Source organism: Onychostoma macrolepis, chromosome 20, assembly GCF_012432095.1.
Source record: "Onychostoma macrolepis isolate SWU-2019 chromosome 20, ASM1243209v1, whole genome shotgun sequence".
Lineage (NCBI taxonomy): Eukaryota > Metazoa > Chordata > Actinopteri > Cypriniformes > Cyprinidae > Onychostoma > Onychostoma macrolepis.
In genome coordinates this window covers 14,284,105-14,572,462 of record NC_081174.1, presented here as the reverse complement: position 1 = coordinate 14,572,462, position 288,358 = coordinate 14,284,105, and the positions used below count along the sequence as shown (strand labels likewise).

Genomic DNA, 288,358 nt, shown 5'->3' with positions numbered 1-288,358 from the left:
CAAAATTTTGGGATCAGCAAGATTTTTAATGAAGTTTAATAATAAAATATTATATTATTTATATCATTACAATTTAAAATAACAGTTTTAATATACTGTAAAATATAATTTATTTATGTGATGCAAAGCTGAAATTTTCATCATCATTACACTTTCAAAAAAAAAAAACTTTACCGACCCCAAACATGGTAGTGTATGTTATTACAAAAGATTTCTTTTTTAAATAAATGCTTTATTTATTTTATTAAAAATAAAAAGACATGAATGAACATGCATAGGCTAAAACAATAGATTTTTTAAATCACCAGTACATTTTTAGTTTTCAAGATTTTATTTTATTTTTTTACCAAACTTTGTATAAAGATGATTCTCAACTATGTTATAACAGAATAATTCGATATACCATTTTTCTTTCTGCAAAATGTGTGTAAAATGGTCATAAACAGGTTTTCTCATTATATACAATGTATCCATAATAAACTATATCTAATTTGCATATTAATGTGTTTTTGGGGCAACATGTAATGAAAAAAGAAGTGTAATAATGGGAGTAATAATTGACAAGATTTTCATAATAATATGTAATATTTCATAGAATATTGAAATATAATTTCTTTCCCGTTTGTTATGTCTCCCAAAATGCGTAATAAACATGCTTTTAGTCCCGGTGTCCTCATAACATAACAGAAAGTCATATTTTGATTTGAAACCCCATAACATTTTCCTGAGATGTTGATTTATGACACACAATTTGTCCTTCCTGTCAGAAACAGCGTGAGCACTTGGAGTACTACTGTATGTCAAAAATATACCCCGGCATCAGTTTACTGTCCACATCCACTGGACATATTATCACGGGTTATAATGGGTTCTATATTGTCTTTTGTCGAGTCAAGTCGAGTTGCGCCGCGCCATTCGCGTCCGAGGAAGACACAGATCCAGCGGGGCAGCGCCGCGGTTTTTGGAGAACATCTGCACTGTGTGTCGATGCACCTTATGAGAGAATAAGATCAGCAAGCAAGGTAAAAATATGTATACGTTTGTCTGTTTTGTCAGATTTTTGCACACCAGTTTAACCTAGAAACATTTACATGTCAACATGGTGGTAACAACTTTACTATGGTAAACTGCACTGTCGTTTCAAACTACTTTTGTAAGCTTATTGAATTACCTTATTAAAATTATTTTTAATGAGCAACGCATACCTTATATTAACATTAACTTAAATAATGTGAAATTTTGTTCAGGTGTTAGTTCATGTTGGCCAGTAGCCTATTGAGAAAATAAAATCATATGTTAGCTAGGTTAGACTAGTTGTATGGCTAGCTGCCTTTCCAGTTTTGGAATTAGTTTGTTATAGTTTTTAATGGAATTTAAGATTTACTGCAATTTTTTGTATTTGTGTTTAAAGGCAACTGCAATGAAGCATCAAGAAAGACATGAGCAGCGCCAGCCACCCTGAGACTGATAATTCATGGTAAGAGAACAACTATGGTTTTGAGAGGTTTGTGTATTTCATATGCGGTTTGCCTTTTAAAAGTGTGTCATTTCTACTTCTTGTTTTTCAGGGAACACATTTCTGTCACTAACAAAGTGGAGGGTGAACAAAGATGGTGGCCACATTTGGAGCAGCACCTGGGTTTTGCAGATGGCTATGTATTTTTTCCCCCATTATGTTTCTGTTGCTTAAAGATTCTTTGTGATGATAAATCTAGATGATACAACATAATGCAGAACAAAAAAAAACAAAAAAACCCAAGACAGGGAAATGGTGAAGATGCACTGTTCCAACATTGGAAGACTGTATTTTTAAGTGTTATACAGGCAATGTTTTAAATAGAGAATTTGATATTTTGGAATTATTGTGTCTGTTTTAATTGAATGCCAGTAGTGTAGGATAAAAATAAAATTAATTCTATATGAAAAAAAAAAAATTTTAATCAAATGAAATCTATATTAAAATGAATGAATTACAGTAGTATACTGATGAAATGGTTTTTTTACAGTAAGTTACTGTAAAACAGTACAGTTTGCTACTGTAAATCAAATACAGTTTGCTGTTAAAAACCCTTTGAAATGTCTAACTGTGAAGACTGAAGTAATGATGCTGAAAATTCAGCTTTGCATCACAGGAATAAATTATGATTGAAAGTATATTAAAATAGTAAACCATTATTTTAAATTACAATAATATTTCAGAATATATATATATATTTTTTTTTCTGTATTTTTGATCAAATAAACGCAAACTTTGATTAGCATAAAAGGCTTCTTTAAAAAAGATTTAAAATCTTTCTGATCACAAACGGTACATTACTTATGACTTAAAATCTCACAATTATGACTTTCTTTCTTGTAATTGTGACTTTACAGCTCAAATTTTAAAATCTCACAATGTGACTTTATCTCTGTTGTGATTTTAAATGTGACAAATCTCGCAATCACAAATTTATATCTTCCATTTGTGGAAATTAGGAATCTCAAAATTGTGACTGTTTCCTAAACATACTTTACATATTTTTTATTCTTCTGTAACTTTTGAATGGCTGTCAATAGAGAAAGTTGCCCCATAATTTTGTAGTAATGGCATCTACCAGCAGGGTCTAACTAGACCATGTTAAGCAGCCGAACTCTGACCCCTTGGTTCCTGCATGCTGCATGCTTGAAAACAGACCCTCCTGATAAGGGATGACCTGGCTTAGAAGATATTTTTTTTTACCCATGAAAAAATGCCATGCATTCCCCAAATAACTGTTTACAACAATTTACTTTGATATCCCTTGCATCCACACACACATACGCTCTCCAGCCCAACACAAACACATCCAGACACACAGTAAATTTCCCGGTGTTAAATCAACACCGCTTGGTGTACATATGTTGATTTAACACTGGGAAATTTACTGCACATATTCATAATATTCTGATTTGTCTGAATTAAGCAGTGTCATCTATGCTTCTGGAAAACTTGCATAATCTAATTTGCATGACAGTGATAGTCAGTGTGTGTATGTGTGTGAGAGAGTGAGAGAAAGCGGGTTCCTTATCTCAGTATGGACAGAGATTTATTCAAGGCTTTGAAATGAGACACAGACTAACACAGACTTTCGCTGTAATCCTCTCTAATGAGAGGACGAATCTTCTCCCTCATCCAAATGCTTCAATGACAGCTGAAGGAAGAGCTGTAAATGGAGAAAAACTGAATGGATTTTTTATTTCAGCTAAAGTCTCTTTGACTCATCCCAAGGAATCATAGACAGTGAAAAAGAATCAAACATCATAATCATAAAAAAAAAAAAATCACATTATACATCAGTCAGTTCCTGCCCTCCTTTTTGATTGGTCAAGATCCAATTGTGATCAATATGTATACATGCACATCAAGCCTATTTATGTATGTATGTATGTATGTATTTATTTTTATTATTTATTTATTTATTTATGGTGCTGTTGAGCCTTAACTTGTTTTTACATCATGGATTTTACGGAAAACCAGACTGGTATGAATAATAGTTTAACTGAAATCAAACTTTTAAAATTGCCATTAACACAGGCGTGTTTTGTTAAAAATTAGAGACATGTATTTTAAAAGTTTAACCTTATTTTAACTTTTAATTAATGCTGTGCACTGCAAAAAATGCTGAAAAACATGCAGGGCATGAATGCAGTCACCAAACATACATACATAGAAAAATGATGGAAAAGTCACAGTGGACTGCAATAAACACATTCTGTGTGAACGGACCCTTAGTACGTATCACTTTCATTTCATTTGAACAATATTATTTTTTGGCTGAACTATTCCTTAAACTCCTTGTTTTTTATAAAAGCAATAGCACACCACTGGGTTGTTATTCTGAATATCAACATTCAAATGAAAGATACTGTTTAACAGTGTGTTGACGTTGATTTGGTTACATTTATCGCCATGTGTAACTGTGTGTTTTGTCAACAGTGAGTCTCACTGGGCCCCTGATATGGGTTATGACTCAGCCGCTGGTCAGTTCTGTCGCTGGAGAGCCATCATTCACAACACTGAACTGCTTAGACCTCGCCATCTGGAGCCTGTTAAAACACACTCCACCTTTCTCTTCCCATCGGTCGACCACTTCACCTCTCTCCAACCCCTTTCATTTCTCTCTTTTACGCCGTCCCATGCTGTCTTTCCATGTCAGTCTGCTGTTTGCCTTTCAGCCTGTCTGTCTCTCATTCTGTGTGTTTCAGCAGGACCACATGTATAAACATTCTCCAGCGTAACATTATGCAAACGAAATGGCCTAAAAATGCCTGCAAGAAAAGAACAGTGGAAATGTGTGCAGAGCTGATGGAGAAAAGACATACAACATTGACTAAAAAAGCGCTGTGCATGTGCAAGTTTAATAAAGTAATAACTCGATTGTCTAATCAGCTAACTGCATAAATGAAATTTTACTATGAAAAACTGACATTTAGCCATAACCTGCATTTACAGGGACATTGCACACATGATTTATCAAATAAGCATTCACTGCCTAACTGAACTTATCTGCATATTTTCCTTGAGAGAAAACACAAACCAGCCATGAAATATCCATTAAAGCAACCCCACAGAGCCAGACTGGTTGTAACTGGTTAGTTTACCCTAAATTAGCACTATTGTGACACCATAAATCTGATATTACAGGATAAATGGCTAACATTACATTGCGAATGTTAAAGTTTAATATTGGAAACTGGAGTATGAAGTAACAAATTGCTTCTGAGAGCTTCAGTGTAACTGTGTTCTGTGGACTCTTATAGTGAGATACTTAATAAAGTGCTGAGCACAATCCCTGGGGAGGAATTTAAAAACAATATCATGACAATGGTTTCCCCTCTTTCCTCTGGCTAAAACACTTCTAGTTGCTTCTCAACATTGGCAGCAGTTCCAGACCACATGGTCCACAGCATGGTCCAGATGTGGGGTAAAGGCTCATGGCTCAGATCTCTGGAACAGACAGTGACAAACATATGTGATGCCTAAAAACTGGTTTATGAGCAGCCATCATGTTTAGATTATTATACAGTACTTCACAGGTTATTTCAAAACTGCATGTGTTGAATACCTATGTGCAGATGCTGGCTTTAGTTTAGTTCAGACGAACGTGACTTTATTCTAGCACTGCTGAACTCAGTTACAGTAGGTCACAGTGACTAATAGTAAGAGTGAGGGATTGGGCGTCACATAAAGTCGTCACTCAAGGTGAGTGGTCAACGTTGTTACAGACAGAGAAAGGAGACGTAACAGCACGTTACTACTTCCCTACCACCTATACAAACGGATCACATCTACAGTAAACAAGCATCACATAAGCAAATAAACAGTGGACACGCAAGAACTGAAGACATTTTGGTAACACTTTAGAATAGGGAACACTTATTCACTATTAACTACGACTTTTCCCTCAATAAATTCCTAATTAATAGTTAGTAAGGTTGTTGTTAAGTTTAGGTATTGATTAGGGATATAGAATAAGGTCATGTAGAATAAGGCATTAATATGTGCTTAATTAGTACTAATAAATGGCTAATATTCTAGTAATATGCATGCTAATAAGCAACTAGTTAAGAGACCCTAAAATAAAGTGTTACCGACATTTTTTTCCCCCATGTGTTTAATTACAGTTTGTAAAAGTTGAAAGTCTTTTTTTGGTAACACTTTAGTGACCAATTCTCACTCTTAATTGGTTGCTTATTGCCATGCATATTAATAGCATATTGGCTGTTTATTAGTACTCATAAAGCCACGAAACCACAAAACCAGTCTTAAGTGTAAATTTTTAGAAACTGAGACTTATACATCATCTGAAAGCTGAATAAATAAGCTTTCCATTGATATATGGTTTGTTAGGACAATATTTGGCCGAGATACAACTATTTGAAAATCTGGAATCTGAGGGTGCAAAAAAAATCGCCTTTAAAGTTGTCCAAAATGAAGTTCTTAGCAATGCATATTACTAATCAAAAATGAAGTTTTTATATATTTACGGTAAGAAATTTACAAAATATTTTCATGGAACATGATCTTTACTTAATATTCTAATGATTTTTGGCATAAAAGAAAAATTTATCATTTTGACCCATACAATGTATTTTTGGCTAATGCTACAAATATACCCCAGCGACTTAAGACTGATTTTGTGGTCCAGGGTCACATATGTATTCTGCATGACCATATTCTACGTCCCTAAACTTACTACCTTACTAAGCAGTAATTAGGAGTTTGAGGCAACCATCATAGTTAACAGTTAATTAAAAGCGAGAATTGAACCTTAAAATAAAGTGTGACCCTTTTTTCCAGTAAAAATATCAGAACATCCTTAATCCAAAATAAATGCTTAAAATATCAATTTGTCTTACTTTAAAACTTTTTAATTTTACTTAAAATTTTTATTTTGATTTACATTTTAATTTCTGTTTTATTTTAAATTATTTTCATTACTTAAGATAATTTAAATAAAATAAAATTTATGATGCATTACATCACATTATAAAGGTTTAGATTTTAAATGTTCATCAATTAGATAAAAATGGGAACACTTATTCACCATTAACTACGACTTTTCCCTCAATAAATTCCTAATTTGCTGCTTATTAATAGTTAGTAAGGTAGTTGCTATGTTAAGTAGGGATGTAGAATAAAGTCATGTAGAATAAGGCATTAATATGTGCTTAATTAGTATTAATAAATGGCTAATATTCTACTAATATGCATGCTAATAAGCAACTAGTTAAGAGACCCTAAAATAAAGTGTTACCATAAAAATTAATTCAATATTATTTCAGATATTATCTGAAAATATGCCTTTATTTTATGCAGTTTCTGAAGTAAATGTATCTACTGTAGCTTTAGGGATGTTTAGATATTTTGGTGACCCTTTATAATGCACTATAAAAGTAGTTTTAATGCATTGATTATGCCTTAATGCACCTTATAATGTATTGGATTTAATAAATAATTGTTAGTTCTAAAACTTATCTATTCAGTAAAACTGTTAAACCTAGTTAATTGTTAATTGTTACACTGGAAAGCACAACCAAAATATGGTCACACTTTAGTGGGGACCAATTCTCACTAATAAATAATTACTGAGTTTGACTTTTCCCTCAAAAAACTCCCAATTTTCTGCTTATTAATAGTAAGCAAGGTAGTTGTTAAGTTTGAGGTAGGATTAATGGATCTACAATATGGTCTAAAATATGGTCATGTGGAATAAAGCATTAATATGTGCTTTATAAGTACTAATACACAGCCAATATGCTAGTAATATGCATGCTAATAAGCAACTAGTTAATAGTTTAAACTGGTCCCTAAACTAAAGTACTTAAAATATACTGTTGCGTGAGTGTGAATCGTGCGTGTATCCTTGTGTTAGTTCATATGTCATCATTGTTTGCTCAGAGATTTCCCGTATCTGCTTGTTCCAGAGGAATACTGTCGAGCTGACACCTCTGTTAAAGTGTTCAGTATCAGTGTGAGTGAGATACGGAGAGAGTGAGTGTTGTGTATGTACGATTCTGTGCTGACAGATCTGCACACTGGTCATTCACCAACTGAGGTAAACACCCCATTAATCTTGGGTTGTCAGGGTAATGACCTCCATGACCTCTCTGGGCTGTTGCCGAGTTGTCCCACATGGGTGTAATTGAACATAAGCCTGCTGCTACAGGATGAGAGGTGAACCCTGGGTAAAATACCCATTAGCCAATTAGAGCCTGAGAACATCTAGAGCAAGGCGATAAGAGTTCACTTATCAATACTATGAGCTTAATTTGAAGTAAATTGCAGAGACAAGCAGGCAATTTATGGGTGAAACGGCCAGCATTTGTACTTGATTATAAGACACTTAAAACGTTTGTCACTGGGCTTTATGACTGTTATGTTTGAGCTGTGTGTTTGTGCACACACTCACACATAGCCACAGCTTTGGCTGATCTTATGTGTTAATACATTTATGGACCTTCATGAATTTTTTCAGTCTCCAACTTTGACAGGTAACTTGTGTATACAAGGAATATATTTTATCATCTCCTTGTTTTCTTTTCGAGAAATTTGCTGAAAAATATCCCCAGAAGTTAGTTAAATCAAAACCTCCTGACAAAAAAAAAAAAAAAAAACCTCCATACAGGCTTTGTCAAGCCAAAATTCAAATCGTGTCTTTGCAAATGTTGCTTGCTTACAGTTCACATTTCTATTAAATTCTGCTTCCTTACATTCAAATTTGAATTGCAATTATGCTTTCTGTTTGCTGCCAAATTTCTAATTCAAGAATTGGAATTTTTTAATTTAAAAGGCATTTTCAACTCAAACCTGACTGTACAGGATTGTTTTTTTGTTTGTTTTGTTTTTCTTAAAAGGGGCCAATTATTTGAAATTATCATCACTACTATAGTAAAGTGTGTTGAAAACTGACTGTTCTCTTGAGAAAATGTACACTTTAGCATACTTTTAAAAAGAGATGTAAAAAATATGCATTAAAAGCATGTTGTTTGACACTTAAATGCATGTTAATCATTAAAAATATATTATAGCTTAAATGCAATTAGCTGAAATTGCTGCTTTTTTGACCCACCCAACTAGAACTTAATTAAATCTTTATATGAATGTATCATTTTATTGTCTTTGAAATATGGCTAATGGTAAACTAAAACATACTTCAATGTAATTTCTATTAAAACTTGTTATGTCATGTATTTAAATGTATTTGTAATTACACATTTGTAAATAAGTTTCAGTTTTATATATTTAAAATATGTTAACTTTATATTGATTGTAATGTTGAATAATATTTTGCTTACTGATATCAACAGGTTTGCATGAGAGGTTTACGGTTTAGCAAATACCACCACCTTTGTATAAAAACAATTGCATCTGCGAATTATTCTCACTAATGTAAAGAAACCAAAATGTGTTTGTCTGTATCCTCTGTGTATCCTGCCTTCTGTCTGGTGTAGGGAGGTCATAGTATTGGGGTTTAGCTTTGCTTTCTCCTCATGTCTCTCTTGTGTAATGATAAAACATCTCAGTGCTTGTCAGTTATAAACAATGACTTTAGCAGACTCTCCAGCCCCCTCTGTCTCTGAGCCAGGACAGTGGACTGCCAGCACATTCATAAAAACGCTGTGTTCGGAATGCTGAACACGGAACAGGCTGCTTCCAAATGAATCACAGAGCTTACGCATCTCTCTGAGGGATACGAGTATGGCCGTTAACTCAGCCTTTTCCAATCATGCTGGGTGGTTCCACCATTTCTAGATTTTTTAGAGGCTGTGGGGAATCGAGATGTGTGTCATATGCAGTTCTGACCAGCAGGATGTGGAGTGATGGGTGTTCCAGCTCAGCTGTCATGGGATGCCGTATGACTGATGGGCCAGTCGGCCTGTCTCTATGTTTATGCTGTCTTGACCTCTGACCCTGAAGGGTCGAGGTAAGGTTAGTTTATGGAGTATCACGATAGATGCTGACCATGAGACTCAACATTGTCAGAGACAACTGACAGACCAACTAGAAAAGAGAGCGATAAAGGGAGAATGCAAAAATGAGGATGACTTAGATAAGCGAATGAAGGTGTATGTAATCCGAAATGAATAATATTGTGGGAACATAATGCAAAAAAGCAAATGATCTTTTTCCAGAATATAGTATTTTGGAATATGAAACAAGAGTTTTAGCTTTTTTTATATACTTTTTTTTGTACATAGGACATGTCAGGACATAATAGGACAAATTCTAGAATTGAAACACTATAAATACAGAATGATAACTACAACAAAAATGTTTTACATGTGATTATGTGAAGTTTAGGTGTGAGCTTGTGTTGTGTGTGTGTGTGTGTGTGTGTGTGCATCTCTATTCAAAATGTATCTAAATATACATGTGAAGAAGGAGAAGAGAAAATATATATATAATAATAAAATAAAAATATATTTTAAACATCATAGTTTTTGTAATATTTTGAAATATTTTATTTTATTGATTTTATTTTTACGTTTTGTTATGAGTTTGATTAGTTTTTGTTTATTTATGTTTTAGTTTTATTAATATTAGTACTTCAAATGAATCTTTATTTAATTTAAGGTAACTTTTTAAAAATAAGTTTAAGTTTTTCCATCTAGCTTGCGTCCATTTTGCAGCTTTAATTTAATTCACAAAAAAATGTCTGTTTTTTTTTTTTTTAGTTAACAACAACACTGCTATTAAAGTTATTTTGTAATAAATCTTACACATTAGACAGCATTTATATAAAATCTTAATTTCTTTAAAAACAAAAAAATCTTACTGGCCCCAAACTTTATTATATTAAATATTAATTTTGGAAATATTAACTAATAATGTAAGTTCAGTGTAATATTATAGCCATATGTTACAATAAAAAATGAGCAACTGCTGATAACTGCTCTGCTAGCTGATAATTTGTTTAGCAAGAAATCTGTAACATTTTGCAAAGCGAATGACCAAATTCAAATTGGTTGAAGTTTTGTTATTGAGGGAACTCAATCCTTTGTGTATATGCAGAAGGTGTTCTGGCAACATTTTTGCTTGTTTGGTCATAATGTTGCAGGTTAAGCTCAGGGCACGAAGTACTGATCATAAATCAGTGGGATATCACAGACTGGAGTCAGTTACTCTAGTCCAGGCCAGCCAGTGACACAGACCCCCCAGCAAGGGGATCAGACGCAGCGCACATTTCATCTCAACAACACTGAGAAAGAGAGAGAAAAACAAGAGAAACTCATATGGCCGAAACGATTCAATCAGATCAGAGATATGAGTCTGCAGTAGAAGGATTTCCAAAGAATTGTGAGGTAACCAAATAAAATAGGAGGAAAACTGGAGCTTAGGACTGTAAGAAAGGAGAAAGGAAAATAAACTGAGAAGTATGAATGTAAAATATAAAGACTATATGCTAAAGAAATGCATGTGGCGAAGTAGGACAAAAACAGTCAAAAAAGAAGTCTAATGGAAATTTAGATCTTTTTTTTCATGCACTTTCATTAGGAACTTTGAAAATGTTGTTTACATTTCTGTGCATGCTTAAATGAATAATTTGCATAATAATGCTAATGAGCAACGAGCATGTTTGGACATTATCGCCATGCCTTGAATGTACCAATGTGTTTATTTGTGTGTGTGAGCGAGAGCATGTTAATGAGCGGTCGTCTCTTATCTTCTCTCTTGGGTGTGTTGTTTGTAGCTGTTGTACGTCACCCATCCCTGGCACTTCAGACCAGACCATCTCTCACTGTCTCCTCGTCTCCACAGCGACCAGACGTCTGTGAAGCCACTGGATGGAGGGAGTGCAATGAGCTGTCTATTTGCTAATGAATAGTACTGCTATCCTGTGAGTGACCTGTCAGATGTGACAGGCGAGACGTGAGGGATTGTTCAAAGGTAAAGTTTTAAACGGCATGCAGAAATGTATCTAAAGGAGACAGACACCAGAGAGGCATGGCTATCATGGGATAGCAGGACAGTATAAACTTATCTCTGTAATGAGAAAAGAGAAAGAAAGAGGGGGTGGAATCCCAAAGGGTTTCTCTGGTCAAGAAGATAAGGGACATCAGTGTTGTTGTGCATGCATTTTACAGCATGGAAGGCTTATTGTTAAAATTGTTTCCCTTTTGTAGCTCATGAGACTTTGTCTCAGATGTTTCTACTAAACTTCTTGAGAAAAATTAGATCATTGATGTACTTTTAGAGAGTTGTGAACTGGATGTAGATATAGCATAGCCCATTTAATTTGAAAATAAATAAATAAATAAAAAATTATGAGAAATGCTGATATTTATTGGGAATGCTTTCTAGAGGGGAAAGGATAGAAAACTGCTCTCAAAAACAAAATAATCAATAAAACCGAGTTATAAGTAAATATAAAGTTTATAAAGTCAAGGGCAGCAATACTTCAACAAAGTTGTTTCTGCCTCAAAGTAAAAAATAAAAGGGTAATTGTGAGATTAAAAATTATAAGGAAAAAGTAGTCACATTGTGAGATATTAAGTTTGACAAATCGATTGTGAGTTGTATTCAAAATTGCATGCTGTCTTTTTGAATAAGTAGGCCTAATTGCATCCATATGAATGTGAATATAATCTGGAATTCACGAGACCTACCAGCTTCAGTTGCATCACTTCGTTGCCACTCACAACTCCTCTCCCATGGCCTCATGGGATAGTAAAGTGTCCATCAGATGCGCACTCTGGAATTTCGGCAGACGTAGTAGGTCGGTGAATGCTGTAAAAACTGACTTACTCTTTTCACACAGTGACTACGTTTACATGGACAACAATACTCCGATTTTACTACTACCATGTACCATTAAGAGTCTACCATGTAAACAGGCATTTTTGATTACCTTCATCCGGCTAAAGTCATAATCGAAGTAAACACAAATCGAATTAAGACATGTGGAGTATTGCAATTTTAGTCGCATTATCGAGGTGCAGTACAGACATGTACACACCTTAATCAAACTATTACCGTTGTGTAGGACTTTCCGCTGCATTTTGCGACAGGATACACACACGGCAGCGGTCAACCGTTTGACGGCAAATAGAAGAGCTTCAACACTTTCACCTGCTATGTAGGAAAGTGCGTATTCACATGCAGGTAGTCACGTTGTAAGATATAAAGTTGTAATCAGCCTTATTCTGGGCTTCCATAAATAGGCCTACCTGAAAGCACAATAAACAGAGTAGCTACATTCACCAGCTCCGACAGAAATCTTGTAAATAGGCTACCCAAACATAAGTATTTCTTGTCTGTTCTCAATTATGCCATCATTTTATCCCTATGACTAAAGACTTATCCATGTATGTCAGGGCTAGCTTTAAAAACCAGCCATTAAAAAAAACAAAAACAATTAAACATTAATTTGCGCTTGGTTGGAGGTACTACAAAGAAGTACTTTCGCATTTTTAGGCATTTATATGCATTCCAGAACACGGAAGTTCCACTCAGCGGAAGCGTCTTTCTCACTCATCGCATTTTATAATATGCTATGTAGTTTTACCCCAAAATATGCTGTTCTGAAACTGCCTAATTCAAGAGTATCCTATTTTTGGAGACAGTTCATTCGAGAAGCTAAGCGAAAACAAAGGTATATTATATAGCCTACAATGCGCACTCATTCGTGGTTAAACTGAAAGAGGATTGTTGAGGCGACAAAAGCTGCATTGTGACCGCGGCAGGTCCTCTCTGTAGGTTACATCCTCCACGGCTCATCTTTCTGACACTATGAAACAGAAACCTCACAGTATCTGGCTTAACATAGGCTACAACTTTGTGTGATGTGTTAATGACACAGATGTTAAAGATTGTTTAGCCGATTAAATTGACCACTTTCATTACTGTCATTAGCCTGCTTAATTTGCAGTATTCTAAATTATATTATTTGTTCCTATTAATTGAAAAAAAAAATGTTGTTGAGTATGAAAGTAGAGTTTTGAGAATCTGTCATCTGTTTTGCAAAGCTGGACAAATGCTACCAGATCAACTGTGTCTATAAGTTGGATAGGGAAAGCGAAAAGAAAAATATTTCAAGCTTGGGAGAGAAACTGACGCTTCTCCAGTTACCACATTCATTATCAATGTTTATTCCTCATATGTACCGACAGGGGGCAGTATGTGCCACACAATGAACTTGCTCCAGTGGGAAGTACATGAAACTGCTCACTAAACTGAGTCCCTTCACTGTCATTTGTCTTTTGAGATCATCCTTTAGTGAATAGTTCACAAAACAGTAAATAAAAATATAACGTTTACTAGGGGTAGAGAACTAGGCCTACATTTAAGCACTCATTCATTGCATGTAATTGTTTTGTGGAGGCAAAAAAAAAAAAAAAACCTTCTTGAGGCAATAATTAATGGACTTGTATACTTTACTTATAGGCCTGTCTCTCTTTTTCTTTTCTTCCTTTTTAATTACCCTCCTAACACCCCCACATCAGGGTCAAGAGTCTCTCCCTTTCTCTTTCTCTCTTCACCTTCTAATCTGTTCATCGTCATAGTCTTTTTTAACAGCCACCACCTACTTTAAAGCAATCTAATGTTGTGAACTGTCTCAGACTATGTCTTTGACACAACTGTCTACATTTTGTCTGGGAAGACCACATGTGTTTGCAGTGTTATTCTATTTTCCAGAATGATCCCTCCTTTCTTTTTATATTCTTGTGAGTCTTATGCATATTATTGTTTCTCTGAGTGTGAGAACGGAGAGATAAATGGGACATGAACCTATTTACAGTACTGTTGTAATTAGATAAACAGGCCTCTAATTTTAATATAATAGAAGCCCTGACTGTAGAAAACCCACAAAGCATTCATTGCTGGTATCAGTCAGTCATGAAACATATGAAAGCGCCTGGTGTCTGTGATATAAGAATGAGTCCTTTGCTTCACTGTTGCCATTGAATTCATATTTGTGACCCTAGACCACAAAATCAGTATTAAGTCGCTGGGGTATATTTGTAGCAATAGGCAAAAATTAATTTTATGGGTCAAAATTATACATTTTTCTTTTATGCCAAAAAATCATTAGGATATTAATTAAAGATCATGTTCTATAAAGATATTTAGTGAATTTCCTTCCGTAAATATATCAAAACTTAATTTTTGATTGGTAATATGCGTAGCTAAGAACTTCATTTAGACAACTTTAAAGGCGATTTTCTCAGTATTTTTTTGCACCCTCAGATTCCAGATTTTCAAATAGTTGTATCTCGGCCAAATATTGTCCTGTCCTAACAAACCATACATCGATGGAAAGCTTATTTATTCAGCTTTCAGATGATGTCGAAATCTCAATTTTGAAAAATTGACACTTATGACTGGTTTTGTGGTCCAGGGTCACATTTGGATTTTGAGATTTATCTCACAGCACACAGAAAAAAGGGAACTGAGCCCTTGGATAAAACAGTTCAGACAATGAGCTTCACATGTTGCTTTTGTATGTGATCTACTGGCAGGCTTTTTTTGGTGTAGGGCAAATGGAGATTTGACATTTGTCTGGGTGAGCGAACAGAGGCCATAGGACTCACCTCTCTGCCACACACCACAGAGACAGTAACACACACACACACACACACACACACATGCTTCAGCAGATTATGACCGCTAATCTCACTTTATGGCACGCTGCCTTAGGCCAAACACTCTCACATTCACTTTCTCTCTGATCTCTCATTCTTCTACAGTTGCTGCTATACACACATACAGCTGGAAGCTGGCCAGGCATCAGATCACTGTCAGTTCAGCTGAACAGAGTGAATGAATTCAAGATGAGAATTCTGTGGGCATAATAACAGTGGCCGCGCTCATATTGATAAAATTGACAGTTGACACTTTTGTGGTATTCAGTGGCTCCAAAAGTATTTGGACATTAAAATATATGAATGCCATAGCATTAGCTAATAGAATATTTTTGTGGGCAAGATAGCACAAGCACACTTTTCTAACAAAACATTTGAATGAATGTGTTTTTAGAATATTTTGTTTAAAAAAACAATATAGAGTATTTTTTTTCTAATGCACTGAAATTCATACATTTTCAAGTCTGTATTTTATTTCATTTACATTTTCAAGTGTAAATAATATTAAATCAAATAAATTAGTTAAACAAGTAATTAAGACAATATTAACTTTTTTGCCCAGATTACACTGATACCAATAAAAAAGTAAATATTGAAATTTTATATATACAAACAAAGATTTTATGATTTACTTTTTTGTGCATTTTCATTTACAATTTTAACTGTAAATAACTTTTTTTGGCCACTCAGTTTGGTTTTCTAATGCAGTTAAATTCATGCATTTCCAATTTTCATTTACATTTTCAAGTTTAAATAATATTTAAAAGGCACATATTACTATGTTTTATTGGTGTTAGTACCTAAAGTGCACCCGCTTTTGAAGCTTTACTGCCCTGTGACAGTTTTGTACCTTTTTGAGTGTGTGTGTGTGTGTGTGTGTGTGTGTGTGTGTGTGTATGTATGTATGTATATGGTTTTGCTTCTGATACCACAAAGTGCTGATTGTCACTGTTTCTTCTCACAGTGATGAGAGGCATAAATCAGAGAATCTGTGAACAGAGTCTTTTTTTCTTTTTACTGTGGTTCTTGTTTTTTGAACCTCTGAAGTGGCTTTGAAAGAGAGTTTGCCTTTTGTGTCAGCCAAGTGATTCCAACATTTTTTTCTTCTAACCATCAGACACTAAAAAAAGCAACAACACAAAAGCCTGAGCTTCAAGAGCATCTCCAGACCACAACAAAACAGCAGTAAGTGCACACACATATATTTAAAACTTAAATGCTGACATATACATTGAGACTCACACAGTCACTGCTTACTAGTGACAAGCTCCCTAACACACATGTGCCAGAACTGTTAATGATTCAGGACACATCACACAAGCCCACACATTACTTTCAAGCACACTGATCAGAAACAGGCCTTTCTTACACCGACATATAGAGGCATGAACACAAAACAAAGATCTGGCCTCCTTCTGCATACTCTTAATGTGAATCAGCATTGAAGAATTTAACCACAAGACTGTTAAAGTGAAAAGAGAGAACAAATATTCAAAACATTAATCATGAAAACAGTATGATAACTGTTTCAGAAATCTGACAATTTCATTTCATTTTTATGTAATTTTTAAGCAATCTTCAGAGTTGCACAATATATGTGTAGCAATTCAGTCAATGTTGTTGTTGGTTTTTTATTTTGCATTCTCATTTCCCCTGTTTTTTACATTTAGATTACATTTGACACTCTCTTAAAGTAAATCTTTACACTAAGGATACATACATTAGTACCATAAAGGTTATTACCTGATATTTAATTCCACATTTTGCTGATTACTTTTGCTGTCATCTAACACTCACTGAAAGTTAACCTTTAAAAACACTAAAAAATCTAATAACGTTAGTAAATCTCAAAATGAATATCCATTTTTCATACTCTACATTATAATTTTAAAATGCCTAAACTCACTTAGCATTTAACCTTTGTGCTGTCCTGAAAGCCCTTTACCTAATGTGGTGTTCCCTGTCAAAAATGGCTGGCCTTTTAAAGTTTGTTTGTAAATCTCTCATTTTGCTATATTATCACAAAATCTTGGATTCAGTCTTTCTGTCTTGTTTTCTTTCAGTTAGGTTTCGTGTTTCTTTTTGGAACTCACTGAAGAAATTCATAAGCAGTTTTTTGTAGGCCAGCCCTTTTTGTCTAGTAACACCACCTTTTAAGTGTAACAAGATTGGGGAAAATGTCCCAGAAAAGCACACAAATTATCCCATTTTTGGGGGGAAGTTTTAATCCAATGTGATAACATTAACTAGCACTTTGAGGAAAAGAAAAAACACAACATGAGTGACTTGGCTGGTTTTAGTTGTTTTTAAAGCTCTATTTTAAATGAAATATTAATATATTATTAATTTATTTAGTCAGGAATATTTAATTTTCATATTGCCCATGATAAATCATCAGCCTCAGATCATTTTTAGACTCTTGAATCTCAAAATATTTTTCCTCACAAGTGCACCAGTTCATTTTATACAGAAAAAATGAACATAAGGCATGTCTAAAGGAGTTTTTATACACTTCCCATTACTGCTTCTCAGCATCTTTAGTAGCGCATCTCTCTTCTAAAGCGAAGCTCACTGTAAAGGCAGCCTGGGGGAGCGTTTACACAGCACTAATGTGCATGAAATAGAGGATTAGGTTTCGAGGTGGGAGGGGAACGGACATCTCAGGGCCCAGTGGCTGCTGTGCCGTGTTCATGTTCCTCATGGGAAGGCTTAGCCTAATCGCCCCGGCCCCCCAGGGCCTCTACACAACACCCAGGGGCCCCAAGTCTTTAATAAAACAGGGTTATGAATGTATTTGTCTTAATGCTCCACTACTGCTGGTGTGTGTGGGTGGCAGAGAGGAGGGAGAGGGAAGACGAGAGGAAAGAGAAGGGGAATGGTGCCGCCTTTGAATGGCAGAACGGTGTCCAGTTTAACGGAGCCACTTTAAGCCGATTTTTTCGGGTCACATCGGCACCAATGAGGGATTAACTTTGTTCACATCAACGCCCGATTGAGATCCCGGCCTCGCCGCATCCTACATCTCCCTCTGAGGAGAAAAGGTCCACAGTTGCCCAATTTGTACCAGCCAGGGAGAAGAAAGAATAGGCCATCCTATGAAGGACAAAAAGAAAAATTAGCTCAGTTTTGCTGCTTTTTTTTGTTGTTGTTCAGTCTCTGTCCCAGAGAATTAAGGTTTTCCCACAAGGGATCAAATGGATGATGAATACTAGTGTCTCTGATTCTCCTTTTCTGTCCTTCAAAGGAAGGAGCTTGTTCTCACAGGCATCAACGTTTGAGTGCTGTGCAACAAACAGGTGGTGTTAGTATGTTTGTATGTGATTGTCAGCATATATTCACAGTAAACAGGTGTGAGTCTGACAGTCTTTATGTGTGTCAATAACATTAATGGCTTTTCCGTCAATTTCCCACAGTGACGTGGCTTCTGCCCTGAGGCGGTTTGCACAGATTCAACAGCATTTTCATTTGTAAAACACCAATTTATCATAAACGCCATTGCAAGTGTGTTTGTGTAGAATCTCTGAGGCAATTCCAATTGTCTCGGGTTGAGTTGTGTATTTCGTGTTTACCATTTTCTCCTGGCTCATTCTCACTATGTTATTATCCATAATCATATGAGTAAACAAACTCCCTGAAAGCTGCATAATTAATGCTGGCCTTGTCAGCTCCTCTGGGCCTCTCTCTAATCTATTTTTCGAACACACTCTCATTATGAACATAAAAGACTGAATCAGAAATGTGTCAGAGTAGAGTACATGAAAAGACTCGTACATGCAGTCATGGTGTTAAAAGAGAGGAGGAGAAAGAGTCAGACTGAAATATGTTTACTCTATCTCAGCAATGTAAACAGCAAAGCTTAATGATATTTACATGCACTAAATATTAGTATTCAGACACTATTTGCACAGACAAAGTGAGAAATGGGTGGAAAACTAAATTCCAGAGTTCACGTTTTTTGAATACCTTTTGCAATGAAGTGAGATTATATGGATCAGTGATCTCATTTTTTGTCCTATCTATTAATTTATTCACAAAAACATTAAAAATTCATTCATATGTACTAAAGAGGACCCCTGCAGTTCTTCAAGACTGTGTCAAGATCCAATAAGTACTGTATCAGATCATTTGACCTTTTTACAGCAAAGTAAACTCTCTAAGACTCTATAAAATATGATGAATTACTCATTTATAATTGGTGTAAAATGAGTATTTGAAAATATATATTTAAAAACATCCTTGAATATAATAATTGTACATTAAATGTGTAAGGAAAATGTTATTACTTTTTACTTGATAGTTAAACTATATGACATTTTACAGTCATTTAATTAAAACCTTTCCTGAAAATGTTTTGTAAAGTTTTTCAAAACACATATATAAAACCAAAATAAATATATAGAGTACATTTTTATTTTATTTTATGCATTTTTAAATTATTTTTCTTTTTCTTGCTGACAGGTTAATCAATTGTAAGTGAAACAAATTATCACAGTTAGTCAAATTTATTCAGCTTTTAATCTTTTGCAATCTGAATTGCTGGTGACTTCTAGAGACGGACATGCATAAATCAGGGCCCTCTAGACAAAGTCATTGCAATGAATGTCAGCTGTAAAAATTGTCCCACAGTAATTGTTCTCTAGTTTTTGGGTTAACGACACAAGGTCATGTGTGGCCCCACTGCTCTGGTAACATTTATACAGAAACAAGATGATCAGAATTTTCCCTCTTACATTTTAAATGTGCAGATTTTTTTTTGTTTGTTTGTTTTTTGTTTTTTGTGTTATGCATTCAGACATTATGGATGAGTAGAAGCTGAACAACTGAAAGAGACTGAGGGAGTGAAAAGAGGAAGATGAAGCATGAATGGAAAGAGGCATTCTGCAGGTGCAGTGGAGGAACGCATGGGGGCAACAGAAGAAACTCATCATACATATAAAATCAGATTCATGCCATGACCTCTGACTTTTGGGTGGCTGCAGCTGGAGTGGGCGTCGACAGTTCTAGTTCCTGCCAGTTCCTGATTTAGCTGCTCTCTGATTGGCTAATTAAGTTGGAGAATCCACAGAGTGGTAGCTAGATTAGAATCCTCTGCATCTGGGCAGAGAAGAACATTGCAGTATTTGTGGGAGACAGGAAGGAATAGAAACAGAAATGTACATGAAAAAAGACAGAAGGCATTCATAAATCATACGTGACATTAAGAAAAACTAGAAAACCACTGAGGTCTCCATTCACACCATAACTGCAACCAACAATTACAGAGTGACTGACAATGGAGGGAAAAACAAGGACAGCAAGAGATATGTGTGGAAAAGATGCCTGGAACAATTCATGAAGTTATCATGCAACCTTTTTAAGTGTCAATCGCAGAATTCTAAGAAAGATGCGAATGACCAATCAGAAACAAGCAGAAATGTCACGCCCAATTAAACTTAGCACATGGCTCCTCAAATTTTTTAACAAAGTCAGTTCTCAGCTTTCAAAAAAAGAAAAGAAAAAAAAATACCTTCTAGAAGTTCCAGATTTATTGTAGATAGAACAACTGGTGCTGCAAATTTGGCATGAAATTTACTGCTTGAATCCAGATTGTGTCATTTGTATCATTCATGCAGTTTCTGTGCACATTTTACAAAATATTTGTCAATACAAGACTACCAAAAAGTGTTAGCATTTAATAAGGTATTTATTATTTTATTATTCATTTAAACATCAGCATTAAGCTCTGGTCCCCTTGCATAATATATAACAGTAACACCACCAGACTATCACACCTTACAATCACAGTGAAAATCGCCTGTCACCAGTGCTCACTCAAAGAAAATAGCACCCCTGGAATCAAATGTTAATGATCTTTGTTATTATTTGAATATGTTATTTTCTTTCCTTCCATTTTCAGGCCTGCAAGAGGAGCTGACAGGTCTCCTGAAGACGGCTATTTCCACATAGTGTTACTGGCACGAGCGAGGAGAATGGCAGCCCTCGCAAGTCCACCTGTGAGTGTTTTCTGAAGAGAGGATAGAAAATACAAGAGGAGTGGGTGGTCACCGTGCTACTGGGTTTGTGTGGGTGAGCGTGTGTGTGCGTCTCAGTGAGCCAGCTCCCATGCTTGGTAAAAATCACCTAATTTTTCACTTGAGTGGCTCTCTTTGGGCAGCCCCCCCCACCTCCATCGACCCCTTCAGAGTAAAATTCCTCTAGTGAGTGTGAAGACTGCACTCGCAGTGCCCCCCCACTCCCCCAGCACACACCGAGGGGCATTGAAAATGCATTAACACCAAATCAATGGAAAACAGTGGAAAAAAAAGCAAAAAGAGAGAGGACGAAAAAAAATCTCCTTAGCAACATAATCTAGATGGCCTCACGAAAGGAGAGGGGAGAGTGAAAAGAAAGGCGAAAAGGGGAAAAGAGAAAGGGGAGGGGGTTGCTGAGCGTTTAGTGCCGAATAAGAGACTGAACACTGAGAGGTCTTGCACACAGACAGCGACAAAATGGAGAATTAACACAAGAGAAACTGTTCCTATTTAACACCAGGGGAAAAGCGACTATATTAACACCCTCCCATTAGGGGGCAGGGGGGAAGAGTGGAGGCTGGGAGGACAGGATAGACCCCTAAAAACACTCTCCCAAGGGAACAGAGAAAGTCAGCAATAATTGACTGTGGCTGTGTGTGTTTTTTAATTCTTTTTATTTGTTTTCTTCCTCATAATGTATATTTTCTTGTTTACTGCAATATGTCTTATATGTAAGAAATTATTTATATTATTCAAATTGGCTTATTACTTTAAAAGTGTTATGAATTATATTATATTATATTATATTATGTGACCCTTGACCACAAAACCAATCTTAAATCGCACAAGTATATTTGTAGCTATAGCCAACAATACATTGTATGGGTCAAAATGATAAATTTTTCGTTTATGCCAAAAATCATTAGGATATTAAGTAATGATCATGTTCCATGAAGATATTTTGTCAATTTCCTACCATAAATATATCAAAACTTAATTTTTTGATTAGTAATATGCATTGCTAAGGACTTAATTTGGACAACTCTAAAGGTTATTTTCTCAATATTTTGATTTTTTTTGCACCCTCAGATTCCAGATATTGAAAAAGTTGTATCTGGCCCAAATATTGTCCAAACCATACATCAACGGAAAGCTTATTTATTCAGGCTTCAGATGATGTATAATTCTCAATTTCCAAAAATTTACCCTTATGACTGGTTTTGTGGTCCAGGGTCACATATTATATGATATACATAAGAAATATTTTCATATATATTTTTGCTTACTTTGGATCACTTTAAATGTCATAAAATAATATAAAGTCTTAAATAATAAGTATATAGTCTTAAATAATATATTTATATATTAATGATTTTCAGAGCATATTAATGATGTCAGTGCATGGTGTGTGTGTATATATGGTTAATCATCTAATTTGTAGTATATGTAATATATATTCTGTTTTCCTGTTTTGTTATTGTTATTTCTTCTCAATTCAGTGTCTACCTTGAGTTATGAAAGCTTGGTATTAAACGAGTCATTCTGGGTACTAGTTAAATCAGTTAAGTCAGGAAGGACATTTGAACTCCATTTCAAAGTTCAGTTCAGCAAATGTCCAAATAAATTTTATTTAAAAATCTCTCGAGCCATGAGACCAGCCACCATGTCGCTCACTAATGGACAAGGCAGAGAGCGAAAGACAGAAGGTAGATCCATTATTTTGATTGGGGACTGATAAAAATGCTACACTCTGTGGAAAGAAAAGGAAGGATGTATTCCACAAATGTAGGTATTCCCAATTCAATTAGTTTGGTGGTGGACACTGGTTACCAGTCTCTATGTAAATGACCTTTAACCTCTACTACATGATCTGGTCAATGGTGGGAGGGTTAGACTTAATTAGGAGGTCATTAAAACCTGCCCCCTGCAAGCCATTAGCTTTATAACTGCCCACACACATACCCACAGCTGACCCACGGCTGTAATGAGCCAGTTCAGGCAACTTCATCAAGAAACGTGTTGGATTCTTTCCGTTTCACGGCATCTGCACAGATCAGAATCAAGGTCTAATACCAATAAGTGAAGATTAATTTGGTGGTATTATTTCACTTCAGTCGCTTGAATCCTGTTATTAAATGGTGAAGTAACATGCCATTGATTGATGAAGTGGAATCATGCGAACTGAAATGTCGAACTAGAATCATATTTTTAAAAGGGAAAAACACATATTTTCCAGCTGAGTGTTTCTGGAGCGTTCGGGCCATTATTTTCTAGGCTGCATTAAATTACTGTAGCAAAATGTGTTCCCATGCTCTCTGCCAAGCTGAGGTAGGATAAAATGAAGAATAAATTTGCACGTTTAGCATAAGAAGCTTTATAAACCTTTATGTGCATGTTTATAGAGAAAAAAAGCTAAAAGTTGGGCAACCAAATTTGGGGTTAATGGGAAAAGCAATGGCGTTCAGGTGAAGATTTCCTGGCCGAATGGGAATCTGGCGCTCGGAGGGCCCATCTAAAGACTGAAAGATTAATATAAAACAAGGGAGACTGAATGAGAAGGAGAGAATAAGTGAGAGCCGACAACTTCATCTACAGAGGCATTAACAAAGACAGTACAAAGGCGAAAGGAGAGAAAAAGGGAGAGAGAAAAGGGCCAGAGGTTAGCGAAGACAGAGAGAGATGGAAAAACAGCGAGAGAGAGACAAGGCGTAAAAGAGGGAGAAAAGAGAGCGACTGATGTAGATAAACAGTGAAGAAAAGGAGCGAAAGAGAGATTAATAAAGAGGCAGAAGTGGAGAAAAATAGAAACTGAGGGAGAAAGAAGGGACTCCAGCGACTCTCTTTGTCCCGATCGCCGATTTCACACCGACACAAAGGGCTCGGTGGACGTTTCATCCTTTCATTAACGTTTCTCTGCCGTTTATTCAGCGTTAGTCTGTGACGTTATGAAGTCAGCCCCATTCAGGCCACATTATAAATCACCTCCGCCGCTGCAGAGCGTGGCCAATCGGCCAATTACGCAGTGTGGCCGCCCCTGAACACGCAGGACAATGGCATCACAAGGCCAATAAACAAGCCTCTAATAGGGCGGCGGGGAAAACGCGCCCAAAACAGGCCCCAACCGCCCGCCGCACGCACGTATTCCATCATCCCCATGCCCTCGCATTTCCTCCCGCTAAAGCTAGCGCACACACACAGCTGTGGAGGGAGCGAGGCAGGGGCAGAAGGGTAGCACTGGCACACCGAGAGAAAAATGACCCAGCGCCAGTGCGCCATGCAAACCCCCCCATGGCCCTTTTCAGGCTGGGAGCCAGAACAAAAGCATACTGTTGCCATACTGTGACGTTCATGCTAGCCAGTTAGCACAGCTGCAAGAGCTCACCTTGCGCTAGCGACTATTGTTGGCCTGTTTTAGAGCCTCTTCCATCCATCTTCTGGACTGGAGGAGACAAATACAGACAGAGAGAGAGAGAGAGCTCGGCTGAGAGAAAGTGGTCGGGTGATGCAGCTGCAGCGGGAATGAATACGAGCGTAAGGTGAAAAGGGGAAGACTGGAGAGACGGAGAGAGAGGTGTCAATGTAACAGACCACAGGGTGGTCCCACCCACTCACTTACAGAGCAGCTGCAGTTAAACAGTAACTAGAGAGATCAACTGGTTGGCGATATTTTGAACTTTTTGAACTTTAGAACAATTTTTTTTTTTTTTAAACTGTTGGATTAAAAGGAATGTTCCAGGTTCAAAACAAAGTTTTTTTTTTTTGCATTTTGTTACCACACACAAAAATCACTTGTCACTAGTTTTCTTTAGAGGAAAACAAAAATAGAGGTTACGGTGAGGTGCTTACAATATATATATATGGTCACACTTTATTTTAAGGTTCAATTCCCTTTATTAACAAACCATTAACTACCATTAACTAATAACTAATAAACTCCTAATTTGCTGATTATTAATAGTTTGTGAGATAGTTGTTAAGTTTAGGTATTGGGTAGGGTTAGGGATGTAGAATATGGTCATGCAGAATATGCACTTTATAAGTATTAATAAACAGCCAGTATGTTCATAATAGGCATGATAATACACTATTAGTCAATAGTGAGAATTGGTCCCTGTGCTATATATCACAGTGTCACTATATATTGTTTTAAAAATCTTATTTTGAAAGTGATTCCAACAATATCGTTCCTCTGTGTCATTACATTTATAATTGTGGCATGAACTCCACTATTCTCACTAAATTAGATTATTCAAATTTCATAGTTATACTTATTGTTATAGTCATTGTTCTTGGTGTGAACAGGTCTGAAATGTTTGTATTATTTGAGCTGTATAGTTGTCATTTATACAGTTATTTTAAGGTTTAAGGTGTTCTGTTGTCATTGTCAAAAAAACATTACACAGAAAAGGTTAGCAAGTGATTTTTTCACACCGCATTATTTACATCTTGTGGCTTTACTATTGAACAGTAAGTATGGTCACACTTTATTATAAAGTCCAATTCTCGCCATTAACAACCCATTAACAACGACTTTTGTTTCAATAAACTCCCAATTTGTTGCTTATAAATAGTTTGTAAGGTAGTTGTTACGTTTAGGTATTAGGGATGTAGAATATGGTCTTGCAGAATATGTGCTTTATAAGTACTAATAAACAGCCAATATGTTAATAATAGGCATGCTAATAAGCAACTAGTTATTAGTGAGAATTGGTCCCTACACTAAAATGTTACCGTAAGTATTTTAAAGTTTCACTGAAAATGCCTCACTATAACCCAGTTTTTAAAGAAAAGGAGGGACACACAGATAATACTTGCATCATTTTTTGTGGTAATCAACAGTACGGCACAAATGCTGTCACTAAAGCTTAGCTTCTACTGAACCTTGAAATGAAAGCGCAGGGGTGCCCGCCGTCGGCCCAGCTGCAAGTGTCGAAATCAGAGACAAAGGTCATCTGCACTACACGCTATCCTCATGAACCCTCCCCGTGTACCAACAACGCTTGCAGAAAAAAACCCACCGTCACGAATCAGCAGTGCCCCGTCCTCTTACACCCATACAGACTTCATCAACGGCCCACGTACCTCCGTGAATGCTCCCTCTCTAGATGCTCTCGCTGAAGTGTCTGCAGCTGCTAAGAGAATGTTAGTGTCATCCATTGGTTGAGTGAGTCTAATAGCACTTGGTACTATGACACTAAATACCCCTCGCACAATTCTACCTTACTCATTAAAAAGACCCAAGGCACGTTACTGACCCACTAAATATCTCTGCCACAATGCCACTTGCACACGAAATTTCCACGATACAAAAACACTCGTGCACGAAATCTTTCCAATGCATTTCTAAAATGCCCACTCGAATAAATCACCCTGTAGGCAATACCAGCTAAACAATACAACTTCACGTTCTTAGATCTCTAGGTTCCAGCCATCCATTGTGTCTGTACAAAAATTTAACTTGTTTATTTTTTTTATTTGTATTTTTTTTAAATAAAGCCATTTTTAAAGTATAGTTTGCATGTGTTTGGATATATCCAACAAATTTATAAATGGCTTTAAGAAAAGTCATTAAGATAAAAACAGAGGTGCACCAATATTATAATATTTTGCTAAAACCAACTAATGAGCCAGATAATTATTTTCTTGCCATAACCGATAACCAGTAAATCACCAATATTGCCAAAATTAAAAATACAGCTTTTCTGTATTTTTTATCTTTCTTTTGCATATTTTTATATGCAATTCATTTTTTTTCTTTAAAAAATCTTTGCTATACTCTATTTATTATTATTATTATTACTGTTGTTATTATTATTATTATTATTATTTAATTTTCAGGCAATGTATAATTCTTTGATGTCTAAACGTATGCTGTTGTTGTACATATAACTTAAGAATAAACAATAAAAATGAAAAAAATAAAAATAAATAAATGAATTGAAAAACTTCAAATCAATCCTTTTAAATGCTACCAGTGAACATGTGCATTAACATTATATTGTACGGTATCAAAATGGATTTTCATTGTGAGATTTTCTAAAAATTACATTTAACAGTGTTATTAAATAATTGGAGGGAGTTTTTAAAGATTAACTTTGAGTGATTATTATGACAGCATGTAAAAATAATCTACTTGTAAAAACAGTGCAAATGAACAGCACAATTAAATATCCTGTATTAAATATACACATAAAAAAAGAACATACATAATATATCGTGCATCCCTAAACAAAACTGTAACAATCATTGTCAGATCATTTGCTGATTGTAAATGTGGCATTTTGGACACAATCACGTAGCGACATTTCCCAACTCTTCCGTTTTGCTCTCTCTCTGTCTTTGTCTTTTTGTATCTGTCTCTCTAACCCATGTCCCATTTACAAACACATTTCAGCGGGGCAACTTGATTACCATTCAGGTGGACGTCTGGCTGCAGCGTGTACTTGTTGGAAGAGCTCTTTGGAGTTGCTTAGAGAAGTGTGTGTGTGTGGTTGGAGGGGGTGGTGGTGCTGAGGGATCGATTTGATTCTAATCGGACCATGAAAAGAACATGATCTAACTGCTTTCAGCTGGGAGTACATTTGGGCCCTCTCCACTATTTGCTCTCCCTCTCTACTCCCCTTTTCCTTTCTTTGACGAGCTCTCTCGCTCTGTCTCTCGCTCTTTGACACACAATGTCTCTGGCCGATTCAAAAAGCCTTGAATGTCTCATTAATGACTTTGTGAATACTGGGGTAGAGAGATTTGAGGATGGACGTGGGGTGGGAGGGAGAAAAAACAGGGGTGGAAAGAAAAGGGTGGAGAAAGCGTAAAAAATTCCAGGGTTGTTTAAAAGACTGGCTAAGATCTTTGCCATGGATTATCATGACAGCGTTTTAGAGGCTCAGTGGGGTTGACCCCTTTGAATGCCTGTGTATTTGGCCGGATAGACACTCGCTCACTGACACTGACTGAAAGTTTGTCTTCTTTCTGCATTCTCCTCCAGCGTCCCGTCTCAGCTTTTGCAGTCTTTTCTGTGTCTGTCTCTCAAATTTTATATCCCCATTCCCATCTTCCATTGTCACTCTCTCTTTCTCTCTCTGCCTCCCATAGTTCACTCCCGTCCTTCCATCCACTTGTCATTGGGTGAAAAATATCTCCTCACTCTGTGATTCTCTCTCAGGATAAATCTGTTAATGTTCCCTCTGCTTTTCAGCCGCTCCTGTCATCAGGATAGTTAACACAACACTGAGGGCCAGAAGTCAGATGCCAAAGGTCAAAGGTCAAGGTGGTCCTGAGGCTCTCTTTTTCTGAATTTCTATTTTATTTGACTTTTTTCTGTGAATACTTCACACATGGTAATAGTAGAGACAAACGGTAAGAAGTAAATTATTTTTCGTGCCCCAACTCAAAGCAGATATGCTATTCAATAGACATGCTTATAATACATTACAGAAATAAATAGCAAGTGTTAAGGATAGATAAATAGAAACATTTTATTATTATTATTATTATTATTATTTAGTGCTGTCAAATCAGTTAATCGCATCCAAAATAAAAGTTTGTGTTTGCATAATATATGTGTGTACTGTGTATATAAATAATATACAGACATACATGTATATGTATTCAAGAAATATGTCATATATTTATTTATATATAATAATATACATTATATATAAATATTAAAACAATTAGATATTTGTTTTTTATATAATTATGTGTGTGTGTGTGTGTGTGTGTGTGTGTATTTATTTATATATACATATAAGTATACACAGTACACACATATGTAACCCTGGACCACAAAATCAGTATTAAGTCGCTGGGGTATATTTGTAGCAATAGCCAAAAATACATTGTATGGGTCAAAATTATCGATTTTTCTTTTATGCCAAAAATCATTAGGATATTAAGTAAAGATCATGTTCCATGAAGATATTTTGTAAATTTCTTACCCTAAATATATCAAAACTTCATTTTTGATTAGTAATATGCATAGCTAAGAACTTCATTTGGACAACTTTAAAGGCGATTTTCTTAATATTTAGATTTTTTTTGCGCCCTCAGATTCCAGATTTTCAAATAGTTGTATCTCGGCCAAATATTGCTCCGATCCTAACAAACCATACATCAATGGAAAGCTTATTTATTCATCTTTCAGATGATGTATAAATCTCAATTTCTAAAAATTTACACTTAAGACTGGTTTTGTGGTCCAGGGTCACATATGATTGTAAACACAAACTTTTATTTTGGATGCGATTAATCACGATTAATCGATTTGATGATATACCTATTATTATTATTATTATTACCTGATTTCTTCTTTCTGATATTTTGTTTGCGTTTTTGTAAGATAAATATCCATATTTTAAACGTAATAAACACTTTTTTCTCACTTCCGCTGACTGTCGTACACAGAAGCTGTTCCGGCGGATGACGTAAGACGTCGGCGTTGCATGATTAGCGACATTTTATTACGGATGTGCGCACTTTATTTCACGTCTTCTGAACTGTTGACAAAAAACACCCGCTTACCCCATTGAAAGGCTTGGAGGGGCCAGGACAATTTTTAATATAACTGCGACTGAATTCGTCTGAAAGAAGAAAGTCATATACACCTAGGATGCTTTAAGGGTGAGTAAAACACAGGCTAATTTTCATTTTGGGTGAACCAACCCTTTAATGGGAATAGCATAACATTTTATCTTATTGTTTTATTATTATCATTATTATTATTAATGGTATCATTATCAATACTCCTAATTTTGCTGTTTTTGTTCATCTTTTCAAATTTAAAGTTTGTGTGTTGTACATTTCTTGTACTTAAAATTTCTTTCCTTCTTTCTTTCCTTCTATCTTTCATTTAACACAATAATAATAAATATTGTTGTTATTATAGGACATATCTTAATTACATGATACGTTAAAATACATTACACACACACAGGTGAAATGTATTTACTAACTGTTGAAGCAACTGATTCTATACAATAAAAATGATTTGTGTCACGCATAACCTAATACACACTCCACTCTCACATAGGATGAAACTGTACGCGTTTCAGTAGAAAACAGAGCCAGAGGAATCAGGTAGATATAGAGAGGAAGGGACAAAGATGGAGGAGACTCAGACAGGTGCTGCGAAGGCCTCGCACGTGCATCCACATTAGTCTGTTTGACTTGAACTAGAGTCGCTGCAGTGAGCAGGTGAGGGGATACAAATTCTAGTGGGAAAGAGGGGACTCCAACTCGCTTGCTTGCATACAAATTTCAGACCCCTACCCCCAAAACACTCACACACGCACACAGACAGACACAAATGGACTAAGGCAACACAAAGACGCAGCCACACTTGAAAGTCTCTTCAGCTCTAGTTAAACAGGACAGGGTGTGAGAGAGAGGGGCACAGCACAGCCCTTTCAGATCTACCCACTCCTCTCTGTACATGCACAACATTAAGGTCCTCTGGGCTATTTATGATACAAGGAAGCACAGAACTGCCACAATTAATGAGACACAGGGAAAACACCTTATCCTGAGGTGGCTGAAACACTGCTGGAAGCTTTCCATACAGAATTAAAAGGCTTCCTTATCCTCAAGCTCGTATTTGAGACCTAAAAGAGTTGTGATAATTCAATTAGTCCTTTTTTCATCCAGCTACATGAAGTGCACCCCAGACTGTAGAGTGCTTTTCCCCACACAAATTAATTGGGCTGCCACAACAATCACAACTTTTATAGGAGTATTCAGATTGTTTTAGTGCATTTTAGCATGGCTTGAATGGATACTTATAGCATAGCATGGTTGCGTGTTGTTGAGGTGTAGTGTGGGTAAATGTTGCACTGGAAAAGCACAGAGTGGGAGATGACAGTGTTTTCTAAATATTAGTCTTTTGGCAATATGTGCTTGCTAGTTAACAGTTTATACACTGATCAAAAGATTGATGGTGGTTTTAGCCTTATAGGGAAGTTTAAAAGTAAACAATTTAACACTGGAATGAAGAACATCCAATCAAGTCGTGGTCAGTTGTAAATCATGTACATTAAATCTTTAAGGTTTTGATGCAATGGCAACATTTTTTTTCCTTCCATATAGTGATATGCATTAGAGTAAAATGGATTATCTAAAAAGAAAGAAAAAAATGTAGGGTTGGGACTTGGTTTTATTAATCAGTTGTTGATTGGATGAAGGCAGATAAACATGAGTTTGTGGAGAAAGGGGCGGGGCTTAAACAGTCCAGCATACATAGCCAGAGGGAAGTCTGTCATTTTACTGGAAGATTAAGTTATGATATTTTGACAAAAAAAAAAAAAGTTAACTGTCAAAAAATTAAACGTAATGGATGAATTGTTCACAATAAACTCAATAACATTAATTTCGAAAATAAATTAGATAAAAATAAATATTATGGATAATTCAAGATCAGCTCAATCAACTATTTTTTCTAAATGTAAAAAACCCCAAAAAACTATTATTTGAGCTGTAAAGCTATTCTCAACATTTTCATGGTCGATAGGGTTTATGTCATTATATTGTCATGGCCATAAAGTTGTGAAATTCTACATAACATCACACAAAAAAAATGTCAGTAAGCTGTTTTTCACACTAAAATTATGTACATATTGTTTACATCTTATGACTATACTACAAAAACTTGAAAGAAAATATTTTATTTATTTATTTATTTATTTATTGCAAATGCTGTTGACTGAGCTCAACTGCAATATTTCTTTAATATTAAGTCTATTTTAGAAAATTCCAACCCAAACTTTGTTTTTCTTTTGACAGTATCAGGGTAAGTCAGGTGTTTCATCCAGTTATGCCTCTGTTGTTTAATAAGCTCCATTAGAGTTATAACTGTTGCTTTGCTATCTAACAATCTGCTACATTTGCATCTATTCCTATTTGTGAACCTTATGCAACCATGTGTTTTGGAAAATCGGGAACAAGAATGCTTCAAATGAATAAACCAATAGCTTTGAGGATAAAATCTGTAATCTAGGTAGCATTAAGATATCTGTATGCAGCTTTAGAGTAATTATTACTGTATTGCACACACCATGCTAAAAACACAAGCACTTCAGTAACTTACCCTAGATTTGGCTTATTATCCTGCACAGCTCAATTCATTCCAGAACTGCTTATCCTGGCTTCAAAGCGATGCCTATAGAACACACAGGTTACTAGTGTAGGCTGATGTTTATGTAAACACAGAGAACCTCAAATGACTCAATAAGCAGTTCGACCCACTGACGCACGATAGGCCAGGCTAACCTTAGGAGCTGGATTACATGTACAAACAGAGCAGAACTCTGTTTGTGAAGCGCCGCACTGCTGCAAAAGATGTTTTGATTATCTGAACTTGAGGATATATGAGAAAGTTTATTAGAAAAGATATCTGAGACATAACATTATAGGTATGCAAAGTACAGAGATTTTAGGTTAATTAGGTTGATTTTCATTTCAATTTAACATGTTTAACATGTAAAACATTAAAATTCAGGATATTGCAATTGGCTGACACTGATAAGTCAATAATTATTTTATATTTTGTTATGGCTTAAAACTGATAAATGGCCTACATTCAAAATCTGTAGCTACTATTTTGTCTTAATAAAAAAATAATAATTGAAATCAATCATTTTTAAAGATACAAGTGAATTTAGGCATTATAATGTACATTAGGAAAATGGATATTTATTTTGGGTTTTGCTCAAGATTACATTTAGCAGTGTTATTAAATATGAAAAACTCTTAAGTATTAGTTTTGCATACATTCCAAGAATGTCAGTGGCTGTAATAGAGGTATGTTTTCCTAAGCATTTGTTAAGAGGATTGTGGTGCTAGCAATACATAGAGGGCACAATATTACAACAGTACCAAAAATAAACACAAACAAGCAAGAAAGTAATGGCAGTCAGAGATTGACAAAACAAAATGATGCTCCTAACATTGACCAAATGGGCTCTGGATGGCCTGATCCCAATTTATAGCAATATCTTGACACTGATGACCTCTTCTCTCAAACTAATCTCTAAAATTCATCCACATAACTAACACAGTAAGAGAAGACAGCAGATAATATCTGAAAATGGCAGCATACACTCATTTATAACATGTGTGCCCTGTTCATCCAGAAAGGAAGTGATGGGGGAAAGAGAGTGCGAGAGAGGGAAGAGTTGATGGCAGTCATTAAAGTCAACTAGTGTTCCCTAGTAAGAGGGCAATCTGGGGAGTGTGTGTGTGTGTGTGTGTGTGTGTGTGTGTGTGTGTGTGTGTGTGTGTGTGTGTGTGTGAAAGTGCATAACAATGACGTGCGGTAATGAGCCATGATAAACATTACTGTAATTGACAGAAAAACACCACACTCACACTCCAGTCATGATTGAGTCAATCAATAAAGTGTGCATCTGCTCACAAGAGAGTGAACAGAGAAACCCTTCATCAGAATAATGAAACACAAATGAGCATCAGTGTCTGTCGAATCTGTGCTCTAATAACTTTCTAGTAGTTAATTCCTGACAGAAGGAAGTATAATTCATTTCTGACAAAAGGAACAGGACTATTCTTCCTATACCTTTTGATTATGTGATATTTTTTGGGGCTTACACTTTTCTGTTTTATGTTATTTTTGCAGTTTTTGTATTCATAAAATTAAATATAAACTAACAATACTTTGCATTTTACAGATACTTCTGCAAAATAAATAAATAATTTGCTAATGGAGTTAAACTGCCTTTTTAAGATCCGTGGTAAACTGAATTGGTAATTGAATTATTAGGTGCATGCATCTGTTATAACCTTTAAACAGTAAACACATCTACAAACTGGATGTTTAGTAATATTCTAATAATATGATAATATATTAATTTTTCATATACATTTTTTCAGTTACATTTTACTGACAAAAAGCTACCAAATTAATTTAATGTCTGAAAATAAATATATGTTTACTGATATTTTGATTCACATAGACTACATTAGGTCACTGGAGATCATTTAAAAAAGGGATTTCAACAACTGCTTGTTACAATATGCTTGTACAAAACTGCTTCTATAAGAGATTAAATTTTAAGTTAAAATCATTATATTAAATGCAGATGCTAAATATATTTAGATTTATATAAATAGATTTATAATTATTTAAAACAAAATAGGAATTGAATTGGAAAAACATGGAATACATTTGATTATTATAATATGGTCATATTTATCTCGGACCAGTAAACGTCTATTGTGGCTAATTTACAGCACCGGACCTCCCAAGTACATATAGGCTATATTTTAAAAGAGTGATTTGGATATAACTCTGCAGCTCTCTATGACCCTTTGATTAAGACCTTTACATATTTACTACATTTTATTTCAGCATGTCAAGCGAAACGCAATCGGCATAAGGGCTATTCGGTCCCGCGTCTCGCCTGTTGTGGTTTAGTCATGAATGTTTGCCTATTCGTTTGGAAAGAACTGTTGGCTATTAGGAAGAGTTGTGCGCTCTAATAAGGTGATGAGAGAGAGGATTCTTTTAATGAGGTTAGAGGAGTTTCTGTGGGTAACGTTGAGTTCAGCATCACCGAATCTGTCGGCATTTATCTTGTTTCTGGCCACTCCTAAATGTTTACGTGGCTTCTCCTTCGGTCTCACTCATTCTTTGTGTGGTTATTGAGAAATAAACTCTCTTAATAAATAGGCTATCTTGTCGTTTATCCGTAAAGAAACACGTTGGGAATAAGCAACAGTTGCAGTTTGCTGTAGAAATTCCTATGTGTGTGGCTCTGGCTCCTTTTCATAAAAATCGTATCCGTCATTAAGACATAAATTAGATTTTGACACACACAGGCAATTGAATTTAAGCCCCCCACTCAGCCCCCAAAACGATGAAATGAAGAGCAGGCCCTGCAGCTGCTATTCAGATGAAGGAGATAATTGGCAATGAAAAGTCACTGCGCCGCATTATGTTGTCTGCGGGATCATTGTTCATTTTCCCCTTGCTATTGAAGACTATATTGAAAACCCGAGTGTTTCTTTTCAGTTTTCAGTATTCACCGTGTGTTGCTTAGTTACTGGGAATGGGGGGAATCACCCACTGTATCAGTCGGGATGGGCCGCAGGCTGGCCCCTTGCGCCACAATGCAACTTTTGTGAGGAGGCGTTGACACAAATTAATGACACTTATGCAATACGGCAGTTATGGACCGCTTATAGTGCAATATTGCACGGCACTAAAGGTGAGAGCTTTTGCCACCATACGCTGACAACTGTGTTCATTTTCAATTCACCACATTAGAGATCCTCGTATTTGATGTAAATATAATATAAATGCTAATAATAACGATCCTTTTTTATTACTTATAAGTAGTTTCTCTCAGTAGTTGCACATTAACTCACATAAACTAATTATTTTCCTATGGAACTGCACCCACCTCTGATCCTTGAATTGAAATCCATTAAAAATGCATGGATTTTTAATTAGATTACAACAGGTCTAAACCTTCAAGGCTCGTTCTGGCATATAGGAAAACAATATTTTATTCAATAATGCTCCAGTAACGAAATGTTACAGAATTTTTGAAAAGTTCAGCAGACTCTGTCAGTTTCCCTTGGTTTATTTGATTTTTGCCATTCATAATAGCTCACATAGGCTATTTTATAACAACTTCTGTATAGAGAACTCGTGAGTATGTCAAAAAAATAAACTCCATTGTGACTAGAGCAGCCAGTTTGGACTCACTTTGCACAACTGTCACAACAAATCCATTCACCTCCACTTATGCAAAAGAGTTTGTGGAAGTATTACAGGTGTTTATGAAAGTTGTGTAGTTTTAGTGCTTTGGCAGAAAATTACATCCAGTGGGCTTTTTTTCCCCAGGTGGCCTTTGCGGTAGCACAGAGAATAAGGGGCAAAATGTGAAATAGGCCTTATAAGAATAATAATGAATGGTTAAAAAAAAAAAAAAAAAAAATTTTTTAAATCATTCTTTTTCTTAAGATGTTCTTGACAATATCACTTGCCTTGGTTCCAATACCAAACACGATGTGGCAACCTATTTAAAGCGTAACGAAGACCTGAGGAAAGTAGAAGGGGGTAAGGATTTATTTTATTCAATACTTGTCTAAACTGTAATGAACTGCTATGTACACTTACAGTTAATTTAACCCAGAACCCAGGCTTCGTATAGGCCCTAACTGGCCAACACTATAAAGTACGACTGAAAGAGGTTTAAATGCTGATTAGAGTATTTGCAACATTTTATCTTCAATATCTGCGTTATTCAACCACGATCATTTGTCTTTGAAATAGGCCCTACGCGTTTGTTAGACTCTCCGTCTTAACCCAAGCAGACAAAGATGTATTCCTATCACCCGGAGCAGAATGAAAGGAATCAAAGGATTTTTTCCTTAAATGGGCTAATTTTCCCCTTGAATTATGAAAGTAATGGCTAGGTAACACTCTGTGCACAGTACCCGACGGCTTAAGTCTTAAATCCTTCCACGTGTCCCGGCTAGTCGTGGCAATTAGAGCTCATTACAGACTCATAAAGGCTCTCATTTGTGGGATTACTTAATAGACAATGAAATTTTATCGTGAAGAATTATGGAGGGGGAAAAAAAAAATATTGAAGACTTGGACGGTATGAAGGGCGCGCGCCGCGAATCATTCCGCATGGGTTGTCATTCATTTCTGTCTCTCTCTCTCTCCCTCTTCTCTCATGTCTCATACGCCGTGTTTCCTCCATTACAACAATTACAGCCAGAATGACAGATGTGTTTGTTTTTTCGCCTCCCCAATTCAGCCCATTTTAAAGTCATATTCTACCTCGTTTAAGAATGAGACTTGCCGCTGATTTCAGCAATTAAATGCCTATGAAAGCAAAGCACCCGGCAGCGTCTTCTCTTGGTGATACTAGCTCTAAACGCTGATATGAAATCGTCATTACGGCGCTTGAACTTTGGCCTCAATCATCATTAGTAGACTTTCAATTCGATCTTAACATAAAAGCCTTTCCAAATGAGAGCTGATTTTGCTATGTTTTGCATGTTATTGAAAAGCTCAGGTGTCAGACCTGTAATTGAGTGTAAGCTGAGATAATTGCAGCCTACATGCCCAGGCTCCTATAGATTGACAGCATTACTTTAACTGTAACCTTCAGACAAGATTTGACGGGGTTAAGTCTCTCCCGACAGAGTAGGAGGTAGAATAATGCCAGACCTACCGTTTTGGGGAGACTTAACCTCGTCAAAGCTCGCTCGCTCGCGCCACTGGCCTCCTCGCGCAGTGTCTGGAGGTAAGAGGCGTTCGCGCGCAGATGAAAGTGGAAGCTCAACCTGCTGCTGACCCGCCGAGAGATCAAACCCGCTAATTATTGTCACAAGATGAGAGATTAACGCATTTCTGAAATAGCTGGCTGTTTATCCACTCCAAAACCTCCACAATAAACACTTTCTAATTGAATCCTAATCGCTATCAAATTGCAAGTGCCCAGACTCCATTGAGAATCATAAATCTTTAATTGCCGGCTATAGCGATCTTTCCAAACCGACGCGAACCAAGATTATAGCTGCATTTGATTTGCATAGACACAGTTGTTGTTTTTTTTTTTTTTAGATTCAGTTACCTTTGGTTTTTGAATAAAACGAGGTTTTATCACAAGAAATACTTGGCAAGAAGTTTGTTTATTAAAGTCATATCCTAAGCCTAGACGACGTTCATTTGGCTGTAATTCACCACTGTTATACAGTGTTTCTTTTTGCTAAAAGGTCTATAATTTCTCAAATAAATACAGTTGAATAGACGGGGGAAGATGTTCATGTAGCATATTGTTGGTTGTAAACATCAACCTAGGTAAAGGAAGCCCTAATACAGTATGTAAACATACGAAAACCGTGGATGAGGGGCGATTGTTAACTTTTTTATAGACATGGCTTTTGTCCAATAATCTCTTGAGTTATTTTTATACTGAGGTGTAATTTGCCTTTTGAAATGGAGAAAGTTACTTTAATGTCGACACAGACAAGCTCAGTTTATGTGAGAAATATATAGGCCTGCCTTTCTTCAACATCATTTGGAAATCTAAATAATAATGCAGTTTATTAGACCAGGATTATAAAGGGATAATTGTTGATATCTCAGTAGGCGCACTTGCCAGAGCTGTTGTGCCACTTTGCCTGTCGAGGAGCGCATACCCGCGAGCTAACAAGACTGTATGGGCAAAGATTTGATTGGAGGCTCTCATGGGCATCACGTGTCTCGGGACACCAGAGGTACTAAAGCCCCTAGGCCGTGAGCGCACGTGGGTGACGTTAGGGCCGGCCCTCTCCGGGGTCCCTTTTGTTGAACTATCAAACATAAGCCAGCTCCCGAGGGCTTTAGAACAGTGTTAAGACCACTGTGTACTGCGCAAGTCCTTGGAGGAACGCCATCAGTGTGGTATCACTGACACCATCAGCATCACACGCAGACTGAAGCGATCATGTCGAGGTCTTTCTACGTAGACTCTTTGATTATCAAGGATCCCGCTCGCCCGGTTCTCAGCGAGCACACGGGACAGGACTTTCTCATCCCCATTGGCATGCACTCTCCCGGAGTGATGAGCGTCACTGCGCCCGTTTGCCCGTCCCGGAAGACCGGCACCTTCTGTGTCTGTCCGCTGTGCGTAACCTCGCATATCCACTCTCCCCGCGGCGCAATCCCACTGCTGAAGGGACAGGGCTTCTCCGCCGGTGACGCGGCTTTCTGTCAGAGGGTAGCACACCAACAGAGCCCCGCGTTAGCGCACCCGGGACACGGACACCCGCCCACAAGCTACAGCGTCACTGACCCTCGGAGGTATCACTGTCTGTCTCTAGGTGAGTGCGCGCGCGCGCAAGCTATACACCTGTTACTCCTTATGACGAGACGCTTGACTATTTGACAGTTTATAGAATTCAAAAGTCAGTCTTCACGCATTTTACCTTGTTTTGTTTTACTTTTTATCGACTTTCTATTTTAATAATCATGTTGGTGTTTGGCACGTTTACTTCTCAAATACACAAAATGATATATTAATGGCATTCGTTGAATTATTTCGCAAAGTCGGTTGGCACTGACGTGATTTTAAGAGTTTCTTGCTTTTTCTCCTACAGGTGCGTCTGACAACAGCCACATACAGAACGGCAAACGGATGCGCACTGCCTTCACCAGCACTCAGCTGCTTGAGTTGGAGCGCGAATTCTCATCTAACATGTATCTCTCCCGCTTACGCAGGATCGAAATAGCCACATATTTAAACCTGTCAGAGAAACAGGTGAAAATATGGTTCCAAAACCGCCGCGTTAAACACAAGAAAGAAGGCAAAGGTACGCAACGAAGCGCGCACGCAGGATGCAAATGCTCGGGCAGCCACTCACACTATCCGCGCTCGGAAGACGAAGAATCTCTGTCACCTGTGTCAGCAACAGAGGAGAAGGAGACTTCGCCTATCTAGGGGCGTCGCAAACATCATAGACTTAAGTTTGGTACCCTGCATGGCACGTTTAAACGTACGGATCCGTTGAAACGACTGAATTTATGGGACACTGTCTTCCAAATTTCCATAACCCGAAGGGTATGGAAGTTTAGCTACTACCAATTCCTCCCTCTTTACTCTTAAAGTATTGTTTTACCCTGACACTCAAGTCAGTTATTTGTCTTATCCGTACCACAAACTGTGAAATAATAGTTCAGTGATGCAAGTAAAATACGTTTTTACAGTTTAAGTGAAAACGTTTTTGAACCGACCACGGATACTCCATGCTGTCTTCCCTGTTCTTTGAAGAATAAATGTTGGATATATAGAGAAGATAAAACACTCCCTGTGTGATGTTGTAAATACGCAGACTGTTAATCCAACCTGTCCTAGACTACTGAGAAACTGTGATTTTTTTTCACCTGAATTTTATGTGCATATTAAATAAAATGTGTATATTTGTATTTATTTAAATAAAATTACTTCTGTAACTACACTTTTGAGTTCTGAAATTCATACGAGTTCTGTATTCATTTTCCTATACTGGAACAAGGCACCTGTTTAAATATTTCACAAATGAAAACAAAACATACATAAACATTCATGTGGCCACATAATGAAATGATAGACAAACAGATAGATAGATAGATAGATAGATAGACAGACAGACAGATAGATAGATAGATAGATAGATAGATAGAGAGAGAGAGAGAGAGAGAGAGAGAGATAGAGTGTTTAAAACATTAATGTTTAATTGACAAGTTTTACTTATGATAAGGATGGAGAAAGTTGGGTTGGGATAAAAACTGCCAGGTTTGAGGCAATGGCATTTTCCAGCCTACTCAAATGTAAAATACACTCCAGTTCAACCCCAAGTTTTTTTTTTTTTTTTTTAATAGGACTTTGAATTGGAGACAAACTTAAATTCAGCATTGTATCATAGTATAAACAGGTGACAAATAGTTTTAAATGGTATTAGCAAGGCGTGAACCGCATTTGTTTTATTAAGAAAACACTTCACAGCCTTCTGACCCCTTGAGAATTTTTCAAAGAGAACTGGAGAAACTCCTTCCTTAAAAGCCTCCTGAAGTGTAACGCTATATGTGAAACGTATTTGTTAGTCTACATACAGTTTATTTTTGTTTTTGAATTTGTATTATTTAATTGTTACCTTAAGGGTGTTTGTTCAGAGCTTTAATTCCAACTGCACAGTCTCACTTGGTGTTTAAGTATCTATTTAAACATTATATGAGATATATTTTCACTTACTTTCCAGTGTTCTTCTCATATATTCCCTACTAGTGCACAGGCCACAAAAGGCCTATAGGAGAGAATTTGTGTCTCACGAGCCAGGTGATAGTCAATTATACGTCGACCCTATTCTGTGTGTGCTTTTCAAGAGACGGTTGTCCCCCTGTTAAGTTAATCCGAAAGGAGTTTAATTGCAGTTTTTGTCCCACGTTGGTTGCTTATGTAGCAATTCCTTCAATACGAGCGAGGGAAAAAAGCTACGCAGAGCTGGCCAAAGGCTTTGACAGGTTAGATTGTCCTGCCAGGAACTCGCATTTAGCCGGCGGACCCCCGACGGCGGCGAGCTCAAGGCCTTTCACGAGACGTCTACAGGGTTCCTCCGCGCGCGAGAAAACGATTTAGTCACTGTTTCATTAGGCACTATTTGAACCTTTCAACTTGGGCCAAATTGAGGGGGCATGCTGAAAATTGAGGGATTACGTAGGAGGGGTGATAGGAAATTAGCGAACGCTTAATTTAACTCGTGTTCCGTCAGAGTTTGGGATACATTCCTAATTGAGAGGGGAAGCAGGTGAAATTTTGGTCCCACGCAGGTCCTTTCAGAGGGGGAATAAATGGCCTCCTTTCACGTCTCGCTTCACGATCATATATTATCGAGGGAAGGCACCTAATGAATATATATTGAATTTCTTATTAATCGAATTAGACTTCACCCCTCGCAGGTGTGAGAGAGAAAGACCTCCCGACAAAAGAGTTTTCAGCCGTTTCAGAACTGACTCCCGTTTTTCAGACGTGGCACGGTTGACCCCGAACGATTGTCGCTTTATTAATATTAGATTTAAGTCTCGAGTTTGGAACTTGAAAACTTTAAAACGGCACGTTAATTTTAACAGGGTTACTAAAAAAGAAACAAACCTAAAAACAAATCTAGGTCTTCTTGGTTATACATGCATTTTGCTTAGCTATTTATTTATTTAGGTAGGCACCCTGCTAAAAAAAAAAACAATAGAAACCATCACAGAAATTCTAATGGTTTCCATTGAAATACCATTATAAACCATTAGCTTTTTCCAGTAAAACCATTAAAAATTCCTTTTTGTAGTGTGTTTTGGGCATTTTTCCAATGGGATTTAACATCCCACCAATAAAATCCATCACATACCAGTAGACACCATTATAGTTTCCATTAAAACCAATACAATTTCCATTATAACCATTAAAACCATTACATTTTCTATTGTGTTTTGGGCAGGGTTCTATTGTTTTTTTGTTTTTTTTTCAGCAGGGCAGCTAGCCTGTTCTGTACTTTTTAGAAAGTACTTTTGTACTCTTTGTATTAAGCTTCACATTCCGGATGTGAAGCAAGGTAATGCAAGCTTTCTTTTAGGTGTTACGGCATGTAATATCACTTGGACGGGTGGTGCAGTTGAATACCAGATATATTAGAGAATCCGATGCTTAAAACCAAATATTAAATGGAAACAAAGTACGGCTCAGCTTTTAAAAGATTAAGCACTGTCGCAAAATGGGCAATTACGCATGACAAAGAGTAATTAATAGAAGCCCCTTTTAAGCGCTTGCAGCTGCTTTCGCCTTGAGAGAAGTGGGGCACTCGGGCAATGAATGCCTCCAAAACCTGTTTTGTCTTCAGTCGCGGAAACCGCTTTTTTAATAGTTTAAACTGCGAAGTGAAATGCTGAAAAACGCCGTTAACGTGAACTCTTGAGCTCGAGGACATCGTTTGGGCTTTCCGTCCAAAACCGATTGTTTCAAAGATGATGGAACTGGGAATTCTAGACACGTGTCCCATCAGTGCTGTCCATGGTGACTTAATTTAGTGGGAACTCGGTCATCACACAATATGTCCCGAGCGCTTTTGTCGGGCTCTCTAGAATGGGCCCTTTCTGAGACGTGTCAGCTCCTCTTTAAGGCGTTCCATTGTCACGCTCCTGAGCGTGCCCACTATATTATCAAGTGTGCTTAGTGGCTTTGCTGGATTAGAATGTATAGCCGTTGTAAAAAGAGGTCAGCTTTGAATGAGATAATATATTATTATATTATATCCGTCACACAATGTTAGAGGACAGAATATTATTCATTACTTTGGCCAGCTCATTCAGGTGGAAGTAAGAGGAACCAGGGTCTGGTATAAGTGGCCTTGCTAAAGGAGTGAAAACATTTTAAAGTCAGATAGATAGATAGATAGATAGATAGATAGATAGATAGATAGATAGACAGATAGACAGATAGACAGACAGATACACTGTAAAAAGTGATAAGTTGAGTTAACTTAAAAAAGTTGAGGAGACCTGTTGCCTTAAAAATTTTTAAGTAAATGATAATTTAAAAAAATAAGTTAAGTGAATTGTCAAGTTCACTTAACTTTTTAAATTATTATTATTTACTTAAAATTTTAAGGCAACAGGTTTCCTCAATTTTTTTAAAATTAAGTTAACATCACTTTTTACAGATAGATAGATAGATAGATAGATAGATAGATAGATAGATAGATAGATAGACAGACAGACAGACAGACAGACAGACAGATACACTGTAAAAAGTGATGAGTTAAGTTAACTTAAAAAAATTGAGGAAACCTGTTGCCTTAAAATTTTTAAGTAAATGATAATTTAAAAAAATAAGTTAAGTGAATTGTCAAGTTCACTTAACTTTTTTTTTAAATTATTATTATTTACTTAAAAATTTAACTTATCACTTTTTACAGATGAAGAACAGTTCCTGTTAAGGAGCCCGAGGAACAGGTGGCATTTCTATTTCAAGGTCTCAGTCCTGGTCACAGTCTATTCCAGATATGTGTGAGTTCATAATGACATATGTACTTATTTGGAGAATAAACAAATAAAATGTCTTTGCTTTCTCTCTGTCTAGTGTTCTTTGTTGATTATATGGAGGGTTGGAACACATACTTGAGGGCTATAAATAATCAGAATGAATGCATAAATGTATCAATGCCTGTCGTTGTAATAAGTTGTAAATGTTGTATTTTTCTCTCTAAAGAAGTATTGAGTACTTTGAACATCTATTTTAAGGAATTATTTCTGCAAGGACAAACACAAGAGGAGCCAAAGCGCATAAACTGCAGGCCTCAGCTTTTGGAACTGGAAAAAGATCCACTTTTTTGAGGTACAAAACACTAATTTGATCCCCTTTGATGCCATAACACTAATCCTGAATGAACAATATTTCAAAAAATTGCGTAATGATTCAACATACTGATATCACGTGAGAAAAAATCAACACAGAAATTCCTTTATGAACACTGTGCCCTATTTTTACTGACTTGGAGTGTAAAGAGTTGATAAATCAAGAGCAAGACTTTAAAATTTCAACTAAAGGTTGCTGTAATCAGCATGCATTTTCGGTTATAACGCCACCTATAGGCGAAACTTTACGAAATTTGATGCGTGTCCTCAGAATATCCTGCTGCAAACCAAGTTGCATGCAAATTGTCCTAAACACTAACAGCTATCACTCTTCGGCTCATGGTTTTCCTTTGAATCTAAACAGTGTTGAGGATCTGGTACTCTAGCCCACACTTTTGGGGAACAAAAAATTTTTTTTTTTTAAATTACCATGAAAGTCTGAGCAAAAACAAGAGGGTTACTTTTATTGACCCATAATGACAGAAAATGACAGGGCTATTTTCAGCACCCAATAATTTAGCCATACAGATTTGAACAAAATGTAACATTATTGTTTCACTTTTGCCTTGACATTTCAGATTTCTAGGCAACCAAAGCCCACCGAAAAAGCATGTCCTAAATGTTTACTTTAACATTTTACACGCTCCTGTGCTAAACGCCTTTGCTGACTCAGTGTTTGCGTTCAAGGGTAACCAGCAGCAGTCATTATAAAGTTTTCTTTCGCGCAGAGCAGTAGCACTTCTGCCCGGCCCCCACGCCCACAAATATATAGCCGATAAAGAAAAACGGCGAGCTTCAGCACGCTGGACAGCGCGTGTGTGAAAACAGCGCGTCAGAGCCAGTGACAACTGACCATTCAAAAAGGTTGACTCCATATCTGCATAGATAACAGAGAAAGCCTTTTCTTTTGGCGTTGGGATGCTTAACGTATCTTTTTTCCATTATGATCTAATGAATCCTTCTAAAGGCATTTTCTGTTCTTTTTCACGGTTAATGAGTTTTATGTTTCTGAGACTGAAAATGAACACCAAATTTGCCTTTAAGGAAGCTGGAACTGAACCTTCGTTACTGCTGGTTACTTTGTAAAATCAGTTGACAACGTTGTAACATAGTAAAAGCAGAATGTGCTAAGAATTACTAGCAGTCTGCGTTTTTCTTTTTTTCTGTGAAACAACGTATGAATGTCAAAATGTCAAACCTCAAATCTTTGCTGTTATTGCACCCTTTCTTTATAAGTCGTTATAGTGCTAATAAAGTTAAATCCATTTGTTTTGATGTGGTTTGTACTTCGATTCCATTTTTATTACTCCCAGGGGGCTTTAATTCGCTCTCTTCGATTCTCTCTCTCTTACTTAATAGGTTTGAACTGTAATGACAGGAGAGAGATGGATGCAGGCTGTCCCACCGATGGACATATACGCCACCATGTGGTTATATCTCTCTGAAGAGAGACTAGACTTAAAACTCACACCGCATTCCTTCACTCAGACATTAAAGATAAAACTCTCGCTGGATGTGCATGTTCCTGTGAAAACGATTTCTTCATCTTGGCGTCAGACATACTGAGAGGAGATAGACTATAGTCCTGGTGTCCCGTAGCTAAGACAGATTCTCCCTCCCGCACGCGCATTCGTCCCGGACATTCTTTTGAACTGAAATGATTTCGCTGAATTATCACTGAATGCGAAATATTTAACGTTATGTTGGATTTTCTTAAATAAAAATTACAGTATGTATTAAATATGTTTTATTAAATAACAATTACAGCAAAATCAGAGAACTGGAAAAATTAACTGCAGATATGTTTTACTGTTTTTACGGTTGGTTGAAAAGTGCATATATCCGGACTTCAGCTGTGTTGATCATATGTGATTCAGAATATTCTCATTATCAAATACCTCCATTTGGTAAAGTCCACATGTCTGCATAAGTCTGAAATTAAAATACTTTTAATGCATACATCTTAAGCAAACAATAACGAAGTACAGCCAGCCGAATTAGACCCGCATAATTGCGCGTATTGGTTGCCAATCTTTTGCTCACTTCAGTACATTTAAACGATTCCAAACTAAAGCACCGATCAAGGTATCCCGCACTGTTTCTGAAGGCTTCAGTTTTAGTCTCAGAGATTAGAGTCTTTTGTTTCCAGAACAAGGGACTCTGTTTTTTTGAGCGGCCGGGCGGCACGAACATGTGGAAATAATTGTGCTGAGCAACTGGAGATGTGTGTTTCTCTGCGAGGGTGAGCTGCAAGGCGGGCTCCTCTGGACCGGCTGCAGGAAGAACGGAGAGGGCTAGAGGGGGGCCAAGCCTGCCCCGGGGCTTCACTCACCACATACGGGGCCAGTCATCTGCAAAGAGAGCGGCGAATCACCGTGTGCAGGGACACGTAGAGTACTCATTCATAATGAGCCATTATCTCAGTCTGGTATGTCTTAAAGAAAAGCTGAAGGGCAAAAACAGGAGAAGAGGTAGCGGCAACTTTGTCTTTGTGGGAGTTTTCCACAACTTTCAGATATCGAATACAAATGAACCCTATATAAAGTTTCACGAGTGGTAATGTCTTAAGGTTTTGTTGTTGTTGTTGTTGTTGTTGTTGTTTTTTTGTTTTTGTTTTTTTGTTAAACGTTTGTTTAAAAGTAGGCTGTAATAAATTATACACAGGGAGAGAGACCGAGAACGTTTGAATTTGTTTCTTATGTTAGAGCGCCCCCTTGCATGCGTCAGCACGTGCTTTTGATGGACCCCCAATTTTGCAATTTCTCTACTGAATGAACCATTTCACAATCACACTGTACTCTTCACAAAAAATAAAATGTATTATCTGAAAATCCCATATATTAGTGACATTTTGTTTATATATATATTGGCGTAAGATCAGAAACTAAGTCTGAATAAACTGAAAAGTTGAACGTCCTTGCAGAAATGACAGGAGAACCACAAATGAAAGTCATTTTAAATGAATATGCATAAAACAAAGTGCACACAGCTACTGCAGCAACAACAACCACAACTGAAAAGCGCAATCAACTAAAGCTGAACATGAAGAATGGAGCGTGATGACAAGGTTAATCGAGTAACTGAATGTAATTGTGCATTCCCAATTCTTTGATTTCTTTCCTACCTAAGCCTCTATAAAAACACTTTTAATGGGTCACTTGACTTCATTGTCCCCACAAAGAGATCCCTTTATTCCAAAAGGGCCCCTCTTGGACTTACAAAAAACATATGGTCCTTTTCTTCCCTGCTCAACCTCTTTTCATGCACCTCCTTCAGAACTGCAGAGCACGGAGAAATCTGACTCCTCTTCGGAGCTGCAGTGTGAAAACACGGACTCTTATTTTGAAAGGGGGCAGAGGGAGAGAGGAGGGGCCGTTTCCTGAGAGTTATTTACTTTGAGCCAGATGATTAGTTCTCTGGGAAGGATGGACTGTAACATTGAATCAATTACAGGTTGCTGTTGCAGAGGCGCATTTGTGTGAGTGGCCGTGGAGCAGGACGGAGGAGCGCAGCACAAGGGAGAGGATTACTACTGCTTTACAACTGAGGACCCTTGGGCTGATTAGAGTATTTTACAAGAGCTTTGCCATTCATTTTGGCTGTTCTTTTATCAAAGGGAACAACCAAAAGGGATTAAAAAGGTATTGTATGTTTAAATTAGTTTAATTAGCTTCTTTTGTGTTTTCTTTCATGCAAAGTTTCCCTCAGACGTTCAAAAACATTTGAACCTCTGAGCATAATTGCACTTATTCAGGATTAGACTAATTAAAGATGTTCTTTTATTTCTTTTTTAACAATTGCATTTTTTTAATTAATTCGTTTTCTCTATTTCTGAGATGACCAGTAAAAAGAAAAAAAAAAAATCCAATTTGGCCTTATATCAACTCACTAAATTGTTTTACTTTTAAATGATACGGGGATTTTAATATTTTTCCATCAACGCTCACAATGGACACGTCAATCATTCGTTTTCATCTCGGAGAAAAAGAAATGGATTTTTTTTTTCAACTTTGATTCTTGACACTTTTGCATCGAGCAGGATTATAGATATTTTCCCCCAAAGGAATCGCATTATCACCAGTAAAGTCAAAGCCTGGTTGTGCTGGATCTCAGTTGGAGCCGCAGGCGCGCAGCTGGGGGTGTCTCAGCCCGTGGAGAGGCGCAGTACTGGCATCTAATGGCAAACACATTTCGGACTAGATTTGGAGACTTGTTTACCCATCAAAATTGAAATGGGATGCCCATAACCATAATGGAATACCATTCGTTGGATTAGTCTGCGGAATGGAGATTTGTTTATTGCGGAGCGATGGAGTCAAACCACGATTGAGGAGTTTAGAAAACTTCTTCGCCGCCTTCTGCGCTGAAGTCCGAGCCGATGATGAATCTGCATGATTGGGGAACTTCTCTCACATCTGGATTAATTTAATGCAATTTATGTACCAAGGATCAAGGAGACCGTGTTCCTATGCTTTGACTAAAATAAGGCTGAAACTGGATGAAATGAAAGAAAAATATATATTTTTCTTTTCTTTTTCTCTGCAGCGACTACAACTTTACTCAGCAACTTTACCTCGACAGACTATCTTTAGACCGCTTTCTTTTATTCCCATGGAAATCGCTTTTACGCGTGAAGTAACTGGGTGTTGGAGGGCACCCCTTGCTCAGCTGTTGCCTGAAAGTGTCAAGCGCAGCGGATCGGTTGTGTTTGGCAGTCAATTGCGCATCTGTGTGTGGGCGCCTGGCGATGGGGGTGCGCGGAGAAAAGTGCGGGCCGAAATTTGCGCTCCAGTCACCGCTGGACAGATGAGCGGTACCAAAAGCCATTCCACAATTGATTCCCACGGCAATCCAATGGATTCCCAAATTGCAGCACAGAAAGGGGTCGACTAATTACAGTCTTACTCAACACCCCCGGATTCACCAAGGATAATTAGCTTGAGAGGGCTGACATGAGCAGACGGCAGAGCTTTAGTCTTCTCTGGGCTGTAAAAAGAGTTTTTTCCTTCACTTTGAAGTAGACCTTGCGGAACTACTTATCTTACAAAACAACTGGACATGATTTCATCGGTTATTTACCTTGATTTTATTTATTTAATTACATTTTTATTTATATATATATTTTTTTTATTTGTATTTGTATTTTTTTTTTTTTTTTTAAGAGGACTAAATTAAATAATTGGTGCATTTCTTCAGGAGTTTTAACAGAGATGACCACTTCAAATTAAGTGGCATTGACTGTCTGCTGAAGCGCTGATGGAACCCAGGGGTCTGAGGATCAGACAGAGAGAGATAAAACACGCGCGCGCGGAATGTCTGATTAGAAATTTACCAAAACAAGCGCTTAAACCAGTGATGGGACTTTTGAAATAAAAAGAAACTAAGACAGAATGCAACAAAGTGTGCTGCAGGACTGTAATCTGATTTACGCACTGTAGTCTCAACGTTCAGAAAAAGTTTGAATACCAATTTAAATTCAGCTGACCAAATTTAACTTAACAAATTAATTTATACCGCGAAAAAAATGTAGATTTAAAATAAAGGAAACAGTTAATCCCACACATTGCCCTCACATAGGCCTAGATATATTAATATTATTGAGTAGTCAACAGATAGGCGCAGTAATCTTAACAGGCCTACAGATTTGTGTCCATGTGAGCTGTTGTTATATCTTATATTTTACTGTATACGTATGTTTCAGGATTTAAAAAGTCACAGCTGTACGCAAGTAGTAAGAAACCACCATGTTTTCTTCGTGTGGAACATTGAAACTCGTATCCGTTGATTGTACTCGCTGCGGTCGTTTCTTCGGGAAAATGTGGACTGTGTCTCCACCTGGTGGTCAAACAAAGCCGAAGCGAACTATCCAAGGGCTCCGCCGACAAAGAGTCTGGCGTCAGTTTACTGAGTGAACCGCGTCCAGACTCTTTAAAGACCTTTTTTTGTCTTGGCACTGAACCTTTCCAAAACTTTCTGCTGCCGATTATTCAATGGTCTCCATAGGCTACCTGAGCTATTACTGAACAGAGGTTCATCTTTTACACCGGATTAACCACAAGAGATCAATGCAGTACAACTCAGAACTGACACAGAAATTGGCTGTTTTACATGTTTGGCTTTTTTTTTTTTCTTTGTCATTTTCATTTTCTGTCTGTTTGTAAAATCGATTTTCATATTTTCTTCCCTTTCAGCTGAGCACGATCTAAGTGACCATGGGGTTCCTGGAGACACATCTCGTTTTGGGGATTGTCTTACTAGGGGTATTTTCAGGTATGTGGAAATTAAAAATCGAGGAAAATGTGTATATATATATATATATTTTTTTTTTTTTTTTTTTTTTTTTTTTTGTATTTTGTATTTTTTTGTATTTTGTTTTTGTACATTTTTAGTAGTATTTTTTTTTTTTTTTAAATTTCATGTAAATGTATATGTACCACTGTAATTTAAAGGTATAAGCTATAATTAATCAAATACATTAAATATTTCCCTGCAGATGTTTCAAAACCTTGGCCGGTTATTAATTCAGATAAAAAGGAATTTATTCTCAGACCTCATTCTGAGTTCACCATCACTTGCTCTGGAGAGAGGAGAGTAACATGGGTTGAGCCTTTGCCGCCTAACAGTGAAGTGCAGTCCGGAATTAATCACAGTACTTTGGTGATCACTGATGCTGAGGCTGCTAACACAGGATACTACACCTGTTTTTATGAGGATCAACCTGAAAAAGACACTGATATCTACATTTTTGTTCTAGGTACATTATTGTTCAGGACTACTAAATATATATTTAAAATAATGAATACATTTTGCATTTGTAAAACGGACTCCCGCCTCTTGTTCCACAGATTCTGAGGTTCCATTCGTGTCTGAACCTGCCGTTGAGACAGATGAGATGGGCACAACTGTCCCCTGCCGCTCTACAAACCCACATTCTCAAGTGATTCTCAGAAACCTGCAGAGTGGGGGTGAAGTTTCTCTGCTTTACGACCACAAAATCGGCTTTTTCGGGTTCTTGTCACCAGGTCACTATGTTTGCGAGACGATCGTGAATGGGAAAGCAGTGCAGAGCATTGTTTATAATGTGGCAAATCACACGGGTAAGTAACGCAACACAAATAATTAAACATTTAGAGGGTTTTATTACAATTTCAAACAATATAGTGGATTGTTTTTGATTTTGACAAAGAAAAGTGAAACATTAGGTCATAGCTCTGGCATTATATGTGTACCAAGGGAGATGACAAATTCTTGTAGCGAAGAGTGATGACATTTTGAGTTGGGGTGGGCTGCAGGTGTGAGATCTGACGCACACTTGCTTCATATTGGATCATCATACTCTGCAAGTTACTCATGAGAAGAACATTTATAGCCTTTTGAAGGCACAGCTTAAACATCAAGCAAGGGAAAAAGAGTGATTGGGTGTATCTGCATTGGTTTTGGACTAAGTCCTTGCATCAAGCAACTGGCCCTGATTCCACTCACACATGTTTTTATTTTAATTAGAAGTCTAGTAAACAAAATGAGTTTAATTGCAGCATGGCTCATGTTTTATAAATGATTTGTGTTGTATTGAAGATGCCAAAGATGATGCTGATGAAGATAAGAGCTTCAACATAAAGCTGAGTGCCAGTATGGAGGATGTGAAAGAGGGGGATGCTGTCAATCTTACCTGCGAGACGCCTCCTGGGAAGGCTTTCCACCAGCAGTGGCTGCATCCCCAAAAACAGGCAAGACCCTCATCTGTTTTCTGTTTCGCTCTTTCACTCTCTGTTTTGTACTTAACTAATATAAACAAAATAAATTCTGGTGTGATGCAGAGGCATATTCTCGTTCTTTATATAGTTGGTTGGAGGGAAATGCAAAAATGTACGGAAGTTAAGGTAGAAACCTCAAAGGAAAGCAGTGAGACTAATTTACTATGTACTTTGACCCATGACCCAAACGTCCTGTGAGTGTTGAAGACAGATGTGCGTTTCTCACCTCTGAGCCCTCTGTGGTCTTGTGAATCCACATGTGTTTGGGAACCACAAGACCACAGAGGTCTGTGTGTACTAACATGAAGGGTTTTTCCAAAATAAAAGATGCCTGATAGATGGTTAATATCTTTTTTGTGTGTTTGAAGATTAATGTAAAAGTCCAAATCAAAAGATGTGTGTTAGTTAGTTGAAATGTTTATTTGATGATGATTGTAAGTTCCAAATCAAAAGATATTAGTATGTCAATTTGTTTATTCATTAGGTAGTTAGTTTTAGTTGATGTAATGGTTGTATGTAGATAGTTAGCTGATGTAGTTTTTGTAAGATTGATAAACAATGAGTTTCAAATCAAAATATATTAGTAAGTCAGTTTGTTGGTTATTGGGCAGTTAGTTTAAGTTGATGTAATTTTGGTGTTAGGTAGATAGTTGGCTGGTATAATATGAATAATGGGTTTCAAATCAAAAGTAAGTGTTAATAATGTTAGTAAGTTAGTTTTTTTGTTTTGTTTTGTCTTGTTTTTGTTTTTTTGGAGGTTTTTTAGTGCACTTTTAAATATGAATTCCAAATTCAAAAGATGCTAGTTAGTTTGTTAGTTGGTTGGTTGGTTGGTTAGTTCGTTATAGTTAGTTTTAGTTGTCTTTTTGCGTGTATTTGACAATGTGTTTATTTGGTTGTGGAAAAAACCATGCCAGTTAGTTTTTATGTGTGTTTGGTGGAAAGATGTGCTTATATTTCAGTGAGTCTGAATGCATCATGTAGCTCACCATCCATGTTTGTTTTAAATGAGTCTGTTAGAAGTATTGGTACCAAAGTCCTTGGTTTTTGAAAGCAGCGTGTAATTGTGTAGAGACACTCCAAGTCCTTGTCTGGACCGGAGCCGTTCTGGGTTCTGCTGGGGTTGTTTCATGACTACGGCCCTTTAAAAGACTCGTGTGGAGCTGATTTATCTCCAGCAGGCTGAAATATAGACATAGACAGAGACCTGTGTTATAGACACTAAAGTACATCTTTGCATAGAAAAGTGGAGTTAATGAAATAGTATTTATAAAAAGACAGAAAAATTGCAATTGATCGCTGTCATGCTGTCATCAGTCCACATGTGTATCCATACAATGTGTGTAATACTGCTCTTTATTTTTCTCTCCTCATTATCACACTATTCAGGCCACAGATGCTGTTCCAATGAAGTTAACTTTCCCAGACAAGATTCAGTACATCCTCAACATCCCGAAAGCCTCTGTGGCAGACACTGGACGCTATGAGTGTGCTGTTACCAACCAGTTCACTGGACAAACCAAGTCTCTCATCCTGGGAATCACAGTCCACGGTGTGCACTTCTCTTTCTCACTTAACTCTACACACCTCTGCTTTCACCATTAAAACCAGTAAACGGAGATGGGCTGAACAGATGTGGAGGAGACAATCAATCAATGTTCTTTCTTTCTTTCTTTCTTTCTTCTGACCTTTAGAGAGCTCTTTTGTGGAAGTAATATCTAATGGCATTGGGCCAGTGGAGGTTGTGTCGCTTTTGGAGGAAAAAGAGTTCACTATTTACATTGATGCTGACCCTGAGCCAAAGGTCAGGTGGTTTAAAGATGACCTTCAGCTGGATGACAGCTACATCTCCACCAAGACCACTCATCTGGAAGGCCTCAGGTAGAATTTCACAAATCTGTTCATAAAATAGACATATAAATTTCATATTTCATAAAACGATATTAGTCTTTCTGTTAAAAATAGTAATGTTTTATCTTATAATCTGTATTATTGATAATATTTCTATGAAATACCCAAATAAAGTATATTAAATAAATGAATAACAAAATAATACTTAACATAAATAGATAAATACTGTAAAAAGTATTTTTTTGTTTTAAAAATTAGCAACAAAATAAATGATATAACAAAAAATATTTTTAGTATTTAAAAATGAACATCAACCTAAATAAATAAATACTGTAAAAATGTATTTAAAAATATTTGTTTAGGTTAATTTTCATTTTTAAATAGTCATTCAACTTTCAAAAAATATTATGTGGAAATTAACTTAGACTGATCTAGATTCATAAATGCTGTAAAAATATTGTTGCATTGTGGTCATAAAGTACAGCTATCATGAACTAAGTATTGCTAGTTCATGCTAGTTAATGAATTAATCACTGTTAACAATCTAAACCTTATTATAAGTGTCACCAGGTTCATAATACCACTGAAATAATTGTAATGATCATGTCTTTTTCTTACAAAGGTATGAGAATATTCTGGTTCTCCGTCACCCCATAGAGGAGGACAGTGGCGTCTATGAGATTGTTGCATCCACTGGTTCCAGGACTTCGAGATTTTCATTCAAACTTCTAGTTGAAGGTATAATTATATAAAACAGCAAAATGTATGAAGTGCCCGCAATGATTCAGAAACCCAAACCTAAAGCTGCAATATATATGCAATAACTAATATATAGTTTTTATGAGAAATTCAATTACATTTTCATGTTGTGATCAGCCATGTACCCAGAGCTGCCACAGTCAGTGCTGGCTCCAGTCATGTGGCCCCAGAGGGACAGCATGGAGGTGTCGCTCCACTCCACTTTCCGACTCACATGTCGAGGTCAGGCCGAGCTCTCCTGGTACAGCCCTGTTTATCTCCATGATCAGTTCGACACTGAAAAAAAAGCACTCTTCATCTCCACTGTGACTGTTGGCAATGCGACGGCCGCCCATACAGGAAAATACATCTGCTACTATGACTCCAGCAACAACACTGAGACCTCCATCTATATTTATGTTCCAGGTACTGATTTGTTTTTTTTTACACAAGCCAGATTGACAAAGTAACGTTTAAAAAAAAAATGGTATACTATAAAGTTAGTATGAAGTCCTTTGTACATGGCAAACTGATATTGAATTTCTTTCTAAAAACATACGCAGATCCAGAAACGCCGTTTGTGCCATCCATGACCCTTTTTGAAAACCATGTGCTGACGAGTCATGATGAAATGGAGATTCCCTGCCGTGTGACGGACCCCAGAGCCAGCGTCACTCTGATTCACATTGAGACCAATCAGGTTCTGGCCAGTGTCTATGACAGCAAGAGAGGATTCATTGGCCTCTTCAGCGCTGGGACGTATGTCTGCAGGGCCCTCACTAACGGACAGACGCATGACAGCATAGAGTACATCGTTCACGGCTGGACAGGTGAGAATGAATTTGATTGTGTGAATGGCAGGTGACAATGCAGAAATTATTGTGTTTGTCAGTACTTTACTTTATTTTACAGTTAAAAAATAAACACATCCTTAAACTAAATATCCTTAAAACAAGATTGATTTACTTGAGAAGCAAAATTGAATAAAAATAAATACATTTTATTTTTCTATATTTTAAGTTTAGGGTTAGGGTTAAAAAAAAGCATTTGTCATTGCGACAGAAAAATAAACTTAATTCAAGAAATATATTCAATAAGTAAAATTATTTAATTATCATGTTTAATATATAAGAAAAATGATATATGTATACAGTCATGGTCAGAATTATTGGCACCCTTGGTAAATATGATCAAAGAAGGCTCTGAAAATAAACCTCATTATTAATCCTTTTGATCTTTTATTTAAAAAAATCACAAAAATCTAACCTTTCATTGAACTAAAACAATTGAAAATCTCATTATGAAATAAATGTTTTTCTCAAATACACGTTGGACACAATTATTGGTACCCCTAGAAATTCTTATGGGTAAAATATCTCTATAATTAAGAATTTCCAATCAACAGAAAATGTTACAAAACTGCCTGGAAGAGGATGTGTGTCTATATCGTCCTAATGCACGGTTAGGAGGAGAATTTGAGTGGCCAAAGACTCTTCAAGGACCACAGCTGGAGAATTGTAGAGAAAGTTTGAGTTTTGAGGTCAGAAAACCTTAAAAAAAATTGTCAAACAGCACCTACATCACCACATGCTGTTCGGGAGGATTTCAAGAAAAATTATCCTCTCTCATCCAAAAACAATCTCCAGCATATTCAGTTATCAGACATGACTGGAACTTCAAATTGGGACTGGCTTCTATGGTCAGATGAAACTAAAAATAAGCTTTTTAGCAGCAAACACTCAAGATGGGTTTGGTGAACACAGGGATAAAAAGTACCCCATGTGTACAATGAAATATATTGCTGTATTTTTGATGTTGTGGGCCTATATTTCTGCTGGAGGTCCTGGACATCTTGTTTAGACACATGGCATCATGGATTCTATTAAATACCAACAGATAAAAAATCAATGAGTGTCCGACTCTGTTAGAAATCTTATAATGGGCCATGTTTGGATCTTCCAACCGTACAATAATCCAAACACAAACCTCAAAAATGGGTCACTGAGCACAAAACCAAGCTTCTGCTGGCCATTCCAGTCCTCTGACCTGAACCCTATAGAAAATGAGTGGTGAACTGAAGAGAAGAAGCACCAACATGGAGCTGTGAATCTAAAGGGTCTGGAGTGATTCTGGATGAAGGAATGATCTGTGTTCTCTAACCTCATCAGGCATTATAGGAGAACATTTAGAGCTGTTAAACTGGCAAATGGAGGTTTCAAAAAGTATTGAATAAAAGGGTGCCGTTAATTGTGGCCAATGTGTATTAGAGAAAAACATTTATTTCATAATGATATTTCTCCCCATTTTAAATTCTTATTATCCAATGAAAGGTTAGATTTTTGTGAATTCTTTTAATAAAAGATCAAAAGGATTAACAATGCAGATTAATTTTCACAGCCTTCTTTGATCATATTTACCAAGGGTGCCGATATTTTTGGCCATGACTGTATATATATATATATATATATATATATGTCTGTAATTATTATATATTATGTATTTTATTGTTGTGGCATTTCATATGCCTACTGGTAATGTGTGTGATGTGTTAAGACATGTTGCAGATGTATTGTTTTTCACTGTGTTATGTGATGGAATGAATTTGAATAATTCCCCTGCCATGCATTAAACCACCTTAACATGCATTCATTATATTGTCTCTCAGGAGGGTCTGATGTGCAAGTCGAGCTGCGAGCAGAGAAGAAAGCTCTGCTGGTGGGTGATACCATCACTGTTGACTGTGTAGCCAGAAACAGTGAGATACTGGAGGACCACTGGAAATACCCTGGGAAGCTGGTGAGACAGAAACAGACAAACAAACGACAACAACAAACGAATTAAAATGAATATATTTTAAATATATTTGTATTCTCTCTCTGTCGTTCTCTCTTAGGCGGGTCGAGGAGTAAAGACCGTAAAGGAGAATAAGCGAGATCTTGAGATCCATTATACTCTGACAGTGACTAATGCCTCACCAAAAGACAGTGGCGTCTACGCTTGCTCCATCACTGATGTTAAGAGCAATGAGAGCCAAACCAAACAGCTCACTATAACAGTCTATGGTACAGTGATCACATACACTCATACAGATACACATGATTTTCAATATGTATGGCAAATTCACACATGATTACATTCTCACAGTGATTCAGTTGCAGTCCTAATCTGCCCTTTTGGTTTTTGTGTGCAGATCATGAGTTTGTGCACATAAATCCAGTGATTGGTCCAGTGGAGACTACTAGGCTGGACGAGGTGCGAGAATTCAGGATGGACATACAGTCTTTCCCCGCCCCCAAAGTAACATGGTTAAAGGACGGATCGGTCCTGGGAGATGTTGCTGCAGAGATCACCACCAACCTCCTAAAAATCGATGAGACCAGGTGACTAAAAAAAACTCTGCCTTCACTTATTCACTATTTTTCACATATCACATATTATATTTGTGCTTAAATTGAAAAAAAAATTAATCACATCAATTAAAAGTGTTGCTTTAAAGCTGTTGTTTTGTTTGTTCAGTTACCAAGGTGTGTTGACCCTGATCAGGGCTAAAGCAGAGGACAGTGGGAACTATACCATAAGGGCAGAAACAGGCAGCCAGACTGCCAGCAACAGTTTCTACCTTCAGGTTAAAGGTGGGACCTTTTCGTTTTTCTGTACCTGCAGGTTGTTTTTGTCACACCTTTGTTTACCTACATTTGCATGTGTTGCTTTTGCCTCTGCTTCATGTTTGTTTATCTCGGTGCACCTCTATATCTTTCTTTAACCACTCTTTACATACATTTGTTTAGGTTTTTCTTGTTGTCAACTGGAGGATCTTTGTCAAGCAATGTGTAGCTACATGTGCTTACAGTATAAGTGTTGGTTTTCTTATGTACTGTATTTGTCCTAACCAGGAGTGTGGAAAATACTGAAATAATTACACCAAGTTAAAGCGTACTGTTTCAAAATGGTACTTAAGATTTCACATTTAATAGCACTTAACTATGTAAAAAAAAAAATACTGATAAATTCTAGAAATGTTTGCATGAAACATAGGCTCAAAAATAAAGGCTCTTGGATACAAAAGATATTAAATTATAACTTCTGTCATAAAACCTGTTTTATGAAGCATCAAACAAATCAATAATGTTTTGCATCATTTTGCAACAAAAGTGTGCGTATGAAGTCATAGCCTCAATTTTACATTATATTTGTATGTGTTGCACTATATTGTTTCAAATGAAACCTTTTTGTATTTTTTGTAAAGAAAACATTCATGAAAAATATAAAAATATTTATTTCAAATATTTAGAAAGTATCTTTCTGATGCATATAAAATAAACTACTTTTCAAAAAGTTTTGGGTCAGTAAATTTATTTTAAAGATGAAAGGAACTATTTTAGAATTAAATTTATTTTAAAATGTAATTTATTACTGTGATGGCAAAAGCTGAATTTTCAGCATCCATTACTCCAGTCTTCAGTGTCACATGATCCTTCAGAAATCATTCTAATATGCTGATATGGTGCTCAAGAAATGTTTCTTATTATTATCTGTGTTTTTGATGAATAGAAAGTTCAAAAGATCAGAGCATTTATTTAAAAAAAAAAAAAAATATATATATATATATATATATATATATTGTAACATTATCAATATCTTTACTGTCACTTTAGATGCAATGCATCCTTGCTGAATACAAAAAAAAATAAAATAAAATAAGAAATAAGAAATTTGTGGGGCCAGTGAAAAAGCTTGGCAAGAAAGTGAAATTGTTTCTCTTCTTACAGTTCCCCCTGTGATTGTGGACCTGATGGACATCCACCACGGCTCTGCTGCAGGTCAGGAAGTGGTGTGTACTGTTGGCGGCTCCCCCGCCCCTGACGTGGACTGGTATATCTGCAAAAACATTAAACAGTAAGCATTCTTCTTTTTTGTTTCATTCTGCTACCCTAAAGGTATTGTCTCTATTTCTGTCTTCCTTTATTTAGTTCTCATTTTTCACCCTTTCCTTCTATAAAAGCAGTCCAAAGTAGATGACACAGTCTCATCCCTAGACATTAAAGTCAAGTCACCATAATGACATCACGTTGAGCTCACTTTTCCTTCTTCCACCAGCTGTGCCAACGATTCCTCCCAGTGGATGCCACTTCCGATCAACTCTACAGACATCAATGTGGAACTGCAAATGGACGTAGACAACAACATTGAGAGTCACATCATCTTCCACCATCTTGAAAGCACAATTGCTGTGCGCTGTCTGGCCAGGAATGACATGGGTGCTGTTTCACGGGAGGTTAAACTTGTGTCAAATGGTAAGAGGCCTGTGTTTGTCTCTTTAGAGATTTCTATTTTTAATTTTAGTGCTGTGAATCTCTTTAGTGTCACTGTTTTTCGTGGGTAGACAAAGTAAACAAAGTTTCAAGCTGATTTGAAACTAATTTGAATCACAGGTGTACAGTTTATTTAGGGATGAAATGCTGGCAGTAGATCTGCCCTGAGGCTAGGTTTTGTTTGTTGAGGTTTCAGTCATTGTAAGGAAACATCTCTGTATTTATGTGTTTGTGTGTGATTATCTGTTCATCATGGTTCTTTAAATGCAAGCAAATGCTTCTTTAGTAGTCTTTACATCTGTTAGCCTCATTTTATAAACTGTGCCTGTCTTGTCAGGCTCCCCACGTCTTTTTCCTGTGATAGATTCCTCAGGTGGACCGTCCATGGTCTTTAGAAACAAATCCATATGTGTTTACACTAGTTTCTGTTGGCAGGGGTTTTGCTTCACTAAGTTACCATTTAAATAAATTGCTCACACTGGGCACCTTGATTAATACAGCATACGAGAGTGATGCAGTTCAAAATATTTATACTATTATGATGACATTATTAGGTATGTAAATTAAGCTGTAGCTCATTAAGGAAGTTTTGTTTTGGCAGTTGTCAGAGTTTAGTTTTGTATCATATCTTTCCATATCTCCACCCTCCTCTTCCTCATTGCTGCTGCTGCTGGTGTGTTCAGGTCCGCACTCGGAGCTCACTGTGGCTGCTGCTGTTCTGGTGCTGCTGGTCATTGTCATCATCTCACTCATTGTGCTGGTCATTATCTGGAAACAGGTACTCACTCACTCATTCATCCACTCACTCACTCACTCACTCACTCACTCACTCACTCAGTTACTCTCATTCACTCACTTATTTGCATTGACTCATTTATTTAGCAATTTACTCATTCTCTTGCCCATTTACTCATTTATTCACACTAACTCATTGAATCAATCACTCAGTCACTCACTGGCAGTTACTCATTAACTCACCCATTCAACCATTTTCTCACCCATTTACTCACTAACTTGCTCACCCATTTAAACGCTTGTTTAAAACTACCAGTAAGATTTTTTTTAAGAACTGAATATTTTTATTCAATAAGGACTCACTGAATTGATCAAAAGTGACAGTTAAGACATTTATAATGTGACAAAATGTCTATACCGAATAAATGCTGTTCTTTCAAATGTTCTTTTTACAAAAACATTTTTTCCTAAAAAAAAAAAAAAAAAAAAAATGAAGCAGCACAACTGTTTTCAACACTGATAATAATAAGAAATGTTTCTTGAGCACCAAATGATTTCTGAAGTGATTTCTGATGTGACACTGAAAATTCAGCTTTGTTATCACAGAAATAAATTACATCTTGAAATATATTAAACAAGAAAAGTTATTTTAGATACTGTTTTTACAGTATTTTTGATCAAATAAATATAGCATTGGTGAGCACAAGACTTATTTTAAAAACATTACAAATCTTTTTAAACACCCTTTAACTCAAGTCACTTCATTCATTCATTCACTCACTTATTCACTCAGTTACTCACCAATTTAGTCATTTACTCATTCACTCAACCACTAACTCACTTACTCAACCACTCTCTTAAATACTCAGTCATTCACTTACTCGCACACATTCACAAATCACCAAATTCACTCTTTCACATTCAGTCTTGTAGTCACTCATACACATTTGAGGCATGAATAGACATGATGCATCAGCGCAGTCATGTTAGCATCTGTGAGGGCTGAAATGAGACTGTCAATTGAACATCTGTCATATTGCTTGTGTGTGAATGGCACTTCTCCCCTCTCAGCCTGAGTGTGGAACAGCCTGACCGTCCTCCAGTGTCCAAAAGCTCTGTTACTAACCACATGAGAATCACGTTCTCCTTGTACACCTCTTTACAGAAACCACGTTATGAGATCAGATGGCGTGTGATTGAATCGGTCAGTCCGGACGGTCACGAGTACATCTATGTCGACCCCATGCAGCTTCCATATGACTCCCGCTGGGAGTTCCCTCGGGATTCACTTGTACTGGGTGAGTCACATTTGTAGTGAACCAGTCGACCATGATCCTGTCCTGTGGATTTGGTGTGGTTGAACCATCTTTAAGTGACACTTTGTTGTGGTTATGTTCTTGATGGGATTGTGGTCGTCTTGTTAGCCTGTCCTAATATGACATCATCACAATCTATTGCACAGATCTTATTTAGGAGCTTTGTGTGGTGACTGTACTGACTGATTGAGGTTTTTGACTTAAACATGCAAAATGATCTTTTACTAACAGGAAACCACTGTGGTAATACTGAAAGTTACAGGAAGCGATTTGAGTTTACATGCTTTTTTAGACTAGGTAATATTTCAGTGGCATGCTCTGGCTATGCAAATGAGTTCAAGTTTGTCTTTATGTGTGTGTGTGTGTGTTGCAGGTCGTGTCCTGGGCTCAGGAGCATTTGGGAAAGTGGTGGAAGGCACTGCTTATGGACTCAGTCGTTCTCAACCTGTGATGAAAGTGGCAGTGAAAATGCTTAAACGTGAGTCAACTGAAGTTAAACTAGTAGTCGCATGTATAAAATGCAGGGTAGCTGAGGTTCTTTTGATTGTTCAAATGTTTTTCACACTAAGCATATAATGTTTTTTTAAGAACTGTTCACTGAAAGGTTCTATGAGGAACCCATAATGGTTCTTCTTTGGCATCTATTTGAAAACCCCTTTTGGAAGCTTTATTTTTAAGAGTGTGTTTAAATGGTTAATATGATTGCTTTCTCAGCGACAGCACGCTCCAGTGAGAAACAGGCTTTGATGTCAGAGCTGAAAATTATGACCCACCTGGGCCCTCACCTAAACATCGTCAACCTTCTGGGAGCATGCACCAAATCAGGTGAAAATGCACAAACACACAGATAACAAACAGAAACACTTGGTCTCTAGGGTGGTGTCTTCTTGGTTCCTGGGTGTTTATAGTGTGGTGTTTTAACAGGCAGAGTTAAGTGCAATGTAGAACTTTAACCTCCTGCTTTTAGACATTTTACAAGTCTCTGATAAGATTAGACCAGTTTTATTAACACTGCTCTCACTCTTTCTCTTTTTGTCCCTCAGGACCAATCTACATTATCACAGAGTATTGTTTCTATGGAGACCTGGTGAATTACCTACATAAGAACAGAGATGGGTTTCTCAGCCGCCACACAGAAAAGGCCAAAAAAGAGCTAGACATCTTTGGCATCAACCCAGCTGATGAGAGTAGCAGGAGGTCAGCCAACACGCACACCCACACAAAAGATCTGAATTCATTCAAATGAGTGAATCATTAAAATCAATTGTAAAAATGCCATTTTAGGTCAAAACATCATGTTAGGAATTTTTTATCTTGCTCTTCAATCTGACTGAAGATTAATATTGTCAGGATTTCAGTCTAATTGGGTAAATTAGACAGCAGACAAGTAAACAGGTAGAGAGTGAGCTTCCTATAAAGGTTGTCTTTCCATCTTTAAAGACATCCTTTATTTCAATTAACTGTAACACTTTTAATATTTTTAATATTAGTTACCAAAAACAACAATGCTATAAGAAGGATAATAATAATAATATATTTGTTGTATAGCACTTTTCATACATAGAATGCAACTCAAAGTACTTCACAAGCATAAAACAAATATTAAAAAACAATAATATAAGATAAAATCAATATAAGATAATCAAAACTTTAAATAATACTTCAACAAATATAGGGGGAGAAAAGAAAGGAAAAAAACAGGTATAAGCAAATATAAACACATACATTAAAAAGAAGTCAAATAAAACCATGCAAAATTACACACACTTCACACTCTATTATGCTCATAAGCAACTTTAAAGAGGTATGTCTTAACATGCTTTTTAAATATATGAATACTAGTGGACTCTCTCACTTCATTTGGTAGACAGTTCCAAATTTTTGGAGCATAGTGACTAAAAGAAGTACCGCCAGATCGCTTAAGATTTACTGTGTAATATGTTAAAAGTCCAGCACTAGAGGATGGTAACATTCGATTAGGAATATATCTTGATAAAAATGTAAGAAGGTGTCAGGTTATGCAATGCTTTATAAACTAATATAAGAATCTTAAAATCAATCCTTGGTTGACGATGTTTCCTTGCACTGGCAACCAATGTAATTCCATTAAAACCGGTGTAATATGTTCTTGTTTCTTCAATTTCATTAATACTCTAGCTGCTGCATTTCGTATCAATTGCAGCTTAACTATAGAACCCTTAGGTAAACCAGTATACACAGCATTACAGTAGTCAAGTCGAGAGAAGATAAATGCATGAATTAGTTTGAAAATGAAATAGAAAAGGGTCATGTCCAAGCTGTTGCTATAAAATTAGAAGCACACAATTCCCTAGAATATCATTATATGCTTAAAAATTAAGATTTGTACTAATGGAAATTACCGAAGTAGTCAAACCTGTTCATTAGAAGGGGTGTGCCAATACTTTTGGCATTATAGTGTATCTTATGAATCCGTATAATTAAACGGCTGGCTAGGTTATAAAACAAAACAAACTTTTGCCACTTTTCAGAGAATACACAGGTGTTTATTATGTAGTAAGCCACATTAAGATGACAGGTGATCTAATCTCTTTACTTTCACTTACACATCAGATCTTTTTGATGACCTACTTTAAAATGATTTAATAATTCATTAGCATGACTGATAGTACAGATAGTGTGAGTGTTTTCATTTGGCTAGAGTGACCTTACACAGCATTACTTTCTCCCCTGACTTACTATTTCTGTATGTGTGTGCAGCTACGTCATCCTGTCTTTTGAGGGGAAAGGTGACTATATGGACATGAAGCAGGCAGACACCATGCAGTACGTCCCCATGCTGGAAATGAGTGAAGCCTCAAAATACTCCCCCATCCAGAGATCAGACTACGACCATCCTCCCTCTAACAGACAGTTCAATGGTGAGAGAACTCTCTTAAATAGATGATTACCCAAAAATGACAATTCAGTCATCATTTACTCATCCTCATGTCATTACAAACCGGCATGACTTTCATTCTTCTGTAGAACACAAAAGCAGATATTTCGAAGAATGTGCTGGTTGCTCTTTTCCTTCCAGTTACAATGAAGCACAGAAGCTTTCAAGCCTTAAAAATGAATGCAAAAGCACCATAAAAGTATAATTAAGACTGGTATATGTGCTATATTGCAAGCCATACAGCTTTGTATCAGGAACAGATTGTACAGGATTAGTCTGATCATGTGATTCACTGAAAAGGTCCGACTCTAAAGAATGATTCATTCCCAAATCATGAACTCTTGTCAGGCAGAGGAAAGAATATGTCAAGATTTGAAATTCAAAAGCTCTGGTTCATTATAATTATACTGAAAAGAGCATGAAAAACTATTTTCTCCTCATGGTTAATGGAAAAAGAAAGGTCAAATGGGTTTGGAATGAAATGAAGGTAAGGAAATGATGACAGAATTTTTTATTTTGGGGTGAACTATCCTTAAATCACATCTCCACCTCCTTTTCCTGTTTTCTCATTCTTTATCCTCCTGATTTTTTCCCTTCGGCACTTTATTTTTCGGTCTGTCCCTCGCTTGCTGCACATACTCAGGTCGGTTTGGCATGCTGTGGTCTGGTTTGGCTTGGCTGGTGGCTATAGGACACACATACACACACAACACACACACACACACTGATATTTAGCTAGTGATAGCAGAGGTCCACCCATGTCACTGCAGTCTGTGCACCCTACAATTACAGAGGGTAATTGTAGCACAAACTTCTTAATGCATACATCTGTCTGCCATTCCTCAGACTTAACACACACACACATACAAGATCATTTTCAGCATTCAGTGCTAATTCCGAATGTTTTTGTGTGAACAACAGAGAGTGAAGTTGAGAACCTTCTCTCAGATGACACCAATGAAGGCCTGACGACAGTGGACCTTCTCAGTTTCACCTATCAGGTGGCTCGAGGGATGGAGTTCTTGGCCTCTAAGAATGTAAGTTAAATCCTGTTTGTGCAGGAAAACTGCCTCTGTTGGTTTTGTCTATAAACATTTGCACTTGTGATCTCACTTATACATACAGTTCTGCAGTTTAGACATAACATTGAGACATAACATTAAAGTGATTCTGAAAGTCTTTGCAGAGGAGGTGATCTGATGGCAGGTTACTATATTTGAGAAAATGGTTGCCTGTATGCGCTGTGGCTTCTTGGTTAAAATTCATAGGATTGAGGGTTTGCAGAACCTCCTTGGTAAAATAAAGCCTCTCAGGACAGAGGCCAAGCATTGGAAATTATGTTATCATTTCATGTTATGTTATAGTAAGTATTAATTAGACTTCTCGTGTTGAAATTTTTTTACTAAATCTCATTTTACAAAAGTCGACTTCTAGACCACCCTTGAAGAAAATCAAGGGTGGAACTGAGCTGAGGAAAGGGAATACAGCATGAAGTTACATTAAAAGCTACTTAAGAAGATCCTAGAAGGTAAATAAAATAAAACATTTAGATTTATTAAACTAATTGTAATTAAAAAAAGAAGTGAAAGAAAAATATGTCATGTGTGCCATTTTTAAATATTTGTGTAGATATTTGGTTTACTAAGTGGTTTAAAAATGTCTTTAATTAATGATAATACAAAGTGGTGTAGATGATGTACAGTATAAAGATTTAAAATGAACATTTGTTTTGATTTTGCATTGATTATGGAGTATTTGAGCTTTTTGTTGGGGTTATAAGGTTAAATGACAAAAAAAGCTTGAAAAGACTGGGTTAGACTACATAGGGAGACATAGAAAAGATAAATAAATATGTTTACCACTTCAATCCAAAATTACCACTTAATCTTTCTATACAATACAGCCCACTAAAACCGAACTGAATGTCTCTGTAACACATGCTCACTCGTTTAGTTCTCTCTGTGTCTTCGTTTCTCACAGTGTGTACACAGAGACTTGGCTGCACGTAATGTCCTGCTGTCTCAAGGCAAGATAGTGAAGATCTGTGACTTTGGACTGGCCAGAGACATCATGCATGATAACAACTACGTCTCCAAAGGAAGTGTGAGTGCTTGTCTTAGTCCTAATGTGGTGTTCTTCGTCTTAGATTATGGATATTTTCAGTGTCTTAACGTGACCTTCTTTGGAAAGAAGAGCTGGAACTATCGTCCTCTAATACTTCTAGTTGTTTTTTTTGTTTTTTCTCTCTCATACACAGACTTTCCTTCCAGTAAAATGGATGGCCCCTGAGAGTATCTTTGATAACTTGTACACTACACTCAGTGATGTCTGGTCTTATGGCATCTTATTATGGGAGATCTTCTCTCTTGGTAAGTTTCTTGTCACCAGTTATTTCCCAACTTTACAACATTTCCAACACATTTGATTTATTCCATATTTTAGTTTTCAAAAATACCATATGTTTCTGTAGGAGGGACTCCTTATCCAGGTATGGTTGTGGATTCCAGCTTCTACAACAAGATCAAGAGTGGATACCGAATGGCGAAACCCGAGCACGCTTCTAGTGATGTGTACGTTCCATCTCAAAGTCTGCATGACTGTGTTGCTGTGCTTGGCTTTAATTGGTGCAGATGTCTAAACAGTGTGTTGTTGTTTGTCTATGTGCAGCTATGAGCTTATGATGAAGTGTTGGAACAGTGAACCAGAGAAGAGACCATCTTTCCACAGCCTGAGTGATACGGTGGCCTCTCTGCTGCCCTCAGGATATAAGAGGGTAAGCCTGCAACATGAACACACGATTTCAAGTTTCTCTGTTCTTTCATTCTATGTTTATCACTCTCAAATGCTTTCATTTTTCTTTGGGATGAAATCATTTTTCAGGAGAATATATATATATAAATACAATTATTTACTAAAGCTATTTAAATTTCTCTGTGCTATATAAAAAATGTTTGTGCTATAATTATAGCAAAATAAATGTGTTTTTAATGTATTTGTATTTTATGTAAAATCTTTTTATAAACAATGATTTGGAAAAAAGATAATAAATTGGCAAATGTGCACTACAATATTTACAAAAACTAAGTTTAGAAAATCTGATGTAGTAATTCATTTGTTCCACAAAAACATCTAATTCATGTATTTTGGCAAAAAGGACCACCACAGGAAGGGGGTATCAACCATAGCTTTCTGTATGAGATGTTTAGATAATGTTTAGATAATGAATAAAATTACAATCATTTACTTAAACTATTTAAATTTCTCATGCTAAAATATTTGCTATAATTATAATATAAATAAAAAGTATTTTAATATATTTTCTTATAAAAAAATAAAATTAAATTAAAAAAACAATGTAGGGACAAATACATCTTAAATAAAAAAACTATACTGAAATTAAATTTACATTTAGAATAGTCATTTAAAAAAAAATTAAATAAAATGAACAAAATGAAATAAGAGCTACTTATACACAACTAAATTGAAATCGAAAACTATAATAGAAAATGAAAACATTTTCTAAACTATAATAAAATATCCAGCCATGCCCTAATAAATGGCCCAGATAAAAGTATGGTGGAAATGGCTTCCACTTCCTGTAGCTTAAATACAGTGTGTCAATCTGTGCTTTGAGGCCTCGGCTACGTGTATGTCACCATTGCCAACACTGCCAGACCGCTAACAGAGATTAGCACAGCAGCGCTCCAGCTGGCTAACGCCCCAGCAAGGCACAACCCCGCAGTGCTAATGACCAGGAGCATACGGTTAGCGTCTGCCGGCTAGCCATAATTGCTCTATTAAACAGACACCACACGTGGTACTTCAAAACTCTGCTTCTCAGAGTCACATGGCCCAGGGAGTAACTAGCTCCTGTTATAGCACCTTGGGCAGGGGTGTGGTGGGAAATGCGGTTCGCAAATGGGCCAGTAAGCCCTCAAGCAACCACAGAACGCTCGCAGAAATGGGGCAGAACTTCGGATTGAGCAGTGTTTATGGTGGTGTTGAAGTGCTATTTACAACTGATTTACAGAAATGAATTTCTCCCTCATTTCCTTCAGTACAATGTGTTAACTTAGAACAGTGAATTGCAAGCTTAATTTGAGATTAACATTTCATTTACAGCTACAGTCTTTGTCACATAAAGCCTATTTTTGATTTGTATTGTTAGTGCACATGCTGTAATACTCAGCTAACTGAATGTTATTGAATATTATTTTTTTATAACTTTTTATTTAGTATTTATATTTCTCTTGGCGTGCAGTGCTACGAACGCGTGAATCATGACTTCCTGAAGAGCGATCACCCCGCTGTGACTCGGGTGCAGTGCGTTGACAATGATGATGCATACATGGGTGTGCTCTACAAGAACCAGGGCAAACTGAAGGACCGCGAGAGCGGCTTTGATGAACAGAGACTCAGCTCTGACAGCGGCTACATCATTCCTCTGCCGGACCTCGACCCGCTGTCAAATGAAGACTACAGCAAGAGGAACCGCCACAGGTAGCCAACCAATTACATCACATTCTCACTCTGATGTGTTAGGATGATGATTCAAGAGGACTTTGGACATATACAATATTATTTAAATGTCTGGGGTTAGTATGTTTTTATTTTTTTTAAGAAATTCATATTTTTATTTAGCAAGGATGCTTTAAATTGATAACATTCCTCTGACTCATTCCATCCATCAAAAGTGACAGTAAAGACATTTATAATGTTACAACAATCCAGAAATAAATGTATCACAGTTTCCCCAAAAATATTAAGCAGCACAACTTTTCAACATTGATAATAAGAAATATTACTTCAGCACCAAATATTAGGATCAAGTGACACTGAAAACTGGAGTAATGGCTGCTGAAAATTCAACTTTACCATCACAGGAATAAACTGGATTTTGAAATATATCAAAATAAGCAAGCAGTTATTTTAAATTGTAATAATATTTCACAATATTTCTGTATTTACTGTATTTTTTCAAACACATTACAAAATCTTTCAGATATATATAGATAGATAGATAGATAGATATAGATGGATAGATGGATAGATAGATAGTAATGTGTTTGAAAGTCTCTCAAAAATACAGTAATATTGTGAAATGTTATTACAATTAAAAATAACTTTCCTATTTTATATCTATTTCATATATTTACCTATTTTATATATATTATTTTACTCATTTTTTTTTTTTTTAGTATTTGTTTTTTTTAATAAGTTAATACTTAAAAGTTATGATCAGGGAATCTTTTAATTACTGAATTGTCTTCACTTTTTCTCTGTAGCTCTCAGACGTCGGATGAAAGCGCAATAGAGACCGGCTCTAGCAGCTCCATGACAAAGCGTGAGGGAGAGACCCTGGAGGACATCACCTTGCTGGACGAGATGTGCTTGGACTCAGGAAACCTGGTGGAGGACAGTTTCCTGTGAGCAAAGAAAAGCGAGAGAGAGAGAGAGAGAGACAAACATTCCTCTGATTCATTCCAAGTTCACAGATCTCTCTCTGCATCCTTCTGCCATATTTTCCTCACCTCAATTTCTTGGAACCTTCAGAAAAAAAAAACTTTGATGCGTGAATGTCATTGATGTTTTTGGATTAGACATCGCCCTCTACAGGTCTGGAGGAATGAGCAGTGCACCACAGGACTACATGAGCGCTCTCGATGGGCCTCAGTGAGTGTTTAAGTGACTCTAATGGAGCTAAGACCAATGAGGAGGGGAATTGGAGGACATATTTGTTTTGTATATCATTTCTGTATGTTTGTATTGTGTTTGTTTATGTGTTTGAGTGTGTTGTATGAACTTTATTTTGACGGGCATTCCGATCAGCAATATAAGCATGTCATTTATAATCATATCAATGACCTGAGTGGTTTCACAACTGCTACCTTTTAAATGAATCCATCTGAGCTACAAAAAACCACTATAGACATTTAAAAACCAGTACAACTGAGTCAACATGGTCTCTGTTTTGGATCAGGCCAAGTGTTTTTTCACCTCACTCCCACAATTTTACAGGATCTAGTCTAGCAACTAAACAGCACATATAGGTTTAATGTAACTGATCATATATTGTCAATATCTCAATAAGTGTGGCAGTTTGAAATTTATTTTTGTACTGGATAGTTTTTGTTTGGATAGTATGGATATATTATTTGTGAATACTGGGTTAGGTAGGGAGAAATTATGTAGTCCTAAATGAAGAAAATGGCAACTGTGTTTTGACCTGTGAGTCGCATGTTTTTTTTGTGACTTCAACCTTTATAAGATGCTGATATGACTCTATTTAAAACATCTTTATGTCTGGCCAAAGTTTTTACCGAACTATAATGTCAGTCTGAGGTATTACTGCTATTCAAAGCTATGCTTTTGTAAAAGCCGATTCAAATGTAATGACTTGTTTCATGAAGTTTCACACTGTCATAGTTTTCAAAGTTTGTACGCCAATCTAGTAATGAGGAAAGACTTTGGGGTTCAGTTAAATTACTTGCTCATGTTTGAAAGTCGGTACCTTTTTCTGTTTCCTCATATTCTGCTCCAAGTTTTACCTTCCTGTGCATCAGATTTTACATGTGAGCATTAAACCAAATAAGATAATGGAGATAATCATGCCCTGACAGATGTGGTAGTTTGCTGCTTGTGAAGATTTATATGACCTCCCTAAAGCAAAGCAATTGAAAATCACAGTGTAGATTTACACATAGCCAAATCCTGTAGTCTTGAAGCATCTTAGAGACACGTCATTTAGATCTTTACTTTGATGTTATACATCACTGTTCATTGTAAATGTGTATCATTGTATATCAGGACTTCAGCATATCACTGCCTGCCCCCCGTCTTCACCCTCTACTGTGGTCTTTCACAGGCACGTCGAGAGGAGATATATATTAAAACTGTTGCACTTTTAAAAACTCTTCTTTTTAAAAATGTCATTCTAGCATTTCTTTGTTCTGCTTTGTGTGTGTGTAGACGTTCAAAATTTGTCTGTGTGGAAAAAAGGAAGGTAAATGATTTCTAAAGAGACAGTAGAGTGAATGTTCTTGTGCAGGAAGAGGGGAAACAGAGGAGAGGTATGAAGTATATTCTATGGTACAATATGTGTAATTCTAGGTAGTTATTCCCTTTAACAGATGTTATTCTTTTGCTATAATATGCATTATGACCATGTACATTGAAAAGATTTATATTTCAATAAATGAGATTTAATGAACTCTGTAGTTTACTATTATTTTTTTCATTTATTTATATTAATACTGCTCCGGGTGTGTGTTCACGGTGTGTGTGTGTTCACTGCTGTGTGTGTGTGTGCACTTAGGATGGGTTAAATGCAGAGCACAAATTCCGAGTATGGGTAACCATACTTGGCCACATGTCACGTCACTTTTATTATCATTATTTATTATTTATTTGTTATCATTTATTTATTTTTATTTATTTATTTATTGAGATCTTGTAAACTCAGGAGATTACAGTCCATTCCTGACACAGGAATATTTGGTGAATATTTCGTGAATAATATCACATAAACAAAATTCCAATATCTGGAATATTGCTATAGCACAATAAAACCACACCAGCATATGCATTCAGACAAGACTTACTTTTTTAAAGAACGCCTCTCAGCTAAATATGTTATTTTATACTACAGTATTTATTAAATGTTGTCTTTGTTGATCAAAACAACCAACAGGTAGGCAGGTATTTTTGTATAACCTTTTTTTTTTTCTTTTTTTTTTTCATTTTTGCTGTTCATTAATGTTGTGTTTCATAATTATATAACTTTTAATTTTTCTTTACAATCATGATATTAAAAAAAATAAGATTAAAGAATTTTTTTTTTTTTTAAAGATATTTAAAACATATAGAGTTTAGAAGATTTACTACACAGAAATTGACCGTAAATCCACCCTGAGTAAAAAGTGTGACTTGTCCCGGTCTCGCCTACATATTATGAAAATTATGGAAGCGGTATAAGTCAAATTAAAATGTCAAGTGTTCTACTGAAGAATGATGTTGTAGCGAAACCATGTGACCACAAGAGTGCGCAATGACATCACCTGTAAGTGTGTGCGCGTGAGTGTGTAAGCGCGCACTTTTCTCTGTCCTTTGCCTGGTTTGTGTAAATGTTGTTACAGCTGGAATTCTAGTGGCGCCGCCTTGGCCTTACCTTGTGATACCAAAGTTAAACATTGAGTGAGTTTCTGGTTTTACAACAACAGGATATGCAAATGTGCGGATTAGGATAGAGAACGTGAGAGGGTGTATGATAGATGCGATATGGGTACTGTGAAACGATGTTTATGTAAATTCAGTGGTTTAAAAGTAGTCATCCCTAGGCCTACTTTGGGAAAAACCCTTTGAAGGATATCTCTGGAGGGGCCCAGCAAATAGCGAGATGCAGAGGACAGGAGACAATTTACAATGTTTTTATTATTATTATGTAAACATGTTTTATTGCTTCATTATTTTGTGCAAACAAATTTTATTTAAAGTGCATAGCCTGTGAGGAGAATTATGGATGTTTTTCATGGTCTGGTGGAAAGTGTCCATTGGCTGCACTTCAGTAAAGGTCATTGTAAAGGGCCCTTTGCAGCAAGCTCTTGCACACATTTTAGATAGGAAATGTGCTATATGTGATGCCTGATGATGTTGGTTTTTAAAGGGCCATGTGTGGGTGTTCAAAAACCGCATTTTGATTTCAGCTTTAATCACTTTTTTTGCATTATGAGTTAGTTCAACACTGAATAGGATACTACAACCATGAGGTCATAATATTTGCCTTACCCTTACTATACATATACTGTACGATCAGTATTGCATTATCATGATACATTACTTTTTCTTTTCTTTTTTCCATTCTAGTGTTATTTTACCATTGATCCATTGTTACAAAACACATTTTGGACTGAGAGTGGAAGCTTAGAGGAATGGTTCACCCAAAAGATGAAAACCTACTGAAACTCACCTTCAGACCATCCAGGATATAGATAAGTTTGTTTTCTCATCAGAAGAGATTTGGGGAAATTCAATTTCTTCACTTGCTCACCAATGGATCCTCTGCAGTGAATGGGTGCCGTCAGTAGAGAGACCAAGCAGCTGATAAAAACAGCACAATAATTGTAGCTGCCCTTTGGCATCCATAAACGGGACACAGAGTTTCTGACGGGTGCTTCTTTATTTCGCCCATGAAGAGCGGCATTAAACTTAAGCTGCGTAGCACCGTGAAACTACACAAAGAAACAACAAAACCAATAAATACAACTCATACAGAAAATTACGATAAATAAAGTACACATTTAAGGAGAAACGGATGAAAAAATAACGATGAAATGAATAGACAGTTTGAAACAACTAATTAACAAGCAGAGCTCATAAAACCTTGAAATAAATGACAAAAGGTAATGTATATCAATTTCACATACCTCGCTCTGCTTTACCAAAGGGTACTAGGTTGAAATTAAGCAGAATCAAGGCACCATTCACAGTAAAACTCAATTTTATCTTCATGTACTGTGGAGGAACATGAATCTTCGCTCCTCTCTCTGCTGATCTGACTACTTTTCATTACCCCACCCCCTACTGTGTAAAGCACATAACATGCTCAGAACAAATTTAAAGTGACATGACCATTTTGCAGTCACTTACACTCCCACCAATCATGGTATGATAAATCAACAGAACAACTGAAAATGAATCAGAACATGATTTTGAACCTTAATATGACCGTCTTTCAGTTTCATGAATTTATGACTAGAAAGCATTTCAGAAATAATTACTTGGTCTGATGTGAGGGTATCACCTAAAGCTATTAACAGTCACTCTTCTTCAAGAAGAATTCCACCTCCAAATTTTCCTGGAGGTGGAAGTGATCAGACTTCATCAGTATTAAATGGTTTGGGGTCAGAGGTTCGAGTGAATTTGGATCATTAATGCCATCTACCGTTAGTGGACGGCTATTAACTATAGCCATTGCTTCATGAAGCATCGTCCAGCCTGCCTGGGCACTGAGCAAGTGTGGCATTGAGTACATTTCGCACAGTTCGTATTTGACGCTCCCAGATGCCTCCAGCGTGACTTGCAGAAGGAGCATTAAAGACACATTCGCATCGTTTCTCGGAGAGAAATACTTCCAGAGCTTTGGTATCAACTTGTTTCAGTGATTCTTTAAATTAATTCCTGGCTCCCACAAAGTTGGTACCGTGGTCACACTGAAGTTTGCGAACTGCTCCTCTAAGGCTGATAAAACACCTCAATGCATTGATGAAGGCATCCGTAGACAAATCTTTAATCATCTCAATATAAACTGCGCGAGATGATCGACAAGTGAATATTAAGCCATATCTCTTGTACTCCTTGCGAGCTCTCTTTATGACAAATAGCCCAAAACAGTCCATGCCGCAGAATGCCAAGGGAGCGGATACTTCAACATGCTCTTTATGAAGTTCTGCCATTCGTTGTTCTTCTATCGGTCGTCTAAGTTTTCGACATTGCACACACTTGTGTATCAGCTTGGCGACTGACTTGCTGCCTCCAATGATCCAATCATTCTAAGCTCCATTTGAGTTTGATTTCGACCCTGATGGCAAACCTTGGTGTAGTAATGTGAGAGAATTAGCTTTGCGATGTAACTATCCTTTGAGAGAATCACAGGATGTTTTAGTTCTTGACTGAGTGATTTTCAGTCTTCCGCCTACACGAAGAAGACCTTTGTCCAAAACAGGATCTAGGTAGTACAACGCACTAGAACTTGGAAGAGTATTCCCCTTCTCTATCATTCTTATTTCTTTGGAGAACGCTTCCTGCTGGACAAGCTTGATCACCGCTTCAGCAGCCCTCTGATACTCCTCAACAGTCACATGATCACTGGGGTATTTCTGTTTTGATCCTAATCTTTTTATCCTTGCAACAACCTTTAGAAGCATTGACCAAGAAGAAAATCGACTGAAACAACTGAGAATGTCTGTACTGTCACTGATTGTGGTCGTGAATGTTTGGACTGATTTAACAAGCAGGTTGGCAGAGGTGTTCGGTGTTGGACTTACTTCTTGTTCCCACAGAAATTTGGGTCCCGATAACCAAATCGATGAAGGGATGTCGGAGGCCTGAAGCCCTCTCTAGAGGCGTGATCAGCGGGGTATTCTGTTGTATTAACGTAATACCACTGACTCTGGTCCATAATGTCCCTTATCAGCTGCACACGGTTAGCAACAAATACATGAAACCTTCGTGCTTCGTTGTTAATATACGCCAGAACGACCTGTGAATCTGTCCAGAAGAATTCTTGGTCAATCTTCATTTCAAGCTCTGTTTTCAGCATGACACTCATTTTCACAGATAAGACAGCCGCCGCAAGTTCCAATCTTGGTATGCTTGTGATTTTTGTAGGTGCAACTCTGGCCTTTGCCATCACCAAACTGCAATGCACTTTACTCTTGTCACTTTTGAAACTGAGAGATAAGAGCAAGCTCCATATCCAGCATTGCTTGCATCAGAGAAGTGGTGTAGTGAATCTGATGATTTCATTGAAAGCATTTGGATGATAACATCTTGGTATGGCGACTTCCTTAAGCTTCTGAAGACCATTTTTCCAATCCTCCCACCGTGAACATAATTCATCTGGAAGCTGATCATCCCATCCAACACCTCTTCGGCACAGTTCTTGCAGGATACACTTTCCCTGTAGAATGAATGGTGCAACAGATCCGAGTGGGTCGTAAAGGGAAGCGATGACAGACAAGATACCACGGCGAGTTGATGGTTGATCCTTAAAGTTGATGTTGAAGCTGAAAGTGTCATCTTGTGTTGACCACTGAATGCCAAGTACACGTCCTGTCGGCGTTGCTTCAAGGTTTAAGTCAAGGGGCTTAGACGTGATATCCCTTTCTGATGGGTCTATGTAACAGAGAACATCTTCCTCATTTGAGTTGAATTTATAAAGCATTAAGCCTCCGCGTTTACACAGCGCTTGAGCATCAACAATCAGTTCTTTGGCTTCATCGACTGAGCGAACACTGGTTAACCCATCGTCTACATAGAAGTTCTTTTCAACAAACTCTGAGGCTGATGGGTGATTAACCTTTTGCTGCTGCACCAGGTACTAAAGGCCGAAATTAGCACACCCAGGAGACGATGTAGCGCCGAAGAGATGGACTGCCATACGATAGTCTTGAGGCTATTTCTCCCAGTCTCCACTCTCCCACCATAGAAACCTTAGATAATTGCGTTCGTCAGGAGGGACAAGGAACTGGTGAAACACCTTTTCTATGTCACAGATGACTGCGACAAGTTCTTTTCTGAAGTGGCAGAGTACTCCTACTAATGAGTTAATTAGGTCAGGCCCAGTCAGAAGAGTGTCGTTTAGAGATATACCACAAAACTTAGCTGAACAATCAAATACAACCCTCAGCTTATCTGGTTTCTGAGGGTGGTACACCCCATGGTGTGGAATGTACCATACAGTCTCTCCTGCGGGTATCACTGGGACTGGTTCAGCATCACCTTTGTTAATGATCTCCTCCATGAAGGCCTTGTAGTGATCAGAATATTGCTTGTTAGACTTGAGCCTTTTCTTCAAATGCTGCAAGCGGGCAGCTGCTAGCCTTTTGTTATTTGGCAGTGAGGGTCGGCCGCCACACTTGAAAGGGAGAGGAAGTTCATAATGTCCATTATCCTTCTGTTTGATATTGGCACTGAGATGCTGTATGAAACGAACATCCTCTTGAGACACACTTTTATCCTCATAGCCTCTCTCATTGAAATCTGACTCTAGAATCTTCAAGACATCGTTGGGTGATGGGACAGGTATTTCTTTAACTGCAACTCTATGGACGAAGCTCTGATTTCCCTGTCTGTCTAGGTGTGGATTGGAGAGGCCTATAATACTCCAGCCAAGCTCAGTTCTTTGCGCAAATGGTCCATTTTCACCACCTATTATGACTTTGAGGGGAGCTAGAGCTGATGGGCAGTCATATCCGATTAACAGTCCGGCCTCACAGTTCTGAAGAGGTGGCAATTGATTGGCCAGATGTTTGAGGTGAGGCCACTGCAGTGCTGTCCTCTTGCTTGGGATATAGGACTTATCAACAGGAATGAAGTCTCTGGTATATGCTTGCTGTAGTCGAATAGAGTTTGCTGTTTGAAGTCCTCGAACTTGCAGACCACAAACCCTTTTATTTGCAGTGATGGTGTCAACAGCTGTCGTGGTGCTGAGTCTAAGTTGCACTGGTTGAGTGATCGCATTTAAGTCATCAAGAAGATCTTCCAAAATGAACGTTGAATCGCTCTGCGTGTCCAGTTGAGCATAAGTGAGTACTTCTCTTTTTGGTTATTCCACTGTAGAAATGATGACTGGCACGATACTGGAAGTAGCAGAAGAACTTTGTTTGAGTACATGGGCCATGACTTTGTGAATTTCCTGACTTGCTTGAACGTCTATGGAAGTTTTCTTTAATGCTTTCGGAGGCACTTTATCTCTTTCTTCATGCAAGCAGGTAGGGTGATTGCGGCCACATGTTCCACATTTATGCCGTCTTTTACAATCTTTAACGATATGTCCTTTCTTGAGACACCCGAAGTATAGGTGATTTTCTTGAATGAAGGTCTTCTTGTCTTCAATGTTTTTTTCTGCAAATGTAGGACATTGGGAAATGCTATGTTTTTCATCTTTACAGACGAAACATGATACATTTGACTTAGAGCTGTATGTTTCAAGCCTTTTACAGCTGAAATCTTTCACGTCAGCCTTTGTACTGAGAGCCTTATAGCTCACTTGGGAAACCTTTCATCTGAATTTTTCAGATTCATGAAAAGTGGGGAAGTGATGGGGTTGCATGCTATTCTGGTTTCCTTCTGCATGAATTCTGTAAAGCGTTTGAAACTTGGATAGTCACCTGATGCGTCTAGCTCTTCCACCACAATTCGATTCCACTTGCGGACAATCCATTTGGGAAGTTTCTTTAGTAGCTTGTGGTTTTCTTCACAGTCATTTAGAATGGCTAGTCCTTTAACATGAGGAATCGCCTCTCGACACATCCTTGCAGGAAGTCTGTGAAGTCTTGTAGGGCAAGAGGGTCATTTACCCCAATTTTCGGCCATCTCATCAGCTTGTCTCGAAAAGCCTTCTGCAGTATGAATGAATTCCCGTACCTATCAATTCGATCAATAAGGGCCATGAAGGACATCTTCCAGTCTATAAATTTCAAGGGATCACCAGCGAAGATTGTGGGTTCAGGAACAGGCAGTCGATGTGTGCTTAGCGAGTCTGCTATGGCTTGAGCTAGAGCAACATTATCCTGAGATGGCTGAGCTTTATGCTCTACACAGAATATTTGCTGAGGCAAGAACGATTCAGCTTCTGGGTTTAGTCGAAATGTAGGCTCTGTCCTTTGACAGCCAATGTGAGTGCTAGAGTCTATTTCTTCATCACCACATTGAATGGCACCTTCAAGATAGTTATACACTTTGAGACGAGCAGCTGCTACTTTTACTTCCTTTTCTACTTGCAGCTGATGTAACCGTTTTCTTTCCTCTTCTAGCCTTTTCTGCATTTCGATCTCCTTTTGCTTTATTTCTGCAAGCTTCCAGTCACTCTCCATTTTATTAAGCTTTGCTTATTGATCATGGATTCCTTGCATAGCTTTAGCTTGCTCTTGCTTGGCTGCAAGTTCAGCCTCTGCATCAGATCGTTTACTTGAGATCTTGGAAGAGGTCTTTGACTGATTACCTGATCCCTGTGATGACTGAAATGACTGTATTTGTTATTGTGCATCCAAAGATGGATCCATACTCATCCTTATTCAGCACTTGTCTCACTCTTTCCTTCACAAGCTCTTTGTTGTGATCTTCATCTATTGTTTCCAGCCATTTACTCACAAGATCACTGATCTCAGCAATCAGTGTAGCACAAGCGTCCATATGATTGACAATGTCTGGAGAAGTAGCGTGGTTACGTAATATTGGATCATAGTGCTGATAAACTGAATTATGCTGGCTTTGGATGTCTTGCTGTATTTTTTCAAGATTCTCACGTGAACAGAGCATTTTCAGTCTTGATCTAATCTCTTTTGCGGTCTCCTTCCAGCTGTTATAAGCTTTATAGATAGCTTTCTCTTGTTTCTTGGCTTCCTGTTCACGCATTTCTAGATCCTTTTCTGTAAAGCTTCTTTCACGTGAGCTTGACCTGATCTGCTGCACAGGTGGGTTGCTTATTTCTACTGCTGGGAGTGACATCTCATTTACTTGTTTGACTATGTGCTCAACAGTATCTTCTTCCATAAACTCCTCTGCATTCACAACTTCCATAATCAGGGAGGAACTTCAGCAGTAAATGATACCACTCTCACCAGACCTCTAGTATGTAAGAGGTCTAGCAAGCAAGAGATATTAGCAAGCAAGATCAATGCAAATACATACAGAAGTATATGTATGACATTCAAAGATTAGCTTGTAACGGAAATGACCAGAAAATTCCAGTTTTCACAAAGGTATATAAAAACAATGTATTTTCAATTTTATGAAATAGATGTGTTGGATAGCGTGAATTATTTCCTTGAACTTAAAGTTCTTTGTAATTTTAACCTTTCAATTCAAATGTCCATGAAATATTCTCTTTTCCTTTTGCGCATTTCAAATTACAAAGTTCAGGGTGAGCTGGATGGAGCTTATGTAGAAATATTATGATCTCAAACTCTCTTGTCACTCAAAGTCTCACTCTGCATCTGCAACGTAGAACGACAGTACAACACCGCCAACTTCCGACCTTGCTCTCTAAGCCTCTACGATGACGTCACGACCCCCAGCTGCTTGCCAACGAAGAAATGGCCGTGCTGTAGCTTTGCGATCCTCGAAGATGACAGCGATGTAATAGATGCACGTGTATCCTTTAAGCGTCGAGTTTCACTGTAGCTGCCCTTTGGCATTCATAAACGGGACACAGAGAGTTTCTGACGGGTGCTTCTTTATTTTCGCCCATGAAGAGCGCCATTAAACCAAAGACTATAGAATACCCAAGATGTGTCACTCGTATAGTTTTGAATGAGGAAAAATGCAACGCTCAATATGGCCGCTCAATCGTAGGAAGCCCTGCCTTCTGAATGAAAGAGCCAATCACTAATCGGTAAAGTCAGTGCATCACTGCAGCTGCCGTTAGAAGTCCCGGTTGCTATAGAAACAGTCAGCGTTCTGAGACGTGCGCTTAGGACTGTGCATGCGCACTGGCTGATCTAGTCTGAAAAATAAGCTTTTTATAATGCTATTTGAGCAAAAGAAACAACATTTATGATATAGTTGTTGTCAGATTTCTTTGGTGATTTCAAATATGAAATTTAATCGTAAGCTTAGTGAACAGTTTTGGAGAATTTGATGTTTCCCCATTCAAAGAGATAGGAGCTGCACTTGGATGCCCGACAGGCGTTTCAAAGATGGCCGCCGAGTGACATGACTTGTCTTAAAGAGACTTTGATTAAACTTAAGCTGTGTGCGTAGCACCGTGAAACTACACGAAGAAACAACAAAACCAATAAATACAACTCATATACAGAAAATTACGATGAATAAAGTACACATTTAAGGAGAAACAGATGAAAAAATAACGATGAAATGAACAGACAGTTTGAAACAATTAACAAGCAGAGCTCATAAAACTTTGAAATAAATGACAAAACGTAATGTAGCCTATATCAACTTCACATACCTCGCTCCGCTTTACCAAAGGGTACTAGGTTGAAATTAAGCAGAATCAAGGCACCATTCACAGTAAAACTCAATTTTATCTTCATGTACTGTGGAGCAACAAGAATCTTCGCTCCTGTTTCTGCTGATCTGACTACTTTTCGTTACCCCACCCCCTACTGCGTAAAGCACATAACATGCTCGGAACAAATTTAAAGTGACATGACCATTTTGCAATCACTTACAATAATCCACAAGTAATCAACACAACTCCAGTCCAATTGAGTTAATTTCTTGTGAAGTGAAAAGCTGCGTATTAAGAAACAAATTCATCATTAAGGCATTTTAACTTTAAACCAAATAACTTTTTGCCAAAATAAAGTCCATCTGTCGTTGTCCTCTCACATCAAAATCCAGCCAGTTTATTTGTTTTATACTGTTTTGGACTGTTTTCGCTTGCAAACTGTGCTCAATCTGTGCATATTTCTCTCCTGATTCAGACAAGATGAGTTTTTCATTGGAGAAAGCAATATTATGGATGGAGAACTTACAGAGGTTTACAGTTAAAAACATTTTAATAATGCATTTGTTTCTTACAAACATGCATCTTGTCACGTCACAAAACATTAATTGATGGACTTGAGTGGTATGGATTATTTATGGTTTATAGTGATGTTTTTATCAACTGTTTGGACTCAGCTGTTGATGGCACCCATTCACTGCAGAGGATCCATAAGTGAGCAAGTGATGTGATGTTAAATTTCTCCAAATCTGTTCCAACGAAGAAACAAACTCATCTGCATCTTGGATGGCCTGAGGGTGGGTACATTTTCAGTAGACTTTTGTTTTTGGGTGAACTATTTTTTTAGGACAACTGCTCTGTGGGAGTTTTTGGTAAGTACTTATCAAGTAACTTTAGAATCAAATTGTATGTGAACACAAATCCAGATCTTACAGATGAGTTATCTTTAGTGAGTTTAGAGCTTTAGTGAACTACTATGAGCTCTGTTACTGCAACATCCAGAATATTATGAAATGTGAGAAAAAAAATGCAGAGCAAATCATTTGTATGATTCATTTAATAATTCCAAATGTCTCATTTTTTTATTTTATTTATTGTAAACCATTCAGTCTTAAATGTAAAATTATTTGCCATACCAGTGTTATGCATGTGCAAAAAAAAAAAAAATCTTCTGAAACATCAAGAGTGCTCTCATTATCAATGATTTTTCTGAGGCTCAGTGCAGTACTGTCTTTATCTGCTTTTGCCTTCAAGGGAATGGGAGGTGCTTCCAGTAAACCTGTGTGTGTATGTACATATGCAAACTACAAAGCTGCATAGTATCACTTGACAGTTCTATGCAAAAGAGGAGCCAGTGAAAGATCTTGTAAACAGGGCTGTAGGAGTATGTGAGAAGGAGAGTATGGGAATTAAACAAAGAGTTTTGTTTTGGAACCCCATCTACCACATAAGAAAAAAATATCATGCTTTGGTAAATCGTAATTATGATGTAAAAAGAGGAAATTTTGACACAAAAAGTTCATGATCAAAACATTTATGACATAAATTGAGATAAAATGATGAATAATTGTGAGATAAAAAGTCAACATTGTGAGGTACTAAGTCATAGTTATGATATATAAAGTAGAATATAGAAACATGACATGATTACGACAAAAGGAGATACATTTTTATTTCATAATTTCTACTTTTAATCTTATAATTATCTTAGTGTCATAATTTTTATTATTTTGACTTGTCATAATGTCTGTCTCATAGTTTCAACTTTTTATCTCATAATTATGGCGTAGTATCTCATAGTTTCATCTTTTTGTATCTCATTATGTCTTAGTATCTCGAAATGTCTACTATTTATCTCATAACTATGACTTAGTACCTCATAGTTTTATCATTTTATCTCACAATTACGAATTGCATGTCATAATTATGACATTTCCAAAATGTGGCAGAAAAGAACTTCATACATAAATTTTCAGATATTCCATATATAATAATTATTTTCTTGTAGATTTAGGAATTTAAGACCGATATGCTCGAACTGCAAAGCTTCCCCAAAATACATAAACAAATATCATGGCTTCACCCAAAAATAGTCATATTAGCCGCATCTCTCATTAAAGTGGTGGTGGAAATCAACTGTGTATAACCATTTTCTTACAATATCTTCTTGATGACAGTTATACTCCCACCTAATTGTTCCATCGTTCAACAACCATCCTGCCTTCCCAACCCAGACCTGCCTAAGGATGACATCATCACTCAAAATAAAGCTTGAGCTAGTTCACTTAGCGTAGCTAAACTGATGGCATGAACGGGTGAACAAGTGAGTTCAACAGGTCTTATAAACATGACCTCGCCATATGTGTTTACCTGCCAGCGGTACTTTTGGGGACTGAGCTCAGCTGTCATTTATTCATGAGGCATTTGCATGTTCAGTCGTGTGAAGATGAAAAACTACAGAAGAAAACAATCTCAGCAAGAACATTTGGATCTATTGATTAAAATACTGTAGGCCAATGCCTGGCGCCTTCTCGCAAGTGTAACACATATCAAAGAGCATGCAATTGAACTCAATCCGTAGAGAGCAATGAAGTGAAATAAGATATTGGTTTGTTGTGCTTTATGTGAAAGCAGCGGGGTAGAATTGAATTTATGATGTATTTGGCTGCAGATGCATGTGAAGGATAATCATATTAGTAATCTCTCAGTCTTTCAGGTGTAACTGAATCCTCGCTTTAATAGCGCTGCTCTCTCATCACCTCTCATCGCTTGGCTCGGTCGAGAGAATATCGCTCAAAGAGGGTTCGGATGGGCTTTTGTGCTGTGTTATTCGTCTTTGGACCCCGCAACCTCCCCGGAGCCCGTCTCTCGTTACCAGCCCGTCTCCATGGCCCGGTGCTCAGACCGCTGTTGTTGTTTGAACAGGGTATCGCATCTAGATTAAAACGCCATTTCTGTAAGTGATACCTTGATTGATTTATCACTCAGACAATAACAGCCGCAACAAAATACAAATTGACCAAAGGCGCACGGGAAAACAGCTCTTTCCTCAGCGATGTCTTATCTGAAGCTTGAGAAAATAAGCTTTAGTTTTAGGAATTTACCTATGGTAACTTTAAATACCGTAGTTGCATACAATTCCCTAAGGGGAAAAAAAAGTATTAAGATGATAAAATGGTTGTATGGAATGATGACAACATTCATGTAGCCTATTTTGGTATTTAAATGGTTCACCAAATACCAAGGTAGATGTCTAAAAAACAATAGTATTACCTTGTAACATCCTAAAACAGGAACCATGTCAAAAATCTATGGTAATACCGCAGGATATTTTGGTACTTTTTTGTTAATGTTGTTCTGTAAAAATCATTGATTAACAATACCTGGTATTTTTACAGAACCTGTGGTACGTTTTTACATTTGCACTCACAAATTACATAGTGTCATTAGTAATTCACACACTGTAAAAAAAAAAAAAAAATTATAAAAAGCAATGCAATTTAGCTATGCATAGATCTACAATCCTCCACCTTTTATCTTTAGGTTTCATTTCAAAGCCCACTACATGATAGGCATTATCTGCCTCTTAAAACTAAAGGCAAACATTTATGCTAATAAACAGATGTTCAGAAATTGCAATGAAATCCACATATACCTCACACTTTCCAGATGGTGATGATGAACAAATGGCAATTCAGTAAAAACTCTGATCCATATGACTGCAACCTGACAGTGAAAGCAGCAGCAGCATAAATTAAGCCAGTAAAAATTAAAACAATGATCATTTCTTAATAATAATTGCCACAAAGTTTTATCAAGCTGCAATGCTGGGAACTTGCACAGTATTGTTCAGTGTAAAATTGTTTGTTCAGATGACTCAATATGGAAAGTTGGGAGGACATTTGGATACATTGTGAACAAATACTCGGGTATCCAAGTAAGGTAAACAAAACAACTTTTGTTAGCAACATGTTTAGAGTATTGTTCATTTCACACAAAATAATAAACTGGCTCCTCTTATTAAAAATTCTTTGTTTAAACTACATTTTTACATTTGTGAGGAGAACTATTCAAAAGTTAGATTTTTTGCAGTGCATACATTTTATCATATTTTCCAGTAGGCATACATACTTTATATTCATATTCTATTATTCGAGGGATTTGCCAGAAAATTACCAAAATAAGGCATTGTGTGTCAGACAAAATGTTATTTTAACTATAATGATGGCTTGTTTTCACAGCAAATCTTATGGATGCTTGATACTATTAATCCATAATTGCTCAGTAAACATTATATTAACTTTTTTTTTCTACACTAATCCAGTCACAATACAACATGTTGGCAGGTAAGAAATGTTTGGCCAGTTTTCAGCAGGCTGTCACCTGGTGCATAGCTTTAGACATCCTGGTTAAGGGAACAAAACAACTGCCTTAATAACAAGTAAAACAACCGGGAGGCAGGAATTATGTACACATGCAATGAGTACAAAACATTTATCTACACTCAAATACCATGGGATTTTCTCTTTTTGTGCTGTAATTTAGCTAAAAAGTAGGTAGATAGACTAATAAAGGGACTATTAGGTCTTATGATCTAAGATCAAGCTTTTCTCTATCATGTGAATATGTGCTACAGGCAAAAGCGTAAGCTGAGAAACAAACACTCCTTCTCTTTCACACACAGATATACATGCAGGGAGACAGTAAAATAATTCCCTTTTGAATCTCAAGCTTACAAAGGTGTTTTTGATTAAAATTTTGTGATACAAGACAAAAAAAAATGACAACATTTGGCCATGGTTACAGCTGTAAACAACAGTCAAGTTCACTCAGGTTGTTCTTTCCTTTAGTTTTGATCACTAAAGGATGATTTTTCTGCCTTTCTTAATATAATAACAGAAAAGTAAAAGAGAAAAAGTGAATGTTATTCATATTTTTGATAAAAACAACTTTTATTAGACTTCTGATATGACTACAGTCTTTTTTTCTTAAGCAAGTGTAATTGATTTAAAAATATAGTTTTAAGTATTTTGGATTTCTTTATGGGTGAAATGTTTTTAAAGAAAAACTCATTAAAAATAGTGTTCGAAAAGCGCTGTATATATGGCAATGCATCAAATCGGCTAATCATTTTGAGCAAAAAGTGATTTTAACCTTTCTCAAAGCGTCCTGACAAGTTAAGAACATTTTTCCACATTGGAAAAACTAGTGGACCTCCACAGTGGGACAGCTATGTATATTGTATACCAAGCTGTCCTTGTTTGACATCTGATCAACAGTGACGTCCCGTGGTACAAACTCTTGTCTTTTTGCAAAGAGCAGTTAACTACAAGAATTCCTCATGTCAAGCCAGGCCAAAGGTTATTAAGTCAAACTCGAGTTTAGTTCCTATATAATTACATTTTGTCATGTTTCCTCATGTCTCTCTTTTTATTTATTTATGTCCTTCTCTGTCCCTCTCAGTTTTTCTCAAACATCCTCACATATTGTCCCTGTGTAATCTTGCCACTTTTTTAAAGGGATAGTTCACCCAAAAATTTAAATTCTGTCATTAATTACTCACCCTCACATTGTTCCAAACCAACATAAGACCAGCATTATTCATACTGTTTTAACACTGACAGTAATGAAACGAGGGGGATTATTTCTCTCTATTTTTTGTAGATGCCTTTTTACAATTATTGTAATTACAGATGAGCATATAGCAGTTAGCCTGAATTGCATGGAACAGACTACTCAGCGCTTTTCCGCTTCTGTTTCTGCCTTCTTCCCATCCCTTCTGCTGAACTTTACATAGTGAGGTCAAGGATCAGAAGTACTGTAAGTTACCAGATGGTCATTCAGACTCTTTTACCAATATATCAAACTGAAGGGCTGCTGAAAATTAATCGCAGGAATAAATCACATTTTTAAATACAATGAAAAAAAAAAAAAAAAGTATTTTACCTTGTAATAATCTCCACCTTCTTACGGTTTTACAGTATTTCTGATCAAATAAATGCAGCCTTGGTGAGCATTAGAGACTTCTTTTAAAAATGTGCTTATGCGAACCCTAGTGTTCTAATGAGATTCTGTCAGAATGTCAGATCTGTATTACTGAAGTGTTTACAATCAGAGAATCGTATCATCTGAAAATGAATGTTTTGTCAAGTAATCAAAAAGGACCACTGAAGTGTGTTATCAAAATTAAGTTCCAAACGTAGGTTCAGGAGGCATTACATGCCTATACATAAGCAGCTCTCATTGCACTGTCCCAGTGTCAATTCTTCCGGCATCCCTCCACCTCCCCATCTCCTCCTCTATTTCTGTTTTTCTCCCTCTAGGTAGTACCGCCAATGGGGGTTGAACTCGGCGCTCAAGCTGAACCTCGGCTTCTAGCCTCCATTAAGGACAGCAAGCTGAGTTTGTTTACCATCAGTACTGGATGGGCAGGCGTTGGCCATTGGGTATTGCCATTTTGTTCATAATCAGTTATCATAAGTTATCAGTTATCACTCTGAAAAGTCACAAAGTATCAGTGACAATGGCCTTGGGGGTTTCTCAAACCCCAAGCAGAACATGGAAGCATGGCGTGCAAATCCACTGTAAACGAAGTAATCATAGAAAACAATAACAAATAATCCTTTCACATCCAACTCTCATCTGTGTGGTTTCAGGGAAAAGAGGAAGGCGTTTAATTCAGAGTGCTTGCAGGTATTCTCAGTACACTACTGAAGTCAGGCCTTTGGCTTCACAAGCCATCTATCTAGAGACAGTGCTTGAACTGCTCAAACACTGCGGCTTATTGTTGCATTCTGGGACATTGACCTGAGGCTCCTCCCATTCTGGTTTATATGTGTGCATGAATATCATGTGAGTTCTCACAGACTGAAGCTGAAGGCAATAGAGCACTATACTGTGTGCGTGCATGTGTATACACACATCAGCCGCTTTAACATCTTTTGTGGTCTGCTTTTTTTTCAATATATTATAGCCATTTTACAATGTCAGTGACTCGTAAGTTCTCATTTGATATAGTGAATCATGTGGTATAGTAATGGTAAGGGTGACCTGAGTAATAATATATTAGAATAATTTTAATTCCTTTATGCCTTATAGTCCCATTTAGCAGATTAGTGCTGGACAAGATATAGTTTACATTTTGCAAGTACAGTATATAAACAATCAAGTTAAAATTTGTTATATATCGCTTTACATGTGTGTACTGTATGCATGTGGATAAAATATATACAGTATATGCAACTTAACATTGGGAGCTATACTACACTGAAAAAAAAAATTGGAGAAAAATGTGTCATGTATATTTGAGTTTAAATATATCACTGTTAAAAAAATAGATTATATTTCACAATGGTATAAAAAAATTAAAGAGTTGAGGTTTGCTATATGTTTTTTATTTTGCTACTGTATAGTCTTGGATTCCTAGCTTCACAGTCTTCAACATCAAACGCATTTCAGTAAAACTGTCCCTATAATTATTATCCCTAAGATTTCTCTGGTGTGTTGCTCACATTCACTACAGACAGAAACAAATGATTTTCTCTCATCTATCTCAGACAGCAAACCAGGTTCTTACCGTGAGATCTTCATCTCCCCAGTTTTTCCATGAAATGAAATTGGGATCTAAGCAGGTGAACTTCAGTGTTTAATCTTTTCTCACTTTTTTTAAACTGTTGACCTCTGTGTCCCCTTTTAACATTTACTTCTTTTTGAGGCCTTTCAACTGCTTTGCAAAATATTTTGAGATGTTTCAACTTTCTTAGAGGTATTTTTCTCTTGGCAAAACTGCTTCTCTTCATATTCCAGTTTCCAATCTGGCTTTAACAAATACGTTTTGTCCATCTGAAACTGCCTCACTAGCCAGATATGCTCAAAATTGGTCACTTCTGCAGTTGCATAAATAATCTCCACCCTTCCAGGCAATATTTCACATGTTTTATGAAGGAAAGTGCTTTTTTTGTAGTCTTTTCATATCCATAATTAAATAAGGAGGAAATCTGATTTGCTAATTCATTTTAGCATTGGCCAATTCAACGTCAAAACATTTGGCAAAGACGTATTGTATTGAGGAAAGCATGTGAGATTTACACGTCTCGTGCATATGTAGCTTGTAGACATGTTTTGAAATGACATCCCTGTCTGACTGAAGCCAGATAAAGAAACTCAGCATGGTGTTGAAAGAACTCCATTTCTCATAAAGATCACCATGACAGTTTTACAACAGAGAAATTGTTTTCTGCACCCCCACATATGGGAACTGATGGGAATGGCAATTGTGAAAATAGGAGAGTTTAGTCGCATTGGAAAGGAAACACAATCAAAGGAAGCAAGAACTGTGCTATCAGATAGTTCTATGTTTAAATCTGTGCTTGGACCATGTTGATCTAGTTTTGCTAAATGCATGAGTCATTGAGCGTGTTGAAAATGATTAGGCTCATCAGCCAGAATGTGTGTGAATGAGTGATTGATTCACAGCTCACATAGTGGCTTTGGTTTTTATGAATGATTATCTGATTAACAGTTTTTCCATTGTTTTCAATGTGTTTTTCCCCTAATCCTCACTGCGAAGCATAGAATCCGTAGAATTGCTGTGACAGCAAGGCTGAAGCTCTGGATTTGAAGGAAAATCCATTTTCTTCTCTTTAATTTATTGAATAAACATGAGCCCTGTCCATCTGTTCCATGGTAATCTGAAAGAGGAGTACAAGTCTCAAATATTTGTTATGCATATATTAAAGCTTTAAGTTCAATTAAATTAAACTTTGCCGGGGTTTTTTTAAATGATAAATTACTTTCTCCTATCGTAGCTTAATATTCAAAGACAACCATAAGTAAGCCATTAGTAGGTTGATTTGCCTGAAAAGGCTTGCACTGTGGCTCTGAGGCTCTTTTAGTACATTATTCGGTAAGTTTAAGCATCACAACTTGCCCAAAAAATGTAATAGAGATTTTTTTTATTTTAATTCTGAGAGGAAAAAAATAGCCTAAAAGATACAAATTCAGAATTGCAAGTTATAAACTTTCTCATAATTCTGGGATTACGATTCTCAGAATTCTGAGCTCATATAGCTTGCTTGATTTGTTTTGTTTCCGCCATGGAATTAGAAAATGGAAAAAATTCATATTATTATTATTATTATTGCAACTTTTTTCTCACAATTTGCAAGTTTATTTCTCACATTTCAGAGTTTATACCTCACAATTCCACATTATAATTTTTTTTTTTCTCAAAATCGCAAAAAAGTCTGAACTGTGAAATAGAAACTCAAAATTGCGAGAAAATGTCTGAATTGTGAAATAGAAACTCAAAATTGTAAGAAAAAAGTCTGAATTGTGGGATAAAAAGTTTTTGATCCCTTGGTGGAAACAAGCTTCCATAGTTTGTTGACTAATGGCAGAAGGATTAGAGTTCAGAATCTCTTTAAAATAATAATCATTTATGTATTCCATTTGGTGAGATTTTGACTTTCAAAAGGTCCTTGTAAAAATATCTTAGCCATGAGTGTGGGGTTTGAGTAAATGTTTAACCCTCATAAAGTGATAATATTAAATAGAGTAGTTCCTCTTTTGCATTTCGTCTACTGCATGTGTGTGTGAGAGAGAAAGAGGAAGAAAAAGGAAGAGTATAAGATGAGGTGAACACGAAGAAAAAGAGTGAATAAATAAGCAACTATCAACCTGATTAATTGTTCCTATGTATCATCTTTCTTTTGCATTTCTTTATGTAGGCAGTAAAACAAAGCTCTTTCAACAGTTCTTGAAAAACGCAAAGTTAATGGGGGGGGGATTTGAAGATATAGTTCTCGCTGTTCTGTCATCGTGATATTATGCACGAGCAATCATGAAAGACTGTCATCAACACCCCTGCTGATATTCATTTAAATACAACTGCGAGTGAGGATGGTAAATCGATGCACTGATGAGCTGGAAGCTCTTAACCGATTGACCCCCAGCAGCTCTTTTCACATTTAGCCTCCCTTATTGTTTGAGACAATGTATAATGGCATCATTCATCAAAGTTGGGCTTGTGATAAAACCACCACACCACTGCAGCAAATTCAGATCTGGTTGTTATTGCAGCCTTCAAAACAGTGAAGTTAGATTGTGTTTCAATAAAGACTACAAAATAGGAAATGTTCTTTTCGTTTAGGCTGCTGCAGGAAGTGTGGCATTCAGACAAGACTAACTTACCCCTAACCTCTCTAACACTTTACAGTAAGGTTCAGTTCGGTAACATTGATTAGTTGATGCATTGGGCATTATTAATTAACCATAAATGAATGGTAGTTTATCTTTAACAAGTTGTACAAAATTTAACAAATATGCACTAACAATGAACAATTTTATATGTATGAATTAACCTAGATTAACGATGTATTAATTGTTGTTCATGACACCTAATGCATTAAGAATTTAATCCAGAATATAAATTTGCTAAAAGAAAACGGTAACACTTTACAATAAGGTGTCATTTGTTAACTTTAGTTAATGTATTAACTAACATGAGCAAACAATGATCAATACATTTATTACACTACTTATATCTTTGTTTAACGTTAGTTAATAAAAATAGAGTTGTTCATTGTTAGTTCATGTTAGTTCACAGTGCATTAACTAATGTTAACAAACACAACTTGTGATTTTAATAATGCATTAGTAAATGCTGAAATTAACATTAAATAAGATTAATAAATGCTGTAGAAGTATTATTCATTCTTAGTTCATGTTAACTAATGTTGTTAACTAATGAACCGTATTGTAAAGTGTTACCAAGAAAACTTATATAAAAAGTAGCAATCTGGCTCATTACTCACTAGCTCAATAGCATTTCTGTAGATCTAATGTTAGTGCATGTTGCTAGGGCTGTGGGTTTGGGTCCCAGGGAATGCCTAAACTGATATAATGTGTATATTTAATGCAATGTAAGTTTTGCCAAATGTTGTAATGTACTAACTGAGGTCTGTGGAAAAGCTATGAAAAACTATTTTATGTGTACTTTATTTAAAGGCAGGTTCCCTTTCAAACTCTATTCATGAAAGGTGTTAAAATTGTACATTTAATATCTGCAGAGGCTTGTCACACCTCTGGAAAAGAACTTCTTGTTCTTTACTGATATTTGACCAAACAGCATTCTGTGTTCATTCTGTGTTAAGTTTGTGCAATTTGACCTCAACATAAGTGATCTAATTATGGGACTTTATTGAATACTATTTATTGGACACCTCTTCCAATACAGAGGTATGTGCATGTGAAACTAAACTTCCTCTCACAGCAGGCCTGACGTGTTAACTGCCCTCATCAGGGACATGGTGACAGCTTTATAACCACCAAAATAAACACAAAACTGTATCGTACAGGCTAGCAATAGATATAAAATTGGAGGAAGTGCTGCAAACAAATTATGCTTCACTTTACCAGTGAGATTCATGGAATCAAATGAGAAATTATGGCAGTGTCTCTGTTATTTTTGGGTTCCTGATCTAATATAAACATTTCAATAAACCACTTGCATACAGGTACAGTAATCAATTGTTCGTTTCTGATCAGATTAGAAAACAGTAAGTGAAAACTCTGTAAAGTTTCTATCGTGCTGTAGAGGTGTTGACCTAAACTTAAGAAAAATAAACTTAAGGGAAACATAAGTTTATTATTCCTACCCCAAAACTCAACCTATTTTATGATATTTTGCTTCTCAGGTAAATGTTTCTTGATTTAAAAATGCTTAAATGTTTGTATTGGAAAACAAGACAAAAATTGAGTAAGAAAATTTCTGTTTCTAATGACTAATTTTGTAAATACTGTCGGTCAGGACATTTATGGGTTGTCGTGCAAAATGATACTAAATTATATAATGTTTAGTAAGTTACATTACTGTAACATGGCGTGAAATTTTTTAAATAGGCAGAAATAAATGCGTGACAGTGAAATGCATTTTATGGTTAGAAAGAGAAGTAAAGAGTCACAAAGTGTGTTTGGCTCATTTCATATATTGGTAGCACTTTATTTTAAAGTACGTGTACTTCCCTGGTACATACATGGTAAATATCTTGTACCTACAGGCAAATGAGTGGTAACACAAGGTACTTACCTGAAGTGTACATGGTAACAAATTAGAAATACGGCTGTACTTAACAGTCGTACATACAGTACATGGTAATTAGTTTGCACATACAGACAAATGTGGGTAAGAACGGTCACTTACAGGTAGTGTCCATACATGGTAACTAATTAGATACTTCACTGTACTTACTAATGTATATACATGGTAAATATGAAGTACTTACGGACAAGTGGGTACAAACAGGCACGTCCTTACAGTATCCGTATATGGTAACTAATAAGACACATTACTGTACAAACTAATGATATGTACAGGTGGTGGTCATATAATTAGAATATCATCAAAAAGTTGATTTATTTCACTAATTCCATTCAAAAGGTGAAACTTGTATATTATATTCATTCATTACACACAGACTGATATATTTCAAATGTTTATTTCTTTTAATTTTGATGATTAGAGTTTACAGCTCATGAAGGTCAAAAATCAGTATCTCAAAATATTATAATATTTACATTTGAGTTTGAATAAATGACCATCCCTACAGTATAAATTCCGGGTATCTCTTGTTCTTTGAAACCACAATACTGGAAAAGACTGCTGACTTGGCAATGATCCAGAAGACGAACATTGGCACCCTCCACAAAGAGGGTAAGTCACAGAAGGTCATTACTGAAAGGTGTGGCTGTTTACAGAGTGCTGTATCAAAGCATATTAAATGCAAAGTTGACTGGAAGGAAGAATTTGGGTAGGAAAAGGTGCACAAGCAACAGGGATGACCGCAAGCTTGAGAATACAGTCAAGCAAAGCCGATTCAAACACTTGGGAGAGCTTCACAAGGAGAGAACTGAAGCTGGAGTCAGTGCATCAAGAGTCACCACGCTCAGACATCTTCAGGAAAAGGGCTACCAAGCCACTTCTGAACCAGAGACAACATCAGAAGCATCTTAACTGGGCTGTGGAGAAAAAGAACTGGACTGTTGCTCAGTGGTCCAAAGTCCTCTTTTCAGATGAAAGTAAATTTTACATTTCATTTGGAAATCAAGGTCCCAGAGTCTGGAGGAAGAGTGGAGAGGCACAGAATCCATGTTGCTTGAAGTCCAGTGTGAAGTTTCCACAGTCTGTGATGATTTGGGCTGCCATGTCATCTGCTGGTGTTGGTCCACTGTGTTTTCTGATGTCCACAGTCAACGCAGCCATCTACCAGGAAATTTTAGAGCACTTCATGCTTCCTTCTGTTGACAAGCTTTATGGAGATGCTGATTTCATTTTCCAGCAGGACTTGGCACCTGCCCACACTGCCAAAGGTACCAAAAGCTGGTTCAATGACCATAGTGTTACTGTGCTTGATTGGCCAGCAAACTCGCTTGACCTGAACCCCATAGAGAATCTATGGGGTATTGTCAAGAGGAAGATGAGAGACACCAGACCCAACAATGCAGATGAGCTGAAGGCCACTATCAGAGCAACCTGGGCTCTCATAACACCTGAGCAGTGCCACAGACTGAACGACTCCATGCCACGCCGCATTGCTGCAGTAATTCAGGCAAAAGGAGCCCCAACTAAGTATTGAGTGCTGTACATGCTCATACTTTTCATTTTCATACTTTTCAGTTGGCCAAGATTTCTAAAAATCCTTTCTTTGTATTGGTCTTAAGTAATATTCTAATATTTTGAGATACTGATCTTTGACTTTCATGAGCTGTAAGCTCTAATCATCAAAATTAAAAGAAATAAAAATTTGAAATATATCAGTCTGTGTGTAATGAATGAATATAATATACAAGTTTCACTTTTTGAATGGAATTAGTGAAATAAATCAACTTTTTGATAATATTCTAATTATATGACCAGCACCTGTACATGGTAAATATGCAGCACCTACGGAAAAATGTGCTATTATGTGGTAACAAACAAGACACATTATGTATTTGGTATATACGGTAGGCTTGGTAAGTCCTAACCTTACCTAATAAAAAGAGGTGAAACTTACAAACTTGTAGTACTACTAACAAACAAATGTGTGTTAATGTTAATTGCTCTCCACAACGGTGCTTACAAAGTTTGAAGAACTGGGATTCCTGTGTACTGTTTATGTAAAATGTTATGTAACTTTAATACAGTCCTATTTCCATTTAAGTGAAAGTGACGTGACGTGACATGTGGCCAAGTATGGTAACCCATACTCGGAATTAGTGCTCTGCATTTATCCCATCCAAAGTGCACACACAGCAGTGAACACACACACCGTGAATTCACAGCCGGAGCAGTGGGCAGCCACTTATGCTGCGGCGCCCAGGGAGCAGTTGGGGGTTCAGTGCCTTGCTCAGTGCCTCAGTGCCTTGCTCAGTCATGGTATTGAAGGTGGAAGAGAGCACTGAGAGCATTCACTTCCCCCACCTACAATCCCTGCCAGACCTGAGACTCGAACTCGCCAACCATTAGGCCACAACTTCCCCACTTACTATGTAAGTACTGGTGTATGTACCTATTATTGTACAGAATAATTTACGTGGCACTCAAGTTGGGGGTATAAACATGGATCAAGGTACTTATTGAGTAATTGATGGTAGGTGGTACATAGTAAGTATATGGAAATAGGACTGTAAATAAAGTGCACCATTTTACATAAACATTATACAGGAATTACCAATTCTTCAAACATTGTAAGCACTGTTGTGGAGAGAAATTTAACATTAACACACACTTATTTGTAAGTACTACATATTTACCACGTGTATACCAAGTACAGCACATTTATCCGTAGATGCTACACATTTACCATGTACATACCATTAGTATGTACAGTAATGTGTCTTGTTAGTTTCCATATATGGATACTGTAAGGACGTGCCTGTTCGTACCCACTTGTCCGTAAGTACTTCATATTTACCATGTATATACATTAGTAAGTACAGTAAAGTATCTAATTAGTTACCATGTACGGGCACTACCTGTAAGTGACCGTTCTTACCCACATTTGTCTGTATGTGCAAACTAATTCTCATGTATGTACGACTGTTAAGCACAGCTGTGTTTCTTATTTGTTACCATGTACACACACTTCAGGTAAGTACCTTGTGTTACCACTCATTTGCCTGTAGGTACAAGATATTTACCATGTATGTACCAGGGAAGTACACGTACTTTAAAATAAAGTGCTACCAATATATTATTATTTCATTATTATAGTTTTAGAACTGAGTTATAGCTGAATAATCTTACATTTCTTAAAGAAAATGTGAAAATACAATGTATATAGAAATTCATATTTTGTTTGTATTGTTTTGTTGGTTGTAATCATTAAAATCTTGTTTTTCTGTACAGCAGTACATTTTGAGCTTTTTTAAATAGATGTGTAAACCACAGCCAGCATTTTTTCTCACAGAAACATTTAAAAATGTCACACAAAATTCTTCTACGTAAGTAACCTCAACTAAAAATACATGTCAGCACCACCCCTGCCGTACCATGTTTGTTCTTCTCTTCTTATTAGCCCATTTATTTTGTATGATGAGAAGAAAGAGGGGAGCACAAATATCTTAACCCCCATTTGGGCAGAGGGTGTGAACAATGAGGAGTCTTCATGCCGTCTGCCTCGTGGACAGGAGCAGGCAGGAGGCTTGCCCTGGGGAAAATGTTCACTATATCACATGTGCTGGGCTGAACCCTAACAAGCTCTGGAAGTCTGGTTCTCCGTTTTGGACTGGTTTGGAAACGGTGATAGCCTTGACAAAAATAATTGAGCTTATATGGGTCTGACAAAGGCCTGGGTCGAATCTCATCGGTCGCTTTCTCTCCTCCCAATCTTTCTTCACTGTCCTTTAGTAAAAAATTAAAAACTCTTTGTGAAAGCACAGTTAACGGGTATGTGATGAAATGTATTTATATGCAGTATGAGGGATATGTGAATATGACAAGCTACCAAAGATGGATCTTATTTATGTTCCATCAAATGGAAAGATAGCACAAAGAGGCAACACACACACTCTTCTTACTTGAGTATACACACACACACACACACACACATCTGTTTCATAGTCATGTGTCATTTGATAGAGAGCTATTAGCTCACATAAAAATAGTTTTTCTTTCTGTACTTTGCCTGCGGACACGCATGGTGTGGGGTGGCTCTGTAAACACATACAGAGGGGCCTCTGTCCGAGATTGCTGGGGTGTGTGAATGTATGAGGCAGAAAGACATGTGCGATTGTCGTTTGCAGGGAGCTGAACAACCAAGTTTTAACAAGTCTAAAATTTGGTCACCTCAAACGAGGAAGCTGTCTGTTAAATGTTTTATTACACTCTCTTGTGATGCCACTTAAATGTTGTCTTTAATGGATCTTAAAGGATGGCGCCGTATATCATGAAACATTATCCGCAATGTATGCAAGTGCACCTGAAGGCCTGGTATTGATATGACAGATCACTGTTACCTAAACAGAAGAAACACTTCCCCTGGGCTGCACATGTTGTACTTTGAGTGTCTGATTATTGTAAGTGATTTGAGGAGAGTTTGGGTGGTGGATCAATGAGTGGTGTTATGAGCGAATATTTATGGGACTTTCTGAGGAGGTTAATAGTTTGAAGCGATCTGATTTAATTTAGATGGAGATCATGTTCCACTTGAGGCTAACCACCTGACCCCGTTTATTGGCTATTCGTGAGAGGGAGACATGAAGTGAGACTTGCGCTGTTGGAACTGATTAGAGGTGGATGGTTATCATTTAATTAATTAAAAATGGATATTATGAAATACATAATTCATAATAATATTAAGAAAACAAATCATTCTTTATGATATACCTTTATTCATTTGTAGAGAATGTTAGATTGTGATCTGTCTGTGTGTAGTAATAAGCCATGAGATGTTGTTACAGTAATTATACAAGAAAAGGGAAAAAATAACATTGTACAGACAAGAGTGGGTTCTTTGTGGCAACAACAGTATAATTAAAGGATAAGTTCACTTCCAGAATAAAAATTTCCTGATAATTTACTCACCCCCATGTGATCCAAGATGTTCATGTCTTTCTTCAGCCAAAAAGAAATTAAGGTTTTTGAGGAAAGCATTCCAGGATTTTTCTCCATATAGTGGAATTTAATGGAAGGCAATGGGTTGAAGGTCCAAACTGCAGTTTCAATGCAGCTTCAAAGGGCTCTAGCGAAATGACCAGTCATTTTCTACAAAAATAAAAATTTCTATACTTTACTTCTATACTTTTTCTAAACCTCACGCCTTACGTAGTCACGTTGGAAAGGTCATGCGTGACATAAGTGGAAGTACCGACCCAGTGTTTAAAAAGTGAACGTGCATAGAAAGTCAAACGCCCTTTACAAAAAAAAGGTAAAACAACAATGACGGATGACTTTGTAGTTGGAGGAGCAAATGAAATGGAGTTTTTCATCCCCTACCCTACCTTTTTGAACGGAAGTACACAGGCGAAGAACTAATCACACGTGACCTTTCCAACGTGATTATATAATGCATGAAGCCGCATGTGTGCATTGCAGAGCTAGAGCAAGACGAGCATTTATGGTTAAAAAGTATAGAAATTTTTATTTTATTTTTTTAGAAAATGACAAATCATTTAGCAATCGTTTGCCAAGCAATGTAGTAATGGAATGTACACCGAGTACTGGTTTTACACTGGTTTCGGATGCAGCTCATCCAAAAAAAATGAAACTATTTGTGTGTGCGAAATACGCGAGAGAAATGTCTGCATGTGGCGTCTCCTTTTAATGTATATAGTTTTCTAGGGCTCAAGTGAAATATCTTTCACCCGCTCACTATGTTTCTTATGCTCACATAGGAGTTTCCTCGCAAGTAAGCAAAGCTTTATTTATTTCCATTCTTATTCAACTATTCACTCCAATGCAAAAATCCCAGGTGTTATTTTTTTGCAGATGTCACTTTAGGGGCATCATAGAATTTAGAGTCAACTATCAGTTTTACATATTTGTATGTGCACAATATTTGTCTAATAATGTTAATAATCAATTATGGGTGGTTTGACATTAAAAGCATACTTGTAGAGCTAATAAACCTTGAAATGACTGAGAGAGATGGAGAGGAAGATAAATACTGTATGCTCTTATTAACTGCACCTCTTTGTAGACTTTTCACATAATACATCTTGCAGGTCAAAAATAAATTGTGTTTCCAACAAATACAGACACTCATCTGACTTTTGAAACAGGTGCTCTTTAACCTTGCTGAAGGCTATGTTAGTTCCTTTTTGAACAGAAGTGTGCTCTTGAACAAAATTTTAGGAGTTTTCCCAAAATAGCCTGAGAGAGCAAACCTAAAGCCGCAGATCATCAGTGGAGGTTCAGGCTTTTTCACAGCTGAGATGAAGCTGATCAATGGTTGCCTTTGAGGCAATGATTTGAAGAACTTTCTAGAGCTTGTTCTTCTATTAGGAAAACACCTCTATTGCTTTGATAAAATTGGTGTTGGCAAACAATTAGAACTAAAACAACAAAACAAGTGGAACTGAAGCATTTCATATTTATTATTTATAGACCTATAATGTGAACACTACTTTTTTCTATAAGTGTTTGGTGACCACTGCTGTTAACTTTTTGTCTTGCTGTCTACTTTCAATGAACAGAAAAGAGCAGCTTAGACATTTAAATAAATATCTCCTTTTATGTTTCTTAGACCTATACAGTAGCAGACATCTGTTCAAATGCAAAGCAGTTCACAATAAATTATAACATTATGGACAATATGTAACCACAGGCAAATTCATACTCCTATCACATGTTTACCTTTACTCCTCAACCCCCTGGACCCGTTTTTCTGTCAGGCTTTGTCTTATAGTTCAACACAGCAGTCATAAGCAAACACAGTCACTGTGTTCATGGGAATTAAATGAATCAGGGAGCCCAGGAGCATGTACATGAAGAAACTTCAGAGAGATATTTTTGGGTCTAGAAGTTGGAATTTTCATTTTGAGCTTAAAATGACTACCAGAGGTGAGTAGAGTACCCAAAAACTGTACTCAAGTAAAAGTAAAAGCACTTGAAGAAATATTTACTTTAATATTTAAGTAATAGTCTGAATAGTTACTTGAGTAAGAGTAAAAAAGTATCGGATAAAAAAACTACTCAAGTAGTTAGTTACTAGTTACTTTGGATCATATACTGATTATAGTATATTTTTATTTAGATATATATAGATATGTAGATCAAATTTGATATACATACATATATACACACACACACTGCCGGTCAAAATACTTTTAATGTTTTTTTTTAATTTTTTTTTTAATGTAATTTATTTCAGTGATGCAAATCATAATTTTTATCAGCCTGATTTATTATCAATGCTGTTCTTTTTTTAGCTTTCTATTCATAAAAGAACCCTGAACAAAATGACACAGGTTCCAAAAAATATTAAGCAGCAAAACTGTTCCCTGTTGAAAAAACCAGCATATGCTGGTATGGTATGTTTTGAAGCATGGGATGCTGGTTTGAGCTGACTTAAGCTGGTCCTTAGCTGGTCATGTGCTGGTCCGACCAGCTCAAGACCAGCACATGACCAGCATAAACCAGCATCCCAGCTTCAAAAATTCCTAACCAGCATATGCTGTTTTTTTTTTTTGTTTGTTTTTTTCAACAACACTGGTAATAAATCAATATATTTGAATGATTTCTGAAGATCATATGACTCTGAAAACTGGAGTAACAGCTGATACAAATTCTGATTTGCATCACTGAGTTAAATTAAATTATATTTTAAAGTTTAATTATGTATTATAAATGTATATAACCTCTGACACAGAGAAGAGTGAAATCTCCTCACATGACCGCTACAGAACATCTGAACATAACGAAACAAATGCACTTCTTCCGTCTGTTCTGCAAAATGTAAACAAATGTAGCCTTTATTTCTGCAAGCGTAAATATTGTGAAAATAGCAATATTAATTGTGTCTGGCCAAGGCATTCCTCCTGGAACTAACGCAGGTTTGGCGGGTGATTATTTCATACTCTGTGACAGCTTATTTAATTAATAAATTATACATTGTATTTAATGTGTAAGGCACATGTACAACAAACTGGTAATGTCGTAGTGGTATCGTGTACTGTAATCGAATCTATACCTGTGGAACCGACAGCACACGCGTTCATCTAATAAAGATCTTCATAGCTAGCAAACCATAGCCTTTGCAGATTCGCTTTCAACTGACTGTAGATCCAAAGCCACGTCTTCAACGCTCTTGATGTTACAACTCTGAGTGAGAACCGCTTCAGACGACTCAGCGCGTGCAGCAGGGAACTGAACGAATCATTCAAACTGATTCACGAACCGATTCACTGGTCTGCCAACTGGTCTGATCAAGCCTTCGAACAGAATTGACTCAAAAGAATGAATCATTCACGAATGGGCATCGCTCATTGCCCAGAAAAAAAAGTAGACGGCGCGCTTGGAATAAATTGAAGGATTTTTAACTTGTATTGCATTAAGATAAAGTAACGAGAGGAGCGTCGCCCACAGTAACGAAGTAAAAGTACCGTTTTTTCACTAAAAATGTAGGCCTACTTGAGTAAGAGTAAAAGTACCCATTTTTAAATATACTCTAAAAGTATTAGTTACCCAAAAAAATGTACTCAAGTAAATGTAACGAAGCAAATCTAACTCGTTACTACCCACCTCTGATGACTAATAATAATTTAATATTGAAATTAAACAGAATCTTCACTGGAAAAGCAATACAGAATATTTCTGAATGTATTATTCTGAAAAAAAGAATGAAAGGAAAGGATGGCAGAGGAGTTTGTGTTCAGAAAAGAGAACATTAATATTCTGAGACCAAAATTTTTTTGTCAGTTTGACCTCCCTTTGATTAGCAGTTTGATAAAAGATAAATAAGCAAATGTAGAGAGGAAAAGGAAAGGGAGTTCAAGGAAACATTTATTTACTTTAGCATACATGGCCTTGAATTCATGTGGTTTTTTTATAAGAAGAAGAAAGGTAAATATTATGGTTTCGATAAAGTGGGGTGACTGTAGTTTAGTATGGAGTAACTATATCCACATGTAAACAGCCTGGGGTTGTTACCTTAACTTGGATTGTTCAAGATGAAAATGTTAGAGAAGATAGTGTGGAGTAGTCTAATGTGCTAGGAAATATCTTTGCAACTGTCTAGGTTAATGTTGCTTATCAACCAGATTTAAATGTAAAGGTATTAAGCCAACCAGTGGAAATATATTGAATTACAATGGCATGTAAATTGTGCAATTAGCGAGTTTTATTGGGTCTTTGCTGTCACCGAATCTAGGGTTCTGGTTACTCGGTTATTTCCCTATTGCTATAAACAAATTAATTTTTTTCTCATAAAGTCTGGTCTTTTGCCAGTATGTCCTATATAAAGTGTAATATATTATCACTATCAAAGTATATAATTTTATTTTAAGCAATAATTTTAATTGTACACTTTTTCTTGTATAACAGCTGAAACAATCTTCTGTTTCTGCTTCTTTCCTCTGTTAATTTTGCCACAATCTGTTGTGTCATATCATTTTATTGTTTTACATATTTCCAGTCAATCCTTAGTTTAAAACATTTTGTCATGTGACATGATTTTATGTTTTATTGCTGTTATTGGTGTAATCCTCATTCTAGAATACATTTTACTTCCCTAACAGTTTTATTTGCCTTATTGAACTCAGCAGTTTCATTTCAGATTTGACAATTCAGTATTGAATTTAAAAGAAAACAACGAATGTGTTTATCTCTGAGCCTGGAATGATGACAAATCACAAGATGATATGAACAAATGGGAATACAGCAAAGACAACTAACTCATCGAGAAAGAGGGGTAAATAATGGGTGAAAGGGAGGTCAGGGGTGTCACAGTGATCATAAAGTTTTGGGTCATGTCAGAATGACAAGAAGGCTCAGTGTTGGCTAGAGCATCTAAGACAAGATGAGCAATAATGAAAGCAGAACCATAGAAAGCCAATACAAATATTGTTCACAATAAAGGATCTCTGATCAGATTAGTAGAGCTGTAAAGCCTCTCGTGGACATTAATGACAAACAAACACATAAAACAATGATCATATCCACCCACTCAGTTTTGTCTCATTTCTTTCATTCTCAGGAAAAAATTTAAGTAGCAAGATTGCACAGATGAGACTCGTCTTGCTGCTTCCGAAACTAATAAATGACGCAATGTGTTTGTCACATTTAGTGACAACAGTGAAAATAAATCAGTGTTATTTTTATGAAAAGGAATAAACAACAGACATACAACCTGCCTAAATGAGTCACCTATCACCTCATGCTGTAAACATTATTGCTCTTCTGAGATAAGATAATGTGTAGCCTATTTATTTATTTATTTATTTATTGTAAAATGCTTGTTAGAAACTTTTTTTATCCAGCTGGAAATTGCAACTGGGATTTTTCTGCTCTAATAAAATTCCATGCTAGTCTGTGACAATTTAAATGTTTTTGTTAGGAATTTACCATTGCCAGCTCAGCCTTAGAGGCAGCTTTTATTGAATTTGAAGGCCACAGATAACCGTTTTCCTCAGCCATATTATCACAGTTTCTTCTGACAAACCACGTGTCACCCTGTGGCACTCTTAACCTCGTTTGTGCGTCTCAGGTATGACTAGCGCTATTACTGTTGATGTTGCCTCCTTGTCCCCGCCTATTTTTCTCGTCGTTCCGCATGACCCGCGCGCAGAGTACAGGGTAGAAAACAACGCTGGCCCTTTAAGACAGGAGTGATCGGCTCCGCTGGCGACCGTTCTGCGGTATTATCGAGCTCCAAGACTACCAACACACATGAGCTAGATGGAATTATAACAATGGAATATCACTGCGTTCTGTTTACTGTTTTGTTGCAGTTAATCGTCCAACCAGGTAGGGCGACTGTTATCATTTATTGGTCCTTTCATGGTCTCACTTTTTTATTGTTTTTTAAAGTTTTTTATTGAGGTGTGAGATCTATTGCACTTGCTGTAGCTATGCACCTATAGATGACAGGCAGTGGGGTTGTTTAATCATTCTTTATGTATTACTCAAAACAAAACGGAGTGCCTTTAGAGAATAATATGTGTAGCCTACCTGTTGCTTCTTACTTTCAACTACTCTAGATTTATGCAGGCTCTTTATAGAAGCAGAGTTTGGCTGTTAACATTAGACGACCCCATGCGTGTTCTCTTATTTTCCACATAATGAAGCTCTCCATAAGGAGCTTTTGCACCTCGAGGCACATTCTGTCCGTTCGGAACTCCACGAAATGAAGTATCCGACCTAATGCAGCAGAATTTCCATTGATAATCCCAGCGAATCATATCCTCTTCACTTACCGTGCGGAGGCTCATACCAGCAATTTAAGCGGTTACAGGAACCTATCACTGAAACAAGATATCGATCCGGAGAGCCGCAGGTGAGAATGTAAAGCCGATCCTTGCGCGCTGCTCTCAATTATTTATCACTCAGGCTCGCGAGTGCCTGTCTCCGCAACAAGTGGAGGAATACGAAGCTTTAGTTAGGCTATAATTAGCGAGAGACGTGACGGAAAGAGTGTGGATGGTTAAAAACGCACTTAGTTGATGTTATTAACTTTATAGAGTTAGGATATAATTGGGAGACTGGGTTGACTCTTCCGACTTGAACCCCCCAAAATGTTTCGAAACAAATTTTGCGTGATATATTTAGTTACAAAATTGCTAAAGTTATCTTATTTTAGTAACAAGAAAGTATCACAATTTCAGCTGTAGCGCGTTTATCCGAGGAGGTAGCCATAACAACAGTGTGCAGCTTGAGCACTTTACATTAGAGCACTCTACATACTGAGTTCCATGGAACACCATATAACATTTCTCAGAGATGGGCTACGAGGGCACTGAAATGGTCAGACTTTGACCAGACAGTTTTTATTGCCTTAATATGAGTTTGCATTTGCAATTGTTCTTGTATTATTATCCTATCTGCATGGACAGTTAGGCTGCTTTGTTAATGATCGGCAATTTCATGTAATTTCCTTAAAGCCAGAGAAGTTGTTTTGCATGCTGCAACCTGGCTTTTTTTTTGCTTGCGCTTGCTGGCACCTCATGGACATATCAGATGGTCTTTTGTAGTGCTCAGAAAAGCCCTTATGGATGTTCTAAACGATGAGGGGCGAGTCATTAGCTGGACTGCATCTGTTAACTGACCATCATGTGTTCAGACATTTAGCCTAACCTTGTGTAACTCGTGCTTGTAAACAAAGATATCACTTGTCTTACAGTTTCATTTGCTAAATAAAGATGCTTATTATGTGGTAAATTTAAGTATCTCAAAAAGGATCATATGTTTCGTTTTGGGAGGAAAAATCTATTTCGTTCCATCATGTTGATTTCACGCATGTGTTATTGTGTTTGGAGATATGGGGTTGCCTGAAGAAACCCTATTATGGTAACCCATGCCTTTTTATAAACCATTTCAAAGATCACGTTTAGAGTGCGCGTGGGCAACTAAACACATGCAGCTTTGGTGTGGTTTTGGCGTGAATCTGATGATCAGCTTTGTAACGCCAGAGGCTTCAGCGCCCAAAGTGACTGACTATTTTGCATCGGGTTCCTTCTATCACACAACGATACGGGCTTTCAAAAAAACAGCCGTGAGAAAATCGTTTACATGGAAATATACCTAGTTAGAGAGCTCTGATATGCACAGTTATAATTATCGTAATTATCCCCAGAAGTCAGCAGTGGCTGACGGTGGTATCACAAGTTATAAAATACACAGTTCATATTTTTCAAATTTATTTATATATTTTTATTTATTTATTTATTTATTTATTTTACAAAATTGCGAGTAGGCTATGCTAAAAAAAAAAAAAAAAGTAAAACGAACATTTGGGAAAACGGGCTGAATAGGGCTCAATTTCCATCTTGCCGCAAACATGAATCATCTTGATCCTTTATCAAGCATCATTAGATTATAGTGAACACACAGTTCCCTAACATCACCTCTGTTCAACAGCTCATAATGTTGTCGTAATGGCGTAATTTAGATAAAATCTCTCTCTGTATGGTTTAAATATTTAACAGAGAAACTGTGATGTTGATGCTGGGCTATGCATGTGTGTGACCAATATTGGTCTCGTTGCGTTTCTGTGAAGGCTTTTCTCTCATTCAGTCTTTCTTATTTGTTCTTTTGTCGCTGATAATGTTTAGAGCCCTGGAGAGGACGAGTACACTGTAAAAAAAATTCCACCTATTTCAACTTAAAAACTTAAGTTTTGTGGCTGCCTTAAATTTTTAAGTATAAACAAATTACAAATACAAGTCATTTCAACTCACTTTGTAAAATCCTGACTGGCACTGAACTGCTCTCTGTAAGCTGATTGGACTTTTCAGTATTAGTTGTTTCAACTAATCATGTCAAGTAAAAAAAAAAAGTAATCACTTGTGATTCACAATGGTGACCATATAAAAACAAAAAACAAAAAAACAATCATGCTATCCATGGATGAGTTTTGTACTATGCTAGTACCCAGCATGCATTGCAGCATGAATTTTATTTTTTTTCTTGTTTTATAATGGTCACCATTGTTGAGGTTCATAAGCTGATTCTTGATATGTGAGTCTAGCTGCTTCCATAGATTAAAACCTTTTGTGGACAAACTGTTTAGAAAGTCCTTTATATTAACTGACTGTCACAGAACCACTGGCTCTTAGAATCACTCCTACTATAATCAATACAACATCCATTTAATCAGAGATTAGACACACAATGAGATCAGTTCGCTAACAGATGATTGTCATTATAAACATATAACAACCAACTACTGATCATTTTCTCTGGGCTTTTGAGTTGTAACAAATATGTTTCAGGAACACATGGTTACAACAACCAGAGAAAAAGAGGAGGGAAAAAAAACTAACACAGAAGTCAAGGGTCAAGAGCCCAACTAAAGCAGACACTGATCTCTAACATGGTTACTTCAAATGAAACAATAAATCAACATCTAAACCTTAGTTAATTCTCAATAAGATCTTCTGTAGATGTCTGACAGAAATAAAGTCAGTCTGGTTATTAATAAGTGGAGCTGGTGATGCTGTTTGTGGGGTTGTTTACTCAGATCTTGAGAGATTTAATGTATTTTATTTCAGTTGATTTCATCTAAGGCTGTGACTAAAGTTAGTTGTTCTTGTTTTTCTTTTTCTTCAGTGATTATGTTTGTTAACAGCAAGTGTTCATCACTAATGCTCAATTATTACTCAATTAATCACTTAATTGAAATGTATATCTTATTTTAGTGAACTCAACTGAAATAAGTTCAGAGCACTCATAATTGTTAGTTTTAAAACTTAAATGGTTTAAGGCAATAAGTTTACTCAAAAGTTTGAGTTAACCTAACTTGTCGGGTTTCACAGTGCACAAAAATAAGTCGAGCAAACTTTTAAGTTGGCTCAACTTTTTTTTTTTTACAGTGTGCCAGTAAGTTAGAACTTAAAATGTTAAGTTCACTGAATTAAATTGGTCTCCTTGAATTTCAATAACATTAAACTGACTTAAAAAATCAAGTTGAATCTAGCATAACTTACAAAAAAAAGTTGAAATTGCTTAAATTATTTTTATGAGTTAAAGTAACTTTAAAACATAAGTTGTCATGACTTTTTCATCATATCATTTTTTACAGTGATGGAAGCCAGTGCATACCCCCAACCCCCTGCCTCCCACATTCTCAGAAACTAAAAAAGGGATTCTTTTAATCAAAATAGTATTCGGTTTAGTCTTTATTGAACACGTTTTAAAGACATTACCATTCTCACATTTTTTCTTTTTAAAAGATTTTCCTTTACACTTAGGTTGCTCCCACGTTCTCAGTGTTAACTTAAGGGCCGTAATTGCCTCAATCCATCAAAACTAAATGCAGAAGGCGATGACAGATTATATTTACCAGTTGCCAGTAACCAAGAGTAGACATTATTGCTAATCGTTATATGTCCATGCAATTCTTTACCTGCCAAACAGGTGTTTACTTGCCCTTTTGCCCTTTGCTCACTCTTTGCCTTGCTGCCTTTATTTTTAATATTTAATAGTATACAAAATTAACACTGATGTGTATATATATATATATATATATATATATATATGGTAGATAAAATAATTTAGGCCTATATAATCAGCTGAAGTTTTACTGTTGCTACATACATTTTGTCAATTTTAATACTTTTTTATTTTTTTACTTTATTCTTTTACTTTACTTTTGTTGTTTTCTTTACTTATTTTCACCATTCTCCCAGTCATGTGGAGAGGGGGAGGATAAATGCTCTTTTGTTAGATTAAATCTGTTGCCTTTAAGGGTTGTAGCTGTAAAGGCAATGCAGCACTTTGAATGGAGAAGGATGCTATAATTCAATCAAATCTAACACAACTGAGAAGGGGGCATTCATCTTTTTAAGAGCTCATTTAGAGTTGTCTGACATCAAATTGCCATTTCTAAAGAATTTGCTATTAGAGGAACTCGGAAGGCTGAGTTTTTTTAGATTTGTTGAGTTGTGAAATAATTTCTCACCCTTAACTGTCATTTATGCAACCTGAGAGGGCTTTGATTTGTGTGTGTGAATAAATGCGTATGCGCTTGGTATATTCTGTATATCAGTGTTGGTTCTTCTATTTTCCAAAACCAGTACCGTAGTGTTCTGGCAAGTCAAATGCATTTGACAAATTTGGCAGATGTACACTGACTCTTTCCCACAATCCTCACGTTAACTCTTAATAATCTACTCTCCTGTATGTTTATAAAATGTTAAACTATTTTATCTTCCACTTGTGCACCATGTTCAATTACTTGTTTCCTCTCAGCCAGGTCCAGGCCCACTATCACCCCCGAAGGACCCCAGATCACAGTACCACTGAACAGCGACTTCAGCTTGCATTGTCAGAGTGACAGTTCAGTGCGCTGGCTGCGAGAAGACCGTCCTACACGGATCCTTAAGGAACAAAGACAGGGTCAAGTGACAGTTTTTAAAGTGAGCAAAGCAGGCCCACAACACATGGGCAAATATTCCTGCCGAGAGGAGGCGTCTGGTGAAAAAAGCTCCATCTATGTGTATGTAAAAGGTAAGTCAGCCTTTTTCATTTGTGAGTCAGTATTTTAATTGGGTGTAATAATGTTTGGGTTGAGTGACAAGTCTGTAGGGCAGTATTCATCAACCTCTTCTTTGTCTTGTATTGTCTACCTTGTCTGTATGTGAGTGCAGCTGCAGTATGTTTTAGATGTGCTACGTTTGTACAAGCATGTTAGCAACAGCATACTAGTAGAGATAATATATAGGAAGTATGTCTGCACCATTACATGTGCACTTTCTAACACTTCTCGTGCTCTATGTTTATGTCTTTCTCTCTCTCTCTCTCTCTCTATGAACACACTCTCCAGCATCTCTCATCTTCCTGTGTGGTTCCATTTTTGTGCCAAAAGACACTATAGGTGCCAACGGATGCCCTAAATAGCTACAATCAGCTCTCTGCATTCACTAGTCACTTGCATGACCTTTATTTATACATCTATGTCATGTGTTATTATAAGCATGTTCTTATAATCCCAATAATAAACTTTTCAAATTGATCCTTGGCATATTTGGCGATTGACACTAATTTTACTGTGAGCACTGCAGATGTGGGTCATTTGTATTTGTTTATTAGGTATGATGGAGGGTAGTTTTTCACTTTCAATCTTTTTGTGACACACTCTCTCTTTCTCTGAGCTGTAATGTCATTATCTAAGCCCCCTTGGTTGTGTTTCATTGGTTTTTGATTTAGCATTCCTCTCAGCAGATCCTGAAAATCCCTTCAGGAGGAACATCATGTTTGACTTTGTTGCGGGAGAAGGAGAAACGACCACGCTCCCATGCTTGGCCACAGACCCACACATGACAGACTTGCACCTGCAAAAATGTGATGGACAGCCCCTGCCCAACAGCCTGCGCTATTCATCCAGTATTGAGACGGGCATAACGTTGGAAGATGTCAGGAAGGACTTTGAGGGATGTTACGTCTGTGTCGGGATTCTGGAAGGCAACACAGTTAAATCCGGACAATATCAACTCAATGTCCGCCTCGGTGAGAAAGAAAAGGAAAGACATGAATATTGGGACTGTTAATTTAAAAATATATATAAAACAATAAAAACTGTGCAAAATAATCATTTAAGTTTGAAATACTATCTTACCAGGATAAGGCAGCAAATAATAATAAGGAGCCATTGAATGTGTTTTTGCATTCAAAGCAGATGGGAAATATGCATTACCATTCAAAGTTTGGTGTCAATAAGATGTTTCCACAAAAATATTTACTTTTTTACTTTATTATATTAACTGTTTTCAATATTGATGATAATAAGAAATGTTTCTTGAGCAGCGAATCAGCATGTGAGAATAATTTCTGAAGGACACTGAAGACTGGGGTAATGATGCTGAAAATTCAGCTTTCCCATCACAGGAATAAATTACATTTTCAAATATACTATTTGTATTGTACTATTATACCATTTGTTATTTTAAATTGTAATAATATTTTATAATATTTCTGTTTTACCATATTTTGATCAAATAAATACAGCCTTGGTGATCATAAAAAAAATCGGTAGCACTTTATTTTACAGTCCTGTTCCTCATGTACATACTATGTACTTATTGTAGTAATTACAATAACTGGGTAATAACTAGGTACTAACCCTGAACCTACCCCTAAACCTAACCCTACCCCATGTAGTTACCTTATATGACCAGTACTTTCTTGGGTAAGTACACTGTAAGTACATTGTAAGTACATGTAAAATAAAGTGCAACCAAAAAAATCTTTCAAAACATTACATGATCTTACCACCCCCAAACTTTTGAATAGTAGTGTGTAGACTTCTAAAGCCACTTTTAGTAATGTTTTTATTTTGAGGTATTTCAAATATTGATGTTTGCAATTCATTGAGATTAATCCGATTAATTAATCTCCATATCATGTAATTCTTTTGATTAAAAAATGTCATCAGTTGCCAGTCCTAAATATTTCTAGAGGACACCAGACACACACGTCCATGTTACCCCAAAGTAGCTTGCTCTTTCTTTCCCACACTTTCCCACTGATATAATGAATCATGCTTCTTTGTTTTTAGTTCCAGACGCACCTCCTGTAATCACACTGGGTCAGCCTCAGAGAGTGCTGCTCATCCAGGGGGAAGAGCTCTCCCTGTCCTGCAACACCTCAAATGTCAACAGCGACATCACAATCAGGTGGAAGGCTCCTCAAGGAGTGGTAAGAGCACTCTCATAAACTAACCAGCTCTCACCTATGTACCTGTGGTGCTCCACGACACCCTTCACACACATATATACTGTACATACTGCAGGCTTTATCAAACACACCAACCGTTTCAGTCGAGTAGAACCAATGTTTACAAAAGCAGACTTATATAGTATGAGTGCATGTCCCAGTTAACCTACTTAATGTGGTAATGTGTACCCATGATCAATTTAGTGTTTGTAGACTGAGAATAATCATTTAAAGTTGTTTGTGCTTGATATTATGCCCAGAGGCTAATTGGATCTTGTGTGGTTTGAGGTGCTCATCAAATTCTACATGTTCATGTACTGTATACACAGCAGCAGAATACAGTTGTCGGCAATGTTGTGCATCATTCAGAAGTGAATTAAGTTTCGAATTTTGGATTTAGCTTGAAATTGAGAAAGCAACCATGATGCAGAATTGCAAAGTGTAATTGTGTAATTCTGCATTTATCTCAATCTTGATTGTTCAAACAAAGTTAATTTATTAACGCAATTCTACTGAATTTTATAACTGAACTCACTCTCTTAAATGTTCAGCACTCACAGCTGTATTTTTTGGCAAACTTGTGCTGTGAGAACACAACCTATGTAAACAGATCTTCAGAATTAAGACTCTACTGGCATAAGAGACTGGGATTTGAGAGATGAATGACACGCTTTGTTTTATATAAAGATTATAAAAACAGCCACACCTAGACATAAAGACAAACACAGACATTTTACCCAAGACAGGGTCTATGTCTCATCTCTTCAGAGTTGCCCAATAAGCTTTGTGTCTGTTTACCTTTTGCATGTGCCAAGCAACCTTCAGTGCAGCAGTTCTCAAGTATCCTGACTGAACCCATTTCTCACCTGAGAAATGCCACCCTAAATCTGGGGTCTGTGACCAAGCAGGATGCGGGGAGTTACAACTGCGAGGCCAGGAATGAAAGAGGGACCAGTGCAAAGTCAGTCTGGGTCGAAATCTACGGTGGGTCTTGTTTCAAGAATTTATATAAATAATCATATGACTATTTAGTCTCAGTTTAAATAGTCTCAAAAGAATAAAACAATGTTTTATGTGTTTCTGTGAGTGCAGATAAAGGCTTCATTAACCTAACAAGTGTGAATAACAACACTAAGAGAGTGCGGGCTGGAGAAAGTCTGTCCCTGCGTGTGGTAATGGATGCTTACCCGAAACCTCATACATTTTCCTGGAGCTACAGTGGTGTAAAACTCACCAACACTACTGATCATGTCATTACCAGTCGCTCACATGGGAATAGGTATGATTTTGTTACATTGCTACAAACAATTCTTGTTTTTCCTATGTAGTAATTGCTAGGGATGCACCATATATCAGTATCATATTGGTATTTATTGGATATGTTTATCAATATTGTATATTTACTTGTGTTAGCTCATTTAATGTTAATGCTCACTTAAAGTCAATCTATAAAATACTGTTAATTTAGAAACACTATTAAATGTAATCTTTAGCAAATCTCTCAATATCAATTTTTGCATTGTGTATTATAATGTTGTAAAGCCTAAATTTACTTGTCGCGTTTAAATTGTGGCATTTTTGTGTTTTTTATATATATAATTATTTTAGAGAAAATACAATAGAATTATCAGTATCAGCCAAAATTGTAATATCAGCGCAAACTCCACATTTTTTTCCATTTATTCACAGCACTGAAAGATACTTTAGGTTTAGGTTTAGGTTATTCATGTTTTTTTTTTTTCATTCAACAGTTACACCAGCGAGCTGAAGCTAGTGCGTCTCAAGGTGTTAGAAAGCGGCGTTTACACCTTTTCATGCTCAAACCGAGACACAACTGTCCATCAAACGTTTGAAGTCCATGTCATAAGTGAGTGAAAACTTTTAATGCAAATGGCAAATATTTGGCTATTCCACATGCCAGAAAAAAGCATAGAATCTATGTGATATATGAGTTTTGTGTGTATTCTTTAGAAGCGATCAGTCATATTTCATGAGAATTTTGCTGGATAAAAGAACTCGATTGTCTATGTAAGACCCTGGCTTAAAGCCCACTAACAATAGTAGAATAGTAAAAACAGATAAGAAAGGAATGGCCTTCAAGACTGCAAATAAGACATTTGTCAAGCTATTTTCTTTTCTGTTAGAATTATTGATCACCAATTACAAACAGATTTACCCCTCAAACAAGAATAACAAACAAACACATTTTAAATGACAAAAAAGTTTAATATCTGCCGTTTTAAAGCCATATTTAAAAATAATAACAGTATGCAAAGTAATCGCAAACAAGACAGCTGTACAAACATCCATCCCACTAACCAAGATTGTAAAACTGACCCTGTACCAATCTTTGCTGTTAGGTAAACCACAGATTGTGTCCTATGAAGGGCCGATTGATGGACAGGTGCGCTGTGTGGCTGAAGGTTACCCTACTCCTCAGATCAAGTGGTATTACTGCGACCAGCCCCATTCAAGGTACGCGTACTGTCTTTCTTAAGTTTTGTTTGTTTCAAATACAACCACAGCTACATACAATGGGCTCCAAAAGTTGCTTTCAAATATTAGCGGCATATCCCTTGAGCAGTGTTAACGTATTAGCCTCTCTGAGGGTACATTGTGACGCAGCATGGATTAGCCACTAACTGCTAACTTGATGTTTGATGATTGGACAACAAGGCTTTAGCCTATTATTAATAGGGATAAGCAATTTGACTCTGTCATGATTGTGACATCTCAAAAGCGATTGGCTACTATCAGTCATGTGACAGCACCCAATGACATTAGAACAAGCTGCTTCCATTGGGCTGTTTATTCTTGAATAGCGGTGTTGACAGAACACCTTAGCATAGACTTAGTCACAAGCTTATCCAATCAATTCCTCATGCTGATCAAATCCGATCAGGATAACATGCCTTGCTTCAATTTGAGCATGTAAACATTTAGTGTTACGTGTCTTTTGATCTTGTTTGTGCGTTGCTCGCTTTGTCTGTCAGCAGTTTGATGGTTTTCTCACCGAACAGACATTCCATTGTTGAGAAACCGCTGAGAAGTTTCCACCATGCTAAACAATGTAATTAAAGATATTGCTCAGTAATAAAGAGATGAAACAAGGAATGTAAACCAGTTGAGATTATTTGTTCTGGCATTATATCCAAAGCTAACTTTGAACTCAGCTCAGTAGCACTCATACTTAATTTTAAGAGAAGAGTGAGAAAAAATTGGAGAAACAAATAAATCAAAGCACTTAATGGCAGTACAATCCACTATTGATATTTTTAAATGAAAGAGCCCTTGAGGTCTGTCATTTTGCTGCCTGTTATTTTACTTTCTTTTCACACATCAGTACAAATCTGCCATAGCCCCTGAATGCAATGAGAGATGCTTATCACATCCTTATCATATTATTGATATGCAGTGGTGCTTAACATTTTATCTTACAGTCTACTTGAAATCAAAAATGACCTCTCAAATTCCTGGCCTTATCATAAAAAAATCACTGGTGCATTTTATTCCAATGAAAAAATGTTGGGTTTTATAATCTGATGTTCCTGGGAAGTAAAATGGGTTACAATGGGCAATAAATTTTTACTGTAAAGCAGAGTTATTATCATTAACAAAAACTATGAAAAAATGTTAATTAATTGAAAAGAGGCTGAAATAATTATTAGATGAAAATAATCAAACGAACAAACAAATAAATCTTTGTTAAGTGAAAAACTTGCACTAAACAAAAATGAGAAATGTTGCCTTGGCTAGTAACTGAAATAAGTTTGGAATTAAAATAAGTTGAGTTTAAATACATTAAAGCATTAAAATAAACTAAAACTGAAATAAAAATATGATTTAAGTAAAAACAAAAATGAATAAAAATGACAAAAGTAAATGAGAAGCAAAATTATTAAGAATTAAACTAAAAAGAAAACTGAAAATATAAAAATAAAAGCTAATTTACAATATTAATAAAAACTTTAATACTACATAAATAATACTAAAATAACACTGCTTTTAAGGCTATGAAAGTATTTGTTGATGCACCTTGCCTTTGTCTTGCACATTATGGTTATCAGCTTTCATTTTGTTCAAAAGATTGTTTTACATGTCTTAATATGTGCATAAAAGACCTTATTTTTGGTATTTTTAATTTATTTTTTATAGCTCCATTTCTAAAACAGTTCACCACCTTATGGTACATGTTCATGAAAAAATGCAAGACTATTTACGAGTTTGTTGCATGCCTCATCAGATGCTCCAATTTGCTGAATGCCACTCAGGAGGAGGAGGATGTTGTCACTGTAACCATGACAAGTCCTCCCTTTGGGAAAGGCACAGTGGAAAGTCGACTAAACATCACCAAGAACAGTTACGCCACCCTTGAATGTGTGGCATCAGCCAATGGAGAAATCGTTTACACTCTCTTCGCTATCAGCGGTGAGCAAATGTCCTCCCAAATCACATGCACACACAGACACACAGACACACACACACACACACACACACATACATACACACCCCTTCAGACAATGACTGAAGACTCTAGTTAGTAATTACTAAGTCTCAGCCCCAGACGACTCCGCCCACAAACCACCTACAGTCTGTTTGCTGACCCTCTGATCCATATTTCTCACAAAACTGGAAAGCACTTTCGTCATCTGCAGGCTATAATGTGATTGCCTGACTTCATGCAACTTCTGAGAGTAAGGACATACAGGTGTTTTTTACTGAAATATATATGAGATCAGGTTTTTTAATTCAGACTCTGTCTCTTTGTTGGCCTTTTGCATACACATGTCTATTAAATCAACCTTGCCCACATACTGACCCAGTGTATAGGCTGTGCTCATTTGTCACAGGTCTGGGTGTGTGTCTTTGCTTTGGTGTCCTAGTAGTCAAATATTTTGTTAATTTTGTTGACTTGTTTGTTTTGGGGATTTCTTCCATTGTTGACTATGAGAGTGTGTCTCAATTCACTCCCTAATTCAAGTAGCCAGTGCACTGGCCAGGGAGTCGGCTGTTTCTAGGGCCATCAAACTCGTAGATGTTCACTGAAACACTCACAGAAAACATTATAAAAAACAATGAATGCCGGCTGCTCAATATATGCACTTGGAAATGACCTGTCAGCAGTCAAAGTAATAAACAAAAAGTCCTATTCTATGTTTTTAAAAGAGAGCAACATTTTTTTTATTTGTTCATTCATGCATATTCTGCAGTTATGGAGTGAGATACTAATATTTACATTATAGGCATTTTGTGTATTGGAACAAATGCAGTAATTTCTGCCATTATATGTAGACTACTGTTTAAAAGTTTGGGGTCAGTAAGATTTGTATTTTAAATTAATTGGAACTTTTATTCATCAAGAAGGCATTAAATTGTTCAAAAGTTACAGTAAAGACATTTATAATGTTACAAAAACAACTTATATAAAGAATCATGAAAAAATTTATCAAGGTATCCACTAAAAATATTAAGCAGCATGACTGTTTTCAACATTGGTAACAGAATAATAGAATGATTTCTGAAGGATCGTGTGACACTGAAGAATGGAGTAATGGCTGCTGAAAATAATAAATATAATGGAATAAATTACATTATAAAATATATTAAAACGTTTCCAGGAAATGGAATGAGACTCAGGGACCTCGACCCAGGTGCTTCTAGTTTCCCAACCAAACAAGAGGATACACACATCTCCTCACGTTCGCTCCAGCTGTGCGTTTCCTACTGGCTGCATCTTTTTGAGAAAATCTAAACCAGCTGCCAACTCGCAGGTCGCCACTCCTGCTCCAGCTCAACCCTGTGTAGGCAGACTTTTTGGATAAGACAAGATAACAGCAGACTATTATATAAACAGAGGTGCTGAGTTTTAACCCTAATCTTGTTTCGTTTGTAAACCTAGCATTACCAACTGTTGGGGATTATCTCCCCGGTTTAGGGGGGTTTCGTTTTGGTTTGTTGCAAAACACCAGGTCTTTCCACCCCAGTTAGTACTGGTATTATTAGTAAGGACAGAATGGTTAACAAAAGGTCATCCACATCCAGTTTAGTTTGTTTCTGGTGCATTCACTTTGTTTTGTAAAGGTTGTTGACTACATTGCCTGTTTTTTGCATTTTCTCAACTAAATTAGCCTCAAGTAAAAAAAAAAATCTAGTTGAACATTGACCTTTTTGTAGAGTCCATCAGGAGTTGGACTGGAGGTTTTGAGAGCGTGAATTGAATCCACTGCCTCAGGAAAGCCTGTTAGGTGATGTGGGAACTTGTTTAGACTCTCAAGGTTTAGGCTGTAGCAGGTCCAGGAAAACCAGTGGGACGATGAGCCTTAGGCTAGACTGTTAAAGCTGTTCATCCTCAGCTGAGCGAGATGCAAAAAAATGTCCATTGTTAAGGTTTATGTTGATTTGTGGAGGGCTTGATGGTATGCTTGGATGCAGTGTGATGATAGATGGATGGACGGGGAAAGATGGGAAGAGAGAGAGAGACAGGGAGGGAGCAGAAGAGGACTGTGAAAGCCAGTGGCAGGTTTACAAGGGATTACTTCCTGCAGAGTCTGCATTCTTGATTTGAAATGGAGAGAAAGCTTCTTATAGCTTAAGAGCTTACTACACCGCTCAGAACAACGCAGAAAAACAATAACACACCATGCATGAACACATACATACACCTTAGAAAAACAACACAGCTACACTTCTTTCACAAAATGTGAAATCTTCAGTAAAGAGTTTGACCTCAATGCATCAAACTGGATTATTCACACCTCAGGAAAAACAAGTAATTATGACATAACCCCACTGTGAGGCACTTATTTATTATTAATGGTTGTTCTTTAATGCTCATGTATTGTTTTTTAGACATTCCAGCAGGGTAAAGACTGTGGTTTTGTTTTAGTGCCTATACAGAGTGTGGTAATCATTTACTTTTATTTCAATTGGCACACTCACTCAAGTCCCAAGACTAGCATCAGATCTGCTGTGGTTTTCTGTGCTAACAGAAATGATCCTCAGGAATGAGCCATGTGTATTGATTATCCATCGATGCCTTGTTCACACAAACACTCTGTCCAGAACAGTGATTCCCAGCCGGGCAGGTTACAGATGGACAGCTCTTAAAATAAATAAAGAAACAGGATATAAAATTATAATATATATTATTTGAATTAATTGAAATATTATTATTAATGATAATGCTAATCTAGAAGTACAAAAGTACAAAACAAATACACAAAAGTAACAAAAATAATTAATATTGGGCATATTTTGCCATATATTTAATATTTCATTATTTTTATTTATATATATTTTAAACAAAACATTATTATCGTCTGGCATTTATTGTTTATCGTCCATAACATGAAAAATAATCATATCAGCCAGAATATTAATATCAATATATTCCTAGATCAAAAGGAACACATTTCTTGTTTGTTGTTGATAGATCACATATGTGACCCTGGACCACAAAACCAGTCATAAGGGTACATTTTTTCGAAATTGAGATTTGTACATCATCTGACAGCTGAATAAATAAGCTTTCCATTGATGTACTGTTTATTATTATAGGACAATATTTGGCCGAGATGCAACTATTTGAAAATCTGGAATCTGAGGGTGCAAAAAAAATCTAAATATTGAGAAAATCGCCTTTAAAGTTGTCAAAATGAAGTTCTTAGCAATGCATATTACTAATCAAAAATTAAATTTTGATATATTTACAGTAGGAAATTTACAAAATATCTTCATGGAACATGATCTTTACTTAATGTCCTAATGATTTTTGGCATAAAAGAAAAATCAATCATTTTGACCCATACAATGTATTTTTGGCTATTGCTACAAATATTCCCCAGCGACTTAAGACTGGTTTTGTGGTCCAGGGTCACATATGTCATGTTCTGCATGTTTCTGATGGAAACTCTATGTTGTTTTACTCTTCACAGAGAACACTGTTCCTCATGAACTCTTCACACCGTTGCTCATCGGTTTTGTTGCTGCGGCTGTTATCCTGGTTCTCATCCTTATTGTGCTGTCCTACAAGTACATGCAGGTAAAGTGTCATTCATTTCATAATTTGTCTTCCAGCACAGGAAGTGCATGCTGACTCACTGAAGTAATTAATTAATTAGAAAAAATTGAACAGTTTTAATTCTCACTCTATTATAGCCATAAAATATTGTAAACTGTATTGCTATTCAATGTAATTTACCTGTCACACCTGGCATCCCTCCCACACTTCAGGCGAACCTTGAAACAGTACACACTCAAGAAAATTATTTACTTAACATGTCATAATGACCTGATGATTCACTGCGCAGTTTTGCACTGTTGTACAGGGGAGCAATCAGTGATATACTCAACACACACGCACACATAAAATTACCATTCACATTGTTGTTTGAATAATTTATGTCAAGTTACACAAAACTCTTATTAGTGGACTCTGTTTGCTTTTGTCTATGAGAGCACCTACAACTTGCAGTAACTGGATCTAATGTGAAAGGTTGTTTTGCTTGTCTGGAAACATTGCTCATTGTTTATTCTTCTCCTATCCCATCCCTTTTTTCTGTCTACTACAGAAACCTAAATACCAGATACAGTGGAAAGTCATAGAAGGTATCCATGGAAATAGCTATGTGTATATTGACCCTACCCAGCTTCCATACGACCACCAGTGGGAGTTTCCCAGAGATAAGCTGCGTTTTGGTGAGTTAAGTTCCTGAATCGGTCTGCTTTGACTTGTCGGACGTCATAAATCATATTCCAAATAATTTTTCCATATTGGAATATTCTTTGTTTGAACATTATGTTTGGAAAGGTTTCCAAGGTTTAGTGCACGAGAAAACATAAAGGCCGTTTGAATTTTACAAAGCTTGTTTCTTTTCATTGGCTGTTACACTTGTGACACTTGATCGCTGGCACCTTGTGACATAGTATCATACCTTCCCATAAAGGAACAGCCATATCCGTCAACAAACAGGATCTAACAGGATCTAGCATATCCCGCTTTCCCACAAGCCACACCTCCTTGATTCAAAAACAAGTCGATGTTCAAGCTGAAAGCTGCTTTTGGATCAGTTTCCAGGTGCATTGCCTGTAAACAACTGTATGAGGGAAATGTGAAATCGATGTTGTCAATTTTCTGCCTTCCCAGGAAAAACTCTAGGATCTGGAGCATTTGGGAAGGTGGTGGAGGCCACTGCTTATGGGATGTCCAAAGCAGACACTGTGATGACCGTAGCTGTGAAGATGCTCAAACGTGAGTGAAAAGCAACATAAAACACGTTCATAATCTTGTGAAATATAAGTAGCATAGTAACTCCACGGCATGTTTAACAAGCACGTTTATTTAAGCAAATAAGGCTGTGTGTAAAGACACACCAAAAAGTACACAAACCTGCATGATGAGATGAAAGGAGGTTAAACATTTCCAGTAACCCACACTTTATTGGTTCCCAGAACGTTCTGAGAATGTTAGTTAATGTTTCTTAAACAATGAAACCTATAAAACAATCCTAGAATGTTTCAAATTGGTTTTCAATGCAATAATCGAAGGGGAACTGTACACTAACATTAGGGGAACATTCTATTTATTGTGGTGTTTTGCCCCACAGCAAGTGCCCATGCCACTGAGAAAGAGGCTCTCATGTCAGAACTGAAGGTGCTTAGTTATCTTGGCAACCATATTAACATTGTCAACCTGCTAGGGGCCTGCACTATTGGAGGTAAGAGGCTATAGCTAGATATTGCTTTTCTAGGTTTTTCTGTGTGTATTGTGTTGGTCTTCATTACTGGACTGGTCTGTTGCACAGGTCCAACTCTAGTTATAACAGAGTACTGCTGTTTTGGTGACCTGTTGAACTTCCTGCGCAGAAGGAGAGAATCCTTCTACTTCACTACACTGGGAGAAGACTCTTACTATAGAAACGTCATGCTGCAGCCAGAACCAAAGTAAGTGTGATCAGTGCAACCGGTGAAGTGTGATAGTGCGAAGTGCTTGTGGGTTCACTAAAACCAGTTTGTATTTAATTACAGTGAGAGCAGGAATGGATACATGACCATGAAGCCCTCTGTGATAGGACTTCTGTCCTCTGAAAACCGAAGATCACTTAATAAAGGTTGGATCAAAGTCTTGTATGTCATCTTGTCTCTTCTTGTGTCACCCAAAGTCTTTTTGTTTTATCTTGTCTTATGTCTGCTCTTCTAGTCTTGTCTGCCCTCATTTTTCCAGTTCTTATCTCTTCTCATGCCTTCTCTTTTCTTATCTTCTCATCTTGTCTCCTCTGTTTCATCTCATATATTTTTGTGTCATTTTGTCTTTCCTGTTCCTCTCGTCTCTTCTCATTTCCCCTCTTCTTATGCCTTCTCTTTTTTTAACCTCTCATCTTGTCTCTTCTGTCTCATCTCACTTTGTCTTTCTTGTGTTTTTTGTCATCTCTTCTCATGCCTTCCCTTTATCTTCTCGTCTTGTCTCGTCCGTTTTTTCCATCTCGTCCTATCTCTTTTTGTCTCATATTGTCTTGTCCTTCTCTTCTTTTCTGTTGTCTTCTTCTCATGTCTTATTGTCTCTTATCTTTTGTCTTCTCTTCTAGTCTTGTCTGCTCTTTTCTTTCCAGTTCTCTTCTCTTCTCACCATGTCTTATCTCTTATCATGCCTTCTCTTTCCTTATCCTCTCATCTTGTCTCTTCTGTCTCATCTCTTTTTGTCTCATTTTTTCCTGTTCTTGTCTCATCTCTTCTCATTTCACCACTTCTCATGCCTTCTCTTTTTTATCTGTCTTCTTGTCTCTTTTCTTCTAATTTCATCTCATCTCTTCTTGTTTTATGTCTTCTTTTCTACTCTTGTCTTTCCTGTTCTCATCTCTTCTCAGCTTGTCTCATCTCTTATCATGCCTTCTCTTTATCTTCTCGTCTTTTCTCTTCTGTTTTTTTTTCAGTCTCTTGTCTTATCTCTGTTTGTCTCATATTGTCTTGTCTCTTCTCCTTCCTTTCGCTCTTCTTGTCTGTTGTCTTCCTCTCAAATCTTCTTGTCTCTTCTCATCTGTTCTCTTATGTCAGCTCTTCTCTTCTCATTTCATCTCATCCCTTCTTGTTTTGTCTTCTCTTCCCTTCTGGTCTTATCTGCCTTGTCTTTACTGTTCCCATCTCTTGTCATGCCTTCTCTTCCCTTATCTTCTCATCCCTTTTGGCTTATCTTGTCTTTCCTGTTCTCATCCCATCTTTTCTCATCTCTTCTCTTTTCTCATCTTGTCTCATTTAGTCTTGCCCCTTCTTGTCTGTTGTCTTCTTGTCTCATCTATTCTCCTTCCCTTTTCTTTTTGTGTCTCTTCTCGTCTGTTGTCTTTTTGTCTCATTGTGTCTTCATCGTCATCTTAAATTTGTCATCCCTTTAGGTGATTCATACAACGATTCAGATGCCGTTAGTGAGATTCTGCAGGAAGATGGCATGACTCTGGACACTGAGGATCTTCTTAGCTTCTCCTACCAAGTAGCCAAAGGGATGGATTTCCTGGCATCCAAGAACGTAAGTGTTTTTCTCATTTATTTGCGTTCTGTCTCTCTGACGGATGCTGAGTTTTATATTCCAAGTGGTTGCAGTAATCCCATACTGCATATCTTCTCGCTCTTCCTCTACAATGCCACAAGCTCACATTCCATTACCTCTGTCCAGTCAAGGATTGGGTTACACATGTTGTCAAGCACATGCACACACTCATTCATTGAGGATCATGCTGAGAAATATCACATTTCTCCATCTGGTCAGCAGGTCCAGTATTCGGTTTAGGGGAAGGACACTAAATTAGTCACACTGTTGAGCAGGCATGGGAGTTTTCTGTCAGTGAATTCATTTTAGCACCTCTCTGCTAACTTCGAACACTTCTTTGCTAATGAGGTTTTGAATATTGGCACGATTATTGTAAATACCTGACAGTTTTGACAGTCCTGACACATAAAAGACAAGTCAGTCCCCCCAGTAGTCATTTTGATAATGCCTCCAGGCCACTCATTTCTATGCAGGTTACATGTATACAAGAACAGCTTCTATCTACTTAAATTGTGAAAGGCCAAAATCTCAAAAGCTGTCAAGATTATGTTTCAATAACATATTTTAAACCAGCAATACAGTCTGAGCTTCTTTAGCTCACATCACGTTAATCTATAACATATTAGCTAGCATACATAATCTATTATTGTGTATATGTTAACCTGTAGTTCTGCATTTGTGTTTATGCAGTGTATTCACAGAGACCTGGCAGCCAGAAACATTCTCCTCACCCAAGGCCGGGTGGCCAAGATCTGTGACTTTGGACTAGCCCGGGACATCACTACTGACTCAAACTATGTTGTTAAGGGCAATGTAAGTATTAACTGTCATTACATGACATAAACAACTTTAACCTTTATTTTATTTGTATATTTTCCCACTATGTTTCATTAACTAATGGGACTAAGTAAATAGACAAGCAAACATGCTTTTTTTAATGCATGCTGTTTGTGTTGGATGTGTTTTTTCCAACAGCTTTCTGCAAGGAAATGCAAAATGACAAGAGCTTTTATCCATGTTGAGACATGTATCAGATGTGAATTACCAAAATATCACACACTGGCAAGAGGTTGATGCAAAACAAGTCAAGAATGGGATAAATTTTGCAATTTTACAACAGTTGGTTTAATTTCAAGTATTTGCATAAAGCAGTCAGAGCTAATAGCCTTGTGGGCATGTAGCATGGTTGCGACCTGAGTTTGACCTTTCCTGATCCTGCCTCCCTCTCTCTGTCCCACTTCACTTCCTGTTATTTCTATACTATCCTATGCCACTAAAGGCCATGATGCCAAAAAGCAGAATGAACAGAATGTTATTCCTGGCTTCCACTACAGATACTTCATTTGCCTCCTGATTTAATGATCTAAAAAAAAAGCCCAAAGCAACAAACAGTCATGACAAACTTGGTCTATAGTGTTGATAGTGTTTGTGTCAGTATTCTTTTTGTATATTTATTATCTAAATTTACTGGATAAGCAAGATAATGTCAATCTACATCTTGCCAACTAGAACAAAACTGTATGATTGAGGTTTCCAAATGCATGTTTTGATTGTAAATCATTTCTATGCCAGTCACAGACTGAATCCATCAAGAAATGTGGTTTGTACAGTGTGTTTTCATGCTCTGCCTGGGTTGTTAAGGAAGGAATGTTTGTAATGAGGCTCTTCTCTGTGTAGGCTCGTCTCCCAGTGAAGTGGATGTCTCCTGAGAGCATCTTTGAGTGTGTGTACACTTTTGAGAGTGACGTCTGGTCTTATGGTATCCTGCTCTGGGAGATCTTCTCTCTCGGTGAGTTAAATTTATCTCATAATTATATTGACTTGGTATTATATACTGTTTTTAATCCAAATACTGACAATCTGCTTTTGTAGGCAGTAGTCCTTACCCGGGTATGCCTGTGGACTCTAAATTCTATAAGATGATCAAGGAAGGATACCGAATGGAGTCACCGGAGTTTGCCCCGAGTGAAATGTAAGTCTGAGCTGTAATTAGTTAACATTTCTTCCTGTGGGAAAAACATGACAAGGTAATGACAAGCACTTACCAAGCACACACCTAACAACACTGTTCCCAATAACACCAGCGCCGCCATGTTGTTGTGTTTCAGGTATGAGATCATGCACTCATGCTGGGATGCCGACCCCTTTAAGAGACCTTCGTTTGGCAAGATAGTAGAGAAGATCGAACAGCAAATCTCAGACAGCACCAAACATGTATGTCTTCCTGTATCCTCTTTAGCTCTCAAAATATATGCAAGGGTCACTGACATGATGTTGTTGTTGTTTTTGGTTCAGATCTATTAAGAAAAAAATTACATTAAAAAAGCAATTCATACATACAGTAATTTGAAACATGATTAACATGTTTTTAATTTCTGTATTAAAATTCATTTTTTAAAGGGGCATTAAATCAAAAATGTGAGAGTAACTGTCTTGAAATCATAATTAAGAAAAAATCTCATTAAAAGAATGAAGTTCTTTATAAATTGCATTAATATTTGTTTAAAAAACATAAAACATTAAAAATATATATCATAGAGAGGAGGTTGTAAAATGTCATGTCATGTAACTTAAAAACATAGATATTATGAATGACTAATTATTTATCTTGAAAAATATATTTAAAAACTTTTTTAATGATTAGTCACTTGTATTCATGGTGTAAGGAAAATGTTATTTTTAATGGTTACACCCCATGACATTTTTAGAGTAATTTCAGTTATTTTTCTTTTCCTTTTGTATAAAAAAAAAGAATGAAAACCAGCAAGAATACAAAGAGGTTTTTTTTAAGAATGCATGAGTTTTAAACAAGATTTTTACCTTTCTTCTCTTCAGATTTACTTAAACTTCAGCTCCAGATTGCCTGCGGCACCAGGGTCCCGTGAGGAGTCCAGTTCTCACGTCCAGCGGCTAAACTCAGTCAGTAGTCACAACACCGCCACTCAGCCCCTGCTCTCCAGCAACGATGTCTTCTTGGAAGGGACCAGTCCACATCACCCTCCGGTCTGAAGATCAATTTTTAGCAAAAACCAAGCGCTTAGCCCTGGCTAAGCATCATAGTAGCTGTCTGACATACATGAGGACATTGTTGGAAAACACTGATCATAAATCTCTTTTTGGATCCAAGAGCAGTCATATTCTTTCCAGTCACCTTTCTCGCAGATTGTGTATATAAGCCCCCTGCCAGAAAGGACAGTCCTATTAACATTTCATGTATTCTTTGGAACTGTGGGATATTCTGAATTATTGAGAAAGCTAATAATCAATGCTGGCATCATTCCATGGTACTATATCTCCAACGTGAGTCTGCAAGAGGACTGAACTTGTTTTCTGTAGAATCCCTTTGCTTTATTATATGGGATATATAAACACAATAACGCTTCTTTTGCTAATGGTCAAGTCTTTACAAGTGACAGAAGTCTGATTCAAGGAACAGGCTGATTCAAGTCAGAGACTAAATGAAATCATCACAGCGAAAACAATGGAAACGACTTTCTCAAAACATCTCTGACGTCTTTTTGACATCCAGTTTGACATGATTGTCATGACTGTCAGTAGTAAAAGAGCCTGCCGTGAGTGTAAATCAGCTATTTTCCTATCAACTATTGCAGGTCATTCCACTCATAAATTCAAATATCAACCACATAAAAGGCTACGCTATTTGGAAACTATGTGTATAAGCAGCAATAACACAGCACTGAACACTGACAGGGTGATCATGTTGCTGCGCAAGCCAAAAACAAGCTACCTATTGCATGTTGCATTCAGGATAGTATTTTGTCAGTAGGCAGCTGAAACTGAAGCTGTTTTATGTTTAAATAGACCAAATTAAGGTGCATTTCAGTTCACTGTCAGGAAAGATGTTGAGACATGTAGAGGCAATTCATCACAGTTCATCGTTTACTTTAAACACTCAGTGAAATTTTGGTTACATAGCAGTATTATATTATTGGCTTGTGTTGATTTTTTCCTTTCAACCAGGAAGTGTAATTTGGGACAGCAAAATGATCCAGTCAAGCAGTAATTCAAGCTTAAGGCATCAAACTTTTAGACAGTGTGTCTTTTAGGGATCACATTAGACAGCTTCTTCCACTTCTCCCATGTGTTTTAAGGAAAATATTTGGTAAAGAATACTTATTTGTATGGCACAGACCTAGCTTGTTTCAACACATTCGAAATGCTTCTTTTAGTCGTTTTTTACGCATGATGTGGTTCCGTAATGGTGGACTGTAGAAAATCAGTAGCTTCTGTAGCATCGCTTCTGTTCTTTATTCAAAGCGATTCCACATTTTATCCTTCATGAAACTGGAAGACATAGCGAGTCCTTTTGTACATTTGTAAATGGTTTGCTGGCTTTTTGGAGTTACGTCCGATTTTGGTAGGATTCGGTAGTTTTCGTCGCTCTGCTTTCTCGTGTTTGCGGAAATCGCGGGTTATCGTTTCTTACAGACTTGACTCAGTTACTCTGACTTCTACTTACCACACCAACTGTTGTGCCTGAAATGTTTTCTCTGCTCTTTAGCCAATGAGAATCGTGCTGTTGAAGGTTGAGCCAATAGAAAGCTGCCGCTGCTGTGTAGAAATGGGTGCCAATGGCTTCTTGCTCTGTAGGAGTAGCCAATGAAGGATCTGCCAATAGAAGGGTGGCTTTCAGATGGAGGACAAAAAGAGCGGCTTTCTGTTACTTAGATGAGCCAATAGGATTCTCATTCCACTGCCAAAGGGAAAAGGGCAGAGTTTTGGTCCGAATATGAGCTACGTACTGAACGCTTCAGTCGACACCAACTGCAGAACATCAGTAGTCCGGGCACTCAGTCGGTAGCTCATTTCCCAGGTCTCCCTCTGTTCTTTGTGTCCAGCTGCTTCCTCCGGCGGATGTCTCACTTCCACAAAGTCTCAGCCGGGGAGATCCATCTCAGCCCGTCTCCCATCTCCACCGCTCCCCCCCCCTCCTTCTCGCCACACTGGAACATTGTTCCTGATGGCACTGGCTTTCGTTTCCATTTGCGCTAATATGTTTTATGCGTGTCTGCGGGAGCGTGTGTGAATGTGTAAATGCAGGTCATTTGCTGTTAAAATACCAGAGCACTGATGGGTTCCTCTAGTAGAACGACTGTAGTTAATGAACTTCAGATTGTTTGAAATGATAGTGCTTAAGCAATCGATGTTCAGCCGCTACAACCATTCCATCACTGTTTGCTCTTTTCTTATATGTAAATAATATATATATGTAAATCATAATGTTGCTTCTTGTTTTGTTATCACGGTACGTTCTCTCATGTGCTGAAAAGATTTTTGTATGTTACAGTTTGTCATTTCCAGTTTATGTAACTTGACGTGATCATCTTCTGTGGTTATTTTGCCTCTTGATTCATTTATTCATAAGTGCAGTTTTCAGACACAGGTACAGTTGGATATATATTTAATCCACTTACGTTATATTCAGCGTTGCTTGTCGTTTCAGTATTTTCAGTGACTCTATGAACATACGTGAAAACTAAACGCAGACGGTCCAAGAATTCCATTTGTGACTGCATGGTCACTTAACAGTTCTCATACGCATTTTTAAGTGATTGAAAGGTTTTTGGCCCCTGAAAAGATTGTTTAATGTATTTTATTGTATATTTATTTTACAGTTTTTATTTTGAAAACAAATGTGCAAATTCTGTGTGTAGCTCATGTTACTTCAGTATGTAAATAAATAACTGAAACCATGAATCTTGGAATGGTTAAGATTATTAGCTTCAAGTTTTTTTATTGCCATCTGGAGCAAAATTATTGGTGTTCTTCTTCTTCAAAAAAAAAAAACGAGAAAGGTTAAAGAGCGCTTTGAGGCATCACTTTGAAAAAATGAATGTTCATAAAAGAAAAAAATGAAAATATTACAGTAGAAACTCAATACAGATTGATAAAGGTGTTTTTGACATGAAAAGAAGCTGCAAGGGGGTCCATGGAAAAGTAAAATTGATATTCTTTCTATTTTTGGAAAGGGAAATGATCATATCTGACAGTAAAATGAAGTAAATTCATACTATTAACAGGGTGTCCCTGTCAGTCTGTATCTAATACGTGAACCAAATGATTTTGGGCCATATTGTAAGCCATCTGTAGGTGCATGCACTACAGTTTCTGCAGACTGCAGCAAATGCAACCATCTTTGAAGAAATGTTGTGTCTCATTTATGATTACGCCCAATGGTCTGTAAATGACATTAAAAACATGCTGTCTGAGACATCTGAGTGAGATAGGGACTGTGATTTTGGCTTTGATGCAACTCTGGACATCTGTTTCTAATGGGCCACAGACATGAACTCTCATTGCAAGAAGTTTTTTCCTTCGAGCACTTCAGTTAAATTGTTTATTTGGAGTCCTTAACAGTAGGTTGAAGTGTTTTGTGTATATTTTGGAAGCTCTTAGATGGTACTTGCGCTCAGAGGTGTCCTGTAGACATCTTACAGCTCTCCTAGCATGTGAATCTCCCAGCACAGTCAGAGTTTATTGTTCACACATCTGATAAGACGCAAAGGATTTCCCACTATTGAAGATGACCAAAAATACATGCAGTGAGTCAGCAGCACCTGAGGACTTCACTCACTGCCCTGTCGAAAGACAGCGAGGGAATAAAAGAATAATGTTTTACAACACACTACGGTTTTGTTGCAAGACAAGAAACACCTGCAGTGAACTCCAGATGTTGAAGAAGTGATAATATTTACTTGAAGCTGAAGTGTGTAATTTCCATTGGCGCCATGAAAGTGAAAAACAAAAATAAAGACTGGTTTCAAACAGGTTTCCAAGACAAACAGGCCGTCCTTATTTACGCCCCCTAACTGCAGTCTTACTGCCCCTTTAATTCTATGACACACATATACCCACTGTATTTCTTGAAATGTGAAAAATGATTCTAGCTAGAAATATATATTGAAATAAAAAAATATTTTAGTGTTTTCCCATGTTGCTGTAATAGTACTTTGTGTGCCCTTCAGTCAAAGTGGTTTCTCTAATGAGCGTCCCCTTCCTGTGGTTTTTGCGGTGTTGATGACAGTTTGACCTGTTCAATGTGCTCAGAACAGGACAAGGAGGGTGAAAGGGTTAGATGGGTTTATGAAAGAGGTGATGAAAAAAGATGAAATACTGTGTGATGAAGAAATACAGTGTGGAGAAGAAAAGAAAGCTACCGATTGTGACTTGAAGATTAAGAAAAGTTCATACTTCATAAAATGCACATAGATTTGACAGTTTTCTAGGTTTGAAACTGGTTGACAATTACTTGACTGATTATGCCTCAGAATGTTTTTTTTATTGATCTGCATTAAAAATTAGATGCATTGACTATCATTCTTCAGGGGGAAAAGTCTTCATGTCAGAACCTGTCATTGGAGTTTCAGAAAAATTTGAAATTATGATAATTATGTAGTCTACACACAAGATCAAGATTCCAGTCATAACAATGTCCTAAAAAAGCATTTTTGTTTTACATATGGAGCAAGCATTTTGAGATCACATGACCAGTCCTGTCTTGCAATCCAAGCAATCAATGTTTAATCGTTTAATTTCCAATACTCAAACACAACAAAATCAGCATATGTGGATAAAAGTATGAAGTCCAAGACCACTAAACAAACAAAAGTCACTGAGGCAAAATAACATTTGGTGGACTTTTTTAATTATAAACATTGTTTTGTGTTTTTGTATGTTTACACCAAGTTTTAATTTGTAATTATTAACTAGTCATTTTAACTCTAAGGGTAGGGAATAGTCATCTATCACATTCCTTGGGTCTGTGCTGATGAAATGTTTAGAGGAAATCCACAATGTAACAGACAAGACAGCAACAGATCTCTATGATTCCAGATAGGACCGTGACTTTATGTAGATAAAGAGTCTCCTCCTTCCGCTGGAGGGGTTGAGGTTGTTGTTTGGGTTGAAGGCACAGGCTGTCATACAGGCATGAGATATGGTGAGATGTGATCTTAAATAACACTGTTGTTGGAGTTTACCTTCAATTCAAAATGGTTGCTATCATGGAAACATGGGATGTGGAAATATCTCCATCTTGGGTAAATCTAGAACCTTGACAGTCGATTTAATCAAGTTGTTCTTTTCTTGTATTCAAACAATCAGCTCGGTTTACTTGTGGTTTTCAAGACATTGCTTTCCAATGAGTTGCTGCTTTATTAAGATTTACTGACTGTTATTTCCTTGGGCGGTGGATTGCCAGCAGTTTAACTGCACTGGAGAAGCCCACACGAAGGTCTATGGGTGAATAAACAGGGAGGAGCTGCCTCAGGCAATGTTTGAGCAGTTAAATGATGAAGGATAGCCCCGGGCAAATGAATGTACTGTGAACACATTCTCACTCCCGTGAGCTCAAGGAAGGTTGGTTGTTGCTAGCGACCCAATAAGTCAAAGTAAATGAGAGTTCATGTATTCAAGGGATGGGCATTTCATGTCATTTTATAGTCCAGTACTCTAACCGAGTAATTAGTCTGTCTACACTGATGTTAATATGGGGTGTGACGTGACGCAATCAATCATAAAACAGCCAGTCAGAACAGATCTCTCCGTCTGCAAACTCTCTCACACTCAAAGCGCACAGCAACCAACAATGTGTAATATGTTTACAAAAGAAAAACAATGGAAAATCACCACAGTAAAATGCAAAAACACATTCTGTATGTACAGCCCCAATGTTGGATTGTCGACCAGTTATTGGTGCTGAACTATTTATAACATTATCAAAATGATTTAATACTAAAATGAAAATAAATTAAAAGAATTACCAATTATAAATGTGACAAAAAATGTATCAGTTTAAATATTTTAAAATTTGTATGAAACTTGAATTTTGCGATTTTTATTGAAACATTACTTAAATTAATAAATATTATATATTATAAAACACACACACAGTGTGTATATATACATATACTAGGGGTGTAACGGTTCAACTTATGATTCGGTTTGAATCATGGTTTTAGAGTCACAGTTTTGGGACGATTTGGTATTTGCTATGTTTAGGGAATAAACTGTACTATCAAAAAATCAAGAAAATAAGAATAATAATCTAACCACAAGCAACAGCACAAATGAATACAATAGAGCAAAGATACAAATGAAATATATTTCACCTGCTTTTCAGGTTTTTTATGTAGGTCTAACATTAGTTTTCAGGTACAGAAATTGAATAATCAAATGTAAAATAACATTGCATATTTAACTGTATAAACTAAAGATTAATCTTTATTAAAGTTACAAAAGCTATTCAATCAAGAGCAGTGAGTGATTTCCTCGTTTTTGTTTGATTAACGTTAAAAAAAAAAAGTGCGGCACTTTAAGAGAATGCACAGATCCAGTACACAGATACTAGCAACTAACCTATACGTTCATCCGACTACGTCTGCTAGGATACTTATCAAGATGGGCATTTTGACCATTTTTGTGTGAATTTGTCCATTCACGCGCTTCGGATAAGTGCACACACAAATCTTCTCACTGCAAACCATGTGTGGAGAACAGTACGGTTCAATTTTTAACCAAGAACGTTACACCCCTAATAAATACCTAAATGCCTACAGCTATCAAATGATCAAAGGAAAATTAATTTGCAACTTCAATAGTGTTTTTAATAGTCGATTCACGAGCAAGGACCACACCACAACCAAATATGTAAATGAATAGTTTATTGTTCAGAATGTTAGGGATGAGTTGGAAGAGGATGAAAAGGTAAAGGGGATAGGATGATGGTCAGGTTGATCTGGGAATAACAGCGATTGGTAGAGGCGTGGCCTCGCTCCCGAACCTCAGTTAACTAGTTAACTCCCTTAATTTACGTTGTGTGTGTCACAAGCAGGAGAGGCCATGGCAGGGTAAACACCACTTCCTGTTTTGTCCCAGCTGCTAAGGAAGTGTGTGTGTTGGATCTGTGTGTATATATACTGGGGGGCATATTTACCACAAGAGCCACCATTAAACCAGTCCAGGACAACACCACAACCACACACACACAAACAACCTTAAGCAATAACACACACACACACACGTTTGTTTTTGTGAAAAGTGGGGACATCCAATAGGCGTAATGGTTGTTATACTGTACTTACTGTATGTGCTATTGCCCTACACCTAACCCTACCCCTTACAGGAAACTTTGTTATTTCAGATTTTCAATACACTCCATTCTGTGTGATTTATAAGCATTTTGAAAAGTGGGAACATGGGGTAATGTCGTGAAAACCTTCTCCTTGTACAAATTTATGTCCTCATTTGTCACAAATACGCGCGCGCACACACACACACGCACGCACACACATATATATATACTTTGCAGAGAAACCACAGCAGAGGTGAAGAGGATGGAGAGATAGACGAGGTGGAGTGGGGAAATGTGTGCTGGGTTTATCTCTGATACAGTTAACTTCCTCAAACACCACCACAGTGGTGTGGTAATAACATATAAGGATACACACACACACACACACTCTCTCCTATTTCTCTTCTAAGAAGCTACTTGCTCAGAACCTGTAACAATTCAGGGCAAGTTAACCCTCACTAAACTGACTAAATTAAACTGAGAACATATGACTATTCCTTTAGGATACCAACAAAGGGTTAGACAGAACGATGGAAGGGAAGGTGTGATATCAATAACCTTACACCATCACATTAGCCTTGAATAAAACTTCAACTGTTGTTTTGAGGATCAGCTGAAGACCACATGAAATAGTTTGAAAGAGGCAACTGTCTTTCCTTTGGTGATGTATTTCCTAATTAAGCAGGAAGTTTGGATGGGAAATATTGAAAAGTGGCCAATAGGCTTTAGTTACATAGCTGTGAACCATGATTTGTTACTTGCAAGTCAGGTGACATTAAGGGGAGGGTTTTAATTGGACAAAAATCTGTGTACTGCAGAATGAGTCATCAATACTTTTGGACAACTTTCCCAGAAGAGAAAGAATGTAAACTTCAAAAATACATGTGTATTTTAAAAGTAAGTTAAATTATTAGACATGGACTAAAAGCCAGTTTCGATTTTTGCTTTTAAACTAGAAAAAACTTTAAGTGATATGTCAGTTTGGCATGGACAGTGACAACACTCCACTGAGCAAATATCAGTTGCTTTGCTGTATTGCATTTGATTTGGACATGCACAGTTTATTGGTACCATACCAGTTAGAGATTTTTTTAATTTATCAGTATTGGTCAATACTGAATATTTAATTGTGTCTGCTCATTTTCCTTTCTTGTAACACTTACTGTCATAGTTCATCATCTGCTCACCCTCAAGTTGTTCCAAACCTGTATGAATTTCTTTCTTCTGTTAAAAAAATGAAAGAAAGAAGATATTTTGAAGAATGTGCTGGGTAGCCACTGATTTCCTTTGCATTTTTTCCATAAAATGGAAGTCAATGGCTACCAGCAACTAAGTCGCTAAATTATAATATTTATCATATATTTGTGAATCATATTTTGTTGTAGAAAGACAAGAGCTCAGTCAGGCAGATTCTGAACGTTAGTGTTGTAACATTGCACTGGACCCACTGGTTACAAAAGGATAATGTTTCAGATCACTGCGTACAACACACTACACCATCAAACGACATACTAAGCCAGATACACAAAAAAGGCTTAGACTCAAGACCCCACTTTATGTGTTCATACAGCGTCTAATCACTCCTGTATTCTCCTGCATGAATATTTCACCATTCAAAACAAAAGGCTGGGATCTTAAAGTAACAGACAAGCACTCTGTCCCGGAACATTCCGGGTGTGGGACTATCAGCTATACGCTCATTAAATATGCAGCGGGAGGTGTGAGGGGTCACAAAGGACACCGTATCAGGTTTCATTCCTGTTGTCTTCGTCCATTTCCCTTGTTCTGCTGTCTTGTGTTTGACCAGCCGCTGACACTTGCGTCACTTGTACAAGACTACACTAGTTAAATATTCTGTGTCTCAGTCAACAACACTGGGCAACTACATTCAACAAAAAAAAGAGGCTTTCTGGATAATCATGTGCACCCCACCTGCTTGATAACAGATGTTTAGGAATATTACAACATCCTCCGGGTTCATGCCAGGCCTTTGGCGTATAATTGTCACATTCCAAAAATTCCCCTCAGGGATCAATAAATAAATATAAATCAATCTATCCACGCAGCATGTGCAAATAAATATCATGTATGACAAATTATTCTTGCACAACATTTGTCTTGCTCAAATGTTTAACCTGATTATAAGTGATGCATGAATAAGGGGAAAAATGTCTAAAGGTGATGTGGATGTGCCATCGGCATGTATTTTTACAGGGTGATGAACACAATCATTTTCTCCCATCTGGGCGTCCATGCTGTCCACAGATGGTGTCAGGATAAAGGCATGGTAAGGATATACCCAAAGTCCTCCATCATGCAGGTCAAAAACAGTACAGGGCACTAAAAGCGTTATGTGTGACTACACATCCTAATGAAGCTTGACAACAGTGCAAACTCTCAGAGTACGTCAGACAGTATTCATGCATGACGATGTACAGCTTTTGTTGCATGTCAGTGAAAAATGATCACCATGTTGACAGGAACCGACTGGGGGAATGTCCTCAAAATCAAAAGAGTCTTAAATGCACACAGGTGCCACATTCTTGATGTTTAAAACAGAATTAAGATCAATTGCACGCAGGTTTACACAAGATGTCGCATAGCTCAAAGACAGGCTACTATTATAAGATCACTGCAAATGCATAGGGAGGAACTGACAGGGTTGGTGTTAGAGTACCTGTATGGTTCTTCACAACTGCATTGTATTTCAATGGGGCATAGCCTACAAAGCTTTTCCAAAGACTGTGTTTGTGCTTCATTTTCTGTGCTTGTGAAGATGTCATGTAATATTACGAGCTGATTTATTTAAGCATTAAAATGCTACAGCACATCCTAGACATTACAAAATGTATAAGAGATGCAAAGAATTTCTGTTTATTTTAATCTAGCAAGTAGATTCCATTTCACCTGACATCCTGGTTATTACTGTCATCATTGAGTTTGTCATTCTTTGTTTGTCTGTAATGTGTGACACAGTATTTGCTCTTCAGATTTCAAACACAGTTATGTTTTGAAAATGTTATGCTTGTTATAAAAATTGGACTATGCTGACAGAGGTACAAGTTTAAATTTACCTCTCTCGAGAGAGTCTTATCAAGTTACTGCACATTACAAATCACTTACTTGTTTCTAATTTCTATGAGACAGATATGTTTTCAAAGTTTATCAAGAACTCAAAAGGAAGGAAATATGATTCTTTATAACATGGCCCCTTTAAAATAAATAATTGCTCCAGACAAATAGTATGTGTAGGCAAACAAAAGAGGAAAAACATGCTGAACTACAGAATAATTTTATACTCTGCTGTACTCTCTCAAATGAAAAAGTTTTCAAATTCAAACTGTTTATATTTCCTGTCTTTGTGTCTTTTTCTAGGCCCCAAAATGACAATTGTTTCGCCGTTAACATGGATTCAACTGAACAATAAGTTTACAACAGTGTGTTGAGTCCTGTTGAGTTTTTTCCCACTCTTATTGTAAAGAAACCCCATGAACTTTACTCAAATACTATTTTCTTTGCAAAGTGACTCCTTGAATCTGTTATAGTTAATTATACACATCAGAAGTTGTTTCTGTGTCTTTTAAGAGCTGCCCCTCAGATGAACTTTAAAAATATTTTCTTTTCTTTTAGTTAAGTCCATGGGATCTCTCTCTTTATTAGCTTTCTGCTGAGGGCATCCACCTTCACTGTATTTCCAATAATAAGTTGTGGTTAAAAAGGAAGTTGTTTTCTGAGCGCTGAGAGGCCGTTTTATTAAAACAGGATTCAGTTAGGAATGCTCTCTGGAACTCCAGAAGCCACTTGGGAGCTTTCAGGCATCAAAAGCATGCACGAGTGCTGCCATGCTTCATCATATCCAGCCCTCTCATTCAAGGTAATTTATTCAGAAGTTTCCATGTTAAGATCCTAGGACAGGTTAAATGAGCCATGAATTTGGCTCATCTTTTGAGTACACAATGTTGAGCAATAAACATCACACCAAGAAAATTTGTGTCTGTATAGACAAGCTATAGGCATGGGCGGTTCTGAGGGCAGATAATTTGAAACATGTTTGTTTGGTAATATTTTCACAGACCACAGAAGATATTGGCTAAAGTTTGACCCTTTTTCTGCACTTCTTGACCCGACAGATCAAGGGATGACGCACGTAGGTTCTACTAAATATAGAGCTTGTTGGGAAACAGGTGTTACTGCACCATTAAATAATGAACAAGGTAAGTTAAGATGATCTAAAGAGCGTGATTTGCCACTTTATCTGGAAACTCAGCGTGTGTTGCAAGAGATCCAGTCAGAATGGGCATCTTTTCTGCATTCGCGTACATCAGTTTAAAATTTAGCTAAAATATTTGTGTGTGTAAGTTGTGTCAACAGGCATTGTTTTGCATATTTTTCTACATTAGTTGATTGCAATTTTGAGATTTGAGATTTTTGCCTCAAATTCAGCCTAAATTTGTCATTAATATTGTTTTTCTACTTAAAGGGTAATGATTGTTTTTCTAACTTTAAAGGGTACATGGTCACACTATATATTAGGTGGCCTTAACTACTATGAGGTTTTCTTTTGGGGGCGAAGCTTACCAATATCGGGTTCTTCCCTTCGGCCTAGCACTCTCACCCTGCACTTTTACAAAGTGTATGGATGCCGCGTTAGCTCCGTTGCGGCTACAAGGCATCCGCATACTCAATTACATCAACGATTGGTTGATTCTCGCTCAATCAGAGCAGATGGCGGCTCAACGTCGAGATGTTGTTCTCACCAGTTGGGGAGCGGTCATGAAGATGGCCACCCTGCCCGCGGTCTGTGGAGTGGTCGCCATCTCACGTGGCACATCAATTGGCTGGAGATACTGAATGTGTTTCAGGCTCTGAAACATTTTCTCCCAGACCTCAGATCACTATGTGTTGGTGTGCACCGATAACACAGCGGTGGTCTCTTACATCTATCACCAAGGAGGTCTGTGGTCGTGCCCCCTTGTACAGGCTGGCGCATCAGATCCTTGTGTGGTCCCATGGCAAACTCCTCTCGCTGAGAGCATCCCTGGGCATCTCAATGTGGGAGCAAACATCCTGTTGAGGCAGGGGCCAAGGCCCGGGGAATGGATGCTTCACACCGAGGTAGCGAAGCAGATCTGGAGAGTGTTTGGCCAGGCACAGGTGGACCTCTTCGCTACTCAGGAGGAGACAGCGCAATGTCCCCTCTGGTACTCTCTAACTCATCCAGCTCCACTGGGGCTGGATGCCATGGTACAGACATGGCCGAGGCTTCGTCTGTACGCTTTTCCCCCGATTGCTCTGCTCCCGGGTGTTCTGGCGAGAGTGCTCCGGGACGAGGTCAGTCTACTTCTGGTAGCACCGTTCTGGCCAGGCCGAGTATGGTTCTCGGACCTGATTTCTCTCCTCGACGGCTCTCCATGGGAGATTCCCATCAGGAGGGATCTCCTCTCACAAGCGGGGGTCTATCACCCCCGCCCGGAGATGTGGAAGTTGTGGGGGTGGCCCGTGAGGGGGCGCAACTCATAGCTTCCGGTCTCTCAATCGAGGTTGTTGAGATCCTCCAATCCAGAGCTCCCTCAACGAGGAAACAAAAAATGCGATTTTCGAACCACCAAGCATGAAAGCATGTTCTAGTACACCCCCAAAACAAAATCAAGACTTTGTAAAAGAGCATAATAGGACCCCTTTAAAGAGTAAATAGAATAATCAGATGTCTAGATAAATTATTCGATGAATGATCAATAATAATTGGCATTCTAACCCAAATACGAGGTCACAATAAAATGGAGTCAGATTAGAATTTAACTTAAATTAAATAACTTGGAATGAATGAGGCATTTATATAGCGCTTATATTGCTGTACACCCAAAGCGCTTTACAATCATATGTGACCCTGGACCACAAAACCAGGCTTAAGTGTCAATTTTTCGAAATTGAGATTTATATTTAATCTGAAAGATGAATAAATAAGCCTTCCATTGATGTATGGTTTGTTAGGACCAGACAATATTTGGCCAAGATGCAACTATTTGAAAATCTGGAATCTGAGGGTGCAAAAAAATCGAAATATTGAGAAAATCACCTTTAGATTTGTCCAAATGAAGCTCTTAGCAATGCATATTACTAATCAAAAATGAAGTTTTGATATTTACGGTAAGAAATTTACAAAATTATCTTCATGGAACATGATCTTTACTTAATATTCTAATTATTTTTGGCATAAAAGAAAAATTTATCATTTTGAACCATACAATGTATTTTTGGCTATTGCTACAAATATACCCCAGCAACTTAAGACTGGTTTAGTGGTCCAGGGTCACATATGGGGATCTCTCTTCAACCACCACCAGTGTGCAGCATCCACAGCACAATGGCGCCAATGCGCTCACCACACACCAGCTACAGGTGGAGAGGAGAGAGTGATAGAGCCAATTCAGTAGATGGGGATTATTAGGAGGCCATGATTGACAAGGGCCAGTGGAGGGAATTTGGCCAGGACATCAGGTTTACACCCCTACTCTTTTAAGAGAAGTGCCATGGGATTTTTAATGGATCACAGAGAGTCAGGACCTCGGTTTAACGTCTCATCCGAAAGACGGTGCTTTTTGACAGTATAGTGTCCCCGTCACTATACTGGGGCATTAGGACCCACACAGCAACCTTCCAACAGCAACCTAGTGTTCCCAGGAGGTCTCCCATCCAGGTACTGAACAGGCTCAACCCTGCTTAGCGTCAGTGGGCAACCAGACTTGGGCTGCAGGGTGATATGGCTGTGGCAACTTTGCACACTGAAAAGACAGAACATGTAGGACGCCTTCAGCCACCATTGGATACCTCCCATGGTCCAATTGTGCGGGCCTTACATCACTGTTGCCAGTAGTGCATCATTATTGTTTTATATTTCTGTCTGTTGAGTGACTGACTGATGGATGTTCAATTAATGCTGCATACAGAAAACATAATAGTAGATCAAGAATGAAAAGCCAACAGTTCAGCACTGAAAACTCAAAGAGGTTACACACATTTCAGTAACACATGGTTATATTTTATAAAGTTTAAGGAATATTTGCATAAATCAATGATAGAAAAAATATATATTTGAATAACAGCACAGAAACCAGTATTTTTTTGGTTAAACATTAAATTATTTAACTCCAAGTTTTTCCTTGCAGTATTCCATTCATGCAAATGCACAGAAGTCAGTAAACCTCCATGACGTGTGTTATACCATAAATTACATTCTTCAAACGCGATAAAGAAAACTCACACACACAAAAAACATCCTGCAGGGCATCCTGGCTACATACAGTAGATAGTAGACTCATCAGACACACTCAGAAGAAGAGTGTCACCTTTTATCATATCACTGAGCATTCTTGTGGACATCATACAAACATCCTGTTTCTCTGGATCCACACAGGACAAGGAAATCAACTTTCCTTCCTCCACAATCTATTCACAAGCTAACAACCCAAAACCATCACAGACGCTAACACACGAGCACACAAATAAACATCGGAAGAAAAACATGCTCGCTTTGGTGCACACACACATTAAAAAAGCTTCAGCCAGTAAAAATACATTTCTTTTCACACAAATTACAGGGTTACAGTCTATGGATGTCTAATTTTCCTGGAAATCTCAATAGCTCTTGTTCTTGTCATAAACAATTGACTCGTTCATCCATAACAAAGCTAATCCAAAGAAATGAGTATAATAGTCTTACACTCACTTCATATTCAAATTCCTAGCTGTCACATCCTGCATTGCAAATGCAGAACAAAAAAAAAAAAATCTTATTGTTATCCAGTCCATTTATGCTCAAATAGAGCTGGTTTCTGTACTTGCACACATTAAAAAAAATGACTTTCTCAAACAATAAGCTCTTTTTTGTTCGCTAACAGTTAACCCACATATGCAATTAGTCTTAATGATAAATAAATTGTAGTTGACAGCGATTACCTCACCAACACCTTTCACACACTGTGAATGTTCTCACAATGCCAGGCCCTGACTAATACACAGAAACACAGAATACAGTAAGAAATGAGTTCTCATGTTTGTTCACTATCTAATGCCTACTAAAATCGGTGGACTTGAATGAAACAAGGGGATTTACTGAATTGTCCACACATAATGTCTAAAGAGTGTACGTGTGTGTAAGCGGTACTGTGGGGGTGGACTATTGTCTCTTCATTAGTTTGCTTGTCTTATCCGTTCAAGATTGTTTTCCTCAAACACAGCTGTGTGGATGAGTGGAATGTGACGTGGGAGACTCACACTCGTGGAATTGACAACCTGAGAACTACCCCTTCCTGTACAGCTGGATAGGCACTGACTGCACACACACACACAGGTATAAGCGCCATTCACTATGTCCGTTCGTCCTCAGGGAGAGACTGACTATATATTAATGAATAAAAGGCAAACATACTGAAATCCAGCAACTCTCTCCAGCTCTCTAAGCCCTTATTCAGATGTATGACATCATCCTCAAGATTTGAGATTGTAAGAGAGTTTTATCACTGACGACTCTTATTGCTCCCTACAGACCTCCCCGAGCCAGCTGTGGCAACACACTCCCGACGCAGAGAGAGAGAGAGAGAGAGGACATATCCTGTCCAACTCACTGCACTTACTATAACCTGTGGATTTGTATTGTTTGTGGAGCATAATTGCATCAGTCTGATTGAGGTAATCCCCAGATCACAGCTGCTGATAGCTGGAATAACACTAATTGTTTATAAGGAGCCTAATTAATTCAGTAACGTGACATATATTCAGTGTGATGTCATGGTGTTTGCTATGGAGGAGATCAAGTCATTTTTATTTGAGCTGCACAATGTATTGGACGGCTGCTGTCTTTTACCAATTACTATATAATTATTATGAACACAGTTCATATGAATTAGAGAATGAAACATTTCTTATGCAATTTCCCACCGAAAAAGTAACTATTTTAAGAGGTGTCAATTTTGTATGAATTCAAATGATGTGAATCATACAAAAACATACGATTTTCAGAAAAAATAAAAATAAGCACGAAGGCCCATCACTGGGGCAAGAATAGTTTGTACAAAAATGCACAAATTAAATTGTATAAATTCACATAGCCACCAATTTGCAAAATGTTAAATAGTTACAAATTGCCATAAATTATTAAATTTATCAGCCAATCAGAATTTTTTTAGATCACATTGTTTATATGCATTATACTGTAAAGTCCAGATTATATGCTTAAATGGCACCTGTTTTGTGTCCAATTAGTGTTTAAACTAATTAGCTAGCTGACAGTTGTAGTTAAAAGTGTTAAAATACAAAATTTTAAATGATTGGTTATCAATATTGGCTTAAATAAGCTGTTAAATGTAATTTTTTTAGATATCAAAATCCTTAATTTTAATGTTAATATTTTTATTTATTTATTTTATTATTATAATTGATTATAATTATAAACTTTTTTTTTTATTTATTTACTTTTTTCAGTACTTTTGAAACTGAAATGTGGACAGAGGATAAATCCACAATCAAGTATAATCTAAAAAACATCACTAAAATATACCAATCAGTAACCACCCATTAAAAGGTAAAATTCTATTTAATTTTTATTCCTTAATATGAAACCATTTGTCCACCGCTCAATGCTGCATTCCCAATTTAATATCTATTCCAATTTGGCTTGAGCTTTATTCAATTATTGTTTGATTCGTGCAGTCCTAACAAACATTAATGTCATAATGTCTCATTTGAAATGTATCTTTACATCATGTCTTCAGCTAAAAGACTGTTGCAGTGCTGTTTCTGCTTTGTTTCCATCACATAGATTATGCCACATCAGTGACAGTGACCTGACATGTGACATATGGAACAAATTTCATTCACATCTGTTAGTTTTAAAGGTGCACAGAGTTTTGTAAAGTATCATACTACCAAGGCAATTGCAGAAATGCGCTATTAGCCATGAGTCATTTATTCTATCCAATAACAGGGAGGCTATGTAAATAAAGTAAGTAGTATTTGGATGGTCATGTGATCTCGGCATCAAAAAAGAAGATCTGAAAATAAGATCTTGCCATTATTGGGTGTAAACTGATAAGTTATTTACCAATTATTGTCTTGTACTAATTTCCATTCTATATATTACTCTGTGAGCATAATTGTCTAATAACAGGGAGAATATGTAGACAAAGTGAAAAGTATTTAACTGGTTATGTGATCACAACATGGTGCACCATTAAAAGAAAATTAAACAGCACTACTTTAACTGGAGTCTTTATCTGATGTGAGAAAATATGTAACATGTTTTTAAAAAATGACACTGAACGCAGCTTTAAGTTCCATTTGTTTGAGAAAAAAAAAATAATGGTATGGTTTGTTGTCAGTTTTCTCCATGATGTGGGTTTGACAATGCAATAGATGCCATCTCAAACTCTTCAAAACAACACCTTTTTACACTGGGCTGCACTCTAAACACAGACCATCACAATGTGAACCCATAACACAGCCGAGTCAAGGCACAGCTGTGAATGACGCCTCAAGCCTCACACCTCACCTCGACGTCCTGTCGATGTACAAATGTTACTTTGGAATGGAACTTCATTAGCATGCTTTTATGTTAATAGTCAAACTATTAACACAAAAGTGATAATCTTCACTGTGATAATCATCTGCAAGTCTTTCAGAGTTTAAACTGTTGGATATGGCGTGTTGAACAAGTTAAAGCCTCAAATTGTGTTTGTCTGTTCTATCAACATATTTCCCAGATCATTTTACAGATGAACCTCAGGGCAGCTGTCAGTCTCCGAAAATGGATAAAAAGAACATTGCTCTGGGGGGGGGGAATCATGATTTATATCGGAATGCATATGAAATGTTCTGATCTTGACATGAAAAACAATCCAAGAGCAAGTCTGATTATGCAAACCATTAAAGTTCGATATAATTCACATACTCTCTCGCATGTTCGACGGTGCCTAACAAAATTTGCCTGAAGGTGTTGGTGTCATCTTCTGTGCTAATGTAGCCCTCATATTTGAGGAATTTAGCAGCAAGACTGACTCTACACATCATTTCAATTGAGTAAAAGTCCTAACAGACTGTCATGTCTGAGAAATATGTTGGAAAGTGAGAAACATACTCCCCCTAGAGGATGAAGATAGTTTGGTTGCTGAACAGCCCCAGCCACACATCCATCTTGGCATCTTTATATTTTCCTTTTTTCACTTTGAAAATTTTAAAGTTAATCTTTTAAAACTACTTTCAACTTGTAGATGTGCCAATTACACTTATACCTACGCAAATTTGTCAGATGTGAATAAACGCAACTATTACCCAACATATCATTTTAAACTATACAGGACTGATTTGAGCATGAATGTGTGCATGTTTGTACTGATGAAAGCGTGGCGTACACGGACTACCCAGCAAGTTTTTGTTTGTTTCTTCAAGATACAGCTATCATTAATTACACATGTTCATCTCTGCATTCGTCTATTCATTTATTCATTTCTTTTCATTTAAGATAAAGAGTACATGAAAGAAAGCAGGAATTGGCTTGTTAACGGTGACTTTTATGTTTATCCCTGAGGCGTGTCACGTCATAGTCTTTTATTGTCGCTGATGTCTTGAATGGAAGAAGAAATGAAATACGTTGAAATGAACCGCGTGGGCACAGGACCAGTGACGTCTCTACATTTTCCATAAACTGAACTTGTTTTACATTCCTTACACAACAACAGCAGTGATTTTTGATGCCTGAATTGCATTTGCTTAACCTTATCTGTTAAGTCTTGATCAAATCAATTCTTGCTTAAAGTGCTTTCATATGAGATAAACTTTGACAAGGATTAAAATCTCAAAAATAAACAGAAGTTGAACACCCTCGCTGCTTTGGAATAAAAAGAGATGGCCATATCTCAGCATTAAACTCTCTGCTCAGTCTCATTCTCTACCATCAGCTCTGCTACAGATAATTCTTTATTGCAGAACTTATGAACACGTACAAGAGCAGAGAAATAAGACATGGTTGTATCTCCTACACAGAACAATCATTATAACAAACACAGAAAACTAATATTATGGATTTGCGTGCATCAAGTTGCATTATCTACACAGAAAAAAAGAAAAGCACAAAAATAAGATTACAACGTATCTTTAAAAAGTTGTCATAATGCATCAAAATATTTCTTTTGTTATTTAAAAGTCTAAGAGATGACACAAGAGAGCCAATTTCAGCAAGAAAAAGGGGAAAAGACAAAGGAGATTTAAGCCATTTTGCATTTAATATAAAGGAATTAACAACATATTCAACATCTTTGAGGACGAAGGCATAAGATCTTAAGTCAACCCAAAATTTGTTGGTTATATATCAAGAAACAAATGGGCAGCAATGGAATGGAATTTACCTCTTGGAGTAGCCTAATCTATCTTTTCATTTGAAACATTTTGCGAATATGTTTTGTTGTTGCATTTCTGAACTAAAATACCAATCCCACCGAAACGTAAAGCCGGATAAACACCACTACTTTCCTGAACTTAAAGGCCCGGTTTCACAAACGGGGCTTAACTTAAACCAGGACTAGGCCTTAGTTAAATTAAGATATTTAAGCAAAAATGCCTTAGAAGAAAACATTAAGGTGTGCATCCTGACACAAAACAATGACACTGACATATTTTAAGATATGTCAGAGCAAGATATTTTCAGTTGAGACAGCTCAAACATGTATTTTAGTCCGGGACTAGCTTAAGCCTTGTCTGTGAAACCGAGGAAAGGTGATTTTAATTAGGCTGAGTGGGTTAAGCCTGCTGGGATAGCTTTCATCATATATTCCTTTAATGGGATAGGAAAGTGATGAAGATTCATAAATTGTTCGTCTGCTACAGATTGTCATGATGATCCAGATGCAAACTGATATGTCACTAACCTGTATACCTGTAGCCTGTGTTGTCACACTCACAACAGACCCGCAGAGACAGATATTCACACAGTTTGGGGGAATGTTATTATGACTGGCCCTGTGGCCAATATAAAGATTATAATCTTAGAAAAGTTACAAAAATATGGGTTTGGTCCCCCCTCCCGTGGCAAAAATACCACGATTTTTTTTTTTTTAAATATCACGATTCACAATACTATCACAATTCTTTGTCATGTTGGATTTTCTATTTTGCAAGCTGTTTGAGCAGTACAGCCAAACTAATTTCCCTATTATAAAGACAAAGCCTTTCAAGGTAACAAAATATAAAAAAGTATGGCGGATATTTAGGCCAAAGTGGGTGAAGATAAAAATCGTTGTCATTATTTTATCTTTGTTATTAAAAAATGAGAGCAAAGATACACATTACAAATACACATAATATACAAATAAAATAAACAGTGTTTTATTTTCAGGTAGTCTACAATAATGAACAAATATAAAAATAAAACACTGTATAGATTGATTACTATTAAAGCATCTGTATTAAAGTTTTTCAGTCAAGAGTAGTGAGTGATTTTTCTCTTTGTGTTTGGTGTTTTATTAACATTAAAGGAATAATTCACCCCAAAATTAAAATAGGCTAGTGTTTGATTTTTATACCTTCATTTACTCACTCAAAAGTTGTTTTAAACCTGAACGAGTTTCTTCTGCTGAAAATAAATGCTATTTTGAAGAATGTGGAAAACCAAACAGTTGCTGGTCCACAGTGACTTCCATAGTATTTTTAATTTTTTTTTCCTACTGTTAAAGTCAATGTGGACCAGCAACTGTTTGGTTACCCACATTCTTTAAAATATCTTCTTTTGTGTTCAGCACAAGAAAGAAATTAATACAGGTTTGGGACAACATGTGAGTGAGTAAATAATGACAGAATTACAATTTTAGGGTGAACTATCCCTTTAATTACAGTCGGCAGCATATTTTGTACTGTCCCTTTAAGACCTGCACGCATCTAATATACAGGCACGCATATTTCTCTCAGCTGTTTACTTTCATTTTAGACATAACTAACTGAGTCTATACATAAACCTGGTGTGTTTTGACAGTATTAGCACAAAACATAACTTAGTTCAGTAATCAGGCGCTGTTTGACGGGCTTTTTAGTGTGCGCGCTTTGGGTGTATGTGCTCAGAAAAGGCGCTCGTCAGAACAGCACACTGAGTGCAACGTTTAACCAGTAAGTCTTTGAAGCAGATGCAGATAATGTACTTTTGGTGACTGCGAATAAGTGCAGTGTCCCGTGAGAGTAACTCTACTGTTACTGCCCCTGCCCCTGCCCCTTTGAGGTCCGACGGTAAAGTGCCCTTGCGGTCCGGTGCCCCTAGTCTGCAATTTCTGCCGAGAGTAGGGGTGTTCGATATTAAGATTTTTGATCGTGGACTATAAAAATGTCTCCACGATTTGCTTTTTTGAAGAAATATCGTAGTATCGTACTTCAGCGCGTATTCTATCAGCTCCAGTTCTGGCGCCGCCGTCTCTATATACTACAACGCCACATACATTCACATCAGTGTTAACTCAGTTACTCTCACGGGACACTGCACTTATTCGCATATAGACAGACAGACAGATGCCTTTTTTATCATTTGAGTCACTTTTCAAAAGTTGCTAAATACATTTTAAAAATAGCTAAATTTGTTGCTAGGTGCTTTTGGGGGAAAAAGTTGCTTGGGCAGTCTGAAAAGTTGCTAAATCTAGCAACAAAATTGCTAAATTGGAAACACTGTAATCAGCTCACTCTTTACACTAGGCTAGTAAGGGTGTGTCTCTAATGGCGCTTTTCCACTGCGTGGTACGACTCGGCTCGGCACGGCTCAGTTCACGGCTCAGTCAACAGCCATTTTTTGGTTGTTAAAAGAAAGGTGCGTTCACTTCGCTGGCTGCTGATTTAAATCTAGCGGGTCTGTTGTGTCTTGTGCCGCAAATTCAATGACGCAGGCAGTGACGATTTTCTCCGGCCAATCAGTGATCAGCAGAGTTCACACATCACGTTTTGGTAACGGTACGGTTCGCTTGGATCCTCGGCCGAGGTGGTACTAAAAAAAAGTACCAGGTACTGTATCCAGTGGAAAACCCCCCAAAAGTGAGCCGTACTGAACCGTACCGTGCCGTACCATGCAGTGGAAAAGCGCCATAAGGTAGCTTCAAGACCCTCCCTGAGGTGTTGCTAGGCAGATCAAAACAAATTTACAAAATACCCTGAAAGGCACGTGATTATTATTATTAATTTTTTGTACACCATATTTCATATTTCAAAGCACTGGAAATATGTAATACTTTAAAATCACTGAAATTTATTTAGTTATTAATTTATTTACAGTTAACGTTAGTAATGTGATTATGTATTATTGTGGCATTGAACTAAAGAGAACTTCATCAAATATTACTCACCCAATACACCACTAGATGGCGGCAGAACTTTTTGTTTTCCTCCTTTTTCAGAACTTGGATGCATGAGGTTATTGTCCCAAGTGCGTGCTGGTGAATATACAAATATAGGCCTATGAAAAATAATAATAACAATATAAATAAAATCATATATGAAAAATAAGGTCATCTGATCATCATATTAGTTGATGCATCAGAATCACAAATATTAGAAGTCGTTTGGATGATGTTCAGGGTACGGTTTTGTTGTTGTTGTTGTTTTTCATAAACTCTAATGAGAGTAATGGAGGGTGCTTCATGCATTCATTATGCTATTTATAGGAGAGGCCATTTCTCTCAACTAATCTCCATTAAACAGACGTTTTAATTTTCATTAGAGGGTGAATACTTTGGGCCCATTGTTAGAGCTCTCAATTTTCCAGTGTTTGTATGTCACATATGAGGGTTCAAACTGTATGTGTGTGTGCGCATATTCACTGTTTTCCACATTACCCATGTGTGCCAGTGTGCCAGAGTTTGTGTGTTTAAAGATATTTCCTGGCATTGCAGATCATTGCAGGACATTTCCCCCATTCCAAAGGAAATGAGAGTTCCTGCAGCTAAGAAGGATACGCTTTTATCATGAAAGACAAACAGATAACGTCAGTTTTTGATCATCCCCAACTATTTTCAATAATCTCAAATATAAACTGGGTTTAAAAACGCTATGTTAGGCTACTTAACAGAAACAAACATCCACACTGACATGATAAGCACTCGCAGATTCCCTCTGTAGCAGCATGTGGATCCATTTCTTATCTCTAGGTGGTGCTCAGATCATTGCCTTTTTTTTTTAACATAAAGCGTGTTAAAATATGGCATTTCTGGAACAAAACTTGCACAGTATGTGTATGTATAACCTATGTGTGTGTGTGTGTGTGTGCATGCCTCAGGGCAAACACTGTAAAATCACATGCCCGTATTTGTGCCTGTGTTTGGCTGCAAGACTGTGGTTAGTCCTTTGATGTTGATGTTCTCAGGAGTTGTAGGCACCAGTAAAGAGTAAGTTTATATAAGCACAGCTTCCTCACACAGTGGGAATCCGAGCAGGGTACAACCTCCAATTCACTTCACACAAACACCAGATATCAAGTGCACGCAAAGGTTATGAGGCAAAAGGTGTTTTAAGGAAATAGAATAAAAATAATTCTTATTACAAACTACACTGTGGTCTAAAATCCAGAAACATTTCATTTAAGCCAGGACATAAGGTTTACTAGCTTGGAGAAAAACAGAACAATATGTTGTATGTGATATGAAATATTCTATATAAAAAATTAGAAACATTTAATCAAGGAAATAAAGTTTTAAAATGATGAGAAGTAGTAAAATAAATACTATAAATGTATGTGAAATTAATTACATACAGTATGTTGAAAGAAATATTCAATATTCTAAAATTCAGAATTTTTTTGTTTAAACCAGGAAATAAAGTTTGGATTTTTTTTTAATAAACAAATATTATAAATGTTATATGTGAAAAAGAAATAGTCAATTCAGAAACATTTTTGTTTAAACCAGAAAAAAATATAGTGCATAGATACATCCATAAACCAAAACAATACCCGTTCTTGTCTTAGGACATCTTTGATGAACTTTTTTGATCCATTTCAAATGTTGACTACTGTATATATTGACATAGAAATTTTCTGCACTATTTCTTGGTCACTATTCAAATTTATAAATTTGCGATGATTATATGATTATTTGTACAAATGGTCTTGAATTCACTGAAGCTCAAGATGCTCTGGATCATGTTAAATCATGCTGGAGAACATGTTTAGATTATTAAAGCAAAACAGAGACAAACTGAATACTAAGACATTACTAAATTCATGTCAATTTTACATGAAAAATAATTATTTGATCAAAGATTTAAATAAAACATTTTTTGATTTTTAATAAGGTTGTTTCCTCCAGGGGTGAGACACATGATATGACTCAACTAACCTAGTTTTTCATTATTAATACAATGATAAATGTAAACAATAGCTGGATGAAAAATAAGGCCCAGAGCGCAGATCTCACCGCACTTTGATGGCCTTGTGCATGCTATTCTGGACAGCCATTTTGAGAGCAGCACTCCTAGGAAAACACCCAAGGCTGTGTGAGCATTGTTTCCTCAGGCCCAAGTGTTCACACCCACACATGCACAAAAATACAAGCACATGAAACCCAAAATGCAGTTTCTCAGACGCACACAAATAACTGCAGATACGAGTACATTGTCTCGTCAGGGTCACTGAGAAACAGATACAGGAAGAGAGGGGTCACAGAAGATCGGCGCACTCTTGCGCATGCAAACACGCACACATAAATGTTGTTTTTAACTGGCAAGAGTGTTTATTTAAAAAAAACTAATTACATTAATGGACGTTTAACTAAATAATATAATCATAATGGCAAAATACTGACATTTTTCTTACAAAGAAAAAGAAGGCCCTCATTATAAACTGTACAATCAAAAGGCCAACCAAGAAACAAAGCTGAGAAAACAAAATTCAGACAGACTGTTTGTTGCTTGGGGGAGAACAAGTCTGGTCACGATACGTTTAAAGACAATGCAGAAGATGAAGACAAAAAAAATGGAAAACATTCACACACTCAATTGTCTGACATTCCAGTTGCTATTTCCTGTGCGGTAGGAAGAGGGCATGCCTTTGCTCAGGAAGTGGCGTGGACACACTGAGAGTCCACTCTTGCTCCGCAGTCTGTGTAAACATGATTGTATGGCTAAGGCTTTCTCACTCTCCAAACTCCCCTGACATTTAGAAGAATAAAACTAAAACATACATCTTATCTGCTCCAAAACAGTCCGTTCCAAAACAATATATTACATTTATTTCAAAAAGTAAGTATGATAAAAGAAACAGTTAACAGTTCAAATGAGTCAGTGATTCCTTTACGCATACAATTACGAAAGAAGCGATAATGGTGCACCTCAATCGAAGCTCGACAGCCAATTTAACAGTTTGTTGACTTTGGATGATGCAGTCATGCGGTTGCAATATTATGAGTAATGGCAGGAAAAACCTAATACGGGACGAGAAGTGAGAAGGTTGCTACTCATTCTAGGTAGGAAATTACCCTTTGGCTATTCTGTCGCATGAGCATGAAAGGAAAGTTCACCAAAGAAAAATTAGTCATTTATGCGCCTTCATGTTTTTCTAAACTTGTATGACTTTCTAAGGAACAAACAAAGTTGTAATCTACCAGACAATGTAAGTGGATGGTGACCAAGGGCTGACAAGCTTCAAAATGGAGCATCATAAAGAGCAGCTCCATTCATTCATTGTTTTATAAATATCTCATCTTGTGTTTAACAGAAGAAAGAAAGTCAAACAGGATTTAAAAAGACATGAGGGTGAGGCAATGATGTCCAAATTAAAAATTTTGGCCGAACTATTACATTAAAGATTGAAAAATGAACATTTTAGTTTCATCATTTACTCGCCCTTAAGTTTTTCCGAACCTGTATGAGTTTCTTTCTTCTGCTGAACACAAAGGAGGATATTTTAAAGAATGTTGGTAAGCAAATAGATGCTGGCACCCATTGACTTCCATAGTATTTTTTTCTTCCACACTATGGACATCAGTTACCAACATTCTTCAGAATATCTTCTTTTATGTTCAGCAGAAGAAAGAAACTCACACAGGATTGGAACAACTTGAAATGTAACTGAAATGTTCATTTTTGGCTGAACTATTACACTAAGGTTCTGAATAACAGAGAGAGGAAGACTGTTTGAAGCGCTACAGATGTTAAACTGGAGGCGCACTATAACGGACCTCTGCGCTGAACTTGTCATTTCTCTTGGGCAGTGGAGGTTTCATCCGAATGTCTCTCTTCAGGATCATCTCCTCGTTGGCATATATAGGGGCTTCTGCATCATCAGAGTGGTAGCCGGACTGATAGCCGCTGGTCTGATTGGACGATTCAGATGCTAAAGACTCCTTGCTCTTGCATCGCAGTAGTGGGCTGCACATAAAAGCATGATTGAATGTGTTTATATGATTGTGAAACTGCCTTGGTTTGTAGCTCTACTGAGATCAGGATGAATTTGTCACCTGAAATTAAGTGGTCTTTGCACTTGCCGATCCAAAGCTTTCATTTGCTCACGTGATAAGCCCACGCCACAGTCCATGTGACCGTTCTGTACAAAGAAAGAGCTTTTAAATTTGACAAGACAAATTATTTCATTTCCTGAATCAACTTGACATTATTTAATTACACCAATCAAGATCATCTATATTAACTGTAGTTTCATTTTTTGCAGGAAAATTTCTCATTTCACTGAAAGTGTTTTTGGATCATGATGAGATCTGAGTTGTAATATTGTAGAGTTTATTTACCATTACAGCAGTGTGCTCCAGGGGAATGTTCACAAAAGTAGTCATACTTATTGGCACACCGCAACTGTCGATCTGCTGTGGGAACCTGTCAGGAAAGGCATGGGTGGGACCATTGTTGCATTAGTTTGTCAAAGGAGAGGTTAAGCACTTTATATCCATAAATGTCAGATCTTCAGTTTTGTGTGAACATCATAAAAGTCAGATAACTGGGGTGGGGATAAGTATCAGTGCTTGCAAGGATATAAATAAATCTGATTCTTTTCAGTCAGTAATCAGATTCGAATGGCAACAACTGCACACACACACACAGACATACAAAAAACACCAGACTGAGAAGTTAGTGTAACTAACCCCAGGGGTGGAGCATTGTCATAGTGGAGCTGGGCCTCTTTGTTGCCTAGATAGAAAACTCTTTTCGACGTCACACTAAGGTGAGGAGCCCCTGATTCCTCTTCCATCTCTCCGTTTGTCAGAGGGATGTAGTCCTTTCCATCCTAAAACACAGGTAACAAAAAATAGTTCAATTAGAAGATTTCAATTTTGTCACATTGAACCATGTTCCATTACATGCTGCAAAAGTCACTTTATTCCTATTTTTGTCATATTCCAATAAAAATATCTATCCATCCAAATTTACATGACAGGTGAAATTGCATAAGATAGTTTTATCTTACATCTAACTACATTTGGTAAAAAAAAGTTTTTTTTACATTAAAAAAGTTTAAAACACGGTAAATGAAATAAAACGGAAATAAAGTAAAATCAAAATATTAGATACACTTACAAAACATTAGTGAAAATTATAAATGTAACCTTGGCAAGTAACTGAAATAAATAAGTTGGAGTACTAAAATTACTAAAACTAAAATAAAAATGTAATATAATGTATATAATACTAAAATAACACTGGTTTAGGCTTGGCAAAACAGGATAAAACTATTTGCCAATGGACTAAAGAAAATAATCATTCAAAATATAAATGGACAAAAAATAAAATAAAATGCACTATATTAATTTACTATATTAAGTAAATGTATCTTATTTTAAGGTATTTTTTATGTAAAACAAGACAAAAATAGTTATTTATTTAGCTATGTCTCAATTACTAAAAACACATGAATGAGACAAAACATATACTTGGAGTCAAGTCTAACCTGTTGAGCGCTAGCTTGTAGCAGATTGCCTAGATGCTCAACTAACTGAGTAAATGTTGGCCTTTCTTTAGGTCGATCAAGCCAGCAGTCCAGCATGGTCTGGTATCTGGAAGAATTTCACATTAACAAGGAAGAGATGGGGTTGATTACATTTTAAGGATTCAGTCAGTTGCCACATCTCTCGTTTCAATAATAAGAATAAGGTCCATCTGCTATGTAAACAGTATGAAATAGTATGAAAGTTAAACAAAATTGTAGGTACTACTACTTATGCCCATTTTCCATTGGAAACACTATGTCTGGCATCGCCAGAACTATGAAAACCTAGATCAACTGCTTATTTCCACAGACCTTCAATTTTACGGCAAGATTAAAAGTGTGAAGTATATTTACATCTCAGGTGTGGCGTAGTCTGGAGCTCTCATTCTGGTTCCCTCCTTTAGTCGCCTGCAGAAAGACTCATCAATGCACACACCTGGGTATGGAGACGCACCTGCACCAAAGAAGATGGGCCATCAGGACATGTCATCCTATTATAGTAGGTTTATGCTGTCTAATAAGCTCAGTGTTCAAGTTAATATCAAATATTGTGTTACCAAGTGAGAAGATCTCCCAGAGCAGAACACCAAATGACCAAACATCACTCTGTGTGGTGTACACGCGGTCAAAGATGGTCTCAGGAGCCATCCACTTGAGAGGAAGACGAGCCTGTGATGATAGAGAGGAAATGCTTGAGTATAAATGAGTCTATTTCACTGAACAGCTGAAATGAAGTTGTCTGTGTGTGTAGTAAGAGTCCTCACATCTCCTTTGCGGACGTAATCGGGGTCTTTATATACGTCTCTGGCCAGCCCAAAGTCACATATCTTCACCACGTTGTTTTCAGAGAGTAGAATGTTTCTGGCTGCCAAGTCCCGGTGGATACACTACAAACACAAAGTAGCATTATGACTGAAGCAATCATCTTGAATGAATTGTAAACATTAATGAACAAAGTACACACACACACACACACACACATATACACACAAGTAGACCATGGTAACGTGTTTCAGTTTTACCTTTCGAGAGGCTAGGAACTCCATGCCTTTGGCCACCTGGAAACTATAGCTGATGAGATCCTCCATCGTCAGGTGATCCCAGTCTGAACTCTCTATACATGAGCAGATAACACATGATACATTTTATTTAATGTATGTATATGTGTAAAACAAAGTGTATATTTTGTGTGCTGTAAGTGTTTTTTGCATTCATTAGTTTTATTAATTCGTTAATTTGATTTTTTAAAAATATATTTTTATTTGTTTTTATTTTTTAATTTACATTGTAATTAGTATTTATAAGTATTTCAAATATTCATATATTTTCTCAAATAATGTGATCTCATTAAAGCTGCCTAATAATGAGAAGAATGGTTAATAAAATAATTTTTGTTTGTTTATTTATTTTTATTCTGCAGTTAATTTTTTTGTTTACTTATTATTAATTTATAGTGTGACAATTTACAAATATTCCATCTATTTTCTCAAATAATATTAGCTAATTAATGCTGCCTAATAATTAAAAGAATGATTAATAATATTAAAATAATTATACTGTTTGTTTGTTTGTTTGTTTGTTTGTTTGTTTGTTTATGTATGTATTTATTATAAAATTAAAATTTTTAATTAATTTACAGTGTGACAAATTAATTTTTAAAAGTACAAACATTCCCTGTAGGTTTTTAAATAATGAGCTCATTAAAGCTGCTAAATAATTAGAGTAATTACTATTATTTTAATTTTATATTCTAAAAGAGAATATATATCTAGCTACATTTGGTAAAACATTTTTTAAGTAAAAAAGTTTATAACAATTAAAATTGTTTTTGGTGACTGAAATAAAGCTGAAATAATGTAAAATCAAAATATTCGATAAACTTAAACTTATAAAACATTGGCAACTAACTGATATAAATAAATTGGAGTAAAAGATGAATAGAAATACAAAACTGATATATTAAAATGACAAAACACATAAAATGAAAAGTGAAAATATAAACAAAGCTAATTCTAAATATTAAGAAATAATATAATAGTATCTATATAATGCTAAATTAATACTAGTTTAGGCTTGGCAAAACAGGAGAAAACTATTTGCCAATGAATAAAGAAAATAATCGTTCAAAATATTAAAAAAGTCTTAATATATTAATTTATAATACTAATTTAAGTAAATGTATCTTGTTTTAAATATGTTTAGATATTTATATTTAATAAATAGGAACTCATTAAAGCTGCCTAATAATTAGAAAAAGTATTAATAATATTAAATTATACAGTTTATGTATGTATGTTTGAAGTTTTATTATAAAAAATGTTTTTTATTCATTTACAGTGTAACATTAATTTTTAAAAGTACAAACTGTATGATCTTAAATAATGAGCTCATTAAAGCTGCTTAATAATTAGAATAATTACTATAAATATTAAATATTTATTAATTCATTCATTTATTTTTGCAGTTACATAAGTTTTACATGGAGTATAGCATTTAGATGGAGTTGACACAGCACAAGACACGTTAATTTTCCAAGTGTATTTCATGACCTAAAATATATGCTTTATGTGGTAACATCTAAATGAACTAAATGACAATACTAAGTTAAACATTTGATACAGTCTGATATGGTTTCCATAACTGTATTAAATGTGCCATTTTATCTCCGTCCAGATACAGTACAAAGTATCTGTACCTTGTTCATCCTGCAGCTGGGTCGTGGAGGTCTGTTCTCCCATCCTGGTGCACATGGCAGTACCAGTGCAGCTGTCCAGCCGAGTGCTGGTTCCCAGACCCAGATCCCCCTCATGCAAATCCTCTTCCTGTTGCGCCTCCGTCCTACACGGCATCCGTGGCGTTTGCTTCTGAGAAACACAACACGTGTGGATCAGTTTCTGTTGTTGTCAGGGTCAAGAAGTACCAACATATCAGGTACAGTTCATAACACCTTCAACCCTGAACAACATTTAAAGGCCTTACAGTTGGCTGTTGCCCAATGTCTTACATAAGGCACCCAAATCAATCTGACCACATAAGAGGACATTGTTAAAAAGAGGAGCTGAGATCTTCAAAACCACATCACAGCCTGATTTTACTAGTTATGCACTAGGTTATGATGGAATTTACCTTGTAGGGACTGTACTCTCCTCGCTTGCTTTTTAAATAGCTGGAAAGGTTACCATGTTTACAGTACTCAACAATCACCATCAAGGGTCCTGAAGTAGGAAAGAAAAAGAGGAAGAAGTGGAAAGGCCTTAATTTGTGGGCACACTGTGTTCTTCTCAACAATGCACAACCACTCTGTGGCATTTCTGACGTGTTTCTTACTATGACTGTTTTTTGAGAGTTTTAAAGGGATACTCACCTCCTGGTTTGGTGCAGGCTCCTAGAAGGTTGACCACATTGAGATGGTGACCAATATGGATGAGGATCTTCAGCTCAGACATCAGAGCACGGTACTCACTGGTGGTAGCGCCCTCTGTTGGATATTGATAATGCTGCAGTCAGTTGTGTCATGAAAATATATGTGCAGTCAGTTTATTAAGGCCAGTGAACAGATGCCTCATACCCTTGAGCATCTTCACTGCTACTGTAGTACAGGTGGTGGCCTTCTCAATACCATATGCGGTCGCCTCCACAACTTGACCAAATGCCCCTCTGCCCAGCGGCTCTCCTGGAAAGCATAGTATTACACATTTGTGAACACTTACATGTACATTTATAGTACCATTTTTGTGCAATTTTAGCTGTTTACAGAGGTTAAATTGGGACTTTGGGCATGGTGATTTTAGGCAAGTTATGATATGCTCACCTCTCTAATCCCCAAGAAGAAAAAATATGCATAATATGTTCTATAACTAACTAATGCATGTATTTGCTTGTATTAGAAAACAAAGAAAAACAAAATGATAATTCAAAATTAAATACACACAAATGCAAATAAATCTAGATAATACAGATAAATATATAAGAATAGATAATATATAGATATAGATAAATATAAAAATATCCAAAAATCTAGCTAGCTATAAATAAATAAATAAATACTACACAGATTAATACAGATAAATATAAAAATATCACTTAAGTATAGTATATGTTGGTCCAATGATATGATTCTTGCTTGTGATTAATCCTAAAATCAAAACCATAGTCCAATTAACCAACAACTAACAATATATATATATATATATATATATATATATGTGTGTTATATGGAGAATTAAAAACATATCACTGAATGTGTTACATAATATACTTTGGTTCAGTTGTATAATTCTTGCATTTGATGTTAGTAGTCCCAGATTTAAATGCAGATTCCAATTAACCAATTAAACAAACAAACAAATAAATGCTACTCCAAATTAATAGATAGTAATAGATTTTCTGTTCTAGACCAACATGTTGCATCTTACAAGGTCTTGCATTAACAAAAGGGAGTTAATGTAATGAACTAATTGCGTCAAATAGGTACACTCCTTGAATGAAGACAGAATGTTTCTATTGAATATATATAAAAATTGTTTTTGTTTTTTAAAAGTACTGAAAAGTCATTCCAGATTGGTCCTAGTTCATTTGACCCCTGGATATTTATTCTTGTTTTTTTTTTAAATATAATTGCTTTATTTCTCATGTTCAGCCAAGTCTCACCTAGCTTCAGTCTGTCACGTGGGAATTCCCACTTGTTTGCATCATAGGTCAGTCTTTCACAGTGCTCATCCATTGGCATATCATCTGAGTCCAGAATGATTGACAGGTAGCCAGTTTTCAGATCTCCTTCATTAGGCTGCTAGAGAGGGAAGAGGTAGGGATGGAAAGGGTGAGCATGACTGAATGGCAAACACAGCGCAAGACCTCCAACTTTGTCCAGCTTGAGTCTCCCAGAATCAAGCCCTCATTATAAAGACACCCACTAATGAGTTACTGGAAGCCACTATCATACTCAGAGGCAGAATTAAGGCTGGGGTACTGCAGGACTTGGGCCCACGGCTGGCCGGTGTACGTGACGCATCGCAGCAGAATGTGGGCTGAGCATACAATAGAGACGACGTAAGCCAAGTCCGGGTAGTCAGTTTTGATCAGTCAGGAGAGTGAAGTGTGCGCCTGTGCGTGAAAAAGAGAGAGGGGAAGCAAACGAGGAAAAGGGAAAGAGATGGAATGTTACCCGCTTCCTATTACGGATGACGAAGACGATGAGGAGCCAGAGGAACATGGCGATGACCACGGCACCAATAGGCATGATCAATTCCACATTCATCTTTTCTTCTGCACCTGTGAGATGGGTCGCATGATCAATCAGACATCACAAAAAAAGATGACATAAAGATACAAGATTTATCCAAAATTGAGTGGATGGATGGATTTATGGAACAATATAGAACAACAGCAATAGATACATTTATAGACAGACAGACAGACAGATACAATAACATAACATCATAACAACAATAACATCTTTAAATATTATTTTAATAAATATTAAAGACATGAATTGACATATCTATGTCTATTTGGTACAAATTTGGCCAAAAAAAAGTATATATACCAGAAAAGTCCTATAGAACAAGATAAATATTTTATTTCGGAGAGGAGCTGGAAAAATGCCTCTTCATTTAATATTAATATCAAAGGGAGGCACAAATTGCCTGGAAGAACCTAGTTTACAGGAAATATTTGTGTGCTGCTGGGTGTGTATCATGGCTACAAGAGCAAGGAATGTGAATTGTTTGCTGACCTGATATTTCATCCAATCAAAATAAGACCAGCAAAACTGAATCACATTAAATGAAAAGTATATTTCTATATTAGAACATGCAACTGCTCAGTGGATCACTACATGATTTACTTTATTTCTTTCTCTCTTCCTATCTTTTACTCTTTGTGGGAACAGGGCTGTTAGTAAATGTCTCTTGTTGTGACAGTCAGGCAACAGCGACAACAAGAAACAGTGATGCCGAGAAACGAGTCACGTACACACTGAGCATGTCTCTGTTAGTTGTGGGCCTTTGCGCTCTCTGTCCTTTATGTGTGTGAGGCAAGAGGCGGAACCATGCAAAGATGTAAGTGACTGGGGAAAATGTGTGTGACAGAGAGTGATATAGAGAGAGAGGGTGGGACGCCCCTCTCTTCTTTTGTGTTCTGGGATTTTGCTTTGTTTTCTTTAAGCACTCCCTAAAGGATGTACACTAACAGAGCCCCCTTCCTGACAGACTAAAAGAGAGCTATTTTTGCCACAAAGCCTTGATTACAACAAAATCTCAATGAGGATAAAAGTCAGTGGGAGACTGAGCTCGCTTCACAACCATGACACGTTCAGAGAATGTATCCTCGTAAAATGGGGTCTTTAATAGTGTGGCTACTACGTGATGTTTTGCATGTCGATTTATAACTGACAAACTACTGCGAATCTACCTGCCGTCTTTTGGTATAAACTATGGTTCAAAAGTTTGGGGTCAGTAATTTTTTTTATTTTTTATTTTTTTAAAGAAATGGATAGTTTTATTGAGCAAAGATGCATTCAGTTTATCAAAAGTGACAGTAAAGACATTTATAATGTTACAAAAGATTTATATTTTAAATAAATGCTTTTCTTTTGTTTTCAACATTGATAATAATAAGACAAATTACTTGTATATAAATTATACTTATTTATAAATTACATTTAAAAAATATATTAAAATAGGATACTAATAGGATAATATTTCACAATATTACTGTTTTTACTATTTCTTTTTTTTTTTATCAAATAAATGAAGCCTTGCTAAGCATAAGAGGATTCTTTCAAAAACAAATTACATTAATGTATTGCACAACTTCACAGAAAAAAAAACTGTTTAGGTCATACTGCCCTTTCTTTAAAAGTGCAAACCAATAAAATAAAATAAATCAAGCAATGAGTTTTGTTTACACACTCACCATCTACAGTGATACGAGCCTCGCGAGAGTCACAGCCTTGCTGGTTACAGGCCATACATATGTAAAGGCCACTGTCCTCTTTTTTCACCCGTTGGATGGTTAAGACACGATTTGAATGTTTCAGAATCACACCTGACAACAGAAAAGCATGAATATTACTGTCACTGTAAAAAATGCTTTGCCAGGTAACCTAATTAATGTGCTTTGTGGCATAACATCAAAACTGGTTTTACTCAATCAATAAATATTATTTAATATCAATGAATACACTTGACTGCAACAGATTATAATTAATTTTAAGGGTCAGATAGACATAGCTTCTTAAGGTAACAATTGCCTATTACAGCTTTATACAGCGTATTTCCCTAAAGTTGATTAATATTTCATTTGTGTGACATGCAGTAACAGTAGCACTATAATTGACATCACTGGTTTTGTTTGCTCTGTTGGAACCCAGATCTAAATGAACAGGTAGCTATTACACATTATATTTGTCTCAAAAATGAAGGGAAAAGAAAATTATTCGCCTCTGATCATTTTGTCTGTAAAGCACACTAAAACCAATCTGATATTTTTATTAAGAGATTCAGCTTACTTAAACAATAAATTAATTTCTTCTCAAGCCTGGGAATTGTGGTCAAATACAAAGAGTTCAGAGTTGAGTTCAGATTATTTAAAATCAGATTTCCCTTTAACACATGAACTGATATCCTTGCTTCATAGTATAAAGGTAAACAAATCTGAATCTGTGGCCATTATATGCAACATGATTTTCTGTGAAATCTGTCAACTCAAACTATCCAAAATCTGCATTTGGCAACCAGCGTTGACTCATCAACAGTGTTATTTTAGGATTATTACATATACTATTATAATATTCTTTTAATATTTTGTATTGCTTTTTTATTTTCATTTAGCTTTTTTTTTATTTGTTTATTTTAGTTATTTGCTGAGGCAACATTTCTCATTTTATTTATGATATTCCAATTTTTTTAAGTTGTTAATGTAATATTTATCTTAATTTAACTGCAAATGGCAAAAATCCATGCAAAAGCTGTGTAGTGTATTCCAACCCTAAGGCAACTGCAAATTGATAATACTGTGGATATAGAGAGAGTTGTTTATTCCTGCACCTATAATATTTTTGTACTTCTATAGAGGTTTTACGTTGTTCACCTGATCCCTCCATGACGGTCTGGTTGTCTTTAGTCCAAACTACAGTAGGAGTTGGTGTGCCGGAGACTTCACACTCTAGAGTAGTAGAGTTACTCACATTCACTCTCTGGTCAGTCAGATTGGTCACAATTCTTGACATCTCAAGAGCTGCAGAAAGATATAAACTGATCTGTGATGTACATTCAAGCTTGTGCAAGATTTCTGCAATATATCCCATCTGAACATATGTAAACTGAATAATGCAACTAAATATAGTCTGTTAAGTGTGCAATTTCTGCACCACTAGCATCACCAACAAATGAAATTACACAAATAATGACTGTTTTCAAACAAGTTTCCTAAAAATCACTCAATGCAAAGCTATGGACTAACCTCTGAGTCTGAGGTTGTGAAGTAAGCAGGTTCTCTCACTGGTGCCCACGTTCTCCACTTGGCAAGCGTACAGGCCTTGGTCCATCAATGTGGCATTGGGTATGGGCAGGTCCAGTGTTGCATTGGTGCCCTGCAGGCCTGATATGGTGACATTGGTCTGGTGGAGAGGCGACAGGGTAAGGGTATCACAGGGCACGGCTGCTGGAGAGGCATCAGGGTTGGCTATGTTTGTTACCCGATACCAACGCAAGTTAGAGTACAGCAGTCGATCGGCCACACAGCGCATTACCACATCCTCTCCCTCAATAGGATTGCTGGAGGGGAGGACGCTTAGGTTGAGGAAACCTGTGATGAAGACAAACATCAAAAGTTCAGATTTGACCACTTCTAAAAATTTGATCGCAGTTATTTAAGTTGAGATGTAGAGTGAAGACCGTCAGCACTCACGAGCTACTTGAAACACAATGACCCGCTCTTCTATTCCCATCTTATTGGAAGCAATGCACCTGTAGAGAGCATGATCAAATGCTTTCTGGATCTTCAGTGTGCTGATGGTCTATTTGAGAACAGCAGATCATCAAAACAGTATCGAAGGCAATGGATAATTTAAAAAATATATTATAGTCAGATTCACTAAGAATAACCATTAATGCAGTGGGGGTCCAAAAGTCTCAAATCACTAGTGAAATTGCTTCTCCTCTGCATTTTCATGACAAATTTGAGTGAATAGTTAAATTGAAAAATGTATGTGAATTTACAGTAGAAATGGTTTATGCCTCTTTTGCTTTAATGATAGCCAAACTCATGAACTCAACAAGTGTGCTTAAAATCTGGTGATCATGTTCTCCAGCATCATTGTGATGATCCACAGACCATCTTAAGCTTCAAATATTTGACCATCTTACAAAGCACTTCATGCTGTACATTCACTTATTTGATTAGTGACCTAGAAATAGTGAAGAATCTTATTTATTTTACAGTACAGTCTAACATTTCTTTGCTTCACATTTATTACCAGGTTTAAATTAGATTTTGAATCCTATTCTTAGACTTTTGGACCCAGCAGAATATGTTGTTTTTAGAAATAGCTTTTTGCATGTTCAAAGGCTGAGCTGAACACAGCACGTAGGCACAGTACTGGAATTGATGTTTACCTTAAGAGAGCGTTCAATGACAGATGTGGGATTGATGATGGGATTCTTCCCTGTGTTATTTGATATCTCCCTCCACTTGTCACACTTCACCACACTCTGGTCTGACTTAGGTCTGTGAATAACACGATTTACCAGTTTTTTGTGCATTTTTGTGTATTTTCATATGGTGACACTTCATTTTAAGGACCAAGTCTCACTATTAACTAGCTGCTTATTAGCCTGCATATTACTAGCATTCTGGCTGTTTATTAGTACTTATAAAGCACATAGTAGAATACCTTTTACTGCATGACCATATTTTAGATCCCTTAAACCTACCACATACCTAAACTTAACAATTACTTTACTGTTAATAAGCAACAAATTAGATTAACAAGGGGAAACTCTTAATTAATATTGAATGTATTCCCTATTCTAAAGTGTTACCATATATATATATATATATATATATATATATATATATATATATATATGTGTGTGTGTGTGTGTGTGTGTGTGTGTGTGTGAGAGAGAGAGAGAGAGACCCTGGACCACAAAACCAGTCACGACATGGGTATATTTGTAGCAATAGCCAACAAAACACTGTATTGGTCAAAATGATCCATTTTTCTTTTATGCCAAAAATCATTAGCATATTAAGTAAAGATCATGTTCCAAGAAGATATTTAGTAAATTGCCTACCATAAAAATATCAAAACTTAATTTTTGATTAGTAATATGCAATGCTAAGAACTTCATTTGGACAACTTTAAAGGAGATTTTCACAATATTTAGATTTTTTTTTTTTTTTTTTTTGCACCCTCAGATTCCAGATTTTCAAACAGTTGTATCTCAGCCAAATATTGTCCTATCAAATCACACATCAATGGAAAGTTTATCTATTCAGCTTTCAGATGATGCATAAATCTCAATTTTAAAAAAAATTAACCTTATGACTGATTTTGTGGTCCAGGGTCACATATAATTTTCATATATAAAGATTTTTTTTTAGACAAACATTTTAACAAGAACATGAGGACCCATATCTCAAAAGAGAATACACAGACAGAAATAAACACTTCTAATTATCTACACATCTCTAGCAGGAACAGAAAACACCACCCAGAATCAACAACAACAATGCATCTATTATTAACAGTCTAAATTTAGACCATCCTATAACTGACTCCATTCCTCTCTAATTCCACTTCTGCCACACATATTTATGAGCAATGAGAATTATTATAAATGTCAATAAACAGACATCAGGTTTAGACTTGGGTTAGACATCAGCACCTCATGTAGGTCAGCCATGGGAGACGAGACAGAGAGAGAGCGGAAAAAGGAAAAAGAGATTGAAAAAAAGACAAACACAAAAATAGGACACATAAAAGCTGTAATGAAAGGTGAGGGCGAGGGTGAACTCTTGTTAGTAGGACGCAGTGACAGACATTGTGTTATTTTCATGTTTTATCAAGGACATGAGATTTGAATGCATCTGCTTTTAGAACAACAGGAAGTTGTGATGAGGACTACGGAAGTAGGTGAGGGTGCAATCTGAAGATAAGGCTCGCGTGATGCCTGGCCCTGAATGCTCATTACATGATCACAACATCCTTGGAGTGATGTTCTGTGAATGCAGGCTGCCAATCAAAGTTACAATTCAACTAAAAATCACAGGAGCTGATTTCTTAGTATGGAAGATCTCTCTAACCAAAGCAGTCATACTGGCTGCCCAATCACAACAGTCGTTTCAGGATGAATGCCCATTTAGAGCACAACATGCTAATGAATTGCACTGTGGGACACACTTAAACACCAGGAACAAATATGCTTGCACAGTTCTGATACATCTTCTCTTGGAATAAAAATGCCAAAGCACTGAGCAAACAAGGACATGCAAACATTCTCATTCCATGCGTATTTTGTCAGCAAAACAATGACTAATGATAATATCATCAACTTAAACAACACAGCAACTGACTTCCCCACACAAATACAGGAAGAAATATTTAATTTTTCTTTCCTTCTTTTTTATTTCTAAGTGTTGGCATTTAGAGAGTATGATTTTGACAGGTTTGTTTGGTTTCTGCTGCCTCCTAATAGCAAGCTGTTGGGGAGCTCAAGAGGAAATTCTGTTTTTGCTGTGATATACGTGTTTTAGCATTTGCATTACATTTCTTCCAGATAAATGTACAAATGAAAAATATCATGAACAATTTGTCATACAAGAGCAATATTTACAGTAATATAAATACAGAGCAGATATAAAAATGCCAGTAATATAGTACAATATGATTAAAGTGAAAATAATCACTTTACACTGAAAAATGACTTAATCACTTTGCAAAAATAATATGTTGGTAAAGCACTAACAAAAATAATGCATGTGTGTATAAACTATAAAATGTGGCATGTGCAATCGATATCTTCAAATAACTTTCACTTGCCTAACCTAATTAAATCAGGATAATAGAGTTATACTAATTCATATTTTTAATAAATTTGCTTGAATTAAACCAGCTCATTTAGATGTTACCACATGAATGACACATTTCTCTGATGTTAAGTTTCTGTTTTTAACAGTATACATTCTTGGCTGTATTACACAGGTTACATTTGAAGCAAAACAAGAACATTGCATCAAATCATGTGACATAAGACTTACAGGAATCTGACTGGGCAGTCCTCTCTGGGCATCCACTGCCATTGTATTGTGACAGGGCTGGATCCTCCACTAGCTGTGCATCTGAGTGTAGGGCTACTGCCATACATGTGAACATCTCGATCCATTGGCACTTCCTTCTCAAAAATCTTAGGGTGAACTGTACATATAAACACACAAGTTAACAGACTAGAAGAGAAGAGAAGAGAAGAGGAGAGGAGAGGAGAGGAGAGGAGAGGAGAGGAGAGGAGAGGAGAGGAGAGGAGAGGAGAGGAGAGGAGAGATTCACTACCATTAACCAACAGTTGAAATGTTCTTCTCTGCTCCTCCTTGGTAATCTTATTCGTCATGACAACAGTGTAATTCCCAGCATCCTTCTCTGTAACCCCATATATAGTAAGAGATCCTCTGTTGGGCTTAATCCTGTACTCATCCTTCCACACTATCAGCTGATCATTCTTATACCTGGATGGACAAGAGTGAAAAGCTCAGTCTGACTTGCACAACATCCTAATCTATTCTTTATAGGTACTTTAAATAATATATAATGTAATATAATATAACGTAATATAATAATCACTTACCACTTGACAGAGGGCTCTGGATAAGCATAATACTTAACCAGGATTTTTGCCTCTTCCTGGCCAGCAGTTGCCTCCACAGTCTGCAACATCTGATCATTGAGCGCTATAAATGGTTTCTCTGAAATATCAATTCATATGTTAGTATAATGTATTAAAACATTGTTTTATTATTGTATTATTTGTATTGTAAAACATATGGTCTTTATGCTATCATATGCTACCTATGCCAGCAACATATAACTGACTTAGGTGTGCCAGCAGCACTGAAATATGGATGCTGTCAATGATATAATGCTCTCTTTTGTTTAAAGGGATAGTTCACCCAAAAATGAAAATTCTGTCATTAATTACTCACCCTCGCAAAGAAAACATAAATAATGACTTTATTCAACAATTTCTTCTCTTCATGAGTCATGGTACTCTTGTGAATGGTGGCGGACTGACCCAGAAGAGAAGTCGTTGAATAAAGCTGTTATTTTTGTTTTCTTTGCGCACAAAAAACGGTTGAACCACTGATGTCAAATGGGCTATTTTAAAGATGTCATAACTATGTTTCTGTGCCTTGACCGTGGTAGTTCTCTCGCTGTCTATGCAGAGTCAGAAAGCTCTTGGATTTCATCAAAAATATCTTAATTTGTGTTCTGAAGATGAACGAAGGTCTTATGGGTTTGGAACGACATGAGGGTGAGTAATTAATGACAGAATTTTCATTTTTGGTTGAACTATCCCTATAAGTTGGTTTTTCTAAAAGCACATACCATAGACGATGAGGGCTGCTCGGGCAATCTTCTGCATCTGACCGCTAGAGGCTGTGCAGATGTACTCTCCTGTGTCATTTACAGTTACATTCTCTACAATGAGAGTATTAGACAGTTCTAAAGAGTTCCACAGCTTCTTCTTGTAAGACCTGGTCTCATAGCGTGTCCTTGGCATTGAGCTGTTGACGCCTCTCTGCAGGAGGAGAGAAACGGTTTAAAATCAGCCAGAGAAATGCATGATGTTATTTATGGAATTGCAATCCAACCAAAACAAAATCAAATCAAAATGTGAAACATATCAAACTGAGATTATGATTGAAGTGTCTCAAGTAAAACATAAATGTCACAGAAAAGATTAGCTGATGATAAATTTGAAAGGAATGTTCTGAACATGTGTTACGTAAGTATGATCAAAGAAGGCTGTGAAAATTAATCTGTATTGTTAATCCTTTTGATCTTTTATTAAAAACAAAATCACAAAAATCTAACCTTTCATTGATTAATAAGAATTTAATATGGGGGGAAATAGCATTATGAAATAAATGTTTTTTCTCAAACACACGTTGGACACAATTACTGGCACCCCTAGAAATTCTTAAGAGTAAAATATCTCTGAAGTATATTCCCATTCATATTCACAATTTTCATCACTCCAGGGTGATTATGAACATGAAATTATCATGGCTTCCTGTTTCACAGAAGTATAAATAGGAAGGAAAACAAAGCCTAAATTCCCTTAATCATCCATCACAATGAGAAAAAACAAAGAATATATTTCTGATGTGCAGCAAAAGATAATTGAGCTTCACAAATTAGTGAAGTGGCTTTAAGAAAAGAGCTAGAGCAGTGAAAATTCCCATTTCCACCATCAGGGCAATAATTAACAATTTCCAATCAACATAAAATGTTACGAAACTGCCTGGAAGAGGACGTGTGTCTATATCGTCCTAATGCACGGTGAGAAGGAGAGTTTGAGTGGCTAAAGACTCTCCAAGGACCACAGCTGGAGAATTGCACAAAATAGTTGAGTCTCGGGGTCATAAAACTTTAAAAACAGCACCTACATCACCACATGTTGTTTGGGAGGGTTTCAAGAAAAAATCTCCTCGCTCATCCAAAAACAAACTCCAGCATATTCAGTTATCAGACATGACTGGAACTTCAAATAGGACTGGCTTCTATGGTCAGATGAAACTAGAAAATTAGCTTTTTAGCAGCAAACACTCAAGATGGGTTTGGTGAACACAGGGATAAAAAGTACCCCATGTGTACAATGAAATATACTGCTGTATTTTTGATGTTGTGGGCCTATATTTCTGCTGGAGGTCCTGGACATCTTGTTTAGACACATGGCATCATGGATTCTATCAAATACCAACAGATAAAAAATTAATAAATGACTGACTCTGTTAGAAATCTTGTAATGGGCCATGTTTGGATCTTCCAACCGTACAATAATCCAAACACAAACCTCAAAAACAACACAAAAATGGGTCACTGAGCACAAAACCAAGCTTCTGCTGGCCATTCCAGTCCTCTGACCTGAACCCTATAGAAAATGAGTGGTGAACTGAAGAGAAGAAGCACCAACATGGAGCTGGGAATCTAAAGGGTCTGGAGTGATTCTGGATGAAGGAATGGTCTGTGTTCTCTAACCTCATCAGGCATTATAGGAGAAAATTTAGAGCTGTTAAACTGGCAAATGGAGGTTTCAAAAAGTATTGAATAAAAGGGTGCCAGTAATTGTGGCCAATGTGTATGAGAGAAAAACATTTATTTCATAATGATATTTCCCCCCCCCCCCATTTAAAATTCTTATTATCCAATGAAAGGTTAGATTTTTGTGAATTTTTTTAATAAAAGATCAAAAGGATTAACAATGCTGATTAATTTTCACAGCCTTCTCTGATCATATTTACCAAGGGTGCCGATATTTTTGGCCATGACTGTATATGTGAAGCTCTAGTTATTTGTCACCATTTATGGTTCATACATCAACAGAGGCAAGCTGTCACACACCTGCTATCAAATAAAGACGTAACAGACAGCTTTTGTTTAGACTGTTTCTGGCTGTTTTTCATCACCGGATATTGCGAATTTATGTAGAGAACAGGAAGGAGACAAGTAAAAAAAAAAAAAAAAAAAAACAGGGGCTAGTCCAGTTTTTTTCTGTGGTAATCAAGATTATGCCACAAATGCTAAAGACTGAGGTTAACTTTCTGAATAAGTTACTGACCTTCTCATGAGGGAAGGTCCACTGAAAGTCGATTCCCACATTGAGTTCGGTGTGAGCGGTGCAGTTTAGCATTAGCCTCTCCCCTACCGTTAGCCTCTCATGAGGTGGACTCAGGGTGAGGTCATGGATCTTGTATCCTGCGGAAGAGGGAAGGGGAGTAAGGGACGTGCCGGGTGGAGCATTGTTCTCTTGAGACCAGGGCAGCTGATCTCACACCAGACTGCTCTATATTCTCAACAAATGCAATCTTGCCTCCTCAAAAGCAGTTTTATCATTTCTGACATGCTTGCAAAAAGTCCAGATGCACAAACCATGGTCATATCATATTTCTTAAATCACACAACTTCATGCAAATTAACATTTTGTCTTTTTTTACTTACCTACGACAGCCACAATGTAAGGTGAGGACTGATAGGTCTCGTTTCGAATAGTGGTTTGGCAGTAGACCACCCCAGCATAGCTGACCACATGACTAGGCAGGATAAAGCCCCTCTTGCTATCCCAGATAACCTCTTTCCCATCAGTGGCCAGTTCTTTTACTGGATACTTCTGTTGAAGACAAACACCATAAACACATTGTTCCCATCACATCACCAGCAGAGAATTACAAAACAACACAGGGATCTTGACAAATAAACTTTAAAATATTAGTATAATATTTTAAAGTCGCATCTGTGATATTTATTATGGATTGGTAGTCAAAAGATAAGGCATATGTATAATGTCCATTAGAATTTTTTGAAAGACACTAAAGACCCGTTCACAACAAGAATGATAACTACAAAGATAACTATAAAGATAAAGATTTTAGCGTCCACACCAGAGGACGATATCGTCTGTTTATTCTAGTGCTGTCAAACAATTAATCGCGATCAATCGCAACCAAAATAAAAGTTTTTGTTTACATAATATATGTCTGTGTACTGTGTATATTTATTATGTATATATAAATACACACACATGCATGTATATATGCATGCGATTAATCGCTATTAATCGTTTGACAGCACTAGTTTATTCTAAGCGCACACGTGTCTACCACTTTAAATTCTCGAGCCCGTTATAGCAGGATGGATTCTGATTGGATGCCAAAGTTTGTCATAGTGATTTCAACAATATCGTTTCTCTGTGCCTTTATCCTTATAGCTGTGGTGTGGTCTCTGCTATTCTTTAATATTGAGAACGATTTTTAGAAAGATCTTTATCATTACCTTTATAGTTATCGTCCTTGGTGTGAACGGACCTTAACACTTTTATAAGTAAGGATGAATTCAATTGATCAAATAAGGAAAGTAAAGATATTTATAATGTTTCAAAAGATTTCTCTAAATGTTGTTCTTTTGAACTTTCTATTCATCAAAGAATCCTGAAAAACATTTTCCACAAAATATTAAGTAGAATGATGAAAATCATCTTTAATAATGATAAGCAAAGTTTCTTGAGCAGAAAATCAACATATCAGAATGATTTCTGAAGGATCATGTGACACTGAAGACTGGAGTAATGATGCTGAAAATTCAGCTTTTCATCACAAGAATAAATTATATTTTAAAGTACATTCAAATAGAAAACTGGTAATAAAAATCGTAATATTATTTCACAATATTTCTGTTTCTACTGTATTTTTGTTCAAATAAATGCAGCCTTATAATGAAACTTTCAAAAACATTAAAAAGAACTAAACTTTTGAATGGTAGTGTAATTTGCTGAAAACTCACTACAAGTTTTGCACAAATCATAACAACAGCAAAATGAACTGGTTTTATTTAGATCAAAAATATTATTTAACATCACTGAACTATTCTTAGCATATAAAAATGATGCCAATGAAAATTTACATTTAGATTAAACAGAAACAGCTCCTTAGAAATAGAAGGTAACATTTGCAGGTTACCAATGTAGGGTAGGAGAATATGTGTGTGTATAAACACTCACTGTGTACAGTGTGACGTCTAGGTTCTCCACAGATACCAGACAGGGAATGACCACCTGTTCTCCCTCACGAATGAACACCACATCATAATCTTGAGCCATTCGGACAAATGGCGTACGGTAATCTAAAAACATAAGCATGTATTGTATATTTATCCAACAACCAGATATTTATGAAAACACATGCAGAAAAGATAATGTTGACAAAATCATGCATAATTTGACTTAACTGTTCACTAAATGCACCAGTACTTACAAATTGTTATTCACATTTGATAAGGTTTCATAGGTATGGAATGAAGTAAGTTTACCAAATCACACTAACAACAACCCATTTCCTATATTTTTTCTGTCTGGACAAGGCAGGAGTTTACTGCTATTATGGTTGAAAAGGGAAGTAAAATGTGGTGGTTCCACCAGAATGAAGAGGTTATAAAGGTTGAAGAGGTCAAGAGGTTATCCTGAAGGATAACAGAGGAAGTATGCGATGAACATTTTTTTGTAACATTCCAACTCTCTCACTCTCACTTTCTTTGAAAGAGAGTGGGAGACCGGGTCAGAAACTTATGAAATACTTGTTCATCTGTTTGTTGAAAACTTTAAAAATTACACATGAAAATCATACCTTGTATGAAAACATACACAGATATACAAGTCTTTCCATCCTCTACAGGCAGGTTTTTATAGAAGCAGCGATATTCTCCAGTCTCATTGGCTACTGCTTTGGAGAGCGTTAAAGTGCTACAGAACAGTCCATTGCCGCTACAGTCTGTTGTGGTGAGCCGGTTTTCAGAGCGGGTTCGGTTGTGAGGTGTAGACCACTCCAGGATCTGACGTCCCCTGTATGACAGGTTGAAAAGACAATGTTCAAGCAAAAACTGACATTGTTTAGCTTCTGTTTTTACCATAAAAAATTAATAGCTAACAAAAACAGCACCCTTCTGGGGAAAAGTAGCTTCAGAATAAAACTGAATGAAGACAGAATCGCTCTTCTCCAGAAGCAAAGCTTACCTGCATGTGATCTCCAGTGTATCTGAAGCATTGATTTTGAGAGTCTTCTCAGTGATGTTTAAGGTTGGAGGATCAGGCACAAACCTGAGCTCTATTGCTGCAAGAAAAAATACACAAGAAGGTTTTAATTAAGGAAAGCTGCTGATATTTACATAAATACTCACTAAATGATTTTAATGAGGACTTTAGATCAACACTTGCTCTGCCTTTACATCAATTTCATATGTGCCATTTATTACAGGTACAAATAACTTATTAACTGGTTGATTTTTTTTTTTTTTTTTCGTATGTAGTGAATAACATTAATTAACTATGTGCTTATTAGGGTTATGGTTAGGTTTATGGTTAGTTGCTTATTTATGCATATACTAATTATGCATAATTAAATGTTATTTAGTTTTATATAAGTATAATTGCCACTTGGTACCATTTTGTTTGTTTTTGGAGGAAAAATAATCTTAAAATAAAATAAAATAAAAACTTCCATTGTAAATTGGAATCTAGACAACATATCACAATATTTCACATTAAAACTAAACACTAGACAGTAGGACCACCATCCTCAGCATAATAAACCACTGTACATATGGCTGTAATATATTACAATAACCTCAAAACTAAATAAACTTAAAGAGGTACAACAATGCACCTTTCCTAGGATCTCCCTAATATTTCACAGTCAACTGGAGTGGTGGGACCGTGAATGCCTGTCCATAGCCTGGCCTGGTTTTACATTGGATGTAAGGGATACAGACATGTAGAGTATGGCACAGTGCATTGTGGAATGGAGCAGCGTAATGTGGGACCCTGGGATATTTTTCCACTGGAACTGCAAGAGCAGCACGGAGGCCTGTATGTGTCAAAACAGGAAGCCTGGGCAGATGGGCTGGGGCCGGGCTAAATGGCCCCGTGCTCCAAAGCCTGAGGTGGGATTCCTGCTCCAGAGGAACTAGCTCTGGGAACACACACACTCTTATGGGCACACGCAATCATGCTAAAACACATGCACTCCATGGAGACTAACTTATTCAACTGTTTGTTTTAACATTTAAATTGCCAGGCACTGAAAGCATTCGAAACAACAATGGTGGTGAAGGCTTGATTGGATCTGATGAATAAGAGCGAACTGAGGGAATTACAAGATAAGGGCATGAAAGAATAGAAGGTTTGGTTTTAACTGTTCTAAAAGCAAACATCTCTCACTAGATCCCATTTGAAATCTTGAAACTATACATTTAATTTGAATAAGTTCAATGTAAGCAGTGGTGAACTGGAGCAAGAAAAAAAGGTTCCACTGATTAATGCAGTCGTTATATATTATATACAGCATTATAAATACTGTGATGGAAATCAAAATCAAACAATAAATGAATTTAGCTATTTTATACTGAAGCAACTCTTAGTCTCTACTTCACATTTTAGTTACATTTATAAATTCAAGTTTATAAATTTAAGCTCTGGTTGCCAAAGCTTTGAAACGCAACAACACATAAACAATATTTAACTGTATTTCATGAAATAATATAACATACTGACTGTTCTTACAATAATATTGATTCAAATATGTAAAACTACATGACGACTTGCATCTTATCTAACCTGACTTCACCAACAACCAATAGTATCATTAAGACAGAGCACAGAAAACAACAATAAAGCAATGCTATACTAAAAATTACATAAACGCTACATAAAACAACAACAACAAAAGAACATAACTGAGAGGCAATAGAAATCTATACAAATGTTATTTGTGTTCTGGGAACGCTATTATAAAAAAATATATAACGAGATAAATAGCCTGCTTTTGATTCATAAAAACAAAATGCTCAAAATATAATTTTATCGTATAAAAGTTTTTAGTTTTTTTTACTATTTCACCTTGAATTAATCTGTAATTCAAACTGTTTGCATCTAAAAGGCTATTTACCACAGGTGAAATAACACTTAAAAACAAGAAAAACAATAACTAGAGTTGTTTCAAATCAGTAACAGGTGTACAGTTTTCACAAGAAAATATTTTAATAAGGTTTTTATAATACATAGCTAACATGACGAAACTCTGCAGCGGCAACAGTACAATCAATTAGCCTATCTATTAACAATAAGTTGCCAATTATGATGAGAAAAGTAAACTAATGCTGACGTGAGCATGTATTTAATATCAGAGTGTGTTTTGAATATTTAGAGACGCTTATGTCATACCTATAACCAAGTTGATGGTAAAGAGGATGTCGACGAGAGAAAGCACATGAGATGTCTTTGCCATCACCCGACAGTAACACTGGACCGTCCCGGCATGAAACCAAAATTCAGAAATTCCTTAACTCCTCATCACGATAATACGACACAGTTGTGCTCTTTAAAATCCTTAACCTCGCAGAGACGGATGAAGAACAGACTATGAAAGGGACAGTTCTGAGTTTGACACTGAGAGAGACCTGTTGCGCGCTCACTGACGGTCGCGCGACTGAAGTGCGCTGATAGAGAGGAAGGCGGGGGAGGAGCGCAACTCTAATCAAAGACATTACTGTTCATTTAATGTCTGCAGACTTTAGAGGTCGAAGGTCTGGAGAATATAGACCTCCGGGACTAAACAGAACAGTCACGTTATCCGAGATCAATTACGATAGGAACCTAATTCAATCAAGAATTGAAGATGTGAAAAAACGCACAATTTCCACTAAACAAACTGCTCTAAATAAATCATGGTGGGTTAGGGGGGCATGGTGACCCCATAATTAAGGTTACTTTAAACACTGACAAATGAAGAAAGTTGGGTTGCGTCTTAAAAGTATTGTGATGAAGTTTTTGAATGGAGAATGAAATGTGTTCTTTAAAAGAGTGGTACTGAAAGTGTAAAGCAATAGGGTGAAGTCAGCTAAAATGGGCTATCAGGTAAAATGGGCCAAATAAGGTTGTAGCATAATATCTCTTTAAATTTTTACAGAAAATCACAGTAATTGATCTTGCATTGTTGCTTCAACACTTGTTGACATGTAACAACAATTTTTATTGGTCTGAGTTTTTTAAGGCGGGCAAGACAGAGTGTTACATGAAGCTTGTCAGAGAAATTGTAAGAAAATTGAGCCTGACATAGTACATTTAATTAATCACTAATAAGGGTACTAAAGCAATTATAAGTAAGCTTACCAACAAAGCAGAGGTTTATGAACAATGTTTTGACATGCTCTTTCAAATAAAAAGTTTTAATTGATAAAATAAACATTTAGGTCATTTTAGGTAGAAATGGCTGGTTAAGCTAAAATGGGCCACAATTTTCAGCAAAAATGGGCTGCATACACACACACACTTTTAGACAGAAATTGAGGGTGAAAATAGGTTTATAGGCCTAGATATGTATCCATACTTTTTTTTTTTAAATTGCATTGCAGACATGAATGGCAGGAGGACAAGCAAAGAAAGGAAACAGAGAGACGAGAAGAGAAAGGGAAAGAAAGGAAGATGTCAGTAAAATAGGCTGCATACACTCACACACACACACTTTTACACAGAAATTGAGGGTGAAAATAGGTTTATAGGCCTACTGTAGACATGTATCCATACAAAATCTTAACAGTCTTAAAAATAAAAAACAAGCATACACACATACATGCACACAAAAGACACCAATGCACAGAAACACACAACTACACAACATGATCAGTTCATTTTTAATTGCATTGTTTAATTTAATTGCATTCAACTTTCTATTTAATGAAATGCATTCATGGTGTTGCTATGGCACACTAAAGACAATAGTGTCAACTTACAGTTAAAAATAAAATGATTTAAGCTGAAATTATCTGTGTTGTTCTCTTTTTATATTAGCCCATTTTAACTGAACAGCTGACCCATTTTACCTGAATGTTGTGCCGTGGCTCAAGAAGGTACCTGCTGATACTCTAACTCTCATCATTTTAAAACCTTTATACTTTTTCACATTTAAAAAATATAAATATATTTAAGAGACCCATGCTAATTTATAGATCTCAGCTTATTTGATGGTATTATAAGTAATTTACCAAAACGTGGCCCATTTTAGCTGACTTCACCCTATGAAAATATCTATGCTTTTTTATTAGTTAGATCAATTCCTATTTCAATCGTAAAAGTTAGTTATGCTTATGGACTACTTTCTTAGCTTGGCAGAACTTTGGTTTGGCAGAAGGATTGTCTAACCTTGTTTATTAACTTTTGAGCACTTATATATATATATAGTTTTTGCGTTAAATATAGCCTGAACTTATGATAAAATATAATTATTTTATTTATGAGTTGGAGATTTTTTATGAATTCGTACAGTTTTATAAAACCTATAACACTCAGCGGGGCATAAACAAATGGTAAAAAAAAACGAAAGATCATATTAATTCATACAAATTTACTTCATTAAAAAAATTACTTCAGATTTATGTGCCCTCTAGAAGTTTACGTTCTGCAACTGAACTTCGCTTCATTGTGCCACCCACAAAATCACTTTCACGGACTTTTAAATGAACTGTTCCCTCCTGGTGGAATGACCTGCCCAACTCAATCCCAGCAGCTGATTCCTTAGCCATCTTCAAGAATCGGTTAAAAACACATCTCTTCCATCTTTATTTGACCCTCTAACTCTAGCACTCTCTATTCTTATTCTATTCTTTAAAAAACAAACAAAAAAAAAACTAACACTAGCTTTTCTAATCTTTTTGTATTCTAGTATTAGAATACTAGAATTTGTTTTCTTTTTGTTTTCTATTTGTTTTCTTTTTATTTATTACACAATTTACAAAAGCAAAAAGGGCCTCTAACACTAGCTTGCTCTAGTCTTTTTCTATTCTATCTGTTTTCTTTTTATTTATTATATAATAATAATAAAAAAAAAAAACACTTGCATATCATTACTCTTTTGTTGATTTTGATCGCTTCCATTGTCCTCATTTGTAAGTCACTTTGGATAAAAGCGTCTGCTAAATGTAAATTTTGCCATCAATTTGCCAAAAAGTAAAATTGTTACGAATTGCCACCACATGTGCATTTTAGAACAAACATTCACAAATAAGTCCTGTTGGCGTAAGGAGGTAGCTATAAGTTCAGTTTCATTATTGCTTTATTTTAGTTTTTAAAATTATAAAATTATTTAACATTTTTTATGTCTTTTAAAATTATAGGGGCCAAATGCAATTGTGGTTGCCAGACAAACCTAACAAATAACAGAAATTGCTTTAAATGCCTTTAAAAACGGATGTTTTCACAGATCTTAGCCAAACAGAAAGAATTTGGCAAAGAAGAACTGATACTTGAATCTGAATAGAACTTTTTGAGATAACAGTGAGGTTTTTCAGTTTAATTAGAATAAATTTCATGTACAAAACTGCTACATTATGGCTACATTATGGCTTGTTTGTAAACCACAGGAAGATTAATTTTGCAGAGGAGACAATTTGACCATTCCATTGTCTGTAAACAATCTGGGTAGCCATGTTTCCTGTACTGTAAAGTGTTACAGCACTTCAGTCACTAATAGTAGCATTACCCCCCACCACCACCACCACCACCCCCACCTCTCTGGAGGTAAGGAGGTTGGCGGAGTAATAGTAACCTCCCTTGTTTTTCCAGCAAGCTGAGATAGAATGTCCCAGAGAAGCTGCCAGTGGGATATGGGTGGATCCGAAGGATAAAACTGGGAAGGGGAGGGTGTATCTTTAGTTGTGTAACAGTAAGCCGTGTGACACAGGACATCTATGCACTAAGGCCTTGTGTACGAGTGATGGACAATATCAGGCCTTGGGTCAACTGTTGGTTGTTTACAGTGGTTACACAATTTCTTAAGGACAGTGGCTAAACATTTACAGTTATGGCAACTTTGCATTTCCTCATTACTGCTGTGTGACATAACTAATGAATCAGTGAATTGTTGAGCATATGTATAGGAGGCTTAATTAAAGGAATACTAAACAATACACAAAAAGTGGTTTACCTGTGCAGGTAAGTCTTGAAAGAAAACTACAGTTAAAGCGTTTCTTAAGTAATCTGATAAATAGGTATAGATTTACATCTTTAATATTTCATAAATCACAAAACTGATTTGGTTTTGTGTGAAATTAACCTTGTCATTAAACATTTCTGGGCCTCTGTTTGCCTGATTTATACTTTTAAAGTAGCAAGTTTACACATTGGCATGCTCATTTAGTCTCTTTTTAGTTACTGTTGGCAGAAACGTGAACTGGTGCATTATGGGTCTTAAAAAGCCTTGGTTTTTCAGGTGGGGGTTTGATCGAAAGGGTTAGAGTTTGAGTCTCCAACCACCACATGTTTCCTGTCCTGGTCATTTCTGCTGGGAGTCGTAGCACCTAAAACACTTCCCCCTCTGAGCAGGGGATCAGGAAAAAGAGAGCACTTCCTATCTTTCGGACTCATGCTAACAGCGGGCATGGAAAAGCCCTCAAAGGTTCCTCTTTGTGTTGGTAATTTATCACGCTACCATAAATTCATGTAATATTACGAGATGCTAAGCTCTATCTAGACAGATAGATAGATAGATAGATACATTTCTTTGATTTTAAAATACTTTCTTCTATCACAGTTTCATAAGAAAGCTATAAGTAAGCCATTATTACAGTTTGAAATTGTAGACACAGGAGTGTGTTTGAGATCACATGTATAGTAGGTGCTACATTTGGTTTGAAACTTGCTTATGCATTGGATGAATGAAATTTGGATGTTCTACATCCGTCATGGTTTCACTGTCATGTGACCTGTGGCATCGCTTCACTGCCATTCACAACTCTTCTTCTGTGGCCTCATAGTAAATTGTACATCGAATGCTCACTTCAGAATCTCGCAAGTTATCTGGAGAACTTGTTACCTACTGTTTTGTGAAAACGGTAAATTCGGACACACTACTCATGTCACATACTGTTTTTTGCCTACTATATAGTATGGACATAGACATATTCAAACACAAGAATTGTGTTTGGGGTGGAATATTTGTTAATCCAAAACCAATGGAAGATAGGTGAAGAGTTTTGCAAACCAATTTGAAATAATCAAACTAATGTCATTTGGTGACAGAAAAGACATGGAAGTACACACTTCAACTTCAAAAACATTCAAAATTCCCCTTAGGTTTCAAATTCTGACCTGACTCTGCGTAATTTTTTATTGTTATTTTTAAGCATGATATAATAATTAAATACTCTATTGCCTACCACATCCCATTGGGCCTGGCCAAGGTATGCCAGTTCCTGCTCTGTCATCAGCGCTGGGTTTTGGAAAGAAAATACATGGAGAGCCATGGAAAAAGAACTACAGCCAACCAGACAATAGAGTGGAAAAGCAATCATCAAAAGCATGATCAACACAATCTAACCGCAGTACCACTTTTAAACATATAAATGCACAATTACCTGCCATGTTTATATGCACTTATGGGTTTAGAAAAGCAGCATTCTGAAAGGTCATATAAAGAAACGGCATTAAAAGAAACATAGATATAATATCAATATAGGCCTATAGATAAAATAAGGGACAGAAAACAGTGAAGAGAGTAAAGAGACAATCTGCAGTAGAAGAATGAGTGTACGTGCGATCCCAAGATCAAAAGATCAAAATCTGATTGTCCACTACCAATCAGCGCATTAAGTTAAAGTCAGCTAACTTTCTTCAACACGTATTTGTTAAATTTGAAATAGAGGGTTGAATGAACTACTTTAACTTTACGAAACAAGTTTCCACAACAGTGTGGCTCTGAAGTCCATGCACTAAACTCAACTATATAACAGCCGGTATTGGTAGATGAATACATTCAAATAATTGTATACACCTAACCAAAATGAACATGAATCATGCTAATGTTGACTTCAAATATACAAATAAACATACACATAATAAAAACACACAAAATTTAATTATTCAAATGCAAGGGATTGTGGGTTTTGCCACAGCCACAATGCTTCTCCAGTGTGTATGTTTAAAAATATATGCAACAATGAGGTCCAAGTTCTTAGCCTTTATAGCTTTATAATAGCATACTCAGACTGTCCACTTTACAGGTACGGTATTACAATATTTACATTTAATTATGAAAACATTAGTTCACAATTAAGTCAAGTCTAGCTGTGATAGCAATAGTGGCAGGTATCAAGGTGGAATGGTTTTGTCTAAAATGAGAACCAGTTAACAAATGAGCATGTTCAATAGCTTGGCATTTCTATCCTCACCCTCAAACTTGACATTGTAAGTCCTAAATATTTTAAATTATTAGTTGCTTATAGTAAATTACCTAAAAGTAGATTTTTTTCTAAACTTTTTCTATATGTGACCCTGGACCACAAAACCAGTCTTAAGTCGCTGGGGTATATTTGTAGCAATAGCCAAAAATACATTGTATGGGTCAAAATTATCGATTTTTCTTTTATGCCAAAAATCATTAGGATATTAAGTAAAGATCATGTTCCATGAAGATATTTTGTAAATTTCTTACCATAAGTGTATCAAAACTTAATTTATGATTAGTAATATGCATTGCTAAGAACTTCATTTGAACAAGTTTAAGTTTAAAGTTTTTTTTGCACCCTCAGATTCCAGATTTTCAAATAGTTGTATCTCGGCCAAATATTGTCAGATCCTAACCATACATCAATGGAAAGCTTATTTATTCAGCTTTCAGATGATGTATAAATGTAAATTTTGAAAAATTTACACTTTTTGTCATCCAGGGTCACATATTACATACATAGTTCAATCAACTTTTGAAATAAACTGTCTTTAGTATTCCACCTCAGGGTGAATAAAGAGTAATTTTGACTTTATATCATAAAATAATTAAAATAACCATATGCAGCAAAAACTATCATGTTGAGTTAATAATTAGAAATAATCATGCAGTTCCATCCCATGACAATACAGATGACAAGCGGTTTGACGAATGAATAGACGGATGGATAGATGAATTTCCATATTACTGCGCAAGAGAACAGTGAAAAATAAATCCAGGGTATTTTGAGAAATTGGGTTAGTGTGTGTGTGTGTGTGTGTGTGTGTGTGTGTGTGTGTGTGTGTTTTAAGTGTTTGGGGAATGCAAAGCGGAAGATGCAAGGAGGTCACTGAGAAATGGGTGGAGAAGTAGCGTGGATGGATGAGCAGGGGGATAAAAGGATGGAAAAAGAAGAAGAGTGACAATAAACGTGTCAGAAGGGAGCCTAATGAGGGTCCAGCACTGGGGACAGTGAGGAAGAGTCGGGAGGGGGCAGGAAACACTGCACACATCCTCAGATAGGAAACCTGCCTTTTCTATGAGGCAAATACTTTAGAGGCTTTGGTTTACTCTCTTTCACACACACTCTTTTATTGAATGAACACATATGGTACAGTTAATGGCTCAAGTGGGGAATGAGGTTTCCTTGCATTGGCAGACAAACTGTACAAGCAAACAGACAAACGCATACTGTCTAGTCTGGTTATTGTGTTACTTCCTGTTATAAATCAGAATCCCATTAATGGTAAAAGATAATGAGTGAAATATTAACTCCAAAAACACTTTTAAATCCACAAGGCCACAGGATGAGTACAGTAGGTAATCTGATACAGAGCCATATTGCACGGCTGTGAGTGTGATTTTGATTTCATACAACAGTTTGATGGCTCAAGTGTGTAAATAAGAAACAAAAGGGTGTATTAAAAAATCCTTGAGTGCAGAACTACTTCCACTACAAAGTTGTCACTGGACCACTCATGTCATACAGTATTTCTATGCTGTAGCACTTTCCTCTAGTTTAATAGTAGACGTCCTGACATATTAGTAAGAGTATTAGTTTTTACCTCATTTCCTCATTGCCATAGAGGACAAATTAAGTAAAATGTGGCACAGTTTACCCCACTCTCTCCTATATGTGTACATACTATAATGAGTCAATGCAAAACGTCCTTAAACCAGTTAATTGAATGAACCAATTGAATTAATTTCTGTGAGAGTACTACTGACAAATTATATTTTGCCTGCTGCCCTCTTGTGTTCCTAGGCAGATCTGCAAATGATGGTTTTGAAGCTAAATTTTAAAGATGTCTACAATGACGGTTTGAATGAACATTTTAACAAACAAACAATTTAGAAACATATGGTACCATCTAATATTGTTGCTATCAGTGGCGTTGTGATAGCTGTTTCTCCACGTTTGTATGATCTAGCGATGAATAAAGTCTTCCAAACATTCATATTCATGGATACTAATAGCTGTAGATTTTGAAAAGATTTTGTATGTATAGAGACATGCAGAAATGTTTCTTCTTTGTGGGGTTTTATCATGACACATTACCCGACCATGGAGCGGCGGTGTCTATGAGCAAATCCCTTATTGCTGAATGAGAGGAACCTACAATATCGGGTATTTGTTTCCTCTGGTATCTTTACACGAGCGGACCGCAGTATGATGCTGCTGTTGCTGCGATGCTGGATTCTATAGCAATAGTTAATATTATATGGTTTTTGTTAGCACTGTGTTTTCTAATGGCCTTTTGTCTTTGTAAGTTTTCACTGAAACTGCCTCACAGCCTCGAGCACGTGTTTCAGGATTTAATCCGATATGGAAAAACTAAAGAACACATCAAGCGCTCAAACTGGCAGCTCGTTTTTGACATATCAAAGAGGTGATTCGGGATTAAATGTAGTTTATGTGGCTCTGTATATTCCCCAGATATCGTGGTTTGAGCATGTCAAGGCGATAATGCAGGAAACATTTTCTCTGATGTTGTCTTCAGGTGTTTCTATCATTTCTATGCGGTGTCTGTCATGTGGAATGGGCTCCTCCTACTATTCTCCTTGCGTTCTGTCGTCATGAATGAGGCGCTGCCTGATTGGTTAATTGACGCGCTTTGGTGTTTGACTGGCAGACCAAGAGCTGCTTGGAAAGGTACTTCAAATTACAAAGAATGTTTTTTATTCTTCTCCACTTCATCTTCCTTTTTTTAAACAATGGCAACCAGTGTGTTACTTTAGTATAACCATGATAATATAGTAACAAAATCAGAGAAAAATTCTGAAAGCTCTGTATATACACTGTGTAATGGAGATCCTGTATTTATTTATTTATTTTATATATATATATATATATATATATATATATATATATATATATATATATATATATATACATTTTAATATTTTTCTGCTTTAATTTGATGCAGTGTACTTACCATTTACAATGCAAAGAATATTCACATGCTTACTTATGTGTGCTTTTCAGAGTTACATCTCTCCATTCTGCTTTTACAAGCGCTACTGTGGGTCCATTCCCTTAGACGGCTGTTGGAGTGCCTATTTGTCAGCGTATTTTCTAATGGTGTGATCCATGTAGTCCAATATGCATTTGGTTTGGGTTACTATGTCCTACTTGGACTAACTGTCCTGTGTATAAATTCCTCTCTGCCACAATCAGGTTAGTACAGTTTCCTAGTTCCGATCCTTTCATCATTTTGTCACATTGTTTTTTGACTAAAATGCACCTCCAAATTGAAAACTCAATCTAATTCATGTTAACTTTACCAAAAATATTTCAGTATTTATCAGCCCAAATGTAGCTTGACATTTTCCTGAATTTTACTAACTATCTGTGTATTTGTCTCTGCAATACCAGGGTCTCTTATTAATCAGCTCACATGGCATCATGTAATCGGGACTCTTCTTTTCATCTGGGCATCACTCCTCCAGAACCGGTCCCTCTCACTGCTAGCCAAGATGAGGACTGACAGCTCAGGTAGGAAGCCACTGGGGTTTTCTTAGGATTTTTTTTTTTTTTAATTTACAAATATTAAATCTTTGTTCCTTCTATCCAATATAGGTAAAGTAGAGACTCTGGCCCACAAGATGCCATGTGGGGGCTGGTTTGAGCTGGTCTCATGTCCGCATTACCTGACTGAGCTTCTGATTTATGTTGCCATGAGTGTTTGTTGTGGCTGTAGTTCTCTAACCTGGTGGCTGGTGGTACTGTATGTACTCTGTAACCAGGCACTGGCTGCACAGCTCTGTCATGATTACTACAGGAGCAAGTTTGAGACTTATCCACCTCAACGCAAAGCTTTTATTCCCTTTGTCCTGTGATTTTTATGTAATAAGCTCTTTTATATGGAAATAAGAATCAAATTAATAAAGTATTGACTAAACAAAAACATAGATAACCTTAATGTCTCTCTTTTAAATGGGAACAGCTGACGCATTGATTATGCATGTTTAATGTGTAAGGAACAGTGCAAGGAGGGAAATACACACGACATGACCGAAATGGACCGTTGCCCTGACACAGACTGACCTCAGATGGAGACTGACAGCAGCTGCTTGCTAAGACACTTAATTACTGTGAGATGTCAGCAAATGCCTAAACAAGGAAGTGGCTTTTACCACATATTAACTTCCCAAGCTTCCACTGCGTCTAGAATTTAGTCTTGTTTAAAAAGAGAATCAACTGAAAGATAATTTTTGCCCGTTTCCTGCTACTGATCAATTGATGACCGTGTTGTTGTTGTTTGTTTTACTTTATTTGCACTTGCATATGTATTAGGAGGATGTAGGACAAACCATAAGCAAATACAAATACAGAAAGGTTAACTTTTATAAAATATCAATGATTAAGCAGCAGTGGTAATAATGATTTAAAAATTTACAAATATTTATATTTTACAAGTTTCTGCATTAGTTTCAATAATCATGAGGTCAGTGTTGCAAAACAGTGTATAGAAGTGTTTATGTACCCATCATTGTTCAAACATTTTTTCCTCAGAATTTTTTTCTTCTTTTTTTTTTTATCTTCTATATGTACACGTAAGCCTGCTATATGAATAACGTCTATCAATATTTGAACTTCGTGTAAACAAGATGGAATCTGCTATTTTCTACTATTTCCACTCAGCTTCTAATAATTACATTTTCGAAATGTGAAAATTCGCGTTAACAGAGGAGCCAAACTCATTTCTGTAAATTATTCTTTGAGCTGAGCGTCGCGAGTCTCAAATCTCATACTTCCCTTTTGCGTTGCAACCTACCTTGTAGGCGTTCTTCATACGTCATTGAGAATGACATTTCAACCAATAGTCTGTTTCCATTTCAGTGACGTATGTCTCTACTGTACATGTCTATCTCCCAGCTGACCAATCACGGCCAGCTTTCAACCGATAGTTTTGTCTTTGCCTTGGTATCAGTCTCTCCGCGAAAATGACAACGGTTGGCTAGCTTGATCGTAGCGACGAAACGTTAATGTATATAAATTAACGGTTTTATTAGCTTAATTTGCAAAGTATTATCACAACAGAAGCCGTATTAGCCAGCCCTTAAGATGTCTCCACGGGCCGGCGAGCGGCATGGCGGTGGCAGGTCTATATGCTTCCTTGTTCTGTTGAGCGTCGTGTTGTTTTCAGCCGGAGTTATAGCAACTCAAGAAGAGAATAAAGTCATTCACGAGGAGAAACCAGCGGAGGTTTGTATAAAACATTTATCATCTTTTCTAGATAACATACATGTAAGAATGTTCATTAAAACTATATGTGTCAAAGAAGACTTGTGCTGGAAGTAGCCGGGTAATTAGGCTAATTTGATTATACACTCTCTAATAGATGTGTCCACTTATTAGGCTGAATGTAGTTTTGAAAGTCAGTGATCATTCAGGAGATTCTGCTGAATAATTTACATTTTTATATGTTGCTGTTATATTTTTATGCAAGGAGATTGCCCAACCTTCACAAACATGAAGTGCGGGATGAATAAAACATTTTATTGGTCAGAGACATATTGTGGCATTGAAATTAAGCTTTGACTTGAGGGCTTGAGAGCAGATCAAATGAAAACTCAAGTGCATCGATCTGTAGTAAGTGTTTTTGTAGTTTTGTTGCTGCATTTCTTAAGTTTTAACATGGCAAGCTGATCTCGAGCAAACTTCCAAGGGGCCCCAATAGGCCTAAGTGTAGAACTTATTTATATTTAGTTATAATAACAATCAGTTAAACTGATTGAATATTTTAATTGACATCATATCTTCAGTTTATTTGTTTTATTTTCACAGAGGTAAATATCAGCTTAGGAGGGCTGTCAAATATTATCTCTGATAATCGGGGGGCCTTGGAGTCAAAAAGGCTGAAAACTACCAATCTAAGTGAAAGCAGTATCATAATGGCATTCATTCACAGCACACATATGTAAAATAAAAATAGTATAAGTTTGAAAAGTTAACTTGGTGGAATGAATTTATAGGATTACTTTAAGCATTTGAGAAAATGATGGAAAGTTGAACATTCATAGCAATCTTGTTCAATTCTCCTTTTTTCTTTTTTTTTTACATTTCTATGTCTAACTGTACAATATATTTCTTCAGGCAAACTGTTGAATACTGGATGAATAAGCAATCGTACTGTTATAGTAGTAACGCTAGAACTGCTGTTTTGTACCCCCATATTTTTCATACTTTAATCCTTGCTTTATAGATAAAAATACATAAATTCCAGTATTAACATGCTGACTTGTATCTCTAAATGTTGTAAATATTTATATTGCTCCATATTTTGAATAAATTTGTTTATTGTATGGTTGTTACTATTTATTGATCTAACATCTGAATCATAATTACTGTCCAGCTGCAGAAGGCAACCACCGGTCACGCACCCGGCCCGGAAGTGCGTGTCAATGAACCCAATAAGGGAAACCTGGGCTTTATTCATGCCTTTGTGGCAGCCCTCTCAGTCATCATTGTCTCTGAACTGGGAGACAAGACGTTCTTCATCGCAGCCATCATGGCTATGCGCTACAATCGCCTCACTGTTTTGGCAGGTGCCATGTTGGCTCTGGGACTCATGACCTGTCTGTCAGGTAGGTTGTTCAAATGCACCTTTACTTTATAAATCATGTTCAGAGGTTGATATGCTTCGCATCATATCTCATCTTCCACTTTTCACCAATACTTACGACTTTTGGTGTTACGTGACTTATAGACATCCATAATGTTTTTATGTATTACATATGTTGAATAAACTGCTATCTCACATAAAATGAACCTAGCATTAAAAGAAGCTAGATTTGAACAAAATCAAGACCCACCTCCTTAAAACAGGGATATTGTCCTGTCCCACCTCAGAGGTCTTGACCTCAATTAAAATGTAAAATTATAATGAATAGTTTAACCATTAAAGTTACACAACAATATAAATAAGTAATCAGTAGTTACAAAAGATCATGTGGTCTAAAAAACCTACTGAGCGAAAGCTTAATTTGTTAAATTTGCAATCATTTTACCCATTCTGACAATTTTTGGTTTGATTTTAATGTTTAAAGGCTAGAAATTGTCATAATCTTTGTCATTTTTTTTCTCACTTTTACATGTCCTAAATTTGATTTGATCTTGCTTATATGACTAGTTTTTTTGTTTGTTGTTTTTTTTTATTTTAATTTTTTTAGATTGTCACCTTTTTATTTCTCTGGGTTCCTATTCTTGTCTATCATATCTAGCTGGTCTAATACATGCAGTGTCAATGAAAGTTTTGTGAGATATATATATACAGGATATAATTCATCTTGCAAATTTTGTAGTAAATTTGCATCTGTCTGAAACAACATCATCATGCCGTACTGATCTAAAAGACTTCTATCGACAGGCCTTTTTCTCTCTTTACCACTGTCTTTATTAGGGTTATATTTTAGCTCATAATTCAGCAATTAGGCTACTGAGTTTGTCTTTCTATGTACTTAAAATCTAATGCATTAATAGAGAGTGTTTATCTACCATGTGTTATTCATAAATAATTAAAAATGACCTATTTTTCTTCCTGTCTTCTCATTAGTCCTGTTCGGTTATGCCACCACCATTATCCCACGGATCTACACCTACTACATATCGACAGCACTGTTTGCCATATTTGGTGTGAGGATGCTGAGGGAGGGACTGAGGATGAGTCCTGATGAAGGGCAAGAGGAGCTGGAGGAGGTCCAGGCTGAGATAAAGAAAAAGGATGAAGAGGTAAGCTTTGTAGTTCAAGTGTGTTTGTTCACAGGTGTGGCTAAATAACATCCCCTGCATAATTTAAGCATTTTATCTTACCTTAATTGATTGATTCCCTCTCCTCTCGTAGCTTCAGCGCTATAAGCTAGCCAACGGCGCACCTGATGTGGAAGCGGGGACGGCGGCAACCATGTTACCTCAGAGAAGGTGTCATAGCGTGATTTCACCGATATTCATTCAGGCACTCACCCTCACCTTCCTCGCAGAGTGGGGCGACCGCTCTCAGCTTGCCACTATTGTGCTGGCTGCAAGAGAGGTATGTACAAAGGATCCAAAATTAGACTGTTATTCTAAATTTTATTTCTTACCATTTCAAAATTGCTTACCTGGATGGGAGATTTATTTATTTGCTTGCTTTTGTTTTAAATTTTATTATTATTTAAGACTTTAATTCTAAATTATACTTTATTAGTAATTAACTTTTACTGATAATACTTTCTCACGTTTTATCATTTAAAATATTGTTAAGGCCCAAGAAATGGTGTTTTGTATTTAAAAACAAAAAAGATTTTTATTTATAATTAATTTTAAATAAATGTTCTACTAAAATATTCACATTTTAAATATTCTTAATACCCATGAAACTGTATTTTGCATTTTGTAACAAACCGATAACGTAGATGAGATTTTTTAATTAAATTAAATTTTATTTAAATTTTACTAAAAATACTTTGCAGCTTTTTAGCATTTTAAATATTCAATTCAAAAGTCAATTAAACTGTATTTTACTTTTTTTTTTTTTTTTTTTTTTTAATTGATGAGATCTGTTTTATTTATAATTAATTTTAAAATAAATTTATACTAAAATTTATTGTAATGTTTTACCATTTTGAATATTCTTAATGTTCATGAAATTATTTTGCAATGCATAAAAAATGGCCTGGATATATTATATTATACTATAAGTTTAAATACATTTTATTCTTAATTACATTAGACTTTTATTCTGAATTATATAAGTAATTAACTAATTAAACATACTTTGTCACTTATTACCATTTTAAATATTCCTAAAGCTCATAAAAATTTATTTTAAACTACGTTACATTAAATTTAATATTATATACATATTCCAGCACTCTATATAGCTCAATATTAGCTTTAGTGTTGTTACTGTGAATAACCGGCCGGTTTTGTGCTGCAGGATCCATTTGGAGTTGCAGTTGGGGGGACACTGGGACACTGTCTGTGCACAGGCCTGGCTGTTATCGGCGGAAGGATGGTGGCTCAGAAGATCTCCGTAAGAACCGGTGAGACTGAGTCATTTAGTACAGTACATCATGTTCTGTTGGTTTCCATAAGCACTGACCTATATCCAGATTTATTTGCTGATACTTCCTGTTGTTGTCTCTACAGTTACAATCATTGGTGGAATCGTTTTCCTCGCCTTTGCGTTCTCCGCCCTCTTTATCAAGCCCGATTCTGGATTCTGATGGAAGAACTGACTCTTGGTTTCATTTTGTATATATACAACCCAGAACAAGTGGAACAGAGAGAGAGACTGCGCAAAGACTGCAGATGGCTTGTTTATATGTTTGAGTGAATCTCTTTTGTGTGAGTAAAGTATGACTGAATGAATGAATGAAAAACTATTTGCTGCTCATATCTTGATGAGCATTTCTGTTTTTTGCTTAATCCCTCCTTGTTTTTGTCTTTCTTTACTTTCAACCAGACACTGTTCTGTTTTTAGGTGATCGTTATATTTCTCCTGTGTGCCGCCTAACAGTTTACTTGAACTTGCCAGATGTTTGTCCGGCACATAGTAACATTTTAAATAACAAAGCACGAATCTTGTTTCTACATTGTTTTACCTCTGTTTGAGCAGTGTGTTATGGGCAAACACTGGCCAGGCTCCAGGCTACTTTAATCAAGTTCAAGCTTACTTGACTACAACTACTCTTAAAACTAAAACCAGATCAAGCACTGTCATTCACCCACTGCACAGCGGTAAATCTACTCACGTCTCAGGAGTATTTAGTGGGTAAGAGCCTCAGTAGTATAGCAGTCACAATTCCTTCATCAATAACAAACTATAGTGCTGAATAATGCTATAGGACCTGCCTGGTGTCTAAACTGCCTGTTGATGGTTTGTCTTTTATTCATACCATATTACCAAAGGCTTTAAATGTAGTATGGAATTACGTGAGATCGGATTACTACATCACATGTGGCCTTTAAACCCAGTCACGGTATTTATTGGTCATCATTGTGCGCTCAAATGCATTTGTGCTTCTGCGTCACTGGTCATAAAGTGTTAGGGACAGTCATGCTTTCACAGGCTCCCCTAAAAGAAGCACACAGCATACATTTGCTGTCTCCTCGTGAAGGAAGAGTATAATTTCTTACGTCTGCCCTTTTCTTCTGAATGCTTTTTATTTATTCTACTATGGAGCACAGATATTGATATTTTGTTGCGGTTGATTTGTTTTCCGTTGAGAAGGATTTTTGGGGTTTTTTTACGTTTTCAGGGTGACATTGTCAATATTTGACAGGGGCTAACTTTGGAGAGTGCTGATTGAACTATTATGGAAGAACTACAAAAATGTTATTCCTGTAAATATTGAATAAAAAGGTCAGTCTCGGTCTGTCAGCTGTGGTTATTTTTTCACAGTGCGGAAAAAAAATAAAAATTAAATCAAGGAGCAGATGTAATAACCCTACAATGTTATGAAGCACACTTTTCAAAGATGTTAACAGAAAAGTATCCAAAAACTCGTTTTGAGGCCATGAGTCACACACTGCATCAGATGCAAAAAAAAATAAATAAATCAAACCAACTGGCATCTGCAAACAAATGACACTACTTTTTTTTTAACCATCTTTTTTTTCTTTTCAATTATTTTTAACCAAATAATCTCAAGGTAAATTTTTGCAGCCATCAAGTTCATCAAGGTGTCCTAGAAATAACCACAGGTTCAGTTCAATACATGTTCTACAGAGTTTGACAACCAGAACGTGTCAAGATTTGTCTTCATTTTGATTTAAATTCCTATAGCTTCATATTTTTGAAACCTAAGAAACATTGTAAATGTTTTGATTAAAATGTGTACTTGTGCTACATTTAAATATATACCACTTGTCATAGATACGTGTATACATTTTTTTATGTGGCCAAGACATTCTACTTTTTGGGGCCACTGTAAATATGTATTTATTTAATTTAGAGATTTTTCTCTGGTCCATATTTTTCTGAGCTTGAAAACGTTTAATTGTACGTGATGAATAAGAGACATTTCTTAGTTATTCTGAAGCACTGGTGGTGACTAGATTTTTTTAAATTGAAACACTGGACTTTTTTTTTCTTCTTCTATTTTCTGGTTGTATTTATTGTTTTCATTTTCTCAAATTGTGAATATACAGTAATTACAAATTATACAGTAATGTTATTTTATGTTTAAGCTTTTGGAAATTGATCTTTACGATGCCTAATTAGGCTTATTATATTGCATTTTAGGTTCATTTTAAGCACCAAGTATGTGTTTTCTGCAAATGTAATTGTAAAATGTCATTGCTTAGTTGATATTGTGTGGCAGTTACTGCGGTTTAAGGCGCAAATCCTGGCAGTGGCAGGTCACAGCGCCACTTCCGGTGGCATCCCCTGATGCCAAGGCAGCTGCCAGAGTTCTTTCTTCAGGTTTTTCTCGCTGTTTTTGCTGTTTGCTCGGTAAAAACTACACTGTTCTCAGTGGCGTGCGGTGGTGTTTTAAATGATGCAAAGTTCCCACAATTGTATTACTATTATTATTATTATACATTTTTATGTATCAGCTGTCAGAGTTTGTGCCAGGAGTCACGATCGTTTGTCGCCATTTCTGCTGTAAACTACAGTTCTATTTTTAACTAAAAGATTTAATGATGCATATTATATAGGCTACCAGCAAGCAGATGCGATCAGAATATGAACCCAATAAGCTAAATTGCATAAGTAATTTCCCATAAAGAACATACACACAGATAAGGAGTGCCCAGCTGCCGCTAGCCATTACTGTATACGCACATACGCGCGCGCATACACAAACATTTATTTTTTTATGTATTTAATGTAACACTTTAGTTCAGGGCTCCTCAAATCTGGGCCTCGAGAGCCATTTTCCTGCAGAGTTTAGCTGTAACCCTAATCAAACACACCTGAACATGCTAATCAATGTCTTCAGGATCATTAGAAAATCACAGACAGGTGAGTTTGATCAGGGTTGGAGCTAAACTCTGCAGTGGATTGGACCTCAAGGGTAAGATTTGAGGAACCCTGCTTTAGTTATTAACTAGTTGCTTGCATATTAATATATTAGCTGTTTATTAGTACTCATAAAGCACATACTATGCCTTATTATGCGTGATTCTACATCTTACCCTACCTGAACAGAAAGGAGTTTATTGAGGCAAAAGTCAATAGTATGGTAACAGTGAGAATTGGACCCAATATATATGCACACACACACACACACACAATATATATTAAAATAATCATGAGACCATTTTAATTGAGACACTTAAGTTTTTATTGATTTTTTTTAATGTCATTTTATCATTAACTGATTTTTTATTTATGATCCTGAAGGATCTTTATTCACTCTTTATTAATCCTTTCCTTTGGACTGTATACAGTGAACTGTTGGATCCTGAAGGATGAAAAATTCTTAATCAAATATGGCGACAGTAGCCCACTTGTTTTTATCCACAAGTTCTGTCCAGAAGAAGAAGAAAGTATGGTCAAAATATTTGGTGTATATAATAATGTTACAATTAATGCCTCAGACTTGTAGGCCTAGAGCATTGACAGTATATGACATAAATTATCTTATCTAACAATGAATGCTTTCTATAAATATTATAAATGTATTACTACTGTTTTTCATTATTAAACAACAGTAAAAATAGTTTGCAACAAAACTTTACACATGGTTTTGCAACGCATAAAAAAAGGTATTAAAGTTAAAACATTTTGCTACACTCACCATAGTTTAAGCATGCTATTTGTAGTAAAACCGTGGCTATACAAATTGTAATAAAAAACATTTCATTTCTCGGTGATCCCACATTTGCCCATTTTCATTTTTGTAGCTATTACAAAAATGCTATACTTAATTGAACTGCCCAATTGCCATTCATCACTTTATTAATTTGCATGCATGAAATCAATGTAAAATAATTGCACTGTAAAAAAAATTATGTAGTTTTTACAAAATAATTTTGGCAGCTGTGGTTGCCAGAATAATTTTGTAAAAAATACAGAAAAACTGTACATTTTACAGTATAAAACTGTAATTTACAAACAAGAAAATGTGAATGTAAACCAGTAAATTCAACAACGCACACTGCTCTTAAAATATGTTTTGTACCTTTAACACGCTGACAACCACCATAATAATGCAGGTGGTAAATGAGAAAGCCACATGAAGAATCAAAGCTCATCACAAGTAGCTTCGTCACAAGCAGAAGTATATACTAATATACAGAAGGTGCACAGAGTCATTCACGCAAACACAAAATACCATCACGGTAATACATATGATACTTAAATAATGCAATAAACTTTCATTAAACAACAGAAGATGTAACAAAGCCCAAATGTGCATAACTGATAACAAAAAAACAATTATTTAAGCAAAATACTTTCAAATGTGGAGTGTCACGCAAGGAATTCTGGGAATATTTGTTTACAGATTTTGACTGTAAATTATACATTGATTTGTTCTTTTTTACTTCTAAAAACTGTACAATTAACAGCATTTTACTGTAAAATTACATGAAATGGCTGGTTAGATCTTTTACAGTTTTTCCCTGTATATAGTACGGGAACTTACTGTTAACCTATTAACAGTTTTTTTTCCGTAGCTTTTTACAAAATTTTACAGTTAAAATTACAATAATTTTTTACAGTGTGCCAAAATTTACATAACCTCAAAGCCGCAAGGATAAGATTACTGAATTTCTGATGTTTGTGTGTTGTATGGCTTTGCCTGCCATCAGTCAAGGCAAGGGAGGCAGAGTGTCATTAGAGAAAAAAAAATGGATGCGAAAATTACAAAAATAAATCAACGCAAGTATTACAAAATGTGACATTAAAAAGTGTTAAAGTCACTAGTTTTTATAAAGTAATTCTGTCCAACAGCGACACCCGCTGGTAAAGTTAAAAAAGAACAGCTGAACATCAGTTGACAAATAAAATATGTTTGTATTGTTACTGCCTTTTGTTATTATTTTGGAATGAATGTAAAAATACGTAAAAACACTAACTTGATGAGATTTATTGGTTTTGATAAACAGAATATTACACAGTGTAAAAATACAAAATATAATTGTATTTGGCCTTTTTAATGTAATGTTTATTTAACCAATGTGACAACATTGTGACAACAGTAAGGTTATATATATATATATATATATAAGTCATACACGAAGCCGGAAGGTGCCGAAAGTGCAAGACGAACTCAAATAGAAGTAATAACTTACAACTTACCAGGAAATCCCTAATATGGACAAAAGCATCCAGCTATCACTGTGTTTTCTGAATAAAAGAAAAAAGAAACCTTTGGAAACGTGAAGACATTAAAAACACGATTGCCACAATATATGGTTTATTTGTGCTTTTTTCAATCATCTCCAGGTAATAAATAAAGTATATGAACAATTCAGTGCTACTTGACATAGCATTTATTACAGAAACTATTCTGCCTTATATGTGATAAAAATGAAAAAAAAGTGTTTGTAGTACATTAACAAATCATTTATTGGTTATTGTCCAACAGTGTATCTGATTTCTAAGCCAATTAAAAGAAAGAAATAAGAGGAAAAAATAAAGTTTCCTATATTCCTATATACAGTATGTATATACTGTATATATGAAGTGGTATGAATACTTTCGCAAGGCACTGTGTGTATGTGTGTGTGTGTGTGTGTGTATATATATATATATATATATATATATATAAATAAATAACATTTATGTCCCCCTCACTTCTGAAATGATGGATACGCACCTGTATATAGTATACACGTGCTTATATACTGTCTATACAGCTAAGCACTCCTTAAGTGTATGTTCTTTATGGGAAAATGCTTATGCAGAAACGGCGACAAACGATCGTGACTCCTGGCACGAACTCTGGCAGCTGATACATAAAAATGTATAATAATAATAATAACAACAATAATAATAATAAATAACACACCTGTGGGAACTTTGCCTTAATATTTTAAAACACCATCGCTCGCCACTGAGAACAGCGTAGTTTTTACCGAGTAAACAGCAGAAACGGCAAGAAAAACAGTGGCAGCTGCCAGGAACGCCCAGTGGCAGCTGCCACGAGAAATATGGCAGCTGCCAGAAACGACCTGGCAGCTGCCTTGGCATCAGGGGATGCCACCGGAAGTGGCGCTGCGACCTGCCACTGCCAGGGAGAGCGCCAGCCCCTGCAGCAATTCTGTGTAAAACAATCCCGCACCGTTCAGATCCAAAGAAGTACATACAAACGATATCACTTTAATTTGACATAAAAATTTGTACTTGACTACCTTGAAACCGATTACTAATGATAATGGTGTCCTGTAGGGGTGTAAATCGGATGGTTCGTCACGATACGATATCGATTCTCATACCCATACGATATTTGCCGATACCTCAAAAAATTATACGATACGATTCGATCGATTGATATTTCGATATTATATACCTATTTTAAACAACCATCTACATTTTTATTAACTCACAAATGCAACCAAAATATATAACATGGACATTTATCTGACATTTTCACATCCTGTACCTCAATTGGGACATTCACAACAACAACAACAACAACAAATAGGCCTATAGGCTACACTTTTTTTCTTTTTTTTTTAAATAAGAAAAACTATTGGAAAAACTATTCTGGCTGCTATGGGCTCAGTGCTAAAAATCTTTTCTACAGATAACCAAATTACAAGCAATAGCAGAAAATAAATACAATAGAACAAAAACAAGTTCAATAAACAGTGCTTTTCAGGTTTTTCTGCTCAGTCTAAAAGACATTTTAAGGTAGGTCTATGCAACAGAAATGTAATAATCAAATGTAAAATAACTGCATAGTCTTCACACAGTATAAATTAAAAATAGATTAATCATTTTTGATGTTACAAAGGTTATGTAGTCAGGAGCAGTGAGCACTTGTATTTTTCTTCGACAGCCTTTGCTTTCACTGTAAGAAGGAAAGCACGGATTTAATATAGGCTACTGATACACATGTTTTCTTTCTCAACTGTTTACGTTAAGGCATATGCCTAACCGACTGCGTTTAATAGGATATTCGCCAAAACACGCATTCATGCACAAAAAAGCGGAAAAGAGCTCAATTCAGTATTCGCGCGGTGTAGATGCGGCTGTCTGTGTGCAGAAAACTTCTCACACAGCGCTCTACTGTTCCGCCAACAATCCCAAGCGTCTTTTATGCTCACCTTGAGCCTTCAGGCAGTCCTTATATATCGAGTCCTGATCATAGACTGTATAAAAACAGGTCCTGATACGTGAGTTTGGAAGTTAATACGGTTGTCAGTCCTGTATTTGAGACCTTAATACGGTTACGTTCACACACAGTTTGGTTATTTACGGGTGTGACAACCGCATTCTGTAACCGAACTCACACCTGTACATTTCCAGGACTCACAACCGCATTCTCGGAACACACGCGCTGTGTGAACTGAACCGGACTGTGGACAACTAGTTGTCTGTCATGTCATACACAGCGTCACACGCGTATGTTTTCGGTAACTTTACAGTAACGGAGAAATGAGCTGTGTAAACTGTAAACTGCTGTGTGAACGGGACATTTCGAGCCTCACACCTGTAAGTAAATGTGGTTATCAATCCCAAACCTGACAGTGTGAACATAGCTTAATAAATTTATTTAGAGGAAAACAATCACACCGAAAAGTATAGGAATAAAAGGAGTCATGACAATGTGTGTGTATATATATATATTTTTTTTAAATAATTTTATTTTCAAAATTGAATAAGGGGAGTAAACAGCACTGTTTGTTTAAAAAGGTTCCATTATTTCTTTGTTAAATGTAAGAATGGCCTGGCTCACAAAATGAACCCAATACAGCACCCTGTTTTCTGATATTACAGATTTCTTTCTTTCTTTTCTGTTCTTTTCTTTTTTTTCTTTTTTTTTACTGAGTTTAGGAAAACAGAGCTATGCTCTGGTAGCCCCTGATGGAGCATTAAAATTTGAAACCTAACAAATGGTGAGAGTTTAAACCTATTTATAGGTATAATTAAATAATTTGCTATTTTTCCTCCATATTAATGTGTACTGACCAGATAAATTTCATGAGCCAAACACAAGTGCTCTGCAAAGAACATCACACGTACAAAGATTAAATGATAGCAAGAGAACACTGATAGACATTCAGAACTTCTAGTGCGTACATCAGAACTACAGAACATTTAACATGGTTCACCACCTCCTTTTCCACTGGGCGCTTTTAATATTTCAAAAACAAATTCAACATGATTTTGCCATGTTCTCCCATCTTTTCTCAAAGCTCTTTGGGTTAAAACACCAGCTGACATGGAGTTGCATCGAGCACCACAGACAATTCAGAGGTACATTACCATTTTATATCGTCCTGTTTTTTTTTTTGTGTGTGTGTGTGTGTGTGTGTATGTGTGTGTGTGTGTGTGTGTGTAAATGCAGAAGAATGTGTGTTTTTGAAGAGGTCACTATCACAAGATCAAGTGAGGAAGAGAAAGGAGGGGCAAGATTGATGTGGGCTTACTATTATTCTGAACCAACCTGAGGAAGCTGTAGTATTTCTGTTACCTTAGGCCTGACATAATACAAATCAGTGCAGAAAACAGAAAAACAACCCCTTGTACTCTAAAACATCATCACGCATCAACAACTGAAATTTGATGCCGGTGCGAGAGGATGCACTATGCATCAGAAGGGTCGTTTTCGACCCAGCCTGAATTTGTATAGGTGTCCTATACTTTTTAAGCAAGATTTCTTTAAAAAAAAAAAAAAAATTGTATTACCTTCAAGTACCCCAAAACCATAAGCAGGAGTCTGTAGCAAACATCAAAGACCTCTCTTACTTAGGCAAAAACCTTAAAATAACCACTTCCTAATCCGACTGCATTGTGGGGAGAAAGTTCAACTGGTCCTCCAGTGTGTCACAGTTTGTTTAAATCCTTCATTTGAGGTTACAATATGGAGTAAGCTTAATTTTCTGTTCCCTTTCCTAGCAAAAGGTGTATAACAGCTGTTTTATACATCAACTATAGTCTATCTGCATAAATTCTCTGTTCTGACCTTGCCGTAGAAAAATAAGAACATCTCATTTTCAATATATTCCTCTTTAAAATATTCTTTATATGTTACTATAAAGCTAAATGACAGTTTTACATTCAATCAATAATCTCGCCTTGCTCATCCTAGCCGTGCCGTCATAAAATTTCTGTGGAATTGAAATGTACAGCCATCCATTACTTTTACACGACTACAGAAACCAACACATTAATGAGCGTCAAATACCGTAGGACCGCCTCGAAGGGTAGAAGATCAATAGGATAGATTACATACTGCATTATCATAGATCACATGAGTTATTCTGCTATTGAGTGGATACTGCAACATGAACTGTGATTGGACCAGCACTCTAGGTGGTTGGCTTTAACATCCCACACAAACCAAACATTCTGACTGCCACTTTCATATATAGTGAAGTCTGATATGGAAAATATTGGAATGAACTACGCCTGTCTACTTGTACTAACCTGGAGAGGCAATATTGCTCATTAGTGCGCAAACTTCTGATGATTAGAATAATAATTAAAACAATTAATAACACGGTCTTGTCTAACAAGACCAATACAAAAAATACAAAAACTGTCATCCATAAGTGCTACCTGTTGATAAAAGTGACTCTCAGCTTTTATAATTAAAAAACAAAAATATAGTGTTTAAAATTTCTTCGTAAGGATAAAAGGGCTCCATCCATCATAGATATATAACTAGAAGAAAACATAATTATTACTTTTGAACATTCATGATGGTTAACTACTAACAACGTCTCATCGAGCAACTTTGGGGAAGCTTTAACTTGAGCAATTACTGTCTTGTCAAGCATAAATAGAAATCTTAAGATCCTGAAGACACAGTTAAACAGTTTATCAGTATATCAAATTAATCAACAACCGTAATTGTAGCACTACAGAGGCCAATGAACAGAATCAGATTGTCAACATTAGGGTTGTTTTCTGTGCTTTGGACAAAGAGCTAGAAGTTGCTAGTGACTATGTCAGCGTTACAGAGGTACTAGTGAACCGATACATTCCTGCTTTTCCAGAGCTGAGTGGAAGAAGTTTGCAAAGTCAAGTTGCTATCATTGAAATGTCGTCGTTTGTAAACGAGCGGAGACCCAAGAAAGGCAGTGAAAGTATTCCTGCATTAAAGCTGTGCAAATATGTGATAAACAGGTTTGGTTGTGTAAAATATTTCTGGTTAGTCAAACCTATTTAGTAAATCATACCTAAAACACTGTATAACAGTGTAATCAACCATGTAAACCATTGTAAAACTAGAGGAAGCAATGGCTTAGCCTTACGCTAATTTACCTGTATCCTTTAGGATCATACACACTATGCGATTATATTTTTCCTCATCATAACCCTGCTGTTTTAAGCATCAGTTCCAGTTTGGCAGAGTATGTAGCTATCATCAGTACATAACAGCAAATGTCGCAAGGCCGCTGCCAGCCGTAATGATTCTGCGCTAAACAGTCGAAGCGCCATTTCCTACTTTTATTTTTTGCCTAATCGCATGATATACTAAATCTGAAGCCTTCTCTTTAAACTATTTACAAATGTAAAACATCTCTCTGAAATATACCTATTTTTTGCAATTACTAAGGTGTATAACACGATGCAAAACATCTAAAGAATGCCTGTTGCTTTAACAGTTTTACTAAAACACGAAGGCCGTTTTAAACCAACTGTGACACAATCTGTGGATCCAGCATTGGCAGACACACACACATACGAACACATGTGCGCAAGCACATACACACACTCACCCCCATCCCACTGGAAAAAGGAAGTCTGTGAAGAGATCAGCCATTATGTGTATTAAGTTTTGCTTTTTTCCTCTGAATATTAGAAAAAAAGTATATTCAAAGCTACAAATAACAGACTACGCTTTTCGTCTCATGCATCATATAAAATATTAGTTTCTCTTTCCTTTTGTCCATATATTTACACATTATTTTACAGGTGAACTGTACAATAAAAGTTGAATCCACGTGACATTCTTAAAAATATTTTCTGACCCATAATTACTTGCAACAAGTAAAATGAGGAGGAAAGAGGAGGAGAAAGAGAGGCTAAGAGAAAGAGAGAGGCGCCGTTTGTCCTGCGCAACGACTTCAAGTCTTGAAGCCTTCGCTGCGGCTCGTTCTGCATAAATTAAACCTGTGAAAGAGGGATGACGGCACACACTGGGCATACGAGACAAAGGGGACGCGGTTATTGTGGTGGAGACAGTTTGCGGAAAACCAGACGCCGCTGCTTCCTCGCCAGCCAGTAGAAAGTTCGGCGTTCGTGGTCGGACCTCTCCCAGAATTCAGTGCAAGCAGCCGTTGATCAACTACCTATAGGTCGGAGAGGGCACGGGGTGCAAAAACGACACCCGTTTAGGTCTGGCCCTTCACCTATAAGCAGTGGAAGGGTATCTGAGAGGGTACAGTACAAAATACTGCTATTGTTTAGCTCCAAACAGCCCCCTCAGAAGCCCGCCAGCCTGCAGGACTGCTCAGTGGAGATTCGGTTGTGTCCCTGACGTGCGGTCAGCTACTGAGGTGGCGCTTTGGACCGGTCCGTCATGCTGTCTGAGCGATGAGCTGCCAGTTGTTGCTGCAGCTGCTGCTGCTGTTGTTGATGTTGATGTTGCAGCTGTTGTTGTTGTTGTTGATGCTGCTGCTGCAGCTGTTGTTGCTGCTGTTGCTGCTGCTGCTGCAGTTGTTGCTGCTGCTGTTGCAGTTGCTGCTGTTGTTGTTGTTGTGTTGCGGCTGCAAAGGTGCCTTGCTGCTGCAGGGGAAACGCTGCCTGAAGGATCAGCTGGGTAGATTGGTTGCCATGTAAAAGCCGAGGGGCCTGTGGGAGGAAGCACGAAATGTTATTATATATGGTGGGGATGCAGTGATATTGAAATCCTGGCTGATACCAATAAGACAATAATTAGTTTCATGTTATGGCCAATAATCAACACGTGACCAGTAGAACACCCTATTGAAATGCATGGTTTTCCATATCAGGACATCACTAGTGCTCCTCACTTTTGTGACATATACGATGAACAAGAAAAAATATATACGAACAAGGAAAAAAAAGTAGGACGAGACTTGATGTTGTCCATCTGGAATTGATTCATTTGTCAATATGGAATTGATCCGGAATTGGATCAATTGAATCAATAAAAAGTGGAAACTAAATGGACAACTGCTGATGTAAATGTCATCAAAGACGAAATAATGTGGAGGAAGGGAACATTCATATTTTTAATTAAAGATTACAGGGGCACATATTTATAAAAAAAAAAAAAAGGGGAAAAAGAAAAAATGGTATGCATTGATAAATCATTCATAATAAACACTGCAACATTCCATAAAAATAAAAAAAAATTGAATTTTCATTTCATGGTGATTTTAATGAGAAAAGTTGTCCATTGTCCAATTTGCGAAAGATCTTTCACACCTCTTTTTTTTCAGCCACATTGATCGCTTCACTAGATCGCTGACTAGATTTAATACTAAAGTATGACTCTTTCACAAACCACACAACCCTACTCCTCTTTTGAAGACCTGAAAAGTGTTATATGGATTACTTCTAATTATTTTTATGGTGTTTTCGTATCCACTTTGAAGCTTGAAGCTTCAGTCCTCATTCATCGTAACTGTCTGTAAAAGAACAACCAGCAAATTCTTCCAGGTTTCACTTCATGAGGTTGAGTAAACGATTACAGAGTTTTCATTTTTGACTAAACTTGCTCTTTAATCAGTAAGTTGACTGAAAATACGCTACAGTCAAGTAGTCATCTGTATGCTAAAAGGGTCCTAGCCCTCTGTGTGGTACCTGTAGGAACTGCGTTTGCTGCTGGGCAAGCTGAGCCTGGGCCTGTCCTTGCTGTTGGGCTGTTCCTGTAGCTGTCTGTGACTGCGTTTGCGCCTGCTGCTCTGGCGTCTGCGCAGATGGCTGCTGGGCAATGCTGATTGTTTGAGCCTGGCCCTGCTGAGGGGCAAACGCAGTCACCACCTGCCCCATGAACATGGTGGTAGGCACCATAACTGCACCACACGCCATTGGGCCGGTTACTAGCTTAGTGAGGAGCTGTGGGGCAGCAGGGAACCTGTGGGAGGCAGGACAGCAGGTTATCAGTTAGCTTTGTTATGAGTTTATGTTGGGACCAGTTGTACCATGACATGGTCAGGAGTCGAAAAATGTTTTGTTGTTCATTCATAAATAAATAATCAATAGGTTTCCACAGCTATAGGAGCTATATATACAGAATAAGGAAATGGACTAGCTTTTTTTAGCTAGCCTAGTACTCTAATGTGCTTATTAAACTCTGTACATGTGCTTCATGTTTCAACGTATCAATGTGTGTTTGGAACAGTTGCACATGTACCGTATCTGCCGGTCTTGTGCGAAGGTGGCAACCGCGGCTCCGCTGGGGGTGCTGTTCTGGGCCAAGCTTGTGGCAATCTGGACAACGTTGGCCTGCGCCGGCTGAGAGATCATCATGGTATTATACAAAGATGCAGGCAGTGCTCCCTGAGGAGACTGCAATGTGTGAGACGACCTCTGAGACTGCTAAAAAAACAGACAGAGATAGAAAGAACTGATATTAGACTATATTATTTTATATATGTTTATTTTAGTGCTGGGCAACGATTAATCGAGATCCAAAATAAAAGTTTTTGTTTATGTAATATATGTGTGTGTACTGTGTATATTTATTATGTATATATAAAGACACACACACATACAGTATACATTTTGAAAATATTTCTATATAAAATATTTGTATATATTTATATTCATATAATTTATATTATAAATAAATATATTTAATATATAAACATAACATATTTTTCTTAAATATATACATACATGAAAGCTTTTATTTTGGATGCGATTAATCACGATTCATTGTTGCCCAGCACTAGTTTATATACATTTGTTAGCAGCAGCTACAGTCAGCAGCCATATCACCCCGTAGCCCAAGACTGGTCGCCCACTGAAGCTAAGCAGGGTTGAGTCTAGTTAGTACCTGGATGGGAGACCTCTGAAGGAAAACCAGGTTGCTGCTGGAAGAGATGCTAGGCAGGCCAGCAGGGGGTGCTCACCCTGCAGTCTGTGTGAGTCCTAGCGCCCCAGTATAGTGACGGGGATACTATACTGACAAAAATCACCGTCTTTCTGAGACGTTAAATGTCCTGACTCTCTGTGGTCATTAAAAACCCCAGGATGTAGTAGGGGTGTAATCCTGGCCAAATTTGCAAAATTTTAATAGAAGGCTGTTTTATCTTTTTTTGTGTATAAACGTACCACAGATTTGATTTACGGACCAGTTTTTGAATTTATAAGGTTGAATTTTCAGCAAAAATGCACATTTTTACTCCTCTAAACAGTAATGTAGAAGTGTTATTTTAGTATTATTTATGTACTATTATAGTTTTTATTAATATTTTACTTTTTGATTTTTTTATTAGATTTATTAGATTTCACTAAAGTGTTATACTTTACTATTTAGGTTTAATTACTTTTTTTTTTACTTATTTAGAATTAAATTAACTTATTTCAGTTAGTTGTCAAGGCAACATTTTTAAATATTTCATTTTCAGTAAATTTTTTCATAAATTGTTTTTATTTGTATTTTTCTCAGCGTTATTTCAGTTGAGAAAAAGTGTTGTTTTAGTTAATGACAATAATATTTTAATGCAGCACTATCAGATTGGATTTCCTGTCATTAAGTAATATAAGGGACTAAAGATTATTTTTCATCCAATTAAATTACATATTTAATTGAAATATATTGAACGAAAAAAAATTTAACAGAAACTTATTCAGTTTAATAAATAAATCTGAATTCCTAGTAGACTTCCAACGTCTGTTTTTCAAATGTGTTTTCATAGCTGACTGTCTCACCTGAGTTAGCGTGGAGCTCTGATCTCTGAGAAGGTTCTGTTGTTGTGGTGGTGCCTGCTGAGGATGCTGTGTGACAGTGTGTTGTGTCGCTGTGTGTGTGGATTGCAGGCCACTTTGCAGGCTCCCTGCCGGCACCACCGCCCCCTGCATGGACAGAGCGCCCCCTGGCTGCACGGATGATCCCTGCGTCAGCTGCACTGAGCCGAGGTTGACACCACTAGCTCCGGGCTGCAAGAACATCTACACAGCCAAACAAAAGTGTGTGAATTTGAGGCAGGGAGTGTATCTTTAATCAAAAGCTAGGGGGCACTCTCACCTGTAAGCCCTGGCCTTGCACCCTCTGCAGCTCATCCTGGATTTGCCGCAGTTCCTCTTGTTGTCTCTGGATGTTGGCCTCAATCATGCGTGTGCGCTGTTCCAGCTGGTCCTTAAGATGTTGCATCGCATCCATCTGCGTGGAAAACTGCAGCACTGGCTACGAAACAATGAACAGCACCAGGTATAATACTTTCAGTGGGCCTCAGGGGTTTAAGTTACTAGAATAATACAGGTCTTCAGATGCAAAATGATTCTGCAAAATGCTCTTTAAGGTCACATGATGCTTTGCAGCAGCATTTTATATAAATATATTTTAAAATGTTATGATAATAGATAGGTAAGATGTAAACTGGATGCATACTGTAGAATATCTAATATTTAGATTCTTAAATATATTTGAATAAACCAAAAATATGATTTTAATATGTGTGCAATGATAATAACATACAATTGTTAAAAGTGCAAACTAAGCAGTGTGAAAATCAGAGCCTGTTAGAGAAAGGGTTAGTTCACCTAAAAATGAAAATTCTGTCATTAATTCATCAAAGAATATCTTAATTTGTGTTCCGAAGATGAACTAAGGTCTTAGGGGGTTGGAATGATATGAGGGTGAGTAATTAATGACAGAATTTAAATTTTTGGGTGAATTTTTAAAAGAATTGCTAACATATTACTGTTCTAATGTTCAAACAAATTCCAATAAACATATTTTGGAACAAAAAAAATTGCATCCCAACGTAATTTGTACAACTTATTCAGTTTGGGGCTGGTAAGATTTATATATATATGTATGTCACATTCAGAAATCATTTTAATATGCTTATTTGGTGCTAAAGAAACATTTATTATTAGTATCAATATTGACAACGGTTGTGATGTTTAAAATTGTTGTTGTAACTTTTTTTTGTTTTTTTGTTACTCTAGAACTGTATTTATTTAAAATAGGCATTTTGAATAAAGGTATTAATTTCATTTATACTTTTGGTCACCTCCACCAACATCATTGTCAAAAGTACACAAACCTGTACATCTGTGATTATTTATAATTATTTATTGTCAAACAGACTATGTAGTTGAATAGACTGACTAACTGTGTCATTCATTCAAAAGACAACAGTTTCTCTCTCTGGGTCAGTGGCACACCAAAGAATGGCGTAGATCTCATTGATTATATGTGTCAAAGGTTAATTAGGTATATACCCACATCGACCACCAAGCATGCTCTAGTGGCACCAGGCACTCAAAGACCCGGACACTAATTAGCAAGAGTGATAGAAGTGAATGCAGTAATAGGGATGCTGAATTACCTGCACACTGGGCTGAAGTGGTTGAGGCTGCTGAGGCTGAGACACAAGAGATGTGGCCATCGTCTGTCCTGTGTTCTGAGAACTCATCGACTAAAGAGGGGCGACACACAGGGTCAATACTCATTTCATGTTAGAATTTTCTCTTCTTATCCTAAATTGTTTGTTTCCATGTGAAAAAGGGAAACTAGATTTCATATGGATTCATTGATGATGGCATGTACCAACCTGACTGCTAATGGAGGACCTCCGCTGTGATGTCATCTCAATGGCTGACACTGATTGGCGGGGGGGTGTGCTACGGTCTGTCTGTAGCTTTGTCTGTGTGGCTACAGATACACAACCATACAGTATATTGGTCAGTAAAAGCACTGTGTAAACATCTCAATATGCTATGGCTGTGTTTTTGAGAACCACCTTCTGTCTTTGGTATGTAATACATACACGTGGGGTCCGAGACAGCGGTGTGTGAGGAGGATTTGCGGGAGCTCCGTGAGGAGGCGGAGGGTGTGCGGCTGTGATCGAATCGCTCTAGCGCCTCCTTCAGGCTGGAGGTGTTCAACTGGGACTCAGAGCCGGAGTCCTGAGACTGAGCAGAGTGAAACAGAGAGGGATTATGGGGTTGTTCTGGGTTCAGTGAAAGTTAAGATTTATAAACAGCATCAGTGGAACGTCATTGATTATTGAAATAGAAAATAATTAGGGGAGGGGCATTCTTAAGAAAAAAAAAAAAAAAGGTTAATTGAAAGGTTTATTAATCTAACATAATTATATGAATTATAAATAAATATATTTAATTTATAAAATTAATATATTGAATAACTGTTGAAAAACATATTGAGAAAATACATGTATAATAAAATATAAATGTTTTTTGAATGATAAATTTGAATTATAAAAAAGATTTGAATTTGTATAAATACATTGGTGTATAGTATACAGTGAAGCGTGTCAGTGAATGAAATGTCAGTTTTGCATTTTGCTGCGGAACCCGCGGTGCATAGCCTAGATTTATGCTTTCAGTGCAAATGGAAATCTTATACAGTATTACAGTTGATCTGAAACGGTGATTGTGCATTAACAGCTGTCAACCATGTCAGTATGCAAATGAGCGGTCTGACCTTATTTACAATTTTGTGCATACGGACTTGCGCACCCCTGAATATTTGACATATTTGCCCAAAGTTTTATAAATGATTAATAACACAAAAGTATATAAATAAACTAAATATTAACAATATTAAATATTTATCTAAATAAAAATAAATAAATAAATGTAATATCAAGATGAAATAAAATAAATATACATTTGTTTAAATCGATTTACTTAACGATATTTTACATATTTGTCTGTTATATTTGTAGGATTAATGGGAATTCAGAATTGAATAAATAATATAATCTTACCAAAATAAATGTATTAAATCTATAGGAATAACTATTACACTTATTACACATTAAAATAAATTATAAAAATAAGGTATTTAAAAATATTATTAGTAGTATAATATTAAATCAAATGTATAAAGTTTTTTGTGTGTAAATAAAAGTATATTTTACATACTTGCCTGTTATAATAATGGCTGAATGGGGATTCAGAACTGAATTCAGTAATGTCTCACCTTGTCTGCTGAGATCTCAGGAGGTGATTCCTCAATGCCCAGCTCCCTGCGCTGTTCAGCCCTCACTTCAGCATAGCTGAGACAAAAAGAAAACATCACATATAAAATATAAATAAATAAACCTAAGATATTCTTTATAAACAGAAGCACAGCTAGGATTCAGTGTAAAACCACTGGCAGAAGATGGCAGCTGTTTGTTTCTTGTTAGTAGTTCAGATGTTACATGTTCTGAAACTCTCACCTGACCACAGTGTGTGTGCAGACGATGAACTCCGGCCGTGAGTTCCACTGGTGGTAGGTGATATAGTAGTGAGTCTGAAGCCAGATCCACTGCTGACCTTTAGTCAGGAAACGGTAATAGCACGACTTCCCCTTACCATACTGCATCACTGCAGAGAGAGAGATATCTTATTATTACAAAGTCAAAAACTGAAAACAGTGCCACTCATTCATAAATTTCAAACCATTGTCCATTTATAAAAGTGGGGAGACACGAGTACACACAAGCGGTAGATGAACTCACAGTGTTCATGGCATTTGGCCAGAGTCTCCAGGTCGTCCACATGATAGTAGTCGTACCCTGAAGTACCCAGAACCTCGAAGGGTAGGTAGCCTATGATGGGGGGTGCCCTGCAAAATACAACAATGCAAATACACATCATCTGCATACATGCATTCAGTGGGGTCATTCTCCAAAAATACGCTAATTTGAGTCAAGATAAAGAATTCATATGGTCAAGAAAAATATATAAGGCATATTTCTATAATCTAACCGTTTGTTACATAATGTTTTGCACATTTCAACAATACTACAATCCTACAAAATTATTTGAATTTGTCAAGTGTCTGAAAAAACCCTTGTGCCCTTCATCCTGTATAACACTGACAATTCTCTTTTTTTTTTCTTTTTTTCCAGGTTAAGCATTAGTGCAAAGTCTAACAAGTGTGCTAAAAGCAAAACTAATTTAAAACATTTAGTTAATACCCTTCAAAATAAATGCACTAGATCCTTTGTCCATTGATATCTTGCCATTGGTGTTATCAAATGTTACAAATATGCTAAATTAACGTTTAAGTATTTTCAAAGCTCAGACCTCAAAGAAGCTGTCCAGATGTGCAAATGGGGATTTTCCCACCATGTTGAACTTAAAGTTATTAATTTACTTTTAAATGCATTTTTTGTTGTGAAGGATTTAATTAAAATAAATAAATAATTAAGTTTTAAATAGTTTATTCAGACTGTTTTACTGGTTTTAGTCTGATTTCTTTTGTGTGTGTGTGTGTGTGTTTTTGGTGATTAAATTGACACCCCATTTAGAAAACTTCACCACTGTCTTCTTTTAGGAAATAAAAATAAAAATAATGACTAAAAACAATGCTTAAAACAATGCAAAACTAAACTGAACTGGATTCAAAACTTCTGCAACTTCATTTTTTTTAATTCAGACCATCTATTATTTTAAACGATTTACCATTTAAAATGACTTTTTAAGAGCCCCTTTTTTTGTTGCAAAGACTGAGCTCTTGGAATAGATTTTCAGGCATTCCTTGAGTCATATGAAAATGTTTTGGGATAAAAACAGCATAAAAAGATCTGAAGCACCACTAGCTTCTGCTAAACAACTGATAATGTGGAAAATCTTATTCAATCGCTTTAATATCTAGCATCTGTGCCGATTAAACTGAATCCGCGATTTGAACTAAATATAGAGTAGCAGCAGCGCCAGCAGCTATTCTTCCAAGACGGCTCATCTAAATTCAGTAAAAACCTTTCCAAATATAATGGCATTAGGATTTTAGAGAGAAAATGATGTTCATGTTATTCCAGATGTATAAGCCTTTGAGCCCGTGGGCTGAATGTGAGCTATTGATTACTCTGAGACATGCTAGTGCTAACAAAGTGCAAGCATGAACAAACGTCTTCAAAAACTGAGAACAGTTTCAAGGGAAGTGTATTGTGACAATCACAGGCTCACACAGCCTGAAGTGCAGGACTTCTCGAAAACAAGGTACATTTTTAAATTTTTTAAATGTTTAAAAACATTTTTTACTCCAAGGCTCCCCCATTGTCCACAACAATATTCTAGTGCCCATACTAAAAAATGTATGTTCAAAGAGTTTCATGAATTTATTAATTAACCTGACATCTCTAGATCAATAAATCACTTATTCCATGTCTAGAAATTAACCCTCATATATGAATCCAAATATTTTGACAGCGCTTCAGGTTAAGTCATACAGTTAACTGTAGAGTAGCAGTGCATTGCAGTATCACTGCTAATCTGTCACCAACTCACCTGTCAATCAACCATTGTGCTAAAAAAAAATTGGGGGTTTTAAACCTTGACGGTTACAAATGGCTTTAAAAATTCTTTGAAGACTCGCACCTTCAAGGTACCAATAAGATCAATCACATCTTTCACATACTTTAGGTTAAACTGTACCACTGAATGGACTGACAGGCATTTATGGTAAACTAAAATGTGTTTTAAATTTTATTTCTGTTGAAACTTGTATGTCATGTATTAAATAATATTAATCATCTTTATTAATTGTATTTGTAATTACACAACTGCAATGAAAATTCTTCCTTTTTTATTTTTTGCATATTTGTCACACTTGAATGATTGCGATCAAACTAATTTTAAAATCACACAAAGATAACCCGAGTACAAAATGTAATTCGGAAATAATGATTTCATTTATTAAGGGAAAAAAGCTGTCCAAACCTGCCTGGCACTATGTGAAAAAGTCATTTCCCCCTAAATCTAATAACTGGTTGTGCCACCCTTTGCAGCTACAATTGCAATCAAGTGTTTGTGCTAACTGGCAATGAGTCTTTCACATCACTGTGGAGGAATTTTGGCCCACTCTTCTTGGCAAAATTGTTTTAATTTAGCCACAATGGAGGGTTTTCAGGCATGAATGGACTTTTTAAGGTCATGCCACAGCATCTCAATCAGATTTAAGTTTGGACTTTGATTTGACCACTCCAAAACCTTAACCTTAACCTTAAGCCATTCAGAGGTGAACTTGCTGGTGTGTTTGGGATCATTGTCCTGCTGCATAATCCAAGTGCGCTTGAGCTTGAGGTCACAAACTGACGGCTGGACATTCTCCTTCAGGATTTTCTGATAGAGAGCAGAATTCATGGTTCCATCAACTATGGCAAGTCATCCAGGTTCTGAAGCTGCAAAGCAGCCCCAGACCATCACACTAACACCACCATGTTTGACTGTTGGTATGATGTTCTTTTTATGAAATGTTGTGTTGGTTTTACGCCAGATGTAACGAGACACACACCTTCCAAAATGTTCAACTTTTGACGCATCAGTCCACAGAATATTTGACCAAAAGTCTTGGGGATAATCACAATATTTTTTGGAAAATGTGAGACGAGCCTTTGTGTTCTTTTTGGTCAGCAATGGCTTTTGCCTTGGAACTCTCCCAGGGATGCTGTTTTTGCCCAGTCTCTTTCTTATTGTTGAATCATGAACACTGACTGTAATTGAGGCAAGTGAGGCCTGCAGTTCTTTAGATGTTGTTCTGGGTTCTTTTATGACCTCCTGGATGAGTCGTCTTTGTGCTCTTGGAGTAATTTTGGTAAGCCGGCCACCCCTGGGAAGGTTCACCACTGTTCCAAGTTTTCTCCATTTGTGTATAATGGCTCTGACCATGGTTTGCTGGAGTCCAAAAAGCCTTAGAAATGGCTTTATAACCCTTTCCAGACTGACACATGTCAACTATTTTGTTTCTCATCTTTTCTTGAATTTCTTTAGATCGCGGAATGATGTGTTGCTCTATAAACATGCTTCACTTTGTCAGACAGGTTCTATTTAAGTGATTTCTTGATTCAACAAGTCTTGCAGTTATCAGGCCTGGGTTTGACTAGTGAAATTTAACTCTGCTTTCTAAAATAATGTGGTTAATCACAGTTCTTTCATGATTTAACAGGAGGGGGCAATTAATTTTTCACGTAGGGCCAGGTAGGTTTGGACAGCTTTTTTCCCTTAATAAATGAAATCATCATTTAAAAACTGCATTTCGTATTTATATTTTATATTATATTTGTGTAATATTAAAATTAGTTTGATGATCTGAATCTTTTAAGTGTGACAAATATGCAAAAAAATTTAAAAAACAGGAAGGGGGCAAAAACCTTTTCACGGCACTCTACAGTGGGTAAAATAAGTATTGAACACGTCAACATTTTTCTCAATAAATATATTTCTAAACGGTGCTGTTGACATGAAATTTTCACCAGATGTCGGTAACAACCAAAGTAACCCATACATACAAAGAAAACAAAGCAAATGAGTTCAGAAATTAAGTTCTGTGTAATAATGTGGAATGACACAGGGAAAAAGTATTGAACACATGAAGAATGAAGGTGCAAAAAGGCATGGAAAGCCAAGACATCAGCTGAAATCTATCAGTAATTGGAAAGCAATCCTGCCCCTTGTCAGTGAAAATTAATATTAGCTGGTTCAGTCCCAACACCTACAGTACCGAGACGATGAAAATGAAACAAGGGTGGACATTTCAGCAAGACAATGATCCCAAACACAGCCAAGGAAACTCTGAATTGGTTTCAGAAAAAGAAAATAAAGCTGCTAGAATGGCCGGCCAATCACCTGACTTGAATCCAACAGAAAATAAGAACTAAAGATCAGAGTTCATAGAAGAGGCCCACAGAACCTTCGAGATTTGAAGACTGTTTGTGTGGAAGAATGGGCCAAAATCACACCTGAGCAATGCATGCGACTAGTTTCTCCGCAGGAGACTTCATGAAGCTATCGTTACCAACAAAGGCTTTTGTACAAACTAAGTATTAACAATTTCAGTAGTTCAATACTTTTTCCCCCGTGTCATTCCATTTTATTACACATAACTTAATTTCCTAATACTTGGGTTATCGACATCTGGTGAAAATTTCATGTCAACAGCACCTTTAGAAATATATTTACTGAGAAAAATGGTGACGTGATTCTTATTTTACCCGCTGCATTTTTAAGTAACGTTTTTAATTTGACAATATTAAGAAACACTGTGTACACTTCAGTGGTCTTATTTCATTAATATTCTGCAAGTACACTTAAAAAAAACCCGTATTTTAAGTACACAATTCAATATATTTAATTAAGCACACTTTTATTTTTTTATTTTTTTACAAGCAATGATTTGTTCATTTTTCTTTCTTTTCACTTTCTTTAATTTCCTTCCTCATATCTATTTTTCCAGCTTTAGCCCTCATTATTTTATAATTCTGCTGCTTTTTTCATTCTTCTGTTCCTTCTTTTTTCTTTCTTTCCTGCTTTCCATGTTTCTTTCTGTCTTTCTTTCTGTCCTACTGTCTTAATTAAACACCGACATAGATATACAGCCATGAAATTAGAGATCCTCTACTTGAAATCCAATAGCAAGAGGTCAGGTGACACATTCTATCCAGAGTAAAATCTCGTCTGACCTCTAGTGATCAGATCACCTGTGACAGATAATATCCGGGCCTAAGTGAAACTAACTAGCAGAGGTACTCCTTAGTTTTCCTAGAGAGGGGACAGATGAAGTTTGTACCTGTGGTCCAAGAAGAGGAATTTCCACTCTAAACTGTGTCTGGAGGTGAATTCCTCATTGGGCTCCTCCACAGTACACATTTCCTGTGGAACAGAGGTTATAAACAAGAGCGTTCTTACTTATAAGCACATCTAGCAGACAAAAACGAGAACAGAAACCAAGTGACCTACTTCTCACAGTGTGTTTTGCATGCTGGTCATTTATCAGTGTCTTCAAAAACAAAGCCAATTCTTGCACAAACATGTACAGTGTCTATCAACACGCCCACACACATACATTCACCCCGTGTCATGATGAATATGTACACAACAGATCTCACTGAGGTTGTCACTGTCTGTCAGGCAAATATTAGAAGTCACAGGACCAATGAGAAGGTGCCAAGTCGGCTTTGGCTCAACCTACCTTGATAAACTGAGGCTTGGCTAGCCTCACAGTTGCTATGAAACACACTCGGTCTTCGAACATGGGCCTCAGCGATCGCTGGATCACTCCCTCAAAGCCGTTACGTGTTGAGTTAGGCACTACAGAGGAAAAGACAAGCAAATGTTCATGAATAGAAGCATTTTGAGAGAAATGATAAACAATAAGCTTATTCTCTTTAGCCTACCACCAGGGGGCAACACCTGCGAGGAAACGTCAAATACTAAATATTAATTCAGGTTTTTGTATCGAAAACAGTAAATTTCTGCAGTGTTCATTTTTAGACATAGCTTGTATTTTTTGAGGAAAATGTTTAATGTTGACAAAAATGTTACATTTAGTCAATATTTTGTTCAATGTCATATTCATTCAGTTTAGTCTATTTTACACTCACTAAAATTAATAAATATAACTGAAAATGAAATATGATCATTGTTCCTTGTAAAATTATTTAGAGGAATTCATTTAAAAGACATACCTTTCATAAGTTAAATTACCATTCAAAAAACTGGGTCAGCGTTTTATTTTATTTTATTTAAAAAAATACAATTAAATTAAAAAGGAATTAATACTTGCTACCATTAAAAGTGACAGTGAACAAAAAAAGTTAATAATGCTAACAAAATGAAAACAAAAAAAGAGCAAAAAAATATTAACTGTTTTCAACACTGATAATAATAATAATAATAATAATAAATGTATTAAGCATCTTGAGCATCAAAATAAGCGAATTAGAAGGATCATAAATAATCAACAAAAATAATATTAAAAATAGTTTTGCAAAAGGACAAAAATTTATTGACAAAAACTATGACAATGACATTTATTAGTTAACTTTTCAAGCATATAAAAGATTTATTAACCTGAACTCCTGAAATAGTATATAATGAGTATCCTTATGTATTATCTATTTTAATTAAAATGGTTTAATTATCATCACGGTGACTTTCTTTTTTAATCTCATCTCATCTTTATTGTTGCTGATATATACATATAAAATTATATAAATAAATAAAACCCTTCATCAACAAACATTTGTTGTCAATAAATTCACTGACAGGATTAAAACATATTTCCTGTATTTATTATATATATTATTCTATATTATTTAAAGGTTTAAATACTCCCTCATCAACTACTGTATAATTAAGTCTATTTGTAGGTCGATTCCCCTGAAAAGTGTAAACACAGCGGCTCTGTGGGGAAAAACACGGCTCTGTTTGTTTGATCATTCCAACCAACTTTGGGGTGGGACTATCTATTTGTTGCAAACAAAGGCTGTTTGAAAACCTTCATTCATTATTTTTACAATTATATTTACCAACCCCCGTCAAATGACACACTTCAACTTTCCATCTCAAAATCTGGGTCAGAAGCCTGTTTCTTTGGCACACTGACTTTTCGCAACACTTCCTATTCAAATAATGATCCTTGCTCCATCTACTCTCATAAGAAGCATAAGCAATCAAGCACTTGGCTGGGTAATTCAATAAATGGATCCATATGAAAGACTCGGCTGATGCTACAGGCACTCGTTCTGACACTCACCAGTGTTGAGGGACTTAAAGTTTCCGATGAACTTGACATACTCATAAACGGGTGGCTCTTTCGGGTCGATCGTTCCCCGGAGCATGTGGCAACAGAACTCCAACTGGTTCTTTGCTGCAGGGAAGCAAACAAAACAAAAACATGAAAACAGCATTAATGAGCTCTTGTCTAGTGATCTGTGCTCAAAGAAATGAGACAATAAAGAGAGAGACAGACCAGAAGAATTTTTTGGTCATGATGAGATGATAAACGTGTAAAAACAGCATGTTTGAGAGGGATTCTTACTTTTTAGGTAGTCTGGGGTGAGGGTCTCTCCCTCCAGCATGTGTGTGGATAGAGCTTTATACACCTCTGAGTGCTCACCCAGTGGAAGGAAATTCAACAGATTCTGATCCACAAGATCAGACTGAAAATACAACAACAGACGCTGTCAATATCTCTCATACTTACACAGTAAAACTGTTCACATGAATAGCTAGAGCCTGCAGAGTTGTTGTTGTAACGCATGCATGGATGCAATATCAAACACTATTCATATCAGAATTGTGATCCTGCTCATTTGAATATGGCTGTTGCTTAGTCAGCAGTCGCTGAAGCCCAATCCACTCTCATTGAAAATGAATTATGTTTGGTTGCTTTGTATCTGCAAATTGCTGTCAGTGTAGTTAGGTTAGGAGTACACAAATAGTAGTTTAGCAATGTCATCAAATTAATTATTAGATTTAATATTTGCTTTAATATTTTTAGTCGCCATAATAACATTTCACGAAGTTATTTTGAGGACATTTATGTCACGCTATTTTTCTAAAAGGTAACGCAACCATTCAAAAGTTTTGGGTTAATAATATGATTTTATTTTATTTTTTAAAGAAATCACATTTTTTATTCATCAACAACGCATTAAATTAGTCAAAAGTGACAGTAAAGCATTCACAATGTTAAAAAATATGTCAAATAAATGCAAGTTCTTTGGAATTTTCATTTTAGCAAAGAATCCTGAAAAAACTAAATGTATCACCGTTTACAGCATTGATAATAATAAAAAATGTTTCTCGAGCACCAAATCAGCATATTAGAATGATTTGGAGTAATAGCTGCTAAATATTCAGCTTTGCCATCTCAGGAATAAACACATTTTAAAATATATATAGAACAGAAACTGTTATTGTAAATTGTACGCGTAATAATATTTGACAAAATTGCTAATTTTACTGTAATTTTGTTTAAATAAATGCAGTGTGTTCATACTCACAGGTAGATGTTCTAATAAAGATGTGACACTTTCTGAGACGTAGATTATGTTTCCGTCTGTCATGATGGCCAAAAAGAAGCCATCTAGTGCCTAAAAAATAAAAGCAAATGAAGAATATCAATAATTCTGCAGTTTTAGTGTTTTTTACTGAATGAATACACATAAATAGGGGGTTTAGGCAAGTGTGTATGTATGAGTAAGTCCTCACCTCCAGCATCAGCTGTGTAAACTCCTCATTGCTAAGGAAAGGTGGCTTCCAGTCCTGACGGATTTCACTTGACTCGGACTGTGCGGCAATTTCTGATGGAAAGACAATACAAACAATAAGGTTTTGGTTTCAAATACTGAAACACAGGACCAAAAACTAAAACTTACAAGCTTCATTTCATCAGGTTAATATACTAAATGTCTGATTAATTATAAATGTTTACTTAACATATAATAAACATAATAATGTACTTTGTAATATCAGCATAGGGTTTTTATATTTTTGAATATTTCAGTTGTTTTTATTTTGAATTTGTTTTGCATTTCAGGTTTCTCAAGTTCTAGTTTAGTTTTATTTAATATAATATTATCACTTTTACCTTTTAATATATTTGATTCATTTTATAATATTTTGACTATTTGCTATTACATTCAGTTTTCTAAAGAAATTTTAGCATTGCATAAAACTTTTCAATATCTATCCAGCACACACACACACCACATTTAGAAACAACATCGTCCACAAAAATGATGCCAAATGGAATCTGTCCAAATTTGTTAACTTTTTTTGCTGTTACTTTTGTTTTGTTTTTTGTTGTTGTCTGTACAATCTTTTGTGAAGAGTGCTGTACTAATAATTGAATGAGCTACCACTTTGTTGTCTACAACTGTCTAATTGATTTCAGAAATAACACTCCTATATGTTGAGTGAAAAAAAAAAAACTGTGGTGGAGGTTTCACATGCCATTTTACTGTATATATCATCAGATGGCTCCTTCCTGTCTAAGTGGGCGGTTCTTGGCTAGAATTCATCAATAGTAAACAGTATGGCTTGTGAAATCAACTTAAGTCACAGAAACCATAACTGCGTGTAAAATATGAAAAAAACAAAAACGTTTTCTCTGTAATCGTTTCGTTTTCTGTAGTATTTAAAGGGGCACTATTGCACCAACTTAGTTAAATACATCTTTGCTTTTTTCCCCCAATACTTTCCTTTTAGGCAATGAAAATATTGAATTTACTTTCATTTTCAAAAAGAATTTGACAAATTTGGTTACGATTATTTGGTATGGAACTGCAGTAACCTTTGTGCTTGCGCAGGAAGTCGATGCTTTTCTGTAGGATGGTAGACTTGTCCATCTTGCGGGTGTTGCCCGGAAGCATGGTGCCCAGTTCCTTGATGAGCACATTGAACTGGTCTCGCCTCTTCTTTTCCGACTTGTTCCTAGAAACTCTGTAGGTGGAAAAACAAGAGGTGGAAAATTCCAGTGGAAATCAATTGCTGACATCTAGCTAATAGAGTAATAACATAATTTAATTGCCATTTCAGAAGTTTTCAAAGTCACAGTTAAGCACTAAAATACACATCAGGTAACTATCTTTTAATTATCTTAAATTCTACAATTTACTCCTCAAAATGATAATGGGACACTATCTAATTAAGAAAAATCTGGCAGTACTGAGTGAAACCATTTCACGGTTCTGTAACTGTATACAGAAAATGAGGGTGAAGCTGTGCACTCAGGTTTAAACAGTCATAACTAGGTCACACTTAAGTTTCTATTCCTGGTGCAAAACCACTTTAGATATACTACCATGAAAAAGGACTTGTCTATACAATCCTCTGGTGTAATGAATCATGTTGCATGAGACTTGCATGAGATAATGGAATAAAGGGTTGGCTCATAACAGGAGTTCGACTCAAGGTAAAAGAAAGGAAATTCCCGTTGAGGATTCACAAAAATAATCATGTTTTGCTTGTCTAATCACCTTTTTGCTTTGTCCTTCTCATCTTCTTCCATCAACCCATCAAAGATACTGCTGTCATCCCTGAAAAGAGAGCCATAGAAAAAGAGGTTAGACCAGCTTGACCAATGCGAGCTCCACTCAGCTGTGATTGGCCAATCACTCCTCATCTGTTCCAGTGTTTGTAATCACAACAGCATTCATCATGATAAAATTTTAATATTTGAGGCTGAACCATTTATTCAAAGGGATTGTCCCTTGAAAATTAATAAGGCACTGAAGCTTTCAAGCTTCAAAAGGGACACGGCAAGTCTAAAGTCATATATATGATAGCTTTGTGAGAGGAACAGAACTAAGTTTAAATCATTATTCGCTATCTTCAAGGCAGTGTTATTTTAGTATCATTTAGATACAGTTTTATTAATATTTAAACTATTTTTTTCTGTTTTCAATTTAAGAATTTTCATTTTAACATTAAATAATTTTGTTGCGTGCTGTCATTTTTATTATTTTTATTCATTTTTATTTCAGTATTACTTTCATACTTATTTTAGCGTACCAATTTAAACTAATAAAAATGACATGCTGTCTGGCAAATAGCATAAAATAAAATAAATTTAAATACATTTCTTTTTATTTCAATTAACTTTTATGCCATTTTATTGTTTTAAATAACTTTGTGTGTGATTTTAGTTTTTCAGTTACTGTTAAAAGTTTAGCTAATCAAAAAAATGAATATTCTGTCATAAATTACTCATGTTATTCCAAACACATAAGACCAAAATTCTGAAAATCAAACACTTTAATCCAAGTCTTCTGAAGAGACACAATGACTTTATATGATAAATATATGACTTTATATATGAACAGATTTAATTTAGGCTTTCATTCACATATAAACTTTTATACATATATTTACATTTAGAAGCTATTGGAATGAACTTTCAGTGGAGAGACAAAAATCTCTTAGGTTTCATCGAGTTTCGAAGATACATAAAAGTCTTATGTGTGTGGAATGGCATGAGGGTGAGTAACTGATAACATAATTTACCTCTTTATCTCTTTAACTGCTGAAACTGAATCATTGAGTCAGAACTAAAGAACCGGTTTTGTGAACTGCATCGACAGATTCACTGAAAAGATCTAGAACAATTCATTCCTGAATCAAATATTGTCGACACATGAACTCTTCTGAACCTTTCTGTTCCCGTTCACTGCAATTGCATGGAAAAGAGCGACTCAAACAATCTCCAACATTTTGAGTTTCACAGAAAAAAATACAAATCACACAGGTTTGGAACGACATGAGGGCGAGTAAATGAGCGAGTTAATGAAGAAATATAAAAAGAAAATGTGCAAGCCTTTTCTTTTGACACCCCACAATATTTAATCATAATCAGGTCATGCAATAAATCATTGATTAAGCCGGCAGTAGGTCAGCGGCGGAGGTGGATATAAAGGCCTGTAGGGGCGCTGTGTGTGTCAGTATATATTTAGATATCCAGTGTTCTCTGACTCAGCTGCTTTGAGAGCACAAGTCAGAAAACGAGACCAGCTGGTCATGGCAAGGGAACTGAAATCAGTTTGTAACGGTCGTGATTGGGGTTTGATTTCATGACTGATGTCATAACTGCTTCTCAGCTCCAAAGTAGTATGTGTTTGAAATGACAAGGGGTTGAGTAAATGGCAGATTTAATTTCTGGATGAGCTCTTTAAGGTCATCTCAACACGGCACGACAGTCTTTTTTAGCCTTGAGATAATTGGTCTTTTGCACTGGGTGTACAAAATGTGCGTCTGTCTCTGGAACCACAGAGATCATAATGACCTTTCTTTTGGTACGTGCACACGATTGAATGAGTGTTTTTATGTGTGCGAGACAAGATGCAAGTCAACCGTATGAATGTGTATTTGCAAAGTTGCGAGATTAAAGCGTGCAAACAACAGGCTGGGTAAATAAAACAGTGTGCATTTTGCTCTGCCACTGAGTGTCCATTACCACAATTTTACATAAACAATTCAGAGTTTTCACTCAGTCCATTTGCATCAAGGGTTGTGGGTGTGTTTGCATAAGGAAGCACCCGCTGCTCTAATAATGTCATATCATACGGTCAATTTTATTGCTGTATGTGAAAATGGCATTTTCAATTAGGAACATTCATAAAATATGAAGTGACACAGGAAATAGAAAAAGAAAATAAAGGGAAAAATAAAAGAAAATAATGTCTAACATCTATTACGGAGTATAAAAAAATACATTGACGTCAACTGATCTGGCTGCCAAACAAAAAGATATTTATATCTGCGCTGTGAAATTCAAAGCCATCTGCTCGAAACGGTGGGCGCGTACAATATGAGGAGGTAAGATTGGCTAACATAATTTAATTAGGACAATTAAGAGAAAAGGAGTCAGAAATTGCTATTATATTTCCTCAATTTCAGTTTGTCCTGGAAAAAAAAGTCATAAGCCAATAGGCCTTAGTTTACACTAGTTTGGGGTTGGTAATGACTTTTATTCTTTAATCTCACGTGTGCTCATCAAGTCTTTATTTGCTCAAAAATAAAGCAAAAACAAAAACAGTAATATTTAAAAAAAAAAAAAAAAAAATCAGTACAATGTAATTAATTCCTGTGATGAAAAGCAGAATTTTCAGCATCATTACTCCGGTCTTCAGTGTCACATGATCCTTCAGAAATCATACTAATATGCATGATTTGCTGCTCAAGAAACAAAGTGGTGCTGCCTAATATTTTTGTGGAAACCGTGAGCCTTTTTTTTTTGCAGGATTCTTTGATAAAAGCATTTATTTGAAATAGAAATCTTTTGTAACATCATAAATGTCTGTCATCAATTTAGTCGATTTAAAATACATATTTGATCAATTTGATTAATTCTTTGCTACTTGCTATTGCTAAAGGCATAAACATTTATTCTAGTGAGATTTTTATTGGACAAAAAACTGGACATGTCCTTGAGTGCATCAATATTTTTAGTGCATTTTGCTAGAAGACAAAGACTGTACAGTATACAGTAAATTACATGCATATACTGTATATGCTGAAGTACACTAGCATATAAGATATCAAATCATTCATCACAAACAGTAAAGATGACACATATTCGTTGAACATATCATGCATTTAGTACACTTTCCAGCCTTGGAGCCAGAATCCCATCACGTTATGTACGAATTGCAAATGAATATTATAAGACTCACACTCAACTTTCAACATCATTTGCCTCCAAATGCGTCACTGCATCTGCCACTACAGCCTCGTGCATGACTCGCTGCCAGGATAAGAGCATGTGTATCGGCTCACGACTCTGAATGACCCCATTCCACACCTGTCTTTATGCTTAAAGTTGCTCAATCTAAAAGACCCTCTGCACAGTGACAGCACACACACATTAAAGTAAGAGGAGTGCTGTAATTGTTTTGAAGACACAAACAAGTCTATTAGTCACTGCACACTCATAGTGCATTTTCATTCTCTCACAATCTAACATCCATTTGACTGCTTTACGAACGACTCGTTTTGAAAATGCATTTCTGTACACTTAAACAGAGCTTGTTTGAACAATTAGAAGCAGAAAAATAGGATGACCTACATTTATACTACAAAAACAATGCGGTGTTTGTGTATTAACATTCTCCATTCTCTCTCCGACACACGCACATTGAGGATGTAGATGGCTGATCATTAACTTTAATAGTGTTTGTGTTGTGAGAGAGACTGTTTTTGTCACTAGTCTGCTATCTTCCTGACTGCTGTAAGGCAAACAAACCAACAGTATGAACACAACAATGCAATAAAGATGTTTCAGAGGACAGTATTGATCACTAAATATACACAGAGGCTCAATGTGTGCCGAAATAGCCATGATGTTTATCATCAAATGTAAAGTTTGCCAAGGATTGTTAAAAAGAAGAGTAAATTTTATAGAGGGGTTTCAATTCCTGGCACTAGCCAATATTTGGAGTAGGACTCAAAAAAGGAAATATGTCAGCAGTGTTTGCCACATAAAGTACACTTTGCTAAACTAATACAGGAAAAGTGGGACAGCTCCTGATAATTTACCATTGGCATTGTTTTTAAATACGATACAAATGGCAATGACCCTAAATATTATGATATTTATTTATTTATTTAAACAACATTTATTCACTAAGAACACATTAAATTGATCAAAAATGACAGTAAAGACATTTATAATTCTATTTTAAATAAATTATGTTCTTTTCAACTTTCTATTCAACAATAAAAAAATGGAATAAATGAAAAATAAACATTTCCAAAACAATATTAAGCAGCACAACTGTTTTCAACAGTGATGATAATAAACAATAATAATAATAAGTGTTTGTTGAGCAGCAAATCAGCGTATTGAACTATTTCTGAATGATCACGTTGAAGAGTGGAATATAATGATGCTGAAAATTCAGAATTGCCATCACAGAAATAATTCTATTTTAAAATGTGATCAAATAGAAAACAGTTATTTTAAATTGTAATAGTATTTCATAATATTTCTGCTTTTACTGTATTTTTGATCATTTTAATGCAGACTCGGTGAGCATAAGAGACTTTCAAAGTCATTTCAAAAACATTTTAAAAATTGTACTGAACGGTTTGAATAATAGTGTACTCGCTCTCATCTGGATCCAATAACTTTCTTTCTTCTGTGGAAAACAGAACTTTTTTTTTTTTTTTTATGTTCCCATATTTTTTGTCCATAAAATGAAAGTCCACTTTTGACTTTGGGACCCCATAGACTTTTATTGTATGGTCAAATGGGTTGAAGCATTCATAAATAAACTCAGTCATGAAATTCAAGCATGTAAGTAATGTATAACTCTCAATAAAGCTTAAGCGTCCTAGTTTATCTGTATTCAACCAATTTCTTACTTTTATTCAAGAGTTTTCAAATTAGCCCAGAACTGTTCAACACACATGTGACCTAGATTTGCTCAACGAAATGTTTATCAGTGAAAATCAGAGATGTGGACTTGAGACTCCTGACTTAATCTCAAGTCACAATGTTGATGTCTTATTGCTTGGCAAACATTATATTTAAGACTAACATTTACCAGTTTTGACAATTAGTTTTGAAGTTGGAGACTGAGCTTCACCCAAGTTGCTGTCAGACGGTGTTTGGAAAGTGTCAAATGTGTGTATGGTGGAAAAATATCATATAACAATTCAAAACATCATTAAGATAGAACAATGTAAATGTCTGAAGAAATTTGGTTGGAAAAACAAGAAAAGATGTGTGATAAGTTCATAATGCTGGAATGTACAGCAATGAGTCCAATGGATATGTGCTGAGACTTAGGTTTTGAGTTACATTTAATCTCATGTGTTGCTCTACTGATATTGTTTTACGTGCACATATTTATATTTTAGTGTATTTTAATACTTAAACCTGACATGAAACGCAAGAATTTTCCATCGTAAGTAAGAATTAATGACAGTTAAAACCAGAGAACCTTGACTAACAAACTGTGACGTGTCCCAAAGTCAGGCAGATATGTAGTCATAAAGGTTAACACAGCTTTGTAGACATTAACAAAGGCAATCATGATGCTAGGTGTCACTGCACGGTGAAGTCAAAATTGATCAGTTTGCACTAAAAGGGTTTTAGTAGTTTCACTTTGGCTTAACTGTACAGCAGGTAAGACCAGTCTCATCACTTCAGGAGGCGAGGATGAGAGTGCATAATTGCTTACTCCATTATTAAAAAGTGTTCAAACTTGGTTTGAACTTCAACTAAAAACGCAATTATGAAAATTAAAGATTTACTAAAGAAAGTATTAAGAGTTCAAATGAGGTACGTTTTTGTATACTTATCAGTTCTGAGATGAGAAACCTATAAAGAATCTTTAATTATGAACAAAAAAAAACAAAACAACATCCAACAAAAAAAACAACGTTTTCTGATCGCAGGGAACCATATAATACTCAAAATTCAAAATACCGGACATTTGGATTTGAAAACACAAAATGTACCAGTGTTACAAAAGAAAACGCAAGCACTGCACGTTTATTGTGTCTATGCCATCAAAATAATAATAATTAATAATGTGTATAATAAATCTGCAGTTTCTACAATAAGTTAATAAGTAATTATTTCCTGCAGCAGCTTATACTTTATTGTTATTAATAGTTCTATTGTAATTACATTACCATTTAATGTAGACAGGCATTAGCTTAAAATGTAACTCAATGCAAACATCCAGTATGCCAAACATTAAATATTAACATTAAAAGACAGTTAAAACATTAAAGAATGACAAATAAACAAAAATATTTCAGAAAAGAAAAAAAAATAGGAAAAGAAAACAAGGACTTCTAACCCCATGTCAGAGGTGTGGAGCTTCATTTTCACTTGCTAGCTTTGTTTTTTTGTTTTTTTTTACTCAAATCAAATCAACACAAACTGTGTTTTGCAGAAACACACAGAAGTTTGGTGAAGGCGTATTTGTAGCTTCATAGAAACATTCAGAAATTGTTCTGACAACATAACTGACGCCCTGCATTATAAACTACTGTATAAAACAGTTTGTCTACTACAATGGACATCATATAAGTTAAAATTAAATAAGCCCAGCATTCGATCTAGCTATGTTTGACAGTGTCCTGAAGGGCCACTTAGCTGTCTGAGAGATGAGAGGAAGTGCAGCTCTCAAAAATATACAAATTTCTCTGAATATGGTAAGAGAATACAGATTGTGCAAACACCATATGGTTCCTGTTCTCGACCGTAGGTGCCATCTCCAGTTACTTCACCTGGAAACCTTTGAGAGAGGAAAATGGAGTTGCTGCTCTATTCAGCGTGGCGGTAAGCCAGAGATTAGCCTGAAAAATTCCACACCGCCGCCACACAATGGCCCATCTCACTGTCACTCAACAGGCCCAACCAGTTAGAAGGAAGCCAGGCGCAGTGAGGCTGGCCAGAGTGGGCACGTTTAATGTCATTCCATTCACTGTAGTCACTATAGCAACTGGCCATGGGTGTGTTACATCTGCATCAAATAGGGAACGAAAGCAGTTTACGAATATAGATATTAAAGGGTTACTCCACCCCAAAATGAAAATTGCGTCAATCACTTACCCCCATGTCGTTCCAAACCCATAAAAGCTTCGTTCATCTTAGGAACACAATTTAAGATGTTTTGGATGAACACCAGGAGGCTTGTGACTGTCCCATTGACTGCCAAACAATTTTCACTGTCTTGGCCCAGAAAAGTATAAAAAACATCGTCAGAATAGTCCATCTGCCATCAGTGGTTCAACCGTAACGTTATGAAGCTATGAGAATACTTTTTGTACGCAATGAAAACAAAAATAACGACTTTATTCAACAATTTGTATCCGCTGGATGCAAACTGCGTAAGCTGTCCTGCAGTGGCGTGCACAGACCTCCGGAGGGGCAGGGGCGAAATGGCGTTACGAGGGCACAATCGCAGACCAGGGTGGGGGGTGTAATTGTATGGGTTTGGTCCCCCTCAGCTAGGGGTGGGCGATATGGCACGATTAGAAATATCACGATTCACAATTCTTTGTAATGTTGGTTTTTCTATTTTGCAAGTTGTTTGAGCAGTACAGCCAAACTAATTTCCCTATTACAAAGACAAAACCTTTCAAGGTAACAAAATATAAAAAAGTATGGCGGATAACAGTGGAAGGAATAATAAAGGAATAATTCACCCAAAAATTTAAATAGGCTACTGTTTTTTTTTGTTTTTTTTATACCTTCATTTACTCATTCAAAAGTTGTTTTAAACCTGAATGAGTTTCCTTCTTCTGCTAAACATAAACGCTATTTTGAAGAAGGTGGAAAACCAAACAGTTGCTGGTCCACAGTGACTTCCATAGTATTTTTTTTTTTTCCTACTGTTAAAGTCAATGTGGACCAGCAACTGTTTGTTTACCCAGATTCTTCAAAATAACTTCTTTTGTGTTCAGCACAAGAAAGAAATTAATACAGGTTTGAGACAACATGTGAGTAAATAAATAATGACAGAAATAAAATTTTAGGGTGATCTATCCCTTTAATTACAGTCGGCAGCATGTTTAGTAGGCTACTGTCCCTTTAAGACCTGCATGCATCTAATATACAGGCACGCATCCTTTTCTCTCAGCTGTTTACTTTCATTTTAGACATAACCAACTATGTCTATACATAAACCTTGTGTGTTTTGACAGTATTAGCACAAAACATAACTTAGTTCAGTAATCAGGAACTGTTTGACGGGCTTTTTAGTGTGCACGCTTTGGGTGTATTTGCTCAGCAAAAAGCACTCGTCAGAACAGCACACAAATTAAATGCTTAACCAGTAAGGCTTTAAAGCAGATGCAGATAATGTACTTTTGTGATTGTGAATAAGTGCAGTGTCCCGTGAAAGTAACTCTACTGCTGAGTTAACACTGATCTGAATGTATGTTCCGTTGTACAGTGTATTGATACGGCGGTGCCAGAACTGCAGTTGATAGAATGTGCGCTGTTGCACAATACAACAATATTTCTTCAAAAGCAGATCGGGGAGATATTTTTATCGTCCACGATCAAAAATCTTCATAAATCGCACACCCCTACCCTCGGCAGAAATCGCAGACCGGGACTCCGGACCGCAAGGGCAGCGTTTAGCGTCAGACCTCAAAGGGACAGGAGTATTCTCGCTTCATAATGTTACGGTTGAACCACTGATGGCAGATGGACTATTTTGGCGATGTCTTTCATACTTTTCTGGGCATTGACAGTGTTATTTACTTGGCAGTCAATGGGACAGTCACAAGCCTCCCGGTTTTCATCCAAAATATCTTAAATTGTGTTCCCGAAAACGAACAAAGCTTTTATGGACTTGGAACGATATGGGGGTAAGTGATTAATGACAAAATGTTCATTTTGGGGTGGAGTATCCCTTTAAGATTGTTTAAGATGAGCCATCCATCTTAGCTGCAAAGCTTTCTGTGCATCTGCTGTAACTGAGGGTGCAGGCCTGGGACTGCCTTGGTTTCAAATGAACTCGAATATCATTTAACAAAAAAAAACTCTCTGAAAATATTAACGTGGAGTAGATATGTGATATGACCAAGATCTTACATCACGGTATGAGTGATTTTTTCACAATAAGGATAAATTATGTTCTTTTCAACTTTCTATTCAACAACAACAAAAAATGGAATAAATGAAAAATAAATAAACATTTCCAAAACAATATTAAGCAGCACAACTGTTTTCAACACTGATGATAATAAATAATAATCAGTGTTTGTTGAGCAGCAAATCAGCATATTAAACCATTTATGAATGATCACGTGATACTGAAGAGTGGAATAATGATGCTGAAAATTCAGGTTTGCCATCACAGAAATAAATACTATTTTAAAATGTGATCAAATAGAAAACAGTTATTTTAAATTGTAATAATATTTCACAATATTGCTGCTTTTACTGTATTTTTTATCATTTTAAATGATAAACTCGGTGAGCATAAGAGACTTTCAAAGTCATTTCAAAAACATTTTAAAAATTGTACTGAACGTTTTGAATAATAGTGTACTCGCGCTCATCTGGATTCAATAAATTACTGTCTTCTGTGGAAAACAGAACTTTTTTTTTTTAATGTTCCCATATTTTTTGTCCATAAAATGAAAGTCCACTTTTGACATTGGGACCACATAGACTTTTATTGTATGGTCAAATGGGTTGAAGCTTTCATAAATAAACTCGATATAAAAATAAAAGGATATATATCACGATACCAATACCAAAAAATTATTTGATACCATAGAAATTTCAGAATTTTTGTCACCAGTGTCAATATCACAGAAAACTAATATTAGCCTAAATAAAAAAAAAACAAAAAAACAAGCTACAGTAAAGAAACCTTAGGTTACTAATGTAACCCCGGTTCTCTGATAACATGAAGTGAGGTATCTCACTATGGGAACGCCTCAGGTGTGACTGATCGCGGTCATCACAACAGCCGGGAAACGCGGGATCGCACCAATAACACCACGTCTGCCAATTATGGCAGACCAATCACTGCAGCGATCAGGGAGTCCCGCCTCCCTGTATATAAACCACAAGCTACCTGCCGTTTCGTCATTCTCCGCATATCTGTTCTCCGTGCTGTAACCTAACGTTCTCTTTCTAACATTCGTTCGGTATCTCACTATGGGATATAGACCACTCCTGAATTGCCGATATACTGACGAGGCAGACTGAAGAAGAGTGGGTAATAATCTGATCGTAACCCCCGACGGAGGTGAAACAGAATTAAATGAGGAATTCACCCCTTAATAAACTGCATTATACACCCTGACTACTCACCCCCAGGACTGAGTGGGCCAGAGAGGGTTCTGTCACATCCAGTCTATAGAACAGAGCAAATGTGTGCGGAGAAGACCAGCTGGCTGCCGCACAGATTTCTTGAATAGAAATGCCTCTAAACAGAGCCCAGGATGTAGCCATACCTCTTGTTGAGTGTGCTCGTAATCCTATTGGGGGCTCTATATTCGTATTATTGTAACACAACCCGATGGCCTCCACCACCCAGTGTGAAAAGCGTTGACGGGAGATAGGCTTTCCTTTGTAAGAGTCAGCCCACGAGACAAATAGCTGATTGCTCTTACGAAACGTGCGGGTTCTCTGAACATACGTATACAGAGCACGAACCGGACATAAACTGTGTAACCTCTCCTCCTCTGGGGATGAAAAAGGTGGTGGATGAAAAGCTAGCAGGTCCACTGATTGAACTGCACCAGCGTGATCAAACCCGGAGCGAACATCATACATGAGGAGTGAATGGATAAAGCATGTAGCTCACTCACCCTTTTTGCTGTAGTGAGAGCAAGTAACAGAGCCGTCTTAAAAGCGCGCAGCTTCAAGACAATGTTATCAATGTGTTCAAAAGGGGCTCTAGAGAGCGCGTTCAAAACTACGGACAAATCCCATGGCGGGACCAGCGGCTTTGATACTGGGTGTAGCCTGCGTGCCCCTTTCATAAATCGACAGACAAGGGGGTGTTGGCCAATAGTACCCGCGTTAGAACCAACATGACATGCTGAGATAGCGGACAGATAAACCTTAACTGTAGAAAAGGCTCTGCCTTTATCCAGAAGGTCCTGTAGGAAGCACAGCACATCCGAAACTGAACACAAGAAAGGAACGATGTTTCTATCTGCGCACCATCCCTCAAACACTCTCCATTTGAGATTATATCAAGAACGTGTCGAGGCAGTCCTAGCGTTCTGAATTGTCTCTATCACTTTCAGAGATAACCCAGCTACATTCAGATTTAGCCTCTCACGGGCTAGGCCCAGAGAGCTAGTTTCTGAGGGGAGGGGTGAAATTTTTAACCCTGCACTTGTGAAAGGAGATCCCTGCGTGCTGATAACGGCCATGGCTGGTCATAGAGCAGTTGCGCAATCTCCGCAATCCATAGTCTCCCCGGCCAGTATGGTGCGATGAGAATCATTACATGTCTGCATTGCCGAACCCTCCGTAGTATCAGCTCGATCAGGCTCAGCGGAGGGAACGCGTACATTAACCCGTCTGGCCACTCATGGGCTAGAGCATCCACACCCAACGGTGCATCGTCGCCTGCCAGAGAGAAGAACAGGGGACATTGCGTGTTCAAGGCCTACGGCGGCCCGGCCAAATCTCCGCCACACCATGCAGATCACTCGAGGGTGGAGTCTCCACTCCCCGTACAGAGGATTCCCTCAGTAAATCCGCTCCCCTGTTCATTATTCCTGGAACATGTGTCGCGCGTAACGACAGGAGGGTCTGTCGTCACCACTTCCCTTAACATAACAGGACCCAGAGGGCATCCTGTCCTGAGAAAAGACGGGGCTTTCCAATGACAGAGCGCACGTGCATTCTGGTCAGATGCCTACTCTGCTGCTGAGACTGCTCTTGGGGCGAATGCCCTGTGACGCTGTCCAGTTCTGAAAATCCCTCATTCGCAGCAGTCCCAGGGGAACCACTGGCACTGTTGAGGCCATCAGACCCAGTAGCCGGAGACACATTCTGAAAGAGACTGATCTCCCTCGTTGAAAAAGGGAGAGGCAGCTGTGAAATGTCTTGATGCGATCCTCTGATAGGAAAGCTCGAAACAGTACCGAATTCAACCTGAGACCCAAGTAGACTATCTCCTGTGCCGGAATTAGACAACTATTCGTATTGTTTAACTTGAAACCTAAACTCTCCAGGTGCATCACTAGTGTTTTCGTATCGCTCTCTGCTTGCCTCGAGGACGGCACGCAGATGAGCAGGTCATCCAAATATGATGAAACTCAGGTCCCTCCTTTCCTTAACGGCGTCAGAGCTGCTTTCACACATTTGCTGAAAACTCTGGGGGCCAAAGCGAGGCCAAAGGGGATTTTTGTATACTCGTATGCTGTGCCCTGATAAGCAAACCTCAGATATATCCTGTGAGCAGGAAAAATATCTATGTGAAAATATGCGTCCTGGAGGTCCACTGAGGTGAACCAATCTCCCTGACGAATACTCTGACACAACGTTCTGAGCGACAGCATTTTGAATTTGTATTTTCTGAGGTGTTTGTTGAGGACCCGTAAATCCAAAATGGGACAGAGACCTCCCCCTCTTTTGGGAATCACAAAGTACCAGGAGTAAAAACCTATGTGGCTTTCTCTCATTGGAACTCTTATCACTCCTTTTCTCATTAAAGAGGATATCTCTTCCTCTAAAACCTGAGCTGCTTCCCCCTGGGCCACTGACATTACCACTCTGTTGAACATAGGAGGTTTTACAGCGAATTGAAGTCTGTATCCCCTCTCTGTTGTGGTTAAAACCCAGGGATGAACTGCGCATGCGCGCCAGTTCGCTGTCTGAGCTGCGAGTGGGCCCTTCTCATCTTCGCTCACTAGTGGTGTTGTAGGGGAATGCCGCTCCAGTGAAGGAGTTAGATTAGTCTTTGTTTGTGATTGTTTTAATTTTTTGTGATCTATCTTTCTTTTTATTCCACTCTGCGCCCTCAGCCCTTGGCCTGGATGCGTCAGAGAAAACTTTATTTGTGACGGGATGCTTATGAACTTTTGTCCTTCCTCCCTCGGAACAAACCTCATAGGTGGAGGGGGAGACAATTTTTGGGGGGACAACAGAGGAACATGTGCCGTTTCGCCACACACCCTGGACTTTGAACTGACCACATAAGCCCATTTCAGCTTTGAATTCCTTCTCCTTTTCCCCGTGGGAGGGAGAATGGAATCATTCTGAAGGGATGGGACAGAGAAACCCTGAGTGCTGTTTCCAAACCCTTCCTGATGCACAGCCGAAGTCTCAGGTCGTCCGCCTCTTTTTGTTTCCCTGAGGAGCTACGGACCGACCACTGCGGCTGTGAAAGACTGTTTTGGTTTCACAAAACCGGACTTTGACTGAGGACCCGCGTTTCCCCGGCTGTTGTGATGGAGCCGGACGGGAAGGTTGATAGTCGGAATGTCCCCCTCTCCCTGAAGGTCTGAAGTTCAGTCGGCTTGGGTGATAAGGCCGAGCTGCCGGCTTTCTGGGGAGACAGACCTCGAATGCCTCTCACTCCTTTTTCCGCAGATCACATTGCTGACGCATGGCTGTTACCGTCGCGCCGAACATGGCCTTTGGATCAATAGGGGCATCCAAAAACTCTACCTTCTCTTTGTCAGAGAGGCCTGACAAACCCAGCCATAGCGATCTCTCTCCCACAACTGCTAAGCCCATACTCTGACCGCAGCTTTGAACTGCTCCGTGAGACGTGCGCAGGTTTAAATCTGCAATTACACATATCTTCTCCCAGAGCGCTGGGTTGGGAGATTCGGAGTCCAGCTGACGCCCCATCTCCTCTAATAACTCCGCTTGGTAGGCAGTAAGGAGGGACGTCGCGTTCAAAGCACGAACAGCCAGAGCAGATGATTTATAGATCTTTTGAAAAACAGAGTCGGCGAAGCGCTCTGTTTCCCCTGGCAATAAGGCTCTGGTTGAAGAGAGCGCTGCCCTGCGGCCTGGGTCCTCAAACAACGGGGGAAGGACGGGTGACACCCTCTCCATCATCTCTCCCCACGAGCTGCTGGCCTGCGGACATCCACCGGTTCCTCTCTGGGTTGAGCAGAGAGGCATGGGTCCGACTTACCAGCTACTGCCACGCAGAGTCTCCACTCTCGGGTTTTAACCGAGAACTTCGAACAGTGAGGACAGCCCTCAGGGTTGGACAGATCTGCCTGAGCATGTTTAGCGCCCAAACAGGAGATGCAGAGGCCATGTGAATCCTTTGCAGAAATCCACATCCACATCCAGACAGCAGGAATATTAGACTGCTGTCACTTTAAGAGCTGCCCGGATCCAATATATTGTTACACATGTGTTTTCTTTCTCAGCTACTTGTTTTCACTTAAGACCTAAATTGCAGTGTTTATGAGGATACTTACAAAGATGGCCATTTTGACACATATGAGTGTGTACACTTAACTGTTCAAGGCCTATAAAGCTTGTCTGCCGATATATCGCCCCACCCAAATGTTGTGTTTTTATTAGTCATTTTATTGTTTTACTGTGCTTTTCTAATAGGTGTTGGAGATTGTGGCTATTGTTAACAGAATCCTTTCTTCACAGGATGGTTTGGGGTCAACTGAGGACTTACCGGTCTATGCTAGAGGTCATTTTTGTAGTGTGTTCAGGGTCGCAGTTGTAGAGAGAGGACCTTTAAGCGTGAGGTAGACATTTGTAACCTGGGTAACAAAATAGAATTTAAAAAAAAATTATTTAATGCAATTTAAATTAGGTGCACTCTAAATGAATGAATAAATAAATAAATGTGGATTTTAGTGAATTATTAAATTAAAATGAAACAATGACACAAGAAGAATAAATGCAATAATTTATTCAAAAGCAAACTTACCTCCAGGCCTGCTTGCTCTAAGGAAGGAAGAGAGGAGCTTGCCACAGGATGTAGGATGAGGACAATCGGTGAGCAAGACAGAAGGTGCGAGTGAATATAACTGTTTTTGTGTGCAGGGTCAATCAGAGGACTCTGAGGTCAAGGTAGAAAAGCCTGCTGTGGGTCCCTGTGGGGTGTATGTGCTTTCATTCGGGTGTGAGACTGGAGGCACCACATGGTAGCACTAGCCACCTCCTAAGGGAAAGAAAAAATAATATATAGTAATATATAAGTCTGCAGTCCATAACCTTTAATTTATAAGTAATAAAAGTCATATGTCTAACATATACTCCTTAAGTAATTTTAACTTAACTTAATGCCTGACCTTCTAAAACAATAGTCAGAAATTGAATAGTTTATTGAAAGATTGCATATTTGTTTTTTGTGACCCATTTAGTATGATATAGGACAATATGGAGCTCATACTTGAGAATGAAACAATACCTCAATTTTATTAAGAAGCCAAAACTGGGAAACTTATGCAAATTATTTTGGGCAGATGCTGATATTTACAAGATGAAATTCAAATTTCTGAATGAGATTTTTGTAGTTTAGCAGACTACTCACAAAATGCATATTAAATGCTCAAGGCTCTGTACTTTTAAATGTGTGGCAAAACATAATGCAATGCAATGATGATTGAGAGATACAGAATTAAACTTTCCTCAAAAGGCTGTTTATAATATTTGATTCTAAAATTGTAAACAATAAAAATATTAAAAAAAACACACTGTATGAAATCAAAGTACTTCATTCCTGTAGTATTACTAACAATATAAAAGTTATTCTAAATATTTAACAGCAGATCAAAATTTGTAACATGACCTGAAGTTTTAGTAATAAAATTAAAGGCCTTTTTTTTGCTAAAAAGTATAAACTATCAATCAGAAGACAGAAGGCCTGCAGTAGATGTTGATATTATAGAAAAATTATATTATACAGTCTTTATAAAGGCTAAGAAGAAATTTTGTAATGAAACAAAAAAACCTAAATTAACTTAGAAATCTTTCCCTTCAGAATAAATGTTAAAGTATACCTGGTAAAAAATAAATGATGTAGTGATTTTTAAGACGACTGAATTGTAATGTATAAAACAGTAATAACTGATTAATTAAAGCTGCAGTCCATAACCTTTTTTTTTATGTTCAAAACCACTGCGGAGTACCTGCATAACTCATCGTAACTCCACCTACAATGTTCTTACACAAGACGCATGCAGTTCTGTTTATTAACAGCTATAGCACCAAAAGTTATGGGCCGCAGCTTTAAATAACTAATTTTGTAAGTAATAAACTTACTCATGTCATTATTTCTGTAATAGCAGCAATGCTCCTGAACCACTGTAAATTTGCTCTTAAATCTGAAACAAAAAGAAACAGAAATTAGTCACATTAACAGAGAAAATGCTTCAATTACATTAGAGAAATAATAATATATTAGCTTAACCGGTACTAAGGAGATTATAATAAAATAAAAACATCTGAATTAATAATAGCAGGTGTTCAGGTTTCAAGAAAAAAAATAAAATAAATCATCACTTTGACCCAGTAAGCTTGAGAAGGGTCATGACCTTAATGTTAAAAACCCTAAAGTCATTATGGTAAACATTCTGCGAAGAAAAAAAAAAAAAAAGACACTGTGCCATACCCAAAATAATGGCTTAATTGAGGGGCTTAACATTTTCCCCTAGAACTAATAGTTCTGTCCATCCCAAAATAAACTATTCAGCCAACTACTAGATATTTTACAAGGCCACAGATGTTGTGATGTACTGCCAAGCCTGATAGACGACTTGGCAAGACCTTCTCCAAAGATAAACATTCAGTACTGTAAAACCAGGGCCGAAGTTCAGCAGTCATATAGACAGAACTTATGAGAATATACAGAATTCACTGCACCTTCATTACTAGTTAACTGCAGTTTGATGTTTACGACACTGATCACATTCTTACATTATTGATATCAACATGCCGGGTGTCACCTAGAAATAAAAATTGTGCCAAAATTTCCTTCTGTGGAACATAAGAAGATGTTTCATTGTGTTTTAGCTGTTTTCGTCTATACAATGAAAGTCAATGGGGACCAAAACAATAGTCTGGCCCTCTTTAAGGTGTTCCACAGAAGAAAGAAATGCATACATTTATAGTGTTGTTTTCTATTAAATTTGTGTGTTTGCATAAAAATAAAAATAAAATATAAAATGTATTTTAGATATATTTCTAGTGGGAGTACTTAAATAAATAAATGTTATAAAATAAATACAATCTATAAACGTGGGAGTGCATAAATAAATAAATACATTTTATTAAAATAAATACAATCTATGAGCATTTGTGAGTGAGTGAGTAAGTGAATGAATGAATGATTAATTTAATTTGTTCATTTTGTTACATAATAAAAATTTATGAGCACCTCCCTTCATGTGGCAGTGCACAGGCTACATCTTTGTAAAATAATAACAGGATTGTCTCTCTCTCTACAGGAAAACACCCAGCAGGAAAGTACGAGTGAAAGTAAGAATGAGCTGGGTGAGACATGATGAAGCTGTAGTACCCTGACAAGTTGCAAGACATGTCCAAGGAAGTAGTGCATGTGTCATAAGGGCACACACCCCTGAGGCCAATCTATATATAGCAGTGGTGGTGTGGTAAACTCATATTAGGTTTCCACGTTCCAACAGGAAGACTGTAATGATCAATGAGTAACTTCTGAATAGACATATGACAGTATCCTGTTCTTTTCATCAAGACAGTCAGAAAGCTAAAAAAAATAAATAAATGTGATGTGCACATAAAAATTTACACAACTTCACAAACAAAGGTACCAGCTTTGACCCAGTTTGGTCCTTTAAAAAGCATGCGATCATGATAAAAGTTGAGTCAAAGTGTGTGTTTATCAAGATTACTACTATCAGAATACATCATCTCACAGTCAGTCTATTGTGTTTTGGTTAATGCCCTCAAATATTTAACATTTATCCTGTTTTCATGCATGGTTTGATTGTCTTGTCCAAATCAGAGTTTGATTCCCCTTATTGCTATCCCAGAATTCACATAAACCTCACATATAAAATGTAATAGTGTATTAAAAAAAATGTAAATAAAATATTGCTGTCTTGGATTGCTATCCCTGAATTTACATTTCCAGGTGTGGTTTTTGCTAGCATGTCACAGAAACCAAATGAAACTAGCTTAGCTCTGATGTCAAATAGACGGTGTGAAATCACCCCTAAAACTCCCAGCACATGACACTGTTAAAACTCTAATAAAGCCATTTGTTTTTTGCATACTACAGAGAAAAGCCTTCAGTCAGTCACCAAACACCTGCACTCATTAGCACTCATAAAATACAGCCTAATGATAGAACACATTACTGTCTTTGTCGTCCTGCCAGAAACAGTTGGTCGTTCTTGTTTACAAGCTTGTACTTTATGGCCATTTCAATGGCCTATAAAAAGAAACGATAACAGCAAGGAGATTAGTCTAATGCTAGGAGCTAGCAAGACCTATCAGCTACCACACGATTTGAGCAACAGTTCTGGCGCCGGTTCATTTTCGTATGACATTCACACATGAAGGAGCACAGACACGCATACCTAAACACGCCCACAGATTCAAATGAGTTCAAATAGAAATCACACGCAACTAGGTCATTCTTCATCTGAAGTGGTGAAAGATGTTTACATTGTAAATTATTTGAATTTTTCAAATAATAACATGTATTGCTATGTATTTAAATAGTGTTTAATATGCTATATTCGGAGAAGCTTAAAGGGACAGTTCACCCAAATATAAAAAAAGTCGTCATCATTTACTGAGCCTCAAGTTGTTCCAAACCTGCTTGAGTTGGTTGATCATTAAAGAAAATAAGTGGGTTGCCGTATTGACTTCCATAGTATGGAAAAAATGCTATGAATATCAATGGGGACTATCCCTTTAGAAACGTTTTCATTTAATTTTTTCTTAAAATACAACACAATGCATTATTTAAACAAATTTATTAAAATATCTACTGTAGATATAAATTTGCTAATAACATTTGAATGGTTTCTTACTACGGTGTTTCAGTGCCACATTAAAAAATAAAAATATATAAGATTACGAGATTGAAGTCGTAGCAATAAGAGAATAAAGTTGAAAATTACGAGAATAAAGTACAAATATTTTGAGAATAAAGTTGAAATTATGATAATAAAGTCATAGCAATACGAGAATAAAGTCAAAATATTTTAAGAATTAAGTCAAAATTACGAGAGTAAAGTCAATATTTTGAAAATAAAGTCTAAATTACTAGAATAAAAGGAAAAATATTTTGAGAATAAAGTTGAAATTATGAGAATAAGGTTGTAGCAATATGAGAATAAAGCTGAAATGATAAGAATAAAGTCATAAAAATGAGAATAAAGTCGAAATTACAAGAAAAGTAGAAATATTTTGAGAATAAAGTTGAAATTACGAGAATAAAGTCAGCAATATTTTGAAAATATTTTCAAATATTTTGATAAAGTCAAAGTATTTCGACTATTCGCATAATTTTGACTTTTTTTTCAAAATATTACGACTTAAATCTCGTAATCTTATTTTTTTTTTTACGTGGCACTATAATGCTGTCGTAGTTTGTATATAAACCTCATCACATCTATAAAGCTGGAATAACAACAAAGAAACCTCTGGAAATAAATTTATTTAGGTGATTAGCTCAGTTAAATTAGCTGCTAACGTAGCCACATTCCTTTAGCTTAAATGTACAGACACGGTGGAGACACTGGCTAATCACAACAGCAAACAAAACAATGGCTGTAAAACAATGGTCCATGGTGCTCGGATGTGTGGTGACCAGATGTAAACAAGTGTGCTAAAGATGGTTAAAGCAATGATGGAAATCTCTCTTTCGTGTTTTTACTATGAGTGTCTTGTCACATGCAGGTCTGGACCTCCGGTCACGCCATGCTGCACACCAGCTATGTCCCCCTACTGCTCACTACATGTGACTACTGACCCAGACAGCACACACAAAGAAAATAAACGACATACCGACACAGCTCAGACTCAATTCAGCCACTCCTGCAACATTTAGGACAAAAGAAGGGAAAGCCGACACAAACAGCTGCAAACAAGCAACCAGACCAGAAGCAATAAACTTAAGACAAAAGCACACCCCTTGTTTCTCTTAGACTTCGGATTGACACCACCATTCAAAACTTTGGCGTCAGTAAAATGTTGTTGTTTTTTTTAAAGAAAGAAATTCATACTTTTATTCTGCGAAGATTAATTAAATTGATTAAATTAATTAAAGTGGCAGTAAAGACATTTATAAATGTTACAAAAGATTCCTACTTCAAATTAAAGCAGTTATTTTGAACTTTCTATTAATTAAAGTATCCTGGAAAAAAATATCACAGTTTACACAAAAATATTAAGTAGCACAATCGTTTTCAGAAATGTTTCTTGAGCAGCAAATCAGCATATTAGAGCGATTTCTGAAGGATCATGTGACACTGAAGTAATAATGCTGCATGTATTTATTTTTACAGTTTATCCAGTAATTTTTTGATCAAATCAAATGCAGTCTTGAGCATAAAAGACTCCTTTCAAAAACCTTTTACAGGTAGTGTAAAGGATGCCAACAAAACACAAAATGAATCTAGATATTTGCAGCACAAATATGACTGTTATGCTACCAAAAGCATAAAATATCCCTGTAGAGCATCAAAAGGGATTTAAAGGAAATCCGTCAGGATTTTAAAACAGCTCCTCCTTCAATTCCCTTTGAGTGTCCGGAAGCAAAACATTATTCCAACACAATACGCATCTGATAAAAACCACACAATAAACAATAAGATTAAAAAAATAATAATAATAAATTATAATAAATAATTAAAAATAAGTCAAAACACACACACCCAGTTAAAATAATAATAATAATAATAATCCTGCAATTTTTATAAATTTGGAACAAATACAAAAGGATCTAAATGGGAATTGTGTTACGGGATTAAAACATGAATCACATTTTCTAGCACATCCTCCCCAAATTTTATCATTACAGTATTATGAGCAGCAATATAATATCCCAGAATGACAAAAGGAATTTAAAGGAAATATGCCACGAATTCTCTTTCAACTGTCCTGGGGAGGATTTGTACTGTACAAAGAATCCTTTGGGAATTTCAGTTCATCCAAGGGAGTATCATTTTGGATTTCAATGGGATCATTAAAGATTACAAATTCTGACAGGAGTACTCAAAATAGGATTCAGGATTGTTTGACAAGGGACTCAAAACAATGCTAACAGATTTCATTGAAATTCCTTTTGATGTTCTTTATGCTGCTCACTGAAGATATTTGGCATTTAGATGCTTTCCAGATATGAGTCACAAATGTTACTGGAGCATCAGTTCAACAAGAAAAAAGAATTGCTTCACTACAGGTAAATGTCGGGAAGAGGAATCCTCTGACACAGTGCCAAAAACACAAAACAAATCAGTTGTACATACAACACTAGGCATCCAAAGGATTTCTTTGAATTAGGAGGCAACATAAAAAGAATGAAATAGAAGGTGGGGGATTCTGGGAAAAACACATGAGAAGGGCACATGTGAAGAGAGAGAGGCGATGGAGGAGTGGTAAAGGATGTAGGACAGAGTGGAATATTTTCAGTTCACCGAGACATGGAGTCAATTTCGCAAAGATCTGACAAAAAGCAAGGCATGCAAAGCTGTGAAGGAGGGTTCGACAGAGAAAAAAGGATAAGGCTTGCAAGAAGAAAAAAATGAGGGGGAGGGTTTGTGAAAAAAAACTCATCATGGTGTAAAGGGATAAAACGAGATATAAAAGCGAATGAGTAAAAGAAAAAGGAAGTAAAAGGCAGTCCCCAGCATTTCCTGTAGAGCGGTTGTGCCGTTAACAATAGGCTGAGCAATGGTTTTGTAACCGTGATGTCAGTAGATGCTTCACTGACCTGCTGACCCAGTGACCTACTTTTGCTTCTCTCGCTCACTGTTTCTCTCTTCCACTGCGACTTAATCACAGCTCAACAGGCAGCCGCAGCTGCAGCCAATCACGCGACGGGCTGAGTCACCACACACTGGCTATCAGCAAATCAGGAAATCAGGAGTAGCTCATCACAAACAAACGGCAGCCAATAACACGCTGAGAAGAGTTTTCAGCCAATCAAACACAGAGTCTACAAACACTCAGCTAACCAACCACAAACAGGATAAAAACACAGAGTTAGCGTCAAAGAGAACAAGTCCGAGAAGTCTAGAAAAATACGAGAAACAGCAGAAGGAAACAGGCTAACAAAACCAAGCTTCCTCTTTTGCTGAGAGTGACACATTTACCTATTCGGCCAAAGTGAGCCAAAACAGATCTGCCTAAAGCACTAGGTTAAAACCAGATAACAAGCGCATGACAAACAAACAAATTCTTCCTCCGCTCTCTCAACACACTCAAACAAATGAGGTTTCTCTCTCACATACACACCCACGTCTAGCCTTAGGGGCTCTGAACGCTATAGACTGGGCTGGGAATATTTTCACACAGTTATCTTGCATATCTTGAATTGTACCTGCACACAAACAGTCACAGATGGACCATATACAACTATGTAATTGCATATTCAGATTCCACTGCATTGTCATTTGCCCTTTTTGACTGAAGGAACAGTTCATGTATAAAAAAAAAAAAAAAAAATTCATATTCACTTACCCTCATGTCGTTCCAAACCTGTATAACTTTTGTTTCTTGTGTAAAACACAAAAGGAGATATTTATATGCATGTCCAAGCTGCTCGTATTCCATACCATGTTCAGCAGTCATTTTTAATGTACTTTAAAAATGTAGGGATCATACTGCATATATTATATTATATTATATTATATTATATTATATTATATATATATATATATATATATATATATATATATATATATATATATATATATATATATATATATATATATATATATATACACACACACACACAGTGGGGCAAAAAGTATTTAGTCAGCCACCAATTGTGCAAGTTCTCCCACTTAAAAAGATGAGAGAGGCCTGTAATTTTCATCAAAGGTATACCTCAGCTATGAGAGACAAAATGAGAAAAAAAAATCCAGAAAATCACATTGTAGGATTTTTAAAGAATTTATTTGCAAATTATGGTGGAAAATAAGTATTTGGTCAATAACAAAATTTCATCTCAATACTTTGTTATATACCCTTTGTTGGCAATGACAGAGGTCAAATGTTTTCTGTAAGTCTTCACACACTGTTGCTGGTATTTTGGCCCATTCCTCCATGCAGATCTCCTCTAGAGCAGTAATGTTTTGGGGCTGTCGCTGGGCAACACAGACTTTCAACTCCCTCCAAAGATTTTCGATGGGGTTGAGATCTGGAGACTGGCTAGGCCACTCCAGGACCTTGAAATGCTTCTTACGAAGCCACTCCTTCATTGCCCGGGCGGTGTGTTTGGGATCATTGTCATGCTGAAAGACCCAGCCACGTTTCATCTTCAATGCCCTTGCTGATGGAAGGAGGTTTTCACTCAAAATCTCACGATACATGGCCCCATTCATTCTTTCGTTTACGGATCAGTCGTCCTGGTCCCTTTGCAGAAAAACAGCCCCAAAGCATGATGTTTCCACCCCATGCTTCACAGTAGGTATGGTGTTCTTTGGATGCAACTCAGCATTCTTTGAGTTTTTACCAAAAAGTTCTATTTTGGTTTCATCCGACCATATGACATTCTCCCAATCCTTTTCTGGATCATCCAAATGCTCTCTAGCAAACTTCAGACGGGCCCGGACATGTACTGGCTTAAGCAGGGGACACGTCTGGCACTGCAGGATTTGAGTCCCTGGCGGCGCAGTGTGTTACTGATGGTAGCCTTTGTTACTTTGGTCCCAGCTCTCTGCAGGTCATTCACTAGGTCCCCCCGTGTGGTTCTGGGATTTTTGCTCACAGTTCTTGTGATCATTTTGACCCCACGGGTGAGATCTTGTGGAGCCCCAGATCGAGGGAGATTATCAGTGGTCTTGTATGTCTTCCATTTTCTAATAATTGCTCCCACAGTTGATTTCTTCACACCAAGCTGCTTACCTATTGCAGATTCAGTCTTCCCAGCCTGGTGCAGGTCTACAATTTTGTTTCTGGTGTCCTTTGACAGCTCTTTGGTCTTGGTTACAGGTCTGTGAGAGCCAGAAATCTTGCTTGTTTGTAGGTGACCAAATACTTTACCAATTAATTCTTTAAAAATCCTACAATGTGATTTTCTGGATTTTATTTCCTCATTTTGTCTCTCATAGTTGAGGTATACCTATGATGAAAATTACAGGCCTCTCTCATCTTTTTAAGTGGGAGAACTTGCACAATTGGTGGCTGACTAAATACTTTTTTGCCCCACTGTGTGTGTGTGTGTGTGTGTGTGTGTGTGTGTGTGTGTGTGTGTGTATGTGTATGTGTAATATATATATATATATATATATATATATATATATATATATATATATATATATATATATATATATATATATATATATATATATATATATATATAACAGTATTGTAAAAATAATATTTTCAAAAATTAAATAAAGATAAAATTATTTGTAAAATATTTTAGTTTTTAAATTTAAAATATTTTTATTTAATACGATTTATTTATGAATGATTGATTGATTGATTCTTTTGCTCTACAGTTCAATAATGAAAAACAGGTTTATTGTTTTAATTTCCTGTTATATGTTGTAATCAAATTAGTGTATCATTTATGGTTATATTTTTATATTTTGAATTCTTTCATTTGTATATATTGTGAGTTTTAATATATTTTAATTTTTTGTAATTTTGTTACATGCTTTTCCTACTTTTATTCCTATATTAAAATATTTCTAAATAGATTCAATTAAGTTTTATTTCAGTTTTCATTTTGCTTCTTTTTCAGTTTTAGTTATATTTCAGTTAGTAATTAGTGCATCAACTTCAACAAATTTCAGTTAGTTGACACAGCAGCATTTCTAATTTTCATTTAAATTCTTTCCATTTAATATTTAGAATTTATTTCATTTCAGCTTTAGTTCCAATCAACAAAAATGTTTTTCAAAAATTTTTAATTTCAGTTTTAGTTCACAATTACACACACTTTGCATTCTACAAAGCATTGAGCAAGCAATGTTAAGATTATGAGTTCATTTCAGGAAAAGCATGAACTGATCAAATGTATTCCTTGAATGCAATGCAAGTCTCTTTAAAGTGTGTTCCAAGAACGTTGAGAAGACGCAAGTTAACGACCCTCCTAGATTTTTTGAGTATAATCCTTCAAGCTCACTATGATACATCTTTTGATAGTCAATGCATAAAGACCCAAGAAGACTAAGGACTCAAGAAAAAGTGAATAATAAAGCTCAAAAGATGTTGCAAGTTTGTGACAAAAAAAATGCATTCAAAAATAATACAAATGTAACCATCATGCACAATAACATGTAACGCAACGTGTATCAGACAGCATCATAAAAGTATTTTTTCATGTAAGAAATGTTGGTTTGCAATAACATTTTTAGTTGAGTGATTCCTAATAATTTTTCTTTCAACGCTCTGAAAAATGCCTCACTGCAACACAAACCTAGTCTCCGACATCATTAACTGCATCCTTACGGTCTCAAGATAACCAAACATGGCTTTTTCTGTTCCCTTCCAATCCACATTCAGTTTTTTTATTTTTTTTTACTGCAGAGTCTGCTTTCCATTTTTAATAAATTCATGCAAGGTGCCTACACATTCTCACTCTCTTTTTTCTCCTTCGCTCCCTCAGATCGAGTCTCTACAGGCTCTGTGCGTGTGCGCGTGTGTGTTCTCTCAGATGTAGGTCAGTAAAGCTCTGAGGATGTGAGTCACTCCAGCATGGATCTTCGGTACAGCTCTGCACGCACTGAGACGCCAGCATGACAACGGTGCCCATCGGCAATGCCATAGCAACCACTCTCACCAAGCGGGGTAAAAATAGATGTGCTGAATTCCTCCACTGCAGAGTTTCCCTCTCATATTTTCTCTCTCAGCATTTTCTCCATTACTCATGCAGCAATTGACCTACAACAGTTTTTACAAAATGTACAGTAAATGGATCAATCTCAAAAATACAACATACAACCACCTGACACACATACATTGGATAAATAAATACTTATCCTCACAAAAATACGACTGCACCTTGAAAAATTGATTAATGTGCACTGAAAATGATGAGGAATCCCTTAAGGCCAGTGATTCCCATGCTTAGGTATGAAGAACACTGCTATCCATTTATAGCAGTGTTCTCCTTTTCCCTTTACACAGTCCACGTGAACTCCACTTTCCCTGGAAACATGTAATTGCTCTATTCTAGTGACAGATTTGCATGTTATCTTCAGGTGTAGTTACCGTATAGATAACATGGGTTTCATTGTCAGCATAGTGCAGTATGTTAACTCTCCTTTATCAACCTGAAATGACTTCACTCCCTTTTAAGTCTGGAAATGCAAGGGATTACTCACTCAACGCAAACCCCACTCACATGTCACACCTCTGGATGTCTTTAGAGAACGGCTAGGGAACATGAGCTGAAATAGAAGGCATTTACTGTAAGTGAGGAAGCACTCTGCTAGGGCCATAAACCGTCTAATACAGCTTACTCACACAAAATGCACTGAACCCAAAACTGCAAACATGTAGCCTATATTCTCCAATTGGAAAAAAAAAAATTCACATTTGAGAGAAAATTAGATTATTATTTTTTTTATGTTATTAATTATTATTAGAATTATTATTATTATTATTAAGAACAACAACAACGACCAAAAGGACAATAACTAGAATTATCAAGTTAAAATACATGTACAATACATATTTGTGATTTGAGTCACAATTATTTGAGAAATTCAAAATGCAATGCACCTGTATTAATAATAAAAAACATAAAATATTTGGTAACACTTTAGAATAGGGAACACATATTCACTATTAACTACGACTTTTCCCTCAATAAATTCCTAATTTGCTGCTTATTAATAGTTAGTAAGGTAGTTGTTAAAGGGATACTCCACCCCAAAATGCAAATTTTGTCATTAATCACTTACCCCCATGTCGTTCCAAACCCACAAAAGCATCAGTAACGCATGGCTACATATTGTACGTTTATTTACACTTTGGTTTGAACGGAAACAGCGTATCCATGCGTTACTGATGACAGAGAATAGCGTACGCAGAGAGACAGAGAGGAGACAAATTGTTTAATAAATGTCATTATTTTTATTTTCTTTGTGTACAAAAAGTATTCTCGTCGCTTCATAAAATTCAGATTGAACCACTGATGTCAGATGGGCTATTTTGACGATGTTTTTTATATTTTTCTGTGCCTTGACAGTGGTAATTACTTGGCAGTCAATGGGACAGTCACAACAAGCCTCTCGGTTTTCATCCAAAACATCTTAAATTGTGTACCGAGGACAAACTAAGCTTTTACGAGTTTGGAATGACATGGGGGTAAGTGATTAATGACAAAATTTGCATTTTGGCGTGGAGTATCCCTTTAAGTTTAAGAATTGGGTAGGATTAGGGATGTAGAATAAGGCATTAATATGTGCTTAATTAGTACTAATAAATGGCTAATATTCTAGTAATATGCATGCTAATAAGCAAATAATTAAAAGAGACCCTAAAATAAAGTGTTATCAAATATTTAAATATATTGTAATAAAAATTAGGGCTGTCAGTGTCATTTTTTTAATCGGATTAAATCACACCCTTTTTGAGTGGGTAATCGCAATTAATCACAATCAAACTTATCATGAAATTAAGCATATTATCTTGTTTTATCATTATTTACTATATCCAGCAAAGTAAAGCAAAAGATTGAAGGGTGATTCTTACAAAACTGTATTTTCTGCAAGCTTATTTCAAGATAAATTTAGATGTCTTTTCAAAAAAAAGGGCACTTGGAGACTTGGACTGATTGTTTGAACGCATTCGCTTACTGGATCAAACTTTCCCGAAGTTTAGCAACTTAAAATTATCTGATTGCAAACTGAGAAGCAAAATTGGGTTAAAGGTTTAGAATAGAAATTGTACTTCAGTAATTTAGCATGAATTTAATTTAACGCATTACAAATTTTTTAAATTAATTGCATGTTAACGCATTAACGTTGACAGCCCTATTAAAAATATAAATGTAAATATTTTGGTAACACTTTAAATTACAGAATCATTTTTGACTATTAAGTAGTTGCTTATTAGCATGCATATTACTAGCATACTGACTGTTTATTAGTACTTAATAAACATATATTATATTAATTCTGCATGACTATATTCTAGAACCATTAAACCAACCCATTACCTAAACATAACTACCAAAACAACAACCTTACTTACTATTAATAAGCAGCAAATCAGGAGTTTACTGTTGAAAACTCTCAGTTATTAGTGAATGTGTGTTCCCTAATCTGAAGAATGAACAAAGCATATACATACTGTACGCAGGAAAAACCATTATAGCTAAGTGTCACATGATGTGCAATGCTGCAAAAAGGGCATGGAGGACACATCTGCCACGGTACATATACCAGGAAAAGGTGTGCTCACACTGCAAACAAACATACGCTGAAGCCTTCAGATAGTAAGTTCAACAGTCAAGGACAAAAAGACTGAATGAAGATATAACACCTCAAAGAAAACACCTTAACATTACGAAACGAAACGTGAAAGATGCCTGGGATATCATACTTTTTTTATCTGTAGTCACAGCATACGTAATTTAATGCATCTCAAACTGTTGTGGAATCAAATTGAGTACCAATAAAGTGCCTAAAGATTCTCAATGTTCTCAAAAATGTTCAACAGCTTAGACTTTCATATGGAGAGTTTTCATGATCATGTTGATAGGTGTGGCAGTTAAAACGGTGTTGATAGTGACAGAGCAAAAGTGGCAATTCAGAGACAGGCTGGGATTGCCGTCTGTGTCAAATGCTCTCACAGGGCGGGAGCGGGGATGACTGCAACACCGTTACCATGACGATCAGTCCATAAGCAACCACGGTCGACATTTAAAACAAGTCACGGCTTAGATGCACACAATGGGATGCGAGGAACCGCACAAACACAGACCAATTTTAGCAACGCAACATGCACATACTGTACAATCCAAATAAGATCACACAATATATTAATTATAATCAAATTTTGCTCTTCTTTCATACACATTAAAGACCAACAAACGCTACTAAGAGAGACACAAGAGAGCTGACACAGACAGTTTAAGCAGAAACATACCAACACACATTTACTTGAGGGAAATCACGCTTACTTTCCATCCTACAGCTATAAACACACACACACACAAATGTCAGGGTGACAATGAAGTGATGAGATGGTTCAGTAGATGCTAGCAGTAAACACATCTATCTAATGAGTTCTCTAATATCCAAACACAGCGGAGAGGTGTTTATATAAACAGTGCCAACACTTCAGCCATAAAACAATGCACTGTCATACCCAGAAACCACTGCACAAATTTTCCACACTGCATTCAATAAATCAGAGATATTGGTGGGTGGTGATCCAAAAAATAGGTCGCTGGTCTGTTTTGATTGGTTTGTTTTGAACTAAATCAATTTAAACATTATTGTGTATTGGTAAGATGGAAAAAAAATAAACCTATATAAATATATTATATATCGCTATATAATATATGCTGTCTTACAGTTAATCTTTATAAACGTTAATAAAATTTAGCAAATCTCAAAATTGAATACCCATACTAGCTAAATTCACTTTTAGCATTTAAGAGGACTTATTTAGTTTTTATTTTAATTCATTTACTCAAAATAGTAAAGAATTGTAATATCATTTATTGCTTATCAATTATAATTATTATTGCTTTAATGTCATTTATTGCTTATTGGCCATAGCATGAAAATTACTGTTGGCTTATTGGTATATTTTAATATTGTATTTTTAGTATTTATTTTTATTTTTTTATATTGATTGAAAAATTAATTTGTCGAGATTAGTCAAATTAGACCAATGTTGAGTGAAATGACCTAAACCATAAAGAACATTAATAAAACTATGCAAGGTAAAAGAAAATACAACTTACATTGGTAAATCATTTGGTAACACTTTATTTTAGGGTTTCTTAATTAGTTTCTTATTAGCATGCATATTACTAGAATATTAGCCATTTATTAGTAGTAATTAAGCACATATTAATGCCTTATTCTACATGACCTTATTCTACATCCCTAATCCTACCCAAAACCTAAACTTAACAACTACCTTACTAACTATTAATAAGCAGCAAATTAGGAATTTATTGAGGGAAAAGTCGTAGTTAATAGTGAATAAGTGTTCCCTATTCTAAAGCCAATTACCAATCATTTTACTCAATATAGTTCAGTGAGAGGTTATGAGAGACAAAACCCAGAAGACAGAAGTAGTGAGGGCATTACTAGAAACGAGAGACTCCTTCATGCACAATAACACCATTATAAGTGTTAAAAAAAGGAAGAAAAGAAAAACAGAAACAGCACTCTCTAGTAAGGAAATATTTTCCTTTGTGAACATTCAGTTTCATAAGAATTCATTAAAGGTTCGAGGATGTGCCAAAGACTCTTTCATAACACAAGGAACACATTAAATTGTGTCAGGTCAGTTTGACCACTTGAGTACGCAACAGATAAAATCAACAAATTTTTACAAGTAAATACTATTTCAATTCAATTGGCTACTTGCAGTTCATATTTTTTTGCAAAACATACTAGTAATTTCTGAGTAAAAATAGTAAATCCTACACCTTTTTTTTGCGAAAAATCGCAAAATGATGCTACATTTAAAAATGTGTATAGTTTTCAATCACTATTGTTATTTCCAAGTACCCGTGGCCATCCCTAATCTCCATGCCGATTACCCATCCTGTACGTGATAATCACCAAGTAAAGGTCATTTTTGTTCCTTCCAGGACAGTTTGTGTCACCACACCCTGATTTCCCAGGGTTAGAGTCCCTTCTGTGGGCCAGCAGTCAACCTCAAGCCCCTGTGCCTGGATCTCACAAAAGCGCCCTTTGTTAGCGTGAACGTCCAGCAGTCTGCAGACAGGAAAATGTCTGAGCAAAACTGCTTTCCACTGGCAGGGCCTCACGACGCAGCTGGCAGGGGGCCTCACGATGGAGTTGCTGCGGCTGTTGGTCTGGTCTTTCAGAGAAACGGCGAGGAGCCAGCCGCTGGCACTGACGCCAAGTGGGTCAGCCGTGATCCCAGCCAGAGGGAGGCAGAGAGCACGGGAGAATGGAACGAGGATTAGAGGCAAAATAAGGTGACTTATAAAGATGTCAAAACCGCTCATTAAAACAGATTTGCTCAAACTTAAAAGAGAAGATCTGGGTCTGTTTATGCAAGTGATACACTGATTCACCTCTATAAGCATATGTACCGGCATACAGTAGAAAGATAATGCCTCCAAAACGGAATCAAAAACAGGTTTCACAAGCACTCCTCCCATTTGCAATCGGTCGGTTAAAGAGATTCACACCATTGGTTGAGCTGGTCAAAAAAATAATAATTTAGGTCAATGTCCAATGTATACATTTTCAGGGAGGTCAACCTACACTATTATTAGGGCTGCATGATATATGGCATGCGATTGTCATGTGCATCTCGTCAGTAAAGCCGGTTCCGTGATTATTGGTAAATCTCCATCACCTGTTTTCAAATGGAGCGCCATTTAATACACAGAGCCGTTGTTCACCGACAAGCTACGCAATTTGCGCTCAGAATCGCAGATGAATCGCCTGCGATATTGAACGTGATATTGTACAAAGCTCTGTGTATTAATAAATTAATAACATAAATTAATTAAATGGTTAAGGAATATTCCAGTTTCAGTAAAATAAGCTCAATCAGCAGCAGTTGTTCAATAATGCTGATTATCACAAATATTAATATAGATTCCTCCCTTGTTTTCTTTAAAAACTAAAAATCAAGTTTATTGTGCAATGCCTATAATGGAAGTGAATGGTGCCAATTTTTGGAGCAGAAATATGAGGCTTATAAATTTAGAAAGCTATTTTTGGTCATTGAAAATAATAAAGGGCAAATAAAATGCTATCGTGTGATTGAGTTTGAAGGCCTCACGTGTGAACCTGTTTGCTTCGATATATTGTTATAGCTGAGCTCACGTGAGCCTCTCCCAGTCTAAAGGCAGCTAATTGTGTCCACAGGTCAAACGCAGACAAACATCCTATTTCCTCTCCCTTACTCACCTGTTACGCCTGCATGACTCAAAACACACACAAAAACTGCACATTCACGCAAATACATAAATAACAGGCGCCAAGAGGAGCTGAATAATCCACTAATCATTCATAACTACCATATTTAACTCATCAAAATCAAGCTAAATGCTACACAGAACAACAACTATCCCAATTTGTCAGTACAAACACTTAAAAACAAACATGATAAAGATTTACAAACACCACAGTTACAGTTATGATCCATAATCATGCTCTCCTCCCACTATCTCAGAAGTAACTAAATGGCATACACACACCCTTATATATATACACACACACACACCATGATTACTCGTTTACATATAGCCTTAATATAAAATTTGCTTCCTTAAAACATGTAGTAAACAAACAATTAAAAACAACCAGTAAGACTACAAGACATAAAAGTGAGCAAAAGTATTTGGCCATTAATTGGTTGTTGTAACAGTTTCAATCCATACACTTCCAAGGATAAAATAGAATTTAAAAGTAATTTGTTTTAAAACAAAAATTAACCAAAGAGTTGTGTTTTGTTTTTATTTTCTTACACGTTCAGCAAAAAAAAAAAAAAAAAAAAAATCCATAACTGATATTTCACCAGCAAAATAAATGACAAGAAGATTGCAGTGGATAAATTATTTTGCAGACTTGTTACAAAATTCACAGAAAAAAATTATAATAATAATTCTTTTGAAATACAGCAGAATCCTACATTTCAACCATTTAAAGTTTTAACAGATTCAGTGTTATATTAACACAATTCATCATAATGTAGTTGGAAAGTGTCACTGATGAATTATATTTCTTGAAGACATGCACATTTAGGGGTCATTCATTCACACACACAAAAAAAAAAAAATCAAATCAAAAGCAGTGTAGTGGAACACAAAAGCAGTCTGTGCAAACTTAGCTCTTAGTACTATATGGATTTATTTATCCAATGAAATCATCTTTTACTATAGTTCCTAATTCAACTGTCTGGTGAAGAAAAAAAAAAAACATTTATTACAATTTTTATGCATTTATTTATTTACTTACTTGCTTATTACCAAATGTTTCGAAATATTTGCCAAATCTTCAAAAATAACAAAATCTACACAAAACGTCTCATCACGTTCCCAATAGAAATGAATGTAACTACAGTAACCAGCATTTGTTTTCCCCCACGGTGGTCAGAACCCAGGCTACACACTTACATGATGCGTAAATATCCTGCAGGTCTTTAGTGGCCAGAAAATAAAATTAGCATACAGCTGACAGGCTTGCTTTAGATGCCACAGACCGGAAGGCCTGTCGTCAGCAAAGCCATGCCATCCTTGGAGCAAAAAAACCAAACAGTTTTGTGGTCTCAAAAACAACAAAATGCATTTTTATGGAGGGCAGGCGATTTCTGCCGAGTCATGCGGCCTCTCCAATTCCTTGCTTTTCCCTAGCGCACAATCACCTCTTTTCCTCCTAGTGAGAGAACAACACCGAGATGAGTGTGACGTGAGCTGGTTTGAAGCCTAGACACTGAGATCACTGGAAACAGCGTGTGCATTGTGGGATCTCCAGGGAAGTTTTTCCTCAGTTCTGAATCCCCAATCAGCACTGTAGCCTGCAGCCACATCCATCCACATGGAAATACAGAAGCAGTGCTTAGTGCTACACACATCATTTACAAATGCAAGCATGGTATCTTCATGCAAATTACACTGCAGGGCTGAAAAAATACAGTCTATAGTATACAAACCAGCTGTGCGAAATCTGAATAACAATTAGAAAAGCAGTCCTACTACAGCAGCACTGGAATGTAAATGGCCTTTATACTGTTTCCTTGCAGATTAATTAAGTGCACTAACCACAGTGATTTCAGTTCTATAATGAAGTTGTATTGTAGAAGCTACAGGTTTTTTTTGAGAGCTCTGAAAGCTTTTTTGCTGCTTGTTTGATTTAGCGTGTTAAAATTAACTTAATGCAATTATTTTTTATATATTTTGTCTCAACTTTTAATTTAATTGTGTGCAATCAATTACAATTCGTAAAATGTATAAATTCTTATAGATTCAAAATGCTGTTCTTTTGACATTTCAATTGATCAAAGAATTCTTGAGCAGCAAATCAGCATAGAATGATTTCTGTAGGATCATGTGACACTGAAGACTGAAGACTGAAGTGATGCTGAAAATTCAGCTTTGCCATCACAGAAATAAATTACAATCTATTAAATCTAATGTAAAATCTATTAAAACAGAAAATTTATTTTAAATTGTAATAATATTTCACAATATTACTATTTTTACTGTATTTTTGATCATATAAATGCAGCCTAATTATCCTATTTCAAAAACATAAAAACATACTAAACCATAATTAAAAAAAACAAAACAAGTGTAATTTAATTGTACGGAAGTTCTCCTCAATTTAATTATTTTCTCTGCAATAACCAGCAGACACATAGACATGCAGAAGGCAAGAGTTTGATTTTGGATCGTCATGCTCCAGTTCCAATCCCTCTGTCTACTGTCCCTATCATGTAAAAAAAAAATTCTCCACAAATGAAGAATACATTTCTTTGGCTCTTCACTTTAGTTACAGACTGCGGTTGCCATTCTCTTTGAAAAGCGAACTGTGTGTACATATATAAAACCAAGTAAATACATCCTCCTCGCAAATCAACGCTGTGCTTCATCTCTCTCCAGTTCAGCCATTTGTGGTTTCATCTCCAGGGCTTGCAGGGCATTAAGCTATTAAGTGAGTCAGACCCTCAGCAAGATTGGATGCAGTCAACATGAAAATCACAACACTGCCATAAGCACACGGGCCGTCATATCATAATAATAAGATAAAGCTAGCACAAAATGACTAAGTAGCCATTCGCACAGGACACGTGAACTGCATTTAACATGTCATGGATGTGATGCAGCGGCCAAAAACAACAATGTTTATTCAACACCTTCACCTGCCACAATAATGCCTTTGAATTATGTTCATGCTGGAGACCATCGTTTTCACCATTTTTCATCTTACCTTCTTTAGGTTGGGAAGGTTGCAGAAGGGCTCCTGTAGATTGTCATTGAGCGTTTTAAGTCCAAATACAAAAACTCAAATCCAAATCCAATGGTGATGGAAACCCTGCAAAGGCAAAAAGAAAATTCTTTCAATTCTTTTTCTGACAGTTATAAGTGACAATATCATTGAGAGCAAAAAGAACAAACGAAACGGTTTGAATGCATAAAAGACAACGGGCTGTCTGTGAGGATTTGGGTGATTATGCAAGCTAAATTTAAGAATATCTGAATATTTCGTCTTATCACAATTTGCTGACTATTATTCTGAACTGAAATGTGTCAACAAACCAGGTCACGGTTTACATGTGCGGTGTGCTGCTGTGTGTGCATGTGTACAGAACTTGTGTCTAGTTCTAAGAAATGTTCTGCATCCACCCGCTCGCTTCTCTGCTCGTCCCAGAGGTTCTGATTAGAGATGAAATCACAACTAAAACATCTGGGTCATTCTGAGTCTTCACACATACACACCCACAGCCAAATCACTGGGTTCCCGCTGCAGTGTGACAAAATACTGTCCCTCCATGCTAACATCTTACCGTTACTCTTTTCAGTTTCACCTCTAAACATAAATCGAGTCCAACCCAAAAGAGAAATCTTAGAACCGAAGAACACGAGCTGACAACTGGCTGGTAATACAGAAGGATCAGGTTCAATCCCAAGTACATTTTTCAGTTTTTATCCGAACACTACAACAAAATCAATTCAATTCGAGACGGTAACACATACAGACAAATGCTGAGAGTAAACTGACCCCCCAGGTCTCCACTGTCCCCAAATGTCTAGTGGGACATCGCACAGCAATTATAGTACTGTTAGTGACACTGGATTAAAGTGTCTGTGACTAAATATATCAGCAAACTGGCTGGGCAAAATACAGCTTGCCTGTTTAAATTTAGGGGGTGACCTATAAGGGTTTGTCATTTAAAATAATGAAGAAATATAGCCTTGTCTTAGGAAGAGGTTTTTGGTTTGTGTATTCAGGGCGCTAAACAGTCTAGGAAAGTCTGCTAATTAGCGATGGTTGCTAAGGCAATTACAGTTGACATGACAAGCTTGAATCTGATTGGCTGACTAAGACAACTTCCACAACTAACACAAAGGAGTACGGAAAAACAGGGTATTTTATCAGTTCACCTGGAAGATTACCAGGTTGACATAATCAGCACTTTTGGTCATTTGCGTGCTTTCCACATTAGTAAGTTTTGTATGAAGCGCTTACTAACAAGTTAACTTAATAAAAACTATACAATTTATTTTTTTCTTATTTTTATAATAAAATATTGTAAATAAAACCCTCCAGGTTTGCTGTGCTTGTTTGTAGAGCTGCACAATGTGGCAAAAATGTGTTTATACATCAATATGATTAAAAAAATAAATAATAATAATAATAATAATAATAATAAATAAATAAATAATAAATTAAGATCATTATTATTATTGTTGTTCAAAAATAAAAATATTAATATTGTTTGTAGGCTGCACAATTATGACCAAATGATTGATTGATTATTTAGTAATGACTATAAATAAATAATAATATTAATAATTATATTATCATCACTATTTATAATAATAATAATAATAATAATAATAATATCTCCACTTCATGATTTCATTACATTAATATGTGTGAGAGCTAAACACCTGCAAAATTTGCTTTCTCAATTATCACTGAATAATTAGTGATATGTCCCCAAATGGAAAAAAGCTAAACTTTAAAAGAATAAACCCTAGCTGGCAAATCAACAACGACCCAAATTGATGAAAACACATGGCATATTCCTCTGCAAAATGCCATCATCTTTAATTTACAAGTGTTTTGACTTTGAAGGTGATGGATCTTTGCCAACTGTTTTACAACATCCAGAAAACAAAGCACTTGATAAATCAAACAGCTGCTTATATACGGAACCAAAAGAGCAAACATGCATCAAATTTAGAATGGCAAAGATAAAACTGCTTTATTGAGTCCACATGATGGTAAATCAAATTTAACCCGGAAATAACATTAGCAAGGAAGAAAACATTGTAAACGAACACCGATTTAAAGCTTTTACAATGTTTTTAAAACTGGTTACCATCTCTGTATCAAGCAACAACAGAACAGAAAAAAACAATGGAGTTTCAAGCACTCCCATTGGCTAATCAAACAGATTTTCCAGCCCCAAACTTGCACCATTTGTTTAACCATTTTGCTATTTCTAGCCACTTGCACAAACCGCAGTTCCAATTGCTACCACTGGCAAAGATATTACTCACCTCACCATTAAAATCACATTGAAATCTATTTTCTTACTGTGAACGATTCATCTATTCAATCTTCTGGTGAAAATTACAGATCACTATAAGTTTGTTCACACAAACCCCAACCCTTTCTTACAATTGACTGCAAGCTTGGATTCAGATCTGCCTCCATCCAATCAACAACCGATGAACAGAACCAAGACCCCATCCAACATTTTTTTTTTCTTTTCAAAAACCAATTTCAATTGGATGCATGTAAAAATATGGAAGAAAGAATCATTGGCTACTTCCGTTACATCAAGACATCTGTAAACCAAAACGGGCTTTACTGCCAACGCTTAAGTGTGATACACTTTTGATCCGAAACAGTTCTCTGAAGCAGAGTCCAACATGAAACGCAGAGCATGAGAGTGTACAGTGAGCAGATGGAGGCATGCATACATGCGGGTTTGGGTGGAGTGGGTGGATGTTGAGAGCTCTGGGCATCCAAAAGGACTCGTCACTCCAACCCACACTCCCACAATGCAGTCAACATGTCCCTCTGGACACAAGGCTGGCACCCAGCATCGGGCCATAGCGTCCCTCGGAAACTGCCAAACCAAACTGATATCGGCTCCAGTTTCATCCCTTGAAGAGCAAGGAGGAAATGTAGGATGACTGTAGAAAAATTAAAATGCCAGGGAATTCCAGTTCGCCTTGGACCACCCAATAAAATTACCATGAGTGGAAATTTAACTTTTCTGAACAATTACAGATCGGAAATTAGACGCATCAGCTGTCAGGAAATGGGAAACGGTATTGAAAATTAGCCTTTACTGTCACATGTCATCAAAACACAGAGGCTGAATGGAACTCATTCCCATCGCTCTCCGACTGACTGACATGAGCAGATCAGATATGGACTGGAGATGTCTGAAGGTCTCTAAATGGAAAGTTAATTTTCATTAGAGGGCTTGGTATCTATGTGGGCTGAACCAAATGTCATTTGGCAAGCAGGAAAGACAATCTCAGAGAGTCTTATGAAATGGCGGCATGCAAGAGAACAACAGCTCAGATCACCTCTTGACCCAAAATCATTCTCAAATGGAAAGCAAACATCAGAGAACTGCCGGTTAATGGCCTCATAGGCATATGCCTTAAAACTGTGCGTAAGTATAACACAATTAACAATGTTAAAAAGTGGCCAAAAGTACACAAACAAACATGTCTATAAATAAACTAAAGGCACAAAGAGAGAGAGCTCCAAGGTAAGTTTAGGAAAAAAAGACTAAACCTACATTATGAAGATAAAGACAGAAAAGAGAAGAAAAAACATAAGATATCTAATGTTATTATTGCCATTGGTTGCCCCAGTCAACAGTCAAGACCAAACAGGAAGTGGTGACTTTGCCTAGGCACTTGTCAGCTTCCATCTCTTTGTACCTCCATGTCTTTAAAGGCCATTTGCACAAATTGAGGAAGTAAGAAGCACCATATGGCTTAATTTAAAAAATCTTCATCAGTTTCAGACATTTTGGCAACACTAAATTTGAAGTTTGAATTCGTTAACATTAGTTATGCAAGTAATATTGAACAATACTTTGAGCATCTATTAATTTACTGTAGTGTAAATTTCTACATATACAAATACATTTTTAACATTTCAAACTGTATAAGATTATTTAGCCATTACCAATATCAACAAACATGAATTACTGGATCATAACATATCATTGTCATATTACAGACAATTAATTAGATTTTAAAAATGCAGCAATGAATTGTGCATTATTAGTTTATGACCTAATGCCTTACCTAACATTAATGAATCAAATCGTATTGTAAAATGACTTTTTTTTTTTTTTTTTGCTACATATCCTATACTTATTTTATAATTTTTTTTTACTGATCACAGTGCTGTCCAGATACAAATACCTCCATGAACACACTTTAATCAAAAGCCTGACACTGAACAGAGCCAATAAGGTCAGAACGGTATTGTGTCAGTGGCTACGTATTCTGTAATACCTTCCAAGTACAATAAGATATCTTTGCAAATCAAAGTAGGTTAATCGAGATCTGTTTTGTGTGCTATTTGAGAATTACTGGGTGGCCAGAAGTTTATAGTTTAAGGAACTTGGGTATGTTTAATATTTGGACAATAGAAATCAAACCACAGCATCCCACTACATACTCCGATCAAAAGTTTGAGGTCAGTTTAATGTTTTTGAAAGAAGTCTCAAAATACAGTGAAACAGTAATATTACAAAATATTATTACAACTTAAAAATAACCATTTAGGTCAAACTTTATTTTAAGGTCCAATTCTATTCCAGTGATGGGAAAGCTGAATTTCCAGCATCATTACTCCAGGCTTCAGTGTCAAATGATCCTTCAGAAATATGTTGATTTGCTGCTCAAGGAACATTTATTATTATTATTATTTTTCTTTCTTATTTATTTCGACCAAAACACAATATAAAACAAAATATATAAACACAACAAATTGGTGCCAAACCAAAGTGAAACCACATCCCAAAGATGTTATACATTACAAAGTGTCCGAAAAGGAGTGGGATGAAGCAAAAGCTTATTATTTTCCCCACCCCCTATACAATTCCATAACGTTCCATTATATCCTTTAATATATTACATCAGTCCCTATATTATTTTTAGATATTCCTCCCAAATTAACAAATCCACAATAACTAAACACCAACCAAATGGTTTTTATCCAAAACAACCAATCATTTTATAATCACCTAACACAATCAACCTTCTAACCCCCACAACCACCCTATACATTCACATATCCTTGTAATAAAGTGTTTTTATACAACATTTTAAACTGCTTAATATTTATACGATGCTTTAACATCTGCTCCAAACCATTCCACAACCGCACCCCACAAACAGAGATACACATACTTTTTAAGGTTGTTCTTATATTAATCTTTTTAAAGTTTAAGTCTTCCCTCGAGTTACACCCACCATGCCTTTCCAGAAATATTTTTGCAAGTTTCCCGGGAGTAACTTATTTCTTGCTTTGAACATAATTTGTGCAGTTTGTATGCATTGATTTATTGTCCAAAATATGTCTTGCTTTATTCAGAATTGCTATAATCTTTGCCAGTTTTGCTTTAACATGCTTTATCTGTGGTTTCCAGCATATCTTGTGGTCTAAAATTACACCAAGAAACTTATTTTCATATACTCTTTCTATATTTACATTATCAATTTTCAGTTCCACTTGAGGGTTTATTTTATATTTTCCAAATAACATAATCTTTGTTTTACTTATATTTAATGACAATTTATTTACATCAAACCACCGTTTTAATTTATTAATTTCTATTTTTATCACTTCCAAAAGCTGTTATAAATTATCCCCGGAACAGAAAATATTTGTATCATCTGCAAATGAAATAAATGTCAGCATATCTGATATTCTACACATGTCATTGATGTAATTATAAACAATTTTGGACCTAAAACCGATCCTTGTGGTACACCACAAGTTATGTTCATACAGATTTATGTTCACCGATTTCTACAAACTTGCCTGTTTCTCAGATACTCACCCAGTCCAACCCAACCCCTCTAATTTTTGTAATAAAATTATCAATATTTAAAACAGTTGTGCTGCATAATATGGTCTACTCGTTATAAAAACTACCCACATCCCAAGAGTGTTTGCCACTATTAATTAATATTTCACATGTATTTTTGTCATTAGCTAATAATTTGTACCTTCATGTGTGAACATTTAAACAATGACATTCTCCTTTGACGTCAGAAAGCGTGACCCTGCCCTCAAGACCAACTGACCAGAACAACAACACTTTAAGATTACTGCCAAGACATACTGACCACCACGTGTAGATTGCTTCTGCTACTACAATGCTTGCTTTTATCCCCAGCCTCCACATCCCAAACCACAGAGTTCATCATCCATAACACTTTTCCCAGAAAATCAAAACATTAACCCAAGAGATTGTTTTGGAGGCATTATACAATAATGTAACACGAAGGCTTAGCAACTTTGATCTGAATTGCGCACAGGACCACATAACGAGATATCAAAGTCTCATTTCTTTGATAATAATTTCTTCATGACAAGTAACAGTAAACATCCATTTCAAATGATTCTGATGACAGTTTCCACTCTGCGTGAAGCACTCTCAATGTAATTTCCTTCTCTAATAAACAAATTTATGGCCTTCATTTAGGCCAAATTATAATATTTAATAACTAATTAGGTTTGATTACAAGGAACCTCTTCGTACTTATGCATGCATATAAACAAGCATGCTCAATGACTCATAATGTGTCATTCTAGACCTGGGGTCCATTCTTCGTACGTCGCTAACTAAGTTAGCTGGATTTGATTGTTGACGATTTCGCTTTATATTGGATCATTTGGTTCTTCGAAGCTCATCCTAGACTTGCTGTCATAGCAACGGGTCCGTAAGCTTAAACCTGCTCGGGAGCAGGCTTATTTCATGTAAACAGGATTACATTGCATCTTTTTAAGCAGAACTGATACTTAAAAGCTGTCCTAGTCACCGCTACTTTATTACAAGAGTACCCTACTGATCCAGGGACAATAATAATTTAAAAAATAATTTGAAAATAATATAATATAATAATATAACATAACGATGTTGTGTAGTCTATAATACTATAGACACAGCCAGTTTTACTCATTGAAAGATTTATTAGTGATGAAATAATTACTTTATAATTGTATTGGAGTCTTACACACATGCTATAAATTCTGAATCGTTAATTTGAGTGATGACAGCAATTATGGGAGTGGTTTGATGGAGCGCAGATGCAGCAGATAACTGGATCTCTAAGAAACTTTAATTAATGCTGTCACATAAGAAATTTGCTTCAAAGATAAAATTAAATGAATTGCTAATTACAACATTGACATAAAAATGTAAAGCCTGTACAAATACTAGAAATCATGAATATAAATAATTGGGAATCATGTAAAAATATTACAAATGAATTAAAAACAATGCACATTTCATTTATCTATTATAACATTTATGTAGTTTTGTTTGCTTGGCTGTTTCCTTATAAAGGTCCAGAAATTTGTCAAGTTTTTCGTCAGGTGTTTTTTTTTAATGATATGAGGTCATTACGTTGCTGTCTTGCCGCCAGCCAATCACTGCATTGCTGATAGTGGTTTCGAGGATTGATACATCTGCCCTTTTCGGGGAACACGAGAATGCGCTGTAATCTTAGACAATTTAATCCAGATATTTTAATCTAATACGCAAATTCGTTTGAAGAACCAAATTAGCCAGAGATCAGTTATCAGGATTAGAAGATCTGGCATCTTTCAAATCATTTCAGATGTAAAAAGCGACGTACAAAAAGACCATTTAAAGACTAAATTTAAAAACTCCTGACCACCTAACACCTCACATCTGTGAGGAATCCACCTCAAATCCATGGTTAAAAGTAGTGCACAAATTATCTTCACTTTTTCTATTACCAATGCACAATTTTGCCAGTCTGTCTGTTTTTTTTCTAATTTAATTTTTAAATTAACTAGACTGCTACTTTTAGCTAATGAACCCAAATGAGCCAACTGTTCACCAGCTACGAGATTGAAGCGTAACTTTTAGTTCTGTTATTAAAGTGAGATGACAAACATTTATGTGAACACAATCAGTTAAAGAGATAGCTCACCCAAAAACGAAAATCATCATTTACTCAGTTACAAAACTGTGTGACTTTCTTTCTTCTGTGGAACAATGTTGTAGAATGAAGAATATTGGTAACAGTTTTGGTGACAACTGACTTCTATTGTAAGGGCAAAAAAAAAAACACTGAAATTTCTCTAAATATCTTCTTTTATGTTCCACAGAAGATAGAAAAACACACAGGTTTGGAACAACATGCTGACAATTTTCTTTTTCTTTTTTTTTTATTTACTCTTTTAAGTCATTCTTATGGCTTGATCAACTCAATGTTGGCTTTTTAGGTCAAAAGACTTAATTACAAAGTCAGCCAATCTCAAAAACCACCTGGAATATTTGAGAACCACATATCTAGACTAACATCTGCAAATAATAGCAAATGATACAACAATTCAAGAGGGTACAGCGACAAACCTGAATGAAAGGCACTCTGTGACCTGCCCTGACTCCTGTGCTCTTTATTTTCCATCATAAATTACAGTTTCTTAACTAAACATAAACACACTCCTCATTTATTTCTTATTAATATTTTTGACCTACACTTTAAGCGCCATGCCTTTAATGCATAAAACAAAACCCAGAGCAACTCAGCCAATTATCAGATGTGATAAAGTAGGGTGCAAGGTTGTGATAGATTTGCAAACGCTGTCAAAAGCGATATCGGCCAAACCTGTTAAGTCAGATGGGCATGACTTTGCTGGGGTGACATTGCAGTTGACTTCTCCCTGAATGCCCTCACAGACTTCAACTTCATGACCAATTCAATTACTGACTGAACTTGTTCAAACAATGTAAAGGTTCTTACAATGGGGATATACAAACCAATCAAATAAACCACAAAGGCATTCAAAAGTCACAGGAAGCATAGCAGGTTTATGATTTTCTCAACAGCTTAACAACAATGCAACTCAATTTTTACATTAAGTATTAACCACCATGGCATAAATAAATAAATTATACTGTTTGAGGGATCCAATGATAATTTACCTTGACAGTGAACATTGTAGTATTTTTGTGAAATCAGGGGTTACATTTTTGTAAGGGGAATAACTGACAAATAACTGCTTTGCTAAAAAACATCATGTGAGAAAAAGGACTGGTGTTGATCAACATTGTGAAGGTAAAAAACAACCTGTTTTCTAGGATTCCTTTTATGGGGATCATGCGGCAGTTTCACTTATTTACAGAGTGTTATTCACGTGTACACACAAGCTATTTTGATAAGAAATGTTGGGCGGTAAACGAACGCACCTTATCCAGACCGAACCTAAAAACAAAGGCACTATTAACAGTAGGAACGGATGGGACATATCCCTTATATTAAAATCTAAATGCAATGTGTCATTTTTAGACAATGCTCATGACATACATCCACTGACACACAGTGGCACTTTTGATTTATTAACAAAAAAGTTAGGTAACACTTTATTTTAAGGACCTATTCTTGCTATTAACTAGTTACTTATTAGCATGCATATTGGTTGTTTATTATTATTTATAAACCACATATTAATGCCTTATTCTGCATGACCATATTTTAGCAAATCAGGAGTTTATTGAGGGAAAAGTAGTAGTTAATAGTGAATGTGTTCCCCATTCTAAAGCGTTACAAAAAGTTATTAGGAAGTGTTAGCACTTAAAATGTAAATGTTACCAGTGCTGATAAAGCCATATTTTGTCTTTGAACGCTGAGCCATGGATGAATCCACTGATCTACTAAATCCCAGGAACAACAGTGGGATATATGGGAAGTTATCAAATTAAATCTCAAAAAAATATTTAATATATTAACTGTTCAGAAAAATAAAAAAATACATATCTAATTACTCAGTAATGAGACAATAATAAGAATGATTTTATATAGAAAAAACAGCACCCAAAATAATACATTCATATAGCTCTAATTAGGCTAATTTTCACATTTTAGGTTTGATTTGGAATCAGCCAAATAATCTGCAAATAATCACCGTTTATTGATATATCATAACAGCAATCTTTATTTTCATGACAGCTGCATTCATTTTTTTTGTATAACCTAATTAATATTCAAGAGCTAAGGCTTAATTTCGTGACGTCGCGTTCAGAGTGTATGGTTGAAATTACAACTGAGGATTCATTTCGATTTTATCATTATTAATCAGTGGAAGCTGTGTGTGAAAACAAGTGATATAGACAAAACCTAGTGAACTGCCAACCAAGAAAACATTCGGCATTTAGACGCGCCGTTATCAGACAAAACAACGCTAGCAAGGCGCTTTTATGCTTCAACAATAATATTCGCTTATAGACACACGTAAAATAAAACGCGTCCATTCGGTTCCGTCCATAAGAAATGTCGCTTCAACGTCAAACAACCCTAACTCACCTTCACAGAGAAACCGAAACACCGCTTACTTGCTGTCAGTCGATATAAAGGTTTTTACCGTTTTATTCTCGTTAAACTCAAGAGAATTAACAGAAACATACACGGAAAATAATGTGCACTACGACCCGTTTAAACAAAAGCCATTAATTACCGGTATTATCTTCTTTTTGTCGTTTCACTCCCCGGTCGCATGATAATTAAATAGAGCCGAACGATGCGCAAAGCTGCAATAAATGCCAAAATCTCCAAGATGTTGTTAACTAATTCTGTGTGCGGCTGGTCTCTCCGCGCGGTGGTTAGTGAAAGGACGGGATGTACATATTCAGCCGAGCTCGCTACAGGTTGCTCTGCCAGAGCTGCGATAAAATGGTCAGGTTAAATTGGATTTAATTCCCATCCTCGGAGACGCAATCCCGGCGAAACCCTCAGCCTGCATAGTAAAATAAACGAGCGGATTCACGATTACGGACAGATATTCATGCATCGGCTCAGACCGATGTATTTGATCGACATCTTCACTGAAACAGATTAATATATGACCTGAAGAAGCGCGAGTTTACAGACTGACTAAAGCGCGTCATCAGTATAAACAGGGTTATACGTGCATAGCTGATAAATATGGTAACAAAGTTTTAAATGCAAAGCCACGAAGATATAGCTTCTGCTTGGACTAAATCATACGATGCACGAGAGATGTCCGGGCTTTAAATCGGTTGCGAACATTTGGCAGCGCAACATCGTACACTCCCCTTGCCTCACTAGGGTAGAACAAATGTAGGTCACCGGGCCTTCGGATTCTTCCCAGGCAAGCATTAAAAAAAACACACCACCGTATTTTCACCGCATACGCTTGTATCAAATCCGACACAAACGCGACGCTGGAGTTCCGCTGCTCTTTCTTAAAACAATGCAATCTTGCAAGTCCGCTTGCTTTCTTACCTCGGTTATTTGCCGTCCAGGAGGGGGATTTTCTTGCGTCTTGTTTTGGTTGAGACGGCAGTGTAGGATTGAACTAGAGTTAGAAAAACAGCAGGGCCTACCCCAGGCTTCCCACGCGCACGCGCAGTGAATAGAGCAGAATCCCACACAATCTGGCAACACGCAGCAAGACCTGGCTGCTATACTTTGCATGTGAGCATCTTTGAGTTGTTTTGTTTAAATTGCTTTTTTTGCTTTTTTTTGCATAGAATACAATGCATTAAAAAGAAACAGAAAAGTTATTCAACCTGAAGGGGATTAAAGATAGCAGATCTTTATATAAATTAAGAAAAGTAAAACATTCAAGCGTATATTAAATACAAAATAAAGTCATAAACAATAATAATAATTAAAAAAACAGACACAACTGAGAAAATACACAGGTAACGTTAACCGAAAATTCATCAAAACAAAACAAAGGTTATTCAATGCCAAGGGAACCATATAGAGGTGGCCTAAACGACTTATTTATACCAGATAAAGAAATGATAAAACTGTATAACTTAACATTAATTAATCAAATTAAACATTTAACCATTTGCAAAAGAAAATAAACAAAAATAGGCACAACTAAGAAAACCGAAAAACAACACAAACAGATTTGATCATTTATTTCAATTTTATTTTTTTATTTTTTTACCAATAATCCATGAGGCTCTTAAAGTGAATATGGGAGCTTGAACATGTAACTTAAGAGGAGACAAAGCGCACATTTTAAATAAAAAGAAAATGAAAGGCAAAAATAGATTAAGCCGTCAATTAACTGTAAAGTGTATGCACGAAATGTATCACCTAAAATGCTTGACATTTATCAGTCTCTGAAATCATTTATAGCCTATATGCTATTGCTCGGTTTTGGTCTTTTACGAAGTGCATACAGTGATTTCAGCTTTTCTGTTTGAAGTTATTCAATTTCACCGCTTCCGTGGCGGTTTTAAAGTTTCAATAACTTCAAACAGACAATACCGTGCTATCTTTTAATTGTTGTGTTTCGGTGTGAATTTTATGTTATACAAACGTACCCAATCTTTGGCCCACATGTGTCGCTCTCTTTCTCTTGGCCGAACGCCAATTAGGTCAAATACGCACGTCAACCTATCTTGAAACTACCACAGTGCGCGCGAAAATTTTGTGCGTGACGTGCTGATTGACAGTTGTGTTGTCCAATAGAAAGACGATGCGAGAGCGCGACACGCTGTGGCCCACAGCAAAGACGTTTAGTTAATTGAAAGTAAAAATATTTTGTTGCATGACTATTTTAAGAGCAGTTGTGGGTGAAAAATTATTGCTTGTTTTAAACGAGGCCCAAGGCAATTTTACCTTGTTTATAGAAGGCTATTTAAAAACCTTTACATAATTTGCATTAGTACTAATTTCCGTAGTGAAAACATGTAAATGTTTCAGTGACATACAAATCAGTAGAAAGCACGCACAGACGTGTGGAAATGTTGATGTCTGTTCATGTTTAAATCTAACTCAACGTGATAAAGTTCTATTGTTCATAGTAAAATTAAAAGGGGACAAAAAATGCCTATTTAATTCGTGCGATTTGCACATTTTGCAAGCTGTTTTTCTGCCAATTATTGTTTAGCCTGTTAAAATGTCAGTGTGTGAAACAATAGTAACGTTATTTGGTAACACTTTACAATAAGGTTCATTAATTAACATTAGATAACAACATTAGTTAACATGAACTAAGAATGAACAATACTTCTGTAGCATTTATTAATTTTAGTTAATGTTAATTTCAGCATTTACTAATGCATTATTAAAACCACGAGTTGTGCTTTTTAACATTAGTTAATGCACTGTGAACTAACAATGAACAACTCTATTTTTATTAACTAACATTAACAAAGATGAATAAATAGTGTAATAAATGTATTGTTCATTGTTTGTTCATATTAGTTAATGCATTAACTAATGTTAACAAATGACACCTTATTGTAAAGTGTTACCCGTTATTTTATTTACCAGGCCTTAAAGTAGGCTAGTAATGACAACTCAAGTTTAGCCCACTGCTATTTTTCATGACGGAGAATATAGGAAATTATAATCATATTTTTATAATAAAAACGATTTGACTTTGTTTGCCAGGCGCTGTTATTATGATGAGTGGAGATCGCGTGACACCCATTGGAGCAAAGTGCTATGCAGTGGAAAAATAACCACACGGTGGTGCTATTATCATATTAAATTCATCGTTTAACTCCTTTTCTACGTTATATACAGTACATATTCTTCCTTTGGATATTTAAGTGATCATTTAGGCCTGTGCAAAGGTACAAATACGCACTCTTTAGGGGTAAATGAGGTACAAAACGTTTATTTAGAATTTCTCTTTCCTTTTTTTATGATTTTTTTTATTCCCTTGTGGAAAAAAGTAGTACATTCTATCATACTTTTAAAAAATAATACTTATTAAGGAAATAATATGCTTTAAAACGTGTGAACTGAATGTAAATTGCATGTTAATTGCAATTAAATAAAAATGCATTATAGTTTAAATTTATATTAAATTCAGCAGTGTTGGGGAAAGTTACTTTTAAAAGTAATGCATTACAATATTGCGTTACTCCCTAAAAAAGTAATTAACTGCGTTTAGTTTCTTTTTATGGAATGCAAGGGCTTTTGTTACCTTTGCATTACTTTTTCTCATCTAGCCTGGGTTTGCTTATTTATTTTTAATATTAAAAGTTCTATTTTTGGCAAACGTAAAAGCCCTTTCACACCAAAAGTGAAATGTACAAGCTCAAACAAACCTTTCAGCTGTGCTGCTATTCTGGATTGCATGAAGATGCAAGAGAGGAAAGTTCAACACTTTCTTCTCAATCACAAAAAAGAGGAAAAGTTATGTTTATCTAAAGTAATTTTTGCTTATTCGTGTGATTAAACTGGATCAATGGTTAGCAGCATAGACACTGGTTAATAAAATGGAATTAAATACATAATGGATTTTTACGTTAACACTTAATTATTGCAAGTTTGTGTAATATTTGATTAATTCTGAGGAATACTGAATTTATTTGTCCAAGAGAGATGAGAGATGAATAAATGCATGTTCATATTTAGTCTAGAACTACAGCAACCATAATGATTTGTATTTTTTTCAAGTAAGTAACTAATCATGTCTTTTAGTATATTAGTCAACAAATCAAAATGTGTACTCGTTTACAAAGTGCACTTGTTAGGAAACATTGTATCATAAAAGTTGATGTGCATTTAAGCTGCCTTTTATTTCATAATTATTATCTACAAGTACAGTTAACTTAAAAAATGATTGTTTTCTTTGTAATTTTGGTTGTGCATGTGTGAGTTCGAACTGCAAATATTGCAAATAAAACAATTAAAATGGAGGATAAAAGAGAAAATGGTTCTTTTGGTATTACTTTTGTAAATTAAGTTAATTACACTTCTATTATAAAAATGTATACCTTCTTCGAGGAAATAAAAGTGTCAGAAGAGGAAAGTAATCAGAGTTCCAGGGCCATGGGTCACTTCAATTTACAACTAACCAGCAACGTTTGTGTTTCTAACTTAGATTAGACGATAACAAGTGTGTGTTTCATTTGTGTACTCCTCTCATACCCTCGGATTGATTGCGTTCGACATCTTTTCACAACCCTGAAGCTTCCTTTTTCACACCCAGCCCCCTACAAAACACCCACTACAGGACAAATGTGTTTTGAGTCATACCCTCTAGGTCTGTCTGTCTAGAACCGGTGAAGTGATCTTCCTCATGTTCCCACTCTTAGATTGTGTCACGTTTCTTAAAGGAAATGCAGTCACGAGCCATGACGTAACCTACTTTGTTATTTCAGGCCCCAGTTCATCCTCACAGTATGACAACAGCTTAATAAATACATTATATGTGTTTATGACAACAATAGACCATAAGCAAGATTCTACTAAAGAGATAAAGAGATGTTTATCAGAAAGGATGCAGTTCATGAAACATGCTGTTTAGATGTACAAATCTAATTAAAATGGCAGTGATAGGAAGTGAAGGTTGATTAATGCTTTTTGACTAATCGCTGTAGATAGCGGGATAACAAAAGCACACATTCATCTAGAGAAAGAGAGAATGAACCAGAGTCGCACTAGTGCTTTCAATAAATAAATGGAGAGGAAAAAATGGTTTTATTTCTTTGTTCTTTGGTAACATTCCAGTATACAGTAAAACACATACAGCGAGTTTGGTTTAAATCACACTGCCACAATGAAGAAATATTTTATTATGCTTTTAATTCAAAAGACACGGCACAGTTTCACAAACAGGAATGTTTGAACAGATAAAAGACTTTATTTGGATTCTGTCTGCACATTCAACATCACGATTCGATAGAGGGGTGTTTTCTGGAACGTGTGACTTAATGTTTCAAGGTTGACTGGCTCTTGATCAGGACATCTGCAGGACGGGATCTGGTGCTGCTGAAAATATTCATCAAAAATGATTATTTTTATTGTTTATTTAAATTATTGACAGATGCATTAGTATAAAAAATGTGTTTTTCACAGGTTTAATGTACATGAGTTTCTGTATTTATTTTGACTCTAGACCCAGTGCACATGTAGGAAACACATGGAGAAAGTATGGCTTAAACTGATTTTTCTCAAAAAAAAGAAATACCTGATTTTCTTTATTGTTTTACACATACTCGTCAGATCTTCTTCCATTTCGTGGCTGCAGAAAAGAACACAAAAAAATATTTACAGAGAAATGTTTTTTCAAGTAATAAGAAAAAATTGTATATTTAAAATGTGAACTACTGTAGGTGTGTCACATTGTTTTTAACTAAAACTAAAACTATTAACAATCATTTTCATAATTTAAATAAAGGTAAAGTACATAAAGTACAACATTAAGTAAACATTTCAATTTCAAAACGTAAATGAAAACTAAAAATGTTGCACACAGCAATAACTGAAATATGTAAAGTATAAAAAAAAAAAAATAAATAAATAAATAATAAATCAATTTAAAAAAATCAAACACATAACAAAATTACTAAAACACACTCAAATTAAAATGAACAAAACAATTTAGTATGTAAATATCATGTAGGACTGGAAGGAACCAAAAGTCATAATTTAACACTTTTGAAAAATACATATTGGTATTTTTTTTATTTTTAACTAATCTGAATATTGTGGAAAACTATCCCCCCTCAATGCCTATGACGGTTACAGCACTGTACACGTGTACATGCTTTTCTACTAATGTAAAGAAGATCATTCAATTTCCATGTTGTGTTGAACAATAAACAGTAGTCATATATATTATAACCTACCCGATAAAGGAAGTATCCTCTGCTCTGGATCCGTCCGGGCCCCTGAAGGTCATCCTGTGCACAGAAGGGACTGTTATAGATGTGCTCCAAATATCACACCACACTTTCTGACGTTGCTACCAAACTTTGTGTACACAACTTTGACTCAGTCATCAGAGGTCTTCAATGAATCAAAGGTCTGATGACGGCAGTGTTGTTAGGAGTTAAAGAGCTTTGTCTACCCAACAAAATCCATCAGGACCATTTCCTGTGTGAGAGTGAGGCAGTCATTTACTCTTGTTCAGTTTTGTCTTTTACCCTTATAGCACAATAACACTTTTAGCGTACAATTACCTCTCAAATGGAGGGGAGCGGTTAATCTAAGGTTGAGCCATTTCACATCCTGCACATACAATTAGATGGACTCAAACTCATGCTTGCACATGTCAGCCTCGTGCAGCCATGTATGTGCACAAGCACGGCCTACATAATATAGAAATTAATACTTTTAAATACAACTAAAAAATAAAAGGTGCATATTAAAAATAGTCTTCTTACATTGGGAATGATAGTAAATTAATAAATATTACATTTAATCTAAGTGTAGTATACTCTCTATATATGTAATATATACTGCATAAATTAATATATCATTTTTTATTATCATTTAAAAAAAATATTTGGGGAGCAGTAATAAATTAACACTTTTATTTAGCATTAAAATGATCAAGACATTTATAATGTTACAAAAGATTTTGTTGTTCTTTTGAACTTTCTGTCCATCAAAAATCCTAAAAAAAAATTATCACGGTTTCCGCAAAAATATTAAGCAGCACAACCATTTTTAACACGGACTCATAATAATAAGAAATGTTTCTTGAGAGAAGCAAATCAGAATGATTTCTGAAAGATCATGTGGCACTGAAGACTAATATCAGCTGAAAATATCACCATAGGAATAAATTACATTTTAAATAGAAAACAGGAATTTAAAATTGATATTGCTGTTTTTATTTATTTTTAATTGAACGAAGCCTTGGTGGGAATAAGAAACTTCTTTCAAACACACACACACATATCTTTTCAACCTCAAAGTTTTGAATGGTACCGTATGTAATTCAAAAATGAATAAATTAATAATTAATAAGACAACCTTTTTTCCTGCATCAACCAGAGAAAGAGAGATAGGTTGTCCGGTAGTGGTGTATAAACACAGATACACGCACTGTCTGTTTTAATAATAATTAACACTTAGTACTTTAATAATTAACACTTAACACTTAATTAAATCAACAATTACTGATGGTCAGAAAAGAAGCCCTGGAGCTAAATCATGATGAGATATTATCAAACAGCATATGGCACTTCATCAAGCAGCACAGAGGACTGAGAGGAACAGACACTTCAGTCACTCTCCATAAGCATCCGTCTAAATTTAAGCTGTTTTTTGTGAACTGTTCATGTAATTACCACAGCAACTGTATGTACTTTTTTAAACCTTTAAATAGGCTATCGGTTTTAAAGTTGTACTGGTTTCTAAGAAGACAAATAGCTTGTTGTTGTTTTTTACCACACTCTCCCCAGACATCTGTTCTGGGAGTAAATGTCTTTGCACACTGAGTCCAAGTCATCCTTTCCTATCAAAATGCTAGCTACGGATGCGAAAACGCAGAAAGTCGAACCTGAATTTTTTTTATGACGGACGAAAGTTTCGGAGGCAGTGTGTAAACGTGATTGACACAACGTGAGGTCGTATTTATTTTTTAGAAAATTTCGGACAAAAAATTCAGACTCAGTGTGCAATGACCTTTAGTTTTATGAGCACGTATGAACTTCAGCGAAAAAAGGGTGGATTGCTTTACGGCAGCAACAAACGCACATGTACAGCTATGCACGGTAATTATGACAGCGACATGACGGTGAATTCCACTTGCATAACTGTAGGGGGCTCCAAAAATACACAAAGCTACATACAAGTGCTGTAATATTTAACAACAATGGACTCCATGGAGACCATGGGAAAACTCTTGAAACATCATGATCATAATTCTTCAATAAAAAAGTATGCACTATTCAATTACGTATTTGGGTGACAAAATATTAATTACTTTTTATGTTTAGTACAGCTAAATGTCCTAAACTTGACTTCTGAATACCAACCCTGGACATACAGTATTTAGTCACTTACCCAAACTAAATATTGCTTTAGCAGTTATTTTAGTGGTTCTCAGAGTGTCATACTCACAGCACTAATGAATGAAGGTAAGCATGCCGGATACATACATTTAATTTCATTCTCCTGCTTCTTCTTCTGGCAAGCTGGGGTATGAGCTCCAGAAGAGGGTGCAACACAGTAGACTGACACGTACACATATATAAAGAGATATCATGAAGACAGACATGAAGAGATATGAAAACCATGAACATCTGTTCCTGGGGACTGGCCAGGGGTCGCAGAGAGGATTCATTTAATACACATGTTTCTGTCCTCAGTGCGACTTAGTGTTCATTTTGCACACACGGTGCATTGATGTTCAGTAAAAACGCAGTCACATGCAGGCCATGCCAGAGCACGTGACAACATACAATATGTGAGGGAGTGTTTAAAAGCAATTTGTTACAAATATGCAGTATGTTTGGCTGCATATTTGAAATGTATCGCAAAACTGGCATATAAATATTTTAAAATGTAAAATTAATTAATAAATGTCTGTATGATACACTTTTAAAGAAGAAATGTGGTGAGCATGCGAGGAATGGACAGTTGGGAGGAAAAGACACTGAACACTTCCTCTGACCGCATCAACACAAAATGGCATGTAAATTAAATTTGGAAAATTTAATGTTAAGATGAATTTACTTCTGGTTTGAGTCACTGTCAAAATTCTGATATTAATTCACCAAAAAAATAAATAAATAAATAAATAAATTCAAGGGAATATCTAGTGCAAATGATAAAATTTACGTTATTTTTAGGGGAAAAAAGGAATTTATAAAATCAGTGTAATGGTTTTCTGTTTCTGTAATAAGTGTGAATGCTGTCAAGGAGGAATCGTATGATATCAGAGGTTGCATCCATGCAATGGGAACTAAAGAGTAGATGGTAAGAGACGAGAATCTGATAATTATCTGAAAATAATCTGAATACTAAAGATGCATTTAGTGGTCTGCTATTTCTGCTATTAGACTTAGTGGAAACATTAAGATAATATACAGGTAAAATGATCAAATAATTTCAAGTAAAATCAATATTTTATATCCACATATTTATTTATTTGCTTATTTTTGAGTAGCTGTGTAACAAGTTCTGATCACTCTGTCAAGTTCCTTTCTTTTTTTTTTTTTCGTATCTTTTGTCATTTGTATTCTTATTACGTTTATTTATTTATTTTTTGCAGTTACATATTATCCTTTATATCCAGTTTCTTAAGAATGTGGCTATATTGCATTTTGCTTTTCCATTACCTTGGCCCAAAAGGGAAATGCGCAGTGGTCTAAATTACAATTTATTTCATTCACTTGAGCTTTAATTAATGCCTGAGTATTATATCCCTAATTACAATATGCAGTTGGGTGTGTTATTGAAGACAGTGCAGCGTAGCAACAGTGATTGAGTGTTCAACAGACACTAAGCAACCCATGAGGAAACCTACCGTCCCATCTGACAATCCTGCACCATTCGGTTTAGTGTAATGAAATAAAAACTACACATACATGTATAGACACACAAATACAAAACCCAAACACATAAGTTACACAAACACCAAAAGTCAATACAGACAAAAACATGAAAAACATTCATAGAATGAAAAACCATAACACCATAAAAAACATCCATAAAAAAGACATTATCCACATAAAAAAAAACAAAAAAACATACAGTTACAATCAAACATATATGAAAAGATAAAAGGATGCTGATGTTATGGTGTCATTGAATTGTCATTGCACTAAATGTTTCTGAGACGACAAATGTTTCTGCAAATGTCACACACTCACCCTTTTGCTGGTCTCTCGAGCAGTGACCTCCTGCATGTACAAAAAAAAATTATAATAATAATTGTCTTTTCATTAATCTATGCATTACTATACTGATAACTAGACCTTAATTAACGACTTAATAAACAAATATGCAAAGGTTGGCAATGATGTGTAGAATATTTGTGAAATCTTCTATGTGTGCTGATTGCATGTGTGCATGAATAATATTCACCTCCGATTTTTCCAGTGATCCCAGCATTAGGAAACACAGGTCCCCCAAGACATCAGATGTCTGGCAAAGGTTAAAAGAAACATAAAAACGCCTTTTACTGTGATTAAAATCCTAAAGTAGTTCACTGTTCCTAGTCAAAAATGATAAATGGTAAATCTGTCATTATGCTATTTTAGTTCCAAATTCTGGATTCAATCTTTTTTCCAACTTGTCTTCTTTCAACTTTGTATTTCTTCTTGGAACTGGTTAGTTGTCGGCCTCGTTGATCTGAGCATGTGCACCTCAGGGTTTGAGTGGGGAAAAAATCGAAATAAATAAAATACATTTTTATGGATCAGCTCTCTATAGAGCTGCTTTATAGGTTCAAATGAGTTTATTATTGATGAGCTTTGCAACATCAACACTGTTATTGAACTGAAATGAATCAACATGGAATTGACTTGAGCTGAATAACAACACTACTGTCTTCATTTGAGCTGCTTATTGCTGAATTTAACTTATTTTTAATTAATGAACTTTAACAGTTCAACTGAACTGAATCAACAAATGACCTGACTGGAACTGAAACTGAAACAATCTCTATTGTGTAAAGCACTAGGCTATATAAATAAAGGTGACTTGACTTGGTCTCTCAATAACTCCGCTCAGATCGCTGATGCCTATGACCAGTCAGTTCCAAGGAGAAATACAAATCTAATCAAAAAGTTTCTCTATATTTCTCTTTTACATTTATACCATAATCCATTCTCGGTTTGGTTCCTCAATAATACACAGTAGCTGTATTGCAAATGGCAACAACGCTGCATTACTCACTCTAAAGGATGGGTCTGCAGAGAGGTAGAACAAGCACAGATCAGTTATCTACAACAAAAGAGAAGTGCGGTTGCAATTTTAGGGCTTGCATAAATGAAGATTCAAAGAACAAATACAAAGACCAATCTCAAAATGAATCACATATCATTTACGTGTTGCGTTGTTCATTTCAGCCCATGGCCATAAGCGTGCATTAAACTATGCTTTCATATCCCAGCCTCTAGATCCCTAGGTTTACCCATGTAATTTCTCATGTTAGCACACGTAAACAAAGCACAGACGTAATCATCACCTTAGACAGTAAAGTTAACAGGTTGAAACTGAACAAATATGGGATAAGTCATTTATAATGAACTTTTGTCTCTGAGGAAATTTGTATGTAACTGAAGGCAGTATAAGTGATTTATTGGGAGAGTTAATCTATATGGTAAAAATGAAAGAACTCGTAAGTACGTCTATTGACAGTCAGTCATACACACCTGGGTTAGTAACTGCTCATGCTCTATTGAAGATGGATTCAAGAGCACTGGAGCACCTGCAATCCATGCAGAAATCATTATTACATCCCAATAATAATATTTGTGACCCTGGAGCACAAAACCAGTCTTAAGTCGCTGGGGTATATTTGTAGCAATAGCCAAAAATACACTGTACGGGTCAAAATTATAGATTTTTCTTTTATGCCAAAAATCATTAGTATATTAAGTAAAGATCATGTTCCATGAAGATATTTTGTAAATTTACTACTGTAAATATATCAAAACGTTGTTTTTGATTAGGATCATAATGATTAGTATCCTATCATAACAAACCATACATCAATGGAAAGCTTATTTATTCAGCTTTCAGATTATGTATAAATCTCAATTTCAAAAATAAAATTGACACTTAAGACTGGTTTTGTGGTCCAGGGTCACATTTAGTGTTACAAGTACAGTGGAGTTTAATAACATAAAACATTTGTATGAATTTTGCACACAATATGGCAGAGAAAAAAATCTTATTTTGACATTGAATTCATTAAATTGAAGTCTCTATTGGTCATAACTATTTGGTAAATCTCAAATCTTGTTATCTTCATTATAATGAGGTTTCTTGCAATTGCATCACAAAATTGGCAGTGAAATCAATCTGGAAGCCTTGACAGCTGTAATCCTTGTGAGGTTTAGTTGTACAGGTCTGAAATTAATTACCCTTGCTTGTCAGTTTTCTTGTTTTGGTGATTTTGACATCTTCCCTCAATGGAATAATCTCCAATTTAACTGAGTTTGTTTAATGATCTGTTGTATAGGTCTCTCAATCTGGCTTTCCTTTTTGAACCATTACTGTCAAAAGCTGTTTTCTGTGAATGATTTATGTGACACATTTAAGACCTGGAAAAAGTGAGATCATTCGGCTGTAACTAGTCAAAAACAACCAATAGTAAAGACATTACCCCTCAAAAAAGAGAAAAGGTCTAATCTACTGTTATAAATTTGCATCTTCATGACCCTCTGGGTCTCTTATGACATTTAACAATCAGTCCTGATGGTATAATGTTATCTGTGTATTAATAAATGAGTCACATACTGTTGTTGTCAAGGCTACTAATCTGACAAAGTCTCTCCTGGCATTTCTGGATTTTTTACATTGTTATAATATTATTCAAATTCTTGTAGCATCACTGTTGCCAAAACTGTCTCCACTGCACAATAATATTCTCACAATAATTCCTCTCAAAGACATCATAATTATCAGTTACGTGACTGAATCTAATTTGGCGATATTGCTCTTGGTGTATAGAGCGAATTTTTTATTCCTATATTGCAGAAGATTAAGCAGATGATCAATTTACTGTATCACATTTTGCAGGTTTATTGGGAAACATCCAGCATTTTTTATTGTGCTAATTAGTCTCAACCTAACAAGGCACTTTAACAGAATTCACTGCCTCACGTATATGCAGTAAGCTCTTAGTTAATGCATCACGATGACGCATTCCTGCTTATTATTTCCTACTGACACACTAATGCAGCGCATTTTGAAGAGATCTAAGCCTTCAATAAAGAACAAAATTATTTTCAAACATGAAATCAGTAAGTAAATCTAAAGTAAAAGTAAAGACAGAAGTTGCAGTGGCAGCAACAGTTGTTTTTTTAATACCTGTTGCAATATTTATGTATTCCATCTATTTCATTTGTCACAATAAAGGTCATAATTTCTGCTTGATCTAAAATATTTTCTCCTCATCAGTAATTTAACCCAGTGTGATTAAGTGTTATGAACTGAACTGTGCAGATTTTTACATTTGTACAAGTTTGTTTTTATATATAATTACTATAGTAAAAAAGTAATATATTTAAAATACATTTATTTCATACAAGTGTAGTTCAAATGTATTAACATATTTACTGACATATCGCTTGAGACTAAAAATGATAATCAAACTTGATTTAGAGAACTACTTGTGCACAATGCACATTATTTAATATTAAACCTAAAATGTCACTATTAATGAGGACTGTATGATTTTTGAATAATATCATCTTTAAATACAAGATATTTAAAGTTTACCTGAAGTATACTTGCAATAGTTCCACTTTAGCACAATTAAATATACTTCAGTATATCTTTAGTTGTACTTCAGCACTACTTCCACATTGTTAAAGTGCATTAAGCACAAAATGAGTTCTTCCAGTTTAGGGACTTTAAGTATAGTTTAGCAAAGTACTACATTATTATATAAATGCATTTTCAGTATAAAATTTATACTGAAAATATATTTATGGTATACTCTTAATTAATATATATCAACAATGAATGTTTGGTTTTAAAAATCACTGTTTGAGATATTGAATGATCTCAAACTATTAATGACCTTCAAAAACTTCTTTTTGATTGTTACTGTTTGATTTGTAAGGTTTCCAGAAAAATATATAATGCTACAACACACACACACACACATACACAACATCATACATCATTTTAGAAGATAAACTTATATTTTATTTATATTAACTATTAATTTATATTATTCCATTTTTACCTATTATTTTCATTATCACGTTGTTGTTGTTGTTTAGAACCAACATTAGGTTCTAAATGTAATGAATAATTGATTTAAATAATGAGCTTTCTCATTAAAGAGAAAGTAGGCCACGGCTAAGTTATTCTAATATCACTCAAGTAACAGGAGAGACTTACTTGTGGTGATGGGTATGAAGGAGATGAAGAGGACAGCGAGCATCAGGGCTGAGTTGTGTGCTGGGCTCATCGCGCTCTGACTCTGAGCTGCTCCGCGTTCACACTGACTGCTGCTGCTCCTCATGCTCTCGTGCCGTCAGTTCGCGCCGCTTCGTCTGCTGCTCTGCTTTCTCAGCCTGACTTACAGCACAACATTATGAACTCTCAGAGTTACACACCCTCTTCGTAAATCGACCTGCAAAGTACGTCACGATGTATTAGCCCCGATTAATTTGCACAAATTATGATGTGAAATGAGTGCACGACTTCCACATGGTCAAAGCTATGAGTAATAAAACTAAAATCTTTCATCTTCAACGGGGCATTTTATTTACATCTCGCTTGATGTATGACAAAACATTTGCTGAGATATGAATATTTTAAAGTTCCCGGTGTAATTGTTTCATTTTGTTTTACACCAGCTTTAATATTTGTACCACACAGCAGAGGGAAACTCTGAATAAAATATTGGTATGCGTAACATTAAAGATTCATTAAATATGCATATGGTAATTTCTCTGGTTTACAACAGTCATTACTAGATAAACACGTTATATCAAAGCGGGGGAGTTTTTTTTTTTTTTTTTTTTTTTTGGTTTCTTATGTTTATATGTTTTTAATACCAAAGGGGGAAATAATGTAAACAAATTAACATTGAATGTGTCTTTCTCCGGAGTCTGTCTGTAAGAAATAAGAGTGTTTGAGTTTGAGATCCAGGTTCGGGTCAACAGGCTAAAGTTCCCTTTGAGTCCAATTACCAAAATCTTTTACTCTCAATGATTCTTTAAATGTAGAAATGTCAAAATGTGACTTTGGGATGCCATATAGTAAGATTTAAACAGTAATAAAACAGTAGCCTAAAACAGTTCCTATGAAAAAACAAACAAACAAACAAACAAAAAATCCTGTAGAGTGTAAATCCTGGAAGTGGTTCAGACTACACATTATCTAGTACAAACTAATAAAACTCGTTTTTCATTTCTTTGTTCTTTTTCTTCTTTTTTCTTTTTTGCAAATATCCCTGTGTAATGTTGCCTGCCAGGTCTAGGAAGCCACAGCCACAATCACTGTGTATACATCTGACGTAACAGAACCAGGAAATAACAATTTGCCTAATTTTAAAAATTAAAGAAGATTATTCATAAATTTTTTAACCAATTCATGAAACACATAAATGCAATTTAACAGCTATAATTTCCTTGCTTTAGCAAACTGCAGTCTACCTTGGGATATTGTTATTACCGTCAGCTGAGACGCGCTTATGCAAAAGCAACGTAACAGCACAAGCACCACCAGGACCTAATGTATCTGAACTAGCTTTACAGGTCACCAAACTGGCTTGAAACCGTGGGATTTGGTCTAAAGTGCCAGTACACATTCAGACACTGGAAATAATTGAATTATGCATTGATCTAAAAGGGACATGGCCTTATATGCAAATATTACATGGCCTCTGGTGTAAACAGAAACACTAAAAGCACTACCACTGAGGATGATTTGGCTGTTTATTTAAAATAAATTAATTCTTTTTAATTTTTAAAATATTGTTAAAGTTTAAAATATTTTTTTTATTATTTATTACATTTTTCCCAAAATATATCCTCTGTGATAGTCTACTCACTAGCATAAATATAAATTTGATAAACATACAGTTACACAGATGTCACCTGTGATTTTGAACCTGTGTCAAGAAAAGTATCACTGTATGAATCTGACAGATGAGCTGCAAGTAATAACATTTAAATCCCATATTAATGCTGTTTGTGGAAGACAAACACGCATGCCATATATTGCATGTTATATTAAGCTTAAGCCTTTTATGCAATACGGGAATTCAACACCCAGTGCTATTAAGTACATTTTATTGTGTAAATAGTGGCAGTATATGAGGATGAAATCAAGTATGGAAAAAAATAGATGTTTAGTCAACAGGCCTTGATGTCCTTTTTGTAATTTTTCCACCAGAAAGGTCATGTCTTTTAAGCATTTGCTTCTGATTATGTGATCTTGATGCCAACTAGGGAGTGCTTATACAGTATTGAAATAAATAGTAGAGATTTGCTGTAACTTTCATCGAATTTCCAATTAACTGGGAAGAGGAAGGCGTTGGAGTGTCATGGAAAAATAAAAAGCCTGAATTGAGCCTTTTATAATCAGCTTTGTCCTGTTTTGGGGGTGTGGCAGGAGCTCCCTTGAGTGGGATGTAGATACAGATAATACGATTGCACCAATGTCTGTTTAATATCTCCTTATTATGAAAATGTCAAGCATCATGGTGTCATGGGCTCTAGAGTAAGATTCTCAGAACGAGGATATGGCCTCACATTTCTGGGCATATGTGCGTTTATGAGTGTATTTGATCAATGGGATTGTTCATAGTCATATGTTTGAGTCAAAACATGCCAAGAAATCATGTATCTCAATGCGTCCACCTGTCTAGGTAAAGTGAAGCCTGTGGTTGTGCATGCGTAGGTGGAGGTGTGCTGAGTTTGTGTGTCTGTCGCCGCACATCATGACGCACACGGGAGAGCGAGATTTGATACACAGTTAAGCATAGCGCCACTGGGAAATATTGGCTAAATATCAAAGTGAATAAATAATCAGTGAATATCCTTTACAAGAGGGTTATTGCTGGAGTTTTGGAGGATTGGGACTGGATGACTGAGTAGCTTCAGGAGGACTGAAATAAATACAATGAGAGCTTTCACACAGGTTAAAGAGATAATTTATTCAGCAAGAGGGACAGGAAAGTAATGAGGTAGGAATTAAATTAAGAGGATTAATCAAAGAAGAACATCAAGAAAACCACACTGCAGTCAAAACAGGCAGGTGAGATGGAAACACATATAATGCACATTAACAAAATTAATATTTGATTCATCCTATTAGTGATTGAAGAGTAACATTAGCATGAGCAATAAGTCAGAAGAGAGTCACCACATATTACATGTAGGATTTCCCTGTAGTTTTCACACTACATAGGAAATTAAATTACATATATGTAGGATTTATTTATTCACTACAAAAACTTGTAATGAATAAATAAATCCTCCAAAGCCTCTTAAAAATTTAAAAAGCAATTTAATAGTGATTTACCAGACCTAACACTATTAGCATCGGTGAAAAACTGCATTTTTTATCGAAAACTCACTTTTTCTGGTGAATAATAAAAACAGTGTTATTTTAAAAATAGGTTTAATTTTTCACTGTTTTGTTAAAAACTTAAAGGACTTTTTTCCCTATTATTGAACATTTCTATAAATTATTAATGCATTACAAATCCGCTTGTGCATGCATTCTAATATGAATCAACCACCAAAACTTCATTTACTCAGTCTTGTCTCAATCTTTTATTATAGGACCATAAAAAAGATGGATGGGGGATGAGAGGATGGTGATTGTAACTGTTAAACCCCAAAAACATTAAGGTACCACATGTCTGTAATTATTATGAAGCTCTTTATTTACACTATAGTGCCAGTAAAGTGCAATAGCTTTAGGTTAATGGATGGGGGGGGATTTAATAGCTTATATAGGCTACAGTCTCACTTATTGGGCAACTTGGGGTCTCTGTGACCCAGGAGCACCATAGGAAAAATGTGACTCAGCTTCAAGCTAAGTGATTAAAGTATGACTCACACAATAAGTTTATCAGCGTTAATCTCTCACGTCATACATCCTCTCATTCCCCCACCCATTCCTACAACACCACCTACACACTCCCAAACATGTTTCCCCTACAGTATTTAGTTTGCCCAGCAGTTTGAGCCTGTTGGATCAATATATGGAAGGCAACATGATGTGGCATCGGAGTAATTTGCCATTTAGAGAGTACATGTTGTGCCGACTCTTAACATACGGCACATAAAGAGCCTCTTATGTGCGATGATTATAGAACACATGTTGGATTTTCAGTTATTATCATGAAATAAAACAGCCCTGACATCCTGCGTCTGGCTGTGGTTTTCGAACAGCTGAAATGTTTTTGAAATGTTGTGCTTTTATTCTGAAAAATACATCCAAATCCTGTCAAATGAGTCAATAGACCTAAACAAAAACATTTTCCAGCTTTTATAACCTGAATTTTTCAACAGTCATTTACTTTAATGCGAAAATGGTGGTATCTTTTTCACTCCTCTGCAGTTGTTTACAGTGAAAAGAGACCAGGTAATTAACCTTATCAATATGGCAAGATACTGGCATTATGTCATTGCCACTTCACGGCAATCTTGGAAAATCAATGGGTAGAGAGCAGCTGCGCACAATGTTGCCGCATCTGATAAGCCGCTATGTAATTAATGCTTCCGCTGAGTATGGCTGCGGCATTAGAGAGGGAACTCCAGGCTGAGGGAATAAACATTGATATTTCAGGGTAATAATTAGAGGTCGTGTTGTCTTTCAGATGGACAACGAGTCAGGCAGTGTGCTCTGCAGAAAAGAAATGCTTTAGACCAGGCATGGGCAAACTCGGTCCTGGAGGGCCAGGGTCCCTGCAGAGTTTCCCTGGGGCTCATTCCTCTATGCCCTAATGCCTAATCCCTTAAAAGGGTTTACCCTCCGGAGTAAAAGGGGTGTAGGGGTTTCTTGAAGTGTCCTTCTGCGTCATCACTTCGTGTCCAGGCGCTAGAGGTGCCATCATCATGCATCTGCGCAAAGAATCATGGGGGCCAAAGTGTCCATCAGTTGTTCCCTTCGAAATCCTTCATTCCGAAGAGCCCTTTGAAGAGGCCAGTTTTGAGCACTTCGGTTTGGAACGACCCTTCAATATGAAGAAAACACGTTTGTCGTAGGAGAAGCCACACTGCAAGACTGTGCACCAAATCTTCTGACACTGCCAGAATTTGATCAATTTTGAGGTAAAATTTTATCAAAACAGCCATTAATTGGCTGTTGGTGAACATGTCAAACCAGCGATCAAAGACAGCAGATTTTAGCCTAGGATTATAGGCATCTTTTAGGATTTTTCAAATTTGTCTCAGATGACTAAATCATGGTCAAAATCATGGTCAAAATCACACAGTGTGAGAGTGTGGGCTTTACTTGGCAAAATCACAGTGACCAGTTACATCAGGTCTGTAGGTAAATAAGAAGAAGAATAACAAAGCAGTAAATGGTAAAACTTTGCATGTTTATAATTACTTCAACACATTAAATTAAATGTAGTAAGAAATACAAGTCTGAAATATCAAGAAGTAAAAGTTGTTTTACAGGAAGTGCTCTATAGCCTAACTGGAAGCGGATGATGCCAGAAGCCTCATATTCAAGTTAAAAATTGCAGTGCCAACTGTTAAGTCTTCAGTGACATTCCTCATGTGATAGCTATTGTCTAATTTTTAAGGTGGCATCACAGCGAAGATTAGTTCCATTTTTAAATAGTGGAATGTGTGAAGCACAGATCACACAAGTTACATTTCTGATTTGTTTGCGTATTTGATATGGATTTAGACTATTGTTGCTTGCAGCTATTTTCATTTCAGTGGCTTCCAAAAGTTCGATCAAAAACTGAGATTCTGCAACCATTTTTCCTCTTGAGTTTTTCTTAAAAGAAAGTGTAAAATATCTGGATGAGACCTACACAGCAGTTTATGAATATATGTTTTATACATGTCAGACTGAACCGAGAACTCTTTATCTTTACAAACATAAAGAACACTGATCTAGGCCTTCAAAAACTCATGGTGAAAGATGTGAAGTAGCCACTTGGGAAATAAGTGACGACGTTGTTCTTAATGGTGAACACAGTGACACCTGTCACATTGAGTAAGTTATACAATTTCAAAGAAGCCCTCTGGGCTCAACGAGACTGATGAAATGTTGAAAGAGAGGCGTTGAGAGAAGCATAACCGCCTATGCTGGTTTATAATAACTCAAATGACTGGGAAATCTTTCCTTCTTTTTTTACTTTTGCTACTCCCCTGCATTATCACAAGCAATGCTGACGTAAAAAAAACACTAAACTTTCATGTCTCTCGAAAATGAAAACCACAGTTTTTAGGTGAGTTGCAAATGCAAAGTGAAGGGGAAGATAAAAGGAAGATAAAAAGCAATTAGAAGAGAGTAAAATCAGATCGGAGAACAAAATTGCACTCAGCAAAAAATGAGCACTAGTGTAATTAGTGTGTGCAATTGTGGCCACAGGATGATTAGAGAAGTATTCTTTATGCTTCATAATAAGTCTGAGAACAACAAGCACTGCAGCATGGCAGAAATTTAAACTATGAAATATTACTTTTGATTGAGAATTGGGGAAATAAGCAATTCCTCTGTTTCAGGCAATATATTTCTTGATTGAAATCATCTACAAACTACATCTAATAGGATGTTGTTTCAGTGATTAATGGAACATATTTACAAGTGTATCTCTACAATTTGTTTACTTACTATCCCATATTCCTCAGGGATATTTCCTGTTTGGCTCTTCTAGTGTCCCAAAATTGCTGTGAAATAGGATACAGCAGGGCTGAGAAAACTTGAATTTATATATAAATATAAATCATATTTAAATATGAACAAATATATACAGGTAAATATTTCTTAAATACTGTATATGCATGTATGTGTGTGCTCATATACACATATGAATATACACAGCACACACATATGTAAACACAAACTTGTGGATGCGATTAATAGCGATTAATCGATTTGACAGCTCTAATTTGGTTATTTTAACGATTTTTATTTGTTTCATATATCTTTTTTTTTTTTTAAATGAAATATTAGTCATTATTAGATATTAAAAGCTTAGCACAGAATCAAAGTTGTGTCAAGTGTAGGAAACTTTTTCCTCGTCAAAGCAGAGACCAGGAGACGTTGGGATATCTTTCATACAGAAGTTACTCTTCATTGAGAACTCGCTGTGCGTCGCTGCAGTCATCCAAGTCTAACTAAAGCAGTGATACATATTAGAATACAATATTAGAATATTTACATTTGAGTTTGAATAAATGACCATCCCTACAGTATAAATTCTGGGTATCTCTTGTTCTTTGAAACCACAATAATGGAGAAGACTGCTGACTTGGCAATGATCCAGAAGACGAACATTGACACCCTCCACAAAGAGGGTAAGTCACAGAGGGTCATTACTGAAAGGTGTGGCTGTTTACAGAGTGCTGTATCAAAGCATATTGTGACACGTGTCCCGAGCCGTCATCAGCGTCGCCCTGGCAACAAAGCATGCACACCTGCACCACGCATCACCGGCAGACCGGTCACACCTGGAGCTGATCAGACACCGCCCTTTATAAGCCACCTTTCACGCACACTCTGGTGAGTTCTAGAGCAGCCTCCGCATCTAATGTTGTTCTCTCTCCCCCTCACCAGAAGACAGCGTGTGACTGGTCCCGCTGAACCACGGAGCAGTGCACCGATCCACATCTTCGGAGACACGAGAGGGCTGAACCCGAACACTGCACGGAGCACCACGCCACGAACTCACCAAAAACTACACAAATAAATCCACCCTCCGGGGTTTTTCTTGACACTTAACGGTCTCGTTGTCGTGTGTGATTCAAATCACACCGACAAATCACCCCTTCAGCACGTGGACTAAGTTGTGTTTTTATTTTTTATTTTTATTTTTTTCTGCCTAGGCGGCCACTCCTGGCTAGAGTGGGCCTGTCCCCTATTTGTGCGGCCCAACTGTTTCAAGACTGGGAGTACAAGCCCCGCCTACCGGCCCGCGCCCAGGCAGCCGAGCTCTCGCGTTTGGCCCGACATTGGCTCCTTGTCGGGGACCCCACGGCCAGCCAAGTCGCCGAGAGAGTCGTCGTGGACAGGCTTCTTCGAGCTCTACCCCGGCCCCTTCGGCAAGCCGCTGGGATGCGCAACCCCCTTACCATCGGGGAAGTCGTCGAGGCCATCGAACTGGCGGATGCCACCCTTCACCGAGAGGCGGGGAGCGAGTGCCGCCTTTTCCCCAGAGGGTGGTCCAGGAGCGACGCGCGCCGGAGGGCACCTCACGACCGGTAAACAGGCCAGCGGTTCCCGACCCCCAGGATGAGCCCATGCCCACCGAGCCACCCCGCTCTCCAAACCGAGCCTGGTTGACAGGTTGCACCCTACACCAGGATCCACCCCTCGCCGCCCCACAGGCGGAGGTACGGATTAACGGACGCCCATTTCCCGCCCTCCTGGACTCAGGCAGCGCCGTAAGCCTCATCCAACCAGCCGTCCTTCCCCTGCGGGCCAAGTCCAAGGCCCTCCTGTCCGTAACCATGGGGACACGCGGCAGGTACCCGCACGGCGGATCAACATCTCGGCGGCCCATGGAACCTGGCCAGTGGAAGTGGGGATCCTAAAGGACCTGCCGGTCCCCGTCCTTCTCGGAAGAGACTGGCCGGGCTTCAACCGGCTCCTCGCCGCCGCCAGCCAGCCTGTCAGCCCTGCCGGGAACTGCCGTCGCCGCAAACCCAGACGCAGTACCCGCCGTCGCCCCGTGTTGCTGGCATCTGACAGCGCCCGAGACGGTGAGTCCCCCTCTCAAAATACTAACCTGTACTATGATGTATTCCAACAGGTAATGGGAGGGGGATCGTTCGCAAAGGAGCAGCACGGGGATGACCGCCTGAAACATTGCTGGACGCAAGTGCGGGTGATCGAGGGGAAAGAGATCCTACCAGCACCGCACCCGATCCCCCACTTTCACATCCAAAATGGCCTGCTTTACTGTGTCGCCCAGCGGAGGGGGGAGGAAAAATCGCTATTGGTAGTGCCAAAAGCTAAAACAGAAGTCGTGATGGAACTAGCCCACGCCCACCCGATGGCCGGCCACCTCGGAGTGCTGATCACACTCTGGTGAGTTCTAGAGCAGCCTCCGCATCTAATGTTGTTCTCTCTCCCCCTCACCAGAAGACAGCGTGTGACCGGTCCCGCCGAACCATGGAGCACTGCACCGATCCACATCTTCGGAGACACGAGAGGGCTGAACCCGAACACTGCACGGAGCACCATGCCACGAACTCACCAAAAACTACACAAATAAATCCACCCTCCAGGGTTTTTCTTGACACTTAACGGTCTCGTTGTCGTGTGTGATTCCTCACCCCCGCCACA

At 36.5% G+C, this 288,358-nt stretch overlaps 8 protein-coding genes across 25 annotated transcripts; 5 read left to right on the top strand and 3 right to left on the bottom strand.

Moving 5' to 3' along the window:
* The first annotated feature begins 11,262 nt into the window (after positions 1-11,262).
* gsx2 (GS homeobox 2) lies at positions 11,263-39,990 on the top strand. Of its 5 annotated transcripts, none has more exons than XM_058756871.1 (5): positions 11,263-11,410; positions 16,223-16,290; positions 21,002-21,098; positions 38,233-38,948; positions 39,225-39,990. In XM_058756871.1, exons 4-5 carry the CDS (start codon positions 38,573-38,575, stop codon positions 39,563-39,565), a joined length of 717 nt encoding a protein of 238 aa, XP_058612854.1. In that variant the 5' UTR covers positions 11,263-11,410; positions 16,223-16,290; positions 21,002-21,098; positions 38,233-38,572; the 3' UTR covers positions 39,566-39,990. The 5 variants fall into 5 exon arrangements, 4 of the variants coding, with proteins under 4 accessions (XP_058612854.1, XP_058612855.1, XP_058612857.1 ...); XM_058756872.1 differs by having other exon boundaries at positions 19,898-21,098; XM_058756874.1 differs by lacking the exon at positions 16,223-16,290.
* Positions 39,991-47,433: 7,443 nt separating this feature from the next.
* On the top strand, positions 47,434-71,834 carry pdgfra (platelet-derived growth factor receptor, alpha polypeptide). Its single transcript, XM_058756453.1, has 29 exons — positions 47,434-47,642; positions 50,193-50,271; positions 50,495-50,755; positions 50,847-51,098; positions 51,577-51,728; positions 53,145-53,307; positions 53,450-53,636; positions 54,229-54,344; positions 54,483-54,770; positions 54,908-55,174; positions 57,010-57,140; positions 57,238-57,406; positions 57,535-57,724; positions 57,861-57,976; positions 59,114-59,240; positions 59,442-59,638; positions 60,340-60,434; positions 61,557-61,689; positions 62,081-62,185; positions 62,422-62,532; positions 62,751-62,904; positions 64,447-64,607; positions 65,546-65,661; positions 66,605-66,727; positions 66,882-66,993; positions 67,095-67,194; positions 67,292-67,397; positions 68,886-69,124; positions 69,910-71,834. Exons 2-29 carry the CDS (start codon positions 50,214-50,216, stop codon positions 70,052-70,054), a joined length of 4,374 nt encoding a protein of 1,457 aa, XP_058612436.1. The 5' UTR covers positions 47,434-47,642; positions 50,193-50,213; the 3' UTR covers positions 70,055-71,834.
* Positions 71,835-104,119: 32,285 nt separating this feature from the next.
* kita (KIT proto-oncogene, receptor tyrosine kinase a) lies at positions 104,120-130,062 on the top strand. 4 transcript variants are annotated; one of them, XM_058756634.1, is made up of 21 exons: positions 104,120-104,259; positions 109,201-109,458; positions 110,173-110,457; positions 111,506-111,645; positions 112,479-112,647; positions 112,756-112,942; positions 113,415-113,530; positions 114,024-114,138; positions 115,907-116,091; positions 119,598-119,704; positions 120,234-120,360; positions 120,809-120,913; positions 121,269-121,379; positions 121,467-121,605; positions 121,690-121,772; positions 123,048-123,178; positions 123,890-124,012; positions 124,877-124,988; positions 125,072-125,171; positions 125,308-125,413; positions 126,035-130,062. In XM_058756634.1, the coding sequence occupies exons 1-21, from the start codon at positions 104,205-104,207 to the stop codon at positions 126,206-126,208; spliced, it is 2,928 nt and encodes a 975-aa protein (XP_058612617.1). In that variant the 5' UTR covers positions 104,120-104,204; the 3' UTR covers positions 126,209-130,062. The 4 variants fall into 4 exon arrangements, with proteins under 4 accessions (XP_058612617.1, XP_058612615.1, XP_058612614.1 ...); XM_058756632.1 differs by having other exon boundaries at positions 110,170-110,457; XM_058756631.1 differs by having other exon boundaries at positions 110,158-110,457.
* Positions 130,063-150,688: 20,626 nt separating this feature from the next.
* Positions 150,689-175,479, bottom strand: kdr (kinase insert domain receptor (a type III receptor tyrosine kinase)). Of its 3 annotated transcripts, none has more exons than XM_058756401.1 (30): positions 175,224-175,479; positions 173,019-173,115; positions 172,633-172,847; positions 172,011-172,132; positions 170,456-170,624; positions 170,076-170,212; positions 167,840-168,032; positions 167,082-167,199; positions 166,790-166,962; positions 166,501-166,657; positions 163,854-163,965; positions 163,147-163,255; positions 162,700-163,044; positions 162,328-162,474; positions 161,152-161,283; positions 159,401-159,507; positions 158,887-159,025; positions 157,805-157,909; positions 157,601-157,714; positions 157,363-157,451; positions 156,932-157,097; positions 155,259-155,350; positions 155,001-155,123; positions 154,794-154,905; positions 154,591-154,690; positions 154,198-154,303; positions 153,395-153,537; positions 153,044-153,128; positions 152,759-152,844; positions 150,689-152,669 (listed from the first exon to the last, which is right to left on the bottom strand). In XM_058756401.1, exons 1-30 carry the CDS (start codon positions 175,285-175,287, stop codon positions 152,453-152,455), a joined length of 4,074 nt encoding a protein of 1,357 aa, XP_058612384.1. In that variant the 5' UTR covers positions 175,288-175,479; the 3' UTR covers positions 150,689-152,452. The 3 variants fall into 3 exon arrangements, with proteins under 3 accessions (XP_058612384.1, XP_058612382.1, XP_058612383.1); XM_058756399.1 differs by having other exon boundaries at positions 150,690-152,669; positions 156,932-157,100; XM_058756400.1 differs by having other exon boundaries at positions 150,690-152,669; positions 156,932-157,100; positions 158,887-159,022.
* Positions 175,480-183,387: 7,908 nt separating this feature from the next.
* Positions 183,388-185,907, top strand: srd5a3 (steroid 5 alpha-reductase 3). The gene is made up of 5 exons (XM_058756292.1): positions 183,388-183,647; positions 183,759-183,910; positions 184,244-184,435; positions 184,634-184,753; positions 184,838-185,907. The coding sequence occupies exons 1-5, from the start codon at positions 183,448-183,450 to the stop codon at positions 185,095-185,097; spliced, it is 924 nt and encodes a 307-aa protein (XP_058612275.1). The 5' UTR covers positions 183,388-183,447; the 3' UTR covers positions 185,098-185,907.
* Positions 185,908-186,153: 246 nt separating this feature from the next.
* tmem165 (transmembrane protein 165) lies at positions 186,154-191,619 on the top strand. The gene is made up of 6 exons (XM_058756928.1): positions 186,154-186,466; positions 187,617-187,848; positions 188,817-188,992; positions 189,105-189,290; positions 190,179-190,284; positions 190,391-191,619. The coding sequence occupies exons 1-6, from the start codon at positions 186,326-186,328 to the stop codon at positions 190,465-190,467; spliced, it is 918 nt and encodes a 305-aa protein (XP_058612911.1). The 5' UTR covers positions 186,154-186,325; the 3' UTR covers positions 190,468-191,619.
* Positions 191,620-197,973: 6,354 nt separating this feature from the next.
* On the bottom strand, positions 197,974-265,883 carry clocka (clock circadian regulator a). 5 transcript variants are annotated; one of them, XM_058755401.1, is made up of 25 exons: positions 265,745-265,883; positions 254,460-254,564; positions 252,895-253,047; positions 235,450-235,511; positions 234,113-234,346; positions 233,855-233,942; positions 219,236-219,295; positions 218,551-218,699; positions 217,467-217,558; positions 217,259-217,348; positions 216,292-216,412; positions 216,007-216,120; positions 214,441-214,559; positions 214,039-214,121; positions 208,988-209,094; positions 208,706-208,853; positions 208,465-208,540; positions 207,260-207,431; positions 207,071-207,171; positions 206,846-206,935; positions 205,537-205,695; positions 205,221-205,460; positions 203,698-203,882; positions 203,145-203,418; positions 197,974-202,166 (listed from the first exon to the last, which is right to left on the bottom strand). In XM_058755401.1, the coding sequence occupies exons 6-25, from the start codon at positions 233,872-233,874 to the stop codon at positions 201,864-201,866; spliced, it is 2,703 nt and encodes a 900-aa protein (XP_058611384.1). In that variant the 5' UTR covers positions 233,875-233,942; positions 234,113-234,346; positions 235,450-235,511; positions 252,895-253,047; positions 254,460-254,564; positions 265,745-265,883; the 3' UTR covers positions 197,974-201,863. The 5 variants fall into 5 exon arrangements, with proteins under 5 accessions (XP_058611384.1, XP_058611383.1, XP_058611388.1 ...); XM_058755400.1 differs by lacking the exon at positions 252,895-253,047; XM_058755405.1 differs by lacking the exon at positions 252,895-253,047 and having other exon boundaries at positions 207,287-207,431.
* Positions 265,884-269,916: 4,033 nt separating this feature from the next.
* On the bottom strand, positions 269,917-279,742 carry nmu (neuromedin U). 5 transcript variants are annotated; one of them, XM_058756384.1, is made up of 10 exons: positions 279,263-279,742; positions 276,559-276,614; positions 276,080-276,127; positions 275,267-275,326; positions 275,053-275,082; positions 274,707-274,757; positions 273,337-273,411; positions 271,075-271,128; positions 270,414-270,467; positions 269,917-270,214 (listed from the first exon to the last, which is right to left on the bottom strand). In XM_058756384.1, exons 1-9 carry the CDS (start codon positions 279,384-279,386, stop codon positions 270,432-270,434), a joined length of 534 nt encoding a protein of 177 aa, XP_058612367.1. In that variant the 5' UTR covers positions 279,387-279,742; the 3' UTR covers positions 269,917-270,214; positions 270,414-270,431. The 5 variants fall into 5 exon arrangements, with proteins under 5 accessions (XP_058612367.1, XP_058612368.1, XP_058612370.1 ...); XM_058756385.1 differs by having other exon boundaries at positions 269,917-270,211; XM_058756387.1 differs by lacking the exon at positions 274,707-274,757.
* Between the last annotated feature and the right edge of the window lie 8,616 nt (positions 279,743-288,358).

What these genes read in the sequence shown, in the direction of transcription:
- gsx2 (XM_058756874.1), top strand. Translation starts at nt 38,573, where the DNA reads ATGTCGAGGTCTTTCTACGTAGACTCTTTGATTATCAAGGATCCCGCT. An exon ending in GTATCACTGTCTGTCTCTAG is followed by an intron (nt 38,949 to 39,224) that starts GTGAGTGCGCGC and finishes TTTCTCCTACAG; the next exon opens with GTGCGTCTGACAACAGCCAC.
- kdr (XM_058756399.1), bottom strand. Translation starts at nt 175,287, where the DNA reads ATGGCAAAGACATCTCATGTGCTTTCTCTCGTCGACATCCTCTTTACC. An exon ending in AGCAGCCCTCATCGTCTATG is followed by an intron (nt 167,200 to 167,839) that starts GTATGTGCTTTT and finishes TTGATATTTCAG; the next exon opens with AGAAACCATTTATAGCGCTC. An exon ending in AGTTCCTAGCCTCTCGAAAG is followed by an intron (nt 155,124 to 155,258) that starts GTAAAACTGAAA and finishes TTGTGTTTGTAG; the next exon opens with TGTATCCACCGGGACTTGGC.
- clocka (XM_058755401.1), bottom strand. Translation starts at nt 233,874, where the DNA reads ATGACCTCTAGCATAGACCG. An exon ending in ATGACCTCTAGCATAGACCG is followed by an intron (nt 219,296 to 233,854) that starts GTAAGTCCTCAG and finishes CTCTCTTTTCAG; the next exon opens with GGATGACAGCAGTATCTTTG. An exon ending in GGTCCTCCATTAGCAGTCAG is followed by an intron (nt 206,936 to 207,070) that starts GTTGGTACATGC and finishes GCCCCTCTTTAG; the next exon opens with TCGATGAGTTCTCAGAACAC.
- nmu (XM_058756384.1), bottom strand. Translation starts at nt 279,386, where the DNA reads ATGAGGAGCAGCAGCAGTCAGTGTGAACGCGGAGCAGCTCAGAGTCAG. An exon ending in CTGCAGACCCATCCTTTAGA is followed by an intron (nt 275,327 to 276,079) that starts GTGAGTAATGCA and finishes AACCTTTGCCAG; the next exon opens with ACATCTGATGTCTTGGGGGA. An exon ending in GATCACTGGAAAAATCGGAG is followed by an intron (nt 275,083 to 275,266) that starts GTGAATATTATT and finishes TTGTACATGCAG; the next exon opens with GAGGTCACTGCTCGAGAGAC.
- pdgfra (XM_058756453.1), top strand. Translation starts at nt 50,214, where the DNA reads ATGGGGTTCCTGGAGACACATCTCGTTTTGGGGATTGTCTTACTAGGG. An exon ending in ATTCAAACTTCTAGTTGAAG is followed by an intron (nt 54,345 to 54,482) that starts GTATAATTATAT and finishes TGTTGTGATCAG; the next exon opens with CCATGTACCCAGAGCTGCCA. An exon ending in TGCCCTCAGGATATAAGAGG is followed by an intron (nt 67,398 to 68,885) that starts GTAAGCCTGCAA and finishes CTTGGCGTGCAG; the next exon opens with TGCTACGAACGCGTGAATCA.
- srd5a3 (XM_058756292.1), top strand. Translation starts at nt 183,448, where the DNA reads ATGCTGGATTCTATAGCAATAGTTAATATTATATGGTTTTTGTTAGCA. An exon ending in GTTTTTGACATATCAAAGAG is followed by an intron (nt 183,648 to 183,758) that starts GTGATTCGGGAT and finishes TGTTGTCTTCAG; the next exon opens with GTGTTTCTATCATTTCTATG. An exon ending in ACCAAGAGCTGCTTGGAAAG is followed by an intron (nt 183,911 to 184,243) that starts GTACTTCAAATT and finishes TGTGCTTTTCAG; the next exon opens with AGTTACATCTCTCCATTCTG.
- kita (XM_058756631.1), top strand. Translation starts at nt 104,205, where the DNA reads ATGGAATATCACTGCGTTCTGTTTACTGTTTTGTTGCAGTTAATCGTC. An exon ending in AGCTGTGAAGATGCTCAAAC is followed by an intron (nt 120,914 to 121,268) that starts GTGAGTGAAAAG and finishes TTTGCCCCACAG; the next exon opens with CAAGTGCCCATGCCACTGAG. An exon ending in GAGTTTGCCCCGAGTGAAAT is followed by an intron (nt 125,172 to 125,307) that starts GTAAGTCTGAGC and finishes GTTGTGTTTCAG; the next exon opens with GTATGAGATCATGCACTCAT.
- tmem165 (XM_058756928.1), top strand. Translation starts at nt 186,326, where the DNA reads ATGTCTCCACGGGCCGGCGAGCGGCATGGCGGTGGCAGGTCTATATGC. An exon ending in ACGAGGAGAAACCAGCGGAG is followed by an intron (nt 186,467 to 187,616) that starts GTTTGTATAAAA and finishes ATTACTGTCCAG; the next exon opens with CTGCAGAAGGCAACCACCGG. An exon ending in TTGTGCTGGCTGCAAGAGAG is followed by an intron (nt 189,291 to 190,178) that starts GTATGTACAAAG and finishes TTTGTGCTGCAG; the next exon opens with GATCCATTTGGAGTTGCAGT.